This window comes from Muntiacus reevesi, chromosome 14 (assembly GCF_963930625.1).
Source record: "Muntiacus reevesi chromosome 14, mMunRee1.1, whole genome shotgun sequence".
In the NCBI taxonomy this organism is placed as follows: domain Eukaryota; kingdom Metazoa; phylum Chordata; class Mammalia; order Artiodactyla; family Cervidae; genus Muntiacus; species Muntiacus reevesi.
The window spans coordinates 35,727,574-35,976,887 of NC_089262.1; the positions used below are offsets into that span (position 1 = coordinate 35,727,574).

Consider the following 249,314-nt stretch of genomic DNA (forward strand, 5'->3'; position numbering starts at 1 on the left):
CCTCTTCCCTCATAGCTTAGTCAGAAGAGAATCTGCCTGCAATGCAGGAGCCTCATTCAAACTCTTGGTTGGGAAGATCCCCTGGAGGAGGAACTGGCAACCCACTCCAGTATTCTTGCCTGGACAATCCCATGGACCAGAGGAGCCTCACAGGTTGTAGTCTACAGGGTTGAAAGAGTCAGACATGACTTAGCAACTGCACCACCACCATGTATGGATAGGAGTTGAACCACAAAGAAGGCTGAGCACTGAAGAACTGATGCTTTCGAATTGTGGTGCTCGAAAGACTCCTGACAGTCCCTTGGACTGCAAGATCAAATCAGTCAATCCTAAAGGAGATCAACCCTGTATATTCATTGGCAGGAGTGATGCTGAAGCTTGAATACTTTGGCCCCCTGATACTGTTAAGTGTTGGTTGTTCAGTCGTGCCCAACTCGTTGCGACCCCATGGACTGCCGTCCACCAGGCTCTTCTGTCCATGAGATTTTCCAGGCAAGGATACTAGAGTGGTTGCCATTTCCTTCTCCAGGGGATCTCCCCAACCCAGGGATTGAACCCGGGTCTCCTGCACTGCAGGTGGATCCTTTACCAACTGAGCTACAAGAGCCAACTCACTGGAAAAGACCCTGACAATGAGCAAGACTGAGGGCAGAAGGAGGTGACAGAGGATGAGGTGGATGACATCATCCCCTCAATGGACGTGAATCTGAGCAAACTCTGGGCGACGCTTAAGGACAGGGAAGCCTGGTGTGTTGCAACCTTGTGACTCAACAGACACTCAGCAGGTGAAGAATCTGCCCCAGTGCAGGAGTCACAGGTAACCTAGGTTCGATCCCTGGGCTGGGAAGATGCCCTAGAGTAGGAGCGGCAACCCACTTCAGTATTCTCGCCTGGAGAATCCCATGGACAGAGGAACCTGGAGGGCTACGGTCCAATGGGTTACAGAGTCAGACACAGTGGAGTAACGAAGCATTGAGACAGACACACACACATGAAACGTATCCAAGAACCAGGTCACAGCTTTTTAAAACTGCAGCTGGAGGAGGAAATGGCAATCCACTCTGGTATTTTTGCCTGGAATAGCCATGGACAGAAGAGCCTGGTGGGCTACAGTCCATGGGATCGCAGAGTCGAACATGACAGTCGCCAACACTACAGCTGGTCTACAATGTTAATTTATGCTGTAAAGTGATTCAGTTATACATATGTTCCTTTTCTATTCTTTTCCATTATGGTTTATTGGAGGATACTGAGTACAGGTCCCCATCCTATACAGTAGGATATTATTGTTTATCCACTCTCCCTGAGTGGCTCACATCTGGTCACAGCTTTTAGAATCTTCAGCCAAATCAAAGATATAAAGGAGTGTAAGGGAGAAATTTTGTAAAGAAATTTGAGTTCTAAGTATTTAATTCAACCTTCTCAGAATAGTTTTACTACTTTCTAGTTCTAAACCTAGGAAACTTCAAGGAATGTGGGAATTCTTCCTGTGGACCAGATGTGAGCCACTCAGGAGTGAAGAAGAGCTTGGGATCCTGTCTGTAAGGCCCACAGAAGTAGAGAAAATGTCAAGAGAAAGAGGAAACTCCACTCCCCCCTCGTCTACTCTTTAACCCCATTGAGTGAAACTGCAGCTCTCAAGCCGCTGATCTCAGGGAGAAAACTGAGATCAGAGGGATCATGCCCCCTTCTCCAAAGGCTACAAAAGAGGCCCAAGCTGAAAGATAAGGTTAAGTCAACTTTGAAGTCTGACTATAACACAGAACCGTAAATTTCTTTGAGAAATAAAACTATTTTTACAACTAATCATGACTGGAGGGTATTTTTTCTTGTCTTTGAGTAATCTTAAAAAAAAAAAAAAAAAAAAAAAATATTGGGGCATCAGGGCATATCTCCATTGCATAGAGACGAACACACAAAAATAAAATCTCAATCCACATACCATGCCTGTGGTAATCTACAGACCACTCACATACATGAGAACCATTTTTTCATTGGTTATTTGACAAGACATCCCTTTACCTTACTATAGACATAAGTTTTTGCTCCAGATTTCATTCTTAGTTTCAGTTTGATAGTCTCCGACCTATGCTTCTATTAAAATTATGAACTACCTTTCGTTTTGAGAAAAACATTTACCTTGACAAAGGTTAGGGTTGGGATTCCCTGACCAGCAACTGAACTGGGGCCCTTCGCAGTCCTAACCACTGGACCACCAAGGAATTTCCATATTTATCTTAACCACCTTTCTAATGGGTCCTCTACTCCCATCCTGGCACAGAGGTCGCTAGATAGATCTGGTTCATAAGGGGCACTGTATCATCAATAGAAATGAAAAGGAACTACAGAATAACTAGGTAACCTTCCAAAAGTGCTTTTTAAGCTAAACTCTTTATTGCCCAATCACCCCTGAACCTCTGACTTTATTCCTGATGCTCTACTGAAACAAGGCTGATGGAAAGTAAACACTGAACTAAGTTTTCCAAACCCAGAAGTCATTAATTTTTTTTAATTTTAAAATCTTTTCCTCCTTGGCCTTAGTCCCACAGGACACTTAAGTTTGTGGGACTCAATGCTATCCTAGTCTTGGGCTATTTCTGCAATGACTGGAGTCAACTTCAACCACATTGGTTTTTGTTCCCACTCATCACATGTATGCTGAACAAATTAATGAACCACTCTCATCTCTCCTAAGGACATCTCCCCAAACCTTTCCTTGTGCCTCTCTACACTGTCTTCTCTTTCTAGCATTTCTGTATTTTTCAAATGGTTTCAACCATTACTGAGTCAAGAAACTGAATTTTTAAAGAGAGAAAAATAAACAATCCTATTCTTCCATCTTTCATCATTTTTAAATGCCTACCAGGTTTCACCATCACCTTATACCCCCATTTAAATTATCTTCACCATTCTAATCCCTAAATCAGTTCCCACAAATTCAATGTTCATTATTTCCAAATGCAAATCTCCAGCCTAGGCTTTTGGCTTTCCACTTCAGCTGCCACTAGCTTTACTCGGTTCTTCCAAGATACTTCTAGTATCCCACAGACATCAACACCACCTAACAATTTCTTCCCGTTGCTTCCATTTTATATTCCTCAGTGAAGGCCAACTCCTTGCCCCCTAGAACATCCAAGACCCCTACCTCTGATATTTTCTCCAACTGACAAAATCACAGTAGCTATGACTGAAAGGTCAAACACATACACAAAACATACATTCCTGGGTCTTACCGCTCCTGAGTTCCCCCTGCCCAAGAAACATAAATCCCTTAGTTGTGGCACTGGCCTCAGGCATCTTCTGTTAGATGGAGATCCACTGTCCAAACCAACTCTGATCCTCAGGACATCATGAGGTAAGTCAGGTATGAACTGTCTGCAAACTAGTTTTGAATAAACTGAACCCACCTGTCTGTAATGAATGTGTTAACCAGCTCCATCTCTAGCCCACTGCTTCTCCCTGGGTCTTACAACTTCCAATTTATCAGAGAAATTTCCCACTGAAACCCAAATAGTCAAGGCCACAGGCAAGCAAGGACTAAGTCACCTTATACTCAATAAACACACAGGCCTTTTTTAAGGCATCACAGTCTACCTCTCATGCAAACTCCTCTTGTGCCAATTATTTTCTGATCCAGGATTTAGAAATTTCATGTCTTCAGGTCAGCACCTACTTACCTCAAGGCCTAATATTTATTCCACCCTGGATATTTCCTATCTTAATGGACCTCTTCACCACCCACGAATCAACCTTTAGTAACACTGCAAGATTTCAGAAAGATCTTAACACCAAGTCAGATTATTCAGTACTCAAGCCAAAATAAAATTACTATTTTTATAGGTCAAAAGCAATTTCAAATACTTGACCCACTATAGTAACTAGGCTACAGTCACTGTAAAAGTACCTTCAATTATTTAAGTTGCAAGCCCACAGTTAGACCTCCAGCTTACAAATAAGCACAGGTATACCAGTAAAAATCACATGATCAAATGTCAACTGGAGACAGGAACTTTGTTCTTATTATGCACCCCTGGGGTATGGTTGGATGGCATCACCCATTCAATTAAAAGTAAGTGTGCAAATTCCATTGAGATAGTGAAGGACAGAGAAGCCGAGGGTGCTGCAGTCCTAGGGGTCACAAAGGGGTAGGACTAGATTGAGTGGACAAAACAACAAAGTAGAATAGGGCTTCCCAGGTGGTTCAGTGGTAAAGAATCTGCCTGCCAAAAAAGACAGGAAATGGCAACCCACTCCAGTATTCTTGCCTAGGAAATCCCATGGACTGAGGAGCCTGGGGGGATACAGTCCATAGCACTGCAGAGTCAGACACTTAGCAGCTCAACGGCAAACAGCAGCAGCAGTAGAACAGAGTCATTATATTACATCACACATATTGGGTGGAAACCAAATATAGATTCAGATCAGCTGGGGCTCCTGTAGAAGCAAGCTGAGACCTGAAAGAGTTAGGAGCTAAGGAAAAAAGCAAGAGAGCAATTAATCTTGGAATGCATTCTAGGGCACCTTTTAAATGTAAGGTTGCGGAGGCAGTGATGATCATAAAAACTCCTTCAAGGTCAGATTAAAGTTGTTAAATTCTTAACAAAATGGGAAGTTACAAGTTGGGACAGCACAGCTTGGCCACATTGCTATTATGCTAGTTACTCCAACACTTGTGCTGTTTAATTAATGTTCTGTTCTCTCACCAGTCCAACAAAGTTAGTATTGCCTTCACTTCAAGAAACTGTCTGGCAGAAACACCAGAAAGCAAGGCAGAAAAATTCAGAGCCCTGAAAAGTCAATGATCAGCTAGATGAGGATTAAAAAAGTTCTACTAGCCCACAAGTGAGTTTATACTTGGCCTTCCTTTACATTCTGCTCAACCCACTGCATCTGCACATGGCCCTACGAACTTTCTTGTTGACTCATACCTAGTTGTTCACTAAGCTGACCAGCTTAAAAAGCACGCACAGCCTACGAGCTGGGTGCCAAGAGCTACCATCACCTGAGAATCCCCAAAAGAAAAATGTATAGCTGAATCACTTTGCTGTAAAAAACTAACGCCAACATTGTAAATCAAATATAATACAAAAAAAAAAAAACCCCCACCTTTCCAAAATGGAATTCATTCAACTCCTGTCCTTCATGTTCTCACCAGTAATCCAAAGCCAACCACTCCACAAAGACCTTGGAGGTAACATAGTTCTTATAGGAGCACAGATGTTACTTCTTAATGTCATCTGCTTGAAGGAAATCTTAGAATTCTGCTTGTAATGGCCTGGTCCTCTTAAGCAGTATCACAACCCAGTTCAAAGTTAGTGTTCCAAAACAGCCGCTTAACAAGTAAACCTGATTTTTAGTTGCCGCATTCGCAAACCTATGTAAATCACTGATATAAGCCTATTAAAAATACCTTAGCACACCAGATATTTTTAAAAGCCAGAACATTTATTGCGCGACTAATTGTTGAAATCCTTAGGATGAACTGGATGCTGCAACAGCCGCTCGCTTGGGTTTAGGTGTTGTTCCTTCACGGAATCCATGCCTGCATTGTGTTAAGAGACAAGAATGGTTACCTCAGCAATGTCAACGTATACATTTCAATCTTTGTTAAAAAATATTTTTATGAGCTTATCTCAGTTAAATGATGAAATCAATATTGAATTCATAAGTTCAGACATTTATTTTTAGAACATCACTGATAAGCTGTGGTATTTTAATTACTTCCCTCTGCTTCAAAATAGCCAGTGCAACATATTTGGTTGTAGTGATCAGTATTTCCCCACCACTTATGATTCCTAAGGCTCTGGGAAAATGGGCTCCATGCTTTACATCTTAACTCACTTAACATCTACTTGAAATGTATCTTTTGAGGAACACACAGGTTAAAACTAGCTTCAATTCATGCTCTTAAACTAGCAGACCACTGAACCCTAAGCCCATACTACTATATATTGGCCTTAAGTGCAAAGATCAGTCCAGCACACAAATACATCTAAGTGTGTTGTTTCCAGCCCCCAAACTGTCTTGTGGTCTTTTAAAACGTGAAGATCTTGAATTGAGTAGGAGATCACAAATTCTGCTAAATATTCTATACTGCACAGGACAAACTCAGTCCCCAACAAAGAAATCACCTCAATTGAGGCCTTACACCCCTCAACTGCTACCACTAAAATGCAGTTTCTCTGTAAGCCTATGCTGGGGCTGAAATTAAAACTCTAAGGCCTCTCTTTAAGTACAACAGTGTTCTACAGCAAGCAGACTTGCTCAAAGCCACAAAACTGAAGGCCTCAATTACATACTATCATCTTGACAAACTTTGGCAGGAAAACGAAATGTAGGTATGTGAATAAATGCCATCATTTTCTGGAGTCTACCTCAAACTGCACTCCAGCCTATTCAGTGCATACTATTGCTCACTGATTCCTAAGTTCAAGACTGATCTGAAGGTTATGGTGGCAGAAGAAAAAGGATCCTAGCAACAACTCATCCCAAAAACCAGGGTAGTTTAGACGACTGTTATAAAAGCTCATAGACCCACCTATAATTGAAACATAAAAACCGTACCTGAATCTGCGGTATACAATTTTTAGGTGCCTCATTCGACCAGTCCCGGTGGTATTTCGTCTTTTAGCTTTAGCACTCCAATTATCTAAAAAAAAAATAAAAATAAAAAAATTCAGGTTAAGATTCATATTGTTGTCCCAGTACACCTTGTTTGTCAGTAAAAAGCCTGCCGTGGCTTTAAACTCACTTTATCGGTATACTTATACAGTCCATGGAATTCTCCAGGCCAGAATACTGGAGTGGGTAGCCTTTCCCTTCTCCAGGGATTCTTCCCAACCCCAAGGATCGAACCCACGTCTGCACTGCAAGCTCAGCATACCAGCTGAGCCACACGGGAAGCCCATACATGGAAGAGGAGATAGCAACCCACTATAGTATTCTTGACTGGGACAGCCATTGGACAGAGAAGCCTACTAAGCTAAAGATTATGGGGTTGCCAAGAGCGGAACACAACTCAGCAACTAATCAACATAGTGGTATACAGACGTACAATTTTGCTAGGAACCAAATAATGTTCAAGGTAATGGCCCACAGAGGGACATATGAAACAAAAAACTGTTCTCAAGCACACTTATAAACATTAACTTACACTTTCTCTTTCGCTTGGCAGGGTAGCCACACTTGCCACAGGTCGACTTCTGAAGGTGGTAGGCCTTAGAGCCACAGCGGCGGCATAGCGTGTGCGTCTTATTTCGACGCTTTCCAAACGATGACGTTCCCTTCGTCTGCAAGTTAAGGAAATAAAAGTCTAGTCATTTATAGAAAAGCTCAACATTTCCAGTTAAAGTAACTACTGATACAAATTAATGACAATCACAAGGGCTGACACTGTTTAGATGACCACTGTTAGAATTTCACGTCATCTAAAGCCCCTGCAAGAGCTGCCATGTTTCGAAACCTGCTACACTATTAAAAATGGAAATGAAAAAAGTAAAAGGCAAAAGACCAGGTAACGTGGTTTTCCTACCTCCTCTTACTCCAAAATCTAAGAGCTCCTGCCCAGGGACTGTCGCCAACTATTCTTTTGTTTACAGAGTCAAATACCCCCAAACCATTCTTCTTCCATCAGTTCCCACTGGCGGGCAGGGCTGTGCGGGCTCCCCAAAGGTCAGACAGAAGAAAGGGGCCTGGGGCAGCTGCAGCTCCACGACGGCAGGCTCAGCACCCCCACATCAGCATCCCCATTTCTCGTGCCTCTTGAAAGCTGCTTTCCCCGCCGACCGGCTACTCTTATCCGAAAGCTTCCAAGACCCCCACGGATTGCATGAGACGCAGCTCAGGGGGTGAGGATGAAAGCCGATGACGAGAGCCCGGGTAAACCACTCACCATCTTGCTTCTGCCGCCGAGACCAAAGAGGCCGGAAGAGAAAGCACTTCCGCTATATTGCGCTCTGAAGCTTCCGCCCAGGGAAGCACTTCCGGCGGGGCGCAGTGCACCGCTCTCAAGAGTCCGTCACTGTAGTGTGGGTGGGTTCGAGAGGAGGATCGCGGAGCCGGTTAGGGCCAATAGAGAGTTCAGCGGAGCGGAACTCACAACTTTCTGGGGAAGGGATTGGGCGTATACCCTCCGGACCCGCCTTTCCCTGCAGCAAACTTTTATACCGGAACTCGACTACCTACCCTCCTGTTGTTTCCCTGCGGTCTTTAGGAGTGTTCTGTCAGCGCTAAGGCCACATTGCGGATTCCGGTTTCCTAGGGGATGGGAAATGTGGGTAGAGAGGCTCCCCTGCTTGGCGTGCAGGCGCTAGCTCGCCCTCCCGGCGTCTCTGTAGGGTTGGGGGTTGGGCTGCTGTACTTCTCCAGGTTGATCTGTACTCCGGCCTGAAGATTTTGACTGACTGATCCTCACAGGCTCCGCGGTAAAGAATCTGCCTACTAGTGCAGAAGACGCGGGCTCCGTCCCTGGGTGGTGAGGCTCTCCTGGAAAATAAAGTGGCAACCCGCTCCCAGAAAATCCGAAGGACAGAGGAACCTGGTGGGCCGGTCCATTGGATCGCAAAGAGTCGGTTGCGACTAAGCTACTGAGCACAATCCTCACTTGCTAGGAGGACATAGCTGGGCTCAGAATATGAAGAGAAAGGCAGAAAATGCTTTTTTAAACTGTAATAATAGGCTTATGGTTTGATCTCGCATTTTACTATGCCAAGGAATCAGAGGTGGAACTTGCTGACAAGTTTCCTAAACTCTAACGTGAGGAAATATGCTTTGACAGCTTTGGGTAGGGCCTGGACATGTGTAGTCCAAAACACTTTAAAGTGTTAATATTGTTGGTTCCCAGACCTTGTTGATACAAACACTTAATTCAATTGCAGCCTTCTTCCAAGGAAATCCCCCACCCTTGCAAAAGGGTAAAATACCCAAACATTTAAGAGTTAGTAGGGAAAAACAATCCTAAACGCGTGCTGTCTAAAGGAAGCAATTAGTGACCTAACAGTTGTGAAATATTGGCAGAAGTAATTAACTTCTAGGCTTCCCTGACAGCTCAACTGGTAAACAATCCACCTGCAATGCAGGAGACCCTGGTTGGATTCCTGGGTTGGGAAGATCCGCTGGAGAAAGGATAGGCTACCCACTCAAGTATTTTTGGGCTTCCCTGGTGGCTCCAAGGGCAAAGAATCTACCCCCCAGTGCGGGAGACCTGGGTTCTTTCCCTGGGTTTGAAAGATCCGCTGGAGGAGGGACTGCAGTATTCTTGCCTGGAGAATTCCCACGGACGGAGGAAGAAGCCTGGCGGGCTACAGGCGATAGAGTCGCAAAGACTGGGACACGACTGAGCATCTTTGACACAGTTAAAAGAACAAGATGAGGTCTAGGAGTTAGGAGGTTAAATTTTTGACAGGTTAACAGTTGATAAATTCGTAGTAAGCCCTAGGCTTTTCTGGGAACTGGGAAGAGGAGAGGATAGAGTTGCTGTTCCTATGGAAATGGTAGGTGGGGAATGGGGGCGTTCAGGGGGAGAGCCCTCCATTTGAGTTTTTGAAACAAACTGCAGTTCAGGTTAGACTTAACTGGATTAGGTACTGTATTAGTTCCGTGTTGCCATTCTAACAATTTACCACAAACTTAATGGTTTAAGACAAAACATTTAACCAACTAGTATAAAGTTTCAGTTATGTAACATGTAAGAGATCAGTACAATGTTGCATCTACAGTTGAAAATACTGTATTGTATACTTAAGGACAACAATCAAACCACCAATTAGTCTTTAACCTACAGCCAATCAAGTAATTTCCTTTCTTTGCTTCCACACTCTATAAAGTCCCTTGGCTCCTAGAATGCTACTAACCACTTCCAGTTTGGTGCTGCCCTTTTTGGATAGATTTTTGCTTAAACTTAAGTTTTGGATGCCAGTTTATCTTTTAATCCTTTGAGAGTGCTTTGGCTCCACCCAGATCATTCTCACATCTCAAGGTCAGCTGATTAGCAACCTTAGTTGTCCTTTAGTGTAAACTAGTATTTTCCCAGGTTGTGGAGATTAGAACATAGTCATCTTTGGGGGAGAGCATTATTTTGCTTAGCAAAGGTGTTAAATGAGATCAGCGGAGACACGGTGTTGAGCCCAAGTTAGTGTGCCTGGGGCATAGTGAGGCCAAAGAAACTAAAGCTGGAGTTTAGAGCAAAGGTTTTGCAAACACCAGCCAAGGAGGTCAGCATAGCTCCTGCTCAGAAAACTGAACTGTCCGATGGTTTTGTTATGTTTTGGTTTTTAATTAATTTTTTGGCTGTTCTGTGGGGCTTGCAGGATCTTAGTTTTTGGATCAAGGATTGAATTGAACCTGGGCCTTCAGCAGTGCAAGGACAGAGTGCCAGCCACTGGATCCTTGAGGAATTCTCTTAGGGAAGTCTTTAAAGACCACGTAAGGGCTGCGGGGGCCTGTGACTTTCTTCTAGTTGGCTGGTGGTGAGGTAAGAGGGTGATGTTCCAAGAAACGTGCTCAGCCATCTTCCACCTGAGTGGAGCTGGGGGTTGGGGGTTGCTGAAAGGGAGCTGAGTTCCTATAGCAGAACTCAAAGGTTTGTAGCAGCATATTATGTATACCTATTGGGGAGGAACTGGGACTCTGCTTTATTGCTGTACTGTTGTTTCTTGACTGCTTTTCTTTTCAAGTAAGTTTTTAAAATTATTTTTGGCTATGCTGGGTCTTCGTTGCTGTGTGGGCTCTTCTCCAGTTTTGGCTTGCAAAGACTACTCACTGGTTGCTGTGTGCAGGCTTCTTACTGCAGTGGCTTCTCTTGTTGCAGAGCACAGCACACAGACTTCAGTAGTTGTGGCTCTTGGGCTCTGGAGAACAGGCTCAATAGTTGTGGAGCATGGGCTTAGCTGCTCCTTGGCATGGGGGATCTTCCAGGACCAGGGAAGACCTGTGTCTTCTGCACTGGCAGGCGGATTCTTTACCACTGAGCCACCAGGGAAGTCCTTGACTGCCTTTCTTTTGTTTATGCATCCCCTCGCTTCCTTAACAAGTAACTGTTTGAATAGCTAACTGTTTCAACTGTCTGCCCTTTGGAACACAAGAGAGATCTTGAAGGCTGAAACCTTTTTCTTAAAAACCAGAGGCACGTGGAAAGGTTTTTGTACCCAGGGGGGCCCTACAGGGTCCTACTCCATTTCAGAAAGAATAGGACAGGTAGCAACCACTGAGGAGTCGAACTGTGCAACAGGTACTAGGCGACAGTCTCTTATACCCCAGACATTCCCCAAATCATCAGGGTAAAAAATTCCTCCTCCTCTCCCTTTTTGGTGTGCTTGAAATCACACCATTCTAAGCCTGGTCAAGTAGACACTTGGCTCTACAGAGGTCTATCAAGCCAGTTTAGTACCCCCAGGTTTTTATCCAGATGCCAGGTTTGGGTAGGAGCAGACTGACTTCTGAAACAGATGAGCTCTGCTGTTACCTGGGTATTTGCCCTACGGCATTTTGCCTTTTAGTAGAGAGTGATAGAGACGTCAGAAGTCTTGCATCTGTTGTTCTCATTCAATTCAGTTCTCTTAATTTGACCTGCCTTTTCCCCCTAGAATAGGTGAAATTACTGTTGACTTTTATCTTTAAGAGTTCCTTGGTGGCTCAGAAGGTAAAGAATCTGCCTGCAAAGCAGGAGACCTAGGTTCACTCCATGGGTCGGGAAGATCCCCTGGAGAAGGAAATCTCAACCCACTCTAGTATTCTTGCCTGGAGAATTCCATGGACAGAGGAACCAGGTGGGCTACAGTCCATGGGATTGCAAAGAGGCAGACATGACTGAGCAACTAACTAACTTCATCTTCAGAAAAATCACATAACTTAAAACTCCTAGCTACAAACAAAAATTTGAGGGATGTATTTTCAAATACATCAAATACATACCCTTCCCCCAACTCACTTTCATTTGCATTCTAAGCTTGTGCAATGCACGTTTCCTGTTACCAAGGAACTGTTTAAACTGCCTTCCTTAAATTTAAATTTTACTGTGAAATATCCAACTTCAAAGAAACACTTTTCTCCCATCATCTTTGAGAACTGGAGCAGGTTTTTGTGGGAGAGGACAGTACTTGGGGGATGAGTGGAGAGGAGAACCAGTTTGAGAAGCTGGTTATTAGAATACCTTATCAAGCAACTTGAATAAAAAAGAAAAGTTGGGAAACTTACTAAAATGGACAATCAGATTGTTAATATTAAGTAGGATACCTCTCTTGAAACCCATACCTTTGTGACACATTGTAAAACTCAACCTAAAGTTAATTTTTAATGTCATATAAGGCTTTTCTTATTCTTTTTCAACCTTAGAGTCCCTAAAATTTAATGAATCGTTATCCTTGGTTTCTAATACTGAAACCAAGTGGAGCCCTGTGGGACTTCCAAGCATGGGGTTTTTCTATCCCCCATTTCTTGCAGGCAAGACTCCAGCCATAATTTTCCCTGAGTTCCAAAGGGCAGATTTGAACAATTCTAATCAAGGGCTTCTCTGATGTCTCAGTTGGTAAAGAATCTGCCTACAATGCAGGAGACCTGGGTTTGACCCCTGGGTTGGAAATATCCTCTGGAGAAGGAAATGGCAACCCACTCCCACTTGCTTGCCTGGAAAATCACATGGACAGAGGAGACTGGCAGGCTACAGTCCATGGGTTCGAAAAGAGTGGGACACAACTTAGCTACTAAACCTCCACAATCAAGGGAGAGGCAGCCAAGAAACCACAGGAAGCAAGATTAAAGGGACCAGAGAAGCTCATCGAGCTCATCTCACACCTGAGATGAAATTAAGGTGGTATAAACCCTGCTTACACCCTACTTTTGTCAGAGATCCTACCTTTGAAACCCCCTCTTATAAAAACCCCTCATCAAGTTATTTTGGGTAGAGACACACAGTTCTTTGATGCAGAAGTCCTCCTTTGCCTGGCAAAGTAATTCACCAAAAACTTTGTCTTGGGGATTTGAGGGATTTGATTCCGCACTGGTGTTCAGAGAGGTGCCACTTTCAGTAGAACTACATGCTCAGCATTAGTCCGAGTGTTTGGAAGGAAGAGCCAGTTCTGACTCCATGATAGATCTGTTTGTTTGATTTTAACCTTTGTTTTTTTGTTGCTTTTGTTATTAGTGTTCAGGCACTCAGTCACGTCCAACTCTTTGTGACCCCATGGACTACAGCACACCAGGCCTCCCTGTCCGTCACCATCTCCTGGAGTTTGCTCAAACTCATGTCTTTTGATTCAATGATGCCATCCAACCATCTCGTCCTCTGTCATCCCCTTCTCCTTGTGCCTTCAATCTTTCCCAGCATCAGGGTCTTTTCCAATGAGTCAGTTCTTCGCATCATGTGGCCAAAATATTGGAGCTTCAGCTTCAGCATCAGCCCTTACAATAAATATTCAGGGTTGATTTTCTTTAGGATTGACTGGCTTGTTATTATAATTATACATAATGGTCTGCCTCAGGGAACCCTACCCCTTATTCAGCTCACAGGGAGATAATCTGACCCTGCTCACCTGTGAATGGCTGCAAGAATGAAGAGATGAACAGATCCCCTTCCTGAGGTTGGCCATGTAGAGAGTATTTCAAGATAAAGGATTTTTTACTTCCTCAACTCCTAACCCTCTCTGGTCTATAAAAGAACCTAGCATCCATCCAGACTCCAACAAGATTGTTATTTTGAGATATTAGTTTGCCATCTTCTCTGTCAACTGGCTTTCTAAATAAAGTTGTATTCCTTGCCTCAATACTTCATCTCTCAGATTCATTGGCCTGTCATGTGGTGAGCAGAGCAAGCTTGGACTCAGTAACACAAACATAGTATACTTTCAGTTATATGTTTAACTATTTACCTTTAATAATATACTAAACACCTATAAGCTCATCCCCAGATGATACCATATGTCTAACTCCATAATTTCCCAGTCCCCCAATCCCATCCCATCCCCAGCCTCCCCCAACTAAGGTAGCCATCCTTCAGAATTTCATTTCCTTCTCATTTCTTGTAATTATGTCAATTCCAGTTTGGTTCAGTTGTTCAGTCATGTCTAACTCTTTGTGACCCCATGGACTGCAGCACGCCAGGTATCCCTGTCCATCACCAACTCCCAGAGCTTACTCAAACTCATGTCCATTGAGTCGATGATGCCATCCAATCATCTCATCCTCTGTCATCCCCTTCTCCTGTCTTCAATCTTTCCCAGCATCAGGGTCTTTTCAAATGAGTCAGTTCTTTGCATCAGATGGCCAAAGTATTGGAGTTTCAGCTTCAGCATCAGTCCTTCCAATGAATATTCAGGACTGATTTCCTTTAGGATGGACTGGTTGGATCTCCTTGCAATCCAAGGGGCTCTCAAGAGTCTTCTCCAACACCACATTTCAAAAGCATCAGTTCTTCAACACTCAGCTTTCTTTATAGTTCAACTCTCACATTCATACATGACTACTGGAAAAACTATAGCTTTGACTACACAGACCTTTGTTGGCAAACTAATGTCTCTGCTTTTTAATATGCTGTCTAGGTTGGTCATAGCTTTTCTTCCAAGGAGCAACCATCGTTTAATTTCATGGCTGCAGTCACCATCTGCAGTGATTTTGGAGCCCCCAAAAATAAAGTCTCTCACTGTTAACCTTGTTTCCTCATCTATTTCCTATGAAGTGATGGGACCGAATGCCATGATCTTAGTTTTCTGAATGTTGAGTTTTAAGCCAACTTTTTCACTCTGCTCTTTCCCTTTCATCAAGAGACTTTTTAGTTCTTCACTTTCTGTCATAAGGGTGGTGTCATCTGCATATCTGAGGTTATTGATATTTCTCCCACCGATCTTGATCTCCAAGGAGCAAGTGTCTTTTAGTTTCATGACTGCAATCACCATCTGCAGTGACTTTGGAGCCCAAGAAAATACAGTCTTTCACTGTTTCTGTTGATTTAATGTGTATTCCTAAAATCTGTGTGTCTGTATTTCCATTATTTTGAGCCTTGTAGGAGGGTGCTATGCTGCATATAATATTTGGGGACTTAAAATTTCCCCTTAATGCTTATGATTGATCTATACTGTGGGTCACTGAAATTCATTCTTTTTGAATGCTGTCTTTTACATTGCGTGAAATACTACAGTTTGCTCATCCAGTATTCCGTTGATATTTATATTGTTTTCGGGTTCTTGTGAACTATAACTGAAAATAAAAACCAACCAGATAACTTTTTAGAAAATTAAATTCTGTTGATAACAAAAAAGTGTTAATATAAATGGAAATGTTTAAAGTAGAAAGTTTGAATACCGCTGTTATCACATCACCAGGAGGCAGGAGCCAGATAGGCCCCAGGCTAGGCGTTTACAACTGGCCTCCTGTTTATATATCTCTGGGCAAGAAAAAAGTGGGCTTCAGGCCAGACACTTGCAACTAGCCTCCTGTTTGCATCTCCTGAAGCAGGACAGGTGGGCTCCAGGTTAGTTACTTACAGCCGTCCTCCTGTGTGCCCTCCGAAAATGGAAGTAACAACAGATACAGGGTAAGCAGCCAGGCTTTGTCTCCAGTGGACGCCTTAAGACAACGGTCATGGCAGGGACAGAGAAGGGCTAACCCTTGCTCGAGCAAAGACTCAGGAAGTCATATATTTTCCATCCTTGGGTAAGGGAGACATTTCATGTTGGCAGAAAGGCTCCTTGGGGGTCAAAAAAGAGGGGATGCCACCCCATACTATGTGATGCTAACATGTGATCCCATAGGCCTCTGGACTGAAATCCATCTTGGAAACAAGTTGCACATGCATGTCTGAGCGGGTTCAAGGGTAGGTCAGGTGTGGAAAAAGAACAATTGGCCAAGGGGTAAAAAGACCTGGAAGAAATGTCCTATGTAAATGACTCAACTGCCTCTACTGAGCTCCTCCTCACTAGTGGGGAGGCTTACAACCTTTCTCTCCAGGTGTATGTCTGCCTTCTGTCTTAACAAACTATTTCTCTGTGTGCTGTCCTATGTGTTGTTGTGCTATGTATGTCTCTAATAATACACTTGGAACCTGCATTTATAGTTTTTGCCTGCATGAGAAATGCTTTTTCACTGGGACAAAAGCCAGGGAAAAATAGCTTCTAGCCTTTAGTCCTTGCCAGTCTGGTGGCTAGGAATCCTGATTTTCATCCAGGCTACCCAGGTTCAATTCCTGAGTGGGGAATTAAGATCTCTTACACCACCACTCACTGCTGCCTCTCTGAGCTCAACCAGAGATAGCAGAGGTACAATTGTGTTATCTCTTTCCTGGTTGTCTTAAATATAATGTGTATCAATATATACAAATAGTATACGTACACTATACATATTAACTTTTTAAACAAAAATGGGATCTATAACTTGCTATTTTCTTTAATAATATATTATTTCTATTACTACTTGTCAATATGCGTAGATTTACTTTGTCCTTTTTAACTTCATTTTGGTATTCCATTTGAACTGAGCAGAGCTCGGCTTGCCCCATCCCATCCCACTCATCAGGGCCCCTCCATGTCTCCTACCTCTTGTTTATAGGAAAACTGAAGTCTTCCAGGCTTCCCTGAGTCACAAAAGAGCAAACTCAAGCCATTAATGGTTAGGATAGCAGAGTCACAGACTCAGTGTCTGATGCACACTCCTGAGTTGTTTTACAGATACTGTAACTGCCACCAGTGGGAAAAAACCAACTGCATGATGAGCAGACTGTAGCCATAACATAAACTGTTCCATCTTGAGCAATACTGAATCTATGGCCAGTACAATTCCGAGAACTGGCCTTAAGGGAATGGGCTTAACTCTATGGCTCATAATGAGGTAGAAATTGTTAGGCAGTCAGTGTAGAGTCAGAGCCTTGGATTTTTTTTTAATTTCAATTTTAATTCTCGCACATAACCATTTTGCTCTGTTAGCCCAAAGCTATATTTACTGCTCCAGTTTCTAGGCATTCTGAGGAATGCCTCCCTCGTCTAGAGGGTCATAAGACATTCAGACCCAGGGCAAGACAATCGTTAACTGCTGTCCAGTTTATCAAGGAGAAAAACTGCAAGTGTACCATTCGCTCCTAAACATACATTTGGTCTCTAAGTAATGATCTGGGGTCTTGAGAAAGGGTCAAGGGATGGTGTCACAATGTCTAGAGAAACTGAGGAACTGGAAACCAAAAAAAAGCCATAAAAATGGCAAATTGGACATTGCAACGTTTAAATTGATTGATCAGAAATTACACGCTTCTGGCCCAGAGCCAACCAAAAACGAACAGATCAATTCTCATCAAGATATAAAGCTGCTGTTATTCCTGTCTTTGGGGTCTCTTCACCCCTTCTCAATGTCTATGCTGGGGGCTTTGTATCTCTGTCCTTTAAAAGAAACTTTGCCTGCATGAGTGTTTGCTAGTTTGTGAATTCCATTCTTTGGCTCTGTGAACAGAATTCGGTTCCCTGTTTCAATAATAATCAATAACCCAGTTTTGTTTAAAATGTTAATATGTATAGTGTTTGTATACAATATGTATATATAGATATACATTATATTTAAAAGAAAGATAATTGTAGCTTGTTCTGTCTGCATATGTAAGTGGGCAACTAAAACTAGGCAAAGAGATGCTACAAACCCATCTGACATCTTCCACTCTAAGAATATGGCACCCTCTGTCAGTATGAAGAAGTTATAAAAGACAGCCTTTAGCCCATAATCCCATAGAAATAGAATTGATAGGGACAGAGTTAATCCCACTAGAAGACTGTATGTAAAGAAAAAAGTATGGGAGACCCCCATAAGTTAATGGTCACTTAAGAAAACAGATCAGCTTAACCACAAACCCAAGTGGATTGCTTAGCAACAAAATCATGCAGCAGAAGCATGGGTCATGCCCTAAAACAATAAAACAATGCTGTTCTGCCCAGTGACGGCCTGTTCTCTACATACATGAAGAACAATAATTTATGAAAAGGTGACATTTCAAAGTAAAGACCCTCATTGTACTGAAACCCAAAATAATATTTCCATAGTGTCGTGACAGTTCTGGTTTGACCATGTAGGGACAAGAAAACTGCCCAGTCTGGAGGAGTTGATGATGGAAGCATGATGTCTACTCAAAAATGAGGAGGAAATTGGTCTTTTCTCCCTCCCCACTTTCCTTTGATTATAAAATTATAGGACTTCCCTGGTGGTATAGTGGATAAGAATCCACCTACCAATGCAGGGGACATGGGTTCAATCCCTTGTCTGGAAAGATTCCACATGCCTCGGAGCAACTAAGCCCATATGCCACAGTCACTGAGTCCCCACTCTAGAGCCTGTGAGCCGCAACTACTAAACCTTCTCTCTGCAATGAGAGAAGCCACCACAATGAGAAGCCCATGCACAGCAACTGGGGAGGTGCCCCTCATCCCCACAACAAGAGAAAACCTGAATGCAGGAACAGAGACCCAAAAATAAATAAATAAATAAAACCATAGCCACTACGTTCTCAGAGCATACCACCGCTTGCCTTTCCACTTGTAAGCCTCATAGGCATCCTTTCCTAATAAATCACTTGTCATCTATCACTTTGGTTCTCTCTGAATTCTTTCTCTGCTGGGACACAAAGGACTGTGGTACTGGAGCTCGTCAGAGCTCTCAAAAATGGCACCAAACAGTTTCAGAATGATATTCTGACAAGTGGAGATTTGTAAGCACCTTTTGGCAGGAAAGGGCTCTTTTTAGGAAAGAGCTCTCTGCAGGAGACCCTTTGGCCTTATCACTAGCCTTAAACCCAGCACCCCATGCTCTACATTTCGCTGGCTCTAGCATGCCTTTCAAATCTTGATCACTCCATACCTTGCCTAATCTTTCGGTTCTTTCCATACATCAAAGATGTTGAAATGAAGAATAAGTAATTAACAGATGACCAGATCTCTTCCCTAGCTTCCTCTTTAGTATAATCTTGCAAGTACACTGTATGAACAAGATAGCATCTAAAGAAAAATCTAAGAAGTTGACTGGTCTGCCCACAAGTCTGCACACAGAGGGAGATGGCAACAACTCTGACCCCCTATTTCAATGGTTAACTGAGATTACTTCCCCTTTCCCTTATAAAAATTTCATGGCCAACCAGAATCCTCTGAGCTGTTTTTGGGAGGACACTGAGTCCACCATCTCCCCATATTGCTGGCATTCTGATTAAAAACAACTTTCCTTTCTACCAATATTTGTCTCCAATATTTGTCGAAAGAATCCTCCTTCAATGCTGGAGACCTGGGTTCAATCCCTGGGTTGAGAAGATTCCCTGGAGAAGGGAATGGCTACCCACTCCAGTTTGCTGGACTGGAAAATTCCATGGACGGCATAGTCCATGGAGTCGCAAAGAGCCGGACACGACTGAGTGACTTTCACTTACTGGTTTTTGAGCGATGAGCAGCCAGACCTTACTTGGTAACACCGTTGTTGATGTATCAACATCTGTTCCATAAATCCCAATTTGTGGAAATCTGAGTTACTTTCATTTTTATACTATTATAAAAATGTGAAAGTGCAGATTCTCGCACATCCATCTTTGGTCGTTTGTCTCATTATTTTTTAAGATAATTTCCTAGAAGTGGAATTTGCTGCATTGAATGGTTTAATTTTTATTTTTATCTGTCACATTTATTTATTTATTGCTGCATATTGACAGATTTCTCTCCAACAGGGTTAATCAATTCAAGATCTTGTTATTGCAGATGGAGTTCAGAGCAAGGAATCTGAGGTTCAAGAGGCACTTCTCAGAAAAAGAGTTCTTGGAGGCTAAACCATGTGACTGAGACAAGTCATCAAAAAAAAAAAACAAACAAAACAAAACAGGTAAATAATCTATAGGGATCCAGGATCTGTGGGGGCTCATGGCTGTATTCCCCCCAACTTTTTGGCTTGTTTCTATCTGCTGTCTCCAACACTAAGGGTCACTGACATGGTTAATCTTTGCCAAAAAGCATTACTCTGCCTTTAAAAAAAAAAAAAGCAAAACCGAACTTGTGTTTCTGCATTGAAACAGTTTCATAGTTCATTTCCTGGTCTGCAGAAAACAGGAACAATGGCTACAGGGAGTGTTCCCTCCCAAATCATAGAAAAAGAAAGAAAAAAGTTACTAGAAATCCTACAACAGGATCCCGACTGTATCTTAGATACATTAACCTCTCGGAAGCTGATTTCTGAGGAGGAGTATGAGATTCTGGAGAATATTACAGATCCCCTGAAGAAAAGTCGGAAGCTGTTGATTTTGGTACAGAAAAAGGGAGAAGTGAGCTGTCAGCTTTTTCTCAACTGTTTGTTTAATACTTTTTCCCAGTCAGCTACCATTTGCAACTTAAATCAAGGTAGGTTACATTTCTACACTTTTTGGGCCAAGAGGGAGAAGGCAGTTTTCCTGAAAAAAAGAAAATGACTAACCTTTATTTTCATTTGTCATTCTCCTGGAGATAATTTTCAGCGAAATATGATAAAAGGGAAATGTGTCCAAGATTTAAAAAGCAGGGAATGATGTATGTTATTGTTCTGGAGGATTTATAACTTTTTTGTTCAAACGCAATCCAAAACCAGCAGTTGTTTTCTTGCTGGTATAAACGTCTTACTGTTTTGACAGTGACATCCCGAAATATTCATAGTTGGAAAGAGACTACTGTTAGTGACACATTGGGATTTCTTTATCAAGTAAGTGAATTCATAGGTATTAACAACCTCAAGACCAAAAGCTGCATCTTTCATTTAGCATCGCCATTTTGAAAATAGAGGGAAAATAATTTTTGACACACATACGCGGTGGATTAGCTATTTCATTTTCTCTCTAAGAAGAATGCCAGGTGAATCCTCATTTTCAGGAGCAAATCAAATGCTAATTTTTCAATATGCAATGATAATTAGTGGCAAATAGGAAGCACTTACTGCATCCCTGGTAGCTCAGCTGGTAAAGAATCCGCCTGCAATGCAGGAGACCCCAGTTGATTCCTGGGTTGGAAAGATCCCCTGGAGAAGAGATAGGCTACCCACTCCAGTATTCTTGGGTTTCCCTGGTGACTCAGATGGTAAAGAATTTGCCTGCAATGCATGAAGACCTGGGTTCTATCCCTGGGTTGAAAAGACCCCCTGGAGGAGGGCATGGCAACCCACTCCAGTATTCTTCCCTGGAGAACCTCCGTGGACAAAGGACCGTGGTGGGCTACAGCCCATGGGGTTGCAAAGAGTGAGTCACTTGCAAAGAGTCACGACTGAGCGACTAAGCACAACTCAGAGAGGCAGAGGCTAAGATAAAAATATTAATGCTAATGGTTTCTAATGTAGTACAGGACCCAGAAACTTAGTATTTCCAGGATTTATTCTAAATAAGAGCTATTCACTTCTTCATTAGAAATTATTAGCATCAAACTTCATTAGTAATGACCCTAGGAAGTCTGAGCTGCTGTTGAAAGTGTTAGTCACTCAGTGGTTTCCAACTCTTTGCAACCCAATGGACTGCAGCACGCCCGGCTCCTCTGTCCATGGGACTTTCTAGGCAAGAATACTGGAGGGGGTTGCTGTTTCCTTCTCTAAAGGAACCTCCTAACCCGGGGATCAAGTTCAAATCTCCTGCATTGCAGGCAGACTCTTTACCATTTGAGCTACCAGGGAAGCCCGGTTTGGGGTTACAGTAAATCGACAAGTAAACAAAGGATTCAAGTTTTCTATTTCACCCACTTACCCTTTGAGTTTGCTATGAAAGACTCAAACTTTTGAGCTGGGCAGGAGTGCGATCTGATATTTTTCAGTGGGAGAAAGAAAGTTCTGAGCTGACTTATTGCCATTTATGTAGGTATTCCTATCATCTAGTGAAATAGAGAGATGATGCTTTGAGGTCATGGGAGCTCCCTAATGTAACATCTGTTAATTTCGAGAGAGAAAATAAAAATCTCTCACACTTTCTTATTCTTTCCAGAAGATTTGAAACATGAGTATAGAGAGCCACCTCCACCGACAGGAGCAAGCAAGGAAGATGTTTTCCTTCCTGGAGAAAAACAGCCTGAGAACCCTGAGATCACCACGTCCTTCAAAGAGAAAGATTGCTTGGATTTGGAAACCTCTGAGTCTTCCACAGACAAGGAAACTGGTTATCAGGAAACTACTTGGTCTTCAAAGGAAAATGAGAAGGAAGACAACACATCAAAATTCACATCGCCACAGTCAGTTGAGATCATTGAGTGTGAATTTCCAGCAACTATTGAGTATTTACAGGATGGACAGAGATACGAGGAGCCAGATGATTCTTTATACTTAGGACAAGAGGATTATTTAGAATCTGTGCGGTACTCTGAAGATGCAAACATCATCCTGGAAAAAGAGGCTTACAGTGACCCAGAGGGCAGTGTCTATGATGGCAGAGAGGACTCTGTGTACCTCGGAACCACGGAGTTCTCTGATGAACAGAATTATGAGGATCCAGAAACTGGCATGTCTTTGGAGGAGGAAGAGGAGAAGAGTATGGAAGGTATGGGAATGATGTGTAGAGTTACTTAGGCAAAAACTTAAATCTTGATTGCAGTATCATAACAGGGAGGGGATTGAGGAACAGCACCAGATGGAAGCAGAAAAGTAGCTCCTCAAAAATACCTCGAACCTGTCTAACTTGGGGTTTCCTCAGCGGTGGCTGTTGACAGGGAGGAAAACCCAGGACCTAAAAATAGTGGACAGTATGTGCATGTGTGCAAAGTCCCTTCAGTCGTGTCCAACTCTTTGCGACCCCATGGACTGTAGCCCGCCAGGCTCCTCTGTCCATGGGGATTCTCCAGATAAGAATACTGGAGTGGGTTGCCATGTTCTTCTCCAAGTGGACAGTATAAGATAAAGTAAGTATTGACTATGAACTTTTAGGCTTCTGCAGTCACCTCCATCACACATATAGTAAGTTGCTAACCACTAATTTTAGCTGTTGCCTTCTATACCTCAGATTAAGTCTTTTAAATCATTTTAGAACCTTTGTCATCAATAGAATATGGGGATTATGGACCTAACTTTTGAAGCAGAAACAGGAGAGGAATTTGTGGTAAATGGATAAGGTCCCAAAATAATGCTTGGCTTGAGCTATCCAAATATAGCCATTTCAATGAGGAAGATTATACCAGTACCTTGAATTTGAATATTTCTTAATGAAAATTCAAAATATGAGAAATGCTTAATTTGGAGAGATATTGTCTGGGAAAATAAACACCACCAAGTTCTGAATGTAGAAGGGGAAGGTAACTACCAATTCACATTCAGCCCAAATCCATAATCCAATTATGGGTCAGAAAAGAGTAATTTCCTTCTCTGCACACCTTGACCTGGTTACTAGAATGCTGTAACATAGTGGTACCACAAACTTGGTAGCTTAAACTATCAGTTCAGTTCAGTGGTTCAGTCGTGTCTGACTCTTTTCAACCCCATGGACTGCTTCCCATCAGGCTTCCCTGTCCACCACCAACTCCCAGAGCTTGCTCAGACTCAGTCGAGTCAGTGATACCATCCAACCATCTCATCCTCTGTTGTCGCTTTCTCCCCCTGCCTTCGCATCAGGTGGCCAAAGTATTGGAGCTTCAGCTTCAGCATCAGTCCTTCCAATGAATATTCAGGACTGATTTCCTTTTGGATTGACTGGTTGGATTTCCTTGCAGTCCAAGGGACTCTCAAGAGTCTTCAACACTACAATTCAAAAGCATCAGTTCTTTAACTCTCAGCTTTCTTGATGGTCCAACTCTCACATCCATACATGACTACTGCAAAAACCATAGCTTTGACTAGACAGACATTTATTGGCAAAGTAATGCCTCTGCTTTTTAATATGCTGTCTAGGCTTGTCATAACTTTTCTTCCAAGGAGCAAGTGTCTTTTAATTTCATGGCTGTAAGACAATAAACAGTAGAAATATGTTGTCTCACAATTTGCAGGCTGGAAGTCTGGAGATGTATATAGGGGTTGGTTCCTTCTGAAGATTGTAGAAAGAATCTGTTCCTAGCTTCTGGTAGTTTGCTGGAAATCTTTAGAATTCTTTGGCTTGTGGAAGCACTCAGCCCCCCATCCCCTACAATCTGCCTTTATCTTCACTTGGTTGTCTTCCTGGGTTTGTGTCTCTATGTTCACATTTCCCCCTTTTCTTTTGTTTTTTGGCCGCACCATGCAGTTTGCAGGGTCTTATTAATCGTTCCCTGTGCTGCAGTCCATGGGGTCGCAAAGAGTTGGACACGACTGAGCGACTGAACTGAACTGAACTGAACTGACCAGGGATGGAACCCAAGCGCCCTGCAGGAGAAGCTTAGAGTCCCAACCACTGGAACACCAAGGAATTCCCCAATTTTCCTATTTTATAAAGATAACAGTCATAGGACCAGGGCTCACTGTAATGACCTCATCTTAACTAATTATACATCAACAATGACTCCATTTCTAAATACCATTACATTCTGAGATACTGGGTCTTAGAATTTCAACATATGATTTTGAGGGGTACATAATTCAACCTATAACACAACTCTTGCCCCACTGCTTTTTAGACCTCATTCTTAATTTTTTAAATATATTACAGTAGTTGCTTAGGGTTGAATTACTTTTTCATTGCATACCATCAGCATTATTCTGCAAAAGCCCCCCCCTTTTTTTAAATCTATTTGACTTTTTTCTCCATTCCTTATTCACCTTCTTCCATAGGTAACATTTTAATATTATGTGTTTCTTGCATGATATTGTTTTGTTTTGCATGTTTTTTCTTTATTATTTATTTGCCATAATAAATATAATAGGCACCTCAAAATTAGGGTCACTTAAAACAATAAGAGTGTATAATTGTTTATGTGTCTGTAACTGACAGGCATTCTTCTGGTCTTCTCTGGGTTTACATCTGTGTCGGTGGTCAGCTAGCTGTTGGCTCATTTCTCATCTTCTAGCAAGCTGTGCATGCATGGTCAGTTGATTGAGTTGATTCTCTGCAACCCCATGGACTGTAGACCACCAGGCTTCTCTACCCATGGGATTCTCCAGGCAAGAATATTGGAGTGGATTGCCATGTCCTCTAACAAGCTAGTCTGGGCTAACTCTCAGACTATGTCAGGCATAGTCTTAGAGTGAGAGCAGAGGAGTCAGAGAGACAGAAACAGAGTCCTGAAGGCATTTTGAGGCTTAGACTCAGAACTATCATGCCATCTGTATGATAGGTTTCCTAGGGCCGCCACAGTAAAATACTACAAAAAGGTGGCTTAGAACAATGGGAAATATATTGTTTTACAGATATGGAGGCCTGGAGACTGAAACCAAGGTGTTGGCAAGGTTATACTCTCTCTGAAGACATTAGGGAAGGACCTGTTCCAGTTCTCTCTCCCAGCTTCCAGTAGCTTCTGCAATTCTTTGACTTGAAGACCATCTTCTCTCCTGTGTCTTCAAGTCATTTCCTTTGGTGCATGTGTCTGTTTTCAAATTTCTTCTTTTAATTAGGACACTGATCAGATGGCACTAGGGCCCACCCTAATAACCTCATTTTAAGTTGATGACCTCTGTAATGACCCTATTCACAAATAAGGCCACATTCTGAAGTACTGGGAAGATTAGCATCTTTTTGTAGGGGATATAATTCAATCCGTAACATTGTTTGACTTCTGCCACAATCTGTTGGCAAAAGCAAGTCACAGAGCTTTAAGGGTTGGGGAAGAATAGGCTGCATCTCTTGCAAAGTAATATTACAAAAGGTGTGGATACCAGAAAACCATTGTGTGTTAGTCGCTCAGTTGTGTCTGACTCTTTGCAACCCCATGGACTGTAGCCTGCCAGGCTCCTCCATCCATGGAATTCTCCCAGCAAGAATACTGGACTGGATTACCATGCCATTCTCCAGGGTTTATTCCCGCCCGACCCAGGGATCAAACCTGGTTCTCCTGTTTTGCAGGCAGATTCTTTACCATCTGAGTCACCAGGGAAACCCAGGAAAGCCATTACTTGGGGCTAGTTTTGCAACCAATCTAACATTTGTTGACTAAAAAAAGATGCACAACATGAGAGTTGCAAGTTAAGTTTTATTTGAGTCAAAACGAGGACTACAGCCAGGGAGAGAGCATTTCAGATAGCTCTGAGAAACTGCTCCAAAGGAGTAGTGGGGGAAGGTCAATGTATGTGATTTTCAGTGAAGGAGGAGTTCACACAATCAAGCACTTATTTTACAAAAGATTTTCTGCTAACCACCAGGAGCTGATGTCACCATGAAAGGACTGAGTGCTTTTCTGGATATGAGAGAGTGTAAGGATTGGGGTCATGAAATCTGTTCCTGCAAATATCTACCCATCTAAAGGCCTGTTCCACCAGTCTCCCTGCAGCAACAGAGTGCCTCATTCTCCACCCTGAACCCCCTTCAGGTCATGTTGAAGGTCAATAGCTGCAGCAGCACAAGACTCAGCCTCCAAAGGGGCAGATGGAAAATGCCCTTGACAAGTGCCAATTTGTATTTGACACAGCCTTAGGAAAACAGGTCAAGAAAAGTTTCAATAATAATGCAGTTATGACTGTACATAATTCTAATGGTTTCCAATCCACTCTAGTTGACTGGAGGATAAAAACATTTTTTTAATAATGATTTATGGCTATGCTCTGTCTCTTGCCTCTGTAATATTTGTCTATGCAGCTAGGAACTGGGGGTAGGGGTGGAAATCAAATACATCTGATTCAAAGGAGGATTGTCATGCTTTTTGTCATGTTAAATTTTAAGCCACTTTCTTCCCGCCCCTCTCCCACCCCATCACTTCCTCTCAAATTCTCAAATTGAAGACTCTCAAAAGGAAGACTTAAGGCATTGCCTGTCTGCTCTGCAATGTATCGAGTCAATTCATATACAGGTTATGTAATCAACTCTCTGTGGTGGTGGCAAAGAGTCTGACACGACTGAGCGACTTCACTTTCACTTTCCCTTCTAGTTTATACTATTTGGAGTCAGTCAATGATCAAACTTGGGTCTTTTATGTCTCCTGCATTGGCAGGTGGTTGCTTTACCACTAGCGCCAGCAGGGGAAGTCCAGGAACCCATAAATTTATCATTTTCTCTGCTCTTTCTTCTTCCTGAAGATTCAAGTTTTTATTTGATGTTATTCCCTGTTAGCCTGAAGACTTTTATTTATTTTTTGTTTATTGAAACATGTCTTCATTTTGCCTTCAATCCAGAAGAATATTTTTTCTGTAAGGAATTTTAGACTGGTGTCTTTTTGCCTTCAGAAATGATGGATATCATTTCTGTCATTTGGCTTCCATTCTTTCTGATGCTAAGTCTTGTCATTTTATCATTGTTCCCTCTTGTGTTGTGCTATTTTTCTTCTGGTTGATTTCAAGATATTTTCCTTAAAATGTTTTCTGTTATTAACTCTGATGTGTCTAGGTGTGATTTTCTTTGTTTTCATCTTATGCAGGATTTATGAATCTCTACATTTGGAATTTACACCTCCCCCAAATTTGGAAAATTTTCAACTATTATTTATCCAAATATTTTTTGTCTCACTTGCACCCCCTTCTCTTTTTGAGACTCCAAGTACATGTATGTTAGAGTTTCTGACATTTTTCCCAAGGTCCCTAAGGCTCTGCTCATTTTTTTAAAGTATTTTTTTATCCTTATTCTTTAGATTGGATCATTTCTATTACTATATTTCTAAGTACAGTGAATTTTTCTTCTGTCATTTCCAGTCTTTTTTAAAGTCCATCTACTGATTTTTGAAAAAATTCAGATATCATGCTTTTTGTTCAAGAATTTACATTTTAAATGCTTTTTTCTTTTTTCTTGATAATTTCTATTAATTATTCATTATGGGTTTATAGTACATTCTTAAAATAGTTAAGATAGCTACTTTAAAATTCTTTTAGTCTATGTCCAATATCTGGGTCATCTTGGAGTGGGTCTCCATTGATCAACTGTGGGACTCAAATTAATAAAAAGTCTGTTTCATTTCAGTGGGTGGCAGCTAAAATCTCCAATCATTTCTTTTGTCTTGCCTGGGCTATTTTCATGAATTTTTAATTTAAAAAATTGGTACTTGGTTCTAGAAATCATTGCTTCTTAATTTTCATTCCTCTCTGTGTTTGTTAGACATATCACTGTACAATTCCACAGTAGCCTGATAATACCTTGTCAACATTTGTCATCTGGCTTGGGCCGTGTGGGTACCAGTTGCTGTGCTGAAGAAACAGAGGATGGTTGTCCTAAGGAAAAGTGGGGGATAGGCAGGGGAAAGCAAGAGCAGAAATTATATGTTTTCTGCAATCCATCTTCTCACTTCCTCTTCTGGGGATCCTTCATGCTGGCCTCAACTTCTCCCTCACCTTCTTACCTATCAGATACACCAGTTCAAGCAACTTTCAGACTGTTGAAGGATTTCTTAGAGTTCCTTTTGTTAATTCTTGAAACCTACACTTTTTCTCATGTCTACTGTTTCTTCTAGACTATTTTTACAAGGGATCCAAGAAGCTTATGCTAAGTTACTATCCATGGGGAGCAGGAAATGCTCTCTGATTTTCTTTCTCTACTTAGCACTATCTCTGTATTCTCAATAAGTGGCTAGAAGATAAATTAGAAAATGACATCAGGAGAAATTATATACAACATGTAAATTCTGAGAAGACAAATTCTTCCATTTCTCCAAACTTTAACAAGAGTTAACATTTAATATAAATCAGTATCGACTTAGAGAATTCCTTATACATATGTATAAAGTAGCATTAACAGGCTTTCTCATTACTGCATATGAACACAACCAAAAAATTCGAAAACCTGAATGATCATCAGTAGACAATGATTAAATAAATAGTGGTCCATCCAAACCATTAAGTACAATGGATTAATAAAATGAATTAAGTAGTTCTCTGTATATACTTATTTGGAAGAATTTGCAAGGAATACCACTGAGTGAAAACAAATGGAAAAATCATTTGGTATAATATCATTTATAGAATAAAATAGCATCCATTATACCAAGCTGTGTACTTCTACATATGCAAGCATACTTATGTACTTGTACTGAAAAAGGAAGACAAGGAAACATACCATACCATATTGACATATCTCTTAGAAGGAAAGTAGACTTGGCAGAGTGATGAAACAGCACTTTCACTTTACTTGTTTAATCTTTTTTAAAAATTTATTTTAAGTTGGAGGATAATCACTTTATCATATTGTATTGGTTTCTACCATATATCTACATGAATGAACCATACATGTACATATGTCCCCTCCCTTTTGAACCAACCTTCCACACACACAGCATTCCATCCTTCCTCCAGCAACAGATTAATGGATAAAGAAGTTGTAGAACATATATACAATGGAATATTACTCAACCACAAAAAGAACAGACAGATGGTGGATCATCTTTTATTTTTTTCAAAGAAAATATTAATTACTTAATTTTAAAAGTCAGTGAAGAAAGCTCAGATGCTGAGCATGACATTCAGTGACTATATCTTTTTTTCCTACAGAAAGAAAAAATGTGTTTAAAGATGTCCTGTCCTGTTTGAACCTGGACACAAGCAGAAAGCTTCGGTCAGACTTTGTGAAACAATTCTCCTTAGACCGAGGATGTACGTGGGTGCCTGAGACTCCGAGTGACTTGGCTTGGAACTTCCTGATGAAAGTTCAAGCACTGGATGTGACAGCCAGAGATTCAGTCCTCAGACCCAAGGTTCTGGGTGAAGAGAGCAAAGGGGAATTGTTGACTGGAGTAGAGAACTTGGAAATTAGAGAAACAAAAACCATTAATCCCCTGGATGTCCTTTGTGCCTCTTTGCTGTCTTCAGACAGCTCTTTGCAACGTGAAGTCATGTCAAACATGTATCATTGCCGGTTTGCTCTTCCCCTGCTACTGCCAGATGCAGAAAACAACAGAAGCATTTTAATGCTAGGGGCCATGAAGGACGTTGTGAAGGAGCAGTCAACACAGTCTTCAGGAGGGCCTACAGGGGATACAGAAAAGCTTCTGACTCTGATGAAGATGCCTGTCATCTCTTTTGTGCGTCTAGGATACTGTAGCTTTTCCAAGTCCAGAATCCTCAATGCCCTGCTCAGCCCTGTCCATCTGAAATCACACAAAATCTTTCTTCATCAGGACTTGCCTGTTCAGGTGCTTCCCCGGCAGATCTCTGATGGCCTGGTTGAGATAACATGGTGTTTTCCTGATAGCAGCAGTTTAAGTGAAAACCCTAGTTTCCCCCAGAAGCCTGTTGCTGTGGCCAACCTTCGTGGAGATCTAGAAAGTTTTTGGACACAGTTTGGTTTCTTGATGGAGGTTTCCTCAGCTGTGTTTTTTTTCACTGACTGCCTAGGTGAGAAGGAATGGGACTTGCTAATGTTTTTAGGAGAAGCTGCCATTGAAAGATGTTACTTTGTCCTCAGTCCCCAGGCCAGGGAGAGTGAAGAGGCTCAGGTTTTCCAGAGGGTCCTGAAGTTGAAGCCATCACAGCTACTGTTTTGGGAGGAGGAGGAAACGGGGCAGAGAGGAAGGAACATGGAGGGTCTTCAAGCCACCCTCCAAGAAGTGATGTCCTCTTCACTCAGATGTGTGTCTGTGGAAGACATGGCCCCCCTGGCCAGAGAGTTGGGGATACAGGTAGACCAAGACTTTGAGGACATTCAGGGGATTCAAGTTTCCCCTAGTGAAAACTTGACTGGAACAGCTGAAGATGAGGGATCACAAAGACACAGTCAGTCAGAAAACTCATCTGAAAGCCCTGCTAAGATGTCTGAGACTAGTTGTCAGATCAGCCTAAATAGTCAGAATTTCCATCTCACTCCAGTATTCATTCCTCCTCTGAGAAACTTCCGTCCTTTACCAGCCAGAGTTGGAGGTAACTTTAACCGTGGTTCTTTGAAAGCCCCTTGGGCTATGGGCTCCCACTTTTGGTTACAGCAGAGGCCTAAGAGTTTCCATCCTTTGCCCTTTCTGAATACAAGGGCACATAGTCCAGGCAAACGTTTTGGAATTCAATATTTCCAGCCCCAGAGATTTTATTCAGGTGAAACATTTATGAGATTCTCAGGAGCTCCTTGGAGACATCACATGGGTAGAACTTTTGGGAGACCACCAAGACCCATTTCTCAGCGTATACCAGCCTGGCCTCAGAGACCACAGATGATGGGAACCCTTGAAAGGTCTGGGAAAGTGGACTCCCAGGGAGGTCACCCCCATTCCCTGGGTTCACGGCCAGCAGGAGCAGTTGGGAAGCCTGGGCAAGTCAGTGCCTGGGGAACAAGGCCAACAGAGACAATTAGAACATTCATGAGAACGAAACCCCATATTGTAAATCCTCACCATCAAGCCTTTCAAGCAGCAGGAGCCACACAAAAACCAAGAACGACTGCCTCTCAGCAAGGAGCTAAGCTGAAGACACAAGGTGGGCCTTCAAATCCATCTTTCCAAACGGGATTCCATCCTATGTCCCACAGCATGTATTTACCCAGCTCTCAATTAAAATCAAATCAGCCCAAGTCACCCCAGGTCAAGCAGTCCCAGCCCAAACCCTCCCAACCTGTGCCCTTTCAACCCAAACCCACTCAAACCAAACCCACTCAGCACCAGGCCCCCCGAGCTGAAAGTTCTCCATCCAAACCCACTCAGCCCAAGCCATGCCAGCCCCAGTCCTCCCAATCTAAACCTTCTCAGCCCAGACCTGCTCAACCCAAGTCATCTCATACTGGTCCTTCACAGGCTAAGGCATATCACCCAAGAGCAGGGCCCAAGAAGGGAGGGAAGCATTAAAATGTTTACTCTAGGGACCTGTGAAATGTATCCTTTGCCCAGGCCTTTCCTATCATATGTAGGGTAACCTGAAGGAGAGTGGCAGTGATGGTAAAAATGTACTGTCACTAACATGACACAGGAAACAAGACATAGACAGTGTAACTGGATATTATAAAAATATCTTTGAGAATTATGTCCCTGGAGAAAAGGAATCAAGCAGTAAATAGAATCAAGCAGTAAATAAATTGAATACAACCTTGAATATTTGGTAATATATAACTTGAATCCCTGGTAGCTTAGATGGTAAAGAATTCAGACCCTGGTTCAATTTCTGGGTCGGGAAGAGCCCCTGGAGAAGGGATAGGCTCCCCACTCCAGTATTCTTTGGCTTCCCTGGTGGCTCAGATAGTGAAGAATCTGCCTGCACTGCAGGAGACCTGGGTTCAATTCCTGGGTTGGGAAGACCTCCTGGAGGATGGCATGGCAACCCACTCCAGCATTCTTGCCTGGAGAATCCCCATGGACAGAGGAGCCTGGCAGACTACAGTCCATGGGGTTGCAAAGAGTCAGACATGACTAAGCGATTAAGCACGCACAACTTGAACCTAGGGGATAGAGGCTGTAAACTATTTCACTTGGAGAAAAGTAAGGATGAAGCCTTTAATTTCAAGGTGACCATAAAACAGGGTACAAATAGCCTCAGCGTTGCAAGAAAAACTGTTCTAGATGTTGGCTGCTCTAGAGATGTTTTGGTCAAAAATTTTATGTTTGATATCAGTCACTAAGCAGATAACCCTGTTTGTTTGGAATTTTTAAATCAATTTGCTTGTAATAATAGCCCCAAATTGCTTGGATGATAAAGCTTATTTGCCCCTTACATATAGAAATAATGAACTAGCAACCAATAAAGTTAATTATTTTGCCTAAACTTTGGGAGTGATTGTGTATGTTTCATGTTTTAAATATTTAATATTTATCATAGTTAAGATCATTTGACTAATTAGAGGATCTGATATATTAGCCTCATGACTCCAACTTAAAATGTAAAACTGAATGTTTAATTTTAGAGTTGTGATTTTATTAAATTGAAAAGCTAAGATAGGTTTACAAAGTTTGTAAAAAGCACTGAAATGTATAAGAGAACTTAAGAGTTGCAGAATTTTCAATTTTAATTTGTTAGATTCATCATTGTCTAAACATTAGGTTAAGTTTTACTAGTTAGAAGCATTAAGTAGAAAGAATATTAAATTTAAAATATTTAATTGCAGTGCCATGAATTGACCTAGAGATTGCCATACTGAGTGAAGTAAGTCAGGCACAGAAAGACAAATATATGATTCCTATTCTATGTGAAATCTAAAAAAAGAGTACAAATGAACTTAGTTACAAAACAGGAAGAGTCACAGATGTAGAAAACAAAGTTACAGTTATGGGGGGGGAGGGGGGCAGTTATGGGGGGGAATAAATTGGGAAATTGGGATTGACACATACATATTACTATGTGTAAAATAAATAACTAACAAGAACCTGTTGCATAGTACAAGGAACTCTCCTCAATACTCTGTAATAGCCTATATGGGAAAATAACCTAAAAAAGAGTGAATAAATGTAAATGTATAATGGACTCACTTTGCAGCATGCCTGAAACTAACACAGCACTGTGGATTAACTATATCCTAATTAAAATTAAAATCTAAGTGAAGTTTAATTAAGTTTATGAGTGACACTAAATATGAAAAAAAGGCCACTTTAAAGGAAAATGTTAAAATTCAGTAGGTTAATTTTAAATCTATTTAAATTTAAATTATTTTTAAATCTACATAATTAAGTTTAGAAATAAAATAATGAGTTTTATAAGTTGAATTAAGAGTCCTGGTTTTTGAATTTATAACTTTTATAAAATTAGTATTAGTTGTAAGTATTAAAATAGCCTCTCGTTGTCTTTTCTGGGGAAAAAAAAAATTGTATCAAAGCCACCTACAAAGAAATTCTACTAACAAACAGATGAGAAATGATCTTTTAAAAGAAATAATCTCTGAGCACATTCTCATACTGCAACAGGTATTCTTCATTTGTTTCTGCATATATTAAATAATCAATGTGGAGTATTTAGAGTGTGTTCAACCTTTCACAAGATTTCTGCAAAGGTGAAGAAAGAAAGAGAGGACAGTGCATATGAATTTTTGTCTTTTGGCAGGCAAAAAAGCATAACTAGTTCATAACTACAAAATACTTGGTGTAAAAGTGAAGTTTCTCACTGAAAACAAATTTTTTGTTGTTTAAATATCTAAAATGAGCAGTAAAGTACTGTTTTAAAAACTTTTCTCCATATCCTTCTTCAAGATTAGTTCCTGTAGAATAGAACTTGTTGGGTTATTGTCACCAACAGACTGTGTATCTGTCTGGAGTTAATGATACATATAGGGTACATTCAAACTGGACAATCTGAGGAGAGTTTATTTATTTATTCATTTTAATATAACTTTATTTATTTTAACTGGAGGCTAATTACTTTATAACATTGTATTGCTTTTGCCATACAGTGACATGAATCTGCCATGGGTGTACATGTGTTCCCCATCCTGAACCCCCCTCCCACCTCCCTCCCCATCCCATCCCTCTGGGTCATCCCAGTGCCCCAGCCCTGAGCACCCTGTCTCATGCATCGAACCTGGACTGGCGATTCGTTTCACATATGATAATATACATGTTTCAATGCCATTCTCCCAAATCATCCCACCCTCGCCCTCTCCCACAGAGTCCAAAAGATTATTCTAAACATCTGTGTCTCTTTTGCTGTCTCGCATACAGGGTTATCATTACCATCTTTCTATATTCCATATATATGCTTTAGTATACTTTATTGGTGTTTTTCTTTCTGGCTTACTTCACTCTGTATAATAGGCTCCAGTTTCATCCACCTCATTAGAGCAGCACTGTTTATAATAGCCAGGACATGGAAGCAACCTAGATGTCCATCAGCAGATGAATGGATAATAAAGCTGTGGTACATATACACAATGGAATATCACTCAACCATTAAAAAGAATACATTTGAATCAGTTCTAATGAGGAGAGTTTAATAAAGGGACTATTTATAAAGGGTTAGGCCAGATGTAAAAACAGTGCAAAGGACTGGATCTAGTAAAAGCAAGAAACATCATTACTTTAAGATCTGAAGGGAAATGGGAGGATGTGCTTTACCCATCAGAAGAGCTGTGTGGGGAGGGTCTTGGGTCTGGGTGGTTGCAGTGACCCATGGGGAGGTATCTCAGGCGATAAACATCTATTCCTACTTCTGATGTGCCAGTGTTGTCCCCCTTGGCCAGCCTAGCCAGAAAGTAGAACAAGGAGCTCACCTAGGCTATCCATGTAGGTCAGTCTTTTAGGGTTCAGAGCAGGGTGGAGGATGGATACAGAGTGGCAAATAGAAGGTACTCAAAAGATATCTTCTACCATTCCATTCTTCCTTTTTCCCTCTTGTTTACTTTCTTCTCTTATATTTATTTATCAAACATCTATTATCTGTGAGTCATTGGACTCAGAGCTGCGAAGACTTGAAAACAGAATGAGAATTCTACCATAGTTGTGAAAGTGAAGTCACTCAGTCATGTCCGACTCTTTGTGACCCCATGGACTGTAGCCCACCAGGCGCCTCCATCCATGGGGTTTTCCAGGCAAGAATACTGGAGTGGGTTGCCATTTCCTTCTCCAGGAGATCTTTCCGACCCAGGAATTGAACCCAGGTCTCCTGCATTGTAGGCAGACGCTTTACTGTCTGAACCACCTGTATCAGCCATTCAACTATAGTTGTGAAATCCTATAAATCTGTGTTTCCTCCTTATTGTGAAACTGTAACCTCTATACACGGTTTTGAAAATTCAAAAATGGACCAAGTACAAAGGAACATAAAAGTAACCTGTAACCTATGACTCAGAATAACTAGTAGAGTAGCCCTCTAACTCACTAATAATATTTTCATGTACTTTTCCTATGTCTGTGTATTTACAGGCAGCATTCTATTTCAGTTTTGAGCCTGCACCAGGGTTGAGGTGGCAAAGTCAAACAGTGTTAGGGGCAGGCAATATAAACAGCATGAAATACTGGTTTTCCGGTTGTCTTAAGAAAGCCTGCATTCAGGACATATAATATAGTCGAAGGGTCTTATTGTATAATGCACAAGTCTGATTGTTTTCAGTCAAATGCAAAAATTCAGAACCATTTGTTAATATATGTAAAGTCAAGGGCCAGCAGCCGTCTGTGGGGACCCACTGTAGTGGTCCAGAACCCCCACTCTGGGCAGGCTGCTTGGAGCCTCGGACTCAGCACGGTAGGGGTTCCGATCTGGGCCAGTCCTTCCCACGGGCGGGAGCCTCTGCAGGGCAACTGGCCTGGCTGCGACTTTCTCCGAGTGGCACCCTCGCCCGATGCTCTTCCTCTCCAACCCCCTTCCCTTCTCTACTTCCTCGCAGCCTGAGGCTCTCCCCGCCCCCTCCCGCTCTGTGTCACAGACTTCTCAAGGACTTGAATTTCATCCTAGCATCTGCTTCCTGGAGGACCTGAACTGACACAAGCTATGAAATATTTGTAAAAAGTATTTCCTTTTTTTTTCAATGTTCAAACTCTCTTGGACACCCCTACTTCCCCCCTCTCCTTTTGTGAGAGAGCAGACCCAGGGAAACCTCTCTACAGTGCTTGAGAGTCTGCTTCAAAAGGGAAAAATGTTTTGACACTTTTATCTCCTTTAGGACTTTAGTGGACATTAATTTTGGATATATAGAGATTTTTAAATTTTTATTTTTTTTGAGAGATTTTTTAAAACAAAAACTTTGCATGCTTATATGTTTCATCTGTTGCTAGGTGTCAGTAAGCACTCTTCCTAGCTTGATGAAAAAACAGAATGGTTCATAATTTACTATTCTCCTTTGTAGTCAACAAGAAAGAAGAAAAAAAATCATTAAAGATATGGTGCATGCTGGAATATGGCTTTTGTTTCCCAAGACCTCTTGCAACATTGGTCAAAGATCAGTACGGTAAGAACTAAAACGCGGCCCCTTGCATCGTGGGGTTATTGTCAGAACAGCTTTAGGGAGAAAAAGGCACAGAAGCCAGGCTGGGGAGCGTCAGATGTGAATGGAAAGTGAGGAAGTGGACTATTCAAGAAATCTGAAAAGGAAAGTGCTGTATCTATTAGGTTAAAAACATGTTTTCTTCCTCTATTCTTTCTCCCCTCCCCTCTTTCTTCTCGTCTTCCTTCTTTTTCCTTCCCCTTCTTCTTCTAATTCAAATTTTTTTTGTTTTTTTTTTTTTTAAGTCCAAGGTAATATAATATTTGGGCTTCCCTGATGGCTCAGTGTTAAAAAAAAAAAAAAAACACTTGTCTGCCAATGCAGGAGACGTGGGTTTGATCCCTGGGTCGGAAAGTTCTCCTGGAGGAGGAAGTGGCAGCCCACCCCGGTATTCTTGCCTGGGAAATCCCATGAATAGAGGAACCTGGCAGGCTACAGTCCACGGGGTTGCAAAAGACTTAGTGACGAAACAACAGCAACGATGTAATATTTGGCAAAATGTTCAAACACTGTAGAAATGTATGATGTAGAAAGTCCCTTGTAATTCCACCTTCTCAATATTGTCTGCACATTAGAATCACCGAGGGAGGTTTTAAAAAATTCTAATGCTGAGCCCAAGTACATGTGTGCTTAGTCGCTCAGTCAAGTCTGACTCTTTGTGATCCCATGGACTACAGCCCGGGGGCTCCTCTTTCCACGCATTGCAGGCGGAAGCTTTAGCAACTGAGTCACCAGGAAAGCCCAGTGTTGAGCCATATTCTGTGTCAAGGGTACCAAGATTCCTGGGAGTGGCCCCCAGATACTAGCATTCTTTAAAGCTCGCTAGGTAACACAGAGTCAAGGTTGAGAGCACTGATAGAAGTGTGGTCTGTGAACTAGTGGCATCAGCCTCAGCATGCAGGAGAACCTCAACTCTGCAGCCTCTCCACCTACTGAATGCTAACCTACATGCTAGCAATATCCCTTTATAGTTCACATGCACGACAATTTTTTTTTACACTTATGGTAAATGTAAAAAATAGTTAATTTTTTTATTTTATTTTTTTTTTAGTTAGCTTTTAAAATTGAAGTATAGTTGATTTACAATGTTGTGTTAGTTTCTGGTATACAGCAAAGTGATTCATATATATGTGTGTGTATATATATGTATATATATATTCTTTTCCATTATAGGTTATTACAGAATATTGAGTATAGCTCCCTGCACTATAAGAAGGTCCCTGTTGTTTATCTATTTTATATATAGCAGTGTGTGCATGTGTTAATCCCAACCTAATTTATCCCTTCCTCCCCTTTCCCCTTTGGTAACCATAAGGTTGTTTTCTATGCCTGCGTATCTATTTCTGTTCTGTAAATACATTCATTTGTATTTCATATGCACAATACAAAGTGAGCAGCACTTTTTACAGAAAAATCACTAAAGGAAGACTTTTTTTTTTTTTTTTAAGGTGGACTGAACTCATGCTTACAGACTGAGAGAAAGAGTCTACACAAGGGAAAGAATAGGAAAGTACAAGACAAAATGTCATAATCGGTAGGGCGATGTCCCAGAAACGGAGAGAGAGAACTGGCAGGCTGTGGGGGAACAACGAACTCTGGAAAGGGAGTTTGCCTTCTTGGGACGCTAGAAGGAAGAGGGAGTGGATGATAAGACTCAGCGGTAGGTTTGAGTTGTGAGGAAAGCAGGAAGTTGATGTGTTGGCTCCTGACAGCCTTTGTTTTCTGCTTTCCCCAGGGAAGTGAGAGGAGAGGCCATCTGCCAGAATCAAATGGGGCAAAGAGGGATATAATGACTGTTGAAGCCCTACTATGTGCCACAAGGGGTCGTTGTGGTTTAGTCGCTAAGTGAAGTGAAGTCGCTCAGTCGTGTCCGACTCTTTTGCGACCCCATGGACTGTAGCCTACCAGACTCCTCAGTCCATGGAATTTTCCAGGCAAGAGTACTGGAGGGGATTGCCATTTCCTTCTCCAGGGGATCTTCCCAACCCAGGGATCGAACCTTGGTCTCCCGCATTGCGGGCAGACGCTTTATCGTCTGAGCCACCGGGGAAGCCCTAGTGGCTAAGTGGTTTACATACCAAAGTACATCTAGTCTGCCCTGTGCCAGTCCTGTTCTACAGAGGGGACATCACTACTCTGCTGGCTTCTCCTTCGTCCAGTCTTTATACATCTATCCTGAGGTTCCCTCTCTATTTCTTCACTCTTTTGTTGGCATCACTTAGTCCCCTGACAGTTGATAGCATCTAACAACTCTGCCTACACACCCCACCCCATCTACATTTCTTGTCCTGATCTGTGTTGTGAACTACATCCAGTTGTTTATTCAGCATTTCTGTAACATGCTGATAGAAATCTCAAACTTAGAACTCTTTCCAAATTTGCAGCCCCCTACAGTTCCATCCCCCAATGTAATAATGCCAAAACCTAGAACTTTATTTCGCCTTCCCTCCATCCCAGATCAACCCTCCTCTCCCAAATCATCTCCACAGTATTCTGAGCCCATCCAGTTTTCTAAGATCTCCACTCCCACCAGTCCTATCTAAGCCACCCCCACCTCTATGAAGACTAGTGCAGTATCATTCTCCCTGCCTTCTCTGCTTCCATTGCTGCTGCCCTGAAGCCCAGTCTCTGCGTTTCATCCAGAGTGATGCATGTGTGTATATACACGACCATTTAAAACATACGCACAAATAGAATAGCATCACCAATCCCCTTTATCTTATAACAACTTCAAGAATTATCAAAAACTTGTCAATTTTGCTTTAGCCATTTCTCTACCTCAGTTTTTCTTTTTTTAAACAAAGCATTTAAAAGCAAATTTAAGATGCCACATTATTTAATGCATGCACATTTCGGTAGATATCTCTAACAGAGGAGGATTTTAAAAACTAAAACCAGAATGCTCATGATATTCTCAGGGCTGCACACATTTATACATTTTATCTTATTTAATCTTCATAATAGTCTTGTGGGGAGGGCATTAACTAGATGGTTTCACCTACAGATAAATGTTGATTTAGAGTGTACTGGCCCAAAGGTCTGAAATTTGAAGCAAGAGTGCTCAGTTTCCCTGTCCATCCACCACGACTTTTCTTTCCCAAGTGTGAGGTCTCCTCTACTCATTCCTTACTGCCTTACGTCTCATGATCTTGCACAATTTTAAGAAAAAAGAAAATAAAAATGGGAACAATCTGCAGTTTCAGATTTTACCCGCTTAAATTTTTCTCTTGAATTTAAGAAAAACATCATTATACTGCCATCTTCTGGATCTTTTGAATGCTAACACATCTACGACAATCAGTTCAGTTCAGTTCAGTCACTCAGCCCTGTCCGACTCTTTGCGAACCCATGAATCGCAGCATGCCAGGCCTCCCTGTCCATCACCAACTCCCGGAGTCTACTCAAACTCATGTCCATTGAGTCAGTGATGCCATCCAGCCATCTCATCCTCCGTCGTCCCCTTCTCCTCCTGCCCCCAATCCCTCCCATCATCAGGGTCTTTTCCAATGAGTCAACTCTTCGCATCAGGTGGCCAAAGGATTGGAGTTTCAGCTTCAGCATCAGTCCTTCCGATGAACACCCAGGACTGATTTCCTTTAGGATAGATTGGTTGGATCTCCTTGCAGTCCAAGGGACTCTCAAGAGTCTTCTCCAACACCACAGTTCAAAAGCATCAATTCTTCGGTGCTCAGCTTTCTTCACAGTCCAACTCTCACATCCATACATGACCACTGGAAAAACCACAGCCTTGACCAGACGGACCTTTGTTGGCAAAGTAATGTCTCTGCTTTTTAATATGCTATCTAGGTTGGTCATAACTTTCCTTCCAGGGAGTAAGCGTCTTTTAATTTCATGGCTGCAATCACCATCTGCAGTGATTTTGGAGCCCCCCAAAATAAAGTGTGACACTGTTTCCACTGTCTCCCCATCTATTTCCCATGAAATGATGGGACTGGATGCCATGATCTTAGTTTTCTGAATGTTGAGCTTTAAGCCAACTTTTTCACTCTCCTCTTTCACTTTCATCAAGGGGCTTTTTAGTTCCTCTTCACTTTCTGTCATAAGGGTGGTGTCATCTGCATATCTGAGGTTATTGACATTTCTCCCAGCAATCTTGATTCCAGCTTGTGCTTCTTCCAGCCCAACGTTTCTCATGAATTACTCTGCATGTAAGTTAAATAAGCAGGGTGACAATATGCAGCCTTGACGTAGTTCTTTTCCTATTTGGAACCAGTCTGTTGGTCCATGTCCAGTTCTAACTGTTGCTTCCTGACCTGCATACAGGTTTCTCAAGAGGCAGGTCAGGTGGACTGGTATTCCCGTCTCTTTCAGAATTTTCCACAGTTTATTGTGATCCACACAGTCAAAGGCTTTGGCATAGTAAAGCAGAAATAGATGTTTTTCTGGAACTCTCTTGCTTTTTCAGTGATCCAGCAGATGTTGGCAATTTGACCTCTGGTTCCTCTGCCTTTTCCAAAAAGAGCTTGACATCTGGAAGTTCACGGTTCACGTATTGCTGAAGCCTGTCTTGGAGAATTTTGAGCATTACTTTACTAGCGTGTGAGATGAGTGCAATTGTGCAGTAGTTTGAGCATTCTTTGGGATTGCCTTTCTTAGGGATTGGAATGAAAACTGACCTTTTCCAGTCCTGTGGCCACTGCTGAGTTTTGCGAATTTGCTGGCATATTGAGTGCAGCACTTTCATAGCATCATCTTTTAGGATTTGAAATAGCTCAACTGGAATTCCATCACCTCCACTAGCTTTGTTCGTAGTGATGCTTCCTAAGGCCCACTTGACTTCACATTCCAGAATGTCTGGCTCTAGGTGAGTGATCTCACCATGGTCATTTTCTGGGTCATGAAGATTTTTTTGTACAGTTCTTCTGTGTATTCTTGCAACCTCTTCTTAATATCTTCTGCTTCTGTTAGGTCCATACCATTTCCGTCCTTTATCAAACCCATCAACAATACAGACACTTAAAACAAGGTCTGCCCAACTCCGTATTCTAGGGCTGACATATTAAACTTTGTATAATTAAAATTATTTCTTTAGCTAACTGGAAACTTTTAAAACAACTTAATACATAGTAAATATAGACGCTAAAAAGTATATTTAGTAGAGGTAAGCTATTTTTGCTTGTAGAGGATGGAGGCAAATGTACGTAGTTAAAATTTACAAGTTACTTAAACTCCACCTTTGGGCATTAATTTCAACCCTTTTTAGTAACAGTTTTAAAAATGAACATTAATAGAGGTATTGGATAGAAAAGCAATTCCATTGCTGGTGACAGTATAAATTATCACGTTCTTTGGGAAGGCAATTTGATTGCATATGTAAAAATATCCATAACTTTTAAAAAATTTATTTCTTTATTTTGACTTTGATTTTATTTATTTTTTAATTGAAGGATAATTGCTTTACAGAATTTTGTCATTTTATGCCAAATATCAACATTAAATTTATTTAGTTTTAATTGAAGGATAATTGCTTTATAGTATTGTGTTGGTTTCTGCCAGACATCAACATGAATCAGCCATAGGTTTACCCATGTCCCCTCCCACTTGAACATCTCTCCCACCTCCCTCTATCTGTAACTTCTGAACCGGTAAATTTACTTTGGGAATTCATCCTACGCATATTCTTGTTAATATATGCAAAGATGTATACATCAGATGTATAAAATCTTGTTTATAAAGTACTAAAAAAACTCACAGTCTTTAAATGATTCTGCTATACCTAGGCAATGTGGTTCTATGAAGGTATTTAAAAATAATGGGGTAGCAGGACTTTCCTGGTAGTTCAGTGATTAAGACTCCTCGTTTCCAATGCAGGGGATGTGAGTTTGATCCCTGATATGGGAACTAAGTTCCCATGTCCTGAGTGGTGTGGCCAAAAAGTAAAAACTAAAGAATAAACAATGGTGTAGTTAGTTCTAAATATACCAGTTATAATAACTGACATTATAAGAGGTTTGTATAAAATATTTTCGCCTAGAACTGGAAGATTCAATGCAAATTAAGTACTCTTTCATATTTGTTTTTAACTAACAGATGTTTATGTAGCAAACCAAACCAAAAATTTCATTTGGGTTTCTGACCCTAGAAGAGTGATACACTCACCTTTTAAAAAATGGAACATGAAGCAATAAAGTCCTCAATGTTAGCTTCATAATCTAGGGTGCAATAAATAATATAAAGATAATTTGAGTGTAAGTTATATTTTGTGGTTTCTACTCAAAAATTTAAAGCAACAGAAAGGAAAACAGTGCTCTGTGAAATCCATACCGTGAAGCTAAGTTTACGGGGTAATATCTTTTTACTTATCTTTATTATTTAATAATAAAATATTGACTAAGCATAGTGCTCATGACTGGGATTTATCAAGTCTTTTCTATGTGCTAAGTGTCCTAAATGTTAGCATGTGAGAAGTCAGTTTATTTTCTTCATGACTCTGGAAAGACAGTATACAGGTAATGTTTCTATTTAATGAAATCCAGAGTGAAGAAAGTTAAGCACATGGTCAAATCAGGAATTGAGTCCAGATATTCTCAACTGGGCTGCAGTGGGCTCTGGGAAAACCTGATGAGTGGATGAAGAAGAGTGAAGTGGCTACAGCTGTTTCACGAAGAACCACTTTGCTGGGAAAATGCCTCTGGTGCTGTGTGTATTGTGTTCCTGTGAAGAAAACCCCTGCTTGCAGTTATCCTTTAGGCAAGATGAGGGGCTCAAGCAAGGAACTATCTGTTGACACTTGTCATGCTGTCCTTGCAGAAGGAACATATCTCCTGCTCTTTGTGAAGATAGAATATACAATCCCCTCTGCCTTTGTACAAGGAATCAGCAGTAATCTGTCTGCTCACGTGTTGCAGCTTCATTCACGTGATTGAACCACACTGCAGCCTTGAAGATGGCAGTGGTGATGCTGCAGTCAAGAAAGCCCTGGTTTGTTTGTTTTAAAATATTCATTCATTTATTTGGCTGCACCGGGTCTTAGTTAACAGCATGTGGGATCTTAGATCTTTGTTAGGGCGTGCAGGATCTTTATTTGGGGCATGTGAGGTCTAGTTCCCTGACTAGGGAATCCAACTCAGGCCCCCTGCATTGGTAGCATGGAGTCTTAATCTTTTTTTTTTTTTTTGTCACATCACACATCATGCGGGATCTTGTTTCCCCAACCAGGGATTGAACCCACACCCCCTGCAGTGGAAGCTTGAAGTCTTAACCACTGGACTGCCAGGGAAGTTCTAATTTTTAACCTTTTTTATTCAGACATAATTCTTATAAGTTACTGCATAAATTTAAGGTGTAAAGCATAATTGTTTGACTTATACCCATTATGAAATGATTATCACAGTAAATATAGTGAACACCCATCATCTCCTACAGATACAAAATGGAATTATAAGAAGAAACATTTTCTTCTTGTAACCAAAACTCTTAAAATTTATTCTTTTAACAACTTTCATATATAATATACAGCTGTGTTAATTATATTAATCACTTTGTATGTCACATCTCTGATACTTATTTATCTTGTAACTGGAAGTTTGTACCTTTTTTCAGCCTTCATCCAACTCCTGCTCCCGCCATCCCCTAACTCTGGTAGCTACTAATTTGACCTCTTTTTCTATGAGTTCTCTTGTTGTTTATTCCTGAAGTATAATTTACCTTTGTTAGTTTCTGATGTACAAAACGTGATTTGATATTCTATACATTTCAAAATCAGTACCACGACAAGTTTAATTCCCATTTGTCCAACTGTCACTATATGAAGATAGTGAATGGCCTGTTTAATCATGGCATCAGGGTGGGATGGAGGAGGAGGTAAGGCCATAGTAAGACCCAGGATTGTTGGTATCACTGGCTTAATCCTGGCACAAACTGAAAGGCTAATATGCTGCTTCAGTTATTTTTCATATCTTTTTCTTTCCCTTCTTTTCTCTTGCCTTTCATATAGTCAATATTCTTTTCAAGTAGGACTTTTAAATTGCCCAGATTAGGGGTGGATGGTTTGAAGCAAAGAATAGATTGGTAAAGCCATAATTTCAGGTGTCATGAGAGATGAATATTGGGGTTAAAGGTATATGGAAAATATGCCTGAAAATTGACATGGGGGAATTTTTTTTTGGTTGAAAGAGAAGTGAAAAACAAAAAGGCAGATGACAGAGGCTGAGGCACATAGAAAAGTCTAGGCAGTGACCTGATGTTGCCACTAATTCACGAAAAACATTGCTTTAATGCATTGAATCTATCTTTGAAGAATCAGGCTCGATAGCTCCTTTCAATACCTGGGAGCTTACATCATCAGTAGCATTTTTTTCCATATATTTTTGAAAGATGCTCTCATAAGGAATATAAAATTCAATTTTATTTATGGGCAGCATTGTATGTTCTATACTCTTGCTGAAGAAACTTAGGGTAAAGGGAGGGTCAAGTTCATCATTTTTTTTTTTTAACCAAAAGTGCACATCACTCAGCAGAGTGCTTAGTTGTTATGAGACTGAAAAAACGTTCCTCCAGCATGAGGTGTGGGGAACTTATTGAATTAGAAAGGATAATAAGCTTTCTTCTTGAAATAGGCCTTATCAATCTACTTTATTGTACTTCATTGGAGTCATTCATCAATAATGAATCAAACACTAGGCAAAACTTTTCCTGAGAGAGTTAGAAACTCTCTGGCTGGAGCTGAACCCTGGGATCTGGGGTTGTGTCTATGAATGCTATTTATTCTGCAAAATGCTCTGAGCACCTTCCATGGGTCCAAATGCAAATCATTGCTGGGTCCTGAAAATGTACTTGCTTGGGGCCCATGTAAATATCTCTGCTGGAACAAGGGCCGCATAATCACTTTATTGTAGAGGGAGTGGGGATGCGCTCTCATGGAGTGCAGGTTTGTTTCTAAGCCGAGTATTTAAGAATAATGAAGGCTGGTTCCTCAGGTTCTAACTGCGAGTGAACAAGTTGGAGTTTGGTTGACAGTTGGTGGAGGTGGCTCGGTTAGAAGCTTGCAGAGCTCACCTGTGGTAACAAAAGATAACAAGACTATTTGGGCATGGGTGCTGGTAAGTGTGTGGATGCACAGTGGGAGTGTGTAGAAGTCCTTTTAAATGGAATTTTTTTCAATGAAATAAGGAGGCCATTGATTAAGAACAAATGTCAGATAGTAGATGTTGAAAGTATGAGGGGGAAAATAAGGAAGACATAGTTATCCTTAAGTCTTTCAGTGGAAGAATTCTTGGATTCTTTCCATCTAAGTTATACTTATCAGTTTTTCCCATTGTACCTCGTATCTATCTCTAGCATCCCAATGATCAATATTAAATAGAAACCAGTAAAGAAAGAGCAGAGACAAGATGAACAAGAGACGAATGTCATAGGGGATTGACATGCAAGACAGACACTGATTAAGCCCAGTATTGATTCTACTAACTCTATGATGCTAAGAGAGAGCTCTGTTTCTGCCACTTAAAATCTTGTTAGTATCAACTCACCAATCTTTACGTCCATCCCAGTGCCCCTAGTGTCAGGGCTGAGGGTTGAGACAGAGGCTCTGTTCTTGTCTAGAATGCCTGCCTGAGAGTATTCTGAACTAATTTATTGTGATAGACATCCAGGGATTCGGGAGCTCAAAAAGACCCAGTATGGGTCCAAAGTTATTTTCCTTCTTTTCAGGGCTTCTAGTAGAGAAATGTGAGGTAGAATTATCTAGGTACTGAATTAGGAGTATAAAGAAGAAATATACTATAACCAGAGAGAAAGCAGAGCACATTGGTTCAGTGGAGGTGTGTGGAAGTTTCTCTCATGATTCAGTTGTCTCAGTGAGGTAAAGAAGAAAGTTATTACCAGATACTGAGTTTGTGGAAACAAGTTTAGAAAAAGAAGCATGAAATAGGGTGACTAGGACCAGGCAAAGTAGTGTGATTACCATTTAGCCCTGGAGGTTCATGGTCATCAATTTAAAGTAAGACCAATCACAGGGTACAGGAGGAAAATAGGCAGAATGAATTTAACAAGGGTTGTGATTTTGACATATATTTTAGGGATAACTGATGGGGTGGAATGGAGGCAAATTGGCAAGGGTAGTTTTGATTGTAGGAATCCAAGAATTCTTACAGTGAAAGACATGTGGATAACTGTTCCATCTGTCCAATCATAAGGACATGCATTTGTATCTCTTATATTTGCATAAAAGAAACATTGAAAGGATACCCCAAACAAATAGAAATTGTTACTTATACAAATGCTTATTAATAGGAGGGTAAGGAGACAGAGATGGAGTCTTTCCAATCCTTCACAAACTTTTCCCAAAAATAGAAGAGGAGGGAACATGTTCCAACTCTCTCTAGGAGGTCAGTATTATTCTGATACGAAAAGCAGAGAAAGATATAACAAGAAAAGAAAGCTACAGAGCCATATCCCTTATTAGTATAGACACAAGTTTCCTCAGGAAAATACTAGTATATTGAATCTACCAAATATAAAAAGGATTATATATCATGGCCAAGGGCTTCCCTTGTGGCTCAGCTGGTAAAGAATCCACCTGCAATGCAGGAGACCTGGGTCCAATCCCTGGGTTGGGAAGATCTCCTGGAGAAGGGAAAGGCTACCCACTCCAGTGTTCAGGCCTGGAGAATTCCATGGACTGTATAGTCTGTGGGGTCGCAAAGAGTTGGACATGACTGAGCGACTTTCACACACACACACACACACACACACACACACACACACACACCATGGCCAAATGAGGGTTTATTCCAGGACACACACACACACACACACACACACACACACACACACACACACACACCATGGCCAAATGAGGGTTTATTCCAGGAATGCAAGGTTAGTTCAACATATGGACATCAATCAAGGTAATAGATCATATTATATGAATAAAGGACAGATAACCCACAATCTTCTCAATAGATATAGAAAAGACTTTTGAGGATGCGGAGAATCAAAACTTTCATATGTTGTTGGTGGGAATGTAAAATGATGCAGCTAGTTTGGTAGTTCTTCAAAATGTTAAGCAAAGAGTTACCATATGACCCAGTAACTCTATGCTTAGGAGTAGTCTCAAAAGACTTGGAGACATGTGTCCATATGAAAACTTCTATAGGAGTGTTCGCAGCAGCATTATTTATAACAGCCTGAAAATGAAACAACTCAAATGTCCATCAGCTGATGAATGGATAAACAAAACACATCACAGTCATAGAATATTATTCAGCCATAAAAATGAATAAAGTACTGATACATACCATAACATGGGTGAACATTAAAAACATTATGCTGAGTGAAAAAGTGAGATACAAAAGCCACATATTGTATGATTCTATTTATATAAAATATCAGAAAAGTAAATCCATGGAGGCAGAAAATAAATTGGTGGTTTCCAGGAGCTAGAGGTTGTGGAAAATGGGAAGTGAATGCTAATGGTTACAGGACTTCTAAAACAGTGGTGATGGTTTCACATGCAAGTGAATATTTTTTAAACCACTGAATTATACACTTTGAAAGGGTGAGTTGTAGCTCAGATGGTAAAGAATCTGCTTGCAATGCAGAGACTCAGGTTTGATCCTTGGGTCGGGAAGATCCCGTGGAGAAGGGAATGGCTACCCACTCCAGTATTTTTGCCTGGAGAATCCCATGGACAGAGGACCCTGGCAGGCTGCAGTCCATGGGGTTACAAAGAGTCAGACTTGACTGAGTGACTAACACTTTCAAGTGAGAATACCCGACAAGAATATGGAGTAAGAGAAATGGAGGGCTTAGCTATACACTAACAGTAGAAAAGAATGAAGGAATGTATAACTCAGAGGTACACTCTATAGAACTTGTTGACTAATTGGGTGTGGGAGACAGTGAGAAGGAAGAAAATGTCTAGAATGATTCAGGGGTGTCTTATCACCTTGTATTGCACGATAAACTTATGTATTTCTCAAACTATTCTGGTACCCATTAAAATATGTGTTTCTCAAACTACTCTGGCCAAAAACACAGGGTCTATTCTGGGGAAGGAGAAGTAAGGGATACACTTTAGATAAAAATCAACTCTTTGCCCATTTTCATGAGTCTGTTTCATACAGTTGAAGAGTGTTGCACAATTTCCCCAGTGAACTGAGAGGTTACTTCCTGTGTTTGCACAATGTTGAAAGGCTGCTTCCCAATTTGAGGTTTCCCCACTTTAGTCTTGGGCTTCCCTGGTGGCTCAGGTGGTAAAGAATCTTCCTGAAATGCAGGAGACCTGGGTTAGATCCAAGGGTTGGGAAGATCCCCTGGAGGAGGGAATGGCTACCCACTCCAGCATTCTTGCCTGGAGAATCCCCTGTACAAAGGAGCAAGCTACAGTCCATGGGGTTGCAGAGTCGGACACGACTGAACACACACACACACACACACACACACACACACACACACACATGCACACACACACATATACACTTTATAGTCTTGATGGGAGAAGCCATTAACCTTTACTGACTTTATGTTAAGTGCTAAACATTCTGCCAAGTTCTTCCTGATGTTTTCTCAAATAAGGTACCTTCTTCATTTCACCCTGCATTGAGCCACGTGTTTTGAAAAATTCTTTTGGACAATAAAAGCACTTACTAACAACTGGTTTCACTTTTTGCCTCATCAAAGTTATAATAATGAAACTGTCAACAGGACTTTCTCATTGGGTGAGCTGTACCATCGCTATCACAATGCTTGTTGCTTTAATTTCAATCTAAAGGAAAGGATCTCGATACTTGGTTAAGCCTGTACATTCTTATTTTAAATCATATCAACTTAGACCTGTAAAATAGCACTGGGTTCCCCAATGACTATTTTCACAAGCCCAGAAGAATCTAATGTCAGATAGCTGGTAATCTCCCTGGAAATTGTTAATCAGGTTTCTCTTGAACTGAGTGTTTCTAGGTTGATTTGATTGTTCTCAGTAAGTTTGGCACCCAAACTTGATATTATTTAAGGAATATCTTTGGATCAGCTGTTCTGCTAAAATTTCTTTGGCTCACACTTGCTTATGCGTATATTTGAGAAAGCAAAGTGTTAGTCCTGTAGTTGTGTCCAACTCTTTGTGACCCCATCAACTGCAGTCCACCAAGCTCCTCTGTCCATGGAATTCTCCAGGCAAGAATTCTGGAGTAGGTTGCCATTTCCTTCTTCATGAGATCTTCCCTACCCAGGGATCAAACCCAGGCCTCCTGCACTGCAGGCAGATTCGTTACTATCTGAGCCACCGGGGAAGTCCGGCATATATTAAAAAAAAAAAACTCACTTATTGCCCAGTGCCTATGTGTGTTCAAGACGCTGCAGTGTGTATTTTATACATCTGGAATTTCAATGACCCTGTAAAGAAGTTTTCATTATCCTTTAAGTAAGAAAATTGAGGCCTAACAATAACACAGATAGCAGAGATAAAGTCTACATTTGAGACAAAATTTGTCTGATACTCTTTCTGGCGAGCCACATTTTCTCCCAAGAAGCAGGCCCATACCAGTAGAAGCTGAAAAAGGAGCAGGAAGAGAGTGAAAGTGATTTCTTTATGAATATGAGTAACATTATATCTATGTGTGTGTGTGTAAGTGTATTTTTTTATTTGGCTGTGCTAGGTTTTAGTTCCTGTAAACTCTTAGTTGTGGCTCTAGTTCCCAGAGCAAGGATTGAATCTGGGGCCCCTGCATTGGGAGCTCAGAGTCTTAGCCATTGGATCACCAGGAAAGTCCCTATATGTGTATTTAAATACACACAATCACTGCCCTTCATGCATGCGCTCCCTGTTAAAGAGCATACACTGGAAACACTGGTAAATATCAAGGAAATATACTGGCAGTGCACTAAAGTAAAGATCTAGAAATCACTAGATCTGCCTTGGATCCAGGTCATCCTTTTGACCCTGGTGCCTATGAACCGTTTCAGTAAGATTTCTGTTTCTATCATGGCTGTGTGTATCCCCACCACATACCCCAGTTCCTTCAAACGTGTGAAGAAACAAGTGTGGCACTGGTGGTATAGAACTTGCCTACCAATGCAGGAGACTTAAGAGACACGGCTTCAGTCCCTGGGTCAGACAGAGCCCCTGAATGAGGGCATGGCAACCCACTTCAGTATTCTTGCCTGAAGAATTCCATGGACAAAGGAACTGGTGGGCTACAGTCCACGGGGTTGCAAAGAGTTGGACACAACTGAAGTGACTTAGCATGCATGCATGCATGAAAGAAAAAATAATACAAGCTAACAAAATAAAATTAAATAATTTAAAATTTCTTTTGTGAATAGGTAATTCATTCATCAACATAGTAAATGTATATACTAATGTGAGGTATAAAGCCTCAGTCCCATCTCTTTTTCAGTCTAACCTCTTTCCGCCTTTTCCCTTTGTGGATGAAAAATGTTGCCTGCCATATCAGTAAAACAGGATTCTGCAGCTAGAAGCCAGCAGCCCCTGCAGTCACCCCCAACTGTACACCCTGAGGGATTCATAATGGAGAAAAGCAAGATACTGGCTCTAGATAGCTAGGTGTATATCAAAGGAACGATTTCAATGAGCCCAGACTCTTGAACCTTCCCATACACAAAACAGAGCTAAATTCAATAACTTGAGATGTCTGGTTTTCTTTAACAGTAATCTTTAACAGTTCCAGCTACCTGGTTTGTATTGCAGGACTCCTATATATCCTCCCCTACCTCTTTGGAGCAGTTCCTCAGAGCTGTCTGAGAGACTGCCTTCCAGGCTTAAGTCCTTAGAAAATCCTGAATAGAACATAATTCTCAAATTTTAGTTTTTGTAATTTTTTTTTCAGTCGACAACTTAGTCCTTGTTTCTATGCATCCCTGGTCAGATCATAATTTTTATTAGTTTCTTGTATATCCTTTCAGAGTTTCTTCATGCAAATACAAACATGTATGTAAATATATTTTTTTAAGAAAATTATTCTTTTAAAATTAATTAGTTGTTTAAAATGTCTTTTTTTTTTTTCTGTTTTATTAAGATATAATTGATATAAAGCACTGTATAAGTTTAAGGCTTCCCAGGTGGTAAAGAATGCTCAGTAGTAAAGAATCTGCCTGCCAATGCAAGGAGACACAGGTTCCATCTCTGGGTGGAGAAGATCCCCTGGAGGAGGAAATGGCAATCCACTCCAGTATTCTTGCCTGGAGAATGCCATGGACAGGAGCCTGGTGGGCTACAGTCCATGGGGTTGCAAAGAATTGGACGTGACTGAGCGTCTGAGCACACACACAGCATACAGGTTTAAGGAGTATGGCACATGATTTGATTTACATACGTCATGAAATGATTATCACAAAAATTTTAGTGAACATCCCTCATCTCATATAGATAAAAAGTAAAGAAGTAGAAAATATATTTTTTTCCTAGTGATGAGAACTCTTAGGATTTACTTTCTTAACAACTTTCATATATAGCAAGCAGCAGTGATGATAATCGAAGGGGGTAACCACCCAAGGTAGATGAAAATCATCTGGGTACATAGACTAAACTGAAGCACAGCCCACGTCCACAGCGGTGCAGAGCTCTGCTCCTGACTCTTCCTGGGCGCTCAGTGAGCCTCACACACCCAGAGAACAGCATTGCTCCGGGGATGTGCAGAGACCCCCATCCCAATATACTCTTATTCTCCTTCCTCCTTTTAACCCCAAAGTAACTTATTGTTCTGTAGCTTTCTTTTTCTTCTTGTGCATTTTGTAGATCATTCCATATCATCACATAGGAAACTTCTCTAATAGCTGCAAAATATTCCATTTAATATGTATGCTATGAATTATTTAACAAATCCACTGCTGATGAATATTTGGCTTGTTTCTAATCTATTGTATGCTAGCTTACGTTTATTTGGACTCAGTTTACTGTATTCCAGATGCAATGCTGATTGCTTTATTTGGATTCATTTACTATAGCAACTCTTTGAGTTAGATAATATTATTTCCACTTTTTAGATAAGGAAGCAAGAGGATCAAGGAGGTTAAACAACTTGCTCAAGATTTGAACATAGACCATCAGCCCTTAGAGCACACACTTGTACTAGTGAAACACAAATTAGTACCTTTTATTGCTTTCAGGAAAATTCCTACTTTTTAAGTCTCTAGTTACACGTTTATAACTGTTTCACATTGGTTTCTAAGATTTTATTACAAACATTTGAAAAATTTGTACAATTCAGGATTTTATTCCTTTTCATCACTCATCCTTTTATTCTTTCTTAACTTGTGGAGTATGTAATGATGACTCTGATATAAAATTACATCTTTTTAAAGACTATTTAAAGACTGTTTAAAGGACTTCCCCGATGGTCCAGTAGTTAAAAGACTCCATGCTCCCAATGTTTGATCCCTGGTCAGGGAACTAGATCTCACATCCAGCAGGCCACAATTAAGACTCATTCTATCCAGATAAATGAATAAATATTAAAAAAATAAAGACAGTTTAAGGAAGTAATGTTTAAAATTATGGGATAGGTTGACATTTTCTGAAAGTGATTAACTTTCACTTTAGGGCATAATATGCTGAACTCTTGGTCTGAAAAAAAAAAATCACCTTTTTTACTTGGGCACCACAAGTTTAAAGTGAAGATCAAAAAATGACCTTGCCCTTTGATACTCACCCTTCCTCTGCAGGATTTTATACAGTAGAGCCACGGAAATATTTTTCTTCTTTTAAAAATTTTTTTGAAATTACTTTTATTGTTAAATAAAACGCATGTACAGAAAATCAACATATGACATAATACATTTTATGAGTTGTTACCCTGTAACCTCCATCCAGGCAAAAAAATTCAGTCATTCAGTAGCCACTCCATGTGTCCATCTCAGTCATACCTGCCTCACCCACCAATGCAACCTCCAACTGATTTCATAACAATCTCACCTGCATTTCTTTATCACTTAAAGGGCATCCCTGGACATTATGATTTAGTCTCATTCTTCCTGCATTGTACGATTCACAATCTGTTAAAGGTTCTGGGTATTTTTAAAAAATTAATTTGTTTTTTATTGAAGGATAATTGCTTTACAGAAATTTGCTGTTTTCTGTCAGATCTCAACATGATTGAAACTCCCTCCCATCTCTGTTCTCACCCTACCTCTCTAGGTTGATACAGTTGCCGTATGACTCAGGAAACTCAAATGGTCTCTGGGTCCTGGGTGTTTGACTTGTAGTTTCTTCTAGTCTGCATGTTGCTGTTTGCATATTGTGGTGCTCTTTTGCCTGCTTCTCTATCATCAGAGCTTTCTGCAAACTCGTTGAGAGGCTTGATCAGATTCAGGTTTGGTCCTTCCGGCAGGAACATGGACGGTGGTGGTATATTCCTTCATTAGGAGGCACCTCATGCCTAGTTTGTCTTTTGTGATTTTAGCAGCTGTATCAGCTGTTGATCACGGAGATCTTTGCATTTCATATCATCTTTCTTAGCGCTGTTTGATTTAATTCAAATTTAAACTGAATGAAATGTTTTTTAGACTTGCAGGCTCTTGCCACGTACTGCAGAGAACTGAAAACCCCAGATGACTACTATAAGTCAGAGAAATGCAGGTCCTCTTCTAAATTCAGCAAGCGCTGAAAACCATCATGACAAAATGTCTTATCACCTCCTGACTGTTATTTTGATCCTGGCTATTTGCAGTCTTTGGGACCACCAGAGCAAAGATGTGTCCAGTGTTGTAGGGTCAGAACCTCTTTTCCAAAAGGGAGGTGTGAAGCCCTGTTCATACTCTTAATCTACTTAAACCTTAACATCCTTATGAAGGACTTGATACCAACAGAGGAGATTATCTAGTGACCTCACTTTTATGAACAAATCACAGGGTTGAGGTGTAATGATAAAGCATTTAACAGTAAATATTTTGCTGAAATCCTCCTTTAGCTAGGTCATTGACTAGCAATCATTTTCCATTCTCAGAGTATTCACATAGTGAAACTGTAATGGAAAAAGAGATTTTATTAGGCTTTATTAGATTTTATTAGGCTCCTATTAGGAGTACTTATTAGGCTTCACAAGCCCGTGACTTAGAGCCTAAGAAGATTCAGTTTCTCATTCCCTGGGAATGGTTTAACTCCGGAGCCTATTGTTCAACTCCAGGGATTGGCGCATGCTTGCCACTAGGGGATGCTGTTGCTTCTTTATGCCCATCTCTGGCACTTTCCATTCTGACCTTATCAGGCTTAACAGAAAAAAAGGAGGCTTTATTCTTCCACAGTGAGTTTGTTCTCCAGAGTAAGTGGAATCTGTTGGAACAATACAGAACAAAACAAAATGGCTAGTAAATGAAACATGCTTGTTAAAATGTTTTCCAGTATCTCTCTGAGATGGAGCAGAACCACTTCTTGATATCATCAGTGGTCTAATATTAATAGTTTCATGAGGGTTTGGGGATAATAACAGATTTTAAAGTGCCACCTCAGAAACTGGGGGCTAGTGGGGGACAGAACACAAGCTAACTCCTGTGTTTAGCGGGAGAAGGGGAGAGATGTCTGCAAGTGTGACTTGCAGACTCTTCCATAGTCTGGCAAAAATCTGCTTTCCTTTCTATCAGTTCGGTGTTGGCTCAGACACAATTTTGTCAAAGCCTGTCACATTTACCAGCTTTGAGGGTTGTTAGAAATACATGTTCTGTGGTCACATGAATTTGGGGAATTCTAGTTTGAAAAAGTTTTAAAAAGTTTTACTTGGTGTCAGACTTTCAGAACACTTAATTGACATTACCCTGGGTATGGCACTTTGTGAATCTAGGGCTGAGCATTTGCTAGGGGTAGACACTAACAGTGGTTCTCAGTGGAGGGTCGTGGTTTTGCCTCCTGGGGACATCTGACATTGTCTGGAGACATTTTTGATTGTCATGACTGGGGAAGGGTGTTATGACCATTCAGTGGGAAGAGACCAGGTTAGCTGTTGTCTTCCAATGCACAAGACAGATCCCTCACCTCCCTCCACCAACAAAGAATGATCAAGCTCCAAAGGTCAGCAATTCAGAGATTGAGAAGCCGTGCTCTATAATAGACATGTGACTGATAAGTTGCTTTAGTCGTGTCTGACTCTGTGTGACTCTATGGACTGCAGACTGCCAGGCTCCTCTGTCCATGGAATTCTCCAGGCAGTAGTACCGGAGTGGTTTGCCATTCCTTACTCCAGGGAATCTCCACCCAGGGATGGAACCCACGTCTCTTACATCTAACCTGCATTGGCAGGTGGTTTCTTTACCACTAGCGCCACCTGGGAAGTCCATAATATACACAGCTTGTTACATTCAGCTGCAAAGTTTTTTTTTCTGAACGTGCTTTGTAGCACTAGAGGGTGAAATGTGTGGGGAAACTCTCCCTTCAGTTTATCCACAGTTTCCATTATGTTTTAATTGCTGAGCAGTGTGGTCTTCCCTTAATACTCCTTCTCGTTGACCTCCATGTGGCACTTGTCTTCATTGACTGGCCTGACCTTGAAATCACCCTCAACTTGACAATGAATTGTTTGGTTTTACTTCTCCTTCTGTAACCTCTCTCCCTCTGGTTTTGGCTTTTCTCCTTCTTCTTGCTCCAGAATAGGGGCATTTCTTGTTTTATTCTTCATTGGGATGAGTTTCCTATGACTTTAGTTATGTACCCTCTGCCAAGATACTTTTTTCCCAAAGACATCTACATTTCCAATTCTGTGTTGCATACTTTCTCCAAAATAAAAAAAATGTCCTTTTTTTCTAAAACCACTTTTTTCTCTTCAATTTCCTATTTCCCTCCTTCATTAATTTGTTCTTAAATTCTTCCAATTTTCTCAATCAGACACAAGATTACTTTCAATCACTAAGCCATGTGAAACCTCTGGTCCTTTGTCTTTCTCTTCTCAAAAGAGGCCTTGATTGCCCCTTGTTTGATTACTGAAATAAATTCCAAATCACACTTTCAGCTTCTTCTGCTTATCCTTTCCATGTAGCCTGCACACTGCTAGTGTTTAAATCATCCTAAAACATCACTTTTATTCTTTTCTTAAAACTTCCAAAGGGTGAGTTCCCATTATTCTTTGAATAAAGTCCACACAACTTTTGCTGGTAATCAAATTTCCCACAGTGTAGCTTCCACCTATATTTGAAACTTTTGTTCCAATGACTCTCCATTGAAAGTCTAGAAAGGAAAAACGCTGTTCGTATGACAACAAAGCTGTGGAAGTGGGCGAGCACAAAGCCCTAGGTGAGAGGAAGTTTTTGTAAAGTTTTTACATTTAATTTCTGCAATACGTTGTCTGGAAACTGAACAATGCAAATTCTAGATTATTGCAGATGCATTTGTATTTATGACTCATCCTCTGTACTAAGGATACACTATGAAGACAAAGAAGGATGTTACTCAAGGCTTCCATCTGTCAAAGTCCCTAGCCTGTATTATACAGCCTTTGTATATTTGTTGAATTTAGAATAAACAAATGAATGAATGCATGTATGAATGAATGGAAAAACTACTTTGGCAGGTGCTGTTGATATTCTGCAAATACCTGCAAAACTCAAGCTAAGACAGCCACTGAACTTGGAAATGTACATTGCATGCTTAAGGAGAGTCCACATTTGGAATTCATGCACTTGGAGCTGAATTAAAAAAAAGATCTTTCAGGAATCAGCTTTTTCTTCTCTGTGGCAAAAATTTTTTTCCACACAAATCACTAATGGCTTGAACAAAAGATGGGAAAGTTTTGTCTCTCGAAGACCACCATTAATTTATAAAAGGAGAGTGTGGGGGGGGTCGTTTATTATTCAGACATACTGAATATAAAAAGAAAAAATATTAAAACTGGTAAATAGTCACTAAAGGAATATTTAATTATAAAATTACTCTCAATTAAAATTTCCTTTCCCACTTCATGCTTACGTCTCTTCTCCCTATAATGTCCTAACAGCAAGCATCAGAATATTTGACCAAATCATGCAAATAAAACTGTAGGTCAACTTCAAGAGAAAATCTGAAATCTTGCAAAAATGCAGCCTTTTGTGAAATCTGTGAAAATGATGTTGGAGAACTGCTAGAATCAATGCAAAGTCATGGCAAGTGAGGATCTGGCACAATAAGACGAGACAACTGAAGAAGACAAAGTAGACATCAATGATGACTGTGACAAGAACTTTCCAAAGGAGTGATCTGAATGTCATGGGGTTAAGGGGAATTCTTGGGCGTAATTAGTGATGCATTCAAATATGTTTGCAAAACACAATGCTCTTTTTGATCATTCTTCACATGAAGAAATGTATATTATATTGTGTTAGGCCACACACACACACACGATTCCATTCCAGAATTTCCATTTCCATTTTGAGTGACAGAATGGCATGTAAGTTTTTTCTAACACAGTGTCTAATCTCAAATTCTGCTGTATAACCCCCTTTTAGAGAATCATGAAAACATCTGCTTTGTGTGATAAATTGAAACAGGAAGGATGCTTATTCCTTGCCTTACACAGAGTCTCCTTTGGTTGAAAACCACTTAAACATTGAAGTGAGAATATTTTCTGTTTTTCTTGATTTACAGATGTTTCCTCGGAACTGTGCTTCCAAACAGTCCCAGCTGACTGTGGCTAAGGCCTGTGCAAATTGATAAGATGCATCTGGTTTCAAGACACAGACTAAGTCCAAGGGCAGGTTCTCAGTGTCCCCAGAGAACCCGGTTGGGGTCGGAGTCTCGGAACTGCTTGCTCTATATATGAATGCAAGTGAATCCCCAGCAGGCAGAGACAGGCGGGGAGCAGACTGCTGGCCTCTTCCCGCTGTTGAAAATTCACTGAGCACTGGAGGAGGACATTTTCCTTCTCTCTGCTGCCCTGAATGTTTTTCTAAACATGAAGGTAAGATAATAACTTCATTACTTTTGTGAACAGAGTTAATTCTAAAGGGAGTAAGGTTTCACTTAAGTAACAAATGAAAAAAAAAAAAGAAAAAGAAAAGAAAAGACATGGGAAAATAGAAAAGAGAAAGTTCTGAGGGTGACTTTTAAGAAATCCTTAATTAAATATATTTAACAATTCAGCTGAAGTGAATTTCTTTTTCTTTTCTTGTAGTTTAGTTTATTGCTTTAGAGGTCTGGAAATCGGAAATTGGAAGCCGTGTTTATGAAAGTCCCAAGAAAGCCATTAAGAAATACAATAACACAACTGTTATTTCTTAGGGAAACATTTCCTCCAATGTATTTTGTTTGTTTGAATTGGAGTCATGCAACAAATCCCTGTGATTTGACTTATCTAACAGCTTTATAGAAGAGTGAAGTTGGAAACCTGGAAATTTAGAATTTGGAATCTGGATGAAAGGATCAGGATTTTAAGAGCAGAGATACAGATAAATGGAATGAAGCTAAAGAGTTACCAAAAACACACATTGGCCTAATGCAATATGGCCGAATGTTAAGGAAAAAAAATCTAGGACCAAAGATAGATGTAACTATCATGAACTGTTTCTGGGATGTAAACATAAGTTGAACCTGCTACTGCAATTTTATTATTGTAAAGTTTTATATTTAAACTTTTAAAATTTTGCATTATAATGCTAGAGCAGTAATTTTTCAGCCCTGTCAGCTGCTAGATTGCTTTTGCTGTCACTATGCTACCTAACTACAATACTGAATCTGTGCTCACTTTCCAGGGGGATGGAGGAGGACTGAAACATGGGTCCTGAGTATTTTATGTGTGAAACTGCATTTAATTAAGTCATTGAAAATTAAACACAAATCACAAAGTTAATTTGTCAAATGTTATAATGCTAAAGTGCCAAGTAACCATACAAAGTTAGAATTATGATATAATCTAACCTCTATCAGTCTGTTTTGTATTTTTATTAAAAAATTTAGAACATTTGCCCACTTAGAAGAGGATGCCTTTCCTAGAGTCATCTAGCTAGTATACTTTCTCCTAATATTTGTATTAACTATCAAACAATTTCCTTACTTATTTTATGATGAGACATCTCAATAATTATTTTATGTTTAAAGATGGGTTCACAGTCATTGATTATGATGATATTTTTCTAACAGGGTAATATATTTACTTTTATCTTTCAGTTGGTTGATAAAATATCAACAAATAAATGATTTCTTTGTGAGCTGCATTCAGAGTTCTCACCTATGTTTGAAAGCAAAAACTCATCTTTTTACAGTAAATCTGAAGGGTATGCTTTTGTGATACACTATGGTTTCCAAGTCTGGCCTTTAAGGAGGAATATTCTTTTGTCTCTTCCCCCATTCATGTGAGCTGAATTCAGAGGGGTGGTCCCAGAATTCCACTGGTACTCTTTGTATCCCTTGGATAGGATATAATTGGTTCTGAAGTGTTTCAGGACTTTAGAGCAATAAGGATTTCCCTTTGATCTGACTGTGGCACAGACCTTCACTTTTTCATCTCTGGGCTGAGATGAACCTGGGGTTTGTAAACCTGAAGCGTGGTTCTCATGGGGCTGGGATGTGGTCAAGCACAATGATGTCTCAGATGACAGTCTCTCTGCTCCCTCACCACAGCCAGAGCTGACCTGACATTATCACCCATCTTCTACCAATTATACTGTGATGGTCTTTGTGTCTTTTAAAAATGTCCTTTTCCAGATTATAGTACTGCCATCTTGGTAATTAAGTTCAAAAAGAAGATAATATCTATTATTTCTCCACTTGGAGATAGCCATTGTTAACATTTTAATCTATTTCTTTTCAGACTTTAAAATGAATATGTATAGGATATGTTTTATGACATTTTTATCAATCTAGATCTGAATCTTTTTACTCATTATATCATAAGCATGTTCTCCTGTCATTGATCAAGCTATAACATGCTTCAAATGGCTACTAAGTACTCAATTATATTATTATGTCATTTTGCATTTCTTTATTGCTAGTGTTACAAATTGATGTTCACTTCTAATAAAGATGCGAGAAGATTTATTTTAAAATCTACCTCCTTATTCATCTGTATGGTGCCCTATGTTCGAAATTTACTGATCAATATATTAATTAGGGTATGCTAAGAAATTAGATTGAATTTTTCCGTTGTTTTTTCCTCTGGAATTTGGACGTTTGGAACCCAGTGTATGCTACAGAAATTAGTGTTTTACTTTTACCCTAAATGGGCTCATGGTTCAACAGACAAATGTAAAAGGCCAGATGTGGAGAAATTAAAAGCATAGAGACAGTGGTTGTAGGTGGAAAATGTTAGAGGAAGGAGGCAGAGCTAATGCTTATTCAGTCATAAAGAAGACGAGAAGAGAACTCTGGGAAATGTGGCTCCAGCTTAGCTACATTACACACTGCCAAGATACCATATCTTTTTTTTTGTTTTCAAATTTTATTTATTTATTTACGGCTGTGCAGGGTCTTTGTTGCTGCATGAGGGCTTTCTCTAGTTGTGGTGCACTGGCTTAACTGCTGTTTAGCATGTGGGATCTTCCCAGAGCAGGGATCGAACTCATGTACCCTGCTTTGGCAGGCGGATTCTTAACCACTGGACCACCAGGGAAGTCCTGTATCTTTTCAACTAAGGAATTCTATAATAGCGTTAACTCAGATGTATGTCTATTTCTGTCATTAATTTGCTTATTAATTTGTAATTGTCTTATCATGTCCATTTGATGAGATACTCTTTTCAAAGGTGAGGAATGATAACTGCTTCATTTTCAGATACCCAGGTAGCCAATTTTCAAGAAATTCTTTTGGTTAAGAGGTTCAACTTGAATAACTCATGAACTAGTGATAAGCAGATCTTCATGGGTTATACTATGTATATGAGGAAATGGGTTTCCCTGTGGTTCAGTTGGTAAAGAATCTGCCTTCAATGTAGGGGAACTGGATTTGATCCCTGGGCTGGGAAGATCCCCTGGAGGAGGGCATGGCAAACCACTCCAGTATTCTTGCCTGGAGTATCCCCATAGACAGAGGAGCCTGGTGGGCTGCAATCCATGGGGTCACAAAGAGTTGAACATGACTGAACACGCAGCACATGTGGAATATAGTGGCAAAACTAGTTCTGATGAGTGAATACCCTAAAACTTCATTAACATTAAAAAAATACGTGGTCGAATGTTAAGATGGATTTTTTTTTCATGATGCCTGTTTTGGCTGAGAGTCAAAGGCCAAGAATAAGAGGTGCTAAATAGCCTCACATTTTAAAGTGAAATATTGCACATTCAATGCAATGTTACCAAAAAGTAGCCCTAAATTTGTTTGGTGACCTTTTGGCCATCTCCATCCTCAAGAATAGGCAAGTTTATGTCCATTGGAGGATGGGGACGTACACCCTACTCATATTTGAGAAAATCTAAAAGAACAGACTGATTGACTGCCCTGCATTTAGCAAAGTCAGCATAGCAGTATCAGTTACATCCTGACAGGACAAGAAGATATGCAGGTATCCCATGGATCAGATGTGGATTTTTGCAGAAGGGCTTGGCTTGGGATGTCAGGGGCTCCCTGAGAGACACTTGGAGGATGAAGGAACCTCAATAGGTGGCATCAGTAAGCAGACACTGGTGAGAGTCAAGAGAGGTGAGCAAAGGGATGAATCATTTGTGATAGAGGACAGTGGCTGTAGATGTCCAAAGGAGTGATATTCAAAGAATGACGAAAACACTGTGAGGGATAGACAACTGGCATTCAAACATCCAACACAGTCAATTTATCATCACCAGACTCCAGCTGCATCGATCGAGCAAGATGCTTTTTGCTCTTGCCCTTTTACTCTTGTTGCTCTGACTCTGAGGAAGACAGAGGCATCCTGGGGAGGTGGGGAAGGGAAGTAGGAGAATAAAAAGGAGGTATTTTAAAGTGGATGCCACCCCTCCCACAGGAAGTGGGGAATAGGAGAGAAATTTAAAATTGAATGATAAATTGAAATTTTACTATTAGATTGTTTCAGAATTTTTATTTTCTGAAAATGTGACGACATTAAAGACTGAAAGTGTTGGTTGCTTGGTTGTGTCTGAGTCTTTGCTACCCCACCAGGCTCCTCTGTCCATGGAATTCTCCAGGCAAGAATACTGGAGTGGGTAGCCAGTCCCTTCTTCAGAGGACCTTCCTGACTCAGGGATCAAACCTCAGTCTCCTGCATTGCAGGCAGATTCTTTGCTGTCTAAACCACCTGGGAAACCCCTATTAGGGACTGGGAGTGACTAGTAAAGTTGTGAGATAGATTTGCCCAAGGGCAGGAAAAATGAGTTGACACAGCACAAGTGAAGATGTAGTGTTGAAAAAGAAAAAAAATGTATAGTTTGAAATTAAAAACAAAAGAACCGTTTAAAGGTGTTGCTTTACATTATGTGCTTCACGTATTTGTTGAAAAATCAGAAAAGTGTCTATAGCCTCTGTGGGAGAGGCTCACATTTCTGGGGTGCTCTTGGCTGTGTTACTTCTCAACCTTTATGGTTATGCTAATCTGAATATAAGCTAAAAGTTTTACTATTGCTAAGTCTCTTCAGTCGTGTCCGACTCTGTGCGACCCCAGCCCTGGGATTCTCCACACTGGAGTGGGTTGCCATTTCCTTCTCCAATGCATGAAAGTGAAAAGTGAAAGTGAGTTTGTAGAACTGTAAGAGGCAAAAGTAGGCAACTAGGATTTTATAACTGAAGGGAAGATACCTAAAAAGAGGATAAGTGATTTAAGAAGGTGAGTGGAAGGGTCTAGAAGAAATGCTGAGAAGCCATTCCACAGCTACTGAGAGAAAAGAGGTTTGGAGAGGTCAAGAGAAGAGAAAGAATACTGGCCTGTTAAAATGTGGTGTGAGATGATTTAAGGACTTTTATCCCAGGATATGGACCTCCCCAGTGGCTCAAGGGTAAAGAATCCACCTGCAATGCAGGAGACGTCGGTTTGATCCTTGGGTTGGGACGATCCCCTGGAGGAGGGCGTGGCAACCCACTCCAGTGTTCTTGCCTGGAGAATCCCATGGACAGAGGAGCCTGGACTGACTACAGTCCATTGGGTCACAAAGAGTTGGACACAACCAAAGCAAGTGAGCACCAGACAGCACATATGAGGTTATGAACTGGATGCATTTAATATTCTTAGAGTCTCTAATACAAATTTAAATTGTATTCCCTTACACTTTCAGTTGTCAAAGTAGGAAAATACATAAAAGGAAAAATGAGGTAATGAAAGTCACCTATAATTTCACAACTGGGACTTATTTTCCTTTGTTATGTTTCTTTCTAGATTTGTTTTCAAGACACATTTGATTTTCAAATGAAATGTAATTACATTTTGCATACAATTTTGTATCCTGTCAGATGCTCATTATTTAGGCTGCGCTATCACGTAAAGATGATTATAAAAGGCCTCTGTCATGTTTGGGTACCACCTATAGAACTAGGGATTTTGATGAACATCCTGGCTCTTCTGGCTAGTGATGCACCTCCACTTTTGATTTTTCCATTTAGGAAACGGATTCCCTTTTACCTCCTCAACCCTTGGAACTGCTATTTCTAGGCTTTTTTTTTGCTCCAGCGTTCTCATGATACCAAAGTTAGAGAGGAGAGTGGATTAAGGAATAAAAGATTATGGAACCCTAGAAAAATGTTTGTGAATATTTAACCTTTAGGGAGACTTTTCAATTTGTCTATGACATCATCTAGTGCTTAGTAATCTTTATAGAAATGAACAGTGGGAGATGAGCTCAAGATAATTATATTAAACTTTTATTTAAGATGAAAAATTGTAAGATAAGCAGAATCATTGAGGCTTCTCCATGATTCTTTCACTCTTTTTATTCCCAACTCACAAATCTTGATTTGTACAAATGTATTCACTTTTGACTCATTAAAGCAATGCAAGCTCAAATATTGCTTTATTGTTTTTTTTTTTCCCTCCTAGGCGATAAGTTTATTCTTCTTGGTGGGATTTATAGGAGAGTTTCAAGTTTTTTCAAGGTGAGAATTTTTTTGGATTGTGTGTGGAAATCATTAACAGTTATTTCTTTTATTTTGAGGAAACTATGGTCTGATTTTTACATTGCAGTGTGAGCATGTTTTTCCCTCACACATTTTGTTTCTTTCCACATTTTCAGAAAAGACAATGATATAATAAGCATGTTTTATTCTTATTCTTACTTTACTTTGTTTTATTCCCTGTGAGGAAGAAACCTGATGATTAAAATCCCCTCAAGATTTTCTGCATTGTAAGCATTGTGAAAGAGCCAGCTCACCATTTTCCACGTGTATTTTATCTGAGTGGAATTATGTGAACTGAACTCACCCCTGTTGTACTTGGATGTGTGCTTAAGAAAGTGGCCTCAATAAGCAGGGGGAGTGTGTAAAACTAAGTTCTCATCCATCTAGCCTTTGCCAGATTTTGGATTCCTACCTCTCATGTGGTCATTTTACAGCTTATTGTCTCTCAGTTAAATTTCTGTATAACTCTTCATCATCCAGAATCACTTAAAGGCCGTAACACCTTCCTTCCATATGTTCTCACTTATATCCCTCCTCTGGACACTTTCTTATTTGTATTTCCACAACACATCATAATGTGCACAATTCTGTTAGTAAGTTTATCTAATTAGCCATATTGTATTGTGATCCTGGGGCTTCCCTGGTGGCACTGTGGTCAAGAATCCGTCTGTCAAGGCAGGAGACCCAGGTTCGATCCCTGGGTTGGGGAGATTCCCTGGAGAAGGAAATGGCAACCCACCCCAGTATTCCTGCCTGAGAAATCCCATGGACAGAGAAGCCTGGCAGGCTGTGGCCCATGAGGTCGCAGAGTGGGACTTGACTTAGCGACTGAGAATGTGCTGGTCACAGTCACGTTGTGATCATATTATTGTGTTATAATTATTTGTTTACACATCTGTGTCTTCTTCCTTTCCTCTATCAGTGGTCAGTATCCGATCTCATTTTAAAGCATTATTTATTTATTTTATTTTTGTCTGCTCTCAGTCTTTGTTGACGCACACAGGCTTTCTCTAGTGGTGAGCAGGAGCTGCTCTTTGTTGGCGTGTTTAGACTTCTCATTCCGGTGGCTTCTCTTGTTTCAGAGCACAGGCTCTGGGCGCTCAGGCTTCAGCAGTTGCAGCACTCGGGCGCAGTTAGTTTTGGCTTCTGGGCTCAGTAGTTCCCCCTTGCAGGCTTAGTTGCTCAGAGGCAAATGGAATCTTCCCGGACCGGCGGTGGAACCTGCTTCCCCTGCACAGACAGGTGGGTTCTTATCCACTGTACCATCAGGGATGTCCTATCCTATCTCTTTTATGTCTATAGCTCTAGGGTCTAAATAGTGCCTGGAACATTCTAGATATCTTATAAATGATATTTAATAAATCTCTGAAAAAGTGAGCCCTTCCTATATATTTTTTTAATGTATTTTGAGATCCTTGTGGTGAAGCAAAAATTGCTTCACAATTTTTGACTGCTTTTGACTATTCTTGACTATTGTTTATGTCTTCTGTCTTACCTTTCTGTCGGCTTTATAATGGACAATTCAACACTATGACAGTGCCTCCTCGCCAATCAACTGCCAGTGGGGTTCCTATGCTCCTTGGTCAGAATGCAATGGTTGTACCAAGACTCAGGTATGAAAACTTAATATTTTTTATTCATATCCCCAAATAGCTTAGGTATGAACAAAATGACATTAACTTTTGAATGTTTTTTATGGTTTTTGAAAGTGTAATTAGTAATTCTGAAGGGGAAAAGTATGATTTATTTAATAATTAATATTGTAGTAGAGTTTTTTGCGTTCTCATTTTTCTTGAAGGACTTTTCTAAATACATTTGAGCCTAGAAATATACATGGGAGAGAATCTAAAAGCTACTCACTTATTCTTTCATTATCAGAGAAATAGAATAGCTTGAAATGAAGTCAGTAAATAATTCAAAATTTCATATTTCCTGGATCCAACTTTTCGTTTGAAACAAACACTAAGAGTAACAAAATAGTTGCTTCATTTAACCTAACAAATAGTGAATGACCATGGAAAGTCAAACATTTTTCAATGTTTTAAAGTTTAATACAAAAGTAATAAAAATAAAAAATCTGACTTGACTTGGAGCTTATAGAGCACCCCTAAAATGTCTACTTTTTCCTTATTATAAATTATTCATTGGAGAGAACATAGAAGAGTATAAAGAAAATGCTACTCATAATTCCACCATTTAGAAGAAACCAATAGAGCATTTTAATATTTATTCTTTCAATTTATTCTTTCCATGTGCTAGTGATTTTTAAGATAGGATCATTTGTTCATGATTTTGTATTCTACTATTTTAACTTAATATTATGCTACCAGCACACATTTTAACAACTGTATTACGTTCCATTATATGAATATACCAATCTTCTTTATCCATTTTCTTATTGTTTGAGATTTAGTTTACTTACATATTTTGTGGTTATGAATGAAACATTAATGAACATTTTTATATATAGATATGTCTTTTTTTCTGATAATCATCTTCAGTTCAGTTCAGTTCAGTTCAGTCGTCCAGTCGTATCCGACTTTTTGTGACCCCGTGAATCGCAGCATGCCAGGCCTCCCTGTCCATCACCAACTCCCGGAGTTTACACAGACTCATGCCCATCGAGTCAGTGATGCCATCCAGCCATCTCATCCTCTGTCGTCCCCTTCTCCTCCTGCCCCCAATCCCTCCCCGCATCAGGGTCTTTTCCAATGAGTCAACTCTTCTCATGAGGTGGCCAAATATTGGAGTTTCAGCTTCAGCATCAGTCCTTCCAATGAATACCCAGTACTGATCTCCTTTAGGATAAATTAAAAAAAAATAGTGCTGTTTCAAAGGTTCTGAACATTTGAATGGCTAATTTTTTTTATTGAGATACAGTGACATATAACATTAATTTCAAGTATACAACATGATTTGATATTCATAAAGCATTTTAAAAGTAGTTCAGTTTAGATAAAAATGTGTGTTTAAAAATCATTTAGAAGTACTAAAAGAACCATATTATAGAAGATAATTTATGTTTGGAAGCATCATCATTATCACAATTTTCAAGCATTTATTTAGTATCTACATGAGGGGTATTTACAAAATAAATTACACAAGTGTAGAATTTGGCTTCTGGCAAATACAATAGATGACAACTCTGATTACAGGCAAACAGGTGCATGAATAACAAGATAAAATTCAAACAAACACCAACCTCAAAAAACATTTTTAGAATTTAAAAACAAGTTAAGAAAGAACATTAAATAGAGGTAGATAGAAGGTGCTTTTCATATGAGTAATTTTTTTGAGGGAAGGTCATTATGCTCAGATTATAAAAACAGAATTTTCATCCAGAAGGAGACAAGTGAAAATGAAAATAAGGTCATGAGATCAGAATTTGACAGGTGAGAATGAGACGCTGAGAGTAGGCAGCCATCAAGGTCATGCTGGTGTCTGTGGAGAAGGAAAACATTACTTACACAACAACACAATCTATGCTCTGGAACTTCAGAAAAGCACACATTTCTAAGCCATGTATAAGAGATGTCTTCAATTAAATACGGAAACTAAAAACTTAACTGGGAAACTACTGAGCTCCATTCCTCACTCATTCCTCCATGACTTCTCTGCTTAGATGCAATGAAATGTGCCAGAACCAGGCCCAGGCTGGTGCAAACCTGCTCAAAGTTCAATTTACATGTCGTCTCAATTTAGGATGAATGAATAGATGCAACCTTGGTTTATAAATATATATAGTCTTCCTTGTTGGTCTTTGCTCAAGGTTTAAACTTTCTGGAATCTCAAATTTTGCCCATTTTTGTTAATGGGTAAGATTAATAAATGGATAAGAGGCTTAAAAGATGTACCTTTGATTGCCTTTGGAGAGGAAAAGGATTTTGTAGATCCTTCTTTTTGTTTAAACACTAGATACATGTCTTCATATTGAGTAAATGAAGTTTAGGATGAATTAGTTTTCACATTTGGCTTAGTGATTTCCCCTAATTTTTTTTACCCCCACCTCCAGCATGTGCATTTGATATATTTCTAATTTCATAGATCAGTGATTTTGGATTTCCAGTGAAGTTTCATTATAGATGTACCTTCATCTGTGGACCACTTAGGCTTCTGTTTTGTAAATTTGACTTTCATGGTAGTCTATATCTATCTCTTTCTGGACTGTTTTGCCTTCCTGAAGAAGGCTTAAGGTTCAGCTCAAATCAATTTCCACCACTTTTCTAAAGGTTTCCCGAACTCCACTTCAGCTTAGCTTCCCTTTCCAGTACCCTTACTTTTCCTCCTGCAAAATTCACTTCACCTTTTCTAGTTAACCCTTGGTACATTGCTTTGGCGAAAAATGAATCATTCTGTATTGTGATCTATTTGCTTATAGTTCTGTCCAGAATTCTTTCTTAAAGATTCACTATTTTTTTTTTCACTCAACCCTAAGTGTAAATATAAACTGGGAGTGCTCTAGAAATAATAACCCGAGTGTCACCAGACTCAAAGACAAGTGGGTTTCTGGATTCATTGATTTTGGACATTTTACTTCTGTAGGACACCAGAAAAATTTTATGAATGTCATTTCTCCAAGTGTATTAATTTATCTCAGATTTTATTTCTCAGATAAAGGAACCTGGAGATACTAGAAATCTATTTGTTTTGTATTTAGACTCGCAGGCGATCAATTGCTGTCTATGGACAGTATGGTGGCCATTCCTGTGTGGGAAGTGCTTTTGAAACACAACCATGTAAGCCTACTCGAGGATGTCCAACAGAAGAGGGATGTGGAGAACGTTTCAGGTGTTTCTCAGGTATTTGCTTCTCATAGGCTCAGCATGCAGAGGGTAAATTCAAATGCTATTTGTTAATCTTGCTCAGTATATACTTGTTGAGTTGTACTGCATTTATATTAGCCTATACAAGTTTCCCCCAAATTGGTTGGATTTTTATTGGCATATTATTTTCATTCTCAACTATCATCCTTTCAAATGCATGGGTGGCATCTGGTAATAAAGATGGGGATACTCTTTGAAAAGAACCATGGCTGTTGACAGACCCAAACAGTTATTGACATTGCATTTTTGGTTAAGATGTAGAAGGAGACTGGAATAAAGACTGAAGTCAGGCAAAAACAATATTACTGCACAAATTATTTTTATGTTTACAAGAAAATTAACTCTAATTAACAAAGGAGTGATACAGGTCATCCCTATGCATAGGAGACTGAAACGTAGTTTTGGATTGAATATTATTTGACCTCTTGTCTTGGGCTTCCCAGGTGACACTAGTGGTAAAGAACCCTCCTGCATCTCCTGCAGGAGATGTAGGGGACATGGGTTCAATTCCTGATTTGGAAAGATTCCCTGGAGGAGGGGGCATGGCAACCCACTCCATTATTCTTGCCTGGAGAATCCCGTGGACAGAGGAGCCTGGTGGACTATGGTTCATAGAGTCACAGAGAGTTGGACACAATTGAAGCAACTTAACAGGCATGCACTATGTTGCATTTGTGCAGACAGGTTAATTCAACAACTTTTAGCAAGCATTTATTATTCTTGTTATGTTCAGATACAGAAATGAGGGTTATGGATGTAGAATGAAACAGCCTCTTCCCTCAAAATTCTTAGTTTTATGGGCAGAATAGTACATAAAAAATTCCTGTGTTAGAAGTGTTTCTCAACAATACCTCTCAAACTCCTATTTTAATTTCAAAACCCAAGTCAGATGATGTGTCCTTAGGGAAACCTTTCCTAAACACCCAGCTGATAGAGCTACTTAACAAACTACTTTCTGTGTTTTCCATGTGCGTTGTATCATCTGTAATCTGAAGTATATGTTGTCCTGGGTGTCTCTTGGTAGACTGTGAATTCCTTGAAGATGTGGATTCTACTTCTTTTATTTTTTTCATCTGGAGTGTATAGTACATAGTAGACTCTCAACAAATGTTTGTTGCATTGGATCAAATGACAGCATAGCGGGATGGGCTATCAGGACAGTTTTGTGCGATGCTTGCTATAAGGACAGAGATGAAGGACATACATCAGTTTGTGGGGGAGGGGTGGTTTTCGAGAAAAGATAATATATGATCTGATGTTTGAAGGACAAGTAGGCAAGAGGTAGAGAAACCCCTTTGAGGTTGAGCAAACTAACTGCAAAGTGGAGATGGCAAAAAAGATTGACCTTTGATTTATATAAGTGATCCAGTATGACTAAGGCGTAAGCAGCTGGTAAGAGAATGGCTGGAGATGATCCCGGGGAGGGAGGCAGGGACTAGATCATCTGGTACCTCTAGTGTTTCCTCTCCTGCTTCTGGTACTCCCAGCTTGTGTCTATCATGACAGTTACACTGCTGAATTGCAATGATCTATCTTCACATGCTTTCCTGTTAGATTGTAAAGTGTATGAAAAGCCTGGTGAATCCCTTTTTACTTGCATCCCAACACCCAGGAGTGTCTAGAACAAAAAAGGTGCTAAATAAATGTTGAGTTTTATTCTTTTAATCCAGTCCCCATGCTCTCAAAGCATATATATTTAAAATACCAAGAAAGGCAGGACTTCGGCATCTTCATCAGTGATTTCAGAAAAGAAATCAAAAGAAATCAAGTTGAAGAGCAGGAAGCAATCTGTCTTCCCAATGGTTGACCTTGTATGATTTTGGAGAATGCAGACCAAAGTGCTTGATGGTTGTGGATAAGAGCCTGGATCTAGAATGTGGGTTCTATTTGCAATTTTATTGTTCATGCAAGGTCAGAATCAATTTTGCATGTGGCAAAATGAAGACCAAAATAATCGGCATTCCTTCCTTGGGCAGTGAGGATTTATCCTAAATTCGCACCAGAGTATCAGTACTATGTTGGGAACCCAGGCTGAAACCTTTTGATCCCGGGTAGTGTTTTCCTTTTTTCCTCTTTTATTTTTGTGTGGTGGCTTGTCTTGTGCTCAGGTCAGTGCATCAGCACATCTTTGGTTTGCAACGGGGATTCTGACTGTGAAGAGGACGGTGCTGATGAAGACAGATGCGAGGATGCAGAAAGCAGACCTGCCTGTGACCGTGATAAACCTCCTCCCAACATAGAGCTCACTGGACTTGGGTAAGGTGCTGGGCTACATCTACAGAATGTAGTTTTCATTTTGTTGTGTTTTATTCTGTGGTTTGGTAAATCTAATAGCAGATCAACTAATAGTCAACCTTTGCTTAGAATACTTTGCCACATCCTGAAACATTAAAAAAATTCCTACATATGCACCTGTAAGTATATGCGATAAAGCATAGAAGGACCAGTTGTCCCTGGCGTGTCCTGGGTTTAGCACTGAGAATCCTGCATCCAAGGAAACCCCTCAGACCTGGGAAAACCTGGCCAGTGAGTCACCCTATGGGAGAGGGAGATGGGGAGAACTAATTCAATGATGTGGGCTATTTAAGGGAATTCAGAGACCACAGAATGAGAGCGGTGGAAGAAAAGAGAAAGTGTGCTGGGACCTTTGGGATGAAAAGTAATTGTCTCAACTAGCTGGAAACTTTCAAGTGAAGTTAGAGTGATCCTGTTTGCCTTTTCAAAAAGAATTCTGAAAAACTTTTAAAGGTCAGGCTCAAGTTAAGTTTTCAAGGTTTTAAGATAATCTCTGAGACTGATAAGTGTGAAATTTGTTAACAGAAAAGTGGTAAAATTACTCCAAAGAGTATACCACTTAGCATGTTCAAGGGCCAATTAGTTGAAATCCATTTGTATCGAGTTCTGTCTCCTCAAGAGTAATCTTAATTGTATTGGTTTTATCTAAAGATGCAACTCAAAACCAGCTGTTGCCATAGATAGAAAAGAGCTGTGAGTTTCCTGGATCTGTTCTTAGGCTAAAAGGATTTTGGGTTTCCCCATCTATTAGTGTTAGCCATTATACCCGCCAGGGGAAGGTGGTAATGTATGGTGTGCTTTAGGAGGCTTTTATTTGAGATCGCCCAGAGATGCTTAACTCTAATGTGTTTCAAGAATATCCAGAGTTCACTAATGATGCCTGTTTCAGCAACTGCTATTTCTGGTTTTTAACAGCCTTTTCTTCTTTCATTTTTTTTTTTTTAACAGTTACAATGCGCTAACGGGCCAGTTCAGAAACCAAGTCCTCAATACCAAAAGTTTTGGTGGTCAGTGCAGAAAGGTGTATAGTGTGGATGGGAGAGATTTCTACAGACTGAGTGGAAATATCCTCTCCTACACATTCCAGGTACTTCATTACAGATTTAATTTCTTTCTAGTGTGTAAATTGTTACCAGAGATCATTATTTATGATATTGATCTTTTTGATATTTTCTTGAGAGTTTATTTGTAGCCTCATATGAGATCAGTTCTTATAAATGTCTTATATGAGCTTTTAAAAAGAATACATTTTCCTTTTAAAAATGTTTTATTTATTCATAAACATTTTAAAATTTTTATACAGTTTTTAAAGGTTACTCCCCATTTACAGTTGTTAAAAAAAACGCTGGCTATGTTCCCTGCGTTTTACAATACATCCTTGAGTCTATCTTACACCTCCTACTAGTCTGTACCTTCTACTTTTCCCCTCCAGTTTTGCCCCCTCCACCACCCCCTGCACTGGTAACCCCCAGTTTGTTTTCCTTATCTGTGAGTTTACTTCTTTTATGCTATACTCTCTAGTTTGTTAAGAACACATATTCTTTAACTCCAGGGTACAGGGCAATAATACTTTTAATTTGTGTCATTCATGCTGAAATATCTATTGTCTCATTTTCAGTTCCATGCTCCCACAACCTGATGGTCTGTCCCTGGTGTGGGTGTTGAAACTCAAGACTCTGGTCATAATCTATTGTGATAATTTCCTAACCACTGCCATGGTTAAAAATGCATTTATTTTTTAATTTACTTTTTTACACAGATGTTCATAGCAGCTTTGTGATAACTAAAAACTGACTTCAATCCAATTATAGACCAAAAGTGAATAGATATTACATCCATACAATACAATACTACCCAGCAGTGCAAAGGAATGAGCTACTCATACACACTACAACATGGATGGGCAAGTTATGCTGAATTAAAGTAGCCCACAAGTACATACTGTATGATACCACTTATATAACATTACTTAAAAATGCAGAATAAGGAATTCTCTGGTGGTCCTTTGGTTGGGACTCCATGCTTTCACTGTGGAGGTTGGGAGGAGACCAATCCTTGGGGGGGGGGGAACTATCTTTAGCTACAGGGAACTATCTTTAACTCTGATATGGTAGATCCCAAATTACTTCTATATCTGCAGCCTCCATTTGGCCACCAGGGTAATGATGTCACCCAGTGGATTCTCTTCCACTGTTCAGAGTGCCAGGAGCACGTTCCCTGTAATATTCAGGATATCCCCTCCAAAACAGAGCACACACTCCAGGATGTCACTGATGTAATAACTCCTGAAGACCAGTGGGTCAGGAAACAGCACTGCCGAGGCCTCTGCTGGCCACAGAGTCTCCCCCTGGTGGCGGCGGGTCTGCTGGCCAAGTATGCTTATATTTTTAAATTATGAAATATTTCATATGTACAGAAGAGGGTGAATAACATATACTTGCAGTTTAGAGAAAACTAATAAGATCAAACCAGCCAATACTAAAGGAAATCTATCTTGAGTATTCATTGGAAGGACTGATGCTGAAGCTCCAAAATTTGGCTCCCTGATGCGAGGAACTGACTCATTCGAAAATAATCTGATGCTGGGAAAGATTGAGGGCGGGAGGAGAAGGGGCCAACAGAGGATGAGATCATTGGATGGCATCACCGACTTAACGGACATGAGTTTGAGCAACCTCCAGGAGATAGTGAAAGACAGGGAAGCTTGGTGTGCTGCAGTCCATGGGGTTGCAAACAGTTGGACACGATTTAGCAACTGGGCAACAAAACAATTATACTAATAGGACTGATGTATGCCCAGGACCCACCTTAAGAAACAGAGTATTGCCAGTGACTTAAAGGCTCCCATCTACCCCTCTCTGTCACATCCTCTCCACCTGTACAGTCTGTGTAGCCACTATCTTACATTTTGTGTTGATATTAATCACTTCCTTGTTTTCCTGTATATGTTTATCCCGTATGTCTTTGTCCTAAAGAAAAATTTGTGATTTAGTTTCGCTTATTCTTTGCCACTTACACAGATAAATCATGTAGTATGTTTTCTTCTGTGAATCGTTCTTTCACTCAAGATTAGTTTTGAAATTTATTCATGCTGATGTAGATGGTATTTTTACTAGTTTCCTTTTTTTTTTTTTCTTATGAAAATGCCTTGAATGTTCTTGTGCATGAGTTGTTCCATGCCGATGAGCTAGAGTTTCTCTAGGGCAAACACTTGGAACTCAAATGGCTGCCTTGTAGGTTATGTATAGGTTATATTTTACTAAAGTTTCCAAAATGGATATATATATATGATCCATCTATACTCCACCAGCAGTGTGGAAGAGACCTGTGCTCCACATCATTGCCAGCATCTGTATTCCAGGCTTTTAAACTTCATTTACGGTCTCGAGGTCTCCTCTGCTTCTTGCGAACTGTTTCTATCATAGACACTACCTAAACTCATCCTGTTCCTTGATTTCCACACAAAATCTACTCAGACAAAAGCATAATGGCTTTAGGGGAAATTCCTGAAGATTTAAAGGGAACATAGAGATTTTCTACTGTAGCAATGCCAACGCATTCAACAACAACAGTTGCGATCTTCCATCTTAAATTGTCTGTCCTTCCACAATCTCATGGAGAAGGCAATGGCACCCCACTCCAGTACTCTTGCCTGGAAAATCTTGCCTGGACCGAGGAGCCTGGTGGGCTGCAGTCCATGGGGTCGCAAAGAGTCGGACACGACTGAGCAACTTCACTTTCACTTTTCACTTTCATGCATTGGAGAAGGAAATGGCAACCCACTCCAGTGTTCTTGCCTGGAGAATCCCAGGGACGGGGGAGCCTGGTGGGCTGCCGTCTATGGGGTTGCACAGAATTGGACATGACTGAAGTGACTTAGCAGCAGCAGCCACAACCCCAACAGAAAGAAGTTTCTGGTCTCATCCTGTTTTAGCCTGTTTCTTGCTCTTCTTTTCCAAGGTTTCCTCTCTCATGCCTTTCCTTTCATCTTCCAAGAATTCAAAATTTTCCAGTTCAACCCTCTTTACTGATTACTCCCAAATTTGTAAAGCAAAACTATTAGAATATTCAGAGGGAAGGGCCTTTAGTGTACCAAAATTAACCATCTTCAGAAAGCAGTTCTGATTATAAGGAGCAAATCCACCAACCTCCAACTTATAATGGAATTAAGTTACATTTAAAAATTATTGAATCATGAAAATGGAAAGTGGAACAGATCTGAAAAATGATCATAGCTACCAAGTTATGAATATCTCTGGTGGCATCTGCACTATTTTAAGAAATTTGTGTAATTTTAATCACAATATCTTCACAATATCTATGGAAGGGAAGTAATATTTTACTGTTTTATATAAGTAGAAATCAAGGCTCAGAGGACTTCAACTGACTTGCTCTAAGTCACTAAATTAATAAGTAGCAGGGCTTAGGACTTGGTTCCAGCATGTCCCAGGTGGTGCTAGTGGTGAAGAATTTGCCTGCTAATGCAGGAGATCTAAGAGACATGGGTTTGATCCCTGGGTTGGGAAGATCCCTTGGAGGAGGGCACGGCAGTATTCCTGCCTGGAGAATTCCTTGGACAGAGGAGACTGTCGGGCTACAGTCCAGAGGGTCGCGCAGAGTTGGACATGGCTGAAGTGATTTAGCACACACGCCAGTATGTCAGACTTCACAGCCCTTCACTTTTCCGGTATATCTTACTCTCCCTGTGCTGTGCTTAGTTGCATTTTGTGACCTCATGGTCTGTAGCCCAGGAGGCTCCTCTGTCCATGGGGATTCTCCAAGCAAGAATACCGGAGTGGGGTGCCATGCCCTCTTCCAGGGGATCTTTCCAACCCAGGGATCGAACTCAGGTCTCCCGCATTGCAGATTCTTTACCATCTGAGCCACCAAGGAAGCCCAAGAATACTGGAGTGGGTAGCCTATCCATTCTCCAGAGGATCTTCCCGACCCCATCGAGCTGGAGTCTCCTGCATTGCATGTATATTCTTTATCAGCTGATCTACCAGGGAAGCCCATTTTACTCTTCCAATGTATTGTATTAAATGCTTTTTCAACTCTAGATTCGAGCATGGTGAAAAACATGTATTGTAATTTATCCTTTGGCCTCAAGGGAGAATGTGAGGTAGGTATATGCAGAGAGATCTTTCTCCTCTTATTCCTAGGGTAATGTGTTGATAATTCTTTCATTATTATAAGGGGGAAAAGTGTGTGTGTGTGTGTTTGTGTGTGTGTGTATGTGTATACATACATATACAGAACAGAGGAAATAATAAGGGAGAGGACTCCTGACATGGTTGGAAGGAAGACATGTTTGAAGCCTGCCACTTCTGAAGAAGAAAAATAATTCAATAACAGCATAATCCTGCCATTCATTTTTCACAGCATGACCTGCTTTTTGGATTGACATCTGAAATGCCTTTTCAGTCGTTGAATTTGAAGGAATGTTTGTCAGAGGTAGAGGGAAATTATAGCCTGTTATTGACTGAAGAGTAGAGATGTTTTGAGAATCCAGCCAGAGGGAAGTGAGGTGGAAGCAGCAGGCAGTGAGTCAGTCAGGCAAGCGCGAAACCCAGGTGCCAATATGGAGGTGGTCGACATTCTCCTCAGTTCAGACAGACTGGGGGCCTCTGTGGATTCACTCTCCAGGTAGAACATGACTTTTGGCTTGTTGGAACATAAACATTAGTAAATAGACAGAAAACAGAATCGGTCGGTCTCTCTTCTAATCTCTGTTGTGGAAATCAGCTTGATAGCTTATCCAGGAAAGTCCGTTTCTTACCGAGTAGGCCACTTTGAAGCTATGCATGTTCTCTGTTTGCTCATGTTTTTCATACTGCAAGGAAGCCTTTGAAACTCAAGTACATTCCTGCTCCATGGTCACTTTGGGAAGGTGCCACCCTGCTTAGTTCAGCTTGGGACATGCTGAAAGACAGTCCTGTTTATTCTCAGCATGTAATGAGCTGCAGATGGGAGTAAGCAAAGATCAGGATGGAGAAAATAACTTTCTGGATCTTCCTGTTTTGGTCTTGGATGTACTTCATAATATTAAAAATTTTATTGACATATAACTGATTTGCAATGTTGTGTTAATTTTTGGTGTATAGCAAAGTATATATATATATGTATATATATTCTTTTCAGATTCTTTTCCATTATAGTTTACTACAAAATATTGAATAGAGTTCTCTGTGCTATACAGTTGGACTTTGATGTTTATCTATTTTAACATTTAGTAGCTGATACCTGCTAATCCCCAATTCATTTATCATCCCTCTCCCTAACTTTGGTAGCCATAAGTTTGTTTTCTATGTCTGTGAGTCTATTTCTGTCTTGTAAACAAGTTCATTTGTGTCATTTTTTTAGATTCCACACATAAGTGATATGTGATATGTCTTTGATTTACTTCACTTTGTTATTTAGAGATCAGATATGTCTGTCAAATTAATAGGAAAAACACCTTCTAAAGGCAATTTTAACTAATGCTTAGTTATCTGATCCTCTGCATCCTCTGAAGGTACGAGTCTAGTTGTCTGAGATTTCTAAATCTACTTTGTTAACAAAAAAATAATTTGAATAATGATAAAAATAGCTTACATATATTAAGAGCCCTTTGTATACTAAGCACTGTTTCAAGTGCTTTAAATGCACCTTATTTTTTCTTTGTAATAACCTAAGTAGGCAGGTAGTACCATCTACTATTTTTACAGATGACAACTATAGAGTGTGAAGGCCAGAAGTGTGATTTTGGAGTCCTTGTAGTACCTTCTACTTTGGTAGGATTAGAGTGTGTGTGTGTGTGTCTGTGTGTGTGTGTGTGTGCTAAGTCACTTCAGTCGTGTCCAATTCTTTGCGACCCCATGGACTGTGGTCCGCCAGGCTCCTCTGTCCGTGGGATTCTCCAGGCAAGAATACTGCAGTGGGTTGCCATGCCTTCCTCCAAGGGATCTTCCTTCCCAACCCAGGGATCAAACCCGTGTCTCTTATGTCTCCTGTACTGGCAGGCAAATTCTTTACCACTAGCACCACCTGGGAAGCCCCAGAATATGTATAAGTGTTAATAGAAATGAGCCGGTAGAGAAAGAAAACTTGAAGTTGTAAGCCAGGGAGTAATCGATTTAATCGGTCCTTTGGAGAGGTGGGAAGAAATGCAGTATAGAAAGAAGTCAGAGAAATTAGCCTTAGATAGGAGGAGGAAAGTGCAGAAAGGAAGTGAAGGTGTTCATAAGTTTGTAGATTTGTTAGCCAGAAGTACGAGAAGTCTCTTGTCTGACAGAGGAAATATTTGTAAAGAAAGAGGTTAAGGTTATCTTCTAAGAGTGAAAGAAATGGCTGTAAGAGTGAGGGATTGAGATGGGTGCAAAACTTTTGAAACCAATATGTAGGGAATGGGAGAAAGAATTGGCTAGAGATTTAGGATTACTGGCATATATTGAGGGTTCCACTGAAATTAGAAATCATGAATGAACTTATCATAACACCAGTTGATAGTTGTGTGATTTTTCTGTAGTAGTGCTAAGCTGCTTGGCTGTGAGGATTGAACTAGGGTTGGGTTTTTGCCTGGCAAATACTGTGGCAGGACATACCTAGGCAAGGCTCATTGGCAAGAGTTAGGTTCATTGGCATGAGAGTGGTTGAAGTCATGAACCATGAAACTTACCTACAACAGGAAGGAAGTGAAAAAGTGAGGGTGCTAATAGGGAAAGACAAGGGGAAGTAACTTGCAGAGCTTCTTTCTATGAAGTTGAATAATAAGCTATGGCAATAGTAGAATGAGAGTCGAAAGAGTAAAAAAGTCAGAGTGTAGGATGTTTGAATTGTGATTTCAGAGGAAGACTGAGTCTGGGGGAATTCAGGATCTTAGCCAAAATGAAGAGGGTGTTAATTGAAGCAAATTTAAGATCACACTACCTTGAGAAAAGATTCCTATGGCTATTTGGAGAGTTCACAGGAGTGAGGAGATGCTGAATTCATGTTCTGAAGAAGCTTATATGCATAGATCATGAATCAAGTATTTGAAGATAAGAAAAAATAGACTTTTTTTTTTTGCTAAGACAGGAAGTTAGATAACTTTTCTTTCTTAAGAAAGGAAAAACTAACTTCTGTGTATATCCAAGACCAAATATGACTGAGACACTATCTAATGACTCTAGAAATCTCTAATACATTTTTAATAATGTCCTTTTTGAGACTCGCCTGGTGGTCCAGTTGTTAAGACTCTGAGTGCTTCCACTGCAAGGGGCTCAGGTTCCATCCCTGGCTGGGGAACTAAGATCTCATATGCCAATGGTGCAGCCAAAAAAAATAATGTCCTCTTTATAGTCAATAATAAAAATGATAATATCCTCTTTGTAGTCAAGAATAATAGTGTATTCTTCATTTTGACTTGAACTGAATTTTTGCACTTGAATTTTAAGCAAGTCAATTGCATAATATAATGAAAATACTGCTGAAATAAAAGGTATAGCTAAATCCATTTTTTCTTTTCTTCTGGCATGTTTTTAGAAGGCATGCCTAATTTTTAACATGGGTAGTGACAAAAGTATTATAATATTTCCTGGCATTCTTCTGCTGAATTTCTTTCTAGTCTTTTTTTTTTTTTTTGACTGAGCATATACTTACATATTTGTAGTTAATTGGATTTCTAAATATCACATTTATACTTGCTTTTTCATTTAACATGAATAGTGTGTCTTCACAAGCATCATTTACGATGGCTGCATAATATTATATTTTATTTTTAGCTTTGTTTTAAAAATGTATCATGAAAAGTGAAAGTGAAGTAGCTCATTCGTGTCTGACTCTGCGACGCCATGGACTGTAGCCTGCCAGGCTCTTTCATCCATGGGATTTTCCAGGCAAGAATACTGGAGTGGGTTGCCGTTTCCTTCTCCAAAAAAATGTATCATATTCATCATTTAAGTTTTCTCTGCATTTTTTATAACTTGATTTTAAATACAGATGTATATAAACATATAATAAAAGACAAATACTTGTGAAAGGAGAGTTACTGATTTGAATATTCATACAGAACAGACCAAGAGTCATATTGCTTGTTTTGTTTTATTCTTCTGGTGACTCACATTTTTAGCAAGTTATTTGCCTATGATTTAAAAAATTAAAGTTTTTTTCATGAAGATTTATATATATTTATATGTATATATATATTTTCCTGAAACATCAGGTATCTATCAATACTAGAACTTGTAGTAACATACAAGACTGTCTGATGGGTTTGAATGTTTAGACCCTCTTAGATGGGACATATGCTCACTTCTTCATTACCCTACCTTCCACTGGTTGCTTCCAACATTTATATTACTTGACGGCCCTCATTTTGACCCTTGATCTAGGACAAAATAAAGGATAAAGAAATGATGGTCTTCTCCATGAATGCTGGAGCTGTCACTTCTCAGACACACATGACTATCCCGTTGTCGGTTTTAAAATTCTTCTGGGATGGCTTTTTCTTCTACCATCTAGCAAAGGAAAAGCAATTCTAATCTTAGCATTAATTTAAGTCTAACAGAATTAGAAATTTAAATCCACTATGGATCATATAGAACAGTTCAAAAACAAAGTCCCAAAGATCTAACTAGTTCATATCACCTGTTTGCACCTCTGTGTCCCTCTATTGGATGAAAAGTCAAGAGCCAGCTGCTTCGTAGGTCTCTGTTAGTGTAATTCTGGTAATTTGCTCACTTCTGGACTAAATGCTGGCATTAAAGGAAAATGCAAGATGTTTGTACACAAACATATTTTGTTAATCACATGGGATTGCTGTTATTAATACTATGCCTCCTGCTTGACAAGGAGTAATTCTAATAATGCACTAATTGTTGCAATAATGGACTAAGTAATTATTATAATGAACTCTATTTTTTTACAGTTGTATAGGCCTGGTCTTAGAATCACTGTTGTTTTACATTAATGAGGAGCTTTGTCTTTTGGAGAAGATCATGTGAAGAAAGTATCCACGTTAAGGGATCCATGATGAAAGATTCTTAATTTGATCATAGCAAAATTTTTCATTTTCTTTATGGTACATATTTAAGGTGTGGTGGTTGTAGTTTAGTCACTAAGTCATGTCTGACTTATACAACCCCAAGAATTGTAGCCTGCCAGGCTCCTATGTCCATGAAATTTCCTAGGCAAGAGTACTAGAGTGGATTGTCATTTCCTTCTCCAGGGGATCTTCTCAATCCAGGGATCAAACCCAGTTCTCCTGCATTGCAGGAAAATTCTTTACCCCCTGCACCACCAGGGAAGCCTTGACAAATTATTCTTGGTTACATCTAAGGCCTTAATTTACTCATAGCAAAAATTTTCATTTTCTTTATAGGTGAAAATAAATAATGATTTTAATAATGAATTTTACAATAGTACCTGGGCTTATGTAAAAGAAACATCAACAGAACATTCATCATCTAGTAAAGGACGTTTTCTCTTTTTTTTTCATTCTTCATCTTCTTCATACAGTTACTCTTCAAATGTGAATACGCTCATTAAGAAAAAGGTTAGTGTGAAATATTCATTAACTTTTCCATATTTTGCTGGTTTAAGTATTTCTAACATTAACAAAAATGTATTTACCAAAAGAATCAGCTACAATTTTTTAATTAGGGCATAGTATCTTCTTCAAAGAGATAATCCAATATACTTTGTTAAAAGATATAGCTTTTGTCTTGTTAATTCTCTTTCATATTGTATTTATTTATACTTTTTATTTTGTTATTACTTGTTCTTATTTAAAAATCTAAAAAAAACTTATAACTTTAAAATCTTCTGGTTAAAACTAGCCTAAATTTCTAATTCATGATTACTGATGGTACTATAGGTGTTATATACAATTTCAAAAATCCAATGAAGATGTGCTTCTGAAACACTAATACTAAAGTTTTTCAAAGAGATGTATTACAATAAAGGATGTTAAGATACCTTATTACTTTGGAGAGACCAACATTTTCATCTGAGGAGCTAAAAGACTTAACTTTAGATATTCTATTGTTTTGAGATACTAAGACTTTTGTCACAGGCAACCTGAACAGTTGAGATGAATTGTACTTATTGATACATACTTAGAGCCGAAGGATTTTTCAGGCTGCTTATCATTCATAATATGCACAATTCATCTCATTCTTAAAGTCAGTAACTTGATAAATAAATCACATAAGCAAGGTATAAAGGAATATAGACATTGTTTGTTTTATGACTACATGGAAATATGAGTGTAAAAACATTTATCATATTCATATTATATTATTCATATAAGTGAGAATTTGGTGTAAGTTAACTCTGTCTTGGATATCATGAAAAGATGCCTAGGAAGGGTTTAAAAGATCTCATTATAAAGTGGCTTACCCTGTAAATACCCCACTATGAAAGGTAAATTAGATATTCACCCTACTGATAAAGTCATTGTCAAGATGTGGACTCTAAGGACATTATATCCCTAATTGTGAGATTATTTGGTAGTTAATGATGCTGATTCCTTTTTGCTAGTTGAGGAAGGCATAACAATTTTGTCTTGGGCTTTTAAAAGTTAGCTATAAAACAAGTTATGAAGTCATCACTCAGATGTCATTCCTGTTTGAGATTCCAAAAATTCCTTCGGTTGCTTCAAGTGGGTGTGTTCAGAAAAGACCTCGTTATGCTTCAAAAGCAAAAATTCACAAAGTCTGCATTAATGTAGGTGACTGTTGATGGAGACATTGGACCAGAAAATATTTCCGTTGCCTTTTAATCTTCAACCTAAAACACCTTTTACTCTTTCTTCTTCCTATAGAGTTATCAATTATTGGTTCTTCGGAACACTGTTGAAGTGGCTCAGTTTATCAATAACAATCCGGAATTTTTACAACTGGCTGAGTCATTCTGGAAGGAACTCTCTTACCTTCCCTCTCTGTATGACTACAGCGCCTACCGAAGATTGATTGACCAGTATGGAACACATTATCTTCAGTCTGGGTCCTTAGGAGGAGAATACAAAGTTATCTTTTATATGGACTCAGAAAAAGTCAACAAATTTGGTAAAGTATTAAAAACATTGCTGTATATAAGCATTGCAAGGATTTTAATGGGGGAATAACCTATAGTTAACTTAAACTTTAGAGCTTTAAAATATGACAAATAGTGGCTAAATTGCAAAGGAATCCAAAATTGTATTAATCCATTATACTCTACACAAAACCTTCCAGGCCTTAAGAAAAAGCTTGCCTACTCTTTTGGATAGTATCCTGAAATGAGAGTTAAGTTGTTACCATTGTTGTTATCTCTAGAGGATGTTGATTGGGTTTTTATAAGACTTTTTTATCTCCCCATTTCTCAGATTAAGTAATATTCCTTGAGGAAAACTGATGAGGATTTTACTAATATTGCAGAAATCAAAATGTTTCAGTGAAATATTTTTTTATTTGCCTCTGTTCTTTACCACTCACATGCCTTTAAAAACAAATCTGCTCTGAATATCACAAGTTTGTTTACTACCTAAGACTTGTAACAATAGCTTAAATTTATTGATTCCTTCTCAACAGGTGAGTTGTCTATGTCAGCAATGGTCCTCACTGCTACCCAGTGAGATGTCCACTCTGGCTCCTGCCCCACAGGCTGAGAAGTGGAGGCTCAGTGCTGGGAAGAGACTCATCTCAAGGCATATAGATTGTAAGGAGGTCTCACTGGCTCCAGCATCAGCTTAGCTTTATCCTTACGTTATGTTGCTGCTGGAATTGCCTGATTCTTGTTAGAAACTGGGCACACTACTGAGTTCATACTAGGTTGACTCACAGTGAGAGGATATCCTCACCAGCTACCGCCGTGTTGGAGGAGCATGTGAGTCTTAAGATCCGCTCCTCCTCTCCAAAGACCTTTTGGCCCTGGCTGGTGGCTCAGAGGGTAAAGTGTCTGCCTACAATGCAGGAGACCTGGGTTCGATCCCTGAGTCGGGAAGATCCCCTGGAGAAGGAAATGGCAACCCACTCCAGTACTCTGGCCTGAAAAATCCCATGGACGGAGAAACCTGGTAGGCTACAGTCCTTGGGGTCCCAAAGAGTCGGACACGACTGAGCAACTTCACTTATTTATGGGCCAAGTCCAAACTTCTTCCCAGTTTTGTCCTGAAGCTCATGGCCACACTTGCTTCTCTATCCAAATTCACCTCTTCAGTGCCTTATTCTTCAGTCAAGACTTTCTTACCACTTTGGAGGAGAGTAAGACTTTTCAGATGAGATTCAGAGGAGGAATATAGCCTTGTCTTGTGGGTAAACCACAATATTTTCTGTTTCCATTGACTATTTTCCCCCCTAGGGCTTAATTTTTTTTTTTTTTTTTTTTACCAATTATGATTCAATTAGAATGTGAACTTCTCTAACCTCAACAGGTTGGAAATGAATGCACAAGTACAGGTTTTTGTAGCAACAACAGAGGCAGTATTTCTTTGGGGAATTAACCCAGAAAATGGCTTGATGTAAACTCAGTTTCATGATCATTTTTTTTTCTTTAACACTTAAAAGAAATGAAGAGGATTTAAAAAAAAATCCTTCTGAGTTGGTAAAAATTTTGAGTAAAAATTTTACTCGAGCAGTTTCTGTTCCTCCCAGAAGTTTTAATTGAAATTAATCAAGACTCCTGGGATATGATATACACAAGTGTTCTTTAAGAAATATTGTGTTTATTATAATATTGTTAGTAAAATTATATCAAATGTATTTCTATTCTTTATTATTTTCTATCCTCTTTTTAAAAATTACATCGGCAAAATTCCAATTGATAATGAATAGAAATTATAACCATCTAAGATGTCATTGGAAGAAAATGTAGAAACCAGAGATGTTAAAGATGGAGAGACTGAGGCACTAGAACTAGGGTTTTAGGAATTAATTACTGTATAACCACACCCAGTTTTTGGCATCTCCAGTAGGTGGGCTGGAGGCCATTGCATATTGATTTTTACCTATTTGCCTTGTGCCTGAGAAGCTGACTGTGGTTGGGTGAAAGATATTAAAATCTGAGGTGTTCAATTTTAGTTCCCTCCACTATTTCATATAGAAATCATCCATGTAACCCCACCCTCTGGTCAAAGACATTAGAAGTCGATATTGGCTGAATCATTTGAAAGTGAGACAGACAGTTGATGCCTTATCCCTAAATATATGCATGTATCTTATTTTGTTTATAACAAAGATCAAATATTGCTTTTTCTGACCCTTGATCCTCCTAGAGCACTTGAAAATATACACATCATATCATTTTTGATTACAGTGGTAGGAAACAACCTCTTCTCCCACTCTCACACCTGGCATCTCAAAGGAGATTTTTCAACAAATGTGGAAACTAAGCATGTTTAAAATTTTTCCCCCCAGATTTCCATTCAGAGGATAAGAGGAAATGTGCTTCCTCACATTTCCAGTTTTTGTTTACATTATCAAAAGAAAAATGCACAACGATGGATGATGCCTTAAAATCGGTTTCAGGTAAATGAGAAGCGGGTAATTTTCATTACAAGTTTACCTCCATCCCCCTTGTGGTTAATTCCTGGTCTCCAAGGGACTTTGACATTTCAGCAGGCATTCTATTTTGCGTTTTTCAAACACTTGTGATCTTTCTGTCGGATGTCATGGCAGTGATTCATCATGCAGAACAGAAGGTTCGCTGAGTATGTCCTGGGCACTGTAACTATGTCCTCTGTGTACACCACCCCTGTCTCCTGTGAGGATGGTTGGCAAACCAGTCTAGAAAAATGACACCAAGAGGGGACGCTTCAGTTCCACTCTGTAACATGGATGTTCAGTGCAGGCAAAGATTTGGTGATGGTGGTGGCAGAGTAGGGGAGGTGGTGTGTTAGTCTTTGAGTGATTGAAGAAGGAACTGGAAGGGTAAGACTGTCTAGACTGTCTAGACACTGTGTCAGGGAGTTTGGGTTTCATCCTGATGGCGAGGGATGCCATTAAAGGATTCAATACAGGGAGTGAATAAATGAAAGATGACAAATATAAAGTTGTAGTGAAACAAGAGGGATTGAAAGGGAATAATCTGATAGGATAAAAACCAGAAGAGATGAGTAAAATGGAAGGTAGAGAAGAAGCTGATAGTGAGAAGTGCTAGAGTGAAGTTAAGTAAGAGAAAGTCTGAAGATTCTTTATTGGATTTGGCCATTAAGACTTAATTGCCTAACATGAAGAGATTTTTAGCGTGGCAGGGATGGGAATGAGACTGTGCCACGAAATGTGTAAGGCCATGGAGTGATATTGGGGCTCAGGTTCTCTTGGTATGATGGCAGAAATTGGGATGAAGGAGAAGACTGATGCAGGTGCTAAGGTCGTCATCAAGAAAGTGTGGAGTCTTTAGCAGATAAATGCAAGGAGGAGGGAGACACTGTTAAGCCAGGCTTTAATTCCTCATTTACTTACTGTATTCATCAACTGTTTATGGAACCTATGGTGTCTGCAGAAATTGTTCTAGGCACTGGTGAGGCAGCAGTGAACATGCTAGAGAAACAGCCTGTCTTCTTAGAGCAGACAGGACAAAAGAGAAGGACAAGTAGTTGAACAAGGGGGAAATACAATGACCTGGAAATAGAAATGAAAGTGGGAGCTTTGAAAAGATGTTAATATCAGCTATCAGCTAGGTTGGTGGTCAGAAGTGGCTCATCAATTTTATTTTGTGTTATTTTTTCTTTCAGGCCTAACAAACAGGTAACACTTACAATGTGCCCAGCACGATTTTAAGTGATTTATAAGAATTAACCAATATACTCCCACCTAAGAGTTGGATATTATTACACATCTCCATTTTACTGACAAGGGCACGAGCCACAGAGAGGTTACCTAAGACTACAGTTGGTGTCAGGCTTGAGATTCCAATGTCTGGCTTCATAGTCTGGACCCTTTGCTGTTGTCCTGGGCCGATTGTCTAGGGGAAGAGGGCCAGCTGAGCAGAGAGCTTACTGAGGTGTAGAGAGAGAGGCTACAGGCTTAAAAATAAATATGAAAGCTGATCTCTTATACTCTGTATTTTGTAAACAAGCTTATCAGTTAAGGTTGTAATTCTCACACTCTGGTGTGCATGAGGATTAGCTGGTTAGCCTGATCAGCTGCTCAGGCCATGGCTTTTCTCCCAGCTATTTCCTTCTAGATATCCATCTGATATGAGAAATCTGCAGTCCAGGTTGATATGTATTAATGTATGCCTGTTAATTTTTATTAAGAGCATTTTGCTTACTATAGTATTCCAGATGCAATGAACTTTCCCTCCCGACATTTTCTTATGAAAAATTTATAACATACAGAAATGTTGAAAGAACATAGTAATAAACACCTATGTACCCATCCCTTATATTATATATATATCTATGTATAGTATTTATAATGTTGACTGTCAGCAATACAAAAATATGTATTTAAAATATTTGAATATTTGCTGAATCACTTGGAAGTTTCAAACATGATGTCTTATCCCTAAGTATATACATGTATTTTCTAAGAAGCAAGACAGTCACCTGTATAACAAATATTCTTATTACACTAAGAACATTAAGAATATGAATAATAATCTCTTAATAATCATCTACTATTAGGGAATGATTGTGTCTGTTTTCTTTTCTCTCTTAATAGATACTGTTTTTAGAGTAATTTTAGGTTCACTAAGTGATTGAGCAAAAAGTACAGAGAATCCCTATATCCCCAACCACGGGCACAGCCTCCTCCACTATGAACATCCAGGCCACAGTGGTCCATTTGTTATAGCTGATGAACCCATACCAGCACAGAATAATCATGAGGGTTATTTACATGAGGGTTCTGTATGCTCATTGGGTTCGGCCAAATACATAATGACATGTAAACATTATAGTGGGTTTCCCTGGTGACTCAGTGGTAAACAATCTGCCTGCCAATGCAGGAGATATAGGTTCCATCCCTGGATTGGGAAGATCCCCTGGAGTAGGAAATGGCAACCCACTTCAGTATATTTGCCTGGTAAATCCCATGAACAGAGGAGACTGACAGGCTGCAGTCCATGGGATCGAAAAGAATCAGACACAACTTAACGACTCAATAACAATCCATTATAGTTTCATATACAGCAATTTCACTGCTCTAGAAATCCTTTAAAGATCTTAAGAATCCCTCCTACTTGGCAACCACAGGTATTTTTACTGTCTCCATAGTTTTTCCTTTCCCAGAATGTCATACAGTTGAGTGGGTTGTGTTAAAATACTTGATAGACTTTCAATTTCATTTTCTCATTCTCATTTCATTTGTACATCTGGACTTATTTGATTTTTCCTTGAGTAGAAAGCGGGGACAATGTGTTGCGAGGGGTCCCATTTGTCAGAGGGGGACGTTCTGGCTTAGTGGCTGGCCTTAGTTACCTGGACCTGGACGATCCTGCTGGAAACAAACAACGATATTCTCGCTGGGCAGGATCTGTACCTGATCTTCCTGAAGTCATAAAACAAAAGGTATGTGATGTTCAGTGCTATGTGGCAGCCTGGATGGGAGGGGAGTTTGGGGGAGAATAGAGACATGTTTATGTAGGGCTGAGTCCCTTCGCTGTGCATCTGAGACTGTTACAACATTGTTAATCATCTGTACTCCAATAAAAAAACTAAAAAAAAAAAAAAAAAGAAAGAAAGAAAAAAAGAAGAAAGCACCAGAAAGCAGTCATGTTTATTTGCCCTGGGAGAGTGAGACTAAATCAAGGTGGTTAAACAGAGAAGGTTGTAATTAGTGTTTTCTGTATCCCAATTATGGTTTGTATAGTGAAATGAATGCATACGTAATTGGAAACAGAAGTTTCATTATCCTGTATGTCCATATTTCAGTTGTAAAGGTTAAATGTCTTGTAAATCCCAAGAGAAATTAATGCTAAAATTTGCATTTCTAGCATTTGACCTAATTTTGGTTATGCTTCCTGGTCCCTGATTCAGAGGAGTTATAGATTCTTTCACTAGGAAGTTACTTAGGTTTGTCTAGTATTAGGTTTGTCAGATCATCTTTCTTCCTGTGCCCATGGCTTAGTGGTTTCTGGAGTCATGCAGGTTAGTTCTAAAAAGATAGAATCAATTTGACTGGCAGAATTTTAGGATGTTTTATTGGTACAGTCAGTTCTTGTATAACACAATATATGTGTTCCTAAAAATCAGAGAGTTAGGCAAAACTGCAATAAAGACCACAGGGCTTATGGGGAAAACGGTATTAGGAATACAACACACAAAAACTTGATCTGTGACACTCACTAAAAAAAAAAGACAGGCACCAATAAAAACAGCTGCAGACTTACACATGTTAAATTGTTAAATGCATAGTCTTCAACAAATGTGGCACATCACCTTGAAGAGAACCTGAATCTTGCAAGGGTGGAAATGTGTGGTCTTCAAAATAATCTTTTAATAACTAGAAAATGAAGGTCCTATTGGTTTTAAAAAATTTTATGCATTCACACAAAATGCAAAAAAGATTCCTTCCTTATCTGGTTCTAGTTTTCCCTAGGTTTGTCTTGTGAAGAAAGTGGGTTGCTTTCTTTTTTTATTTGAACAAGAAATAGTTGGAATGAAAATGAGTGGCTTTTGATTTTGTTTTCATAGCGGTGAGCCAAAATGCTGGAAGGAAAATATTCTTACTAAAACTCTGATTCCTGACCACGTGATGTCTTTATCTGTGTAGCTAACACCTTTGTATGAACTGGTCAAGGAAGTACCCTGTGCCTCTGTGAAAAAGCTGTACCTGAAACGGGCCTTCGAGGAGTATCTGGATGAATTTGACCCCTGCCATTGCCGGCCTTGTCAAAACGGTGGCATGGCCACTGTTCAGGGAACCCAATGTCAATGTTACTGCAAACCAAACACGTCTGGTGTGGCGTGTGAGCAAGGAGTCCTCTTAGGGGATCAGGCAGGTCAGTGTGCTGCATTTATGCTGGCCACTTTCCCTCTGGCCTCTTAGATTGTGCTTCTTCATATATGGATAAGGGGAAGTCTCATCAGGTTTTGACTCTGACTCTCCCTCTCTGTTCCACCTCCAGATTATAGCTACTGGGGTCAGGGCCCTTTGCTGTCTCACTGATTTCCCCATGTGCACTAACAGAAAGTTAGTTGCTTCAGTTGTGTCTGATTCTTTGTGATCCCATGAACCATAACCTGCCGGGCTCCTCTGTCCATGGGATTCTCCAGGCAAGAATACTGGAATGGGTTGCCAATTCCCTTCTCCAGGGGATCTTTCTGACCCAGGGAATGAACCCAGGTCTTCTGCACTGCAGGCAGATTCTTTACCATCTGAGCCACCAGGGAAGCCCCTGAACTAACAGACCTGCCTTCAATCCTCCACTCTCTATTAAAATAGATTTATTGCCTGAAACATGTTCCATCCTTCCATGGTCATCTCAGTAAAGTTTTGTCTTAACTTAGGCCTACAGAGCTTTCGTCTGAACTGACTAACCTTTCTGGTGGCAAGCCTTTGGAAACACCACTGTTTCTATTTTCCATTATGTCCCCACCAATTAATCATTCATTCACAAATATTTGTTAAACAACAGCTGTGTGCTCAGCAGAGCATTTGATGCTTGAAGTCAACATGAAGCTGACTTTATGAGGAGGCAAAGTATGAGACGATTTGTGTATATTTGGTTTTTTTTATATTTGTTTTTGTATTTATTTATGTGGCTCTTTCATCTCGAAAGCTCATTTCTTAAGGTTAGAACTGTTTGCTTCTTTTATTCCTGGAGCCTGATACAGGGCTTGATTCATAAAGTCACTTAATAAATAAATGTTTGATAAATGAATGAATAGATGACTAAACCATGGTTGCTTATAGACAAGCATCAAGAAAACATCTTTGCCTCCTAATATTTTCCCAAGTGACTAGTCTTGATAAATTAAAATACCATCTCTGTGATTGATTCCTTTGAAGGTTTGATTTACAGCTATTTGCTAAACTGGAAGCTCCCCCTGCTGGTGAGGAATGGAGTAGCAACCATAAAACATCAAGCTCTTATTACCTACTATTAATACTGAGGGCTCAGATGGTAAAGAATCTGCCTGCAATGCGGGACACTGGGCTCGATCCCTGGGTTGGGAAGATCCCCTGGATGAGAGCATGGCAACCCACTCCAGGATTCTTGCCTGGAGAATCCCCAGGAACTGAGGAGACCGGTGGGCTACATTCCGTGTGGTCGCAAAGAGTTGGACACGACTGAGCGACTGAGCAGACACATACACACAACTTCTAACTGTGGAAGAAAGAGTAAGGAAGATTGGGGGGAATTATTATACAAATTATTTTCGTTTCGGTGTGTACAATACTGAGGAGTGAGTGTTGGGGGCGAGAGGGGAAGAGGGATGTAGGTCCTGCAGTAGAAATAGCTAAGGAGCAGTAAACACCCCTTCTATTAGCAGAAAATAATGCTGTGAGGGGGTGGTTCCTGATTAGTTTCTAACTAGGAAAGAAAAGTTCTTAGAATATGCTTCAAATTCTCTCTTACCTCCCCCAAGGACCATGATGGGGAAAATAGTAAAAACTGTGAGACAGGAACCAGCCCTGAGGTGGAAGGTGGCCAGAGTGAGTGAGGAGGTACCTGCAGGTTAAGAAGGATGCTGACAGCAGGTAGACACATTTCTTCTACTTGCATATTTCCTCATGTTATCCAGCTCCAACCCTAGGGTTGGCAACCTGGGTACCCAAAGGACTATGTTCTTTTCAAGCCCAATCACTGCTTTAACAATAGGACCTTATGGGCCTTTATTGAGAGACTGTGAGGTGATAAAAAAAGAACCTGGATTCAGCTGTAAGACCGAGTTACAGTCAGGATGTGGCACTCGGCTGCCAGTACAGCACTGGACATAGCATTTAACCATTTAGTCTTGGATTCCATGCCTATCAAATGAAAATGTTAACAGACCTCTTGGCCACCTCCATTCATTTTTGTGAGAAGTAAATGAATGAAAAAATGCACGTGGAAGTGCTTTGAAAATAGTTGTAAAATAATACACAAATTTAAGTTATTGTTGCAAGGACTTTGTTAGTGCAGTCTTAATTTGGACAATCCTAGTCAGTGTGCAGGGGCTGTCTGGCCATGGTGGAAGACCTCAGTAAACAGTGTGAAGGGAGTACACTCCGAATTGTCGCCGCCCTCAATAACCACTTTGCAGAAAGCTTAGTATTAAGCTCAGAAATCTTTCTCTCTAAGTGCTCTCCAAAGAATCTTTCTCTTATTTGCAGGAGGGGTGGATGGAGGGTGGAACTGCTGGTCCTCTTGGAGTCCCTGTGTTCAAGGGAAGAAAACAAGGAGCCGAGAATGCAATAACCCACCTCCCAGTGGGGGTGGGAAATCCTGCATTGGAGAAACCTCAGAAACCAGGCAATGCGAAGACGAGGAGCTGGAGCATTTGCGGTAATGGAGACCAGACCTCCTGGCAATTACATAAAACTCAATGCCCTCTGCAGAAGCATGGAATACGTGATGGCTGCTATTGAAAATTTTAAACTCTAAATGATGGTTTTATCAGGGAGTGCTTGGTTTTTGACACTGGTGTCAGTTGAATGGGAGAGGCATGTGGGAAGTGAGAATCACTGAGAGTGCCTTGACATGTAGATGCCTTTCCTCTGTTCTTTGGTTGAGATGTGCTCAAGTTGCTCAGTTGTGTCTGACTCTGCAAACTTATGGACTGTAGCTCTCTGTCCATGGGGATTCTCCAGGCACGAATACTGGAGTGGGTTGTATTTCCTATTCCAAGGGATCTTCCAGGCCCAGGGACTGAACTTGTATCTTTTGCATTGGCAGTAGGGCTCTTTACCACCAGCATCACCTGGGAAGTCCTCATGTGTGTGCTTCAAGTTTTCCTGATGCACCTGTTACAAAAGGCTGGGGAACTGGGAGGTGGTCTGGCTCAGTGGATGCGAGCAGCAGCTTTGGCGTCAAGCAGATCTGCCACCTGCCTGCTCTGAGACCTTGAGCAAGTTACTTACACACCCCTAAAATCAGGATAAAAGTAGTAGATACAGTGATAACCAAAAGTTGTCAGAATTAAATGAGGTTAAGAACACAAAGTAATTAGTACAGTGCCAGGCACATAGTAGGCAGTCAATAACAGTTGTATTATTTTCAGATTTACCACCCCCTCTTATTTATTTTCTTTGGATGAAGCATCAAGAACATATTTGAGATGGCTAACATCTTCACTGATTAACCCGACTTCCTATTGGTCAGGATCTTGCCAAAACTATCCTTAAAAATGCTTCATTGCTGAATTGTTCCCCTGGGTTGGAATTCTTTATGGCACACCTTACTCTTTAACACTGTCCTTATCAACCTTTTCTGATCAGGGATTAGCAAACATTCTACAAAGATAATTTGAAGGTCACGTGAGTTGACGAAAATGTAGGATGCATGGGTGTGTGGTATTAGCATAGGGAAACGGGGTGCCTTATTCCCAGGTCTTGGGTGCCTCCAGCAAGAATACTGGAGTGTGTTGCCAGGCTCTCCTCCAGGGGATCTTCCTGACCCAGGGATTGAACCTGCGCCTCTTACATCTCCTGCATTGGCAGACAGGTTCTTTACCACTGGTGCCACCTGGGAAGTCCCATCTCTTGGCTGTGGCAGCTGGCAAACATATGAAATCTGGAAGGAGGGGAAAGCTGCATTCAGGGCACAGATTTCTGGGAAGGCGAGGGTCTCTGAGGGAGCCTTGGCCCCAGCGGGTGTGTTTCCTCACCCGCAGACATAAAACTGGATGGACATGAGCCTCCTAAGGAAGCTCTGAGAGAATTCTCACTCTTCTTGGTGCTCAGAAGAAAGAAAATATCCTCTTCCTTAGTACAAAAAGGAAAATTAAGCTTACTGCTTCACATTTCTGAGTTTCCTCAGTTGTGACAAGAATATAAGGAACTTAGCTCAGAAGGAGGTGACATTCAGAGGCTATTTGTAAGACTTCCCTTCAGATTTCATGTTTCTGGAGTGGAGTTAATATTGGTGGAAGAGTGACCTCAGAGGCACCACTGATAATCATTGCCTAATGATGGATGTCAATATTACCATGATTATGATGCTGAAAGCTCGGCCTCGCTGTGCTGGTGCCGAATTAAATCTCGGAGACATTGTTTTGGGTGAAGTAGAAAAGGATAGCTTTATTACTGTGCCAGGCAAAGGAGGACATAGCAGGCTCCTGCCTCAAGAAACTATGTGTCCCAAGCCCCGAGGATCTGCTGAGGGGGTTTTATAACAAATGTCCAAGGGTGGGGTCTCTGACAAGATCAGGGTGTGTACCCAGCTTGCACTCTCTTCAACTCATCTCTGGTGATGGGTCTCTTTAGTCTGGCCTCAGCTGTTTTCTTGGTTGCTTTTCCCTTGATTAGCAACTATTTAAATCTGCCCTTAGGGAAGGTCATGGAGGCTGGAGTCTTGCCTATAAGAAACAAGGGACAAAAATAGGCCTCCCTACCTGGGAGCCCCACAGGGACCTGCTTGAATTCAATTATTTTGAGCCCTGCTAGAGATTGCCTTGTGAGAGGTAGAAAGATCCTAAGTTTCAGGAGCCTACAGCGGCTGAGATGGTTGGATGGCATCAATGGGCATGAGTTTGAGCAAACCTCGGGAGATGGTGAAGAACAGGAAAATCTGGCGTTCTACAGTCCATGGGGTTGCAAAGAGTCGGAAATGACTGAGCGATTGAACAACAACTGGCTAGATGTGAATCTAGTCCCGGTATCTTTTACTCTATAACCTTGGACAAGTTACTCAGACTTTCTGAGACTTTTCCCACATATCTCAGGGGGTTACTGTGCATGTGAATTGGGCTGAGGCACATTTGTAGAACATCTGCCATGGTGTTTAGCACATAGCGAGCGCTCAGTCAAAAGTGGTTATTTGGTGTTATCACTCTTCCAGGATCACGAACTTGAATTGTTTTATTTTCAATAGAGAAGTAATTCTGTGTTTAAAGTATTTAAGAGACAGACAGCAGGAGAAAAAGTAGTGTTAGATGGATGTCTTCTAGAAGTCATATAAGGATGTGTGTTGTCCAATCACTTTTCTTTCTTTCTTTTTTCTTTATGCTTATTTTCTGCACTACTGACCTGGTTGTTATCTTTTGGAAGCTCAAGTTTGTGTTTGGGTTTTCTGTCATGGATGTGATCAGATGTTTGGTTCTGAGAATGGCAAAAACATCACACATGATGGAGTCCCTTCAGATGCAAATGAAAAATTCACTGTAGTGTAAAATATTTATTAGCAGTGAAAAATCCATCACATTAATGATGTTTTATTTCCTTTTCCTTTCAGATTGCTCGAACCACATTGCTTTCCCTTGTCTTTGGTTCCAACAAAATTCTGTTCATCACCTCCTGCCTTGAAAGATGGATTTGTTCAAGTTGGTTATGAAAGAGATTTTTTTCCTTACATATCCTTTTTGCTCCAAGTTCTAGCTCTCTACTGATGTTCATAATCTATTTCCTCCTCCTGTGATGAAGCAGTGCTAAAAACATTTTATGTGTGCATTTTAGTTTTTATCGGTAAGGGTTTTAGTTTGTGACTTTTCTTCTTTGGCCCAAGGTGATTAGAATTCTGCAGAAGGCAGTGTATCTCCCACGGTAAGGGAAATCAATATCACCACCCAATGAATTAGAAATGTAATCATGCCAAAGGGCTGCTAAACATTTCCATTCTGAACATGAAAGTAGGAATCTATAAGCGAGGTTTTCAATATAGAGAACTTTCCGTATTTTTATCACTAAAAGGAGTTGTTTAAAGTTTTTCATAACTACCGGGGCTGGGGTGAAGCATGCCATTTATTCCAGGAGCCAGTGAGACATTTAGCCAGTGTCTGGTGAGATATGGGTCATAGTACTTTGAGCAATTTTCTTGTTCAGGAAGGAACACGAGTCATCTGCCACTGTCATTCTGGAGAACTTTCTTGCCTTTGCAGCCATATTAATTTGTGTTCTTCTCACTCCTTGTTATGGTGAGACTTTGGCTCCAAACCCCAGTAAGTGTCTCTTTGTGCTCACATAGGAGTTACTGCTCATCAGGATTTTCTCAATGCCACCAGCCTGGCTTTCTCCATGACAGTTTCTGTCTCTCAAATGCCAGGCCCTTGAACATATACTCGCTGAGCGTTTGCTGAAATTTCCCCAAATGTAGGTACTATTCAGAGGTGTATGTGCTGTCGTCAGCTTCTGTGCATGTGGTGTCCTGTAAAGAACTGCAGATTCTAGACACTGTCCTGTGGACTGGCTACCTCACAGACACCCGTGGAACTGAACAATGGATTATTATTTGACCTTTCTTCTCCGCCCCCCCCCCCCCCCCGCCATTTTCTAAGTTTGGGGTAGAGCCTGAGAATCTTTTTTCTTTGTTTTAAAATTGCTGCTAGTGATTCTGACAGAGATGGCCAGGTTTAGACACTGTTGAGTTAGACTTTCTCATATAGAGGTCCCTTCTGCAAGAAAGAGGAAGGCTTAGGGACTAGAACTAAAGCAGATCAAGTATCTTTCCCCATTTTCTGCAAATCTTAATGCCAATTTGGGTGCTGTGTTTCCTACCAACTCCCATTATGGAGCCAGAATGGATTAGGATGAGTAGGACTGTGAGAAGCAGGCTCCATAGAATTTTGTTCTAATGCCAACAGCAAAGCTGTTCCAGCTGCAAGTCCTCTTCCAGGCTGATTTTCTTTATCATCCCCTTGAGTAGCAGAGAAGTAAAAGGATAAGGAAAGGCAACAACAGAGAAACCAGACAAGCATGATAACTCCCTCAAGGCTCAGACTTTAGATTCTTCCTTGCTTCACCATGAAATCTCACCTCTTGGCATTATAGGCTGATAACATGTCCTCAAATCTGACTCAGCTCCAGCAACACTTCCCTTACAGGATGGGGCAGAGGAGGGTGGTGGGCGAAGAGCAACACTATGCTTCTCTTAAAAGTCATCAGTGGGAAACTCAGACTCCCATGAACATGCTGATAAGATGTAAACATTTCTCCCTGTTCATAATGGCTTTTGTTGGGTGTGATTGCCAGTGGACAGCCCATAACACTTCACTAGGAAGAGTTGACTGACAAAGACATTTCTAAAATCTGATAACAGACTTTCCTAAAAGTATAAGAGAAGTTACTTGGGCAGTATCCACTAAAATAATTTTGATAAAATGTTTAGTGCAGTGCTTCATTTGGGGAGCAGTCAATAAATTATAGTACAGTGGCATTAATATCTTTATTTCAATAAATGATGGTATCAGTGTTGTTAATTAGGACTATACAGGAAAAAATGATTTTATGGACAGTTTTCAAAGTGAGCTATTTGAATGTAGGTTGCCTAGTGATTAAAGAAGTCATGGTTTATAGGCTGAATATATCTAAAGAAACAATTTATTAATGCAAAAGAGATGTATTCTTCCTCTTTCCATCTTTTATTTCTGTTTAGGATGAAGGTGCCACATTTCCTGTTGGGAAAAACATAATGTATACTTGCAATGAAGGATACTCTCTGGTTGGAGACCCTGTTGCCAGATGTGGAGAAGATTTGCAGTGGCTTGTTGGGAAAATGCATTGTCAGAGTGAGTGGCCTTGGTTGTGGTATTTCATTTAAGATGAGTGGAAGGTAATAAATCAGAATAAATAGCTACTCATCGTATGCTCTTGTCTTGATCTTTTTCTTTCTGAAAGGCTCATATGATACCATTCAGGTTTCAGGAGTACCTTGAAAAATCCTCAGCTTTCTCTAGTTGCTAGTGGTCCTGTTAAGTGAGGCATGTTTTACTACATTTTTATTCCTTTTTTTTTCCAAATCTTTTTTTGGCTGCACCACATGGCATGTGGGATCTAATCCAGTATCGCTTGCATTGGCAGCATGTGACTACTGGAATTTAAACTACTAGACCACCAGGAAAATCCTAATTGCAATTTTAAAGTTTCTGGGGTAAATCAGAATAGTTCAGGGAGCTCAGTTCTAACCAATTCTCAGTTCTACTCAAGACATTCTTCAGAGTTCAATTAGCAGGGATTTACTACAATCTACTTCCTCAATACTTTGGATCCTAGTCTGTTTAGATGTAGGTATCTGAGTAAGTGCTTTTGCATGTTGTATCACCCTAACACTGTCCTCTGGTTTCCATCTCAGCTATACTACAATGTAAGATTCTGCAGCAATGGATAGACAGCACCACTGGGATGTATTTTTCCCATGTTGATTGTTCTGTGCTATGTGAGGAAAGTCTGAGTGCACACACATACATTTTACTCTCTGGGGTACATACCTATTAGTGAAATATCTGAGTTATCAGGCGTACACACGTTTAGATTTGGTATGCTACCAGTTTTGGTGAAGAATCCACTTGCAGGCCAGGAGACCACTTGTAATGCAGGAGATATGAATTCAATCCCTGCGTTAGAAAGATCCCCTGGAGAAGAAAATGACAACCCACTCCAGTATTCTTGCCTGGGAAATCCCATGGATACAGGATCCTGGCAGACTCTAGTCCATGGGATTGCAAGAGTCGGACATGACTTAGGGACTAAACCACCACACCAGTTTTCCAAGTGGTTGTACCAATTTACGTCTTGGACAGAATCCAAGAAGTCAAGATTGCTCCGTGATACAGATGTTACACTTGATAACATCTATCTTTAAAAAATTTTTTTAGCCATAGTAGTGAGTGTGTAGCAGTATCTTGTTTTTTAATTTGTATTTTATTTTTTTTTCATTTATTTTTATTAGTTGGAGGCTAATTGCTTTACAATATTGTAGTTGTTTTTGCCATACATTGACATGAATCAGCCATGGATTGAATAATTTGTATTTTAAAATTTGTATTTCTTCTGATGACTAATGTTGGTAAGCCTGTTTTCATATGTTTATTGCCGTTTGGATACTTTTTATGATGAAGTGACTGTGTAATCTTTTGGGCTTTTTTTTCTGGTGGTTGGTTAGCCTTTTTCTTAATGACTTGGAAAGTCTCCTGTTTTCTTTGTCTCCATCTCTCTGTCTCTCCAAGCTAGAGTTTTTCAGAATAGGATATCAGTATTACTGAATAGAATGTATTAATGAATATTCCCTAGCTAGGAGTAATAAAACTGAAAGTTGGTTCTTTAAAAAGATTACTTTGCTTGAAGAGCTTCTGTCTCTTTATTGTGTGTCTGCTGGTGAGGAATTGTCCCACTCTTTGTTCATCTGAAACATTCTTGTTTTATCTTTACTTTTGAAGGATATTTTTACTGGGTAAGGAATTCTAGGTTAGCAGGTATTGTCTTTAAACCCTTTAAAGATTTTTTTTACATTGCCTTCTGACTTCATTATTTGCTAGTAAGAAGTCAGCTTTCAGGTTTGTTGTTTCTCCTTTGGAAATAATATTTGGTTTTGGTCTAGATGTTTCTAAGAATTTTTTCTTTTAGAAGTAACTCTACTCTGATATGCCTAAGTGTGATTTTCTTTGTCCTGGTTGATCTTCAAGGCAGTTTTTAACCTGTCCTTTAATGTCTTTTGTCAATTTTAGAAAATTATTCACCTTTGTTCTTAAATATTACAGTCTAATTCTTGCCCACCTCCACTCATGAGACATAGATGAGACAAACAATGTATACACATATACATATGTGTATATATATGTGTGTATGTGCTACATTTCTTTCTTTTTTTGCTTATTTTGGGGTCTTAGTTACTTGAAAGTGAAAATGTTAGTCACTCAGTTGTGTCTGACTCTTTGTGACCCCATGGACTGTAGCCCACTAGGCTCCTCTGTCCATGGGATTTTCCAGGCAAGAATACCTTGGACACACAAGGGAGTGTGTTACCATTCCCTTCTTCAGGGGATCTTCTTGACCCATGGATCAAACCTGGATCTCCCGCACTGCAGGCAGATTCTTTACCATCTGAGCCACCAGGGAAGCCAAAGCCCCTTAGTTCCCTGACCAGGGATCAAGTCCAGGCCCATGGCAATGAAAGCACGGAGTCTCAAGCCTTGGACCACGAGGGAATTCCCTATATTTCTTTGCTTTATATCAATTTTCCTCTTTCTGTTTCATTCTAAGTATGTTCTGTTGATCTATATTCTAGTTTATTAATTCTCAGTACTCTTGTTATAATCTGCTTTCAAGAGCTCTACTGAATTCTTAATTTCATTTTCCAATTCCAGATAAACCATTTGTCCACCTTTCTATACTTTCTAGTTCTTTGTTGAAACTCTCCCTCTTCTAATTTAATTTTTTCAAACATACTAATCATAGTTATTTCATGGTTCATGTCTGTTAGCCCCATCATCTAGATCTGCTGTAGATGTTTCTATTGTATTTTTGAATATTAGATTAGCTTTGATTGAATGCCAGAGTTTATTTGTAAAAAAATAAATAATTTGAGACTTTGCATGATGTTATCCTTCTCTAGAAAAAATTTAGGTTTGTTTCTGGCAAGAACAAGGCTGATTTATGTCCAGTTTATCTTTATCCTAGGTTATAACCATTAAGGGATCATAAGGGAAAGTATTGGATTTCTACTGAGGCTCCTCTTTTGTAACAGGACTGGACTGTAATTTTTTATCTCCTAGCCCTGTGAGACTGCTAAAAACTCTCTGCAGCTATTCAGCCTCTGAGCTGCAGCTTTCTCCTTAGTTTAGCAGCCCCTCAGCACATTAAAAAAAAAAAATTTTTTTTTTTCAAATTCACAAATAGCCTCAAGGACAGAAGCATTACCAAATTTTGTAATCACTGCTTTAGACTTTCCTTTTTCTAGAGTTTTATACCTTGGGATTTCTACTGCTCTGATTGTTCTCTGATACTCTCAGAAATAGTTTTTCTTATAACTTCTACAGCCTTCCTATATATCTTAGTGGGAGCATTAGTGTGAAACCAGCAAATGTATCATGGCCAGAAATAAACAGTTCTGATGCTAGATTATTAGCTATTTGAAGGCAGAGTATGTGACCAGTGTTGTGTGTCCTTAGCAGCATTCAACATACTTGTCCAAATGTAGGCCCTCAATAAATGCTGATTTTGAATGAATGAATAAATGGATTTTCTGATAAAAATGGTACAGAAATAGAGCAGGACTTTGTAGGATATTGTCCAAAATCCCACTAGAAAGATTTTTTTAAGTCATGAATTCTGACTTGCTTTCTACCATTATGTATGTTTTTAATTTTTTTCCTTGTTTTTTTTTTTAAGTAGAAGATATGAACTAATAACTGTAATAGAATAAGGAAAGATAGAAATGGGAAACCAAGAAAGATTTAACACTTTTATGGTTGCAAGGTTAAAGATGGTTCTTTAAAAATTTCAGATAGCAAAATATCTAATTGGATATATGCAATGATATACAAATGAACACAGCTCTTGGGAAAATGTTGGTGAGACGTCACCAGATGAGAGAGAGAAGTGGCAGCTGTGAAAAGTCTGGTTTTGACAGCAGGCTGGACTTGGGGACCTTATACTGCTTATTCATTTTAAGTTGTCATATGACTTTGAGGGCAGGGGTGAGAGGGTGGGAGCTGTTTTGGTTTTCAGTCGTTTACATCACTACATGACAGGCATGGTGGGACATGTCTTTCAGGGCCCCCTAAGAGTGAACTCACCTCTTCTACCTTGTCCTCTAATTTGAAAAAGCAGAACATGTGTATCAGCACCATTCAGGGCTGTCATTTTTAAAAAGATGGTCTAGGAAAGCAAGGAACCTTGTATTCTGCTCTCTTTTCTCTTCAGAAATTGCCTGCGTTCTGCCCGCATTGATGAATGGCATACAGAGTCATCCCCGCAAACCTTTCTACACCATCGGCGAGAAGGTGACCATTTCCTGTTCAGGCGGCAGATCCTTAGAAGGTCCTTCGACATTTCTCTGTAGTTCCAGCCTTAAGTGGAGCCCTGAGATAAAGAATGTCCAGTGTGTGCAGAAAGGTGAGTGGCTCCTGGGTCTGTCCAAGGACACGTGGACTCAGGGAGTGAGAGTTCCTGTGGCCGTTCTTCAAGGCACTGAACTGCTGCAATGGAATCATTCCCTTCATCCCGATCCCACTATGAGAATGAGGTCTAGACTGGGCAACTAGACTTTTTTGCACATAACACATAGACTCACAGAATTCAAAGAAAGGCAAGAATAGCCCAGGTGATTCTCAAATTTTAACTTAAATCCTTCATATCCATGATCAGCTTTATATTTGTAGGATACCAAGAAAACAAAGAATTTCTAAAAGCTGATATCTGGCTTCCTCCTGGCTTTTTAAAAATGTACTTTTATGAAATACAGAGTTGAGACCACAATTTATGTAAAATTCTGCCTATTTCATTTTTGGGCTCTTACAGTTTATTAGTGTTATTGAAATTGAATATTTAAAAGCATTTACATTTAAGCCTGCAAAGCAGAAGTTATGAAAGGAAAAGTATTGTGGTTTGTGAAATTATTCTTAATAGTAGAAATCCAGATAGCCAATATTTTGAAAACGTGGCAAATTAAAATGGCCTTTTAAAATATTTTTAATTTTTATTGGAGTATAGTTGATTTATAATGTTGTGTTAGGTGTACAACAAAATGAATATACATATACATGTATCCACCCTTTTTTAGATTCTTTGCCCATGTAGGCCTTTATAGAGTATTGAGTGGAGTTTCTGTACTATACAGAAAGTCCTTATTAGTACCTATTTTATATATCATAATGTGTATACGTCCATCCCAGCCTCCCAGTTTAACTCTTCCCCTCTTACCTTCTGGTACCAATGGTTTGTTTTCCACATCCGTGATTCCATTTCTGTTTTGTAAATAAATCCACTTATATAAAATGGTCCAAACTATTTCTTTTCAGAGATACTTAAGATGGGTTGGATTTGTTTTCAAAATAAACTCTTCTTTCTTTTTTGTTTACATTTTCTAATAAATGGACTTCCCTGGTAGCTCAGCTGGTAAATAATCTGCTTGCAATGTGGGAGACCTGGGTTCAATCTCTAGGTTGGGAAGATCCCTGGAGAAGGGAACTGCTACCCACTCCAGTATTCTGGCCTGGAGAATTCCATGGACTGTATGGAGTCACAAAGAGTTGGACACAATTGAGTGACTTTCACTTTAATAAATGGAAAATACTAAGCTTGCAACAGTTAAAAACAAGGAAGAAATCATACTTGCAATTTATTTTATATGATATTATTTCTTGAGTATGTGATTTAAAATTTTTTTTTTAATTGGAGGATAATTGCTTTACAATGTTGTATTGGTTTTTGCTGTACATGAGTACATGATTTTTAATTCGATGTTGAAGTTTGTCTTCTATGGCAAAGATGAAATAGTTGATTCGGTAAGTAATAATAATATTCCGTGGTGACTCAGATGATAAAGAGTCCGCCTGGCAATGCAGAGGCCTGTTCAACCCCTGGATTGGGAAAATCCCATGGAGAAGGGAATGGCAACTCACTCCAATCTTCTTGCTTGGAGAATACCATGGGCAGAGGAGCCTGGTGGGCTACAGTCCATGGGGTTGCAAAGAGTCAGACACGACTGAGCAATTTTCAGGTTGAAGTTTGTCATCTATGGTGAAGATGAAGTAGTTGATTCCATGAGTAATGATATTGGGTAGATTAGATATGCACAACTGAAAAGAGAGTAGGTTGCCTGGAGGGTTCTACGGCTGATGGGAGACCTGGGCTGTGATATTAAATAGACCGCAGAGGACAATAGGAGGGCAGCATGTTCAGTGGAAGGGCCTCCATGCCCATCCCACGAGCTCCGTGGCTGTCAGAGGACCCAGCAGAGATGACAGCTTTGTTTGCCACACGCACTGAAGCATAACTCTGATTTATTTGGGATAAAGTAAGGGACCTGTACCAATATTGCTAAAATTAAAGAGAACAATGTACAGTTGATGAGGTTTCTCTTTTCCTCTAAATGAGATTATATACTTTTTTTTTTTCTGAAATGTCTTTTTCAGTCACTTTATAGCACAATTTGGTATGAATTTTCTCCCCCTCAGCAAATTCTATTAAGGCTTTAATTAAGGATGTTTTCCAAACCTGTGTATTTTTTGAAAGATGTGAATAACAATAATAACTACCCTTAAAATAAGCCTATAACAAACAAAAAAAGGCCAGGTTTGTTAGCCTCCAGAATTTTAAAATACCTGCTGTCTAAGTAATCTTTTTTTTTTAATTGTAGTAAAATACACACAACATTTACCATTTTAACCATTTAAAAATGTGCAATTCAGTAGCATTAAATACATTCCCATTATTGTTCAACCATCACTGTCATCCAACATTCCATCTTCCCAAACTGAAACTCTACCCATTAAACACTTGTCTCTCATTTATCTCCACCCCCAGTGGTATTTACCCTCGATGTGAAGATATTTGATTTTAAAATAGTGAAGGTACATTCTGTAGGTGGGCCCTAAGAGTGGGTTTACTTGGTTAATTAAGTATGAAGATGACAAAGCCATGTTCTTTCTACATGCAAGTCTCTTGTCTAGGTAATTTCACAAGCGATTTTTCACAAATCAGTTACGAGAACTTTTAGAAAATATGTAAAATCTAAAATTCCATCCTTAAGAATGATTGGCAAAAAAGCTGCTAATAATAATGCAGAATTCATTTACACAGCTTAATCATTGAACTTCAGCTTGGGTACATTTAGATCAGACTTTCTCAACCCCGACACCATTGGAATTTTGGGACCTGATAATTCTTTGTTGTGGGAGCCTGTCCCTGTCCTATGTATTGTAACATGTTTGGCAGAATCCCTGGTCTCTGCTATCTCACAGGGGTGACAACTGAAAATGTCCCTTGACATTGCCCAATGTCCCCTAGGGAGCAAAACTGTCCCTGGTTGAGAAGCATTGATCTAACTAATACCATTAAAGTGTTTTATTTTGGAATCCATTTAAGATTTCAGAAAAGTTGCAAGTATAGTTTCCATATACCCTTTACCCATCTTCCCATACTATTAACATCTCACATACCTTGACATAATTTAGTTGGTCAAAACCAAGGCATTAATATTAATTAGTACAACACTGTCAACTAAACTACAGACTCTTCATTCATCACGTTTTTCCACGGATGTCATTTTCATGGCCTGGGATCCAACTCAGGATACTGCATCGCATTTAAGATAATACCATCTTAAAGAAAAATGCTTAAAGAATAAATACTTGCTACAGACAACGCTGGACATGACAGACATACTTCACCTTGCTACCATTTTTATAAGTTTATGATTTCCTTGTTCATGAGATTTTCCTGTCATGTCTAAAGCTCCTAAGTTTTCCAAAAGTAAGGAAGCATTCTACAGTTTGTGCATCCATAAAAACATGACCTTCAGACAAATGACCTTTATAGGTATATCTAACAGGTAACCAGTTTGATGATGAAAAAGTATATGCCACAGAATTCCATTGTAATGGAGCTGCCAGGAGGTGGAAATGGCAAGGTGATGTACACTGTCCACTTTGTAGTCAGGCCTAGCTGTGGCCATGGCAAATTAAGCTCTTGCAAGTTGGACCAAGGTGTTTCCCTGACAAAACTGGAATGGTAATTGACTTTCTATCAGTTTGTAGAAAACATGAAGGAAAGGATTTTATCGATGTGAATACCTCCAGACATTTACTCACTGTTGGGGGGAGACCACTTGGACATTTACATGTAAGAGATTATTATAGTCATCCTTGAGATACTGAGAGTTCTTCTTGTATAGGTCAGGTTATAGTCTGCTTTTTGTCTTGTGATAGGCACAGTAGGCAAAACATACCCAAATAAACACATGGATTTTAAACCCCACCTTCCTTTTTAAAATTTTTAATTGGAGGATAATTGCTTTACAATGTATTGGTTTTTGCCATACAAAAAATGTGAATCAGCCGTTAAGTATGTATATGTCCCCTCCCTTTGAACTTCCTTCCCACTCACCACACCATCCCATACCTCTGGATTGTCACAGAGCACCGGGTTGAGCTACCTTCATTATATGGCAAATTCCCACTAGCTATCTGTTTTACATATGTAATGTTTATGTTTCAGTGCTACACTCTTAATATGATATTTTAAACTCCAGCTTTTTGAAGAAAGGGAGCCTATACCATGGGACTAGAGACAAACATGGACTTAAATCCTGGCTTGGCCAATTTGTTAACTAGCAGGAATTTCTTAACTTTTCTGACTCTTTATTTCCTCATCTCTCTTAAATGGCAATTTATTAAGGAGAATTAATATCATATAAAAAGGGCAGGACCAACACTCAGTGCTCAAGAAATTGTGGCTATTATGACCAAAGATGTTTTTTGTTGGGTCTGTGTCGCTGTATCTCTTGTAAAATGCTTTATAACTTTATTAATTTATTGATTATAAGAATTTGTTGCCTGGTTCAACAATTGAAATAATCCTTGTTTACTACAAAGAAGCTCTTCTCCTAATGGTCACATCTCCATTATTCTTTTCTTTTAGAAGCGCCTTTGGCACCAAAAGTGCCTGAATGTCAGCCCTGGGAGAAACTGCAGAATTCAAGATGTGTTTGTAAAATGCCCTATGAATGTGGGTAAGCTCTGTTTTCTTCTCTGCTTTATTTTATTGAAAATAGATTGAATGATTTCTTAGATGCTAGTCTCTGTTGGACCAAAGGTGTTACTGACCAAGGATCAAGGCCCTTTGCATTTCAATCCAGTCCATTTGCCGCTTGGTTTTGCCTGGATCACCAGGGCTGACCATCGGTGGTGTCAGGCAGCGTTCTAGTCTGGCTGGTGAGAAAGGCTGAAGGATTGCTTGAGGCTGCTTGTTTTCTGTATAAAATGGGACAAAATGACAAAACCCTCACCTGAGGATTTAGAGTTTGAGGAGATTAGGGCTGAAATTCCCTTGAGACATAAACTTTTTTTTTTTTTTTTAAATCATTTTACTTATTTATTTTTGGCTGTGCTGGGTCTTCCTTGCTGCAAGCGGGGCTCCTCTCTAGTTGCGGTGTACGCGTTTCTTTTTGCCATGGCGTCTCTTGTTGCAGAGCATGACCTTTAGGGCATGCAGGCTCAGCAGTTTCGGCTCCCAGGTTCTAGAGCACAAGCTCAATAGTTGTGATGCATGGACTTAGTTATGTGTAGCATGTGGGACCTTCCTGGATTGGAGACTGAACCTGTCTCTCTTGCATTGGCAGGCTGATTCTTTACCATTGAGCTACCAGGGAAGCCCCAGAGACATACACTCTTAAAGCAATACCAACAGAGAAGAAAGCAGCTGCTTTTCTAATTCTTGAAATATGTTTCTAGATTTGCATTCCAAGAACACCATCCCACTTGAAATCACTCCATTGTAGAAATATAGCTGAAGTAATTACTACATGTTGGACACAGATGGCATGATTAAATTAGGACAAGAGGAGGTTTATTGGTGGGACTATTTACCGAAATGGGTCTAGGGAAGAAAACTGTTCACCACAGCACAGTATTCCTGAACGAGTAGAAGCTGAACTGAACTGGTTCAGTTCGGTATTTCTGAACTGGTTTACATTTTTTTCCATGCCTAAGTCAGAAGTTGTGAGAGAGGAGCATTTATGAAAACCTGCTGACAGAGGGTTAGTTGAGGAGGAATTCAGTCTCTCATTTTAGGGGCTTCAGAGATGCCTAGGAGTGAGCCAGGGGGATAAACACCCCAACTGTACTCTTTCCTCCCTCCTTTTCTGCCAGAACCCCACAATGATCAAACACCCCTGAAGCTAGAGGACAAGGAAGTCTATTGGTGTGGTTCATACACTTCAGATTCCCAGGCAGGGTGGAGAAGAGAGGAGGGTGAATCTGGAGAGGCAAATGGGCAACATCCAGTCTCCAGGACTTAGTTTCTAAGGTTAGGAATAAAAATCTCTTAATCTCCAAGGTTAAGAATGAAAACACAAATTTATTGGCCAATTGATTGGCTTTCAGTTAGTATGGTCATCAAGACACATGTCTAACTCCTTGAACACCTACATTGGGTAGTAATGACTAAGGGGTATCCTATAAGAAGTAGCTTCTTGTATGAAGGAGAATATACAGCTGAATAACATAAATGGAAATGGCAAAAAAAGAAAAAGGAGAAAAAGCAGACAAACACACAAAAAAGGGTCAGCCCAGAATCTTCTGACTGTGCTGTTATTCTCTATTAATCATTGTTTACTTTGATTCACCTTCATTTTCTTTTCAACTTCTTTGCTTCATTGAGTGTATCTGCAGCCTGTTGTTTATATACATGGTAAGAGTTTTAATGTCAGATATGGGCTTCCCAGATGGCCCAAGTGGTAAAGAATCCACCTGTCAATGCAGAAGATGCAAGAGACATGGATTTGATCCCTGGGTGGGGAAGATCCCCTGGAGTAGGAAATGGCAATCTGCTCAAGTATTCTTGCCTGGAAAATTCCACGGAAAGACAAGCCTGTCCTCTGGGCTCCTCTGCAAAGAGTCAGACACAACTGAGCGACTGAATGGACACGGATAACAAGGGAGGTAGCTTGTAAGGTCTTTGCCCTTTAAGCTGTTCTGAGCCCTTCTATTTAAAGTTTAAATAGACAGGTTAAAAAAAAAAAGATACAAGGACTTGTTTCTGTTATGTATTTTTGTATTTCTTTGTCCAAACAAATTTAGCTCTTGGTTAGAGAAGAAAACATTAGAGCTAAATATATGTAAGTAAACATAGATTCTGTCTGTTATTCAAAAATGCCTTTTGTTGTCTAAGGTTTCACTACAGTAATGGCATCCTTAGCCATCAGTATTCAGATATGTGGTTGTTTTTATTAGTGACATTTCAAATACTGGCACTATTTTAGCACCAATGAATAAGAAAAAAAAAGTAACACATTTCAAGGAAATATTTCTAAACTATTTTGTAAACATAGATACTCTAAAAATAGCATTGAAAAATAGAGTTCATCTTCCCTTGAGAATTCAGTCATCGGCTGGGGATAATGCTATCATGTGGGCGTGAACTCTAAGGGCTGCTGGGCTGGGAGGAGCTGCTTTCTTCTGCAGTTAGTGGTTCCATTTTTTCAAAATTTATTTATTTTTTTAATTGAAGGATAATTGCTTTACAGAATTTAGTTGTTTTCTGTCAAACCTCAACATGAATCAGCCAGAGGTATACATGGTCATATATATACACATTTGACTTCGGTCCCTTTGAGTCCGTGCGTGTGTGCTAAGCCGCTTCAGTTGTGTCTGACTCTTAGCGACTCTATGGACTGTAGCCTGCCAAGTTTCTCTGCCTATAGCATTCTCCAGGCAAGAATACTGGAGTGGGTTGTCATGCCCTCCTCCGGTGATCTTTGCTAACTTTCTGTCTCGTCCTTTGTCATCAATCTTCCAGCTGTTGCTAACAGACCATTGCCTTCTCTTTTAATTTGCTGTATCTGATCCGTTCTAAATGAAACTAGATCGACACCAGATATCTCAGATTATAAAACTTGTGAGCAAATAAAGAGCAAAATATGTTCATTTTGAAGACTGGAGGGGATTGGGCCCTAGCAATGTGGGGAATTTGAGTTTCTGTCCCCTCATTTGGCTGTGGGAGACAACATCTGAGGCACTGAGCCCACAGCCTCACCTTTCACTTCTCATTCTCAGCTTTGAGGAAAGAAAATTTTGTCAAGGAAGTAATTTAAAAATTTTATTTCAGGTCCTCCTTGGATGTATGTGCTCGAGATGAGAGAAGCAAAAGGATACTGCCTCTGACCATTTGCAAGATGCATGTTCTCCGGTGCCAGGGTAGAAATTACACTGTGGCTGGTAGGGAGAGCTGCATTCTGCCGGCCTCAGCTAAAAAAGCTTGCGGTGTGTGTCCACTATGGGAAAAATGTGATGGTAAGGGACATTTCATATTTGTTATTATAAAGTACTTCAGTAGTAGGAGTGAAGTTTAAAAAAATGTAGTTTGCTATTTTAGCAGCAGATGAAAGCACATCCCTAAGTATGTCAAAGACTCAGACTGGTCTGAGTGTGAAGCCTGGCATCAGGCTTAGAACCTGCTTACTTTGGAGCGAAATGCCTCCTTTGCCTGGTCCTGTATACTTGAGCGGGTAGCCATTCCCTTCTGCAGGGGATCTTCCTGACCCAGGGATCGAACCCCAGTCTCCTGCTACCCCCACGATCCTCCCCCGCTGCCTTCCCAGGGGAGGGGGAGTGGTGGGTGAAGAATCCTTCCTGGTAGTCTGAAATTGTTGGGTCACTCAATCGTGTCCGACTCTTTGAGACCCTATGGATGGTAGCCTGCCAGGTTCCCCTGTCCATGGAATTCTCCAGGCAAGAATGCTGGAGTGGGTTGCCATTTCCTTCTACAGGTGATCTTCCTGACCCAGGGATTGAACCCAGGTTGCCTGCATTGTGGGTGGAATTGCTAGTCTGAACCACCAGGGAAGCCCTGCTAGTCTGAATGTCCTCCCAAAGATCACATTCCACCCTCATGATTTTTGCTCTGTCCTTGTATTATCCACATTATATACTCATTAAAAAAAGAAACAGACTCACATAAAAATAGTTTTTAAGAGAGGAAACAATAGCACATCTTTAATAGGAAATATCACTTACCATAAATATTAGATAACCATAAAAATGTGTTCCCAGGTGGCTCAGTGGTAAAGAATCTGCCTGCAATGCAAGAGACAAGGGTTCGATCCCTGAGTTGGGAAGATCCCCTGGAGGAGGGCATGGCAACCCACTTCAGTATACTTGCATGGAGAATCCCATGGACAGAGGACCCTGGCGGGCTACGGTCCATGGGGTTGCAAAGAGTCAGACACGACCTAGCAAGCTAGCAACAACAAAGGGGCATGTTGGAAGCACACCAGTGCCAGGCTGACACTTTCTTCTAGAAGCAATCAGAAGGATGTGATGGAAAAAGAGGTACTACTTGCTGGTCTCCTGTCCTGGTGTTCTGGTAGCACTTAACAGTGATCTTGACAACCACCACCAGGGGTCCCACCTCTGAGGGGGAAGAACTGAGTTGCCCAAGCCAGGTCAGGTCCTCAGTTTCCCCATCTATAAATCTGGGAGCCTGATGGTGCTTTCTGGATCTGTAAGGTCTCTACCAGCTCCTCAGGGCCCCCCGCTCCCGGCTGGCACCCCCGGGCATCTTTCCCCTCACCCCTGTCCCGTTTGCAGCAGAGACGGTGACACATACAACTCTACGGCCTGTCTGCATCACTTTCGGTTTGGCAGTCACCACAGTCTGCTGGCCAACCTGGTTTATCCTCCAGGGGATGCCTGGCCGGTGTATTCCAGCCTCGCCCCTTCAGCGCCCACACCACTTTCCTTCCCACTCGTTTCTGTTTGGTCTTTATGGGGTATACGGCCTTTCGGGTTTCAGGGCCTCTCTCTCAAAACAAGTTAATTCTCCTTTTCTTTGTCTCCCTCTGTTTGAGGCTTGCCGCCTAGCTCTTTGCTGAGGTTTCCGCCTTCGGTCTGGGTGTTGAGGGGTCACATCATGTTTGGGGCCCCCCTGGGCAGCGCCTGAAGGAGAGAACCGCCCCACGGGCGTCCAGTCGACAGGAAGCCTGGCACCAGCCTCAGAACCTGCTTACTCAGGAGCAAAATGCCTCCCTTGCCCGGTCCTGCATACTGGAGCAGGTTGCCATTCCCTGCTCCAGGGGATCTTCCTGACCCAGGGATTGAACCCGGGTCTCCTGCATTACAGGCAGATTCTTTACCGTCAGAGCCACCAGGGGCGGGGCAGGGAGTGGGTGACCCGTAGCTCGCCAGTCACCACTTGCATAACTTTAGAGGGGATGCGCCTGGCCTCCCCCACCTCCACCAGGCGCCATCAAGCCTCTCTCGCTTCTTTTTCCAGCGGAGGGCAGCGAATGTGTCTGCAGAGCCGCCTCGGAGTGCGAGGAAGCAGGATTTAGCGTCTGCGTGGAGGTGAACGGCAGGGAGCAGACGATGACGGAGTGCGAGGCCGGCGTCCTGAGGTGCAGGGGACTGAGCATCTCCGTCACCAGCATCCGGCACTGCGCCGCCGGGGCCGCGTAGTTCCGGGCGCCCGAGGGCCGGCTCGGCGTCCCGCAGGCGCTGTGGCTGAACTAAAGCTCTGCCCAGCCGCGCTGCAGACGGCTTCCCAGCACGCAGGCCCATTCCTTCTCCTCCCGCTCCGTGTCCCCTCCCCCCAACTCGTACCCCTGCACAATCCCACAGCCCTTTGTCCTCCCAAACCTGAATTCAGATCTTTCTTTCTCTTTCTAAAAAATGTCAGTCTGAAGGATATTGATGAACCTTTGCAGATGTTTTGTACTTCTCTGGACCTTGCCTTTTTTTTTTTAAATCTGAAAATTAGAGGGTTAGGCTAGAGAAATTTCAATGCTCTATGATTCTTTTAAGTATGATTGACTCCGCTTATGAGCCAGAATACATTCTACAAATTGATTAGGAAAACAGAAAGATTAGAGAGCCTGGCTTCACTCAGTGAAACCGAATACAAAGGGGACCTGGAGTGGAGGAAGATGGATACAATTATTCTATCCCAAATGGTAATCCCAGGCTTCACCCCGTTGATCCAGGCAGGACACCTGGAGATCCCTAATCTTATCAGGAAGTTGAATCACCCATCATCAAAGTGGGATTCATTACGTGATGGCCACAGGAGTGCCTTCTACCTTCTTGTCTGAGAGCAAATATGATTCAGGCTTCTCTCTGGAGCTTTTCTTTAGGATGTGCCAAATTCAAGATCTGCAATTTGCCTTCCTCCTCTCTCTCTCTCTTTTTTTGGTAGGAAACATCATTTATGCTTGAGCTATTGAGTGATTGCATATTTGGGTGAAGAGTGTTCTTTAATATGGATACACACCTAGATTTTTCCGGGCACTCTACAGATAGATCCGTTTGAAGCATTGGCTTTCTATTTATCCCCTATTCATCTTTCATCAAAACAAAATAGCAGTTGTAGAAGGTTAAATGAGTGTGCTTCAATGGGATTTAAAATATGCGTTTATATACAAATAATATCTGTATTTTCTGATACATTTTAATAAAACTTTAAATGACAATGATTTAAAAACTCATTAAAGATACCATTCTTTGGAATTTTAAAAAAATCTGTGTTATGTTTAATTTTAAAGAATCTTGCCATGAAGAATGGCTAATGTGCTCTTTTTTATATTTAAAACATTTTAAATTACTTTATTGAGGTATGATTGACATGTAAAGAGCTGTACATGAGTTTGGGGATAAGTATACATCTGTGAGAAACTTCCCAGGTAGTGCTAGTGGTAAAAAGCCCGCCTGCCAATGCAGGAGACATAAGAGATGTGGGTTCGATCCCTGGGTAAGGAAGATCCCCTGGAGGAGGGCATGGCAACCCACTCCAGTATTCTTGCCTGGAGAATTCCCATGGACAGAGGAGCCTGGTGGGTTGCAGTCCAGTCAGACATGACTGAAGTGACTTAGCACTCACGCATGCGTACATGTGTGAAAACATCACCACCATCAAGACCATAAACATATCTATCACTTCCCAAAGTTCCCTCCCACCCCCATTGTAATTATTATTATTATCATGATAAGAACAGAAAGAACACTTAACATAAGATCTTTCCTCTTAGAAAACTTTAAATATACATTACAACATTTTTAGCTATAGGCACTGTGTTGTATAGGAAGTCTCTAGAACTCATTTATCTTGTATAACTGAAACTCGATATACTTTGACCATCACCTCCCCATTTTCCCTGCCCCCATCCCTAGGCAACCACCATTCTACTCTCTGTTTCCATGAGTTTGACTGTTTTAGATACCTTGTATAAGTGAGGTCATGCTGTATTTATCTTTTTGTGTCTGGCTTATTTCATTTAGCATAATATCCTCCAGGTCTATCCTGGATGAATGAATAACTGGTGGCTAAACAGGGACCAGTGAATGAGATTGGACAGAGATGCTGTCTTGAAATACTAAATTTCATGTTTTTTTTTTTTTTTTTCCTTTTCTGAACATCCTTATCCTTGGTTTTCTCTCTAGTTGGACAGAGACACTCACAATTGTCTATGAGAGAATTAGGATCATGGCAGCAGGGTTACAGGAAGAAAGTAATTTACAGCATTAAAAATCTTTTGAGATTTCCAAAATGAGTTCCTGAACATCTAAGGCGAAGGCTTTAGGGAAGCTGGAAGGATTGTTTGTGTCATGAAAACTGATGCAAGGCAAACAGAGGCAGTGGGAGAATGCCCTTGTCTGCCCCTCCCTCTGCCTCAGACCAGGCGAGGGGCACCGGGCTGGGATCTAGCCTTGGAGGAGAAGGCAGAGCATGCTGAAGTGGAAGCTGTCTGCACCTACTGGGGGACAGAGGGAGAGGAGGGAATCGGCTCAGCATTAACTAGCTGCAGAGAGCTCCGTGGGAGCCCAGTCACGTCCTGCCGGCCATCACTCACAATTTCAGTGCACCCTGTGAGTCACCTGGGCAGAGAAGCTGCTTTGGAAGATCTCCTAATTGCACTGGACTGGGTCTTCTTGTGACACTCCACACATTTCCTAACAATTGACCAACTGAAGTGCTGTTTATCAATGCCCTGAGATTTAATGAGCCCCATCCTAACTGCTCTGTTTGGAACTTCCCTCCCAGCAGCAACAGTCCAGGATGGTTGTAATCCCCCTGAAACAGAGGGAAGGCTCTTGGTATTCAGGTGGGGTGTGGTGGGGATGCAGAATGGCAAGGGGGATGTCTGAAAAATGTCCCCTGGAACTCTGAGTTTCCTAACAACAAGCCAGGTGACTGGCTCATTTGATTGAAGCTCTCCCCACCACTACACCTCAGCTGGGCAGGTCATGGCTAATCTCAGCTTCCCGTGGGACTTGCGAGCCCATCCTGTTGGTGAGTAGCGGCTCAGAGCTGCAGGTGCCGAGCAGCTGGTTTTCTCAGTGTTCCCTGAAACAGCTGCACCAGAGACTGTTAATTATTTTTGCTTTTGGTTAAGGTATGTATATTTATCAATATTTTTGGACTGACCCCACAGTTTACCATTTGCTCTATATTTTTTTTCTGTACTACCAATATTTCTTACACCCTCATACCCACACACATACTGACCTACCACAGGCATTTGGATTATTTGTAAGATGGGCGTAATAGCTAGTGAAGGTGGTCATCATAAATGTGAAGATAAATGAAGATCCTATATACTTAGGGCTTTCAAGTGTATCTATGACTCTTTCTTTGTCTGAGGTAGGATAGGAGGAGGAGACACAAGAGGAGAGAAGGGAAATGAAAAGAAGAGAGAGAGAAAGGGAGGGAGAGAGAGAGGAAAAAAAAAAAAAAAGACTGGAGCATCCTTAGTACAGGAGTAGCAGAACTGAGCCACTACATTAATCCTGCTACCTACCAGCGTACCAGGACTTTTCTTCCTTGATGGACTAGTTAAAATGGATTCAATACTTCAGCTAGAAACGGAATGACCTGTTCTCTTTCAGAACACTGAGCCAGAAAGCAACCGCAGTAGGAGGCAATTTCCTCCTAATATCTGAGAAACCCGAGGTATATGCATGCTTTTCAATTACCTTGGTCTTTCAGGCAGTTCACACATTTGGGGACAAGAAAGCTGATGGCATGATAGGAGTCCCTGCTGTGACAACCAAAGCACTTGCAATTTCTCTTTTTATTTATTCCTGTCATGCAAAGCTCCAGATTGATTCTCAAAACATCAATCACGTAAAAAAAAAAATTTGCTTTTTTAGCCAAGGGTTAACGAGACCAGATGAGAAGACTGTTGTTTCAGAAAGGGTGGGTTGAAGGTGAAAAGGTGGGCAGAAGAAAGAACAATAAAGTGCTTTTTGATTTACAGACTGAGGACAATTTCCTGAGAAAGGACAAACATTAAGTATTACTCTGTTATCACTATTATTTCTGTGCATCCCTACAAGAGGGGGCTGGTACTGGATCCCAGGGAAGGGGCCTCAGGTACACAACAGGTCAATGATGCTCACGACCGAGAAGCACTGATAGAATAAATCAGATGTGCTGCTGAAAATCTGTCTGTGATGCAAGAATCTGCTGACCAAGTGGGCTGGGAATACAGACAGGTCAAAGGACTTTTCTATAATAGTGGAGTGGAATTTTCTCATCAAGGGAAAGTTTTATCAGACATTCTCAGGAGAAAGTGATTAACATGAAGGTCCCAGGACTGGTGCATTACTAGACCATATGCAACCCAAGTGTGTACCGTCATGGTAGTTCATAAAGGGCTCCCACTGAACTCTAAGTCCAGAAACTCTTCTCTGTACAGACGCTGAGCACCATGGGGCAGGAGGAGGGGCGTGAATCTTGAAGTCAGGTGTGATGTAAACCTGGACATGCTCACTGATGGGATCACTGTGGCCCTATAGGATTAAATACTTCGATAGGAAGATGAGAAGCTTTCCAAAGTATCTCGAGTCTCTTACAAATGCAGTGGTTGACTGTTTACCAAGGACATGGTGCACAGATTCATTAGATGTGAGGGGAAGTCACATTTGAAGAGACCTTGTCTCCAAGTCTCCTCTGGACTGGTGAGAGTAGGGACTTGACGATATGGTTCTGTGCGCCCTGTGGCTCAGGACACTGGCTGTATATGCTCAATAGCACTGCCATTTTACAGTTACTTTCCATTGTCACATAGCTGGTTGGCAGACCTGGTCTGGAAATGGCTCTTATGCTTCCCAGAGTGGTACTCATCCATTTCTATATAGTGCTGGTGCCTTGACTGTCCTGTGAACCCGTGCTGTTGTGTTCGAGTTGGGTCTGGCCAGGCAGGGGCAGGTTCATGGGCTATGTGAGAGTGTTCTCTTATGACACCCACAGGGCAGGTATTCTGAAATACTTGGATTTAAGTAGATATGCTTTGTCTTTTTGTACTGTGAAAGTGTGGGCCTCCTAATTCTCTCCCTTCTTCTTTTGGAATATTGTTAGGAAATTTTGAATCATGTCCCCTGTTGGAGGACTGACCGAGGATGAGGATGTTTGCACTTGAGAACGGCGGTACAGAATGAGGCAGAGGACTTAAGGAGGAAGCAGAAATTCCTGAGATCTAAATGATATTGATAGGACCTCTCTGGTGGTCCAGTGGTTAAGAGTCCACCTTGCAATGCTGGGAACACGGGTTTGATCTCTGGTCAGGGAACTAAAGATGCCACGTGCCCCTTGCACCATGACTGAGCCAGCGTGTGGCAAGGAAAGACCCCGCATGATAAAGTAAAGATCTTGTATGTGGCAAGCAAGACCTGACACAGTCAAATAAATAAATGAATATTTAAAAATGTTATTGACAAAAAGCCTAAGTTCTGGAAAAGTTGATCTTGGGATGCTGGCTTATTAGGAGACTGTTGTTCCTGCTTCTGAGAGTGGAACTGGCTGCAGCTGACAGTTCCCTGGGATGCAGACTGGGAATTCTGATCTGTGATGAACAGTCTTTTTTTCCCATTTGGTGGGTAAAAGAGCAAGATGTCTTAGTTCTGGCTGCTATAACATACTACCATAGAATGGAAGGTTTAAACAGTCCTGGAGGCTGGATGGTCCAAGATCAACGTCCCAGCAGACTGGGCCTCCAGTGAGGGCCCTCCTCCTGGTTTGCGGACCACTGCCTTCTTATTGTGTCCTCACACGATGGAGGGGGAGCTCTGGTCTCCTCCTCTTCTTATAATGGCACCAATCCCCTCGTGGGGGTCTGCCCTTATGACTTCTGACCTCATTTAAACCTAATTACCTCCCAAAGGTTCCATCTCCAAATACCATCACCTTGGGGATTAAGGCTTCAACATATGGGTTTTGATGAGACACATTTAGTCCATAGAAGAGACCATAAACTGCTGTGATTTATTGGTCAAACCTGTTGCTTCTTCCAGTGGGTTGGTGAGGAATCTTACGAGCTTGCCCTTTGGCAATCTTGGCAAATAATATAAATAGAGCACAGCAGATTTATGGAAACCGACACATATTCTTGGAGACATTTTTCTCTCACATTTTAAAGACAGTGTTGAACTCAGGCTGGGATATACCATCTCTTCTGAAAAGCAACATTGGAACTCAGTCTTGGGCTGTGGAACATTAAAAACCTGAATGCAGGAAAGGAGCAATATTAATACGAAAACCTAAACCTGTTGGGAGCACTTTACATATATTAGTTCATTTAATCAGCTTAATGGCACTGTGAATAAGTACTATTATTAGTCTAATTTTACAAATGAGGAAATGGAGGCATAGAGAAACTAAGTGATTTACCCAACTTACACAGATAACAATTAGAGGAAACAATTTAAATCCAAGCCCTTTTGTTCAGTAGCTCACACTCTTAACCACTATTTTGGTATATTGTATGTAGGCAATAGTTATTGCAATAAGTAGCAATAGCATGACAATAGCATTTCTTGTTGATTCAAGGGCTTCCCTGGTTGCTCAGCGGTAATGAATCCACCTGCCAATGCAGAAGACATGGATTCAATCCCAGTGTTGGGAAGATCCCCTGGAGAAGGAAACAGCAACCCTCTCCTATATTCTTGCCTAGGAAATTCTATGAACAGAGGAGCTGGCAGGCTACAGTCTATGGGATTGCAAAGAGTCAGACATGACTTGACGACTAAACAACAACAACCAGTTCTAAAATTTTTGCTATACTTCGTCTTATTAAGAAAATAAACCAACAGTCAAGATAAGATTTGGTTACTGGAATGGAAATTACACAGTAATTTCCATAGCTCTTTTAAAAAGATTCAGCTGTGTGCTTGTGTATGTGAGAATTGCCTTATTTTCAGGTTGTTTTATTTAAATGATGGTTCCTTGGACAGCATTCTGGTGTTCAGCAACCAATATGGAATATTTGTCATTAAATCCAGATCAGTCTTTAAAAAAAAAAAAGATTCAGCTGTGTAAATATGATGAGTTCCTCAAACTGATCTTTTAAAATGGATTGAAATAAATGTTTTTCTAATGCTTCATGAATCTACTGTGTGTGTTTGAATGTGTCTACGGTTATACCTGGCTTCCCAGGTGGTACAGTGGTAAAGAATATGCCTTCCAATGCAGGAGATGCATGAGACAGGTTCTATTCCTGGGTTGGGAAGATCTCCTGAAATAGGGAACAGTAATCCCCTCCAGTATGCTTTTCTGGAAAATTCCATAGACAGAGGAGCCTGGTTGGCTGCAGTCCATGGGGTTGTTGCAGGAAGGGGGACCCCTTCCAGGGCCTGAAACTGGGCTCTTGTCTAACACTTGGAAGTGAATTGTCCAAGGAGACACATGTGCTGACAAAGCAAGAGATTCTATGGGGAAAGGGCACCCGGGTGGAGAGCACGAGGGTAAGGGAACCCAGGAGAACTGCTCTGCCACATGGCTCATGGTCTCAGGTTTTATGGTGATGGAATTAGTTTCTGGGTTGTCTTTAGCCAATCATCCTGGAACTAGTAAGCCACCACTAACTGGAAGAGTTCGGGAAAGGTCAAAAGGAGACACCACATGTCCGGCCACCTCCCAGAATCCTTCTCGCTGCCATCCATCTTGGCTGAACAAGGCGTGCACCACCAGGAAGGACTCTGAGTCAGGATGATTGGCTAAAGACAACCCGGAAACGAATCCCATCACCATAAAACTGGTGGCAGAGCAGTTCTCCTGGGTTCCCTTACCCTCCTGCTCTCCACCCAGGTGCCCTTTCCCCATAAAATCTCTTGCTTTGTCAGCACGTGTCTCCTTGGACAATTCACTTCCAAGTGATCACAAAGAATGGGACACAACTGAGCGACTGAGCACATATGCACACATGGGTATATCTACCCAGAAATATGTCTATTGTGATTTTATCTTAAGGATATGAAAGTTTAATAAACATTGACTTTTTAATTAAATAGCATTAACTTTCTAAATATTTTGGATATTTCAAAATATCTTTCTGTTATTGATTTCTAGTTTAATTCCACTGTGGTTATAGAACATACTTTGAATGATTTCAATCCTTTTAAATTTATGGAGATTTGTCTTATGGTTCAAAATATGATCTAGTTTGGTGAATGCTCCATTTGCACTTGAAAAGAAGTTGCCTTCTGTTGAGGTTCAGTCGAGTGTTCCATAATGTCAATAAGGTCAAATTGGCAGTGTTGTTCAAGTCTTCTGTATCCTTATTTATCTTCAGCCTGCTTGTTCTATCAGTTATTGAGAGTGTTGAAAGCTCCAACTATTGTGTGGATCTATCTATTTCTTCTTTCAATTCCATCAGTTTTGCTTCATGTGTTTTGAAGCCCCATTGTTAGGTGCATAGACTTTTAGGATTATTCTGTCCTCTTGATAAACTGACCCATTTGTTGCCATCAAACATCTCTTTGTATCTGATATATTCTTTGTTTTGAAGTCACTTTGTCTGGTATTAACATAGCTACTCTAGTTTCCCTTTGATTATTGAAGTAGTATTTATAAACACTGTATATTTAAGTAGATTTTATTTGCTAGGGTTCTCCAAATAAACATGTATAAATATATACATATACAGTTTTATTATTAGGAATTGGCTCATGTGATTATGAAAGCTAAGAAGTCCAATGATCTGTCATTGCATGCTAGAGACCCCAAAGCCCCTGGTGTAAATTTCAGTTTGACTCTGAAGGCCTGAGACCCAGGAGTGCCAATGGTGTAATTCTCATTCCAACGACAGGAAGAGACCAACGTTTCAGATCAAGCATTCAAGTAGACAGAGAAAATTCAACATTTCTCTGCTTTTTTGGGTTCTATTTGGGCCCTCAATGGGTTGGGTGGTCCTCATCTACATTGAGGAGGCCAATCTGCTTCATTCTATCCACTTTCAAATGGGAACCTCTTCTGGAGATGCCCTCACAGACACACTCAGAAAAAAATGTTTAACTAGATATTTTGCATCTTGTGGCCCAGTCAAGTTGACACAATAGTAACCATCACAAGTCCATTCCTTATTAACTTGGCACCCATGCACATCTCTAAACTATACTTGATCTCCAAATGAAGATAATAATAAGGTCTTAATTCTACCTAACTATCTTACATACAACTGGAAACATACTCATCCTTTTCCCAAAAGAGGAGGTAGAGAACTTGAGAGATGTTTATTTTTCTCCTCGATATCCTATAACATAAATACTATGATGTAAAATGAACAATACTTACATGCATTATATAAAGTATGTTGCATGATAGGGAAATAAGGGAGAAAGGAAAAAAAATTATATTTGCTTAATATACATGCACAAATTCATAACAAAGCAAAGAGAAAATGTTCATGACAACTATAGCTCCCGTCTCTACTATACAGCTGGTCATGTGGACACAGCCTAAGAATCTGAGTATAAGGCACACTTGACCATTGCTCCTTCCAAGCAAAGTGAGAAACCAGGTGCCCTGCTCAAAGTTCTGTCCACCAGGAGGGTTTCCCTTCCTGCTGTTTTCAGAGGAAGGGCTGTGGTGTCGTAGCCATCTGCTCCTGAGTGGTGACTGCACACTGTGCAGACCCATTTGTGGGCCATGTCTGAGTTGTCCCTTCCTCTGTCAGCTGATCATGGTGCTCATCGTGCACCATGGGGTCATAGGTGCACACGGGAAAAAGAGGGCAGGATAGCAGGAGTAGGGAATCTGGGCATTTGGGTCACATTGTCACATAACTTATGCTCTTCAGCCTGCTCAGGCCCAGTCACATATACATCACTGCTGTTTGATGATGGGGTGCTGCAGTGCTCATCAACTTTCTGGCTTGGTGGTCAGATAACACCTGGTCCACAGCGTGCAGCTCAGCTCACATAGTAACTTGGTGACCCACAATTAAGTGTTCCGTCTCTACTAAGGCCCAGTAACAGGCAAAGAAGAGTAATTTGTTTCTTGGAAGAAGAGTAATTTGCAGAGGGTGGCAGGCCTTTGCTCCAAAATACAAAAGCCTGTTGTAGCACTTCTTTTGCTGTGAAATGAGAGGCCTACTAGGCATTGTGCCTTTCTTGGTTGTGGGAGCAGCAGGATGCAATAACTTATCCTTCCCCATAGATAGGATATCTCCACATGGTCCCATACCACTGGACCCCTAGACATGTCACTGAGGGAGATGCTCTCAGTTTAGGTAGATTTATTTCCCAACCTCGAACATGTTAAGGTTTTACCAATAAATCTAGAGTAGTTGCTATTTCTTGCTCACTAGATCCAATTAGCAATGCAATTGTGTGATGTGATATTCTGTAAAAGAGAAAGGTGATCTATATTCCTATGAATTGTTATGCCATAAGTCCCACTTGAGCATATCATGGTGTATGATCCTTTAAATATCCAGTTGAACTTGACTTGCTAACATTTTACTGAGGACTTTTGCATCTATATTAATCAGGGATATTGGTCTGTAATTTTCTTGTGTTGTGGCAACCTTATCTGGTTTTGGTATCGGGGTAATGCAGGCCTTGTAAAATGAGTTTGGAAGTGTTCCTTCCTCTTCTATCTTTTGGATAAGATTTTTTTTTTTGAGAAAGATTGATATTGATTTTCCTTTAAATGTTTGGTAGCATTTATTGGTGAAGCCATCTGGTCCTAGACTTTTGTCTGTTGGAAAAATTTTGATTACTGATTCAATCCCCTTACTGGTAATTGACCTTGTCATTTCTTTCTTTTTTATTTTTTTAAAGTTTTTTTTTGATGTGGACCATTTTTAAAGCCTTAATTTAGTATTACAATATTGTTTCTGTTTTATGTTTTGGTCTTTTGACTGCAAGCTTCCTAGCTTCCTGAGTAGGGATTGAACTTGCATCCCCTGCATTGAAGGTGAAGTCTTAATCACTGGATGGCCAGGGAAGTCTCTGTCTTTTTTTAAAAATAATAGTCCTTAGTCCAAAGGACTAAGTCACCTATGTCTAACTTGCTAGCTTATCTACTCTGTTAATTGCATGCTAAAATACTAGTTTTTTATTTCATTACCTTTATCAAGAACTTCTTTTGATAACCTGGTGTCTTCCAAATACAGTATAACTCAATTTGTCCTTCAACATTTGGCCCTTTACTATTTAGCTGTCTTTATCTCTTAGTAACACCTTTTTGGTACAGTCATGGGGCTCCACTCCACACTCTGTGAAATGTTACAGATTGCGCAATGGCCCCATAGACCTGTCTACCCCCATCCACATGCCTGGCACATTCTTACCATCTCAACTCTAAGCAGAGCCATTGAGGGTTGGATGTGAGATAATTATAATTCCACTGGAATGAAAGTAAAGATAAATTTCAACTCCCGCATCTTTCTCAGAAAAATTTAAAAAGTCTTGGTGAACCTGTCCTGCAGACTAATAAGAAATTCTCCACATTCCCCGTTTTCAAGATAGAGTTTCTTTTTGGCTGCTGTGCAATTCAGGTGTTAGGGCATTGGTCAATTTAATCCTCCCAAGAGTTACTTCAGAATATTAGGAGGAAGTGGTAGGTAAGGTAGAGGGAAGGATTTCTTATCTTGTGTTTTCCGGTGGCTCTCAAATTGAAAAAGAAACTATGAGTCACATATATTTAGAAAATTGTGTTCTCCAAATTTATCTTGCTTTCAGGATAAGCACCTAATGCTATAAATAAAATCCAGGACAGTGTGTCCAGAAGGAATACAAACAAGTAATATTGTTTTGTTGGATAAATAAAGTTTGGTAAAGCAGAGGGAAGAAGCAAATGGCTTTTCCCAGGTCATGTTTTAGTGGTTTCTATATGTGCACAAACACACACATATTTTTGTGATGAGCCCCACTGTCCTTCCCTCACGTTGCTCCTGACTCATCCCATGTTTTACACTGCCCTGGTTGTAGGGATACTTAAAGTAAATTAAAAAGAGAAATTCTGAAGAATGATAATTCTCAGACTGTAGCCGTAGAAAATTTCTTGCCAGAGAGTTTCTCTCTGTCAGGACATAGATCAAACATTCTGATTGGCTTACAGGTTGCTACCATGTCTGACTGACATGCGTTTTCTAGTTTTATACTTAGATAATCTGAAGGGTAACCATGGGTTTGGGGACTAAGTCAACTGAGAATAAAACGCCATTAGAAGATGCTTGCTATAACCTTGTTGGAGTCCCTTAAGGACTCCAGAAGAAGTGCCTGGTCTTGGATTTTATGTCTTAAAACTGTGGTGGTATGGGGAAAATCTCAATTAAGCAATCCCCCTGGCCACTTTCTCTGGAAGCGTGTCTCTTTCTTCCCATTTGTGGCTTTTTGTTTTCCTGTTTTCTGGTAAAACTGCCTTCTTAGCAAAGTCAGCCAAGCTAAACGTCTCTGATTTACTAGCAGAACACTGGCCCTCATTGTTGGGTTAAAGGGCAGAGTGCTGAATTGCAAAATAATGTCATTCAGAGGGCTTCAAAGTAGTGCTGGCCCATTAAGCAGTCTGTGAATATCACCGAATCTCTATCCTAAAGTAAACACAAGTTGAAAAATGATTACATGTGCAAATAATAGTGAGGCAAGCAGCAGGAGTAAGACTGGAAAACAAATCTGTAATTTCTTCAAGAGTACTTGAATATATGTTTTCTCTATAACTCTATTTCCCTGAGATCTTCAAGAAGTCTCTCCCCGCTAAGTAACATGCCTGTGTCTGAACCATAGAGATGAACCGTGGAGGCCAGTGGAGGATTAACCAAAAGAAAGGCATCAAGGGGTGTGGGGGTGGGCAACTCTGAGTGGATGGTAGTGTTTGGGAGGGGTTAATGGAAATACTTGTTTAGGTGAGCAAATAGATCTAAATTTCTCCTGTCACACAACCCGACTGTGACTTATTCTGTACATTATGAGAGCAAGCAAGAAGGCTTCAGTGGGAAATTACAGTCTTTTAGAGGCTGCCAGAGCAGCTGAGCTGGATCCTCTGACTAGAGGGGCCACGCTGTTTCCATCCTCCCAAGGAGACCAGCAACATTCACTGAGCTAGGAATGTGCCACGTGGGGTGGGATAATCAGTTGGCTTTATATTATCAATCATGGAATTTATGTCAAGATTTGTGATTCTAATAATAAATTTGTTACTCATTAATATTTATATTGAATAGTTGACATTTAGTTAATGAAGATTCTGTGCCAGATTTCTACATTCTTTACATGTACACTAACACGTCTAATCTTCACAGTAGCACCTTGAAGTAGATAAGTATGATCCCAGTTTCAGTTCGGTTCAATCGCTCAGTCATGTTCAATTTTTGTGACCCCATGGACTGCAGCACGCCAGGCCTCCCTGTACATCACCTACTCCTGGAGTTTACTTTAACTCATGTCCATCGAGTCGGTGATACCATGCAACTGTCTTATCCTCTGTCCTCCCCTTCTCCTCCTGCCTTCAATCTTTCCCAGTATCAGGGTCCTTTCAAAGGAATCAGTTCTTCTCATCAGGTGGCCAAAGTATTGGAGTTCCAGCTTCAACATCAGTCCTTCCAATGAATATTCAGGACTGATTTCCTTTAGGATGGACTGGTTGGAATTCCTTGCAGTCCAAGGGACTCTCAAGAGTCTTCTCCAACACCACAGTTCAAAAACATCAAATTCTTTGACGCTCAGCTTTTTTTATAGTCTAACTCTCACTTCCATACATGACTACTGGAAAAACCGTATCTTTGACTAGACGGACCTTTGTTGGCAAAGAATTGTCTCTGCTTTTTAATATGCTGTCTAGGTTGGTCATAACTTTTTTTCCAAGGAGCAAGCATCTTTTAATTTCGTGGCTGTAGTCACCATATGCAGTCATTTTGGAGCCTCCAAAATAAAATCTGTCACTGTTTCTGTTGTTGCCCCATCTATTTGCCATGAAGTGGTGGGACTAGATGCCATGATGTTAATTTTCTTAATGTTGAGTTTTAAGTCAACTTTTTCACTCTCCTCTTTCATTTTCATTAAGAGGCTCTTTAGTTCTTCTTCGCTTTCTGCCATAAGGGTGGTGTCATCTGCATATCTGATGTTATTGATATTTCTTCCAGCAATCTTGAATCCAGCTTGTGCTTAATCCAACCCAGCATTTCTCATGATGTACTCTGCATATACCTTAAATAAGCAGGGTGACAATATACAGCCTTGATGTACTCCTTTCCCTATTTGGAACCAGTCTGTTGTTCCATGTCCAGTTCTAACTGTTGCTTCCTGACCTACATACAGGTTTCTTAAGAGGCAGGTCAGGTGGTCTGGTATTCCCATCTCTTTAAGAATTTCCACAGTTTGTAGTGAGTCACAGAGTCAAAAGCTTTGGAATAGTCAATAAAGCAGAAATAGATGTTTTTCTGGAAATCTCTTGCTTTTTTGGTGCTCCAAAAGATGTTGGCAATTTGATCTCTGGTCCTCTGCCTTTTCTAAATCCAGCTTGGATTTAACAAGTTTAACAGTATGTGAAGTTCACGCTTCATGCACTGTGTAAGCCTGGCCTGGAGAATTTTGAGCATTACTTTGCCAGCGTGTGAGATAATTGTACAGTAGTTCAAGCATTCTTTGGCATTGCCTTTCTTTTGGATTGGAATGAAAACTGACCTTTTCCAGTCCTATGGACACTGCTGAGTTTTCCAAATGTGCTGGCATATTGAGTGCAGCACTTTCACAGCATCATCTTTTAGGATTTGAAATAGCTCAGCTGGCATTCCATCACCTCCACTAGCTTTGCTCATAGTAATGCTTCTTAAGGCCCACTTGACTTCCCATTCCAGGATGTTTGGCTCTAGGTGAGTGATCACACCATCATGATTATCTGAGTCATGAAGATCTTTCTTGTATAGTTCTTCTGTGTATTCTTGCCACCTCTTCTTAATATCTTCTGCTTCTGTTAGGTCCATATCATTTCTGTCCTTTATTGTGCCCATCTTTACATGAAATATTCCCTTGGTATCTCTAATTTTCTTGAAGAGATCTCTAGTCTTTCCCACTCTATTGTTTTCCTCTATTTCTTTGCATTGATCACTGAGGAAGGCTTTCTTATTTCTCCTTGCTATTCTTTGGAACTTTGCATTCAAATGGGTGTATCTTTTCTCTTCTTTGCCTTTTGCTTCTCTTCTATTCACAGCTATTTGTAAGGCCTCCTCTGACAACCATTTTGCCTTTTTGCATTTCTTTTCCTTGGGGATGGTCTTGATTCCTGCCTCCTGTACAATGTCATGAATCTCTGTCCATAGTTCTTCAGCCACTCTGTCTATCAGATCTAATCTCTTGAATCTGTTTGTCACTTCCACTGTATAATTGTAAGGGATTTGATTTAGGTCATACCTGAATGATCTAGTGGTTTTCCCTACTCTCTTCAACTTAAGTCTGAATTTGGCAATAAAGAGTTCATCATCTGAGCCACAGTCTGCTCCCAGTCTTGTTTTTGCTGACTACATAGAGCTTCTCCATCTTTGGCTGCAAAGAATATAAGCAATCTGATTTCATTATTGACCATCTGGTGATGTCCATGTGTAGAGTCTTCTCTTGTGTTGTTGGAAGAAGGTGTTTGCTATGACCAATGCGTTCTTTTGACAAAACTCTGTTAGCCTTTGCCCTGCTTCATATTATACTCCAAGGCCAAATTTGCCTGTTACACCAGGTATCTCTTGACTTCCTATTTTTACATTACAGTCTCCTATAATGAAAAGGACATCCTTTATGCATGTTAGTTCTAGAAGGTCTTATAGGTCTTCATAGAACCATTCAACTTCAGCTTCTTCAGCATTACTGGTCGGGGCATAGACTTGGATTACTGTGATATTGAATGATGTTGAATGGAAACGAACAGAGATCATTCTGTCATTTTTGAGACTGCATCCAAGTACTGCATTTCAGACTCTTTTGTTGAGTATGATGGCTACTCCATTTCTTCTAAAGGATTCCTGCCCACAGTAGTAGATATAATGGTCATCTGAGTTAAATTCACCCAATCTAGTCCATTTTAGTTCACTGATTCCTAAAATGTAGATGTTCACTCTTGCCATCTCCTGTTTGACCACTTCCAATTTGCCTTGATTCATGGACCTAACATTCCAGGTTCCTATGCAATATTGCTCTTTACAGCATTGGACTTTACTTCTATCACCAGTCACATCCACAACTGGATGTTGTTTTTGCTTTGGCTCCACCTCTTCATTCTTCCTGGAGTTATTTCTCCACTGATCTCTAATAGCATATTGGGAACTTACTGACCTGGGGAGTTCATCTTTCAGAGTCCTATCTTTTTACCTTTTTATACTGTTCATGGGGTTCTCAAGGCAAGAATACTGAAGTGGTTTGCCATTCCTTTCTCCAGTGGACCATATTTTGTCAGAACTCTCCACCATGACCCGTCCATCTTGAGTGACCCTACACCACATGGCTCATAGTTTCATTGAGTTAGACAAGGCTGTGTTCCTTGTTCCCAGTTTACAAGGTTCATGATCCCAGTTTAAAGATGTGGAAATTGAAGTACAGGCAGGTAAAATGATTTTTCCTCCGTCACACAACTAGTAAAGGGTGAAGCTGGAATGTGATAAAAAGAGTCTTGGAAATTTGTGTCAGGGTTCAGTTAATTTTGGAATTTTAGAAAAACAATAAATGATTCTTTAGTAGAAGTGTGTCCCATGCAATAATCAAGACATGCTTTTACTGAAAAAAGTACTCATTGCTTGCCTGAAATTCAAATTTCATTGGGCATTCTGTATTTTATCTCATAATCCAGTCAATGTGCCAACTGAGGCTTCAATCATCTGAAGGCTTTGCCCAGGGCTCATGGATTCATTTCCAAGATGGCTCCTTAACAAACCTAGCAAGTTAACTGTGGTTGTTTGTAGAAGGAATCAGTTCTTGGCCACATGGATCTCTTTTTGGGCTGCTTGAGCATCCTTATGTTGGCAGCTGGCTTCCTCCAGAGTGGGTGATTCAAGAGAGGGCAGTACCACTTATGACCTTGCCTTGAAATTCACACACTGTCATTTCTGAACTTTTGTGTTGATTGCACAGGCATTTCTATTCACTGTGGGAAGAGGGTTACAGGAATACCAAGAGGCAAGAATCATTTGGAGCCATCCTGGAGGCTGGCTCCATCCTCTGGAAATTATACACAGATGTCATAGAGTATAAATTTAATGAGGGTAGAATTTTTCTACTTTTTTCCCTCATCGTTGTAGCCCCAGTGGCTATAACAGTGCCTTATACCTTTATAGGTACTCAATAAATATTTGTTGAACAGATGAACAAATGAGACTCTGGTCTAAAATCTCTGACCTAAAAGACTCCTTTGGTTCCTAAAATGTTTGGTGGAAATGAAAGATATTTTCTCAAGAACTTGAGGATGAAGGGATTAGAATATAGATTAGGGGAATTTATAAGGAGACATGTCAATTTAGTAAGTGTTGCCGTAGTTTGCGAAAAGAATCCTAGAACTTGTTGGAAAACTGGGGATTTTTGAAGAAGGCACTAACATTCTGTTTCTAGTGCTAATTCATCAATCCTAGACTTGAACTGCACCATTTCCAGTCTCCAGCCAGCCCTGCTTACCTCAAACTGGGCTGCACAATCCGAATTGCCAAGAGCCAGTTCCTTAATATCTTGTAACTGTTTGTCCTGAGTTCAGTGGTTTTTGTATACTGACAGACTCCTAGTTTTTCTCAAGTCTGGAGTCAGGAGGAGATTCTGCCAGCAACCAAGGACCTCTCTGTCAGTCCCGAACAGGTTTTCCTCCAATTGCATGGCTTGTCCCTATACTTGTGCTACTAAATATAAAAGATATGTAGTTATGATACCCCCTAGATTTTCTCTAATTGTTTAATGTACAGGGTTAAATACATTGCACCCTTAAAGCTGTCTATCAGTTTATCTTTATTTCAGAAATCTGAACAAAGGGCCAGATCATACTTGAGCTCAGAGTTTGAAATTTAAATGTCCACAAGACAAAAATAATAGCAAAAAATAAGGCTGCTAATGAATGACTGTGCTAGTGGTGGTACTAAGTTCGGACTCTGTGTTAGAAGTTTCTTTGTCTCAACATGACTTCTGTACTTAGCTTTTCAGGTGTGCACTGTGAAAAAGAGTGAAGAGTTATGATTCAGATGCCATGAAGCAGGTTAACACATATGCACTTGCACACACACAATTCAAAGGGAGTAATGCTCTAGGATAAAAATGGAAAGGAGACAGTGAGATTTAATACAATGTCAGGAAGGGTCTTTTGTAGAAAAGTCCCTGGGGCACAATCTCGACACATAAATTACAAAGTAAGAACAGACAGGTTAAAGTTTGTCATAAGACTTTTTTAGAAAGAAAAGGGCATGAGTAGTAAGTCAAAACAGGCAAAGATATGAAAAGGGGCTATGTGTGGAAGGTAGCAGCAGTCCTCAGTGGCAGCAGCACTGTTTGACGTTCTGTCATTTTTTTGGCACCTGCTAGGATGTAAGCTTCCATAGAAGGCTGTCCTGTGCAAAGGCCATGTGGCTGTCACCACACACATCACAGGTTATTCCTCATGTGAACTGGTGAGTGTGGTTTTTGCTAACAGAAGCCATCAGGGAGAGTCTGAATGGTAAGGGATATACCACTCCCTCAAGATCCCCATCTTGGGTGCCACCTCTTTCCTCAAGTTATTACAAGTCTGTGAGTTGTGAGGATGAAGACAGGAGTCAGTTATAGAAACAGCCTAGCAGTTTATTTCCTGATGGTTTACAGATGGACACTTATCTCTTTACACTTTCTCAGGAGGGTCTGCGTGGCAGCTTCGGCTGCTCTCTGGACACTGATACAGGGGTCCTGTCGAAGTGCTTGGAGCCCTGAAATGGAAAAAAGAGCAACGTCCACTGAGGAAAGAAAGCCAAGGCCCTAACTTCGCAGTACAGGGAAGCCTCCACTAAGGATCAGAGCTACGTGGGGCTCAGGCTCCTGGGCTCATATTTCACCCTAATGGGTAGGATTTGGTTCCACAAATGTAGAAACTATTTTGACACTGAAATAAGGGAAGAGAAGATGCTGACCTCGGGACCAGTAGGTTTATAAACAATCGAAAAACTGAAGTCTGTTGGGAATGGTGCCTGCAATGGGATGGAGCTGGGGGTCACCTTACACTCTGGAGAAAGTCCAGTATCTGGGGAGCATCAGAGACCACTGATGATGGGGTACACTATGATTTTACAGCTGATGTGGAACTTGGAGTGGTGTTAGTTTCTCTTTCTTTAAGAATATAACAGGGCTGTGGACAGAAACTAGGGTTGGTACTCACGTGTGGTCAGCTGTTCTCTGTCTATTAGCTCCACATATTGGTAGGTCAAATTGAGAACAATGGCATCTAAAATCAACAGGAAGAAAAGTTACTGATTTTGCTATAGAGGAATTGGCCACGAAAAGTCAGGACAGACTCTGCACCTGGTCAGAAGTTAAGTGGTCTGAATAGTGAATGAACAAGCTAGGCTCCCCATGCACCTCCAGGATGATGTGAGAGTGATGTGTATGGAGTCTTGAGTGCTGTGACTGGAAGTGGTCGCTCGCTCACCATGTTGCTGGGAAAACTCACACTATGTCCTCCGGGGTGAGGGGTGGGGCACAGCGTGAGTTGCCAGGGTTTCGAACATATATGGCCCTTGTCTTCCAAAAATTTACAACATAGTTAGCGGACTATGGTTTTTCCAGTAGTCATGTATGAATGTGAGAGCTGGACCATAAAGAGTGCTGAGCACCGAAGAATTGATGCTATTGAAATGTGGAGCTGGAGAAGACTCTTGAGTCTCTTGGATGGCAAGGAGACCAAACCAGTCAATCCTAAAGGAAAACAACCCTGAATATTCATTGGAAGGGCTGCTGCTGAAGCTGAAGCTCCAATACTTGGACCACTTGATGTGAAGAGCTGACTCATTGGAAAAGACCCTGATGCTGGGAAAGACTGAGGACAGGAGAAGTGGGTGACAGAGGATGAGATGGTTGGATGGTATCACCAACTCAATGAACATGAGTTTGAGCAAACTCCAGGAGATAATGAAGGACAGGGAAGCCTGGCACGCTGCAGTTCATGAGCTCACAAAGAATTGGACACATTTTAGTGGCTGAACAACAACAAAAAGGGGATCCTCTATAGGATCCAATGAGGGGTCCTTAGGATCCGGCTTCCCTGGTGGCTCAGACAGTAAAGAGTCTGCCTGCAGTGTGAGAAACACAGGTTCAATCCCTGGGTTGGGAAGATCGCCTGGAGAAGGAAATGGCAAACCACTCCAGTATTCTTGCCTGGAAAATCCCATGGATGGAGGAGTCCAGCAGGCTACAGTCCATGGAGTTGCAAAGAGTCAGACACGACTAAGCAACTTCACTTTCTTTCTTTCTTAAAGGTGGCTAACCCAATGGGTCTATTTTTTGTGGGCCTGATTAGATGGAATCGGTTTCATGATAAGACTTGATCCTCAGAGACCCACTTACTTTCCTCTTTTATTTTATAGATCAAACAAAGAGGCAACACAGTGAAATTCAGTGAATTGTCCAGAATCACCTAGCAGAGCCAAGGTCTATTGGCTCCCACACACCCATACACTTTTCACTAGTTATCACATTGCTGCTAAAGCTCTCAGCTTGAACTAAGCTTAGAAGGTTGACTGTGGTTTATGTTAATGGGTGATACAAAGGAAAACAATTTGGCAGGGGCTGCAGGCTTGGATCAAAGACCTGGGGAAAAGAGGGAACAGTGACTTGGAACCAGAAGAAGCATGAAGGATCCAAACAGGGAGAATGGTCTGATGGAAAGAGAATGAGTGTTGGGAATTCAGAAGCTGTTACTGTAAGTCTGCAAAGAGAACACGTTCTTTTGAGGGAAGATGTTGTAATACATAAAACGAATTTTCTAGCTTTTTTTTGGTCATACCAATCATACTGGTCTTCCCAGGTGGCACTTGTGGTAAAGAACCCACCTGCCAATGCAGGAGACATAAGAGACATGAGTTTGATCCCTGGGTCAGGAAGATCCCCTGAAGGAGGGCTTGGCAACCCACTCCAGTATTCTTGCCTGGAGAATCCCGTGGACAGAGGAGCCTGGCGGGCTACAGACCATGGGGTTGCAAAGAGTCAGATTATGACTGAAGCAACAGCACGCAATCATACCAGCATTCATGCTGGGGTAGCTTCCAGGCAAAGCAAAACAGGATGGCAAGGAGCAGACCTGTGAGTGGAGAGAGTGGACGTGGCCTCACCTGTGAGTTTGATGGCTGCACTCCTGATGGTCTCCCAGCTGCTGCTGAAGAAGGTGAATGAGTGTGTGTGGAGGATCCATAGGATTTCTTGGTTTCTCTTCGACTGGAAGAGACATGTGTTACAAAGAGGGCAACTGAAAGTGGGAGGGGCGGGTGGGCAAGGGAAGGACTGGGAGTTTGGGATTAGCAGATGCAAATTCGTATATACTGAATGGATAAACAACAAGGTCCTACTGTATAGCACAGGAAACTATATTCAATATCCTGTGATAAGCCAGAATGAAAAAGAACATGAAAAAGAATATATATGTATAACTGAGTTACTTGGCTGTTGAGCAGAAATTAAAACAACCCTGTAAATCAATTATACTTCAATAAATTTGAAAAAAAAAAAAAAAAGAGGGCAACTGAGAAGTAACTCTTTAAGAAATTCAGCATCCTATAGGCCCTAAGAACAGACATCAAAAGACCAGTGAGCATGCATACAGCCGTTAACTGTTCTGTTGGAAGGTGTCTTATGGCTATTTCATTCTAAATTTAATCAGGGTGGCACTGGAGCTTATAGGACTAATCAATGTTTAGGACTTATAGGACTAATCAATTCCAGATGTTTCAGGAATCAAGAGCAGATTCCAGCTGGAACTTGGGGATAGAGTAGAGGTGATGTGGCAGGATATCTGGTATCACTGTTCTTCCCAGATAGTTCTGGCTGTAGCTGGGATTCTTTGCTATGTGCTTTGCCTTCTGGGCTTTGCCTGGACTCTTGGCCTGAATTTTTGGAAGCAGCACCTATCGCACACTCACCAGCTTCATGCAGAACTGCCTGTAAAAATCCCTGGCCCTTGGAAGATCCTGACCATCCAAGAGATGGTCTAACACCCCATAGAGTTCCTGGAGGCCCAGAAAAGGGATGCAGATGATCAGAACATCACGGCAAGCCTGGAAAACAGAGTTTTCTGTGTCACAGTGCATAATGCTAGTTCCCCTTCCAGAAGGGAAGGCAGGCTGATTGGTGTCTTGGGAAAAGAGCAGTAAAGAGTGATGTGAGGGCTGGACAGTCAGTGCTACCACCTTCCCAATTACAAAGATGGAAGTGCAAACTCAGGAAGTGATGGCCAAAAAAGAACCCAGGATGGGATAACTGGTTTTCAGGTTCATTTGAGAATGGTGTCTTCAGATATGGCTTCTGGTCCAGGCAGACCAGGCTTCCTGGCACCTCTTGGCCATGGGAGAGGAGGAGGCACAGCTGTCTGTGCAGGGGCCACTTACAGTTCCAATCTTGGGATTGGGGTCCCAGAGGTGGAGAAGGAATGAAATCATGCTCTTTTTTATTTCTTCAGCGAAAAAAATCTTCCACCTTCTTCCTGTTAGAGATGCCAGATTCTCAAATAAGAGGATGGCAGTCAGCCTCACATCATCCTGCTCCTGTGGTGACAGATGCATGTTATGGGTGAGTCCCCCACACGGCAATTCCCAGTTGGAAACCCCCCAGCCCACTCTGCCCCTTCCCATGCAGTAAAGGAGGCAGGAGCCCAGGCACTGGGGCTCGCTTGTCACAGCTCCTGTGTGTTCCAAGAATGCCCTTCCTTTCCCAATATTTCTCCACCCGCATGACATGAGTTTAGAGCTGGAGACTTGGTTTTTTACTTTGACGAACTAATGAGGAAATAATAATAATAACAAAAATAAACGGGAATAATAAACAGGGGGTGCTGGTGGCAGAAGGCCAGGGAGGGTTCTTGTTTATTCTGTATTTTATGCATATTAATCTGATTGCATCATTAGCCTGGAGTTATGGGGCCTCTGATCTAAACTGCTCAAGGTCTAGGACGCTTCTCCAAGATCCCATACACTTTCCAAAGGGATTACAGGAAGCTCAGAAATTTGGGCTTTGGGTCTGAGAGAGAGAGAGAGAGAGAGAGAATAAACAAAAAAGTGCTTAGCCCCACTCTTGTATATATGAAGTTGTGGAGCTCCCTTGCTTACTGTCCAGGAGGGTTGGCAATGCTTTATAAAAGGCAAAAGATTTATGCGACCTCAACAGGTGGTGGAGAAAGATGGTCTTCTATTATCTCAGACACTTTGTTGATATGGTTTAAGAGTTGTAACAAACTCTGATGAATTTTCTGGAGGTTTTTTTTCTCTTTTTCTTGAGGGAGTAGGGTATCTAGAAAACTAGTATAAAATACCTATAGGAAGGCAGAAGGATGAGGGGAAAGGTCATTCTGGGTAACAGAATATTATTTAGATTAGCAACAAACAAGAACCAATAAAAAAGCATTCCCATGCACAGGAGTGGGAGAAGATAAAACAGTTGACTTTGATAGCAAAATAAAATGTATGTGAGAAGTGGGCATATAAACAACAATGTTATGAAAAAGGATGCTAATAAAGATCTACCATAAAAAATAAAGATGGCTTGTTGGGGAAACGCTAGAAAAGTTAAATACATGAGATGTGACCTTTAGAATGGAGATAGAAGTAGACATGTTGTTTAAATGTGCTAGAATTAAGGTTAAGGTATATTTTTAAAAGATCTCCTTTTAGAAAGAGAAGCAACCCAATGACAAAGTATCCAAAAGCTAGAGTTATTTACTTAAAAAGAAAAAAAAAAGAACCCATTTGAATTTTCTAAAATCAAAGACCTAAAGATAGGTCAAGGAGGAATTAACCAATTGGGACAATGAGAAAGCATAAAAGAGAAGGGCAGAAGTGTCTTGGGTGCTGGGAGAAGTATTAAAGTTTAATGGCCTTGTTATAGAGAGTGACGTGAGTGCTTGGGTGCCAGCATGGGAAATAGCAGTGAGCAGGGCCTGGAGTATGGGACAACAGCTGTATTTTCTGTTCTACCATTTTTTCAAAGTGTCACCATATTTTTGGATTTTCAAGAAAGCACTTGAATAGTGAAAAAAAGAAAGAATTTGGAGATTACAGAATTGCATGTTTTATCTACTGAAAAATATAGGGGCAAAGTATCATAATTTATTTGCAGAAAGAGAGCTTGCGTGCACACAGTTGCTTTAGTCGTGTCCAACTCTTTACCATCTTATGGATAGTAGCCCACCAGGCTTTTCTGTTTATGGGATTCTCTCAACAATACTGGGGTGGGTTGCCATGCCCTCCTCCGGGGGATTTTCCCAGCCCAGGGATCAAACCTGCATTTCTTAAATCTACTACATTGGCAGGCAGATTCTTTACCACTAGCATCACCTGAGAAGCCCCCAAAAGAGCATTATAGGACTGTAAAGAACATGTCATTATTAAGACTCAATTTTTGTCAAATTTTATGCAGATTTGATGAGGTTGATAACCTACTAGAAATGAAAAAGTTCTAACTAACAACCAGAAAGACTTTAGTTTTTTTCTTTTGCAGTAAGAGCGAGAAACATTCTTTTGACCATAAAACTTGTAGAGAGACTTGTGATTATTGAAGGCTCATATCCAAGAGTGTTACTATCATTGAATCAACAACAGTCCAGAAAACCTAACAGGTGGGGGGCTCTCTGGGGCTGACTTCAGCTCTTTGTTGTTAAAGATAGTTTCAATGATCTGTGTAGTGAAGAAGAGAACATCTTTGTTATTTTACAGAAGATACTGAATTGAGTGAAAGCCCATAAAGTACTTTTGAGTACAAAATGAGAATGAAAAGTAAGACTAATACATTGGAGAAAGTAACACTAATGCCAGCAGAAAGCTGCTTTCAAAGGTCAGGTTTAGACCCACACAAGAGGAACTGAAACACACAAAACTGGTGGACTATGGACTGAGGGCATGTATTACAAACTGAAATCTGGAGGTCGGGGTGGTTAATAAATTGCTAAAGAGTCAGGAAGAAAGGGTAAGATTTAAAAAAAACTAGATTGAATAAATAGGAAAAAATTGGACTTGAGAGGTGATTTTTCTTCAGATTCTATTCAATACTTCTCAGGTCTCATTTAGAGATACAACACAGTCACTAGCTTGTAAAATATTAAGGAGCTGAAAAATTAGGTTTATGGTGAACAATGAAGGAAATAAAGACTTTTCATTCTGGAGACTATCAGTTGAACAGGTAATTTAATAAAGCCTGAACGTTTAAGAAGGATGCACTAGAGGCAGCCAACTGTTTCCATCTCTTCCAATCACACAACAGGAGCAGACAGGTATAGATTATAAAAAATAGGTTTATGTTAGACGTGAAATAGATTTCTACATTAATGACAGTGAAAAAACCAAGAAAAAATAATAAAATCTAGTTTCCCAGGAGGTATAAAGAAAAATGACCTTCCTTTGCCTAGGATCATTGACTGATCTTTTCTGAAATGAGGTCTGTAAACCACATCAGGGGTTGACAAAATTTTTCCATAAAAGACCAAACGCTGAATGATTTAGACTTTGCCAGCCACATGGTTTCTGTAATAACTAATCAGTTCTGCATATGAAGTGTGAAGGCTGCCATAGATAATATGTAACCATTGAGCATGGCTGTGTTCCAATAACACTACATTTGCAAAAAGATGTTCTGGGTCAAATTTGGCCCAGGAGCCATGGGGAAGTTTAATGACTCCTGGATGAAATGAACTACGCAAGCATTTTGAATCTTTGAAATCTTGCACATGAAAAAGATAGTGTTGGAGGCATCAGCGTCTAGCTCTGTAATGAGTACTGTATCATCTGTTTTCCCCCAACAGAAAACATGGGGTAAGGATTTAAGTGTAAGGGATTCATGTGGGAGGTGAGCCCAGGAAGCAAGAAGGACAAGAGAGGAAGGCTATGAAAGGGAATATTAGTGAGTATGGCTGGTCTGCTACAAGCACTGCCTGAACCTCTTTCTGTTCACTCACTTCTTCTGGGGAGGGAAGATTCCTGAACAGGTTCACTTACATCTTCAAAGAAGGTTCTTGTTTGCAGCACTATTTCTTTGAAGTAGAAGCTCACGTCTCTGTCTGTGAGCAGCTCCAGGATCTTTTTTAGAGCCTTCAAGCTTTCACAGACGACCTCAGTGCGGGCCAGGTGATAGAGGCCTCTGATGACAGATTCTAGCATTATCTGCTTGTGCTTCTTCACCTATTTCAAAAAAAGGTCTCTTAACCTTGAAAACTGTTCTATGTGTATCTGGAATAGGGTAGGAGACCCCAGACAAGGGGACTGACATTTTGTTAAGGTCACAGATCCTTCAACCCAAGAGCCACTACTTCAGCAACTTATTTGGATTTTCACTTAATTTCTGAAATTAACATACATGGTTACCCCATGTGTAACCATGGGGTGTGGGTTACTAAATAATTATTTTAAAACTCTACTTGTGTGCATGCATGCTCAGTTGGGTCCAATTCCTTGCAACTCCATGGACTGTAGCCTACCAGGCTCCTCTCCATGGGATTTTCCAGGCAAGAATAGTGGGGTGGGTTGCCATTTCCTTCTCCAGGGGATCTTCCCAACCCAGGGATGGAAACTGTCTCCTGTGTCTCTTGCATTGGCAGATGGATTTTTTTTTTTTTTTTTAACCACTTAGCCACCTGGGAAGCCCCTAACTCTACTTAGATGAACTACTTTTTGTTCCTCCCCAACCCCTTTTACCTTGTGAGGGGCTCCAGAAGCTGTATTCCCAAGACCCCGGATGGCCATTTGCCTCAGGATGGGGTTGGAGTCCCAGGCGCTCTGATCCATCAGAACAAGCACATCGCGTAGATTCCCATGCTTCCAAAGGATTGGCTCCTTCATGAGCTGAAAATGACATACTTCTCCCCTTTATTTGAGGGAAGGGCCTCTGTTCAGGAGAGTTCTGAAGGCATCACAGCCATAATAAAAGGGTAGGGCCCCAGCTGCTTGTGGAGCAGAGGAAGACACCTTGGGTGAATACTCAAAACTGGCAGGAACTAAGCTCTATCGGTGAGCAACCCACAGGTCAAGCTGATGAGAACCAAAACACCTAGTTAAGAACACACGTGCACGTGCTTAGTCGCTCAGTTGTCCGACTCTTTGCGACCTCATGGAATAAAACCTGCCAGGCTCCTCTGTCCATGGAGATTCTCCGGGCAAGAATACTAGAGTGGGTTGCCATGCCCTCCTCCAGGGGATCTTCCTAACCCACAAATCGAACTGGGGTCTCCTGCCTTGCAGGCAGATTCTTTACCAGTTGAGCTACCAGGGGAGCCCAGTTAAAAAGATAATTCTAATTTAAATGGGAAAACAGAGCATGGAAAACAGGAGTAACTGATGATGTTATTTCTCTGGACTGGCTGGGCCAGCCTTTATCCCAGAGTGTGGAAGGACTGTAGTATTGATATATTTGTTGGCTATATTTTGTTTTGTCTTTTCCAGGTTACTTCTCTATCCTTCTCTGCTTTGGAAGTTGATGTCTACAGACCAGAGGGCAGGAAGAGGACAAGCCTGGGTTCTTTTTCCTCTCTCTCTCTCTGCTCAGGTACTGTATCTCTGGCAGTCGTTGGGCCTCTCCACTCCCACAGCTCCCAGTGAAGGTCCCTCTTCCGTGGCTCTGGTTCCCACTGAACTCCTGAGAGAGATACCCCAGGGGACCCAACGAGTCTGCTGGGATGGCTTGCCTCAGAGAAGAAAGCGGTGCCCGTTATCCGGTAGTTCTCTGAGGAGGAGGTCAGGGATGGGAGGAGTTGTTCTGTGATATCCAGTATGATTCCATGTTGCCACACGGCCATGCTCCTAGAAAACCAAGGCTCCCATTGTAGCGGAGACTTTTTCTTTCTAAACAATGGAAGACACTTTAGTCTATTTCTCTATCAGGAAAATCAATTATTTTAAAAAGGGATGTTAACAAGGAAAGAGCACCAAGCCTTAAACTGTGTAACACCCTATCTAAGTACCTGACTGAAGTGTTCAGTTCAGTTCAGTCGTGTCCAACTCTTTGAGACCCCATGGACTGCAGCATGCCAGGCCTCCCTCTCCATCACCAACTCCTGGAGTTTACTCAAACTCTAAAGTGTAGTTTGCCTAAAACTGTTCACTTGTATCGATATTTTTTGAGGAATTGCTGGGTTTGGAGCTGATCCTACCATGTCTTCCCAACCCCCTTTGCTTTTTCCTCTGTTTTTTTTTTTTTTTTTTTTTTTTTTCTCCTTGACTCTAAGTCCTTGGTGACTCAATGGCTTTCAGTGAAGTTGCCTGCACTGCATTTTCACTTTGTTTTCAGTTTTTTCTTTGGTATCTAGTTTTGGAGTATCTGAACATTACCTGGCCAGTGCACAGACTCCTATGTGGTGGGTACTGGGGCTGCTGAGGAGGCTCCACACGTTATCTCCCTCGTCAGATTCTTTGGTCAGCCCTTCTTTCATGGCCTGGGCCTGCACACACTTCAGAGCTGTAGTTGAGAGCCTGAAAGAGACAGCTGGCATCATAAAATAAGTCCACACCGGGCAGGGAATTGTTCACCCCCCAAGTCCATAATCCATAATAAATATCATCAAGCTGTCTGTATTCTGTATTTTCACATATTATACCTTGGTGCTCTATATTGATATCTATGAATCTGGTTACTTATAACCACTATATTCTACAGAGTAAATATAGCACATTTTGTTTGTTTAAAAAAAAAAATGTTCCCCATAGTGGTCCCTTACTCCTGGATGAATGGAGGCTGTGCAAGGAAAACACAGGCAGCCTTGATCTCACACTTTGGTGTTGAGGCCACAGGGGATATTGACACGTCTGGAAGTCAGTCAATAATCCCACAAAATCTTAACCTCTCCTGAGAAAATCAAGCCCTGAGGATAGAAAGTGTGAAATACTGTATTTGAGTGGTTCAAACACAGCACCTTGGAAACCAGGTTGCATCTCTCAATGGATAGTGCATTGCAATTGTTGGCCAAACAGTAGTTGTGATGCAGTCTCTATTGATTGTGTATACAATTCGTGTACACAAACAGATTTAGGTATGGCTGTTTGAGCTGTCCCTGGAGGAGGACCTGGACACCCACTCCGGTATCCTTGCCTGGAGGAACCCATGGACAGAGGAGCCTGGCGGGCTACATAGGGTTGCAAAGAGAGGGACACGACTGATGTGGCTTAGCATGCACACATGCATGCTTAGAGCTGTAGGTATTTTAGTAAAGTTATATGCATGTATGTACATGTGCTGAGCCTAACTGCTTGCTTTGTGGCTCAGATGATAAAGAATCTGCCTGCAATGCAGGAGACCCACGTTCAGTCCCTGAGTTGTGAAGATCCCCCAGAGAAGGGAATGGCAACCTACTGTAGTATTCTTGCCTGGAGAGTTCCATGAACAGAGGAACCTGGTGGGCTATGCAGTTTGTGGGTTCACAAAGAGTCAGATGGGAGTGACTGAGTGCATGCACCTGCACAGGCAAGCAAGCAGACCCAACCCCCTGCCCACCCCCCAACATGCATGCTCACTGGGTCTAACTGCTCTTTAAAATGCCCTTTAATAGGTTGATTTGACTTTGGAATAAAAAGTTAGGCAAGAGAACAGGGAAGCAGAGCAATGTGTTACAGGATAAAAATCTATACCTAATAATCCTCAAGAGCTTTATGGAGCAATATTAAGAAAGCACTAATTTATGAATTAATTGGGACTCTTTTTTTTTTTTTACCTTTTTCAATTGTTCATGAAATAATATTGCTTCCTTCAATTGGTGAAGTCTTAGATTTGAGGAAATACGATATTTATTTTTATTTTTTTTCTTTCCTTGTATGGTGTGTATGTGTATACTCAGTCGTGCTGGACTCTTTGTGATCCCATGGACTGGGGTCCCCCAGGACCCTCAATTCATAGAATTTTCCAAGCAAGAATACTGGAGTGGGTCCCATTTCCTTCTCCAGGGGATCTTCCCAACCTAGGGATTGAAACTGCATCTCTTGCATTGACAGTCTCCTTCATTGGAAGACAGACTCTTTACCACTAGTGCCACCTGCCTTGAATATTACAGAATTCCAACTTTCCTTGAAAGGTTTCAAGGCAAGAAGACAAAGGAAGTGGATGGGGCACTCTAGAGCAGAGGATGCTGCTGCTTATAAGACTGTTTTGGACAACAGCGCCTGGGAAGGGTTATGAGGCTCAGAGATGGAGGGAACTTGTTTCTTCAGGGATAGTTGAGGCCATGCCAGGCCCTTTTCTGGAGTCTCAGGTCAGGACGTCTCCAGAAGCCCTCCTGCCTGGCCGTTTACCTGCAGGGGTCAGCTATCTGCTGCCGCTCGCCCTGCGGCATCACCCGCCGGCGGCGGCTGAGGGCAGAGGTGGGCATCGTCTGACCGAGCGTGCAGCTGACCAGCTTCAGGAGAAGCGCGAACAGCTCCGGGTACAGAATCCCGACGGGGGTGCCCGTCGCCACCACTTCATACACGGCACAGGCCACCTGCGGGGAGGGAGGGTCTCGTGTCAGGCGGGGCTGACCTTCCCGGCTGTTTTCCCTCCACAGGATTGCTTCCCAGGTGGACCACACTTGTGGTAAAAACACACAGAAACGGAAGAAAACAGAGGGTTTATTTTTCTGGAAACTTATCAACTCAGGCTGTGTTTTTCTCTCATGGCTCCCATGTGGGGTGACTCCAAAGTCTAGTTGGCACCATCAGGTAGGCTTAGGGTCTTTTGACAACAATTAGATGTCTTGAAGGATAATTTGAAAACAGAGGCACAGATTTTCTTGGGCTGATGAGAAATTGGCTTCTAAACATGATCAGCCACAGACAAAGTCATTGCCATACCACTGCCATGATTGTCCAGTTCAAACTGGAGTCGATTTAAAACCAGAATATAAGAGGGGAAGAAGTGTGATTCATGCTGCACCACCCAGTGCCAGGTGGGAACAGCTCAGATGTGTGACGGGTTGTCCAACTCACAGATATCGCCTCTGTCCCGGCTAGGTCATCTTCTAACTCGTTCTCCAGTTTGTCGACTAAGGCTCGCAAGAGTTTGCCACTGGAAGCTGAGTTCTCAGCCAGAGATTTCCACAGTGTCTTTGTGTCCCTAGGGAAGGAAGGCAGGAAGCTGATGAGGCTCAACTCCTTGGGAGATGCGCTTTTCCATTGGATCCACTCTAAAATCACATTGTGATTATGACTAATCACAATTGCGGGGACGAGTGGACATGCCAACATGCCTTGGGATAATAAGGATGCTTTATTTAACAATCTAGCATTCAGGCCTTGGGTTGCTGAGGTTTGCTCGCATCCATCAAGACAGAAACCTCTCATGTAGATGCATTCTCAACAACCAGAAAGGGGAGAAATAATCACTTTCTAAAACTCACTTACTCCTATTTTAAATACACACACACACACACACACACACACACATACATATACACATACCTAAAATTCTCATCATCCAGTGAGGAGATATATTTGAAAAATACTTGGAAAACCATTACCTGTGATTCAAGCACTGTTTCTGAAATTAGGTGAGATGTTTTCAACTTTTGTTTGCTATCTTTCTCTCAAACCAGAAATTCTTCTCCAGTGCCTTACAGAGGGGTCTTCCCTGGGAAAAGGCTTAGTTTGACTCTACCTGTCAAAGGGCAGAGGCTTCTGTAAAAGGTTGGCAACCACTGCGTCCATGTGAAAGCTGGCGATCTGAGAGACAGCTTCCAGCATAAACTGAAAACTGTCCTCCTTTTGTCTGAGGACCGGCATGTGATGGTAAATTACGCCCAAGATCTCCAATAGCTAAAAAGAAAAAGCCAATTCAATCACTGAATCACCATTTTTCCTTGATGTGGTTGGCTTAGGTCATGTACAGTCAGCAAGTTGTGGGTGGTGATTGATGAATTAGAAATAGTGTTAAGGAAGTGATTGATTCTACACATGGCCTATCTCTTGCTCAGGACAATTACTGATAAATTAGGTATTTATTCTTAAATCAGTCTAGCAAACATTTAGTAAAAGGCAGCATTATGCCAGGTGCTGAGTTAGCCACTGTGGGGAATTTACCAGGGTTGCATAAGATGTAGTCCTTTCTCAAAAGGATTGAGTCATCTCATAAAGGACTTCAGCTGTACACCCAAAGGTTTGTGCACAAAGTGTATGGCAAATGGTGTACAAGAGATTCACGGGACTGATAGGGGAATCCAGAAGTAACTGAGGTCACTGGGGAGGGACATCTGGTCTGGGTCGCAAAGGATATATACCAATTCCAAAAGGCAAGGTGGAGATGACGAGGAAAGGAATCCTCATCAGAAGGAACAAGAGAGGTAAAAATGCAAATAGAACACAAAGGGTTCAGAAAGCAGTGAAACTAATCTATCCTCCACTATTGGATACATGTCATTATACATCTGTCAACACCAGAACTAAAATCCCTTATGTGAATTGTGGGCTTTGGGTGATTATAGGATGGGTTAATGTAGGTTCATTAACTGTAGCAAACGTAACTGGAGGTGTGGGATGTTGGAAGTGTGGAGGTAGGAGGTGTACTGAAACTCTAACTTCTGCTCAGTTTTGCTGTGAACCTAATGGCTTTAAAGGTATAATCTATATAAAAACTACATGGAAGCCTGGTAGAAGCAGATGTAGAAAAGCTTTATGGAATAGGAGAATGGTTCAGTTTGGAGCACAGAAAGAATGAAGGTGAGAAAAAAGAGGAGGATAACTTGATAAAAAAAGACAAAGCCGAATCCGAAAGGTGGCATTGAGGGCCACCTTTCTGAGTTCGGCTGTTAGTCTGTGTGCAGTAGGGAATGATATCATGCATTTGGATTTTTGGCATGGATTAGGACATGTCTCTATGCTAAAGCAACTTTGCATCCAGTAGATATTTCTCTTGTTTACTTTGGATAGACATTTTTAGGTTAAATGTAACATTTTTCATGGAATTGTAATTCCTTAATCATAAATATCCTGCAAGCCTGATTATCACACAGTCCCATACTAGTGATTCTTGGAAAATATTTAGGTTCCTAGCCTTTACCTAGCATGTGAACAACTTCCGCTTTTATGTTTAGCACACAAACACATGGATATTCTAAATTTATTAACCTTTCATTCTCCCAAGACTGGCCTAGGGCCTGCCACAGAGTATAGACTCAATAAATGTTTTTGAAAACAAACAAACAAACAAATGATTGGACAGTAATTAGAACAGAGGTCATTTGTAAAAGTCAGGCTTTGGAGAATTCTTTAATTTAGGATGATTAACTCTGGGCTCTGGGGACCATGACTTCTTCCTCCTGTTACCTTTGGGAAGGAAGACTTTCTGTGTTAAAAATTCTTTTCCTCATCATTGATCTCTGAATGGCTAATATTTTGATTCTGACTTTAGGAGAGAGAAAACAGCATATCCATTTGAAGCTCTTAACCAGACTTCCTGAATTTAAATCCAATTCTCTCTGCTTAATTCTCTAGTTGGGAGGAAGGATTGAGGACTTTCCTTTCAGTCAAGTGATTCCTCGAGGATCACCTGCTTTATAAGAAAATACCTAAAGGGTGTTAAAGAGCAGCTCACAGGGTGATGGTGAGTTAGAAAACCTGCCTGGCCCTCAGAGGCCATCTCAAAGTTTCACAAGATCAGTCTTATACTTGCAGATCTTACAACCCAGTTTTCCACACCCCACATGCTTCTGGTTCAGATATTCTTCCTCTGGCCAGAGTGGCAGCTCGGAAAGTGCTCATCATTACAGACTAGAGAGGCAATTGAGTCAGGCTGAGATGGGCCATCTGCCTGAGCCTGGCTGCTCATACACAACTTGGGTCTCTGCTGAGGCCTCCTGAGGCTGTGTATGCTCTTGCCTGTGACTCATCAGAGGACCATCTGAGGAGTGATGACCTGCTTCTGGTACTAGCATTTCAGAAGTGCTAAAATCATGCTCAGTAGTTGTCAGACTGGCTGTCAGTTCACCTGATCTTCCAAAGTAGCTCCCTGCTCCTTCAGGGCGGTGATCATCCAGACACCACAGGCCTTTGTACATGGGGGGTTGAGGCTCTCCAGACCATCCAGGGTTTCCTCCAGGAACATGAGCATTTCTTCACTGGGGATGAGTTTACTGACAATCTGAGAACAGATCCAGAAAGACTCATGTCACCAACCCCTCACTTCATATCTGGACTCAGAAAGACTCATGCAACCAAGCCCCTCATTTCCTATCTGGACACCCAAAACATGCTGTCCTTTGTTTTAGGATATTAGAAACCACTGGGATTTCCAGAGAGTTAGCGTATGATTGAGGCCACAGAAACTAGAGAAAATGCCAAAAAAGGACATAGACATGGCCTTTCAGTCTAAGTAAAACTTTCCTTGAAGTTGCTTTTTAAAAATCATTTCATATTTATTAAATTCTAGGTCTTCCAAGGCAATTTCCTCTCCAAACCTGAATTTACAATATGCCCCATAAAGGAAAAATAATGCATAAATGGCAATTTAAATGCTGTCAAGTACTTTCATATACATTTCATCTATCATAGAAATGTCTTGTGTCTGCCAAAGAGTAGCTAGTAGCTAGGCTTGAGGATTCAGGAAATCTATCACCAAGTACTAAATGCCTACCTAAATAGCTTTTGCCTCACAGTATCCAAATGGAGGGTGAATTAAGATGAACCCTGTCTTTTGCTTTTGTGTGTTTCAATATTGAGTAGTCAATAAAAGGTCAAGAAAATAAGACTTTGCAATTTTTGTCTCTAGACAATAATTATATAGAATGTTTGATTGTATATGTCTCTGTGTATGTGCGAATGAAAAGGCAGGCAGGGGAGGTGAAAAGTTAGCAGTCTGAATAAATTCCAGAAGCATTATCTGGGGTTTTAACCAAACAAGAAGGTCATGGTTATAAGTTTGTGGGTATGAAAACATTTCTATTCACAACTGAATTCCCTCTGTATTAAATGGCCCAGTGATGTGTGGTAGAATAATCTTTGAGAGGACATGGATTCCTTTTCATGAGTAGCTGCCTGTCCTAGCTGGATTCTGAGTTACCATGGCTCTAAGATCAAGGCCTAGACTCATGTGTCTGTTCCATGGAGCACCAAATGTCTGCCTGGGTCCAAGCTCAACAGTTGTGTTTTTTTCCCCCTTATACTGGGATGATATTGGCTTAGGAATAAAGGAAGGAAGGGAAGTCATGTTTTTGACACTTATCGTGCATCAGACACTGTTTAGGCACTGGACCTGTTCTCCCTCCCTGTGCCCCCACGAGTTTCTCTCCTGTATGCTCATCACTTTCTTGTCCCTGCTGCTGCCTCCTTAGTCCAAGCCAGCTGAGCTCGCATGTGGATTCTTACAGTTTCCTCCAAACTGACCTCACTAGTTTCACTCTTGCCAGCCTATAGTCTAGTTTCAACATGGCAGCCAGGTGACCCTTCAGAAACAAAGTTGTATCATATCCTTCCTTGCAGAACCACCACTAGCCCATAAGGAGATTTTGCAAGTTAGGAAAAATGCTTGGTTCTCAAGAAAGTACCCTTCTCTCTGTTATTGTCATAATCACCAATTTTGTTGTTTGCTGCCCTCAGTGGGTAATTACCATAGTACACATATAAATCCATAATGTCTGCATTGGGAATAATGCTGTCTCACACAAGTTGTACATTTCACACCTGCCACATTGTCTGTAGTGCTTTTGACTCTTCTGTTCAAATCCCTCTGCTGGTTTTTTATTTTTATTAGAGTGAAACCAAGGTTCTTAATAAGGCCTCGGAAGGCACTTCAATCAGCTCTGGGCTATCTCTTGGATCTCATTACCCACTTCTTTCTCCACCTCAGGGCCTTTGCACATATTGTTCCCCCCTTTGCCTGGAATGTTCTTTCCAGATATCTTTGTGGTTCTGTCTTTCTGAGTTGTGATCCCTAGGGGATCTGCCCCCACCTTACTCTTTTAATATGCTGTCTAGGTTGGTCATAACTCTCCTTCACCTGGAGAGGACTGCATGGCTCCTTAGGTTTCACAGAGTTTGAAATGAGATTAGCAGGTGTTGCCTGTATGCATGGACCCAGATATAATGAATGGACAAAAGTCTTTTATTTCGCTGGAATGACTAGACCGTTTGCCCTCCTTGGTAGAGGAGCGAAAACAGCTGACTCATTTGAAAATCAACCCAGAATCATCCTTATGTCCCTTGATCAGTTCTCCACATCTATTACCTTTGCTATTTTGGAGGAAATCTTGATCTGGACCTGCACATCATCACACTGCAGCCCTTCCTGCAAATCCTGTAGCCTTTCTACTTCCAGGTGAACACCTACAATTAACAAAGGGTGACATGGGAGTTCAAAGAGCTGAAAGGGGTTGAAGAGATGGTTTATATTTTGATGTGACACTAATTCAGCTGCTGGATGCCCTTAACAAATGCATGAAAGCCTCTCTGATGAGCATAAGAGCAAACACTGATTGAGGAGTTTCTGCATGCTGAAAGTATGCTAAATACTCTCATCTCATTTATTGCTCCTAGAGATCATCTGAGGTTATTTGCAGTTGAGAAAACTGACACAGAGAGATGTAAAGTCATTTGGCCAGGTCATGCAGGGAGTGAAAATAGAGGGTTGGAACTTGAACCCTGGTCTGACACCACTGCCGAGGCTCTTACTACTCTGCTCTACTGCTGGCTCTGGTGGAGTTCTATTCTGCAGTGAGCTTCTGTTGAAGGGAATGATAAGGTAACCTTGTAATCATTGCAATTGTGTGATTGTTGATATGGACTTGTAATGCAGACCTCAATGGTAATGATTTTCTGTTTGTCGTTTGGAGTCAGTAATTGGTGGAAACTCACACCTGAACCACTCTCTGGGAGGTAGCTTAGCCTCATGGGTGGAGGACCTGGGCTCAAAGTCCAGCTTCACTGCTTTCAGTTGCCCAAGCAACTGGTAAATTTCTCAATTCCTGATTTATTATTTGCATTAACAATGGGCTGAACAACATCCACAAATATTAAGTGGGCATTTAATTCAATAAAACACTAGTTACTTCTATCGAGTAAATATTTAATTTAATGATCATATTCTTTCTCTCTCTCTTTACCATGTTTATTTGATCAACCAGGAAAAAGAGTTAACATGAATAATGAAGTATGGTATTTCCTGCTAACAAGGAATATTTAAGAACTGGAACTTTGCATGTTTCAGGAAAATAAAGGAACCTAAAGGGAGAGACATAGATCTGATAGCGCGCCTAAAGAACTATAGACAGAGGTTCCTAACATTGTATGGGAGACAGTGATCAAAACCACCTCCAAGCAAAAGAAATGCACAAAGGCTAAATGATTGTCTGGGAGGCCTTAAAATAGTTGAGAAAAGAAGAGAAGCAAAAGGCAAAGGAGAAAAAGAAAGATAAAACTATCTGAATTCAGCGTTCCAAAGAATAGCAAGGAGAGATAAGAAAGTCTTCCTGAGTGAACAATGCAGAGAAATAGAATCTCAATAAAGGACAGAAATGGCATGGACCTAGTAGAAGCAGAAGACATTAAGAAGAGCTGGCAAGAATACACAGAAGAACTATACAAAAAAAATCTTCATGACCTGGATAACCACGATAGTGTGATCACTCACCTAGAGCCAGACATCTTGGAGTGCTAAGTCAAGTGGGCCTTAGGAAGCATCACTACAAACAAAGCTAGTGGAGGTGATGGAATTCCAGTTGAGCTATTTCAAATCCTAAAAGATGATACTGTGAAAGTGCTGCACTCAAGATGCCAGCAAATTTGGAAAACTCAGCAGTGGCCACAGGACTGGAAAAGGTCAGTTTTCATTCCAATCTCAAAGAAAAGCAATGCCAAAGAATGTTCAAGCTACCACACAATTCCACTCATCTTACACACTAGCAAAGTAATGCTCAAAATTCTCCAAGCTAGGCTTCAACAGTACATGAATCGAGAAGTTCCAGGTATTCAAGCTGGATTAAGAAAAAGCAGAGGAATCAGAGACAAATTGCCAACATCTGTTGGATAATAGAAAAGGCAAGATAATTCCAGAAAAACATCTAGTGCTTCATTGACTATGCCAAAGCCTTTGACTGTGTGGATCACCACAAACTGTGGAAATTTCTTAAAGAGATGGGAATACCAAACCACCTAACTTGCCTCCTGAGAAACTTGCATGCAGGTCAAGAAGAAACAGTTAGAACTGGACATGGAACAACAGACTGGTTCCAAATAGGAAAAGGAGTACGTCAAGGCTGTATATTGTCACCCTGCTTATTTAACTTCTATGCAGAGTACATCATGAGAAATGCTGGGCTGGATGAAGCACAAGCTGGAATCAAGATTTCTGGGAGAAATATCAATAACCTCAGATATGCAGATGACACCACCCTTATGACAGAAAGTGAAGATGAACTAAAAAGCCTCTTGATGAAAGTGAAAGAGGAGAGTGAAAAAGTTGGCTTAAAGCTCAACATTCAGAAAACTATCATGGCATCTGGTCCCCTTAGTTCATGGCAAATAGATGGGGAAACAATAGAAACAGTGAGAGACTTTATTTTTCTGGGCTCCAAAATCACTGCAGATGGTGACTGCAGCCATGATATTAAAAGACACTTGCTCCTTGGAAGAAAAGCTGTGACAAATCTAGACAGAATATTAGAAAATAGGCATTACTTTGCCGACAATGGTCCATATAGTGAAAACTATGACTTTTCCAGTAGTCGTGTATGGATATGAGAGTTGGACCATAAAGAAGACTGATCGTCGAAGAATTGATGCTTTTGAACTGTGGTGTTGAAGACTCTTGAGAATCCCTTGGACTGCAAAGAGATCAAGCCAGTCAATCCTAAAGGAAATCAGTCCTGAATAGTCACTGGAAGGACTGATGCTGAAGCTGAAGCTCCAATAAGTTGGCCACCTGATGCAAAGAGCTGACTCAGTGGAAAAGACCCTGATGCTGGGAAAGATTGAAGGCAGGAGGAGAAGAGATGACAGAGGACGAGATGGTTGGATGATATCACCAACTCAGTTGAGTTTGAGCAAGCTCCAGGAGAAGATGAAAGACGGGGAAGCCTGGCAGGCTGTAGGCCATGGGGTCACAAAGAGTCGGACATGAACAACAACAAAGGAAGACCAGGCAGAACAATAACAGAATTCCTTTCTTCCTATGAGTCCTTTTGTTGTACATTTCTTGTTTTATTAGAATGGTCCTTTAATTCTCACCCCTTTAATTCATTTGTTTTCTGGCTTTGATAAAATCATACACCCTTCATAAATTATCTTCCCAAATCCCAAGGGACTGTCAGATCTATTCAGGTTCTGCTGAATAGTTTTCCCCTATTGACTGACTCTATCATCTGCCCTCAACCAAATCCCACCTTCTGTCTTTCACACACTTATAGTATGCAAATTTAGAATTGTTATATCTTTGTGTTCCAGCATCAGAGCAGTGCCTGACACAGAAAAAGGCACTCAGATATTTCCCTAGGGGCTTCCTCTGTAGCTCGCTGGTGAAGAATCTGCCTGCAATGCAGGACGCCAGGGTTTGATTCCTGGGTTGGGATGATCCCCTGGAGAAGGGATAGGCTACCCACTCCAGTATTCTTGCCTGGAGGTTCCTTGGATAGAGGAGCCTGGCAGGCTACAGTCCATGGGGTTGAAAGAGTCGGACACAACTGAGTGGCTAAACCACCTCTTTCACCTTCAAGAGGCTTAGTTCCTCTTTGCTCTCTGCCATAAGGGTAGTGTCATCTGCATATCTGAGGTTATTAATATTTCTCCCAGCAATCTAGACTCTTAATGCTACACCTAAAAAAAAATGAAGAGTCTAGCGTAGGCATGAGTGGCCATCAAGCTGGCTGAGGGATCCAGGCTGCACCTGGTCTGGAGGGAACTGTATGCAAGGCAGGTTCCGCCTCAGCAAAACACTTGCTGATTTAATCTGGATTTAATCAGGAATCCCTGAGTGTTGGTTTCAGCCTGATACAGAGGTTTTAAAATTCCTTCTATTTCCTGACATTGAGAGTTATTTACACATCCCGGCAGAGCAGGCATAGGTCCTGCTATGCAAGGTACAAAAACCTCCAGAAAGTTCTCTCTCTTAGAGAACTCTGAAATTCACTTAGCACCAGGATAATAGTATGATTTCCTCTGAAAGAAAACTGTGTGGTAGAAAAAGCTTTGTTAATATGCCCAATTGGTGTGTGATTTAAATCAGATACTCTCAAAACATTTTACCTGTTTCAATGGATCTTTATGATGCTTTGGTGCTATTATCTGTATTTTTTAAAAAAACCAAAAAGCAGAGCCACTGAGGAAAAAAGATCTAAGAGAGAGAGAAATTGTGTGACATCACTCAGAAATGACTGAACTAGGGGAGGAGAAAGAGAGAGAGAAAGAGAGGAAGGAGAGAGACAGAGATCTACAAAGAGAAAAACTGAGAAAAATGAAAACAGGTATCTTCTCTGCATCTGTGAGGTTCCCATCCTTCCCTCACCTTTTATACAGAACAGACCAATAGCCGAACTAGCAGCAGCCTGGCGGATGGAGGGCAGGGTGTCACAGGAGTGAGGAGCCAGGAGGCCGAGGAGTGAGCCGATCTTAAAATTCTCTGGTGCCTGCAGGGTAAAGGAGGATCCCGAGGTGATGGGGTGGCTTGATGATGTTCCAGGATAGTCCCAACACTGGATATTAAGTCCTTGTTTTCTCCATGCAGATCCTTAGAATAAAATGGAATCTCGGACTTTCCAAGCGGACAGGCAAGCAAAGACAACTGAATCGCCTCACTCCCCTCCCCCAAATCCCCACTCCCCACCCCCCACAACCCCTCAGCAGCCCTGTGATTGTACTCACAGTGCTCTGGGTTAGGGTGGACCTCAGGGTGGTTCTCTGGAAAAACTCTGCCTGGACGGGAGATCCATCACACAGGAGTTTTGGATTCCATTGGCCTCCGAGGTCCTTGTTGTTAGCAAGCAATGACATCCACCCATTCCAGGGGCTTACTCACCTCAACATCATTCGTCAGCACTTTCGCGGTGATCTGGAAGGCTCTCTCTCTTTCCCAGTCTTTTTGTGAGACAAGCCACATTCGGAGAAGCTGTTGGTCAAAGAGTAAAAGTTCAGTTCAGTTTAGTTGCTCAGTTGTGTCCAACTCTGCAACCCCATGAACTGCAGCATGCCAGGCCTCCCTGTCCATCACCTACCCAAACTCATGTCCATTTATTCAGTGATGTCATCCAACCATCTCATCCTCTATTGTTCCCTTTTCCTCCTGCCCTCAATCTTTCCCAGCATCAGCATCTTTTCAAATGAGTCAGCTCTTCGCATGAGGTGGCCAAAGTATTGGAGTTTCAGCTTCAACATCAGACTTTCCAATGAGCACCCAGGACTGATCTCCTTTAGGATGGACTGGGTGGGTCTCCTTGCAGTCCAAGGGACTCTCAAGAGTCTTCTCCAACACCACAGTTCAAAAGCATCAATTCTTCTGCGCTCAGCTTTCTTTATAGTCCAACTCTCACATCCATACATGACTACTGGAAAAACCATAGCTTTGACCAGATGGACCTTTGTTGGCAAAGTAATGTCTCTGCTTTTTAATATGCTGTCTAGGTTGGTCATAACTCTCCTTCCAAGGAGTGTCTTTTAATTTCATGGCTGCAGTCACCATCTGCAGTGATTTTGGAGCCCCAAAAAATAAAGTCTGTCACTGTTTCTACTGTTTCCCTATCTATTTGCCATGAAGTGATAGGACCAGAACCATGATCTTAGTTTTCTGAATGTTGAGCTTTAAGTCAAATTTTTCACTCTCCTCTTTCACTTTCATCAAGAGGCTCTTTAGTTCCTCTTCACTTTCTGCCATAAGGGTGATGTCATCTGCATATCTGAGGTTATTGATATTTCTCCCAGCAATCTTGATTCCAGTTTGTGCTTCATCCAGTCCAGCGTTTCTCATGATGTACTCTGCACATAAGTTAAATAAGCAGCGTGACCATATACAGCCTTAACGTACTCCTTTTCCTATTTGGAACCAGTCTGTTGTTCCATGTCCAGTTCTAACTGTTGCTTCCTGACCTGCATACAGGTTTCTCAAGAGGCACGTCAGGTGGTCTGGCATTCCCATCTCTTTCAGAATTTTCCATACACTGGAAGGCTTTGGCATAGTCAATAAAGCAGAAATAGATATTTTTCTGGAACTCTCTCGCTTTTTCTATGATCCAGTGGATGTTGGCAATTTAATCTCTGGTTCCTCTGCCTTTTCTAAAACCGACTTGAACATCTGGAAGTTCACATATTGCTGAAGCCTGGCTTGGAGAACTTTGAGCATTACTTTACTAGCATGTGAGGTAAGTGCAATTGTGCAGTAGTTTGCGCATTCTTTGGCGTTTCCTTTCTTTGGGATTGGAATGGACTGACCTTTCTCAGTCCTGTGGCCACTGCTGAGTTTTCCAAATATGCTAACATATTGAGTGTAGCACTTTCACACTATCATCTTTTAGGATTTAAAATAGCTCAACTGGGATTCCATCACCTCCACTAGCTTTGTTCATAGTGATGCTTCCTAAGGCCTACTTGACTTCCCATTCCAGGATGTCTGGCTCTAGGTGAGTGATCACACCATTGTGATTATCTGGGTTGTGAAGATCTTTTTGTACAGTTCTTCTGTATATTCTTGCCACCTCTTCTTAATATCTTCAGCTTCTGTTAGGTTCATACCATTTCTGTCCTTTATTGTGCCCATCTTTGCATGAAATGTTTCCTTGGTATCTCTAATTTTCTTGAAGAGATCTCTAGTCTTTCCCATTCTATTGTTTTCCTCTATTTCTTTGCATTTTTTTCAATAATAGAACTACTTTATTAAACATATGAACGTACTTATTTTGTACAACACGCATTTCTTTCTCTCCTCTGCCCCAGGAAGCCAGCACTCTAGAATCCCAGGTTTATAAAAACACACTTTTGGCAGCTACTATGACAAGGTGAAAAAAGTGCAATTCTGAAAGTAACACCACATAACCAAAGTGGGGAACCAAAAAAGGCAGAGGTGAGTGGGCCCAGTGCTGTTCATCTTCTCTCAAGAGGAAACAATTTAAGAATGGAAACTCTTGAGCATTATTTAAGTAGTACTGCCCAACTCTCTTGGTAGCATCTCTCTTTCAATTCCATTTAGCTTGATGTTGTAACTAACTAATCTGTTACTTCTCTAAGAAATTCTGCCCTGGTTTATATCCTTTTCAGAGGCCCATATCCCCTTGAGCTTCAAAAACACAGAAGAGTAGTAGTAAGTTTCAAAAGGATGTCCGTTGAGATCTTTTACAGATGAAATCTACTTCCTAGAAGTCAACCTGCCAATTATATGCACAGCTGGTGACAAGAGGCTGCCAAAAAAAGGTCCAACTGGAAAGTATCTCAGGTATCCAGTTAGATCCAGTTATTCTGCGTCTGTGGATTTAAAATGATCATCATCCACGGTGGAATAGATGTGTCCCTCGTTGCTTAGAAAATCCACAGCTAGCTTGATTGAGGCTACGGACATGTGTTGGAGTTGGTTCTTGAGATCCTGAAAGTTCAATCCTTCAGGTCTTGGACAAGCTTTGATCCAATTCAGCACCTGGTTCTGGGCCACAGTGAGGCCATTTGCTGGTATGAAGTTATTCCCACTGAAGTTCCCAGCTTCACTCACTCCTGGATTGCTGATAGGTGCTCTCCCTGCTGAGGGCTGGCTGTTCAGCTGGCTCAGCATCGTGTGTGTATTGACTACTTCCAGAATATGAGTGGTGAACTCATTCATATCCTCCAGGGGCACGATCTTAAAGGCTACCAGGCTTTTCTTGTTCTGGAATGATCTCAGATGACCAGCCACTTTCACATATGTTTCTGGAGGGACCACAGTGTTTTCACTGCTGGCATCATCTGTGTCAACCCACTGGCGAACGTCCACGGGTGCAGCTGTCATGTCATCTATCTTGTAAACAATGTTGGTTGCAGCCTTCTCTGCATTTCTGATTATCCCCACAATAGTGACCTGTGAAATTTCAACATTTCCAATTCTGAGTACTTCATCAACCAGAGTAGCAGAAAGCAGTTGAGATATGGTACAGGGTACAGTGTGCTGAGCTCGAGCTCTGGATTTCTTTTCGGCCTGTGAAGCTGTCGGCGATCCAAAGTCCCCAGGGGACTGTGAGTAGCTGCTGGCTCCCCCGAAAGAGGAGGTTCCCTCTTCGACACGATTCCCTCAGGAGAGAGTTCCAGAAGGTTCCCATCTGGTGGGTTCGCCGACCCCCTCAACACCCCTGCCACTCCCGCTGCTCTGTATCTACTTTTCGCTGGCGCCACCTATTTCTTTGCATTGATCACTGAGGAAGGCTTTCTTATCTCTCCTCACTATTCTTTGGAACTCTACATTCAAATGGGTATATCTTTCTTTTTCTCCTTTGCTTTTCACTTCTCTTCTTTTCACAGCTATTGGTAAGGCTTCCTCAGACAATCATTTTGCTTTTTTGCATTTCTTTTTCTAGGGGGTGGTCTTGATCCCTGTCTCTTATACAATGTCACAAACCTCCGTCCATAGTTCATCAGGTTAGTCTATCAGATCTAGTCCCTTAAATCTATTTCTCACTTCTACTGTATAGCCATAAGGGATTTGATTTAGGTCATACCTAAATGGTTTAGTGGTTTTCCCCACTTTCTTCAATTTAAGTCTGAATTTGTCAATAAGGAGTTCATGATCTGAGCCACAGTCAGCTCCCAGTCTTGTTTTTGCTGACTGTATAGAGTTTCTCCATCTTTGGCTGCAAAGAATGTAATCAATCTGATTTCAGTGTTGGCCATCTGGTGATGTCCATGTGTAGAGTCTTCTTTTGTGTTGTTGAAAGAGGGTGTTTGCTATGACCAGTGCATTTTCTTGGCAAAACTCTGTTAGCCTTTACCTTGCTTCATTCTGTACTCCAAGGCCAAATTTGCCTGTTACACCAGGTGTTTCTTGACTTCCTATTTTTGCATTTCAGTCCGCTATAATGAAAAAGACATCTTTTTTGGGTGTTAGTTCTAAAAGGTCTTGTAGATCTTCATAGAACTGTTCATCTTCAGCTTCTTCAGTGTTACTGGTCAGGGTATAGACTTGGATTACTGTGATATTGAATGGTTTGCCTTGGAAACAAACAGAGATCATTCTGTCATTTTTGAGATTGCATCCAAGTACTGCATTTGGACTCTTTTGTTGACTATGATGGCTACTCCAATTCTTCTAAGGAATTCCTGCCCAGAGTAGTTGATATAATGGTCATCTGAGTTAAATTCACCCATTCCAGTCCATTTTAGTTCGCTGATTCCTAGAACGTCAACATTCACTCTTGCCATCTCCTCTTTGACCACTTCCAGTTTGCCTTGATTTTGGATCTAACATTCCAGGTTTCTATGCACTATTGTTCTTTACAGCATCGGATCTTGCTTCTATTACCAGTCACATCCACAATTGGATGTTGTTTTTGCATTGGCTCCATCCCTTCATTCTTTCTGGAGTTATTTCTCCACTGATCTCCAGTAGCATATTGGAAATATTGATCTCCTTTCCTTAGTAACTTTCATACTCATCCCCTCTTGTTCTCTCACTCTTGCCCTGCCTCTTCTGGAATAGGGTGCTGGCCTCCCCACAAACACTGTGTGAGTGGGCTGGCTCTGTGGTGTTGGTGGGGGGCTAGGTGGGTCAGGCTGGACGAGTCCCCTGGACGAGGCTGAGTTTGGAGGGTGCCCTGGAGCACAGGTTAGGGTCCACGGAACCTACTCACATTGAACATTTCTTGGCAGTCCTCTGCTTTCATGCTATCCCACATCATGGTCTTCAGCAGCTTTCCGAGAGCATCCATGGATCGTTCATAGAGAAACTGAAATTGAAATGAGTGAGAGTGAGGCCGAGGGCAGTGTGTCCATTCAAGTTCATTCATTCTACCTGTCTCTTCACCCTCCTCTAGCCTTGCCCCCACATACTTGGATGTGCTCCTTGTCTTTGTCCGTCTCACCCTCATTTCTGAGTTTTTCCAGGGGTGGAAGGGGCAGCAGCCTCCGAATATTCTCCTCAAGAATATTAAGATGTTCATTCAGTGAGAGCTGCGGTTTCAGTTTACTGAAACGAGAACCAATTGGAGGAGTGGATATTATATCACCAAACAACACATATCTCAGTCGAGTTCTTGAGAACTGAGGATCTGAAGGGGCTTGAAGGGGTCAGATGCATTTCTGATGGGAATGCAGTGTTAAAGGAGATGGTAACAGGAGTAGAGAGAGATTGGGGATATAAAACCAGACTGTAGGTCTAATCTATTACAATGATAAACAAACCATCACTTGCTTGGCATTACTTAACCCTTTACTATATGATCTAGCACTTATCTACTTGTTTTTTTCAGTGCTCAAGTTATGAGTGTGTGTGTGTGTGTGTGTGTGTGTGTGTGTGTGATTGAGAGAGAGAAGAGAGATTCTAAGTTTGGAGCAGTGAGTTTTATCAATTTCCTATGTCCTCTCATGTCATATGTAGTCCGTGGTGGCTCAGTCTGGAAAGAATCTGCCTGCAAGGCTGGAGACACAGGTTTGATCCTGGGTGGGGAAGATCTCCTGGAGAAGGAAAGAACAACCCCTTCCACTATTCTTTCATGGGAAATCCCATGGACAGAGGAGTCTGGTGGGCTACTCCCCACGTAGTTGCAAGAATGGAACACAACTTAGTGACTAAACTACCACCTATAAACACATGAGTAAATGACACTAGAACCCTCCTTTTCTTTTCTCGCTATCTGACATATAGTATAGACATCACGAGGATTTAAAGAAACCCGGACATAGTTTAGGAAAATGTAAGTATTCAATAAATATGAAAAACTCCATTTGTTATTAAATAAACGTAGGTTAAGACAATAAAACACTGCTTGTCCGTAACAAAATTAGCAAAGAAATGAAAAATGATGACACTGTCAGAGAAGGGTGAAATTTGTTCTCTGTATGGCTCAGCTGGTAAATAATCTGCTTGCAATGCGGGAGACCTGGGTTTGATCTCTGATTTGGGAAGATCCCCTAGACAAGGAAAAGGCTACCCACTCCAGTATTCCAGCCTGGAGAATTTCATGGACTACAGACCATGGGGTTGCAAAGAGTCTGAGAGGACTGATAGATTTTCACTTTCACTTTCACAGAAGAGTAAGAGTCAGTAAAGCTGGGACAGCTTTATTGACTATTAAATGTGCTGATATATAGTGTGCAATCTTCTCATCCTTATTGTCTGGCTGACTATGTAAAAATATCAACTTATTGAGGCATAATTTATGCACAACAAGCTGCATCCATTTAAAGTGTGCAATCAAATAAATCTCACACTCACGAAACTACCACTGTAATCAATATAGAACATTGCTATCAGTCCCCAATTTTTCCTGATGCATCTTTGCAGTTTATCTGTTCCTCCACCCTGGCCCAAGGTAACCACTGATTTGCTTTCTGTCATTAGTCTTCAAGTTCTACAGGTGTCCTGTCCATATGAGGGAAGCCGTTAGCTACATGTGGCTGTTGAACTCTTGAGTTGTTGCTGGTTTGATTTAAAATACACTGTATGACAAAAACCACTACAATATTGTAAAGTAATTAGCCTCCAACTAATAAAAATAAATGGGAAAAAAATAAATAAAATACACTGTAATTGTAAAATGCACTGGATTTTGAAGATGTAGTATGAAAATCATGTAAATCATCTTATTAATTCTTTATTTTAAATACATGTTGAAGTAATATACTGAATATATTAGATTAAAATAATTATTAAAATTGATTTAATGTTTCTTTTTTACATATTTAATAGTGGCTACTAGAAAATTTTAAACAATAAATGTGACTTGTATTATACTTATTTCTACTCAACAATGCTGTCCTAGAACCTGGTTAATTCTTAATTCATCTTCAAGATTTCTTTGCACTTTCTCGAAACCTCCCTTATCTTTATAAATATGGGAACTTGTGCCTTTCCCTTATTTTGCTTCTTACTGAATTTTAGAAAAATTATGTGGATTTGTTTTGAATTCATTTCCCTTTGTTGGCTAAAACTCCTTCAGAGAAAGGTCATATTTTGTTCAACATTGTCCATTTAGAACCTAGCTCAATGTCTGATACATGGATGCAACTCAATAATATTTATTGAGCCAAATTGTCAGCTTTTATAATTAGATGTTCAGAGAACATTTTTTTGCATTAGGATGTTCATCAAAGTATTACATATAGGTTTTAAAAACAAGAAATAGCTAAATGTAGCAATAGAAGGTTGATTAATAATTGAAGGTAACAATATGAGGCATATCTATGCATCGAGATATCAGGCAGTTATTAAAACATTTGTTACCTCAACATAATAAAGGCCATATATGAAAACTGTATAAGCTAACATCATGCTCAATGGTGAAAGATTGAAAACTTACCCTCTAAGATCAGGAACATGACAAAGATGCTATTTCTATTTAACATAATACTGCAAGTCCCAGCCAGAGCAATAGATAAGAAAAATAAATAAAAGCCATCCAGACTGGAAAGGTAAAGTAAAATTATCTCGGTTTGCAGATGACATGATCTTATATATAGAGAATCCTAAAACATCTACAAAAATATTATAACTAATAAACAAACTCTTCAAAGTTGCAGAATACAAAATCAGCACACAAAAATCACTTCCATTTTTATACACTTAAAACAATGAACCATCAAAAAAGGAGTTAGCAATTCCATTTACAATAGCATCAAAAGAATAAAATACTTAGAAATAAACTTAACCAAGAAAGTGAAAGGCTTGTACACAAAAAAACCCACAAAATGATGCTGAAGGAAGTTAAGAAGAAACAAATGAAGGGTAAGGTGTTTCATATTTAGATTGCAATACTTATTGTTGTTAAGATGTCCCTCTAAAGCAGTCTGCAGATTTAATGCAATCCCTATCAGAATCCCAATGATACTTTTTGCAGAAATAGAAAAATCCATCCTAAAACTCACATGCAATCTCAAGGGACCTCAAATACCCAAAACTATTTTGAAAATGAACAAAATTTGGGATCTCACACTTTTTGGTTTCAAAACCTATTACAAAACCACAGTAATCAAAACAGTATAGTATTGGCATAAACAAACAGGCACACAAACCAGTGGAATACAATAGAAAGCCCAGAAGTAAACTCTAGTACATATGGTGAAATGATTTTCAACACATTCCAAGACCATTCAGAGGGGAATAATATTGGATTTGGCAATGATTACTTGGATATGACACTAAAAGTACAAACAATGAAAATACAAATAGACAAATGGGCCTACATCGAAATTAAAAAATTCTGTTCATGAAAGGCACAAATGATAGAGTAAAAAGACAACCTATGGAATGAGAGAAAATATGTGCAAATCATATATGTGATAAGGGGTTAATAACCTTATCTAGAATAGAAAGAAGATGAAAAGTATAAAAATATAAAGAACTACAGCTCAGCAAAAAAAAAAAAAAGAGAAAGAACTGAGAAAAATGGACAAAGGATCAAATACTTTTCCCAAGAAGATATGCAAACAGGCAATAAGCCTATAAAAAGATGCTCAAAGTCATTAATCATTTGGGAAAGGCAACTCAATGCTACCACGAGACACCATATTACACCCATTAGGATGGCTACTATAAAAACAAACCAACAAAAATCAGAAAGTGACGGCAAGGATATGGAAAACTTAGGACACTTGTGTACTGTTGGTGAATATAAAATAGTGCCCTGCTATAAAAAACAGTATGGTGGTTCCTCAAAAGATTAAAAACAAGCTTGCCATCTGATCCAACAGGCTGACTCATGAGTATATGCATGAGTATATGCAAAATAAGTAAAAGCAGGGTCCGGAAGAAATATCTATGTATCTATGTTCATAGCAGCATTATTTACAGTAGCCAAAATGTGAAAACCCCCCAACAGATGAATGTCCAATAGATGAATGGATTAACTAAGTACAGTATACACATCAAACAGAATGTTGTTCTGCCTTCAAAAGGAATGAAATTCTGATACACCCTACAACATGAATGGACCTTGAGGACATTATTCTAAGGAGAATAAGTCAGGCATCAAAAGACAAATACTATATGATGCTAGTGACATGAGTCACCTAAAGTATAAAATTCACAGAGACAGAATATAGGGCGGTAGTTGCCAGGGCTGATGGAAGGAGGAAGTGAAGAGTTGATTAGTGGGTACAGAGCTTCCATTTGGAAAGATGGAAAGATTTCTGGAGATTGGTTACACAATCATGTAAAAGTACTTAACACTACTGAACTGTGCACTTAAAAATGGCTAAGATGATAAACATGTATATTTTACCACAATAAAAAATTTAATGAAAAATGAATGATGTTTGTGAAGAATTGGAAATAACATGGGAATATGTAAGATGAGGAAAAAAAACAGGATAAAAATTATGTGCAGAGCAAAATCTCAGCTCTGTAATCAACACAGACAATTAGGAATAAAGAATTGAAGAAAATATACCAAAATTTTGATAACAGGGTAGGCTTAGGTATGATTTTTACTATTTTTAAAGACTCTCTGCAGTTTCCAAGTTTTAACAGTGAACTTCTATTTCTTTTACTGCAGGGGAAAATATTATTTTTTAAAATGTGCCTAAAATTATCATTTTCTTCAGGCATAGTGCTGCTAACCAAACCTGGGTATGATTAAGGCTTCCATAAGTTTTTAATGGGAAGATTAAAATTTGCCTAAGGCCAAGAGAAATTATTTTTGCACAGAAATTTCAGTCATCATATATCAATAAATCTGACTTTTATAAGCAGCTTGCTAGTCCTTGTCAGTCATCAAATGACCAGGCTCTCAGTCAATTCTGTCACTTTGGAAAAAGGAAAAGCTCCCATTTGAAATAACCTATTGATGAATCGGGCTTCCCAGGTGGTATTAGTGGTAAAAGAACCCACCTGCCAATGCAGGAGACATAAGAGACATGGGTTTGATCCCTGGGTTGGGAAGATACCTTGAAGCAGGGCATGGCAACCCACTCCAGTATTCTTACCTGGAGAGTCCCATGGACAGAGGACCTTGGGGGCCTATAGTCCACAGGGTCACACAGAGTCGGACATGGCTGAAGCAACCTTAGGTAAAATGCACGCATTGATGAACTGCGTCCTTTTTGTGATGGTGCACTAGAGTCTGCACTGATCAATGTCAGCTGATCAGAATTAGTATATGGGGGAGGAAATTTTTATTTTTTTCAAGGAGAAGAAACAAAAAATTCTCTACCTGAGGTATCTAATGGCGATTAAGGCTTTCCACCGAATAGGGCTGGCCAGGGAATCCAGAGGCTCATCCCTGATGAAGTCCTGCAACACAGACAAGGTGGTGAACCATCTCAGGGAGGACTAGGGGAGTTTCTAGATGCATTGAGGTGGAAGCCTCATTGGACTGTTGGGTGCCCTCAGGCAGAACCATGGCAAAGTTCTGTTCCTAGGGATTGGCGAGTTTTACCCACTTAAAAAAAAAAGACAAACTTGCACTCTCAGTAATTAACTTCTCAGGATCTTGCCCATGTCCTTCCACACACTCACCAGCATGTAACCCAGCAACACCTCCTTGTAGGAGAACTTGAACTTCTCATCCTCAGCATCCTGGACAGCAATACCAATCTCTGTGATACTTCTGGTAAAACTCATCTGCAGATCCATGTCCTAAAGGAAAATGACTCACAATGCAAGTCAGGGTCTTAGGCACTGCACCCGGTTCTACAAATGTTTGACCTATGGTTGAAATATGTGACCAGACAGCGGTGACACTGTGCTTCCTTTTGCCATTTTCACCTCAGTCTTAGATCCAAGTTGCAGGGAAGTTGAGAAACTATGGTCAGTCTCCAACCCCTGCCTCCACCATGGACTGAGGATTCTTTATAACAGTGGTTTTCAAACATTTCTAACCAGGATCAAAATAGGAAACAGTTTACAAATATACCCAGTACTTATATGAATTATATATATATAATGCGTGTATAGTGTGGTGTTGGAGAAGACTCTTGAGAGTCGCTTGGACTGCAAGGAGATCCAACCACTCCAACCTAAAGGAAATCAGTCCTGAATATTCATTGGAAGGACTGGTGCTGAAGCTGAAGTTCCAATACTTTGGCTACCTCATGTGAAGAGTTGACTCATTGGAAAAGACCCTGATGCTGGGAAAGATTGAAGGCGGGAGGAGAAGCGGACGACAGAGGATGAGATGGTTGGATGGCATCACCAATACGATGGACATGAGTTTGAGTAAGCTCTGCGAGTTGGTGATAGACAGGAAGCCTGGCGTGCTGCAGTCCATGGGGTCACAAAGAGTTGGACATGACTGAGTGACTGAACTGAACTGAACGCATGTATATAATACAGGATGTACATATATATATATATATATATATATATTACATAACTGAAATAAATGTTTTGTGATACTTATTATTGCTATATATAATCATTTTTCTTTCTTTTTATTTTTTAAATTATGAAAATATGATAACACATTTATAGGAGACTTGGAAAATACAGAGCAAAGTTACATACAGTTTCACCATATATTACAACTATTTTTTAAGTAGAAAAATTCAGATTTTTAGTTGGAGTTTCAATATCAAACTCTCAAAAATTATCTTCTATTCTTCTTTTATTTTATTACAAAAAATTGCTGGTTGTGGTCTATTAGATATATTAAATTGATTTCCTGCTCTACTGGTGGGTCATAACCCACAGTTCTAAGAACACTGTTCTGGTTTACAGTCAAATTTCAAACCACCTAGAACCAAATATAGTTCCTTGTCCTGTCTTAAATTAGGCTTGGGAATCCTTACTTCAGAATTGGATTAATTAGTTAAATTTTGGGATTCTTTCCTGTGGAATCAAATCAAGAGAACATTTATGCTTACTGTACTTTCAGGGAGCATAATTTGTATTCAAATATACTTATACTCAAACACAGGTATTCAGATATATCAAATATATCACCTACCTTGTTCACCACAGACATGCCCAGAACCTGAAAAAAATCAGAAGGAAAGGCAGATACTAGAGCAGCAGTTAGAGTTCCTTCACCCCAACCAAAGACCCATGCATCAACCTGAAGGACAGCAGTGAGACAGGATGTTCAGCCTTTCCAAGTGGTGGGGGCTGTTACCTCCCTCCCTTGGTTTCAAAGGGACACCTGTGTATTGGTGGATTCTTTGCCCTGGATGAATCATGACTAAACTAAAAGAGGCAGAACAAAGATCTCAAGCCTTTGGATTTCAGGCTTCTCATTTTAAAAAGGCTCTATCAGACCTCGCTAAGAAAAAGGGCACAAAAGCTCTTGGCAGAAAGAGCAATGAAAACTTATAAAATGAAAGTTAATGCAGCAGCTGACTTTGGAAGTGAGATATAGTCAGTTCTGTGACAACACCTGTGTTGAAAATGCAAATTTGTTACAATGAAATTGATGTATGAGGGAATCCTTTTAGCGTATTCTGAATTTTGAGTTTGCTTATGTGCGGTTTTGTCTGTGAGGGCAAAAAGGTGAACCAGATGAACTGAGCCTGAGGAAGACTTGCACATACACCACAAACATCATCAGCTGCCTCTGTTTACTGTGTGTGATGAGTTGTCCTCACCCAAATCTGGCATTACAACTGTCTGCCGGATTTCAGATAGCCCTCCTTCCCACCACCATTTCATAATAGCTCATAAATTGTGCAGTTGACTTCAGGGTTTTTTTTAAAGAAAATTTCCATCAATTTTTAGTAGTATTTATGTACTTCCTGTTTTTAAAATTACTTTTGAAAATTAAATTCTTGTTTTTCTTAAACTGTACCATTGATGGGGTTGTTGAATATTGTACCACTCATCTCATTTCCCCCATAATCCCTGTGGTTTTTCCACAAAAAACCACAAAAGTTACATTTTAGCAGAGTTGACTTACCTTAAAGCATAGTGATCCTTATCTAAAACATCTTTATCTCCTATCTATTTTATTTTTGCCATAACTTTACTCAGTGATGGACTTAATATAATATAAAATACCTTCTTTAACTATGTTTTCAGTTCTCATCATTATTTATCAAATTTTGGGTGTGTAGCATCAGAATCACATTTAGAATCTGTCTAAAATGACAGATTCAGTGATCTATCCCTGAAGATTGATTCATTGTTGTTCAGTCGCTAAGTCATGTCCAGTGCTTTGTGACCCCATGGAATATAGCACACCAGGCTTCCTGTCCTACACCATCTCCTGAAGTTTGCTCAAATTCTTGTCCATTGAGTCCATGAAGCTATATAACTATCTCATCCTCCGCTGCCTCCTCCTTTTGCCTTTGCTCTTTCCCAACAACAGGGTCCTGTCCAGTGAGTTGGCTCTTTGCATCAGGTGACCAAAGTGTTGGCACTTCAGTTTCAGCATCAGTCCTTCCAGTGAACATTCAGAACTGGTTTCCTTTATGATTGACTGGTTTGATATCATGCAGTTCAAGGGACTCTCAAGAGTCTTCTCCAACACCACAGTTCAAAAGCATCAATTCTTTGGTGCTCAGCTTTCTTTATAATCCGACTCTCACATAGGTACATGACTACTGGAAAAACCATAGCTTTGACTAGACGTACTTTTGTCAGCAAAGTAATGTCTCTGCTTCTTAATAAGATGTCTAGGTTGGTCATAGCTTTTCTCCCAAGGAGTAAATGTCTTTTAATCTCATGGTTGCAGACACCATCCACAGTGATTTTGGAGCCCAAGAAAATAAAGTCTTTCACTGTTTCCATTGTTTTCCCATTTATTTGACATGAAGTGATGGGACCAGATGTCATGACCTTGAATGTTGAGTTTTAAGCCAGCTTTTTCATTCTCCTCTTTCACTTTCATCAAGAGCCTCTTTAGTTCTTCTTCACTTTCTGCCATAAGGGTGGTGTCATCTGCATATCTGAGGTTATTGATATTTTCCTAGGAATCTTGATTCCAGCTTGTGCTTCATCCAGCCTGGCATGTCATGTGATGTACTCTGCATATAAGTTAAATCAGCATGGTGACAATATACAGCCTTGATGTACTCCTTTTCAAATTTGGAACCAGTCTGCTGTTCCAAGTCCAGTTCTAACTGTTGCTTCTTGACCTGCAAACAGATTTCTCAGGAGACAGGTCAGGTGGTCTGCTGTTCCTATCTCTTGAAGAACTTTCCACAATTTGTTGCAATCCACACAGTCAAAGGCTTTGGCATAGTCAATAAAGCAGAAGTAGAAGTTTTTTCTGGAACTCTCTTGTTTTCTCTAAGATCCAACAGATGTTGGCAATTTGATCTCTGGTTCCTCTGCCTTTTCTGAATCCAGCTTGAACATCTGGAAGTTCTTGGTTCACGTACTGTTGAAGTCTGGCTTGGAGAATTTTGAGCATTACTTTGCTAGCATATGAGATGAGTGCAATCATGCGATAGTTTGAACATTTTTTGGCATTGCCTTTCATTGGGATTGGAATGAAAACTGACCCTTTCCAGTCCTGTGAACACTGCTAAGTTTTCCAAATTTGCTGACATATTGAGTGTAGCACTTTCACACCATCATCTTTTAGGATTTGAAATAGCTCAAGTGGAATTCCATCACCTCTACTAGCTTTGTTTATAGTGATGCTTTCTAAGGCCTACTTGACTTCCCTTTCTAGGTTGTCTGGCTCTAGGTGAGTGATCACACCATCGTGATAATCTGGGTCATGAAGATCTTTCTTGTATAGTTCTTCTGTGTATTCTTGCCACCTCTTCTTAATATCTTCAGCTTCTGTTAGGTCCATACCATTTCTGTCCTTTATTGAGTCCATCTTTGCATGAAATATTCCCTTGGTATCTCTAATTTTCTTGAAGACATCTCTAGTCTTTCCCTTTCTCCTGTTTTCCTCTATTTCTTCGCACTGATCACTTAGGAAGGCTTTCTTATCTCCCCTTGCTATTCTTTGGAACTCTGCCCAAGATCTTACAAAAGAAGCAAATCACTAAACTCCATTTCATCATCAAATTTTCTCTTCCTATATGTCCTCACTTTGCAGACAAAGCTTCATATAGTCAAAACTATGGTTTTTCCAATAGTCATGTAGAGATGTGAGAGTTGGACCATAAAGAAGGCTGAGAGTTGAAGAATTGATGCATTCTAATTATGGTGCTGGAGAAGACTTTTGAGAGTCTCTTGGACAACAAGGAGATCCAACCAGCCAATCCTAAAGGAAATCAGTCCTGAATATTCATTGGAAGGACTGGTGCTGAAGCTGAAGCTCCAATACTTTGGTCACCTGCTGCAAAGAGCTGACTCTTTGGAAAAGACCCTCATGCTGGGAAAGACTGAGGGCAAGAGGAGAAGGGTTCAACAGAGGATGAGATGTTTGGATGACATCATTGACTCAATGGACATGAGTTTGAGCAAACTCTGGGAGATGGTGAAGGACAGGGAAGGCTGGCCTGCTACAGTTCTTGGGGTAGCAAAGACTGGGACATGACTGAGTGATTGAGCAACAATAATATGTTCTCATCTTCCAAATGTACCAGATCCCATCTTCCCTTTGGTCTGTATCCTTTGAGGATGAAGATTTCCAAGAGCTGCGCTCCTCTAATGTTTGGGAACCCCAGTCTTGGAAATTGAAGTAGCCCTGTGCTGCTATTACCCGAGAGCACTGGCCGTGGAGAAACAGGACTTGGGATACAATGTCCTGATCAAGCCTGGCTAGGAGCTGACTCTTGGGTGCATGGAGGGCCACGGCTCCATAGATTACCATGACATCAGTTTTGCTCAGGCTCTTTTTCCCAGAGAAAATACCCTGAAGAGGAGAAAAGAGAGGCATGAAAATTACAACTGAAGGAGTTTCTTTTCCTCTCATGAGTTTTCCTAATCCTATGGGCCACTGTGGGAGTTAAGAAATGGGACTGGGATTATTAAAATGAGTCTGAAGCTGATGGGCTTGCTGATATAAATTTAAACACCCAAGACGGTGTGGTGGATCTACCAGGCTTTCACAGAGGTACTTGTGAGAGGGCTTGCATTCATTTTTACTCATTTATTCCTCTTCTTTAGGGGAAGCAGAGTGTATGCAATGGAAACTGTCCATGAGGCCTGAGGAGCCAGTGGAGGGACAAAACGAGACACACACAGAGCCCCTCAGGGCCTCCCAGGTCAGCATGAGTGACAGGAAATGGAGGAGGCTTGTTATCTAGCTGGTCATTCTACAGGGCTTGGGCTCAGATGGTTCCAACCTGACATAAAGACCTGGGCATGGGAGCAAGTATGATATGGAGAAAGGATGTCCACTGGTGGAGTCAGTGTCACTTCCCTTTGCAATGACCAAGGGCTTTGGAGGAGATGGATATATATTTTTTTTACCTTACATCGATTCATGAAAAACTTTTCCTGATCTTGGAATGTTTTAAGAACTTTTAAGACAACTTCAAAGTGTTTCTCAGCACAGTATCCTAAGATAGATGTTATTCCCTAAAATCAGAAAAGACAGGGCATTTTGATGCATCAGGAACTCTAGGTACTGGAGAAATAGGAGTCAACAGAACACACCAAACTCTTGAGTGTAAAACCAGGGGAAGTCAAAAGGAAGTGAGATAAAGTGAATACATAAATCCAGTAAGCATATAAATATATAGTATATCAAATGGTGATAAGTGCTGTAAGAAAAGAAGAAGAAAGGGTAGCTTCTGCAAGTTGGGGGAGTTGGCAATACAAATAGAGTAGCCAGAGAAGTTGTCAATAAAAGGGTGACATGGAGAAGAGCCCCAAAATAAGCAAGAGAGTGAGCCAATGGACTTCCTGGAGATGAGAGTTCCAAACAGAGGGAGTAAGTGCAAAGGTCCTGAGGTCCACCAAGGAGGGCAGATGGAACAAAGCAGTGCAAGATGAGGTCAGAGAGAAAGTGCGGGGTGGTCTGAGTAGGGTCTTTTAGGCCACACTCAATACTTTGGATTTTTAATCTTAGACCAGTGGGAAGCAAGTGGAGGTTTTCTTGAGCTGGAGTTGACTATAATTTCTACAGGATCACTCTCCTGCTGAAACTTTTCCTTGAAAAGTGAAAGTGTTAGTTGCTCAGTCCTGTCTAACTCTTTGTGACCCCGTGAACTATAGCCCTCAGGTTCCTCTGTCCATGTGATTGCCCAGGCAAGAATATTGGAGTGGGTTTCCATTCCCTTCTCCAGGGGCTCTTCCTGACCCAGGGATACAACCCAGCTCTCCTGCATTGCAGGCGGATGTTTTACTGTCTGAGCCAGCAGGGAAGCCCAAGGTTAACTTCACCCTTAGGTGGTTAAAATGTTGAAAGCTCCTGTTTCACACTGTGTTCATATTTCTCCCTTGCCCACATTCCACCTCTCTTGCTTCAGGCTCACTTCACCACTATACCTTCATGCCAGTTTGTTCATGAGTCCTGATTTGCTTCATTTGGCTGCATAACCCTGCTAAAGTCAGCATGAGAATCCAGGCACTAGACTTCTGTCATCAAGCTCTCAACCAGCACTGTTCTTAGATATCAGGTCTTACACCCTCTACTACCAGGAGATGCTTGGAAGAAACGTTTAAAGGCTGGAGGCCTGGTGTCTCTGTGTTCCTTGGTCATGGTTCCTTGGTTCCTTTATATCCCAAGGTGTAAACCTCTACATTTTTCCATCTCTGTGTCCTCTCAACCCACAGTGCTCTGTGTTTCTCCTCTCCTGACCCATCTTCCTAACTTCTTAACTCCCTCCCCAACTTTCCAACTCTGACCTATGTCCCACTGCCTTTCTATCATGTGAGTCTGGCAAACCCCAAGCCCTGGATAAATCTGACTCTCAATCTTGTCTATCACCTATCTGTATACCTCATTTGCTGGGAAAAAAAAATGACACCACTGAGAAAACTGCTGGAGTATAAGATGATTTCAACTCTTCAAGAGGCCCTCAAATCTGCACACATATCTTATTTGTCTTCTTTAATCTATTTTCTCTCTCCAGTTCCTCACAGTTGTCATTTCAGATCTTCTCTCCTGAAACTCCTTACTAAGCATTTTCTATGAAAAAGAACTTTGAGGAGTCTATTTTCCTTTATTTTATCTGGAGAAACTTGAGGGATGCAGGCAATGTGTTGTGGAGGCAGGATTTGAATCCAGCTGGTCTGACACCAGAATCAGGGCCTGGGTGTCACCTGAGTGAGAGAGTCACTCTTAGGAGAAGGAAGGTCAGCTGATCAGTGAGACCTGGAGAGTTATGCGTTAACTCCTCACCAACCCAGAGGCCATTTGCTAAGTGATTTGAGTGTGCAGGATACACTCAAGAACTTGAAGCAAAGTTAAGTAAAAGAGGCATTTGAGGAGCTTAAGTGGATGTCACAAAGTTCATCTTCTAAGGTTTGTGAATCCCTCAGACTTTGAATGATGCCATATGGTATGCCTGGATCTAAAATAAACTTAGTTGTTTCCTAGCCCGGAGCAGAATTAAAAGGGCAACTAGAATGGAAATAATGGTGCTAGGAATAATGTCAGTGAGAAATATTTGAAGGCTGAATATCTGAGATGGAAAAAATAACTAACAAGAATTAAAGTCAGCTTTAAAAGTTCAGTAAGTATAGTGTTTGCTAGCTATTTACAATGGGGAAAGGACCCTAAACACCTGAGAATTTCTGAGAAGGGTATATAAAAAGACAGACTATGATAATTTATTTTTTACTAGCTGGTCTTTATTCCTGAGTGGTTTCTGTTCTTAAACAGACATTTTCTTTTTCTTCTACATTCACATATGCTCTCTAGCTTTGACTAGGGTAGGGAATAGGCAAAAGCTATTTGCCAAAGCTCTCCAGGTTATATTTATATTTTCTCTAGGAGGAAAACCAATGATACATACCCTTACTTTCAGCTTACACATCTAATGATTTCCATACTTACAATCATACCCTTATGTTACAAAGCCAAGGTCAAAATATTTTTAAAATACTCTTATTGAGTAGGAGTGACTGAAATTCATTTTTCACTATTTTCACAAATCTGATTAGATAATGAAGCACTGATTTTTAAATAGGGAAGCCTCAACCTAAATGTCCATCAACAGATGAATGGATAAAGAAGATGTGGTACATATATATGATGGGGTATTACTCAGCCATAAAAAGCAATGAAATTGGGTTATTTTAGTGACATGGATGGACCTAGAGTCTGTCTACAGAGTAAAGTAAGTCAGAAAGAGAAAAACAAATATTGCATATATTTGGAATCTAGCAAAATGGTACAGAGGAACCTATTTGCAGAACAGAAATGGAAAACGCAGTTGTAAAGAACAGACATGTGGACCCTGGGGGGATATGGGGTGGGATGAATTGGGAGAGTAGCATTGACATATGAATATATACTACCATGTGTAAAATCCATAGTTAGTAGGAAGCTGCTGTAAAACAAACACAGGGAGCTCAGCCCGGGCAGAACAGCGGGTGAGAGGGAGGTTCAAGAGGGAGGGTATATATGTATACATATAGTTGGTTCATGCAGTGTACAGCAGAAAATAACAGTTTGTAAAGCGATTATACTCTAAAAATAATAATAAATACGGAAGCCTCATTTTTCTGAAAAATTCTGTTGGACTGTTTTGAATGTATGCATGGATAATTCTGGATAAATAAAATATTAATGTAAGAACTGCCAGAGGTTTTGCAGAGGGAATTCCTTATCATCGTCACGAGAGGAAATTGAGAGAAAGTGGTCCCACCTGTCGTTGGTCCCCCAGGTGGTGGGGAGCAGCCAGAAATTCCTTAATCTGTGAGCTCACAAAGTCCACATCTTGGCAGGATCCTAAGGTGGTTCCCAAGGCTTTCCAGAGAAATTTCTGGAAAACAAAGGACAAGCAACAGAATGTTAAAAGTTGGAAAGCAAGACTGATAAAAAGTAGAAAGAGTAAAAACAGTCATTCAAGAAAAAGACATTGAGTTGACTTAGGACTGCTTACTTATCAAGCACTTTCATGTACTGTCCCTTCTTCAAAGTGTTCCCTCCCCACAGGTTCTGTCCTCCTCCTGTGTTCTCCTGCCTTCCTCTGCCGTATGCCCTGCCATCATATTGATACCTTTTATTACCTACTGTGATTTTTAATTTTCTTATTGTCTCTATGCTCAGAATTTTGATTCTTGGTAGCAGAGGTTTTTACTGATTATCTGCTATGTACAAATAAGTGTTAATAAGTGCTTATTGAATAAACATGCTCAATGAAAATTTGGGTTATTTTGAAGGCAATGTCATCTGATATTTTCAAACTTCACAGTATATTGACTAGGTTTATAGTTTAAGAGTAGTTTTGAAAATAATACTGTGGGTTCTCTACCATTATCTCTCTCCAGAAGTGCTGTCAGAATGGTGTTAGGAATTAAGCAAAAAAGTCACATAAGAACTTTCACATACACATTGTGTCTTCAGTAATGAACACTGAGTAAATTGGGGAAGGAAAGCTCCCAATGGAGGAACACTGGTGAAGAGCATGTCAGGAATCATTCTGTGGTTTCCACCACCTCTAGAGGTGGTGATAATGTTGGGTTCATTTTGTCAGCCCTACTCTGGGCACCTCTGTAGTGTTGGGATGGAGAAAAGGCAAGTAGAACAGACACTGCTTCCAGTCATCTTTCACTGCAGGCCATGTAGAGTTATTGACTAGGGGCATGGGTCAGTCCTGCAGTAGCTTGTGTTTGAAAATTATAGCACATGCCTGGCTGCAAATAGGTGTATGAACATGCAGGTATATATTGCAACTTAATACCAGATTGGCATCTTTTAATTTAGAATGTCCATCTTGTTACAGAAAGAAGAGAAAAGTGGCCAGTTGGAAGTCCACTCCAAAAACTCTGCAGAGTTCAAAGGATTGTAGCTATTGAGTGGTCATTAGTGATCAGAAAGGATCTATGGCACAGGAGGAATGGAAAATCTGGGAGTAACAGATACAGTCAAATTAGTACATTCAGGAGAAATTGTACAGATTAATCTGCTTTGGGATGAGAGGGGTCCATAAGGCTATAAAACAGGTGGAAGAGAGAAAGAGTAGACTTGATCAGAGTAAGAATCTGATGAGGAAGCACCCACTCATTCTCAGTTGTCTAGGCAAAAGATCCCCGAAGTAGGGTCAAAGCTGCTAGAGTCTATTTAGCTTCATCTTGGGAGAAGGGCAGGAAAGAGTTGGGAAAATCTTATGCTGCGGCAATATTGATTTGATGAAGGAGGAAAATATATTATATTATAATATAGCTTCAGTGCCTCCCAGTACTTCTGCTTATCTGCTGAACATTGTCAGATTAAATGAATAGTGCATTCACACACTGGGGACTTAGTTAGGAATCCCAGAAATCAGAAAGCCAGAATTGGGGGGAAATTGTGGTTGATCATAAAATAGCCATAATCTTTCTATTTCACTTCTATCCAAGCTTCCCTGCTACGGAAATTTTCGATTCCTATCAAGACAAGTCTATTTCTCCATTCTTTGCATCTGGGCTTGCCTTGCAATTTGCTTTTGTCACTGGAATGTGGTAGAAGTGATAGTATGCCCCTTTTGAGCTTAGACCTCAAGGATCTTGCACACATCATTGTCACCACCATGAGAGCAAGCCCCCGATAGCCTTTGCAGGATGAGGGACTGCAAGGAGTAGAAACAAGCCGTCCTAAATAAGATCATCCCAGACCAGCCAATCTTCAGTACACCCCAGTGAGGCTAGTTGAGATCAGAAGACTTCCCAATTGAGTCCAACCCAAATTGTCAACCTGCAAAATCAAAAGTTTTTTAGGTGCCCATTATTTTAAGCCACTAAGGATAGTTTGTCATGCTTTTAAAGCTACTTGGTACACTCCTATTTTTCTAGTATTAGGCACAACAGTTGAGAGCCATTGAGGCACCTTGTTGCTTGAATTGTTTTGTCTACCCTCACCACCATTATCTTGGACTAATCTTGTAGGTTTGGGAGCCATTGGATGGATGGTATTACATAAGATGCACAAGGCTGTTTGTGTATAAGAAGATGAGGCACTGCTCACCAAATCTTCCTGGTGGGTGTGTCTGCAGGCCGGGTAGGCCAGTTTGGAAAATCAGTACTCTGTACCAAATTAGAGAGTCAATCAATGAGGGGAATTCTGAAAATTACATAGAAGAGTTGCAGGTTGCTAATAAAGAATTTGTGGAAAGAGATACCTAATCCTGGGAACACAATGATTTAGGAAATGTTTTTTTCCAGGAAAAAACTTAGGATTTGAAAATGATGTAGGAGAGTTGTAGGTTGATAATAAAGGATTTGTGGGAAGAGACAATCAATACTGGGAACACTTAATAACTGAGGAAATGTTTTTCCAGGGGGAAAAAATTTCAGAATGATATAACCACAGTGATCACCAAAATCTACTTTTTATTGAACACATGCCATGTGCCAGACACTTCACTAGGGTCTCTATATACTTTATCTCATTGAACCCTTATAACAATACAGTCCTCAGAGAGAGATAAAAATTTCCATCTTATTGGTAAGTATACTGAGGCTCCGAAAAGGTTAAAAATTTTACCAAAACCTGCATTAGTAGTTAAGTAGTGGAAGCTGGATTCAAACTCCGTTTGTAATGGGCAGTTACAATGTGGAGGGTTTGGTAGAGGTCATGTATAGAGAGAGGAATGAAAATTTGTAAATTTGTAAAAAATGTAAATTTGAGTGCTCTGTTTTTTTGGTTTTTTTTTCAATTAAAAAAAAAAAAAAGATTATTTCCCTCAACCAGCCTCACAAGAGTGGCCCAGTGGAATAGAAACCAAGACATAAACTGGCATTAAAACAGTGCTATGGTTAAGAGGCTGCTATTTGCGCTCCAGTAATTTTTTTTCCCCTTCTCTAAAAGAGAACCTCCAAATTTTGGTCAGGCAAGTATTTATCTCGAAGGTGCTATACTCAGCAGTTTTCCTTGCAGATAGGTTGTGGCCCTGTGACTTTGGGTCAACTAAAGGGAAACAGAAGGGAGCGTTTTTCTAACCACTTCTCCCTCCTTTGCATTGCAGTGCATACAGCTGGAACTTGAACCACAATTTTTGGTCATAAATTAGAAGATACAGTCTCTAGCTGAAAAACCAACCTTCTCAACAGAGGTGTTGCTGTAACTATTCATTTGCTGGTTGAAATCCCGACTCAGTTGAATGGTCCAGGCTACATCATTGATCTTCCATAACGATTCTCTGAGCAACTGTTGTAGGAGGTGAAAATCAGATATGAATGTGACTGTTTAATGTGTTTTCTTGGTACTTTTCTGTTACAATATATTCTAGAAGTATAAAATGTATATTATATGGACTATTCCTTTTCCCATAAACACTTGATTACTTTGAAACTTTTCTTATTTTAGAAGACTTACTCTGTACTGTTCCGAATTTCCAGCAAGAATCAGATCCACAGGAAGTGGAAGTTAACTCCATGTAAGAGCCTTCTGTTTTACTTTTAAATAAAAATTGCCAAAAGACTTACAATAGAAACTCATCTAATCTGAAACTTAAATTGAAGTTAACATTTTTCAAGCTTTCAGTAGATTTGAAAAAACTCCATTTGTCAAAGTTAGTTTGTCTTATTATATACTAAGAAAAAGGGACATTTTTGGAATAGTGAATTAAAGGCCTTGAAGAACCAATTAGATGTACAAGCATAAGTTGCCAACTTCAACTGGAGTAATGAAATATTCCTCATTTCACCAATTATTTTGAGCCAGGGCCACAATCAGTCATCTGAACCCATGTCTTTCTTCATTGAACCATACATGAAGAGATGTTTTTGTCTTTTTGGAGGACAAAATCCGTTGCAATATCTAAAATCTATGATTTCTCCTACGTTTTCTCTACCTTAAGCTTAGAAAGAACACAGTGTCAAAACCATTGAAAAAGTTTGTAATGTATTTTCTTAATAAGAATTCATTCAATGGATCTTTTGAAAAGTAAAAATTGTACAACCTTGGCATTATAAAGGAAGAAAGCAAATGGAGACAGTTTTGGAAAAAGAAGCCAAGAAGTATACTCAAGATAGGAGGAAGGAAAAGTGATGTTCTCAAGGCTTCAGGAACTTTCCTTCCTAGTAAGAACAGCTATTTTAAAATGGCAGTGGGGAGACAAGGTAGAAATTCTGATAGAGGGAGGGAGAGATGAAATAAGCATTAATATAGGAGGAAGATAGATTCTAGACTTAAGGAACAGGAAGAATAGAGCTGCTGCTTTCAAATCTCATGTTGGATAAGACTCATTTGTGGGCATCACCAAGACCTGTAAGCTGTCATGTACCCCCTCTTGGAGATTCTGATTCTAGAAGGGGAGTGTTAGGGGTAGAGGTGCTGTGGAGAGGTCACTGAAATACGACATTTTATAGAAATTATAGTTCACATGAAGATGCTCAGCATTGCTAATTATTAGAGAAACACAAATTAACTCTAAATGTCCAACAGAGAAACAGATAAAAAAGATATGGTACATATATACTGTGGAATATTACCCAGCCATAAAAGGGAATGAAATAATGCCTTTTGTAGCAACATGGTGGATATAGAGATTATCATAGTAAGTAAGTCAGAGAAAGAAAAATATCATATATCACTCTTATGTAAGATATAATTTTTTAAAAAAGATACAAATGAATTTATTTATAAAACAGAAGTAAACATAGATATCAAAAACAAACTTATGGTTCCAAAAGGGAAAACATGGGAAGGGGAGGGATAAATCAGGAGCTTGGGATGAACATGAGCGCATCTACTATATAAGAGAGATAGCCAACATGGGGAGCTTCTAGTGGTGCTAATGGTAAATGACTCGCTCACCAATGCAGGAGATGTAAGATAAGTGGGTTTGATTCCTGGGCTGGGAAGATTCCCTGCAGGAGGGCACAGCAACCCACTCCAGTGTTCTTGCCTAGAAAATCCCATGAACAGAAGAGTCTGGCAGGCTATATAGAGTCCATAGGGTCACAAAGAGTTGGACACTACTGAAGTGAGTTAGCACAACCAACAAGGACATACAGTATAGCACAGGGAACTCTTCCCAATATTCTGTGATAACTTACATGAGAAAATAATCTAAAAATGAATGAACATATGTATATGTATAATTGAGTCATTTTGCTGTATGCCTGAAACTAATACAATATTGTAAATCAGCTATACTCCAATAAAACTAAAATAAAAAAAAAATCTAGCAAGTTTTATAATCAAAATCCTAAAAAGTTATTTCACAGGTACTTTTTAAAATATAAATTTAAAAATCATTAAAAATACACTTAGCTTACTTTTCAAAATACACCTATTCTGTAATAAATGGTAATAAATATACCCCCTCAAAACTGCTCCCAAAAGAAAATAAACTACAATGAGGTACTACCTCACACTGATTAGAATCATCATCTTTAAAAAGTCTACAAATAACAAATGCTAGGGAGGGTGTGGAGAAAAGGGAACCTTCTTACATTCTTGGTGAGAATGTAAGTTGGTACAGACCCTGTGGAAAACAGCATGGAGGGTCCTCAGAAAATACAAAAATAGAATTGCTATATGATCTAGCAAGCCTGCTTCTGAACAAAGCTATAATGCAAAAAGATACTTGCAGCTCTATCTTCGTAGTAGCACTGTTCACAATAACCAAGACATGGAAGCAATCTAAGTGCCCATAGATACATGAATGGATAAAGAAGATGTGGTACATATATACAATGAAATACTACTCAGCCACAAAAAAGAACAAAGTAATGCCATTTACAGCAAGATGGATGCAAGTGGAGATTATCATACTAAGTGAAGTAAATCAGAAAAAGACATATCATATGGTATCACTTCTACGTGAAATCTAAACTATGACACAAGTGAAACTTTTTATGAAATAGAAACAGACTCTTGGACATGGAGACCAGACTGACGGTTGCCAAAGGAGATGGGGAGAGGGAAAGGATGGACTGGGAGGTTGGGACTAGCAAATGTAAGTTTTTATATATAGAATGGATAAACAACAAGGTCCTACTGTATAGCACAGAGGACTATGTTCGATATCCTATGATTAACCATAATGGGAAAGAATATTAATAAAGAATGTATATGTATATACACGGGTATGTGAAACAGAATCACTTTGCTGTACATCAGTAAATCAATAAATTCAATAAAAAATAAGGAAACCATAGTTAATTTTTATATAGGTGGTTTATGAACTGAAGCTCTGTTGGATTAAAAGCTTCCTGGCTGTGGACTCATTGATCTCCTGTGAACTCCTAAAACCAATGTGCTGAATGTAATGCTAACATCCAAGTCCTATCTGCAAGTCCTATCTTACAGTTGTTGGGATTTGGCATTGTGGCACTGTTGGCTGTCAAAGTCCAAAAAGTTATGGATGAGAGTAAGATTCTTTTCTGGAGAAGGGGTGCAATGTGGCCTTTTGGTGGTTAGACATCAGGAAAAAGATAATGAGAAGCAGATATAGGAGGAAATGGAGTTGTATTTAGGAGCAAAGAAGTGGAAATTATGTTAGTTTCTGTTTCTCTATATGAAGGGTGAAAGAATGCAATTGCAAAGAGAGGAGAAAACTTGAAAATTAGAGAAGATTTAAGAAACAGGGAGAAAAATATTAGTAAGTGAAATCTTCAAAACTGTCCTGAATTCTGAACCAAACTGAAGACTAAAGATTGTTGTTCAAATTATGGTCATTTAAAGAGCACAATGTTGACATGATCACATCTAATAGTCTAACAATTCTCTCAAGAAAAGGAAATCCTGTTTCCTGCCCTTGGGAATCTAATTCTTTCTGGTCAAGATGAGTAATTTTAGGTGGCTTTGTCACCCCATCATCAACAGTTGGTTTGGGAGCCATCTTTACCTGAAGCAGCATGGTCTCCCACAGCACGATACTAGTATTCTTTCCTAGAAATAGAAATTGAAAATTGATGCAATAAGGGCAAAAAAAAAAAGGAAAATTCAAGATGTACTTCTCCCTTGCCAGGTTCCCACTGGATGCTAGTGTTCCATTTTCAGTTTTCTCCCTACACAGGATGGTTACTTCAGATTAAAATTACTATGTTAGCAATCTTAAATTGCTAGTTCATGATAAAAATCCAGGCTTTTTGCCAATTTCAACAGTACTTACTGAATGATAGTATTTTAATATTCTAGCATAGATGAATAACAACATTTCAGAATAATACCAAAAGAAAACTTCTCTAAATACAAGAAAAAGACCAGATCACAAGTAAAAGTTCTTGCTAAGTATAAACCCACTTGGCCTTCTTACAGTATAAGTATTTGGTAGAGAACTAGAACCTGAGGTGTCTAGGACAAAACAGAGCTGTCCACCTTGTATATCAAGTTCACTGTTTTTATTGTCTAAGATGAACACTCATGGCTTAAGACACAGAAGGGGTGCCTTGTTCTTCGTGCTCTTGCCTCCTTGAATAAGGCCTGATCCCGTGCACTTGTACCTTCCAAAGGCTGTAGAAGTTCAGGTATGCGTGTTTTCCACAGCTCTACTAAATTTGGGTGAATTATCTCAGGCAATATCTTCAAAAGTCCTATTGCACCAGCCCCACGCAATTTCCCCACACTAGCGAGCATAGATATTACCTGGAGGATGGAAGAAAAATTACTGATCAGCTCAGGGGTATTTAAAAGGCTCACCGAGCTTTTCCTTTTAATCATTGTTCTGGATTCCCTAGAATCCTTCATTAGATAATCTTTTAACAGATCATCACAGTCTATCCTTACTTATTCTAGAGCAAAGCTAAATACTTAGACATCCATCTGTCCGATTTTTTCTGTGGATAAAGGTGAAAAAGTATATGGAAGGCATCAACTGAAAGTAAATGAAATGTACTAACAGATATATCTGTGAATTAAGTCAGGGCATGTGGAGATACAGCTGGAGTAAATGACACATATGTGGCCAGAAGGAGAGAGAGAAATCTAAACAACAGATATGCAATTTGCTTGAATCGTTCTTATGGATCAGATTCAGTTTATGCTTATTTAAAAATCATAAATGAAGTTTTAACAAACATCTCAGAGTGAGGAGATAATCTTGCCAGGAATAAATTTTCATGAGTATCATTAATATAGCAGAATATTTATTGTGCTGTTTTAGTGTTTCTTTTGGTTTGGAGTATCTTTGTCACTTTTACTATCATTTATTTGGAACTGGAAATATCTGCATTGGTTTAAATTGATCCCACCTTGGTTTTTCATAACTCACTCACCAGAAGTCTGGCCAGTAGCTGTTGTGGTGAAGGAAGTTTCACTAGAAAGAGAAAGCAATTTTCATTACTGTTATGGGGGCCAGAAAAATTCAGATTGGGGTTGGGTGTACCAGCAAAGCGCTGTAGCCCTTCAGGAAACAAGTCTCTCATAAGAGAAATGTTTTGCTTTGTTTTTGAATGTACAAACCAGCTCCTGTAGAGATGACAAGTGCTGTTGACTCTTTGCCATTCTTCTTCTTTCTTTCCTCTGCCATAAACAGAATCCTGATGATATTAAACAGGTATTCCAGCGTTCCCGTATATTCCGCAGGTACCACGAACGTCAGGATTCTGGGCCACAGCACCTGTGGAAAACAAAGGCAAGATGCAAGTGCTGCTTGTTCTTTTCCATTGTTCCTCCCTGGTCCTCACTGTGTGTTTCCCTCTAGTTTAGAAAACTTCCTCTCATTTGTTATTATTTTGCTCTTCAGGCCAGATCAAAATGAAATCATGAAATCCAGTCTCTGCTGAGCACATTCATTTTCAGGTGCTACTTGCCATGAGTGTTATAGTTTCTCCATGCGGTTGCTGCTGGAATCTGGGACAGGACAACTCTTCAACGTGGGTCACTGCAGAGAGTGCCAGGCTCCACTCACCAGGTGCCATTAAGCCCCCTGTCAATATGACAACCAAAAATGCCCCATACATGTCTTCAAGCTCCAAGACTGGAGTGGAACTCTCCAAAGTGAGAAAGACTGGGAATGGATACTGGACTGTTGTTGCTGTCTGTGCTCCAGGTGCTCACTTCTGTAGTCTGCGTGTTTCACATCCCTCGGAAAACTTGAATACGGCTCATGTGCTAATGGAAACCTAGGTATCAGCTTGGACTCTGCCCTTTGTCTTGCCATCTGTATTTAATCACCAACATGCTAAGTTGCTTCAGTCATGTCTGACTGCTTTTGACCCCATGGACTGTAGCCTGCCAGGCTCCTCTGTCCATGGGATTCTCCTGGCAAGGATACTGGAGTGGGTTGCCATGCCCTTCTCCAGGGAATCTTCCTGACCCAGGATCGAATCCAAGTTACTTACATCTCTTGCACTGGCAGGTGGGTTTTTTTTTTTTTTTTTAATCACTAGTGCCACTTGGGAAACCCCATTGAATCACCAAGCCTAGACTTTTCTTTCATTATAAGATTTCTCACGCCCTTCCATATTTCCCTTCCTACTTTTATGACCCATATACAGTCCCTATGAATCTTATCTCATCTTATATATAATCTCTGTGCTTAGACTACTCATGTCAATTCACTGACTTCCTATAGTTATCAAATGTTTAGCCCTTGCTTAAAATTTCTGGTGGCTCATCAAGGACAAGGTAGGAATTTAGCATTTCAGACCCTTTAAGATTCTGGCTCTAGACTACTTTTTCATCATTTACTACTAGATCAGAAATTTCCCAAACTTTAATGTGCATCAGAAATGTTGGAACTTATTTGCATGCTGACTCATGGGCCCCATGCCCAGATATGCTGACTCATTGAGGTCTGGCATGTGACCGGGAAATCTGCATTTTAAATAAATATTGCAGGTAATCTACAATCACACCTTAAAATACCATCCTAGATAGAGCCTCTGATTCACTTAAATTGGTCTGTAGATTGCCTTCTGGCTGTGCCATGTATTGCTGGCCATTAAATCCTTTCCCAGATTGTTTTTCTTAAGCAAAATGCAGATCTCAAAGTTCCTGAGGTTCAGGTTATTTTAGACCTCAACTGAGGTCTGAGAATATGTGCTTTTAACACTTTCCAGGTAAGTGGGGGTAAGTTTAGCATTCACTGCATTATTACTTGACAATATGTCTAAATACATTGGGGGAAGAAGAGAAATAATATATTAAGATGCTTATAAACTGCCATTTGCCTCCAGATATAAAAGAGTAGGTAGCTAATTGAGTACCTGTTTTTGAGAAACCATTATTTGCTGGCCTTGAATATTCTCACATAATTTCTCTGGCCAGAGCGTCAAAAAGCTGATGACAGATGGAGTACCAACTTCTTTACTCCTAAATGGACAGAGCTTTAGAAAGGTGATCAAAGGAACAATGAGTGGTGACAGAAGACTCCTTACCTGAGGCATTCCAATGACCAGTGGGTCCAGGGTTTTTAAGACCTCCAGGCTTATTTCTCGGATAGATGTCTCTCCCTTTTCAGTCTCCTGGGAGTTAGGTTTTATTGGTTTCTCCTTTAAGAAAGATGAAGCAGGTGCCTTGTTAATAATCCTTGTTGTTGGTCTCCTCTGACCTGGGGTGTGTTTTTCGTCTCTGGGTTGGAGGATAAAGTCACTCAGCTTAAAGGGCTTGAGGAACCCAGTGACCTTGGTCTCCAGTATCTAATCCCTGCTTTTAAGTGCTCTTTGGAGGAATGGGGAGACAAAAATGCCTCTAGCTTTTTTCATAGAAAAACAAACATTGTGAACTTCAATTACCCCCTTTCTACTCAGGCCTTTCCCCATTTTTCTCTGGGACAAAAATTTCCACTATTTCCTGTAAAGTGGACTGCAATTTCACTTGCAGTGAGTTTGTAAGATCACTGAGATCTTAGACATGTCTTTTTCAGGCTCTTCATTCAAAGGAACCAGTGTAACAAGTATGGATGTTTCGTTTTCTAGAAACAATTCACTTTCTCTGCCTCTCTCCAAACCAGCCCCCAGCCTTGGAGGCCAGGTTGCCTCCTCTTTAGGGAAAACTGTGATTTAACCTACTTTGCATTTATGATAAGTTAGAAATGGTATCAGTGGAAGGGGACTGAGAACACTAGATGATGAAAAATTTATTAATAAAAGTGATAAAGGTTAAATATGACTTCAGTTGCTAAATTGAACTGCAGGTATTTTTAAAACTCCGGTTGAGTCAACTGCACTTGTTGCAGAGCAGCACTCAAGATGGCACCCTCTTCGTACCAGATTCTTGTTGGACATTGAAAACTGGGTAAAGATGTAGTCAATCAGTGGCCAGCCTTCCCGGGCTTCAATGTAGCATTTTTCACACATGGTTTGGATGAGAAGGAGGGTGGAGTTCCTCACCTAGAGTAGGGAAAATGCATTCACAGTGTTTAATTTCTTTCGGCAGAATGGAAATTTAGATAATCCTATTCTGTAACCGTTATGGATCATTCAGTGGGAATATTAAAAAAAAAAATAAAGCCTATAAGTTGAATGATATTACTGTAATAGATGGGGCTTCCCAGGTGGCTCAATGGTAGAGAATTTGCTTGCCAACCAGCAGACCCCAGGTTTAATCCTTGAGTCAGAAAGATCGCCTGGAGAAGGAAATGGCAACCCATTCCAGTATTCTTGCCTGGGAATCCCATGGATGGAGGAACCTGGTGGGCTACAGTTCCTGGGGTTGCAAAAGAGTCGGACACGACTGACCAACTAAACAACAACAACAATTACCCCCTGTTGGAGCAGGAAGTAATCCATAAGGTTATGATTTAAGTGTCACTAGCAAAGCTCTCTTTAACCAAACTCTCTCTTTCTAGTTCCCACGACATATCCTGGCTAAAACACTCAGTTTAATTCAGTTCAGTCACTCAATCATGTTTGACTCTTTGCAAATCCATGGACTGCAGCATGCCAGGCTTCCCTGTCTATCACCAACTCCCAGAGTTTACTCAAACTCATGTCCATTGAGTCGGGGATGTCATCCAACCATCTCATTCTCTGTTGTCCCCTTCTCCTCCTGCCTTCAATCTTTTCCAGCATCAGGGTCTTTTCCAAGGAGTCAGTTCTTCACATCAAGTGGCCAAAGTATTGGAGTTTCAGCTTCAGCGTCAGTTCTTCCAATGAATATTCAGGACTGATTTACTCTAGGATTGACGGGTTTGATCTTGCAGTCCAAGGCACTCTCAAAAGTCTTCTCCAACACCACAGTTGAAAAGCATCAGTTCTTTGAGGCTCAGCTTTCTTTATAGTCCAACTTTCACATCCATACATGACTGCTGGAAAAACCATAGCTTTGACTAGATGGACTTTTGTTGGCAAAGTAATGTCTCTTCTTTTTAATATGCTGTCTAGGTTGGTCATAGCTTTTCTTCCAAGCAGCAAGCATCTTTTAATTTCATGGCTGCAATCACCATCTGCAGTGATTTTGGAGTCCCTCCTCCCAAATAAAGCCTTTTACTTTTCTGTTTTAGTCTATGAAAAGGCGAAAACACTGCCTCACTTTAAAAATCCTCAGTGAAAGATGGCACATCGAAATAAAGTTCCACAATTCCTTATCCACAAACTCAAACTCTAAATGACACTGAAAACTGGAATTTTGTTTCTTAAATTTGGTTCCAACTTGGTGGAGAAACTCAAACTGAACTGTTTTAAAGCCATTTGTTGTTATTCAGTTGCTCAGTCATGCCTGACTCTTTGTGAGCCTATGGACTATAGCATGCCAGGCTTCCCTGTCCTTCACCATCTCCTGGAGCTTGCTCAAACTCATGTCCGTTGAGTCGGTGATGTCATCCAACATCTTTACCCATTCTATGTAGTGTGAATATGCATACATTTTCTTGAAAAAATCTTAATAGGTTTGATTGTGGGCTACTATCACAGTAATGCTTTTTTCAAATCTGAAAAATTGTAAATTCTGAAATAATGTCCTGCCCTGTGGATTTGAATAAATGGTTATGAACCTGTGTCACAAATTTTTTAATAATTTGGCTTCAATTCGTTTATTGGATTGTTTCCCTGGAGGATAGAAACCTCAGGTCTAATTCCTCAGTGAATGGGTCTGTTAATGGAGGGTAGAAAGAAAGCAATTTTTCACAGGGAAGCAGAGTCACAAGGTTGCACACAGGGACTCTGTAATCTCCCTAACTGAGGAGCAAGAGGTAAGCCTTCTCTCTATATTTGCCCAAGGAGTGAGTGCTTTCCTGGAAATTTCTGTCCTCTTTTATTCTACCTTAAATCCTAGCAATGCTTCAATTGGCTTGCTCAATTACTGGGTCAGGTTTTTATATATAATCACTCCATTATTATTTATTGCATAGCTTTGATTATTTTAACTATAGTTATTGGTGGCCAAAGCCTCTTGGGGAATTTTCTCCTCTTCATTGGCTTCTGCATAGGGCTTTGATCCAAATAAAATATGATTTTCATACAAAATAATACTGTAATTGCTAATTTTAAAAATTTCTCCCATAAAAGTTCTGTCTTTTCCAACTTGGAATACTTTAATCAGATAATCAGGAGTTATTGAGAAATCTATTGTGCATGTAAGACTTTCTATAGATGCTCCCTGACTGGAAAATAGGATATCTCTGCTCAAAATAGGATTCAGGGGTTATTATTTTTGGAGGAAGGAGTATCATCTTTATAATTAACAATTAATTTTTAAACTATTTAACTAGCATAGCAAAATCATGCTCTAGGCCAAAATCTTTTTTTTTTTTTCTTTTCCTACTGAGAAGCCCTTGAACTGAATGTGCTCCAGAACTTTACTTTGATAGAGTTTATCTTATTAGGGAAAGATGGAGTTCTTTTAAAAGTAGAATTGATCACTGAGCTCTTTATAAATCAGTCTCATAAGCACATCCTTAAAGAGTCAAAACCATTTCATTTACTCCTAAAGCTATCATTATCCAAATAAAAGTCCCCATTAATTCTCTTACTTTAATACTGAGGTCACCCATGACGACTTTGACTGCTTTTTCAATTGAAGTGATATGATCCCTCAACTTGGGCTCTGAAAGACAGAGGGAGAAATTGAGAGGCCTGCTTCAGTAGGAGTACAGTGTGTTCTGGAATTGTTGAAAACCAATTAGAGTTATGGTACATAATTGCAAAGTCTCTTGTCCTTAACATTTTATGTTATTCACTTCCCTTTTCACTACCTTCTCCTTTTTCAACTCTTTATAGATGTTGACTGCTTTTTTGGTTTTCTGTTACACTTTATTTAATCTTGTTTAAATTGTTAGATTCTTAAGTGCAGTCAATACATCATACCTAATGGATCAGCCTTAAATTTTGGAGACCACCTCAGGTTTCTTCTGTCAATTCTTCAGCAAATCACAGGGCAAACTGAATTTTTTTTTTAAAAAAAACTATTATTTTGCTGTACAAAAATGAATGATCATATTTTATTGAATCTAAGGTATCAATTTTATGAGTTCATATTGCACCAAGAGTGAAAAACTATAGTGGCTAATGATAATTAAAAATGCTATCAATTATAAGATGCATTCTGAAATTGCAAAAATAAATAGTTTTTGGAGTTAATGAAATATGAAAATTCATTAAATTCTCTTTTCTAAAAGAACAAATTTTCAGAACATTGTGCATTCTTACATCCACCCTCAGTTTATTGGGCCACTTAACCAGTACATCTTTTCAATTCCAGATTCAATTCTCAAATATTCTATTCCCTTACTGACTGCATCCATAAATATCATGAAAGAACAGAGGTAACTGGAAATGCCTGTTTAAAAGTAGTAGATTGATTATAGACAACTAAGAAAACCTAGCTTTACTTGACTGTGACGTTCTGTAAACTTCCCAAAGACGCAGGATAGAATTTCACAATGCACAGGTTTCAATCTGCTTCTTAATACAAAAGAAACAACTCTGGGGTCATCCCTATTCTTACCCTCAGCACTGATAGCCGATCTTAACAAAGTCAAGATTCCTGTTCGAACGGCTTCATTATTATTTCTCATTTGTTCATCAAAAAAATCCAGCAGGTCTGCAGGGCTTGAATGGGCTGTGGGTTCAAGAAATACTGGAGTCAAAAGAATTCATTTTCACCTTAGGTAAAATTCTTATGAAAGGTAAGACGATCATTCTATGAGAATTATCAAATTCACCCTTTGGTTGGTAATAAGATTTTATTAGGCCCTTACTTCTTTAGTATACAGAATTTAACAGTTTGCTCCCTAAGAGAGTTAGGCCCACTTCTGTTCATACCTGTGAATGTAACCTTATTTGGAAATTAGGTTCTTTGTAGATGAAATCAAGTTAAGATGAAGTTGCATTAATTCATTATAGCTGGTGTCTTTATAAGAGAAGAATTGAAGACACAGATAGAGACACAGAAGGAAGCCTTGTGAACATGGAGGCAGAGATCAAAGTGATGCTTCACTGGCTGTGCAGCTGGTGGGGGTAGGGAGGAAGCAGGGAAAACTGAAGAAAGGTCTGGGTAGAGTGGAGAGGTTTGGGCTGGAAATGATAAAGTGAAGTAGTTCATTAGGCTGGCATATAGAGAACTGGAAAGTATAGAAACAGAGGGACTGATTAGGAGAGAACTAGACCACACTAGAAAGGTATGCAGTGAGGCAGTGGAGATGGCATATTTTGGAGAGGGTGCAGGTGTGAGAGGTATCGGATTGTTCTTGTCCCTTGCCCTGAGAAACTATTAGAACACAGTTTTGTATCCTGACCCTGGGACCTTGGTGTTTCCTCTGCAACTTGTGTCAGGTTGTAGATTCTGATGGGCAGGATAGTGTTGGGCAGGATTGTGATGTGAAAGCAAAAAGAAAAGAGAGAGTGAAGGCTGGAGAAAATGATAAGGGATAAATACCAAGAGTTGACAGGGAAGAAAAAAAGGGTAACATTAGTTTGATAGAGTTTCTAGTAATCACAAATACCAAGAAAAAATGTATTTCCTAGCCTTAGGGTTACCAACTCACACTGGTTTGCTTGGAAATAAACCCAAGTATATATGGTCAATTAATTTTCAACAAAAGACCTGGGAATACATACAATGCAGAAAGAGTAGTCTCTTCAGTGAATGGTGCTGGGAGAACTGAACAGTCATATACAAAAGAAAGACATCTGATTGTTACCTCAAAAAATACAAATGCACACCAATTAAATCAAAATAAATTTAAAACTTGAACTTAAGACCTGAAACTGTAAAACTTCTAGAAGAAAATAAAGAGACTAAGCTTCTTGACCCTGGTCTCGGCGATGATTTTTTGCATTTGACTCTAGAAGCAGAGGTAACATAAGCAAAAATAAACAAGTGGGATTCCATCAAATGAAAAAGCTTCTGCTCAGAAAAGGAAACCATCAACAAAATGAAAAGGCAACCTATGAAATGGAGAAAAATATTTGCCAGCCACATATCCAGTAAGGAGTTAATAGCCAAAATATGTCTGGGACTTTTCTGGTTCTAAAACTGAAAGTTCTAATTTCCTGGAATTCCTTCAGTCCTGGGCAGATCAGGATAATCGATCACCCCACCTACTGCACTCCACGGAACAGGTAGGGTATGAAAAAACACAGAATAGTGTGAGTCAAAACATGTGTGAAAGTGATGAAAGTGGCATCTTGCTCACACTTCATCCTTGTCATCACCACTCAGAGACATTTTAATTAAAAGCCCACTGGATGCTGAGTCCTACCTAGGATGAGAAAACAGTTTGAAGCTTCGATTTCGTTTTCTTTTTCTGGAGGCTCTGGAACTCTGCACACCTGTATGAGAAGAAAAAAAAATTAAGGGGGTAGACGTGAAACCCAGAAAACTAGTGACAAGGAAACAGATTTGACAGCATGGTCTTCTTACCTGGCGGAGTAAACTGGTGAAGATGGCCTTCTTCAAGGCCTTCGGAAGGCTGACATCGTAAAGGACCGCTGCGGTCAGTATCTGCTTTAGACTCTGGAATAAAAGCTCTCCAAGGTTAGTTGGAGCCTGCCTGCAGAGGGGCAGCACAGGATGTGGAAGGCAAATGATCCTGTGTTGTGAGGAGGACATACCCCTATCCTTCCAGAGGTTACCCGTTTTCTCTAGTGATTCTGGCTGCTTCACCTTGCTCAGGGCCCCAGCAGCTTGAACAGGAATTCCTTTCTGGAGTTTCGGCCATCTTAGAGGCCTACTGCTTCTCTACCTCATACTTCCTGGGAGGTATGTAAATTCAGCTGCCCCAAGACATGTTTGAGTTCCTTAACCCCTCCTGAGGATGATCATCCTTCAGGATGATCTTTGGACAACCGTGGGAATCAGTTTCTCTGATGTGGCTCTCACCTGAGTGACGTGAAAGTCAACCTCTTTGTCTTTGTACTGGTTAAGGAGCCACGGGACCTGGCCCAGGGCGAATTCACAGAGGTCTTCCCGATGGAGCAGCAAGCTCACCGTGGGGCCGTGAGCCTTAATGATGGCCAAAATCTGCAGAGGCGGCAGACAGATACTTAGAAAAAAGATAATACTTAACTATACATAAGGATATTATACTTATGTATATTATAAGTACATTATAATATATTTGTGTATATTATGTATGTTATACATATTATGTATAAGTATAGTATATTTATGTAAATTATATATTAATAAGATAAGATATATAATAACTATTATACTTTACATAAGTACATAATAAAATATTTCATCATGCTTTTTGTACATTTCTCAGTATACCAGGAAGAGCTTTAGATACCTCCAAAAACCTTTCCTCACTGCTTTCAACCAAACAAGGTTTCTTCAAAAAATATTTAGTCTAAGATCACTGTATTCATTGTATGATGAAGAATTATATTTACATTTGTATCTACATCCATATCCATATCTATGCTCATCTCAATGTTTGCCCCCTCTTCTATTTCTTTAATCTCTTTTTAATGGTCAGTTTATTTTATTATATCAACAAATTCATTAAAAATTTTTTCTCTTTATTTTTTAAACCATGAAAGTGTGATAATAGCACAGTTACAGGAGACTCGGAAAATACAGAACGATGTTACATGTAGCTCCACTATGTATTATTTTTTTAAGTAAATAATTTAAGATTTTTAATTGGAGTTTCAATATTAAACTCTCAAAAATTAATAGAACATACAGAAAAGTAGAAGGATATAGTAGATCTGAAAAGCACCATGAGCCAATCAACATAATTAAGGTTTAAATAATTTTCACACAATAGTAGGATACAAATTCTGTTCAAGTTCCTACAGACTAAATTTTTTTTTTAATTAAAATTTTTTTTCATGAAAAGCATTTAATATTCCTCTGAATATTATTATTATTCTGAATAATATTATTAAACATCATAGTGCTTAAAATGGCAATAATCTAGAAAATTTACTTATAAGTTTACAACAACGTGGATTTTTTCTTTTTCAATGAATTTTTATTGGGGTATAGTTGCTCTAAAATATTGTGTTAGTTTCTGCTGTATAGCAAAATGAATCAATCATATGTATATCTCCTTTCTTTTGGACTTCCTTCCTGTTCAAGTCACCAGAGTGAATTAAGTAGAGCTCCCTGTGCTATACAACTAATGAGAATATATTAATAAATTAAAAATCTCCCTTACATGAAAAATTCTTGGATTCCATGTCACTTCAACCCCACTGTTATCCTCATTCAATTCTCTCTTTTCTTGCTTGTAGATCAAAGTTTATTGAAGGAGTGGTCTGCCTTTGCTATGTCCACTCCCTACCTTCCATTTATTTCTCAGTCCACAATACTCTGGTTTCCACATGACATGAAAAGTAAACCCGCACAAAATATAAATGCAATATATATTGATGATAAAAATTTAGAAATCACAAAAATTAGGATGAAACAGAAAACATAGTACCCACAGTACTCATGAATAGGCACTCTTTGGTATGTTTTTAATAAGTTATTTCTTTACTTGAACTTTTCCTTTCTCTCTTTTTCTCTATGTATTTTAATTTCTTAAAAAATGACATCATTCTTTAATCTACAGTTCTATATTCTGCTTTCTCTACCTAATGTTATATAATTTTTATCTGTTAGCTAATTTTTTCTGTAGAGCAAAACATCTCAAAAGTTCGGGGCAGTCACAGAAAGGAACAAAATTGTGCCATTTGTAGTGATGTGGATGAACCTAGAGACTGTCATGCAGAGTGAAGTAAGTCAGAAAGAGGAAAACTCTTTGCATATTGTATATTGTAATATACAACACAATCATATTGTATATTAACACATATACTTGGAATCTAGAAAAATGGTGCCGATGGACCTATCTGCAGGACAGGCATAGAGATGCAGATGTTAAGAACAGACTTGTGGGCGCAATGGGGGGAGGAGAGAATTGGATGGCTTGGGAGACTAGCATAGATACATAGACACGGCCTTGCATAAAACAGATGGCTTTTGAGAAGCTGCTGCGTAGCCCAGGGAGCTCAGCTCAGTGCCCTGGGATGACCTAGAGGGGTGGGGTGGGGTGGGAGAGAGGCTCCAGAGGGAGGGGATATATGCATACATATGTCTGATTCGTGTTGTTACACAGCAGAAACTAACACAACATTGTAAAGCAATTATACTCCAGTTAAAAAACAAATTTTAAAAAGCTTAGTGGTTAATAACAATAACCATTTATTTCACTTAAGACTGTGTGTCAGCTGGGAGGTGGTTCTACCACATTTCCATGCAGTGGACATGTATCAAGATTTTCCTTATTTGAGAACCATAACAATGGCCTCTGTAGATCTGTCTTTGCTTTTTGAAAATCACTCCTTAGTTTCCAAGATCTCATTCTTCTTAAGTCCTTCCAAGTCTTTGTATGTCTTAAAAGACATCCTGTGTAGAATTCAAGGCTCTTTATTCTGTTGGCTATGATCACCATTTGGGTTTCTTTTATTTCTGCCTCTTTATATTCACTTTCCTCACCCTACTTCCCCTCCTCCCACCTAACTCACTCAAGTACCACGTTATCCCATCTCCAACCTATGCTTCAGTGAGTTTATCCCCTCTTTAGCGACTGCATCTCCCAGCAGTAAATGACTTCATAGGCTGCAGGCTCAGTTCCAGTGTCATGGCCTTTCTAGTGCTCATCGGGTGTTAAGTGCTTCTCACTCTGTGTTCTCCTATTACTTTCTGCACCTTATTACTTGCCTAACTCTTGTAGTGAGCAAATTTGAATTGCATTTTGCTTCTCAAGTGGCTTCCAGAAAAGACGTCTACAGGGTATTTTAAAAATTTCATGCTTGCTAATGATTTCATCATCCCAGCATGTTAAAAAAAATAATAGCTCAAAATATAAAAAAGAAACTGGAGAAGGTGGCTAAATGTTACATCTTTTATAATATAGCAATAAAGAGATTGAAATAAAATATAATTTAGCTTACTTAAAAATTATAGCAATTAAACAAGATGAGGATGGGATTATATATATGAATGCCCTTTGTAATCTATTCTTTATAAGGCATTACACTATTATGAAATGATCAAGCTCATTCTTTAGATGTCATTTTAACTCATTGTGATAGTCATAAGGCACAGCAAATTTCTGTGGACTGGTGTTTTTCCTAATCAGTGACTCAGTCCAAATATGGGTTATGATATAGCTAACATTCCATGTATTTTGCTCATTTTAGTTATTTATTGTTCTCTCCACACCTTGGCATGTCAGTTCCATGAGAATGGGGTTTTGGGTCTGTTTAATCTCTGCTGTATCTCCAGTATGTGGAATGATATCTGACATGTCATGGAGACTCAATAAATATTAGTTGAAATAAATGAGTAAATAGTGATTTGAAACAGGAAAAACAAAAGACTTAATAAACCAGATAAAATACAACCTATCACTTTCCGAAAGAACTAAGATGAATTATCATGTTAAAAAGAGAAGAGGAAGTTCAATTGGGATCGGAGGAGAGCTAACTCAAGTCATACTGAGCCCCACTCACTTGCGTGGGCGAGGTCGTGGAGGCCCATTTGTCCATGATATACCGGAACAGCATGAAGATCTTGTCAGAGAGCCGGTTGGCATCCAATCTGGGATAGGGGAAATCTCTCCAGTGGTTGACATACTTGTAAATGGCTCTGCTGAACTTCTCTAGGGCTGCATTTTAAAAACAACCACAGACTGAGAAAAAAATCAAGATGGAATGGGCCATAATATAACTGAGAAAAGTGTACTGATGCTTAACAAATGTGTATTAATTTCTATAAAATCTATGACAGTACCAAGTGAATATATAAAAAAGTGCTCCAGCCACTTTAGTGAAATGTAAATTAAAACCATAATGAGACACTGCAACATACCATCCAGAATTGCTAACATTTCGGACAGTTAGTGTCAAGTATTGACAAGACTAAGGTACAGCTGGTGTTTTGACATTTTGCTAGTGAGAGTATGAACCACTACAAACTCTTTAGAGAATGGTTTGACATTATCAACCAAAGTTGAATTTGCTTTATATAAGGCTCAGAAATTCTGCTCTGAGGTATACAGCCCTTGGATATGTATACATATAGGCACTAAAAACCTTGTACAAGAATGTTTCTATTCACTTTTTGGTAACAGCTTCAAACAAAAAACAATCCAAATTAGTTGTCCACAGGTAGAATGGAAAAACCATCATATAGACATGTAACTGTAAACAGAGATGAAAATGGACTCCATGGATACAAAACAACATGTATGAATCTCACAAAGAGGCAAAGTTAACCTGTGGTGTTAGAATCCACAATTGTGGTTACTCTTTAAAAGGATGGAGAGGGCGATGATTGGGAAAAAAGATGAAGGAGGCCTCTAGGGAGTTAATAATGTCCAAAGTTTTCACCTGAGTGGTGGTCAAATGGATGACTGACTTTTGACTATTCAGCACTCTGTATACTTATGGTAATTATGTTTTTCTCCATGTATGTTTTACTTTAATAAAATTAAAAAATCTTGAGCCTGCAAAATATCATGTATATTTGCATCAAGTCAATAAATAATTGTTTTTTCCTTAAGCTCCTCATGCTATCCCTTGTATTAGATAGTAAAAAATTATAGTTTACTCTCTCAAGGATATGTCATACAATACTATGGAAAAGATGCCAAGTATCTTAACTTTAGAACTGGTCATTTATTGGTTTATTCCTCCCCCTCCAGACTCTCTCATATAATCTCGTGTTACATTTCGTCAAATCTATTTTGTGAGTGTGTGTATACATACCTTGTTTGTTTATGTTCTGAAACAACAAACACAACATCTCTCTCTTTGCTGATTGATTGCACAGCTAGATGGATGGCTATTAAATTGTATACATTTTCTTTATAGTATAGACATGTAACCTTAACTGGCAGTCAGGCAAGGTTGCTTTAGGACCAAAGAACACTTAGATAACTTTATAATGCACAGATAAGAATTCCCTTATTCATTGCATTGTGATTTCTGATTTTATTTTCTTGGTTATTAATACTGGAGGTAGAAATGCACTTAGAGGCACCAAATGTTGTTTTGTTGGAACACGGTGTTAACTGTGATGGTAAGTAGGGAAAATAAAAAAATATTGAAAACTGCTAATCTGGTATAGTTGTTTGACTCCTTGACCTAGAGTCATACTTCCCATCTTGTCTCTGCCAAGTATTGGCTATGTGATTGCAGGCAAGCTGTTTAGCCTTTCTAAGCCTCAATGTCTCATCTGTAAAATAAACTGAAATTGTTATCCACTCAATGCAGTAACTGTGAGGGTTAAATGAAATAATAATCTAAAAATACCCACGGCAGTACCCAGGTAGACAGTAAATTCTCAATATTTATCAGGTACAAATCTTACCTTCATTGAGGACAGACAAGAAGAAATGGGCAAAATAGAACAGAGAAGACTTGGATGATAAGTAAAGAAGACATTTCTGACAGCATGGGGCTTAAAATACTATAAAATAATAGTCACAGAGATGTGAGTGGTGGAAGGAAGTCAGTCTCAGCAGTCACTTTATTTGTTGTTTTTAGAGGTGAAATTGAAGTTGAGAGAAGGACAGAATCATCTGATGGCTCAGTGACTGATCAGAGGAGAGAGTCCAGGTCTTCAGACTCATCCAAGAAGCCTCTTATTGTACAAAGAATGCTTTTTCCAGGAACTGAGGGGTATGTCATTCTCTGCAGACTGTTGGTTACTATAAATGTCTTTCAGTTTTGGGGTAGAAGTGACTTGTGACCACAGTTTGTTTGCCCATTTTCCTTGTTTTTATGATTGCTTGTATTTTTATTACATTGTTTACTTATCATTTTCACAATATAGCATTACAAAGAGATACCAAAATTTAGCCTATGGCTAAGAGCTAGTAAGATCTCATAAACACTAGAGAAATTGTGGTCCAGTTGAAAAAGGAGACTAGTAGAAACTGACTAGTAGGACAGTGGAAAGAATATGGACTGGGTGGTCATACAGATCTGAATGCCACCTCTCCATCACACTGACTGTCATGACTTTAAGAGAAAATCACTTAACTCCTTTGACCTTCAGTTTCTCATCTGTAAAATGGGCTAATAGTACTTTGCAGAATTGCAGTGAGGATTGACAGGGGTAAGGCCTCCCGGCAGAAGGCCTTTCATGTGGAAGGCCCTCAGTAAATGGTAGATACTATTACTAGAAAGGACGAGAGTAAAAGGAAAAATAAGACATTTGCTCCACCTATAGTCTGGTCTTAACAAAGGGGAAACCACGGGGATACCCACCAATGCAGAAAGCTCCTTTCATCCTCTCCTCCTCGGTCAGCCTGAGCATGGTTTGCATGGTGAGCAGGGTCATCATCATGAAGGGAATGCTCTGGGACACTGCAGGAAGGGTGCAAGGGGACGTTCTGTTACAGCTTCCCAAACCATCATCAGCCAACAAGCATTTCAAGGCAGATGAGGTGTGGTGGGAAGCCTTTTACCCCATGCCCACTCCCCAGTACCAGGCTGAGAGCAAGTCTCCTACTTATGAATCTTCAAGTTGCAAACTTTCAAAGATGAGAAGGTGCAATTGCATGTCCAGCCTAATACGTTAGTTCACGTGTCTGATATACAATGTCATGTGCATGCATTCTCTACAAGTAGATATGTTCTTTACCGTCCAGGACTGTAGACAATACAGTAGTACAGTATTTTTATTCCAAGACCATCATGTCTGGAAGCAAGCACAAAGGCTGTGGTGATGTAGCTTGTGATTACTGTACTTTTCAACATATTGTACAGTAAGATTAAAATATTTTCTTCATATCATGTGTTCATCTTTTATGCATTATTTGCATGAAAATTATTATAAACCTATTCCAGTATGGTACTATACAGCCAACCATGTTAGGCTAACTTTGTTGGACTGAACGAACAAACTGGACTTACAAACACGCTCTTGGAATGGAACTCAATCATATGTGGGAGACTTACTGTAGTTAGAGCACCTTGAAATAAGGTGCTTTCTATCAGTTGTCTGTACCTGTTGGTTTGTAGCAATTACTTACTTGGATGATTATTTCATTAATGTTCATCCCTCCCACCAGAACTTGCCTATCCCCAGGGCCTAGCACAGGTGATAGGTGCTCAATAAATATCTGTTAAATAAAGTAGTTTAGAAAAAAGCATCCTAGGAAACTCTTACTTCATGTCAGAGTTGAGTGGTTGGCAGAATATGGCTTGTGGAAAATGTGCTTCTGCAAACACAAAGCCAGATGAAAGGAAAAGTGAGGTGGGAGAAAGAGTCCAGCCAAATTCAGAGCAGCGTGGACCCATGCCTGGCGAGCAGGACCATCTAAGCTCACAAACAGTAGCCCAGACGTCGCTGTCAGCATTTCTTTAGTACAGAAGGAAGTATAAGAGACCCTTCCCCTCTGCTGTTTGCTCCCATTTGGGTTTAGACAATTAAAATGATGGTTTCCCAGGGAAAATGTGGAGGCTATTCCCTCCATACCATAGCTGGTTGCCAGTTCAGCCAGGGCAAGCACAACAAACTCGTTTGGTAGCTCCAGAATCCTGAAGTTACTTTGTACTTCATACATCACAGAGTTGAAGTCATGTGCAGCAAGAGACACCAACACCTCCCCAGCTAGCATTCTGATTTCTCTGAGAATCTGAAGAAGAAAAGGGAAATAACAATAACAACCAGCAAGAACCAGCAGAGGGGAAATAGTTGATATAATATTTAAAAGTTCTCTACCTTTTCAATCTAGGGAGAACAGGCTGTTACAAACCCTGTGTGGAAGACTCTAAGGTAGATGTCAGCAGCTGGGAAGCAGAGGTAATTCAAAAACACCTCAAAACCAGGTTTTCATAGAGTTCTTGTAAGCTCGAAGCCATGCATATTTTCTAGCTAATTAATCAGGTGCCATGAACTTAAGGTTTATGTTTAAGTGATATGAATTACTGAAGGGAATGGAGAAAGAAAAATGGACTGGGAGTCCAAAGCTTTGAGTTTTAGTATTGTCCTGATCTAATTATCCTTAATGTTGGAGATATTTGGAGGAGCCTTTGCTTTTGATAATGGTGAATGAAGTCAATTTGATCCACTTTCCTGCTGAGGAAAAGAAAAAGTGCTGGGCAAGATATTAACAAATATGCTCATAGAAACATCAAAGACAATCACAATATAAGGTGATTGAATTACTGAATTGAAATCTGGACAAGAATGTATATTCAGAGATATAAAACCTGCCTTTGGGGCTGCTTTGCAGTTTTTTGGGACAATAGTCAGAATCCAGGGCCAACCAATGATGAGACCCTGGTCATCCTATCTTTTACCTTTCAGGTTAAGACCCCAAAGGACTGCATTGATATGGAAGTTTAAATTGGCTCTCCATGGACTATAGTCCAACCCTGAGTCATGGAAGTTGCCCAGAAAAATCCCAAGCCCTGAAATTAGATTGCTTGTGCCTTAGCAGGTAAACAAGTAAAAATCCTTTCTGGAATGAAATAATGTAAGACTCAAACTATTTCTACAAATAATTTTTCAGATACAATGCCTAGTATACGTGGCAGTTAGGCATATGAAGAGATAGGAATTCACATGAGAACCAAGAAATTTGGGTTTTAATTTATTCATTCTCTTGATAGATAGCTGTGTTACTTTGCAAACAATCTCTCTAAGCACCAACTTCCTCATCTAAAAGTGGATGGGATATTACTTCTAAACTTTTTGAAGCTCTACCTCGGTTTCCTCATCTGTGATGGGGTAAATAATATCCAAGTTACCACGAAAAACAGATAGAAGTGATCTATGGTCCTTGTAGTGATGTAAAAAAAAAGTTTATGGATGCAGTTTTTGGGTGGAGTTGCACCCCATAAAGACCTGTTACTGGCCCTGACACTGATGCATCATTAAGGATCAAACTTACATTGTTATCTCTCATGTCCTTGGAAGCATAATAAATCAACCTTTGGACAATTGCATCATCCAAGATGTCAGTATTCTGAATAACGGAAGTGAGATGACCGTAAATGTCTTCCTGTGAATATACAAAGTTATACACAGAAATTTGAGTTGCAAAACTAAAAGAGTCAGATAATGTCCAGACGAATAACACCATTAAACTAAGCAATGTATCCCTATGAGATTTTATATATCATAATTGAGGCTTCCTTAAAATAATATGGGCTTTCCAGATGGCACAGTGATAAAGAATCTGCCCACCAATGCAGGAGACCCAAGAGACGTGGGTTCGGTCTCTGGGGCCAGAAAATTCCCTGGAGTAGGAAATGGCAACCCATTCCAGCATTCTTGCTTGGAAAATTCCAAGGACAGAGGAGCCTGGCAGGCTACATTACAGTTCATGGTGTAGCAAAGAAGTGAACATGACTGAGAGCATATGCACTTAACACAGTATGCATCGTTAGGAATCAAAGGCTTATAAGTAAAGCAAAGTTCATTCTAAAACCTGTTTTAATATGACTATATTTCTAAGTCAATATCTAACTGAAGATAGAAATGGGCTACCCAACAGACTAAAGTCTCTTGAAATTCTCTATTGTAGGGCCCTCAGGGCAATGGAAATGCCCATCACCCTAATTGTTGCTTTTACTAGTAAAGAGTACCTATAGCACTAAGGAATATGATGTGATTCCCAAAGAGGCTGCAAAGTTATGCACCTTGTTCCTAAAGGGGATCTGTAAGGCCTTACTTCATCTATGCCTCTGTGGAGAAGAAGTTGTGAACTCCTTTTCACAGAGCTGCGCCTCTGGGAACTACACGGCTTGAGCAGATGTTGTGTGTGAGGACTCTTCTCAATCTCTTAGATGGCCACAAGGCCTTTGGAAGATGAGAGACAGGTCTTCTGAAGTCTCCAAGAGCCTCAGGCGTATTACCTTGAGGTACCATGCCTGTGTTTAAGGTGTGAGATAACTCAGTTTTCAGACAGGACTCTAATATGGAGTCAGGGTTGAGAACCACTGGATTAAGAGATAAAGGTGTAGGTACTGCCCTTCACAGGGAGGTTACATTGAATAATGATTAGGAGCTTTATTTTGGAGTCAAATGGGCTTGTCTACTGTTCTCAAGCATGTTACTTCTCTGGGCCTCACTTTTCTTAGCTGTCAAATGGAAATAATACCTATATCACAAAGTTGTGAGGAGTGAGCATAATACAATGCATTATTGTTTGGAAAGAATCAAGTGCCCTAGATAAGTGTTCTATGAAGGATAGCATTGTGATTTTATGAAAGGTATTGAAGCCAGAAAAACCTTCAAATCTCAGAGAAATACACCTCTATTTGTGAAACAGCTCTACAGATGAGTCGCTGTTGTTCGTTGTTCTGTCCATAAGGGGTGTCCTACTCTATGTGACCCCATGGACTGCAGCACACCTGTCCTTCACTGTCTCCTGGAGTTTGCTCAAACTCATGTCCATTGAGTCCATGATGGACACACCACGTCATCCTCTGTCACCCCCTTCTCCTGCCTTCAATCTCCCCCAACATCAGGATCTTTTCCATTGAGTCACTTCTTCCCAGCAGGTGGCCAAAGTGTTGGAGTCTCAGCTTCAGCCTCATTCCTTCCAGTGAATACTCAGGGTTGATTTCCTTTAGGATTGACTGATTGGATCTTTGGGAATTTTCTCATAGGAGCCCTCAAATTCCTAGCAGGTCATTTGGTCCTGTCCAAAACATTCACAAAACATTTGGTCCACACCAAAACATTCATAAAACATTTGGTCTGCACCAAAAAATGTCTGCTAACTCTCAGAATGCACAGGAGTAGGCTCTAACCCATGTGGTTGTGTCTGACATACCCCTCTTTCCACATCTATCTGCATGAGGTTATGGAAGTGGGCGTTCTTTTGCCAGCTTCTACAACAGAATACTCTGAATCCTCAAATGCCAAGTGTCATGGTGGAAACATTAAAATGACTTCCATGAAAAGTTCATTTTCTGAAAAACTGAATACCACTCAAGAAGCCATAAAGAAAAGAGGGAGTTGAAGCAAAGAAGGATGCAGATGAAATGTTGCAATAACTGAACTAGAAAAAGTGAATGGGGAAGAGATTTTTCCCTGTTTTCCTTACCTTGCTAATATTATCTTCCTTGTTCAGCATGCCAAGAGTGAGGTTAATATCTCCCAAAATCCCTAAAATGGATGGGAAAAGAATTAAACATGGCAGAAACCAATACAACATTGTAAACATTAAAAAAAAAAAAAAAAAACAACACTTGCTGAAATGCCCTCCTGTTAATTACTTTGCAGTGTTCACTTCTCTTTCCTTTTTCTCTTCTCTGTCTCTCTCCTCTCTCTTCTTCCCTTCTCTCTCTCCTTCTTTTCTCTCTCCCTCTCTCCCTTTCTCCTACTTCTCTCCTCTTCCCTCTTGACTGCCAGCTCTTTGATGGCAGGAACAGTGTGATTTATATTTCATATACTTGACACATTTTACAATAGAAGATGCTTAGTATTTTTTCTTCAAAACCTAAATTAAACATGAAGGGGAAGACACAAGATGCTATGTCCCAATTAACCCTTCCAGTTATGTAGGTATCACTCTATATCCTCCTTAGCAAGGCTCAGCTCTCAGATTCCATAAACTGAGCCTCTTATGCCTGACTTGAGTAGGGGAAGGCAGGAGTGTAATAGAGCTGGCTCTTTTCTCCCTCCTTCCTCCATGCTCCCCTCCATCTTATTTATTCACATCCTCTTTCTCTCTGACTTCCCTTCTGGGCCTGCCAGCTCATCTAGTACCATGTTCATGCAACCTTGTTCTTTTCATAAAATAATCCAAATATTTTTGACTTGCACATTTCAGGAATTATTTGAATAAAGCACATTGGAAAACTGAAAATACATATTTGAGTCAAGGGAACTGAGAAATTTCACACCACACGGCAAGTTGGTAGGAGGGATATTTTTGGATGTAATGATTTTCCACAAGCCTCCAAATCAAACAACATAACCCTTTCATACAGTCATTTTTGGCAAAGCAGAATATTTCCAAAGGACTCTGCCAGCATTGGAGATTAAACAAGAGACTGCCTTTGTGTTGTAGCCACTGTCTCTTCAAATAGACTATATACATTTTTAAAGAGGTAAGACACAATCATCTCTCAGGCTCCCAGTCCATCATTGGTCTTTTATAATTATAATTTATAATCTTGTGATATCTATTATTTTGGAATAAAGGGAAAGTAGAGAGAAACAACCTTACTTGAATATAACTTTTCATAAAACCTCTCAGGTGTAAGATCTCCCTCAATCATGCTACTATTGCCCACTTCACATATGTATATGGTCACACAGACACAAAAGGTCTAACTCCTCAGGGTCCAGGGATGCTCACCTGCAGATTCCTCCAAGTCCTCAGCCATGTCTTGGCTGTTTCAGGGTCTCTAAGAGACAGCACCTAAGTATCAGAAACAGTAAGGCTAACAAATCCAAGAAACAGGTTTGCAATTTTCTCACATAAGGCTCACATAAGGGTCTCTAAATGAAAGTCCCTCCGCCACTCGATTGGCACAGTGCTCTGGAAACTTCCAGCGATGGGCTGCTGCTGAGGAAGATGATGCTGTATTCTACCACTGGGACATTTTCTTGCTTCTGAGCTCCTGCTGACCAGAAAAATGGCTTCATCTCACCGAATAGTGTCCTTTGGGTGGAGACCAGGGTATCTGAGAAGGAAGAAATTAGAGACTGAAACTCAAACCATTTTGGTAGACCAAAGGAATTCTTCTCCTTAAACGTGGGTCCATGGATCACAGATTTGGAAATTGTTTTCACTGTTCACTTTACTGGCCTGGTGTTGGTCAAAATTTTATGGTGATCTTGTTGATTGTTCTACCTGGTGAAAGTCAGTCACACAAACTAGGCATGGTCAGTGGACTGGAATGCCCACCACGGGCAGTTGAATGGAATGTCCAACTGACAGCAGGAGAGCCAGACCTTCCCAGCCTCCCTCCCCATCCCCTCTGTCACTGACTTGATCTGGATACTGCCCTCACTCCAGGCTCAGGCTTTTCTCTCTGACTTCATCCTCTCTTCTTATTTTCAAGTCATTCTTTATCCAGACCTCTTGGCTTTCAATGCTTTCAATTTTCCTAGGACTTCAGTCTGTTCTCCCCGCACCGGCAAACTTGAATCTATTCACAATTTTCAGTGTATGTCCAGATTGTATGTTAAGGTGGTAGATGTCAGAGGAAGTGGGACTGGGGTAAGAGCAGTCTCTAGGTGTGGGTGTGAAAGGGGCTGAGGAGAAGGGCCCAGGACAAGTCTCAGCTACTGCTGCTTCTCCAGCTATCTTCCCTTCATTAAGGATATTTCAAATTCCAAGGCTGGAGGCTTTCAACTAAACCTTTGGATTCATTGTCCTTCTTATAGGTATTTTCACTTTGGATCTATTACAGAGGTCTTCAGTAGGCTGGTGATTAGAAGTATTTTCAGCTTCCCAAGTCAGCTTCACTGTTTCTCAAAGTGTGGTCCACAAGTGTGTTATGTTAGGAATCACCTGTTGTCCTTATTTTAAAATGTCCATCCCCAGGGACATCTCATACCTGGTAAATTACAAGGGGGCTTGGAATTTGTATTTTTAATGAGTACCATGACTGATTCTTAGGTCCACTAACGTCTGAGAAGCACTTGCCAAGATCTTTGTGCAATCACCCATTAGTGGATAATTAAAAATTTAGCACCTACTTGGTAGGTCTTTATTGTGTTTTGGTGAGAATACCAACTACTCATCTTCAGAACAATGACTCACTCACCCACTGGAGGATAGGCTAAGAATCTGTGGGTCAGAGAGGTGATAAGGTGATGAGAGGAAACCTGAATCTCTTAATGTCTTAGAGCGAAACAAAAATGTTAGAAATGATGTGTTTTTAGAATCTTAAAGAACACTGTGGAATAGAATCAATACTAAGAAAGACAGTGATTCAGGTGATTGTTATAATCAATTTCTTATTCTTTTCATGAATGGTGGCAAATGATTTTTTTGAGTGTCCATACATAAAGATTTTCTTGATTTCATAGAGATTAGGGAAGTTAGAGGGTGATTGATTTATACTGACTTTGTAATTTATTTATCAGGGCAATCAAAACAACTTTTTGTTAAAAGTTCTTTCAGATAAAGCCATTTACCCATCGACCTCTCTTTTCATAAAGTAGTATTGCAGATATATTTTTTTAAAAAGTCATTTTCCCATTATTTCCTACTTTTTGTGCTAGGCTAGCACAATATGGGTTTGATTTCTCTGAAGCCCTAGAAGCATGCTAAACCCTAATTCTCAAAGCTAATAGGATGCCATGTGCTAACTAATGATGTATTGTTTCTAGATGTTTGATTGCAGGTGAGTTGGTGTTCAACTTGCTAAAGAACTAGGGTGTCTCTCTGGGTATGGTGTAACCACCCTCTTTCAGTGTGACTTGTCAAATGATACCACTCAACCCTATGAGTATTATGGGAGCACTAAGTTCCCAAATGAAGTGTTATTGGACAAGGATATTAATAAGGCAGTAAAGGAAAAATATAAAGCTATGCGAGAACAGATATGTGAAAATAATATAAAAATATTATAGAAATTAAAATTTTATGAAAATCAAATTTTAAATTTTTGTGGTTTTAATGGAATTATGGAGTACAATTCCTTAAACCTTAACACAAATCCTTTATTCTTTAAGTGAAATATTGAATCTTAGAAAAGATTTCAAAAATGAAATTTAAGCTCTGAATTTTTGTTAGTTTCATGATACAAGCCTAATCCCTTGTACTCTAGTACCCAGAAGGGCAAGAAATATGAGATGGCAATTTCACAGACAAACAGATTAAATATGTCTTTGTTGTAAGTAGCTTCCCATTTTCCTCTTTTTATTTTCCCTTCCTTCTTTCTCTCTCTCCCTCCCCCTCTCTCCTCTCCCTCTTGCCCTCTTTTTGCTCCTTTTCTCCTCTCTGGTCTCTCTTCTGTCTCTTGTTTCTCTTGCTCATTCTTTGCTTTTTCTTCTTGTAGTAAGTAATAACAACTAAAGAATGATGTCCAGTATAGTTCACTGTGGTTCAATTCAACACATTTACTAGCTACTTGTTGGGCAAGAAGCTCCATGATGGAGGTGCTTGAATGTATCATGATGAGAGGCTACGTTGTAACCTCAAGGAACTTGCAACCAGAGGGGCAAAGCCACCCCATTGACACAGCTGACTGACAAATGATCCAGGGTAGTGATAGTTACACTAAAGGCATAAAGATTGTGAATTCTGTCCACAGAGCACTGGGGTAGTGCTTGAGATAGTCTATGCGATAGTGGAGATGAGTCCTCTGAAAAACATACAGAGAAACACACTTCCTCTGTTTTCTAAGTAGAAGTCCGCAGACCTTCTAATTAACCTATTTTGTCATCAACATGAACAGTAAACATAAGTAATAGCATTTCTTGATTTCTTATTTATTTAACAAGATTTAGACCACTACTGTTTTCAATGCAAATGTAAAGTATTTAGCCATGATACTAAGATAAAATACATATTAAAAATTCTTTCTTTCTTCAGAGCAGAATTTACATAAGAAACAAAAGTGAAATGAAGAAATAGTATGAGACTTGGAGTTTAAGAACTTGGAGTATGTCTAAATTCTGCTACAAATTAGTTGTTTTACTCAGGGAAAAATCAATCTCTCTGGATTGAGTTTGAGTTTTTTAGTAGCCAAGATGAAAGGATCTGGTTAGTTAACCTGAAAATCATTCCCTGCTTGAAGCAACTTTTTTTCACTTTCTCAGTGATACCAAAACCATACACAGTGTTGTTTTGCATTTCCAAACACTAAATGTATAAGGGGATGACAGAGGATGAGATGGTTGGATGGCATCACCGCCTCAACGGACATGAGTTTGAGCTAACTCCAGGAGATGGTGAAGGACTGGGAAGCCTGGTGTGCTGCATGGGGTCGTAAAAAGTCAGACATGACTGAGCGGCTGAACAGCAAATGTATAAATGAATTGTTTAGACTGCCCTTTTGTGGACAGGGAATTTCTGACACTCTCCCCCACTCTCCCCAGCACGGAACCTTCCCTCTTCCTTGCCCCGATGGCAGCGGTGATGCTGGGCAGTGGTCCCCAACCGTTTTGGCAACAGAGACCAATTTCTTGAAAGACAATTTTTCCACGGACTGGGTCGGGGGATGGTTTCAGGATGATTCAAACACATTACATTTATTGTGCACTTTATTTCTATTATTACTATATCAGCTCCACCTCAGATCATTAGGCATTAGATCCTGGAGGTTGGGGACCAGTGATGTAGAGAGAAGAAGTCGGAGAAGCATCTAGGGATTGAATACAAGGCAACCATCGCTATGGACAGCAAGGGAAGGCATGTGAACATGTTCTCACAAATGACTGAGCTTCAATTAATGATTTTTGATTAATAACCCTCAGGAGACATTAGTTATGAACTGCTAATGTGAAACATGTATAAACAGCAGTTACTCTTCTGTATGTTATTAAGCATGCAGCATTTAAAAATTGAGACTATGGTCTTAAAGTTATCTCTCAGGAATTCAGAAGAAGCTTAAGAGTTTAGTCTTGACAAGGGAACTTGCTGATGGGTTTATAAAATGGCTTCACTCTCAAGTGACAGATAATTTAAACTCCTGCAGATGAGTAAGTAATTTTCTAGCAAGTTCTTTCCCCTTGGGCTTCCCTGGTGGTTCAGCTGGTAAAGAATCGGCCTGTAATGCGGGAGGCTGGGGTTTGATCCCTGGGTTGGGAAGATCCCCTGGAGAAGGGAAAGGCTACCCACTCCAGTGTTCTGGCCCGGGAGAATTCGATGGACTATATAGTCCATGGGGTTGCAGAGTCAGACACGACAGAGAAAATTTCACTTTCTCATAGTAGGCATTTCTATTATATCTTTATTACTAACAGATGTCAGGAGAAGAATACAGTCGACTTTTGTAATTCGGAGTAGTGTGAGACATGACAGAAGCCCTTTGTACCTCCAAACACCCTGCCTCTCTTGTGGCCTGGCATCACAAGAGTTTGCTTTCTGCTTTCCAAAGCCTGTTTGCCCGTAAGAGATTTTAGAAGGACTAAGTTTTAACTGTCAGTGACTTCTTGGACCCTCTGGTTGCATTTTTTTTTTTTTTTTGCTGATTTGTTGTTTGTGTATTCTCTAAGTCATGTACAACTCTTTGCAACCACATGGGCTGCAGCATACCAGGCTCCTTGGTCCTCCACTGTTTCTCAGAATTTACTCAGATTCATGTTCATTGAGTTGGTGATGCTACCTAACCACTTCACCCTTGGCTGCCCCCTTCTCCTTTTGCCTTCAATCTTTCCCAGCATTGGGGTCTTTTCTAATGAGTGGACTTTTCACGTCAGGTGGCCAAAGTATTGGGGCTTCAGCTGCAGTATCAGACCTTCCAGTGAATATTCAGGGTTGATTTCCTTTAGGATTGATGGATTTGATCTCTTTGCAGTCCAAGGGACTCTCAAGAGTCTTCTACAGGTTGCATTAGTGGAAAATACAACATTATCTTTCTGGCTGAGGAATTCACCTTTAACAGCTGCTAGATAATTCAAAGTAAGATTTTTGCATTACCTCAGTGTTTCAGAATGGATTACTTGGGTCCTGTAACTGCCCAAGCATATAAATCTTAGAAGAAACAATCACCAGTATATTTTTAAGGGATAGAAAAATAGTTCTAAAAATATACTGCGATATTCTTTTCAGCTGTTTCATTCATTGTGCTCTTATATCGCCAACAAATATTTCTAATTAAGTTCAGTTCAGTCACTCAGTCATGTCTGACTCTTTGAGACCCATGGACTGCAGCACACCAGGCTTCCCTGTCCACCACTGACTCCTGGAGCTTGCTCAAACTCATGTCCATCAAGCTGGTGATGTCATCCAACCATCTCATTCTCTGTCGTCCCCTTCTCCTCCTGCCTTCAATCTTGCCCAGCATCAAGGTCTTTTCCAGTGAGTCAGTTCTTTGCATCAGGTGGCCAAAGTACTGGAGTTTCAGCTTCAGCACCAGTCCTTTCAGTGAATATGCAGGACTGATTTTCTTTGGGATTGACTGGTTTGATCTCCTTGCTCTCCAAGGGCCTCTCAAGAGTCTTATCCAAAAGCAGAGTTGGAAATCATCAATTCTTTGGCGCTTAGCCTTCTTTATAGTCCAACTTTCACATCCATACATGGCTACTGGAAAAACCATAGCTTTGATTAGGTGGACCTTTGTCATCAAATCAACTGTATTAATTTTTGTAATTGACTGTTTTTAACTTTAGAGAAAAATAAATTTAAAGTATCATCAAAAAGAGACAATTCCATTGCCTATGGGTGATTACTCTGTATTTAGAAAATCCTTTACTTTGATTTTGAAGAAACAAATGGATTTCTATAATTTTTTGTAATAAGTAACCTTATGGCAGAAAGTGAAGAGGAACTAAAGAGCCTCTTGATGAAAGTGAAAGAGGAGAGTGAAAAAGCTGGCTTAAAACTCAACATTCAAAAAACTAAGATCATGGCATCTGGTCCCATCGCTTCATGGCAAATAGATGGGGAAACAATGGAAACAGTGAGAGACTTCATTTTCTTGGGCTCCAAAATCATTACAGATGGTGACTGTGGCCATGAAATTAAAAGACACTTTCTCCTTGGAAGAGAAGCTATGACCAACCTAGACAGCATATTCAAAAGCAGAGACATTACTTTGTCAACGAAGGTCCATCTAGTCGACTGAACTGAACTGAATTCTACTTTTTGTAAGATTAAAAACATGTTTCCAGTTCATGATTTTGATAGTTCCAATGCTTTCTAGATATGCTGTAAAAATGTGAATATCATAGCAGAAAAACAAACAACCCAAACAAAAAGTGGTCAAAAGACCTAAACATACTTTTCTCCAAAGAAGACATATAGATGGCTAATAAACACACGAAAAGATAGTTAAGTCCACTCATTATTAGAGAAATGCAAATCAAAACCACAATGAAGTATCATCTCCCACTGGCCAGAATGGCCATCGCCAACAAGTCTACAAACAACAAATGCTGGAGAGGGTGTAGAGAAAAGGGAACCCTCTTACACTGTTGGTGGGAATACAAACTGGTACAGCCATTATGGAGAATGGTGTGAAGACTCCTTAAAAAACTGGGAATAGAACTGCAATATGACCCAGCAATCCCACTGCTGGGCATACACACCGAGGAAACCAGATCTGAAAGAGACACGTGCACCCCAATGTTCATTGCAGCACTATTTACAATAACTAGGACACAGAAGCAACCTAGATGTTCATCAGCAGATGAATGGGTAAGAAAGTTGTGGTACATATACACCATGGAATATTACTCACAGAAAGGAAGGCATTTGAGTCAGTTCTAATGAGGTGGGTGAAACAGAGTGAAGTAAGTCAGAAAAAGAGAGACAAATTACTGTATATTAACGCATATATATTGGAGAAGGAAACAGCAACCCACTCCAGTATTCTTGCCTAGAGAATCCCGTGGACAGAGGAGTCTGGTGGGCTGCTGTCCGCAGGGTAGCACCGAGTTGGACACGACCGAAGTGACTTAGCATGCATGCATGCATGCATTGGAGAAGGAAATGGTAACCCACTCCAGTATTCTTGCCTGGAGAATCCCAGGGACAGAGGAGCCTGGCTGGTGGGTTTTCTGTCTGTGGGGTCACACAGAGTTGGGCATGACTGAAGTGACTTAGCAGCAGCAGCAGCAGCGGCAGCAATGCATATATATGCAATTTATAAGGAGGGTAATGACGATCCTACATGCAGGGTAGCAAAGGAAACTCGGATGTAAAGAACAGACTTTTGGACTCAGTGGGAGAAGGCGATGAGGGGATGATTTGAAAGAATAGCATTGAAACATGTACATTACCATATGCAGAATAGATGACCAGTGCAAGTTCAATGAATGGAGGGCACCCACACCTGTACTCTGGGACAACCCAGAGGGATAGGGTGGGGAAGGAGGTGGGAGGGGGGTTCAGGATGAGGCGGACACATGTATACCTGTGACCAATTCATGTTGATATATGGCAAAAACCATCATAATATAATAAAGTAATGATCCTTCAATTAAAATAAATAAATAAATTAAACAAATAAACCTCTTAGGCAAAAAAATGTGGATATCTTCATTTTAGAAACTTTTATAATTCTACAAATGTTCAATGACTTTTGTAAAAACAACTTAATAAATAAAACTATTCAAAACATTTTAATCAACAGCTGTTAGGTAAAACTTCAATGAATAAAATTTCTGGTTACAGAATAGGAATTTTTGCCAGAAAGAAGGCACATCACAAGACTCTATTCTAGACCCAGGATTTAGAAACAAAACACAGCTTTCATGGCTGGTCCTTGCTCTAATGTATGTCAGTATTCTTCTGCTTCTATAGGGCACAGACATGAGCACACACATTCAAGAAGAGGAAGGTGGAGCCCATGAGAGCATTTTGTGCTGGCTAAAGTAGAAAACAGACATATTCATTAATAAACAATAGAGATGTTTAGCAATAAATTTACTTGATCTACCCAAGGCTCACTTACATCTTCTGTAAAATGGTTAGGTGAGAAGATTAAATTTTCTTTAAGTTATTGTTTCCTGTTATCTTGTGTTGTTCTGGTTCTTGTCAAATTTGTAATGTAACCAGAGAACAGACTAGCCAGACCACATCAATCCAGCAGCATTATGCTTATTGAAGTTTTAAGAATATGGTTTCTGATTTCAAAAAAACACATGCTTTTCCAGGACCTTTTATGAAATAATCATACTCATGAATGTAATTCTTACCCAATTGTAGTTACTTCTTAAGCATTTCTCATTTATATTATATTTTGTTAAATAATATTCCTTAAATGCTCACTGCTTCCTGATGGTATATTAATTATATAAAAGCAAATATACAAATCACTTTCCTTGCTGTTTACATCCTAAAGAATGTGATTTCTGTTTCTCTTTGTTGATAATGGTTATTTCTGTTATTGGTCATATTTTCCTGCTTATTTGAATGTTTTTTTTCCCATTAGATGGCATTAGATTTTTTCTTGTTGGATACTGAATATTTTTGAGCTTTGTTCTGTGACACAGTCAAGTCACCTGGAAACAGTTTGATCCTTTTCAAGCTTACTTTTAAGTTTTATAAGGTGTGGAGACCAGGCAACCTTAATAAAGATCTAATTTGGTCTCACTACTGAAGTGATGCCGACTGAGTCCTATCTGGATCCCATGAGTTACGAAGTTGTCCACTTTGGCTGGATTCTTTTCAAGAGTTCAACACATCTGTAACACTGCCTACTCAAAGATAGTATCAGATTCCATAGGCAAAGGGCTTAGTCCCAAGACTTCTACATGCCAGTCACCAGCCCAGGTTACCACCCATGCTGACCCACTCCAAGAGGCGTTAGTGGTAAAGAATCTGCCTACCAATGCAAGAGACATGGATTTGATCCCTGGATCAGGAAGAACCTTTGGAGGGGGAAATGGCAACCCACTCTAGTAGTTTTGCCTGGAAAATCCCATGGACAGAGGAGCCTGGCTGGCTACAGTCTATGAGGTCACAAAGTGTTAGACATGACTGAGCGCGCACACTCTGACCCTCCAGCTATAGGTTGGAGGCTCCCCTGAACCCTTCCTCAGGTTCTACTGATTTACTACTGCGGCTCACAGAACTCAGTGAAATGTTTTACTTACTGGGTCACCAATTCATTAGAAAAAGCTACAACTCAGGAACAGCCGGATGGAAGCGGTGCATTGGGAGAGGTACGGGGGAAGTGCGTGGAACTTCTGGGCTAATCTTCCCGTGTCCATCAAACCAGAAAGTTCCTGAACCCTCGCTTGTTGGGTTTTTATGGAGGCCTCATTGTATGGGCTTAATTGAGTAAACTGTTGACCAATGGTGACTGAATTCCATCTCCAACTCCTCTCCCTTCTGCAGAGGTCATGGACTGAAAGTTTCGATCCTTTCCTTGGCTCCATTGGCAGCTTGCCCCATCCTTTGATGCTTTCCGAAAGCCACCTCACTGACATAACAAAAACTTTTTTATTACTCTCAGTACTTAGGAAATTCCAAAGGGTTTGGAAGCCATGAGCCAGAAAAACGGCTAGAAACCAAATTTATATTACAAATATGCTTTCTTCATCTGAATGATAAAAAAAAATATTTTTTTAATACATAAACAATATTGCTTATGGTTTTAAGGGCAACATGAAGCAAAATCTACTACTGCCCACTGTTACTTAACAACATGTGGGCTATGATAAAATAATTCTTTTTCCCAATTTACAAAACTCTGGTGTAGCTGCAAAAAAAAAAAGATATTAAGGGAAAAAAGAGAAAATAACCTTAAAAACAGTAACACAGTACAGTTAAAGCTATAAACATTTGCTTTATAAAAATAAAGTATACAACATAAGAAGGAATACTTCTAAAAGCATGTATGTGTGTGTCTATGTGTTTGTGTCTGTATATGTAAGTATATACCTTATTTGCATTAAAAATTGGCAAAGTATCTCATTCACAAATTATAGTATTCAGACAGATTTGTAGTTTTGAAGTTGGCACTTAAATATTTCCCTTTCTTATCAAGAAATAACACTTTTAAAATTTATGAAATGAATACCATATGCACATCTAAATTTCGACAACTTAGACAGTGACTGAACTAGAAATCCTCACAATGGCCATTTTGCCTCAATTTGTACTGACTGCTCTGTTGTTAGATATAGCTTTCTCCATTGCAGGATGATCATTAGGTTTCTTTTGAGTATTTTCTAGTGCCTGGGATTATCTCTCCTTCCTTTGGTATATGGTAGAGTAGCAAGTATTGATGAGAGGACTTTAAAATTGGAGAGGAGGTTAGTTGGTCATACAGGCTCACATATGTCTGACTGCAGAACTCCTTCCCTCCTCCTCGGTTCCTAGCAGGTGGCATCTTGACCTCTGCTGGAAACCTTCCAGGGACAGAGATTTTACTGCTTCCACACAGCCAGACTACATCGCTTTGACACAACTTAAAGTTATTGGAAAACCCAGCTGATGAGTTTCTTTGGTTTTGAAAGCTTATGTTTGCTTCAGATCTGTCCTTTGCAGTTGGAAAATTCTGTTCTCACTTCCATATGATAGCACTTCAAATATTTGGACCTTGCTATCCCTTGCAGATTCCCTGTTTTCCAGGAAAATGTCTCTAAATGATCTCTTTAATAGTTCTCCTTACTCCCCACCTCCGATAACATGGTTTACATGTCTCTTACCATCTTTCTCATTTCCTTCTGAATATTTTCTAGTGTTTAAAAGCCCATCTTCATTATTTATAATGGATCACAATATTTCATTCAGATGTGGACATTGAACTTTTCTTACTTCAGTGTTTTTTTGCTTTGGTTTGTTGGTAGTTGTTGGGTTTCTACGCTGTAATTAACTCACAGACCTTTTTCATTTGCTGCCAGCATACCAGATCTTCTCAACTTATATTTAAACAAAGGAGTTTTAAAAGCCTATCACCATTTTGCACAACAAAGGAAACTATAAGTAAGGTGAAAAGACAGCCCTCAGATTGGGAGAAAACAATAGCAAATGAGGAAACAGACAAAGGATTAATCTCAAAAATCTACAAGCAACTCCTACAGCTCAATTCCAGAAAAATAAATGACCCAATCAAAAAATGGGCCAAAGAACTAAACAGACATTTCTCCATAGAAGACATACAGATGGCTAACAAACACATGAAAAGATGCTCCACATCACTCATTATTAGAGAAATGCAAATCAAAACCACAATGAGGTACCATTACACGCCAGTCAGGATGGCTGCTATCCAAAAGTCTACAAGCAATAAATGCTGGAGAGGGTGTGGAGAAAAGGGAACCCTCTTACACTGTTGGTGGGAATGCAAACTAGTACAGCCACTATGGAAAACAGTGTGGAGATTTCTTAAAAAACTGGAAATAGAACTACCATATGACCCAGCAATACCACTTCTGGGCATACACACTGAGGAATCCAGATCTGAAAGAGACACGTGCACCCCAATGTTCATCGCAGCACTGTTTATAATAACCAGGACATGGAAGCAACCTAGATGCCCATCAGCAGATGAATGGATAAGGAAGCTGTGGTACATATACACCATGAAATATTACTCAGCCATTAAAAAGAATTCATTTGAATCAGTTCTAATGAGATGGACGAAACTGGAGCCCATTATACAGAGTGAAGTAAGCCAGAAAGATAAAGAACATTACAGTATACTAACACATATATACGGAATTTAGAAAGATGGTAACGATGGCCCTATATGCAGGGCAGAAGAAGAGACGCAGAAGTACAGAACAGACTTTTGAACTCTGTGGGAGAAGGGGAGGGTGGGATGTTTCGAAAGAACAGCATGTATATTATCTATGGTGAAACAGACCACCAGCCCAGGTGGGAGGCATGAGTCAAGTGCTTGGGCCTGTTGGGCTGGGAAGATCCAGAGGAATCGGGTGGAGAGGGAGGTGGGATGGGAGACCGGGATGGGGAATTCGTGTAACTCTATGGCTGATTCATATCAATGTATGACAAAACCCACTGAAAAAATTAAAAAAAAATAAAAATAAAGTAATTATCAATTAAAAAAAAAAAAGCCTATCACCAAATATATTACTTTTCTAAATATAGTTTTACTTATTTTGATTTATCATAAAATTTGCTTTGATCATTTTGTCTCCTAACTTACTGAATATACCTCCTAGTTTTTAGAAAATTTTAAAATTAAATATATCTACCTTAAGTGAGGACAGGGAATTTTATTTGCATATTCATTTGTCTGTTTCTAGTTCTTAGAATAATGCTAGACATGTAAGTGTTCAGAAAATATTTGTTGAATGAATACATTAAACATAAACATTTCAAAAATATTTTAGAGCCTATAAATTGGATGATCTCACCCATAGGCCTAATTAAAAACTGATAACACTGGCCAGCCAGTAGGGAAAGAATATTAAGGCACCAGAGACATGTTTATTGTGATGAAGGATAAATGTTCTTAGAGAAGTAAGAAAATATGCTTACACTTATTCAAGAAGATGAGCAGACTTCTGGATCCTGGAATTTCAGGTGGCAGACAAATAGAGAATAAATCATAGCTACAGATGATATGAGGAGAGAGATCTTTGTTAGTAGGTAGGAGAAGTGAGTTTGTGAGGGCCAAGGACTATCCTACGGAGGAGCACAGCAGGAACCTGGAGGCCTCCACAACCCCAACCCAACGCAGCTACTAGAGGAGCAAAGCAGAACAGCAACTAATGGAAAACGCTTAGGATCATATAGGCTTGGCTTCATGGGTAAGAAAGTGGGGCTGGCGCTAAAATTTGAGGACTGCTACCCAGTCCCAAGATTTACTCCTAGTCCTTGAGGTTTGGGTATAATTGGCTTTAAAGAAGACCTTGAGGGATAGGAGAGTCAGTGTTGTGGACTGATTATTTGTGGTCCCTCAAAATTCTTATGTTGAAGATGGTCCTAGAGATTATCACAGTAAGTGAAATTAGTCAGAGAAAGACACATACCATGTGATATCACTTACATGTGGAATCTAAAACATGACACAGATGAACTAATTTATGAAACAAACAGACTCACAGAGAACAGACTTGTGGTTGCCAAGGGAAAGGAGGATGGATTGGGGGTTTGGGATTAAGATGCAAGCTCTTAACTCTTATAAATAGGATGGATAAACAACAGGATCTTACTATGCAGCACAGGGAACTGCATTCAATATCCTGTGATGAACCATAATGGAAAAGAATATGAAAAAGAATATATATATATATCAATTTGCTGTATAGCAGAAATTAACACAACATTGTAAATCAACTATACTTTAATAAAATAAATTAAAAAAATTTGTACATTGAAATTCTAACTTTCAATGTGATAATATTAAGTAGTGGAGCCTCTGGAAGGTAATAAAGTCATAAAGGTGGAGTCCTCGTGAATGGCATTAGTGCCATTCTCTTATAAAAGAGACCCCAGGAGAGTTCCCTAGCCCTCTTTCTGCCATGTGAGGTCATAACAAGAAGCTGGTGTATATTCTGCTGTCAAGATTGGCTTGGGAAAGGGGACGGGTTCTGGGCTGCCTAAAGGGAGAATTTGGAGAGTCACTTTCCAGAAATGGGGCAGATGGAACAAGGAAAATCAAGCAGGAATTGAAATTTGAGACTGGAGGTTATTCTGGGTATATTGACAATGATGAACCAGCTGTTTGAGGATTTGTGCTCAATAATTCTTCAAATTTTTCTTCCTGTATGTCTCTATTATAGAGTTCTCTCTCTTGACTATATAGTTGTGAGAATTTTTGCTAATTGCCCAACTGAAATAAAACTATGCTCTTTTAGGCACTCATAATGTTTTTGCTACTGTTTTATAGAGATTGTACATTTATTTATGACTTTGCATATCTATTAAAGTGACTCTCTCTGAGCCTAGTTCTCATTTTACTTTTTCTTTTTCCCTTATGTCCATTCTTCCTTCTGCACCCTTAAACATAAAAACATCATACAAGAAAGTTATTGAGCACATACTAGATTCTAAATATGATGTCTTGGTGCATTTAATTATTTTAATATCTAATCTTCCAACAAAAGTACAAGGTATTGCTATTATTATTTCACAAATAAGGAAACCAAAGTTGACAGAGGTTGTAATGCAAGGGACTTCGAAAGAAAGATAATTAATTTTCAAAGTCAAATCTTGTCCTTCTTATCTAGAATTGAGTCAAGTGGTTAAGTAGAGGAAATTTCTCTATAGCACTTGCCTTCACATTTCCCTTTTGGGACTGATTCTAATGTCTATCCTCCTTGTGTCTTACTCAAGCACATAAGTAGTTCAAACCTGAATTCAGCCCAAATTTACTCATGTTGTATCCCATTCTCTAAGATATTTCATCCACATAGCAATATCAGAATGCATCTGCAGCAATATCTCTCTGCATCTGTTCTCAAGTTTCAACTGTTATCAGTACTGGGTACATCTGGATAGTTTTAGGGGATTTCTGGAGACCCCTGAAAATGGCAACTGCTTGAATTTAAGGTATCATTATAAATCGATTATTCTTAAATTTGAAGGAGGAGTGAAGTCATGAACAAGGCACGATTTTAATTGTCTTTAAAACATCCCACACCAGTGTGTTCAGGGAATACCTTGATTCTCATGCCTTTGGCTTATATAGTGTATGTTGTCATCTTTAAAATGCTTTCACACACTTCATCTCATTGAAACTCCACAAGGTAAAGAAGGACAGCTATTTTAAACTATATTTTATTTTACTGTTGAGAATACCAAGGCTTCCACTGACATGGCAACTTGTTCACATCTCCTGACTTCATGAGTAATTCTTTCCTAATTTCTTTTGCTTTAATTGAAGTATAATTGCCTTACAACGTTGTGTTAGCTTCTACTGTACAATGAAATGTATCAGCTATATGTGTACATATATCCCCTCCCTCTTGGACTACCCTCCCATGCCCCCCACGATCTCACCCATCTAGGTCATCACAGAACGCCATCTGAGTTCCCTGTGCTATAGAGCAGCTTCACACTAGCTATCTATTTTGCACATGGTGGTGTATAGATGTCAAGTCTAACCCCTCAATTCATTCCACCCTCCCCTTCCCCTACTACCTGTCCATTCTCTACGTCTGCACTTCTATTCTTGCCCTGCAAACAGGTTTTGTACTGAAGCCAGCAGGTGCTCAGTGTGAGCTGGAAAATCAACTTTCTGGGTGTTTAAAAATTTTGTTATTTTGCTGAACACAGGAGTAGAACAGTATCAGCGCACTTCTAGGGGCTTACAAGCAGAGCTGAGAGTTGAGTGAGTGTCCTCTTGGGAGCATCTGGGTGTCATGGAGGAGGCAGCAGTGTAGAAAAAGGGCAACCAGTTAGGGATGCAGGGGACTGAGTGGGATTTTTTAGGAACAATAGTCATTATATATAAACAATAAAATATGACACAAACATGTGCAGAATGGAAACCCTAAAAGTAGAAACCACAGTTCTGTAAAATATCTTGGATAATGTGTAATCCAGAAATGCTGCTTTATTTTGGACCTGATGCTCTTGACAGGAAAAATCTACTCCTTTTAATTTACACCCAGCGTCTTGGCACGGCATTGGTTATTTCCCAGCATCCTCCTACTCAATTTCTGCTGAGTGCTGACTGGTGGGATGCTCTTAATGAGGTCTATTATCATTTTGGCAGCTCAACAAGATTTTCATGAGAGAAGCAGAGAATATGGCTTGGGACAAACATATCTCAAAGCTGTTTCCTATTATTCATACCGACTACTCAGTTTTCTTTGTAGAAAACTAGACTGGAGTAAAAATTAATTGCTCTATCAATAGAGCATGCGTAAAAAGCATAACTGTGGTGCCAAGAAGTTAATATGCTACATTTCTGGGTGGCATGTTCTTCACAAATCCCTTAGATTTTCCCTCAAAACAAAAGATAAACAAGGAGAGCTAGCATTGGTGTTTGAGTGTTAAGAAGAAGCTTTTTGTATTCTCTTAGAACTTATCTTCCATACAATGTCACAAACCTCCATCTATAGGTTTTCAGGCACTCTGTCTATCAGATCTAATCCCTTGAATCTATTTGTCACTTCCACTGTATAATCATAAGGGATTTGATTTAGGTTGTACCTGAATGGTGTAATGGTTTTCCCTACTTTCTTCAATTTAAGTCATAATTTTGCAATAAGGAATTCATGATCTGAGCCACAGTCAGCTCCCGGTCTTGTTTTTGCTGACTCTATAGAGCTTCTAACTCTTTGGCTGCAAAGAATATAATCAATCTGATTTCAGTATTGATCATCTGGTGATGTCCTTGTGTCAAGTCTTTTCTTGTGCTGTTGGAAGAGGGTGTTTGCTACGACCAGTGCATTCTCTTGGCAAAACTATTAGCCTTTGCCATGCTTCATTTTATACTCCAAGGCCAACTTTGCTTGTTACTCCAGGTATCTCTTGACTTCCTACTTTTGCATTCCAGTCCCCTATAATAAAAAGGACATCTTTTTTTGGGTGTTAGTTCTAGAAGGTCTTGTAGATCTTCATAGATGCATTCAACTTCAGCTTCTTCAGCATTACTGGTTGGGGCATAGACTTGGATTACTTTGATATTGAATGGTTTGCCTTGGAAGCGAACAGAGATCATTCTGTCATTTATGATACTGCATCCAAGTACTGCCTTTCAGACCCTTGTTAACTATGATGGCTACTCCATTTCTTCTAAGGGATTCTTGCCCACAGTAGTAGATATAATAGTCATCTGAGTTAAAGTCATCCATTCCAGTCCATTTTAGTTCACCAATTTCTAAAATGTCAATGTTCACTCTTATCATCTCCTGTTTGACCACTTCCAATTTGCCTTGATTTATGGACCTAACACTCCAGGTTCCTATGCAATATTGCTCTTTACAGCATTGGACTTTACCTCCATCACCAGTCACATCCACAACAGGGTATTGTTTTTGCTTTGGCTCCATCTCTTCATTCTTTCTGGAGTTTATTTCTTCACTCTTCTCCAGTAGCATATTTGGCACCTACTGGGAGTTCATCTTTCAGTATCCTTTTTTTTGCCTTTTCATACTGTTCATGGGGTTCTCAAGGCAAGAATACTGAAGTGGTGTGCCATTCCCTTCTCCAGTGTACCATGTTTTGTCAGAACTCTCCACCATGACCCATCCTTCTTGGGTGACTCTACACAGCATGGCTCATAATTTCATTGAGTTAGACAAAGCTGTGGTCCATGTGATCAGTTTGATTAATTTTTTTGTGATTGTGGTTTTCATTCTGTCTGTCCGCTGATGGATAAGGATAAGAGGTTTATGGAAGCTTCCTGATGGGAGAAACTGACTGAAGAGGAAACTGGGTCTTTTTCTGATGAGCAGGGCCATGCTCAGTAAATCTTTAATCCAACTTTCTATTGATGGGAGGGGCTGTGTTCCCTCCCTGTTGTTTAACATGAGGCCAAACTATGGTGGAGATGATGAAGATAATGGTGACCTCCTTCAAAAGATTCCATGCACACAGTGCCGCACTCAGTACCCCCCACCCTGCAGCAGCCACTGCTGACCCATGCTTCTGCCAGAGACTCCTGGGTGCTCACGAGCAAGTCTGGGTCAGTCTCCTGTGGGGTCACTGCTCCTTTCTCCTGGGTCCTGGTGCACACAAGATTTTTTTTGTGCCCTCCAACATCACTGCCTCCTGTACAATGTCCTTCTAGTCAAAACTATGGTTTTTCCAGTGGTCATGTATGGATGTGAGAGTTGGACTATGAGGAAAACTGAGGGCCGAAGAATTAATGCTTTTGAACTGCAGTGTTGGAAAAGACTCTTGAGATTCCCGTGGACTGAAAGGAGATCCAACCAGTCCATCCTAAAGGAAATCAGTCCTAAATGTTCATTGGAAGAACTGCTGCTGAAGCCGAAACTCCAATACGTTGGCCACCTGATGCGAAGAATTGACTTTTTGGAAAAGACCCTGATCCTGGGAAAGATTGAAGGCAGGAGGAGAAGGGGATGACAGAGGATGAGCTGGTTGGAGGGCATCACTGACTCAATGGATATGAGTTTGCGTAAGCTCCGGGAGTTGGGGATGGACAGAGAAGCCTGGCATGCTGCAGTCCATGGGGTCACAAACAGTCAAACATGACTGAGTGACTGAACTGAACTGAGGCCTTACTTTCATATTCCCTTTGGCTACACACTGCCCTGAGCTCTGTATCAACTTTAGTTGCACTTACATCCATTTGTCATCATATTTCTTTTCTTCTTTTAGAATTGTTTTAAGTTAATTTTTATTGGTGTACAATTGCTTTACAGTATTTTTTAGCTTCTATCATTACTATACAGCAAAGTGAGTCCTCCATAAATACACATATATCCCCTCCCTTCTGGACTTCCTTCTATTCAGGTCTCCACAATTCATTAAGTAAGGTTCCCTGGGCTATACAGCATGTTCATTAGTTAATTTATACATGGCATCAATAATATATATGCATCAATCCCAGTCTCCCAATGTCATCATGCTTGTGTGATTATGTGATTCATGTCTGTCTCATCTCCATGAAGACCAGGATCATGTGTGCTTTGGGATCCATTTGTATCCTCTGTGCTGAGCAAAGTGTCTTGCCATGGTTGTCCTTCAACAAATGTTGCTGTTGCTGTTCAGTTGCTGAGTCATGTCCACCTCTTTGTGACCCCATGGACTGCAGCACACCAGGCTCTCTGCCCTCCACTATCTCCTGGAGTTTGCTCAAATTTATGTCCATTGAGTCAGTGATGCTATCTAACCATCTCATCCTCTACCTCCCCCTTCTCCTTTTATCTTCAGTCTTTCCCAGCATCAGGGTCTTTTCCAATGAGTCAGCTATTCGCATCAGGGGGCCAAAGTATTTGAACTTCAGCTTCAGCATCAGTCCTTCTAATGAATATTCAGGGTTGATTTCCTTTAGGATTGACTGATTTGATCTTGCTGTCTAAGGGACTCTCAAGAGTCTTTCCCAGCACCACATTTCAAAAGCATCAATTCTTCAGAACTCAGCCTTCTTTATGGTCCAACTCACATCTGTACGTGACGACTGGAAAACCATAGCTTCGATTATATGGAGCTTGGTCAGCAAAATGACATCTCTGCTTTTTAGTATGCTGTCTAGATTTGCCATAGCTTTCCTTCTGAGAAGCAAACCTCTTTTAATTTCATGGCTGCAGTAACCTTCCACAATGATTTTGGAGCCCAAGAAGAGAAAACCTGTCACTGTTTCCACTTTTTCCCCTTCTGTTTGCCATGGAGTGATGGGATCAGATGCCATGATTTGCTTTTTCAATGTTGAGTTTCAAGCCAGCTTTTCCACTCTCCTCTTTCGCCCTCATCAAGAGGCTCTTTAGTTTAGTTTCTGCCACTCTAATGGCAGAAAGTGAAGAGGAACCCTTCAATAAATAGCCACTTAATGAATAAATGCAGCTCATCTGCCTGCATATAATTAGTGAAACTCACCCACTCTCATTTCAAAATGAAGTTTACAAGTATCAGTCCTGTGGTAAACAAGCAAAAGACTAGATTAAATCCTCTGGCCGTTTCAGACAGCCTAAAATTATGGTCTTGCTTTAAATTTATTTCTTTAAATATCTGTCTTCAATGTTTACTCATGGAAGTAAGAGGAAAAAGCAGTCTTTGTTAAAGAAGTTAGATTGTTTGTTGCTAAAGAGACAGATTTACTTATACACTGACCAGAGAAAATCAATGTTTAAAAACTTGTCAGACTCAGCCTGGTGCTCTGAGATGACCTAGAGGGGTGGGGTGGGAGTAGAGTGTAGAAGGGAGGCTCAGGAAAGAGGGAATCTATGTATACTTATGGCTGATTCATTTTGTTGTAGGGAAGAAACCAACACAATTGTAAGGTAATTATCTTCCAATTAAAAAAAAACCAAACTTGCTGAAAAGTGGGCAGGGCTGGTCTGGACAGAATCTGGCCTGTGGTGGGTGGGTTGGATGCCCAGGCATCCAATCACAGTGGGACTGTGATTTTCTTGCACCTGATATCTGCCTCCTCACGACTGAGGCTGGTCTAGAGGTTAGGCAGTCTTCCTGGAGGGAGGGGCTGGTGCCTGCCCACTGGCAGATGGAATTGGGTGGTGAGCCTCTGGTGGGCAGGGTCACGGGTAGAGGTGTGTCTAGAAGCATCTATGGGCTCAGAAAGTCTGTAGTTTCTCTGCTGTTGGGTAGGGACACAGCCAACACAACCAATAAGTTGCTTGGATTGAGATGTCCCAGCACTGGCCCTACTGGCTGTTAGGTGGGGCCAGGTCTTGTCACTAATGACCTGGACAGAAGTTCGCATGACGTCTCCCTGGCACACTAGTGTCTCCCAAATACATCTGCCACCAGTGTACGTGTCCCCAGGGAGAGCTGCAGCTGCCTCCCACCCCCTTACCCCTCCAGGGACTCTCCAGACTAGCAAGAAGGCCTGCCCATGTTCCTGTCAAGTTGCTGCTTTCACCCTGGGTCCCAGAGCCTGTGAGATTTTGTGTGCGCCATTTAAGGGTGAAGCCTTTATTTCCCTCAGCCCTCTGAGACACCTGAAATTAAGCCCCACTGGCTTTCAAAGCTCAATGCTCTGAGGGCGCCTTCTCCTGATGCCAGACCCCCAGGCTGGGGATCTGGATGTGGGGCTCAGACCTCTCCCTCTCATGGGAGATCCTCTGCAGTATCATTATTCTCCAGTTTGTGGGTCTCCCACCTAGGGGTGCAGGGACTTAATTATATTGTGAGTCCACCCCTCCAACCTGTCTTGCTGGGGTTCCTTCTTTATGTCTTTAGTTGTAGAGCTTTTCTGGAAGGTTCTGGTTTTTTATTTTAATAGATGGTTGTTCTGCAGATCCCTGTGATTTTGGTGTGCTCATTAGAAGAGGTGAACTCAGGGTTCTTTCTCCTCCCCATCTGGGCCAATTGCCTCAAAAGAGGTAAATCAGTGCTGGGAGGGGTGTTTTCAAATTTCCCTCCACAGGTGCTATTTTAGTAGGGTTTATGTGTGGAACAGTGCATGGAAATGTGTTTGTTTATTCTGGTGACAACTCAACATCCTTTAGAGATTGACCTCTCCATAATCTGACTTGACAAAAAGTTTCTATTTTTAAAGAGTAGAGAGTTGACTTAAAGTGGAGATTACTATTAAATAAAAAACTTAAAAAAAATCTACATGAACAATATTAGATTTGTGGTGATGGAGAAGAAAAAGTTAAAATGGAAATACACTCACTATAAATGCCCTTCCAAAAACCACCAGTAATGAACGTTGAAACCTGTGGGCTTGTGAACCAAACATAGCTACCAGATTGTTTTGTGCTTTAATTAAAAAAAAAAAAATTTATGGTCAAATATTTTAGTCCTATTTCAGGTATAATAATGTTGGGTGAAATAACAACCTGGAAATGTCAGGGCATAAAACAAACATCCATATTCATCACTCGTGAGTCCACAGGTCGGCTGGGGTAGTTCTGCCTTAGATAGCAGGTGAGGGATCTCTTCCATATTGGGATCAGCGGCTACAGTGGCAGTGAGTTGGAGCAAGTCACATGGCCAAGCCCTTCCTCAGAGGAACCAGGAATTTCACACACATCAAGGCAGTGGATGTGTAATTCAGAACAACAAGGAAATCTCTATCACAGCAACATTTAAAATCATGGACTTGCACATAAAGTTGCATAATCTTACATAAAAATCTATATTCTCAAATCTTAAAGATTAGTAGATTTGTCACATCTGAGCCTATATTCTTTTATTGGCAAAAATGTGGTGGACCTGAGGAGAGCTTTTTCCCTTCAGAAGGGATGTGCTCTTTCAGTTAGCCAGGAACTCCACCACCCATGATTGCCATTCGTCAGTCTTCTTTACTCATCATTACCCTTCTGGTGTTTGGAGGCAATTCAAATTATGGCCCGTAGTATTGCAGATGGGGCAAAATGCACAAAAACATACCTCAAAATCCAACTGGAAAGTATCATAAAACTACTTTAAAATAAATTGCCAGGGGAGAACTCTGGGACAGAGATTACTTTTGGCTGGTGGCAAGTCATTAGGCTAGAAAACGAGAACAGTCTATGGAACTCTTTATTAAAGAGCAAAAACTGTAACAGAGTCCCAAAGCATGGGTAAATTTCATTATATAACAAAAAAGTCTTGTTCTAATAAGTGGTCTGCACACACTATAGAATGTGTAAAATAGAAGCATGCCCTGGGTGTTAGTTGAAGGGCAATACTAAGCAAAAAGCAGAGATATAACAGATTTGTGTATCTTCACATAGTTATTTTTTTCGAACATAAAGGAGAATTCAGTAAGTTCTTTGGGGCAAGAGAGACCCCATGAAACTATAGGAATAAACAATAAAAACTAACTAACTTTCCCTATCTGTTATTTTAAAGTGTGAAATTTACAGGTTGCAATTTTTACATCTTCCTGCTTGCAGAGTCATAGCTGGCTGGTGGTCTCTTAGAAACATGCCTTTTGCCCCTGGAATGTTGATTACATTCTGGGAAGTCAAAAGCTGCTGATCTTGAGCCTACATAGTTGCTTAACTGTGTAGTGTGGCTAGCATTTTAATATTTAAAGAACTCTTAGGGAATATTTCTAAGATTAATTGTTTGACTGAAAGGTTTTCCTTCACTGTGCATACAAGTGCACAAGCAATATTCAATCTTTTGTAGGTTTTGCAACTTGCAGGATTAAAAAAAGAAAAGTACAATCCAATTTGTGTGTCATGTGGAGACAGGGTTTGGGGGATATATTATTCAGCTATTGCCACAAAACTGCTGTGTAACAAATCACCCCAAAATTCAATGCATTAAAACAATATAATTTATTTTTACAGGTCTATAGGCTGGCTGTGGGTGGTTGAGTTAGGCAGGGGTGTGAACGGATGGTTCTGCTGATCTTGGCTACATTCACTCATGTGTCTGCAGATTGCTGGGTTCAGCTGGTCCAGGCTGGGTATATTTGATTCATGTTTTTCTCATCCTCCCTCTGAATCAGTCTTTCTCATGGTGTTGGCAGAGGTAAAAGAGGGCAAACCCAACCATGCAAATGCTTTAAAGTGCCTGCTTGCATTATGTTTATTAACACCCTATGGAACAAAGCAAGCCACATGGCTGAGACCTGACTTGAGATATGAAGTTTACTTTCCACCTATGGTTCAGTAGGTAAAGAATCTGTCTGCAATGCATGAGACACAGAAGACTCAGGTTTGATCCCTGGGTTCAGGTAGATCCCCTGGAGGAGGAAATGGCAATCCATTCCAGTATTCTTGCCAGGAGAATCCCCATAGACAGAGGAGTCTGGCAGGCTACAGTCCAAAGGGTTGCAGAGTCAGACATGATTGAGCAACTAAGCAGGGACTCCACCTTTATAGCGAGTCTGTTAATTACTGTCATGTCTGATTCTTTGCGACCCCATGGACTATAGCCCACCAGATTCTTATGTCTGTGGGATTTCCCAGACAAGAATACTAGAGTAGGTTTCCATGCCCTTCTCCAGGGGATATTCCTGACCCAGGGATTGAACCCAGGTTTCCTACACTGCAGGCAGATTTTTTACCATTTGAGCTACCAGGCCCTATAAAGTTACCTGGCAGGGATCTCCCTGATGGTCCAGTGGTAAAGAAAAAATCTGCCTGCCAATTCAGGGGATGAGAGTTAGACCCCTGGTCCAGGAATATCCCATGAGCAATGGAACAGCTAAGCCCATGCACTGTCACTTCTGAAGCCCGTGCGCTTAGAGCCTGTGCTCCACAAGAGAAGCCACTGCAATGAGAAGCCCACACACCTCAACTAGAGAGTAGCCCCTCCTTGCTGCAACTAGAGAAAGCCCAGGTAAAGCAATGAAGACCCAGAGCAGACAAAAATAAATAAATAAATACTATATGCAGGAAGTAGTAAAAAGCTGAGAGCCACATGGCAAAGAGTGCTTGTACAGGAAGTGGTGAAAATTTGGGAGCATTAAGGCAGACTACCACTATGAGCAAGATCACACTCTTATTCAACATGTGCACTATAGTACAAAAAGCTGGAGAAAGCAGTGCTTTTGGAATTTAAACAGTTTTAGATTCACATCTTGGCTCTGCTCTTTATTTGCTCAGTTTTGTTAACTCTAAAATGGAGCTGCTAACAATAGCAGCTTGTTATGGTGCAGAAAGTACTTGGGATCTGGTAAACACTTATAAGGCTAGTTCCTCCCTCTTCAAACATGCTTTCTTTCAAATATCTCTTCATCTTGCTTTATGGAGACTTTTTTTTTTTTAAGACTCATAATCTCTATCTTTAATGAAACTCTCACCTGTAATTCTTTGGTAGTATGAATCAATTACCTAGAAGGATGCTTTTAATCCTATAAGAGGGATACCAATGAACATTTTCCACCATCATCATATCTCCCCAGGAATAATTCCTTTGATTATTTTTCAAAGCATGCTCATTGAATCTCTCCTGGCAAGAGCATTCTTCTGTCAGAACATAAATCTAAACTGGGTTTAAGCCAGATTTGTGATTTCTAATGAAAGCCATATAACTCTAAAAATAAACATGAATTACAGACACATCACAGCACTCTCTGAGTATGCAGCAGATTGGAGTTTAAAATAACAGAGAGATTTTGCATGCTGGGAATACATGAGGTGGTATGTTTGAAAACCAAATTGACCTTACAGAACTGGATGGAAACAAATTTGTTGTCATGGAAGAATTGTCAATGAGCTGTATCAAATTCCCTTCAAAGAAACAAGCAAAAAATATATGTGGAAAGAAGGTTTTCAGTGCTAAGAATATAGACTTTGGCTGTGAAAGGATGCCAGTCTGTATAGTTGAGGCAGAGAGGATGAGCCCTTGTAAAAGTTCTGCTCAAAGTAAAAAAATCTCTGGGGACATATATCCTCTCCACCAGAATCATTAGATATGTTATCATATTTTCCTTTCCTGGAGCACTGCAATTTTTATTCCAGTGCTGAGTAGGAGTAATACAATCACTTTTATTATGTTAGAGATGAAAATTACCCATGACATTTTGTCTAAACTCATCAGCACTTGGAACTTATTTGTGTATATGGAAGAGAAACCATCTGACTTTAAGGATAGTATGGCCATTACGTGGTTAAAACCAGAACTGGTTCTTACTGTTTTTTTTTGTAATATAAAACTTAAGCACAAGGATGAGAGTAAAACTTCAGCAACACTCATTTAAAAAGGGCTAGTATTGATCCATATATATAAACATATATTTATATATATATATATATATGTATTTACAAGACCTGTTTTGGTCTCAACTATATAGATTATTATGCTTCCCTGACAGCTCAGCTGGTGTAGAATCCACCTGCAGTGCAGGAGACCCTGGTTTGATTCCTGGATCAGGAAGATCCGCTGGAGAAGGGATAGGCTACCCACTCCAGTATTCTTGGGTGTCCTTGGTGGCTCAGCTGGTAAAGTCTGCCTGCAATGTGGGGGACTTGGGTTCGATCCCTGGGTTGAGAAGATCCCCTGGAGAAGGGAACGGCTGCCCACTCCAGTATTTTGTCCTGGAGAGTTCCATGGACTGTACAATCCATGGGGTTGCAAAACATCGGACATGACTGAGTGACTTTCACTTTCATATAGATTATTAACTGATGGGTTTGAGACACATTACCAAGGGCAATATCTGTCATAGCACTTCTGCAGAATTGTTTTCAATATTAAAAAAAAATATATGATAAGAAAGTTCTTTTTAAATGTTAAAGTGCTATATTTGTGCTATAACTGTGTCATGAAAACCTTCATTAGGGAGTCTTGCATTTTCAAGAGTTTTTGTTTTTCAGATTCCTTTGTTTTACAGGTTTCTTTTCAAGTCAATCTCATATTGTATTTAAATAGCATCACCAAGTTTAGGCAACTTATACCAAGGGCTTCAACAGTGTCCATTCTTGTGTGACCTAGTTGTAATCTCCTAAAATGATCACCACAGTAATGTTTACAAAATAAAATTTTATTTTGCTCCTTTTGACTTCTTTCAAATTATATTTTAAATCATAACATTTTATTTAATCATATTATACTTATATAATCATAATTATACTTTTAATTATCACTTATTACCTTGTTTGTTATATGTTTTTACTATTATTTAGTAAAATATTATTTTACTATTATTATTAATTAATAAATATTATATTACTACTATTATTTTACTATTATTTAGTCATTATGAGTTTAGAGATTACAATCTGCATCCTTAAGTAATTAAACACATTTACCACTTTCTAGACAATGCAAGGACCTTAGAACATTTAAATCTTATTTATCCTTTCTCCAATTACTTGGGCTTCCCTGTAGTTCAGCTGGTTAAGAATCCATCTGCAATGCAGGAGACCCTGGTTTGAATCCTGGCTTGGGAAGATCCTCTGGAGAAGGAATATGTTACCCGCTCCAGTATTCTTGGGCTTCCCTGGTGTCTCAGTTGGTAAAAAATCCTCCTGCAATGTGGGAGACCTAGGTTCGATCCCTGGGATGGGAAGATCCCCTGGAGGAGGGTATGGAGACCCACTCTAGTATTCTTGCCTGGAGAATCCCCATGGACAGAGAAGCCTGGTAGACTATAGCCCTTGGGGTCCCAAAGAGTTGGACACGACTGAGTGACTAAGCCCTCACACATCACTTTCTAGACAATGCAAGGATCTTAGAACATTTAAATCTTATTTATTCTTTTTTCCAGCTATGTAATGTTGTTTTCACTTATTTTTCTCTTCATTTTTGTTCAATCCTCACACCTCCTGATTATGTTCACTCCCTATTCACTTACTCACATATTATTCTTTTACCCTCAATCATTTTCCTTCTATCTAAAGAACAGCTTTGTCTTTTTTTTGTAGGTCTGCCAGTGATAAATTCTCTGTGTTTCTTAGAAAATATATTTACATCATTTTCATTTTCAAAAGGTATCTTTATTGTATATTAATAGATGTTTTCTTTCCATCCCTTTACAACTCTATTATCTTTGGCTTCCATTATTTCTGTTTAGAAGTAAGCTGAAAGGTTAATTTCTATTCTTTTGAAGTTTTTTTTTTTTTCCACTTTATAATGACATTAAAGATTCTTTTCTGTCTTTAGTTTTCAGCAGTTTAACCATGATGAACCTGCACATGGTCTAATACAGCATTATTCTTAGTGTGCAGCTCTTCATAGGCTCAATCAAACGCCTGGCATATTTAGTAGCTCCCGTCTTTTTGTGCGATCCTTGAGCTCAACTGCAGTAACCACAGATTGCTCTATAGTTCTGCTCAATTTCTCAACCCTCAGCTGCCATTTTCAGAGTTGGCAATTATCTCAATGAAAGAGCCAGTTTCTATGCCTCTCCCCCCTGCCTAGATCTTGCTACCACAGATCCTCATTTTCGTGGTAGCTCTCTGATGCTTTCATACAAATTTTAACAAGTTATCTAGATTTCCCAGCTGTCCTCATTGCCATTGTTAGAAGCAGAACCCCTATGTGAGATACTCAGTGAAGTGCTATGGAAATGTCCCTCTTAATGTAATCAAACTTGTAGGTGTAGGCTTGATATGATTTGTTCTGTTGTGCACCAAGAGTTTTCTTTCTGATGATTTCTGACTTCCTTTAATTTGGGAAAATCATTAGTCTTTTAATTTAAAAATCTCTGGTCTTAAATTGTGGAACAATGGTCAGGTAGATGTTGGAGCTTCTTATCTATTCTCTCTTATCTTCTATATTTTTATTTTTGCTTATGTTCTACATTTTCTTTCAGGTAAATTCTTTTTTAATTTTAAAGTTATTTATTTTTTAACTGCAGGATAATTGCTTTACAGAACTGTGTTGCTTTCTGCCAAGCATCAATGTGAATCAGCCATAGGTATGCATATGTCCCCTCCTTCTTGAACCTCCCTCCTGTCTCCCTGCCCATCCCATCACTCTAGTCTGTTACAGAGCCCGGGTTCGAGTTCCCTGAGTCATATGGAAAATTCCCATTGGCTGTCTATTTTATGTATGGTAATGTAAGTTTCCATGTCACTCTCTCCATACATCCCACCCTCTCCTTCCCCCGCCAGCCCCCCACCCTGGGTCCATAAGTCTGTTCTCTATTACGTCTGTGTCTCCATTGCTGCCCTGGTTCCAGGTAAATTCTTAACCACTATCCTCCAATTTGGACTTCCCAGGTGGTGAAGTGGTGAAGAATCCACCTGTCAATGCAGGAGGTGTGGGAGATGTGGCTTTGATCCCTGGGTCAGGAATATCCCTTGGAGTAGGAAATGGCAACCCACTCCGGTATTCTTGCCTGGAAAATTCCATAGACAGAGGAGCCTGGAGGGCTGTAGTCCATGGGGTCTCAAGGAGTCAGACATGATTGAGCACAAAAGAATAATCCTCCAATTAACCAGTTATCTCATCAGTTAGATCCTTATTTTGTCTCTTCATATTATAGTGATTGTATTTTTCATTTTTGTGATTTGCTTTCTTCTCGCTCTCATTACTCTTGAGTCCTATCTTCCTGGTTTTTGTTTCAAAATGATTGATTTTGCATTATAGAGATGAGAACAAGATTCAGGGGAGAAAGTAGAAGCTCACAGAAAAATGTTCAGCATTTGGCACCATTTGTTTTCTTATGAGGTGTCTGCTGATTCCAAAGTTAAGAGGTTGAGAAGTTAAGCATTGATTTTGATGAATGGGAGTCAGGAAAAAATGTACAATTTTCTCCTTTATTTTACTCATTGATTTTTTATAGTAAATGAATCAGTCCACTTGAGAATGGTGGCAGAAGTACTCAATTCATTTTAACTGCTATTGTTTTGTTGTTGGCTTTATTATTAATATTATTCTCCTCATCACTCCACTCCTCTTTATGGAGATTTTAAAGTCCTTAGAAGACTGTTTTAATATATGCCATTATTTTAGAATAATTTCTTCTGTTTTTTGAGCTTAATGACGTTTATTATTCTTAGATGCTTTCAAAATTTGTATTTGCAAGTTTATTTTGTATAGGATGTATGTGTGTGTGCCCTTGTATGCATTTTCTTTTTCCCTTGCCACATACATATCTCTGTGTTAGTATTTTTAAGTTGGCTTTGTCCAATATGTTGGTTTCTCATTGTGGAACCAGACTTCATTTTGGTATTTTAACAAGGGTCTATGATGCTGGGAGAATATCAAAGACACATTTTGTAAGCCAACAGATAGCTTGACCCAAGTTTGTGGTCTCAAATGCTGCTACTACTTTGTCCGTATAGAATGGGCTTAAAAGACTTTGTTCAGACAAGAAGCCCCATCTCTGAATTTATGTCACAAAACTGACCCTGGTTGTCTAAAATATGTGACATTATGTGAGCTTCCTTATTGGCTCAGTGGTAAAGAATTCGCCTGTCAAGGTAGGAGATATGGGTTTGATCTCTGGATTGCGAAGATTACTTGGAGAAGGAAATGGCAACCCGCTGCCGTATTCTTGCCTGGAAAATCCCATGGACAGAGGAGCCTGGCCTGCCACAGTCCATGGGGGTCACAAAAGAGTCATTGGTGGCTTAGCAACTAAATAAACAAACAAACAAAAACCAATGTGCCATTATAGTTTCTAACGAGCTACCTAGAAATTGACGTAGATGTTTGGTCTCCTAACACCCTGAAATTCATTAGGTCTGGGGTCTTAATCCAATGTAATTCTCTTTCTGGTTCATGAATATCTGGTTAATACTGTTTTAAGCACAAATACATATGTATGTTTTAAAACATATGCAGATATTTTATCATTGTTATATGTTTATTATATTAAAGTTGTTTATTTGATGAGCAATCTTACAATTATTCATCATTTGACTAGAAAAAAGTAAATTTGACTAGAATAAAGTATTGTTGTTATTATCAATGGCAGAAATAGAAATAATGCTAGTAATCATTGCAGTGTAGGCTCACATTAAGATTGTCATCACTTAAAAGCCTACTTTTCAAAAACTACAAACTGTTCGAAAGACAGCATTTGATTTTCTACATGCACAACACTACTTTTGATGTGCATTCATACATTTTTGGAAGCCAATGAAGGAAAATAGCTATGTTTATATAGTTATATTAAAGCTATATAAAATATAAACTACTTTGTTTATAGCAAAATGGCGAAAGAAATAGATCAAATAGCCCAATTTTATTATGGAGTGGAAGGAAATAAATTAATCAAGTCACAACAGATATCTTGAGAGATCCTCTCTCCCCTAAAAGATAACATGTTATGAAAAAACAGATGCAAAGTGAAATAAAAATTCTAGAATATTAACTTGATAATGACAATCCTGTGGATCTTACGTCTTCAAGATATTTCATTGGTATTGGATTATTTTGCTTTGTGTATTAGATAATGAATTGAATTTTTGTCCTTTCAATGAATACATTTTCTTTTTTTTTTCCATTGAATACATTTTCAAAAAATAAGCATATAAAAGACATTCAGGCATTTTGTCAAAAAGCACACTACACTGATATTCTGCCAAATGTGGTTCTATATTAATGACTTTAAAAATTATAAAACTGGCAAGAAATATTTCAGCTGAATGCCTTCCCATTGAAACGTATAAAAATTAAACATTTTCTTAAAACTTTAAGAAATTTCATGAAATAGACATAAACTAAGGTTTCCTATGTCACAATTTTTCCCCACTTTTTTCTTATTGAATTCCCATATGTTAGTATGTCACTGGCAGCTTCTATTTTGTAAACATGCTTTCCTCCCTCTTTCTGTTTTCTGTTCCTAGGTGATGAGGTTGAAGTTTCCTGGCATCATATCTCAAGGGAACAATAAATGCATCAGGCAAGATAATCCAGTTAATTTATCTGAATTTTTGTTGTAAAAGATTAGAAGAATCATAATTGCTGGATCACAATACATTATCATGATTGGCTTATTCTTTCAGCTATTTGTTTATGGAATAAACTTTAGACTTCTATTTTACATATAAACATCATGCATCTAGGAGCTTGTTGCCATTTCCAATAAGTGGCTAAACGAGAGTAAAGTCCTTGAACTGAGCTCTTCTATCTTTTTGCTCATGTTCAAAAGCAAAGGTGTTTCCAAACACATTTGCATCTAATTAGCAGGAGTTGGTAAACTGCATTTAAATATGTTTTAATTGGCAGGAGAGTAATTAAAATATTTTAAAAATTGTATTTGAATGGCTGTAGATGGTGTATATGCTGCTGGTTCATCAAAAGATCCCCCACCCCACTCTATGAGCAAAAAGCCTGATCTTTACCCATCTTATGTCCTGCCTCTGAAAGCACTGGCGTTTGTCACCTATGTTTAAAGCCTCAAAATTGATATTTGACTACCTGGAAACTGGACTTCTAAACACAAAATGTTTTTGCTCAGTCTATGTAAAACAGACAGACATCATACTACTAAAAATAATTCCTAGAGAAAAGTTAGCTTAGTGTGGTAGAAAGTACTGGAGTAAGAATCAGGATAATTGGATTCTAGTTGTTCTTTTGCTACTGAGTTAGTAATCTTAGGAAGCCCTTCCAACTTCCCTCAGCTCCCTAACTTATTCTACTATCATTCTACCCCATCTTGCTCAAGTCAGAAACCTGAGACATCTTTACTATCTTTTTTTCTCTGACCAATTACATTCAAACCACCAGCAAGTCCTGTAGCATCTATCTCCAAAATATATCTTGAGTCTATTCCTTTCTCTTCATATCTTATACAACAATTCCAGTCCAAGCTACCATCATCTCTCAGCTGGGTTAGAGTTATGGCTTCTTAGATGATTTCCTTGATTCTTCTTTATTAAATGCAAATTGAGTTATTTCAGTCTCTTACTTAAAACTATAACTCAGAATAGAATTAAGGCTTTCCACCATAGCCTAAAGGGCCTGCATGAGCAGCCCCTGCTTATATCTTCAATCTTATATTTTATTCTCTTATATGGTCCAGCTACATTGGCCTTATTTGTCTATTTTTAAAATATTTTCTTGAATATAATAATCATACTTATTTAAGTGCCCCATGTCCTAACTTCAATATCCGGGTCACATTAGAGTCTGTATTTATTGTCTATTTTTCCTGTTGGCTATTGATTGTATAACCCTTATATGATCTTGTCTAGTAATTTTTAGTTAAGTATCAGACAGTATATATATTTAAAAAAACTTAGAGGTTCCAGTTGATGTTATCATTCATCAGAGAACTTTCTCTCTTTTCTTTGTTAAGGAGATAGAGGGCAGAACTGATGGCTTTAATTCACTCATTGCTAAGCTTGATTGAGGTTGGACTGTGGTTTACCCCCAGGTCACCCTTGTTCTTAGGACTTGGTCCTTTGGGACTTTTTCAATGGGTCTTGTGGACTTGTATCTCCTTAGTGGAGAGACATGGTATGAAACTTCCACTTTGATTTTGACAGCTTTTTATTTAACAGCTTTTTTAAGCTATAAAATTCACCCATGTTAAATGTACAGTGGAATTTAGTGTATTTACAGAGTTGTGCAGCCATCACCTCAATCTAATTTTAGGCCATTTTGAGAGGCTTGCATGGTCTTCCCAGGTGGCTCAGTTGCAAAGAATCCATCTGCCAAGGCAGGAGATGCAAGTTTGATCCCTGGGTCAGGAAGATCCCCTTGAGGAGGAAATGGCAAACCACTCCAGTATTCTTGCCTGGAAAATCCCATGGGAAGAGAAGCCTGGTGGGCTACAGTCCATGGGGTTGCAAAAGAGTCAGACTGCACTGAACACACACACATTTTCATTTCATTTTTGACTTAGCTCTTTAGCCTGCCACCCTATGAAGCTTCAGCCAGCAGACGCCTCGAGGGAGAGACCTACTCTGTGCTGAAGCCCATAAATCTCCATTTTTGTCACTCCTAGTCTACAGGACTGCCAAAAGTTCTGCTGGCTTTCCCTTACCTTGTCTGTGACTCTTTTCCAGGAACCAGCCTGGATTTTCAGCCTCTAGAAGTGCTGATATTCCCATATAGGTATATGTGCTGTGCTAGGCTTAATCTCTCAGTTGTGTCTCACTATTTGTGACCCCATGGACTGTAGCCAGCCAGGCTCCTCTGTCCATGGGGATTCTCCAGACATGAATACTGGAGTGGGTTGCCATGCCCTTCTCCAGGGGATCTTCCCAGCCCAGGGATTGAACCCAGGTCTCCCGCACTGCAGGTGGATTCTTTACTGTCTGAGCCACCAGGGAAGCCCAAGAACACTGGAGCGGGGGGCCTCTCCCTTCTCCAGGGGATCTTCACGACCCAGGGATCTCCCCGACCCAGGGGTCTCACTCAGGTCTCCTGCACTGTAAGCAGCTTCTTTACCAGCTGAGCCACCAGGGAAACTCCATAGAGGTACCTGCTCCCCTAGAAAATATGTTAAGAAGTTGCCAGGGTCATCTCATCACTTCCTCAAGGGTTCCTGATTCCTCCTTGGTCTTTTCTTCCCAGATCTTGTGCTCCCAAGCACTGGGAGACTGCAAGAAATCCCTCTGCATTTCCAAGACTCAGCTTAATGTTTTGGCCTCCTGTTCTACATCTCTGGAATGTCAGTATTTTGAGAGAGAAAGTGGCCAAGCGCCTCAAGCCATTTACTTCTTCATTTATCACTCCATTCTGCACAACTAAACGATCCCGCTCGTTTCTCTGTGCCCCAGCGTTGGCCCCCTGCCTGTCTTTGGCCCGATCCTTGGTCTCTAGTAGATGCTAAGGATCAGCATGTGTCCCCAGGGGCAGAGGCAAATCACCAGCTCACCTCTTGAAAACTCCTTCTCTGAAATGTTATTCCCTTTAGTCCTTGTTGCTTCTATAGCCTTTTACGCCTTAATAGATACACTTAAAAATATGTCTGGCTTTTCTTTTTGTTTTAACAGCATATTGGCCTCCAATCTGCTTGAAAGCAGAAGTTAAATTAGCCTCCCTTCTCGGAAAGGTCCCCGACCCTTTCTCAGCTCAGGGTCTTCACTTGGGCTGTTCTCCACACCTGCTCTGCTCTCCCTCAGACTTCACATGCTGTGACTTCTTCCACCTCTTTGGTTCTCATTGCAGTCTGTAATACTGTAACTTACTTACTAGTAATTAATAATTTATTGTTTGTTTCTTCCATAATAATTTATGCTCCATGAGAATAAGAAGAATGCTTGTCCCTAATAATGCTTTTAGTAAACTCTCAATTGAATGAATAAATACTAAAATGAATTAGTGGATGAATAATTCAAAAAAGAAAATTGAGCTTAATTCTCTTAGGGAAATTATTTACTTACATGGTTTTTTGTGTTGCTGGTAGATGACTTATACTTTTTTATATTTCTAATCCCCTTCTAATCCATTTTCTTTATTTCTCTTATGCTTTTACTTCTATTCAAGTAAGTGTATCACTTGCTGTATCAATAGCTCTCTGCTATTTATTTTGAAGTTTACTAAGAAGACTTTTAGCTTAGCTCCTTTCCTCATGTATATCACCATCAATTTTAGTAGACTACTAGTAAAATTTATAATATCTCTTTATACATGACAGTGAAGCATATAGTAAACATTCAGCATATTTTTATTGTTGTTGTTGTTACTTAAACAAGTACCCTCGGTTAAGTACGCTTGAAGTGCCTCCTGAAAACTGAGTCTTGCAGGTTTTCATGGGACAAGGCATCTGTGACAGAATGCATCTAAACTTTAGTACTAATTACACTGCTCACTTTATCCTACCTTTTTGTTTTTTTTGGTAGCAAGACTTTATGAATAAAGGAAGCAGTTTGATGATTTGCATTTTGGTGCTAGCCCATTATCTTTCTGGAGACCATAACAGATAATTCACAGGTAAGCATTTTGACTAGAACAACTTGAGTCAATTTTGGTACAGGTGACCTTGGCACCAACTTTTGAGTTGGAGGATAAATTGCCTACCCTTTGACATGGCATATTCTTCTTTCATCCCAGCCTATCATTTTACTCTCTACCATTTTTCTCTCCTTATTTTTCCTCCATTCCTCACTATCTTAGAGCCATAAACATTCTAGAGGTAATAGGTAGAAATGAAATATTTCCCTTGACCACTGGGTATGAATTTTCAAGATTCCTAAGATTAAAGCTAGAGTCAGCCAGCAGGGCCAGCCAAGGTGGAGGACTTGATTGAGCACAATGCTTGAAGGAACCAACTTTCAGAAAATGCTGGCCATGTGATCTTATTGCCACATGATCTTACTGGCAAAAGGCTAGAAAAGCTGTGGAAGCCTTGAAGTGGGTGTGAGAGAGTGAGTGAGGGATAGGGTTTGGATTAGCGCCGGTGTCCAATGACTCAGAGCAGGTAGGGAGTATGATTCCTGTTATATAATAAATTGTCTGCCTCAGCCTAGATCTGAAACAGTTTTCCTGACTGGGTTTCTAATTGAGTGTGTGCTTTTATCTGTTCTGGAGATTCTAATGTAGTAACTCTGGGTGGGACTTGGGAATCAATCTTTTTAAAAAGCTCTCTAAATGGTTTTGATGATTGCTAGGTTTGGGAACCACTGTTAGTAGATTTCTTATTGCTGTAACTGTGTCTCCACTTTCTGAGGGAGTTATCATTACTCTGATTCAAGACGTCACATTCTCGTAACTCAATGGAAATTTTGAAGCTTTGCTATGACATTGTACCATTGTATTAGGTATGGTAATACCTCCCTCCGTCTCTCTTTCTTCCAGAGGGCTAGTGTACAAGCTGCTTTATTCTGCATGACCTTGCCTTCTGATCACAGTTAATTGGTCTACACATAACCATCTTACAGAAGCAAGATTAAGGAGAGTCTTCCGGGGGGTTTTAACTTGAGACTCAGAGAACCAAGATTTATCCAGTCATTATCTCCTTAAAATCTGGCTGTGATGTTTTCTATTATGTGATAGAGTTCATCTGTGGAGATAGAGAATAAGGCAGAATGCATACAGAAACTTAAGTATGAGATAAGGACAGTCCTGATTATATTCAAATGTGAGTATTTTGGAAGGTTCCAACATCTCTGGTCCCATGTTATGGGGTCAGAAACAAAGAAGACATGATATCCTTACTATTTCTAGGAATGATATTGGTCTTCTACTTTGTGAAATGATTTCTCTTTAATTAAAAAAAAAAACTTCCAAGTTTATGGAGAACTCTGAATCTCTTATGGCTAATGATGTTTGGAGTACACCAGATAAGGCAGACAGAGTCATGTCTCCCCAAAGATGTCTATGTCCTGATCTCCAGAACCTGTGACTGTGTGACCTTACATGCACAAAGGGACTTTGCTGATGTTATTAAATTAAGGATGATGAAATAGAGAGATGACCCTGGACTATCTGGGTGGAATCAGTGTAATCACAAAGGTTCTGATAAGAGAAAGTGGGAAGAGAAAAGAGAGAAGGAGGAAGATGTGATGACAGAAGCAGAGGTAGGAGTGATGAAATTTCTAGGTTCAAATATGGTGGAAGAGAACCATGTGCCAAGGAAAGCAAACAATCTCTAGGGGCTAGAAATGACAAGGAAAGGGATTTGCGCCTAGAGTCACCAGAAAGAATCAGGACTGTGATCACTAACGTTCTGTGTGGAACGATCAGTGGCCATCAGCCCTCAAGTGCAGTCAGAGAGTCCTAAATGATTCTTGTTAATAATTTAATAGAATCCAGCTTTTTTTCTTATTGTTGTTTGTTTTTCTGATATGCTTTCATCCTGGTTTCAATGAATTTGACTGTTTGAGGTGATTCATATAAGCAGAATCATACAATATTTACTTCACTTAGCATAATGTCTTCAAAGTTAAGCCAGCATATGTCAGAATTTCCTTCTTTTTAAAAGATGAATAATATTCTCTTGTATGTATATATATGCTTTGTTCATTCATCCATCCATTGATGGACAATTGTAGAACCCACATCTTAATGGGAGAGAGTAAAAAATTGGCAGCCATCTCTATTATTATCTCTACAATAACCACAGTGTAATTATAAAGATCAATACATTTAACATTGTTACAGTACCATTGGTCCTTGAGTCTTTGAGTTAGACTGGCCAGGTTTGAAGTCTGTCTCTGCTTTCTACAAGGTATAGACTTTTGGCAAGTAATTCTGGCCTCTGATCTTTAGTCTCCTCATCTCTAAATGAAGACAATAATACCTATGTCTTAGGTGGCTGTGAAGCCTAATAAACTATCATGATTCTAGCACCCAGTAGTGGCTTAGTAAGCTTTGGGTTTCCCTTTGACCTCATAGAATTAAATATACAGCTGAGTGCTCAGGAGGCCTACAATTAATTATTGGCTGGTTGGAAAGCTTTAGAGGCAACTTCAGTTTTCTCAAAAATGATGAAATTCGTTATATGCTTAAATTGTTGCCTTATGAGTTTCCATTTCTGAGGATTCATCTTCCTTTGTCACATGCAAGTTTAGTATCATCAACCAAGAGATATAATTCTCCATTAAAAAAAATTTATAGTCATTTAAAAGAAAAATATATTACCAATCTACTAATATCATGAAGGTACAAACGTCAAGAACTTGACTAATTTCTGAATCAGGATACCTTTGGCCACGTAGCAGAGCAACAACCGAAAATAGGTTATGCTATAGAGAAATTGTTATAACAGGAAGACCAGAAACATGGATACTCCAGAATTGGGTAAATCAGTAGATCAATGATTTCACAAGGGTCCACAAAGTGTTCTTTCTCTATCTCTAGTGGAGTCTCTTCCATATGTTGTCCTGGACAACAAATGTCAACCTCCGCATGGTGGCAAGATGGCTGCAGCAGTTTCAAGCATCACATTCAGACATGGCAACATTCAGAAGAGACCATCCTTCCTGTGAACTCTTGGAGTGAGAAACGCCTTCTAAGAAGTCCTCCAGAAGATGCTCCTTATCTCCCATTCATCAGATTTGCATCACCTGTACATGTTCAAACCACCTGGGAGGGAAATGCAACCCTGTAGATTGACTTAAACCAGTTGTAGTTTACTTCTTGGGTCTAGTGTTGGGACTGGTACCAACGTCTTCTGAAATACTGGCTATTGGCCAGGAATTGAATAAATTGGAGGAGCAGTAAATACTACCTGCTACAGTATACTAGCTAGATTGTGTTATAACCAAGCATTAGAAATTAGAATAAAAAAATCCATTTGGTACATTTGCATCATTAGCAAATGCCTGATGTTCTTTAGAAAGCAGTTTTGATAAGCATTGGCATGAAACATAATAAGAATGATTTGGTAATCAAGAAATATGAAGTAGATTTAAGTAACTTTGAAATGCTTTTTAAAATAAGAAATGTTTCTAAGATTCTAAAAAATTTCCCAAATATAATAAAGAGATTGTTAAAAGTGTGTTCACCATTTTTGCATTTGCATTTACGTTTCTTTATAGTCCTAGCTGGTAAACTCTCTGTGGAAGGATTTATTTTCTTTTAACTTTAATTTTCCACTAATCCATTTCTCTATGAAATGAGGGATGCAATTATGAATATATTTAAGAACTAAGCATAATCACTCCCTCTTCACTAATTTTAATTTGTTCCATATTTTTTTTCCAATCATACTAGTGATTATAGGCTCTGTTCAGACCAAAAGCAATTTCTATTTACTTAGTAATGCCCATAGAAAACTGGGTGTTCTAGATGCAATCTGGGCAAGTGAAAGAGATCAGCTCCCTATGTCATCATGTCATCTGTTACAGTTAGGATCGGACAGGTAGGCAAAGTGACAATGTAACAAGTATACCACTCCCACTTTTCGGAAAGGTTTATATTTCGCTCAAGCCATATACCCACAGAAGCTTGATGGCATATAGAGGACTCTGCTCATGTTAGTAAATCAGGCTGATAGAGGAGCTACCATTTCAAATGTGCCACAAAGGAGTGTTGGGAAGTCTTCATGCCAGCAATTCCTAGTTTTATCCAGAAGCTACACACATACTTCTGGTCACATTTTATTTGTCAAAATCAATTACATGGCACCCCAACCCGTGGGGGCTAAGAAGTATGTTCCTACCAGGTCCCTGGGAGATGGAGAGCCAGCAACAATGGTGAGCAGTGTTTTTCACAATGGCAAAGATGTACCAGTGTGAACCACTGCCTTTCAGTAGAAGGGGAGACAGGCCCTAAAGGAACACTTAGTCCTCAGTTGTTACAACTGTCAAGCGAGTATAGTCCTCGGTTTTGTCTCGTCACAACAAAGATTTGGAGTGATGGACATTAAAGCCCTCGGCATGTCACAGCTCTTGGGTCTTGGACAGACCGTGTTACAGCTCTCAGGTCTCGAATGGACCGTGTTAGAGCTCTTAGACAAATCAGTGTTACAGCTCTGTGTTACAGCTCTATTTTATTTAGATAATAACAGGAAAATCCAGCTTCGAGGCGTGAGGGCATGCCGACCTAAAGACACGAAGAGAAGAGTGCCCCAGCGCGTGGGGGAGAGCGAGAGCCCTTTGGCTCCTCTTTTTATATGCTTTCCCCCTCCCCGGGCCTGCCCTATGTAAATTGGGTTAGCCAAGAGTGTTGCTTGTTCTACCTGAGGTCCTCACACCGGTCCTGGACCTTCCTTTGTTCTATTTTCGTGGGCTTTTCTCTTCCTTATCTTTTAGCCACCACCATTCTGGACTCCTTTTCCCTATTCTAGCTACCTAACATAACCAAAATGGAAATGCTTCAGTTAGGGTGTGCTCTATACCCTAGTGTTACTACAAATACAGATTCATAAAGGACAACAGAATCTCACCTCATGAACTGGAACTGTGGTATGCCTTTCCCCTCACATTAAGGGTCATATTTTAGGTAAAAATGCAGCCTTTTTCAAAATCTACTTTGTCACTGCATACTGGTAGGGTGTATCAAGCAACTAATCTTGGAGGGTATTTCCAGCTGCCCAGTCTAATTTCCTCTTCACTTTCTAATCATGGGTCTTCTGTCCACATTGCTTTTGATATCACAGATTGTTAGGTTTTTAACTTCAAATATTGAGCCATCTGCATTTATATGGTATGAAGGATAGTTCATTCTGAAGAGAACTTAAAAAACCTTGACTGCTGATGTTGCTTATTGTGGTCATCCCTTCATGAGCACAGTGAACAAGCACATTTCATCAGCTGAGTCTGAATGCTTAGTTGGAATACTCTACCTATTTCTCTCCCCTGAACAATTTATGTAAACCCATGGGCTCTTTAATGAATCACAATTCAATGAAAAGGCTGGCAATAGATGAAGGGTCTCATACAACAGGAAATAAAAGGAGAAGTCCAGCCACTCTTATCCACTGGTGTTAAATAATAATAATAATAGTATTTGAGTAGTTGAATGCACATTTCATTCTAGGCTCTTTAGTAGTTGTGTGTATTATATGTTCTAGCCTATTCTCAGAACAAATAGCGAGTGGCTGGTATTTTCCTGTTTTTACAATGAGGAAACAGTCTTTGTTCAAGTTCAAGCAGCCGTTCAGTGTCTCCAACTGTAATAAAACTTTGGAATTTAGATTTTATTTTTTATTGACTGTCCAGTTTTTTTAATTCCCTGAAGCTGTTATCCTTACTTATAATTTTAAAATACCTTTCTATATTATATAATGCTGATTTAAATACACCTTTAAAATCTCCACAGGGTACTATAAGTACCTCCAAAATCTTTGCACAATTATAGGTCTAATCTTTGTGACTTGGCAGGTATTCAGACAATGCTTATGAATGAATGAATGCATCTGTGTGAAGCTCACATGTCTAGCCTAGCTGAAGACTACCATGTGTGAAAATCTAGACCAGACGAGCTGTCTGACCTCCAAGGCAAATTTGCTATCAGTTTTCTGTACAAGCAGAATCAGTCATCTGCTTTTCCTAGTTAAGTTGAAAAGAATATTTTAAGAACAATTTTCATGACTGATTATATATAAAAATTCACGCTGAGTAATGTATTTAGTGAATAATAGCAGCAAATATGTGAGCATAAGAACAGATCAATATGAAAATATTAAGTATAAATTATTTGTACTATATTTTCTAAACATTTGCAATAAGCTTGTGCTACTTTCATGATTGGAATAAAGAGAAAAAAGATTAAAAAATACATGCTGATTCTAGAAAATTTGGAAATGCATAAAGATATAAACAAGAAAATAAAAATTACTCCAAATTCCAGAGATTTGTTCTCTCAATCATTCTTTCTAAGAGCATGTGGACACACAGAATTTACACAACTCTAAGCGTACATAGTATTGCAGCCTGATTTTTCACTTTATTATGTCCTTTAAAATCTTTTTAAAAGATACTTGTCAGTGGTCTCATACTGTTCTATCATATGGAAGGTGCATGATTTATTATTGGACATTTAGGCTCTGTCAATTTTTTGCAATTATAAATAATGTTGTGATGAACATCTTTCTATATAAATCTCTGTGAGCATGATTATCAGTGCACCATCCTTCCCTTGCAGTCCCTTGATTGTGACACACACCTCTACTAACATATTCGACATGTGAGGCTGAAGCTGTAGCTAGAACTTGTCAAGAAGACAAATAGTGTATCAGTGGCCTGTCTCACGCTCATAAAATAAAATGGTTACAGCCATAATTCTGCAGACCATTTATTTGGCTAACAGCTAGATGCTTCATTGATTCCATACACAATGTATCCCTAAAGAATGAAGGTGACCTTGAAGACAGCCAGCCATTCAGAATCCAATTAATCCAGCTTCAGGATATTTGGTGCCCAGCATGGACCAGCATGATCTGTTAGATGCTTGTTACTTAGAATCAGAATGTAGGAAGGGATATGGGTTCTGTTTAGCTTGTGGGTGCTCTTCAGGAGAAAAAACAGAATGGCTTAAATTTTAACTGTAAGGAATGTTGGTTGTGGGAGTTGTAGGCCTTTGTAGAAAGAGTAACAATGTAGTCTAAAATTTAGTGAGCTTTACTAAAGACTGCCAAAAAGAGGAAATATTTAGTTAAGCTTGAATGTAACCACACCAGAGGACTGGAAAAAATCATAGTCTTAGAACTCTGCTTCTAGGATGTTTGAGATTTATAGCATGTCTATTTATAAAGTTCTTTAAACTGGGTTCCCATTTATTCTGTAGAATCAACAAAAAATTAAAATCCATATAAAAAATGGACTTGAGTTGGTTTCCAGTTGCTTAAGCTACCAGCATGAATGCTTAGCATTCATTTCTAGCCTAAGAGGATAAAGCTTTTACCTTTGATCTAGAATTTATTTAATCTTCTAGGACAGCACTGGAGATTCTAGGTCCAAACTCCAGGTATTATGTCTCAGTTTTGCTCTCTGCTTCATGGTGACAATTTTATCACTAGCTCTTAACACTTGTTGTACTAAATTGCTATATTAATATTAATGTCAGGGTGTGAAAAATTCAACTGGTAAGTGGCATGCAAATTAGCCTAATGCAAACTTTAATGGATTCATGCACTCAAAAAATCCTTTCAAACAAAGGTAACTAAAGTGATAAAAAGACAACTAATCACCATTAAAAGTGAAGATTATTACAAGTATAAGAACAAAATGCTTTCAAGCAAGCAAGCTTGACTGATTTTAATCAAACAATATGAATGTAATAGCTGGTATAAACCTTTGATTATATTATGGGGTATAAACAGAAAACATTTTTTCTCCCCAGTCAGGGTGCTGTGGATTGAATTGTGTCTGCAATAAAAGACAAGTTGAAGTCCAAACACCTGGTACCTGCAAGCATAACCCTATTTAGAAACAGGGTCTTCACAGATGTAACACAGTTAAGGTGAGGTCATTAGAGGGGGCCTGATCCAACAAGATTGCTGTCCTCATAATGCACATTTAGGCAGACAGATATCCACAGAAGGGGGGCAATGAAGAGGGCCATGAGATGATGGAAGCAAAGACTAGAGTGATGCGTCTACAAACCAAGGAATGGGCAGCATTTCGGGCAAAGGCCAAAAGCCAGAGGAAGCAGGGAAGAATTCTCTCCCATGAGCTTCAGAAGGAACATTGTCCGATGGACAGAGTGATTTTGGATTTCTAGCCCTCTCAATCTGTGAGACAATGTATTTCTGTTGTTCTAAGTCACCCAGTTTGCAGTACTTCTTTATGGTAGCTCCAGCAGGCTAGTAATAGTAATAGTTTTCCTCTATGCTCTGCCAACTCCCATTCTTCTCTTGCCTCAATTAAGTCTGAGACAGATCACATAGATTTCTGGTCAGTTACTATTTTTAAAAGTCAGTCCAGTTTACGTTTCTAATCTCAGATTCAATTTATATCTCATCTCCTTCCCTGCCTCCAGTATCAGCCAGGCCTGTTGGTCAGAGGACTTGGAGTAGGGAAGGCATGAGGATGGTTCTTGCAAATTTCCCACCCCTCTTAGAAGTCACAGACAGAGGCATGTCTCTTTCTAGGACACCCTTTTCCCCTGCATCTGTTGGATCTGGTTCTCTGCTGTTGGAAGGAAGTGGACTTGGAGAGATGGCAGAAGATGCTTGATACAACAGTCGTGTTGGGGCATGCCCTCTGAACTTGTTCTTACTAAATCTGACTCTACAATATTAGCGGCCCCTGTTGTTTCCTTGGGGTGGTGTCCCATGCTGTCTCCCAGAACTTTCTGTGAGACAGGCAGCTGTGCTTCCTGTTAGTGTTCCCAACAGGTTCATGTCCAAGACACAGGGTGGCCTCAGAGTTCCTGCCTTTCTTCTTCTCTGTGCTCCTTCCTATGGAGCCATGTGACCCACCAAAGTCCTCCACTCCTTCTCTATGCCTTGGGATTGAGGTGGCGAAAGGGATGCACCCAGCTTTTTTCCCAGTCATGCCACAACACTCCCTTGTCACTATGGAAACAATTCAGACCATTTTGTCAACACCCTGCCTCCCACATGCCCTGGGCAGCAAAGGGTCTTGGGGTCATTTAAGAGAGAATTCCTCTGGTGTGGATCCATGCCTCCCAGAAACTCCTCCAGCAACCTGCTCACCAGCGGTAGTTCTGAGGTTCCATAGCCCCCACGCAGTGAGGGTGGCACCATAAATCCTGGATATGGGCACCCTGACAAGTGATTCTCTCAAGGCTTTGGTTGCCTGGCTTCAGGGGATACTGAGAGCATCTCCCTCCGCCTCACCAAGGGGAAGAAAAGGACTTTGGGGAGGTAATAGGATCTTCACTATGAGCACTGCCTCCCTGCGCCCGCAGAGCCCCATGACCCCCCTGCCACCCCCAGTCCTGCCGTATGGCCTGGAAAGGTGTGGTGCTGGTGTGAGAGCTGGTAGAGCAGAGACAAGTCAGTCCTGAGTAAAGTTTCCGGACTCAGTTATTGGCATCTCTCCTTTGAATGTGGGGCTATTTAATGCCTAAACTTTGCCTTCATTCTGGCATTTTGGGAGTGCCGAGGGCACAAAGGTTACAAGAGTAGCCTGTGCCACTTTGGTAGTGAGAAGGGAGTGGGGCTGCACGACGGGAAAAGATGGGTCACTGACTCCTGGACAAAGATCAATTCCCACTCAATTGCCATTATACCAGGAAAATGGGTTTTCTGTTTCTAGGCTTTTCCCTTCCTCATACTTATCCTTTGATACTGCAAGATGTTTTAGAGGCTTTTTTTTTTTTTTTTTTTAAGATTTGGGATTTTTTTTTCTTGTCTGTGCTGCTCAGCATGTGAAATCTGAGTTCCCTGTCCAAGGATTGAACCTGCACCCCCTGCAGTGGGGATGAAGAGTCCTAATCACTTGGACCCCCAGGGAACTCTGTAAGATGTTTTAGATTTTGGCTGAGATCTTAATGAGATGGAGGAGGAGTGACGTTTAATGTGTAAGCCTAATAAGGGTGCTGCTGGATGGCTGTGACTCATAGCCCCATCCATTAGGTGAGCATCCCAATGAGATTTAGAGGAAGGGAACCTGCTTCTATTCACCTGCTTGGAGATTGATTGGCTAAAGTTGGGATCAATTACTTTAATAATTGGATTAGCTGTTTGATGGCTCCACTTCTAGACTAAAGTTCTCAAAATGGGATCATCATCAGTAGTACCACCTGGAAAGTTGGTAGGAATACAGATTCAACCTATTGAACCAGGAACTGGGGGTGGGTTGCAGGCATCTGTATTAAAAAGTGCTCTAAGTAACTCAATGCACCCTCATACTGAAGAACCACTGCTCCAAAGCTGTTTCTCTTCTCCAATTCAAAATGACACCCTAAAGCCTCTCTAAGAAATGGGTGTCTACTTGGTAGGGCCTAATATGATAGATATGATTTACCTTAAGAATTATTCTTTTGAAATTTTCTGATGATTTTTCCATTCATCACACACTTTTAGCTTAAAAGCTTCCTGATGCACTTTAGCTGAAGCAAAAAGAGTCTCCTAAGAAGGAGGTAACTTCAGGAATTTAACTATAAGCAAGGCAATTTTCACTTGAATTAAGTCATCCTTTCTATGATGCTTATTAACTGTGGAATACTTCCTCACATAAGATGAGGTTTAAGGATGGGACTCACTTTTCCCTGCATTGTCTTCTCCATAAGAATTATCACCATCAAACATACTATACATTTTGTATGCTTCTATTATGTTCTGTATGTCTTCCTCCACAAGATTGTGAGCTTCTTGAAGACCAGGGCTTTTGTCTGTTTTATTCAGTGCTGGTTGCCCAGCGCCCTAAATAGTGCTAGGTTTATTACAGGCATTCCCAATTATTTATTGAATGAATGCATGAAAATTGCGTTTCAAGAATGTGTTGTACAAGTTGTTTAGATTTCCATGTTTATTGATTCATTGAAGAAAATTATGATTTTTATTCTGATTTCTACTTGTCAGTGTGCTTAATACTGCAGGCATCATAAGGTCCTCAGAAGTCCAATCATTTTAGTGTGACATGAAATGAAGTATTTACTAGATTGATGTGGA

General features: G+C 40.1%; 4 protein-coding genes, 1 long non-coding RNA gene, 1 other non-coding gene and 1 pseudogene across 7 annotated transcripts; 3 read left to right on the forward strand and 4 right to left on the reverse strand.

The window, feature by feature from the left end:
* Nucleotides 1–5,401: 5,401 nt before the first annotated feature.
* RPL37 (ribosomal protein L37) lies at nt 5,402–8,014 on the reverse strand. The gene is made up of 4 exons (XM_065905403.1): nt 7,892–8,014; nt 7,154–7,289; nt 6,565–6,649; nt 5,402–5,542 (listed from the first exon to the last, which is right to left on the reverse strand). Exons 1-4 carry the CDS (start codon nt 7,892–7,894, stop codon nt 5,473–5,475), a joined length of 294 nt encoding a protein of 97 aa, XP_065761475.1. The 5' UTR covers nt 7,895–8,014; the 3' UTR covers nt 5,402–5,472.
* LOC136146789 (small nucleolar RNA SNORD72) lies at nt 5,626–5,705 on the reverse strand. The gene has a single exon (XR_010659075.1). It is a non-coding gene; the product is annotated as a small nucleolar RNA SNORD72 (small nucleolar RNA).
* A 237-nt stretch (nt 8,015–8,251) lies between the features above and the next one.
* LOC136146508 (uncharacterized) lies at nt 8,252–13,746 on the forward strand. The gene is made up of 3 exons (XR_010659000.1): nt 8,252–9,491; nt 10,308–10,471; nt 13,139–13,746. It is a non-coding gene; the product is annotated as an uncharacterized lncRNA (long non-coding RNA).
* A 6,266-nt stretch (nt 13,747–20,012) lies between these two features.
* Nucleotides 20,013–32,637, forward strand: CARD6 (caspase recruitment domain family member 6). 2 transcript variants are annotated; one of them, XM_065905622.1, is made up of 3 exons: nt 20,013–20,330; nt 21,923–22,471; nt 29,452–32,637. In XM_065905622.1, exons 1-3 carry the CDS (start codon nt 20,048–20,050, stop codon nt 31,725–31,727), a joined length of 3,108 nt encoding a protein of 1,035 aa, XP_065761694.1. In that variant the 5' UTR covers nt 20,013–20,047; the 3' UTR covers nt 31,728–32,637. The 2 variants fall into 2 exon arrangements, with proteins under 2 accessions (XP_065761694.1, XP_065761695.1); XM_065905623.1 differs by having other exon boundaries at nt 21,926–22,471.
* A 25,824-nt stretch (nt 32,638–58,461) lies between these two features.
* On the forward strand, nt 58,462–113,773 carry C7 (complement C7). Its single transcript, XM_065905224.1, has 18 exons — nt 58,462–58,611; nt 64,603–64,658; nt 66,217–66,292; nt 69,337–69,478; nt 71,611–71,758; nt 72,746–72,884; nt 82,137–82,310; nt 83,580–83,823; nt 86,152–86,262; nt 89,083–89,249; nt 90,454–90,682; nt 93,001–93,172; nt 96,059–96,146; nt 98,195–98,327; nt 102,460–102,651; nt 107,179–107,269; nt 110,365–110,549; nt 112,531–113,773. The coding sequence occupies exons 1-18, from the start codon at nt 58,606–58,608 to the stop codon at nt 112,710–112,712; spliced, it is 2,535 nt and encodes an 844-aa protein (XP_065761296.1). The 5' UTR covers nt 58,462–58,605; the 3' UTR covers nt 112,713–113,773.
* A 17,476-nt stretch (nt 113,774–131,249) lies between these two features.
* MROH2B (maestro heat like repeat family member 2B) lies at nt 131,250–203,297 on the reverse strand. The gene is made up of 42 exons (XM_065905302.1): nt 203,270–203,297; nt 202,010–202,071; nt 199,847–199,957; nt 198,427–198,586; nt 197,214–197,312; nt 194,451–194,605; nt 190,819–190,959; nt 190,360–190,452; nt 190,199–190,268; nt 188,443–188,556; nt 187,469–187,542; nt 184,767–184,889; nt 183,936–184,049; nt 182,017–182,173; nt 181,830–181,870; nt 181,059–181,200; nt 180,461–180,504; nt 176,704–176,811; nt 173,330–173,446; nt 169,983–170,090; nt 169,270–169,422; nt 165,619–165,645; nt 164,190–164,309; nt 163,885–163,964; nt 158,567–158,702; nt 158,368–158,463; nt 153,591–153,680; nt 153,081–153,201; nt 148,812–148,909; nt 146,577–146,729; nt 144,252–144,409; nt 143,585–143,711; nt 142,913–143,100; nt 140,963–141,103; nt 140,320–140,434; nt 139,334–139,480; nt 138,638–138,820; nt 135,044–135,199; nt 134,579–134,713; nt 133,775–133,877; nt 131,827–131,892; nt 131,250–131,380 (listed from the first exon to the last, which is right to left on the reverse strand). Exons 1-42 carry the CDS (start codon nt 203,295–203,297, stop codon nt 131,274–131,276), a joined length of 4,761 nt encoding a protein of 1,586 aa, XP_065761374.1. The 3' UTR covers nt 131,250–131,273.
* Nucleotides 155,409–156,681, reverse strand: LOC136146498 (replication protein A 32 kDa subunit pseudogene; annotated as a pseudogene).
* Nucleotides 203,298–249,314: the final 46,017 nt, after the last annotated feature.

What these genes read in the sequence shown, in the direction of transcription:
- CARD6 (XM_065905622.1), top strand. Translation starts at nt 20,048, where the DNA reads ATGGCTACAGGGAGTGTTCCCTCCCAAATCATAGAAAAAGAAAGAAAA. An exon ending in CATTTGCAACTTAAATCAAG is followed by an intron (nt 20,331 to 21,922) that starts GTAGGTTACATT and finishes TATTCTTTCCAG; the next exon opens with AAGATTTGAAACATGAGTAT. An exon ending in AGAGGAGAAGAGTATGGAAG is followed by an intron (nt 22,472 to 29,451) that starts GTATGGGAATGA and finishes TTTTTCCTACAG; the next exon opens with AAAGAAAAAATGTGTTTAAA.
- MROH2B (XM_065905302.1), bottom strand. Translation starts at nt 203,297, where the DNA reads ATGGCTGAGGACTTGGAGGAATCTGCAG. An exon ending in AAGACAAGGAGCACATCCAA is followed by an intron (nt 158,464 to 158,566) that starts GTATGTGGGGGC and finishes TTTCAATTTCAG; the next exon opens with TTTCTCTATGAACGATCCAT. An exon ending in GGCAGTTCTGCATGAAGCTG is followed by an intron (nt 133,878 to 134,578) that starts GTGAGTGTGCGA and finishes TGTCTCTTCCAG; the next exon opens with TCGAAGAGAAACCAAGAAAT.
- C7 (XM_065905224.1), top strand. An exon ending in CTGAAGTCATAAAACAAAAG is followed by an intron (nt 89,250 to 90,453) that starts GTATGTGATGTT and finishes TTATCTGTGTAG; the next exon opens with CTAACACCTTTGTATGAACT. An exon ending in TGTCCAGTGTGTGCAGAAAG is followed by an intron (nt 102,652 to 107,178) that starts GTGAGTGGCTCC and finishes CTTTTCTTTTAG; the next exon opens with AAGCGCCTTTGGCACCAAAA.
- RPL37 (XM_065905403.1), bottom strand. An exon ending in TGCCAAGCGAAAGAGAAAGT is followed by an intron (nt 6,650 to 7,153) that starts GTAAGTTAATGT and finishes TTTTTTTTTTAG; the next exon opens with ATAATTGGAGTGCTAAAGCT. An exon ending in ATTGTATACCGCAGATTCAG is followed by an intron (nt 5,543 to 6,564) that starts GTACGGTTTTTA and finishes AACACAATGCAG; the next exon opens with GCATGGATTCCGTGAAGGAA.